A 253,431-nucleotide genomic window follows, 5' to 3' on the forward strand; every position below is an offset into this window, starting at 1 on the left:
TAAACACCGTTACACTCTCATTCCATCACATCACATGATAACATATTAGAAAAATTAGTGATTATATAAAAAGATGTTAATAATTTCTGATAAAATGGTAGAAGTCCTATCTCATCCTTACAAAGATATTTATGTAATAATAAACACCGTTATAATATTGTGTTATATATCAAGTAATTATTATGTAATCTTTAAATATAAACACCGTTATACTCTCATTCCATCACATCACATGATAACGTATTAGAAAAATTAGTGATTATATAAAAAAATGTTAATAATTTCTGATAAAATGGTAGAAGTCCTATCTCATCCGTACAAAACAGCAAGTTTGGAAGGTGAGATGAAAATTTTATATTTTATTTAAAAATTTAAAATATTATATTTTAATATTATTATTGTATTCGAATTTAAAAATGTTAAATTAAGATTTGAAAAAATTGAATTGTTTATTATATTTTGTATAGAAATTTGAAAAAGATGTAATGATGAAATAAAATGAAAATTTTGTATCTCATCCCACCTTCCAAACCTGCTTAGTGATGCCATGTTTCCTCAGTGTACATTACTCGTATGCACTATAAATTACCCGTTTGAGCCTGATCAGAGAGAACGAAATGCAAAGGAACGAACTAAATTTATGGCTTAAGAAAGGAATAGTTTTTAAAAAATAAAAAACCTTTTACTGTTCTACTTTTCCTTTGATGTATGTTGTCCGATTAAGGTTCTTGGACCATCCACTGCGTACTGGCAGAGTTAATCGTATGCCAGACACTCGATCAACACACGGAATTAAGCATGCTGGTCTAAAAACAATGGGAAAAAATAAAAAATAAAAAGGTTGACATCTTTTTGTATTTGAGTTATCACCTTGATGTCAAGATCACAGTAGTTCTTTGCGAAAAATAAATGGATCAAGTAGATTTTCTAAGGCTATCCTTGAACTAAAAGACTAACACGCGACTGACTTTCTTTTTTCAGCAATCGTTTTGATATCCAAACATTAATGTTTACACAGATCATTATGACTTTTATATGTAAGTTATCCTGGCCTGCTCATGATATCAAACAGTACTACAGAGAATGGTCATTTTATTATGATAAGAACGTCTACGCGTTAAAGAAGTCAAATCAATGGAATCAGACACCTGATCCGAAATGAAGCATTTTTCATTCTTTAAAAAAGTGGCAAGCTTGCGGGAAAGCGCACAAACATCCACTGCCTCTCATATGTTGCCAAATGACTCCATCCAATTTCATCAAGCAGAGAGATCTTTAGGTCGTAGAGCTTCTTCTTTGGAGGATCCCCATCTTCTTGGATAATGTCATTCAATACCTGATTCAGTCAAAAAAGTAATAGTACTTGAGATAAATAATTGATCCATTCAAGTCGAAATTATTCAAATACTTGATTGACGAACCCACCATATGCATGTGTCTTATGATGATGGTACTCATAAAAGTCGTCAATCATATCAACACTTCATATCATCAGATAAGATACTTTGGTTATTTCTTATGAAGCTTTTATTAATATTTAATTGGAGCAACTGGATTTTACTTGTCATAAATATGCCATATAAAAATAAAACTACACTCTTCCAATTATAAGGGTGAATCAACAGGCCTGCGTAAAAGAACATATAACTAGACACACGTATCTGCGATGATGCCGCCACCCCATCCTGTTTCACAGGATATATGGCAGATTAGGTATGCTCCAGTGTTTTCATAGGGCTGACGGAATAAAGAAAATAACAAAAAAACCCATGCATGCAATTGTAAGGTAATCTTTCTTATAAGCGAAGCCATCACCACCGTCTTGTGGTAGAGAAAGCTTACAGAATGTCTTCTCCTTGTCCAACAATGTCAATGTTAAAACCACAAAAAATAATGGAATAAAAAGTCTCATGGTCCTCGCAGAAAATATATGACAGAAATGGTGAAGAAAAATACCTTCAATGCTGTTCCAAGCCTTCCACTACGTCTCTCATGTAACACTAGGAGGGTGCCATATTTAGAGGACTTCACGTCAACCCATCTCTTCAATTCTTTGAAGTTCTCTTCAAACACGTCTGGCTGAATATCACTAGTCTTGTCCACATCTTTTGCATCAGATGAAGCCAAATCTGATGCCTTCTCACCCTGAAACAATCAAACAAAGACGATGATGATGATGATGATGATATCAATGAAATCTTTCTTTTTGTTCCTACTTTATTTTATTTTATTGGTAAATTACACACACCCAGTGGGTCTAGAATCCAGGCTGTGCTGTCTCCTCACAGGCAAGGAAATATAATGCCATTTGAACTAGAGCTCAATGGCATAGTGCTCGACCCTTTTTTATTGGTGTAAACAATTATGTATTTACTTGCTTTTCAACATAAAGTTAGAAAACTCTTAACTGAAATTAGGACCTGAAAAAACTATATAGATGTAAAAAAGAATCGGGTCTGAAAAGGGGAACTGACTTCAACAATGAGAGGGATGAGAGACATGAGTCCCATAAACCAACAAAACTTCCATGTGGGGAGTGACTACAGTTGTGCCATTAACAATACATATCTCTAGAGATATGGATCAAATTGGTGGCTGATATGAGGTATGAGAAGCTTTGCTTGCATTACATGCCAATGGCCTCTAATTAATTAGTGCTATTTCCTAAAAACGAAAAAAGGAAGTCAGAGAGTAAGACATAAAGTATCGTAATCATATCTCTGAGGAAAAGATACATTTTTGTTTGACCTCATTTAGAACTTGAGACAATAAGCCACAACGCATGTCAATCACAGCTCTCAAAAGGTGACATTTCTTACATTCTTAGTAATCACTTGCGTCCATAAGGGAACAAATCAGTGTCATCTATTACCTTAAATAACACACATTGGGTTGCAAAAGATGAAACAAACGATAAGGATTCCTATCTTCAGAATTTGGTATATATATATTTTTTTTATAAGTAGAATTTGGTATATACATATATCTTACAACTAGTTGTGCTTCCTAAGCATGAGTCAACTTTTTCCAACAATAAGCTTCACAACTTTTTCAGTAATTATGGCCATGAGTCAACTTTTTCCAACAATAAGCTTCACAACTTTTTCAGTAATTATGGCCAAGCATGGCCCACACAATTAAAAAATGATAACTAAAGCAAGGTGCTTGAAAGCCTAGATCTACGACTGCCTTTCAAATTGAGAGTTACTGGTGAATTCCTTTTTTGAATTTTGTACTCGAAAACCCATATGGTGGGGTTGACATGATGGTGTGGAAGTTACAAAATAAAAAATGCAATGGTGATTTTGATGTTTGATTGAGAGAGAAAGGGGGGTTGAAATTAATTGAATGGTATGTTTCCCTTTGAAGAGTATTTGAGGTGCAAAGGTACCATGGATGGCCTTTTTTCTCTTCTAGGGTAGATTACACTCCTACCACCAGCTGCCACTCCCCCAAAACCATTTGAATAACCCCCCAATTAACGAATATGTTAAAATTTCCTTCCTCAATATAAACCATGTCTTACATGTAAATTGCATGCCCGCCCTTGTAATATAGAATGATCCAACTACCCTCAAAAGGGTTTCAATTGGTGCTAAAATCCCTAATTCCTATCCAAACCTCTTTCCAACCCGATTTCAACCCCAGCCCACTGGATCCTACCCTCACTCTTTCCTTAGTCTGACTGCTCTCCAAGATAAGAAAGATGAGGGAAAATTAAACTGGGTTGGTGCACAATTTCTTCATTAGCTTCTCGCATTCAACACAAAGGGCTAGTCAGTTGAAAGAGAGGCCTAGTCAGTTGAAAGAGAGAGGGGGGGTGGGGGAAAGAGCACAATGAACTTGGATTTATTTTTTTTTATGAATAAGAATAATTTTATCAAGACTAGTAACAAGGCAAAGCCAAGTACACAAGAAGTATACAAATACTGAACCTAGTTACAAGTCAGGAACTAGAAAAATGAAGTTGGATGAATTAAGACAATGAAAGTAAACAGAATTCAAGGCCTCTTCCAGATTTCAGAGTCAATCAAAAGAAAATGAAGTAAAAATAAAATGGACGTTAAATACTGGCCAAATGATAGTGATTGACCATAATGTAATGATAGGAGAATTTGAACAGTGGTGGGTGGGGTATTGGACTTTCGAGCCGCTGGGGCATTGTAGTGGTAATTTCAGGCAGCAACGAATTGACTGCGGGAATCCAGGATGGGTGGGGATTTGCAGGTGGTAGGCAATGGGTGTTTTCAGGTGTAGGGTTCCGATAGTAGATGCTTTTTTTTTTTTGGGTATTATGCTTTGAGGCTAGGGAAATGGGGTTGCTTTTAGGAATTTTGTTTACAACCCTATGCATTTTTAACATTTGGACCTGGCAGTAGAACTGGTTTTCCTTGTTAGGGGTAGAAAAGCATTGCATAAATTTTGTTCAGTTTTTTAGTAGAGGTGCTGATCGTGGGTTGGTTGGATTGTGCTTGTTCCATCAATGGCCAGGCAAAGACCATGATTTGTTTCAAGTGATTGCAGATTGGGTTGAAGAAAGGTCTTTACAGAGATTGAGTGTTTTAATGCCACTTGCAAACAGCTTCAAGGGTTATATGGTCCTTTGACATTGTAAGGAAGCACATAGGGCACAGACATCGAGATTTTCATACAAATTAACAATGAGATTGGAGGAGACGGGGGAGGGGTGGGAGGATTACAAATGTGATTGTAGTTTCGGGAAGGAATGTGTAATTTTCCCTTCTTTTTCATAAACAGCTGCTTTGGGGAGAAGTTTTTGACAGTTGATAATCTCATTGCAAGGAATATTGTAATCATAAATTGGTTTTGAATGCACAAATCTAGAGACAAGTGACCATTTGTCGTTAGACTGCTCAATCACAGGGCATGTGGACACTTTCTTTTTTGCTTTTGTCCAAAAGAGCTATATGGCTGCCACAAAAGTTGATTAAATTGAAATGCTATCCAAGTCTGCATAAGGTGGATATTTGGCACAAAAGAAAAATCATACTTTTCAGGTGGAGATTTGGGACAAAAGAAAAATCATACTTTTCAACGGGTAAGCTTTCCTAACATCTTTGTGTGAATGAAAAATGTATTGGGACGTGTTCAGTCTTTCTCTTGTACACATCTGTTACCATCTGTCTACTTTAGATCTCATTTTCTGTAATAAATTCGTTCTTAGTTTGTCCAAGACAAAATTAGACAAGTTTTACAGAATATTACTTTTTTTTTTGGTCGGTAAGTTTGATAGAATATTACTATCTCACATACATGGTATTCTACATCACAATTGGTCAAACATATAAATAGTAATTGTGACATAAACACTCTTACCTCCAGGGATTCGATATCTAGTAGCGCCAATCCTTTTTGGTACAGTGCATCTGCTAATTGATCGCGGGTTATCTCCATCTTCTTCTTGATTTCCTAGATTAAAAGAAGAAAATAGTAATTGGCTCTTTCAAGAAAATCTAACATATAAGAGTGTCATAAGGTCCACAACAACGTAAAACAGAAAGTTCAGAGAAGGAACTACTAATGATGAGCCTCATAGGATTTAGAAATGGAAACAATAAGAGAATTAATTTGATAACTAGTTCAACACCTCTGCCTCCTCATCTTCGGGGTCACTTTTGAGCGAGAAAAATTTTGCCAACTCATCTTTATCAATACTATCAATCACATCATTAGCAGCATCAATAACCTGCAAGATGAACTTTGTAAGCGCCAATAAACCTTCTATTTCACATGAGTGTTCATTTAGGAATGTGTATATTTTAGAATGCCTGGAAGATTTATGATTAATCACATTCATAGGAAAAAGGAAAAGATGAAATAAAATAAAATTAGCAAAAAACCAGTGCATAAGGAAATCAGTAAACATATTGCCCAATTGCAAATAAAGTTTTTATCATCAGTAAAACGCGAAATGTTTTTCAAGGCATTTAACGCACTTGCATACTGAACTCTATCAAAAAAACTGATGCACAGATAAGATAGGATTGAATTTGGTCAAGCTCCAACTCAGTCAGCTAGTACAATTAAAACCTTGAACACCCCACATATATGCAGGAAACTCTGATAGAGTTGGCATCAGAAGAGTAGTCAAGATTCTGTTATTTCGCTCTGCCATTCACCACCAAATTCAAATCATTTCTGACTTAAAGGGTTAAGGTCAAGAACAAAATGCAGGAAGCACATTCCAAGCAACTTATCAGAGTTGGTGCTTGACCTTGGGAATTGAAAATGATTTATTAAATTTCCAAGATTCTACTCAGCATTGCAATTTGCCACTGAATATATAAAGCTTTGCTATGAAAAGTTCATGGAGAGAGCAATACAGCCAATAGGTAGAGCCAATCTTACTCCATGTAGACGATCTCTTGAGGCCTCTGACCTAGGTGGAAATGTAATCTTTTTTTTTTTATAAGTAAAAATATTATATATATATCAATAGGAGTAACCAAGTACACTAAATGTATACAAGAAAACACCTTGCCCATATTAGAAAGCCCCTAATGACCCAAAAAGCCCGTGAAAAACAACCCAAAATACACCAAGCCTAACCCAGCAAATGTAATCTTTTTAAAGCAGGCAAGCCAAAATTGATTGGTCAGTACAGTATGGACCTTGTTTCTACTTGAACCAAGAGGGAACCACACGAAATATTAGGACTGTGTGGTACCCAGTGGAAGCTAAGAGTCTGATTATGCCCATATTCATAACCCAGTAAGATCTGTTTCCATTTATGTATGGGCTAATGAAAGAGAGAGTCCAAATTGTTTTTAACTCAAATCCGTATTGAGGTAGTGACATACAATTATAAATAGTATTTTTCAGAGAATAATATCTAATGGAGTAAAGAGTTACAGTCCTTCAGGAACGCACAATTTTATCAAATTTTTCTTTTTAGGTTAGGTTAGGTCCACTTGTATCAAGAGAGAATTTCCTTCAATCTTTTCTAAACAAGTTGTACTTTACCAACAGTAGTTAGTAGAGACAATAGTTCATATTCTTTTTTTTAATAGGTAACAATAGTTCATATGCTCGTTACAAAGAAAACCATGCCAAGGAGTTCTAGATCAAATGGTACCTCCTCGCTTATAATAATGGATTAGAGATGTGATCCTGGTTTATGAAAAACTGGATGTGCATGTAATTTGTCAATTCAAAGAAAGAGAGAAACCCAGTTTTAAATCAATTTGAGAGGTATGCACCCATCACATTGCTGGCTTAAGGAGGTACTGCCGCACCACTGGCGAAAGAGTCAATGGGAAAACCCAAGACAAATTCATCAGACAACAACTATACCATATTCCATCACAGGCTATAAATTATAATGAACTAATCTCCATCTATCAATATTTTTTTTATCAGTAACTCCATCCATCAAAATTAAAAGCAAGATATCACATGCATGTTGATTATATGCTTGATAACTTACCTCTTCATCATGGCAGATTTTGTCCTTGACATTACTCCGAGAAAGCAAAGCTTCCAAAATCTTTGCAAGCAAGGGAGTGTACTTGGGATATTCAGACTGCCAAAGACAGATGATACACATGGATTTTAACATCCTTAGTATAATTTTGGTAAAAAAGAGACAAATGCTGATGCAGCACCCACATACCAAACAGAACTTTGTTCTCAAAAGGTGGGTAAATCAGTTACCATACAGTTGTCACAAAATTTAAGCTGATAAGAAATGGTGAATCCAATCACTTAACAATTACTCTAATACTTCCCCTCATGTGAGATTTTAACTTCTAATAGGGAGGTAGTGTTGAGTTGGGATTCGAACCTAAGATCACCTATTTAATTTTTTTTATCAGTAAATAACTATTTAATACCATGTTATATCACCAATTATTCCAAAAATCCACGCTTATAAAAAATGGCAAATTGAATTACTTAACCATTATTTTGAGAACGAAAAATAGTTGAATTTTTTTTAGAAGGTACAAGATTCTTCAATTTGATACGTAAAACAAAGCCTCATTGAGAAATAAGCATAAAGGAAGAACTATAGTTAGCTAGGATGTGTTCTACAATATCCCCCACAATTTTTTTATAAGATAAAATTTTATTCATAAGGGAAGAGGGTGTATAATCCCAATAAATAGGAAGTATATAAAAGACCCACCTAACTAGAAAAAAAAAAGTTCTTGAAATTCAAGAAACGTAGATATAGAAGACTAGACTACTGTGGACCACCGTTCCAACATGCTAGGAGATCCACTACCTGGGATGGCATAACCCACTCTATCCCAAATAGGCCAAAAGACGTGTTCCATAAAGCACTAGTAACCTCGCAGTGTTGTAGTGGATGATCCACTATTTCCCCATTCTTCTTGCACATGGAACATCGATGTGCAAGAAGATAAGCTTAAATGTTGAAAAAACTAAACGATGTATAACTGCCCTTCCCTAAATTGCGAAATGTTGGAGGAATATGAGCTTAAATGTTCCAGCCGACTGGAATACCAACTCGCCTAGCATGCCTTAGAGAGGAAGCACATAAAAAAACATACATATAGCTGCTGCTAATTACAGAATCCAACCAAGTTGTAGATTTACAGATATAAATTTCCCTCGAGATTAAAAAAAAAGTTCTAACCTTAAGAGAGGAAGATAACTTTTTCCATTCCAATTGTTCATGATCACTGTCTTGCTTTAGGCTTGAAAGAACTTTAATCTTTGCATCTCGAACCTGGTTTGACAGGTGAGTAACAACATCATGTCTCAGTAAAGGGTGTATAATACAAGATTTGCATCTATTCTATATTAAATGATGCACGATTTGATAATTATTAATACAATAGATGCAAAAAAGAAACTTTTATTTGATCAGTAAATAGATGCAAAAAACAAAAATAAAAAATTAATCGCCCTGAAGCTTAGGTACACCGGCATCACATGAAAATATTTCACTTCTGTCTCACCTCTTCCTCTAAACGTTCAAAAACAGTCTTGGAGCAAGTTGAGGATGAACTTTTTCCCTTGTCTTCATCAAGCTGTCAGACGTATTTTAACGAAATGGAAATCGATTAGAAGTTAGTGTATTTAATGAAATGATAAACAGGTAAGTGTATTCAAGATGACAAAAATGGGTGATTCTGTCTTAGACCATTAAAAATCATATAAAATAGGAAAAAAATACATCACATCACGTTCTTTTACCTTATTTGGTTGCAGTATATAAGAAAGCTGATATGATGCAGGATTCTTTTGGGGATTTTTCCCCACTTCTTGACCAGCAAATGATAGCTTTCCATATGAGATTGCTCCCAGCAATACAGATCCTTGTGGGGAATTCTGCACAAATATTACAAGTCCCATTAACACTTCCTCTTATACTTAAAGTGGAAAACAAAAACAGAGAATGATATACCTTGGGGAGCTTGTCTTTGGATGGAGGCCCCAAATAAATAGCTTCGTTTTTTCTAACAAAGAGTTCATTAAGTTAAAATAACGACTAGTTGGAAATAATAAAATATGTAAACCATATGAATAAATCGTTCAGGGGCATACCCCGGAACTAAAGTTGAGGATTTAAAGCTACCATTTCCCATGACAGGGCCATCTGGTTGAGAGAAAAAGCTCAATCGAATGACATCCTGGATTAAAATGAAACCACTGGAACAGTTAATAGAGGTTTAAAACACTAGAGCATAGATTTGATAAATAAAACAGCAGAAGCATATTATTTTGTATACTCAAAATTCAAAAACATCTAAAATGCAGAAACTATACAGGAACACATAACAAATTGCAAGGATTTCCTTAAAACTACTAAAACTATACAAGAACATGTAATAAATCGCAAGGATCTCCTTAAAAATTATTAAGCTCATTCAGCATGAACGATATCATACATGGGACAATTCCCTGGTCAAAAGCAAAGTTCCTCAACACATACATGTGCATGCGTCTGTATGCATATGAACCAATAAAAGAATGTATGTGTGTACAATTCAAATGCATGCCAATATGTATAACAATGAGCGTAGAAACATGGTTCTTTCCAAGGATTATCACACAAGTAGATTTGATTGGAGTTAGGGAACAATAAGAATAAAGTGGTGAATACCTATTTCTGCTAACTAAACTATGCATATATTTTTTATTAAGTCAGAAAGGTACTTAAAAAAAAAAAGTCAGAAAGGTTAACACCCCAGTACTAAGGAAGTATATCTCTTTTTCTATTTCTCACACTTCAAAGCTACGCTCTTTTCTCACTCCCAAGTACATCACATCCAACAAGGGATCATTTTCCATAATAATGCAGAAAGGCGAGTATCAAACTAGGAAATCCACCACTAGAGATGGCGTGACCCCAGTAGCCAAAGATCAATTTTAATAAATTACTTGCTACCTCACGATGGAGTAGAAGATGATCCATTGTTTCCCCACTCTTCTTACACATGCACATAATCAACCACTACAATTTGCCGCTTTGTTGCACTATCCAAGACAAGAATCTTCCTGAAGCTGTCGTGCATACAAAAACTTTTCACTCTAGGGGGAGTTTTGTTTTGACAAATAAGCTTCTATGGGAAATGGGAGTTGTCATGAGTACAAAACCTGTGGTAAAATGACTTTACTTCAAACACTCCTTTCTTAGATGGACCCCAAACTAATTTATCTTTACCACCTCCTTTCATAAGTGGTCAGAAATTTTAGTAATGAAAACAATAGGCATGGCCCAAGTACATAGGACATCTACAAGAGAAACACCAAACTAGGATTTCCAGTTGATACAAGAAACTCATGGAGACTTAGTCCATTAAAATCTATTGCAACTACAGATAATCTAAGCAGCTTTTTTTGTTTGGAAAACTTCCTTAAGATTCTCACCATAGATAATCAGAAACGTAAAATCATTGTGATGAATTAGTGCTGCATGTGCAAGAAAAATGGGGAACAGTAGATCACTTGTTACTTCATTGTGAGGTAGCAAGGAGATAGAGTCAACCCTCAATAATTTTTTCTATCGCAGAGTCAACCCTCGATAATTAAGTATCTAGATACTTTAGCATGTTTTTATATACCAATGACCATAGCCAACAAATAGTAAGAACCAACGAATGAGGTAGAAAAGCTTGCAGGCAAGGAAGGAATTGTATGCATACAAAATGCTGCAAAGGCTATAAGGCTAGTTCAAAAGTATACTCAAGGTTACATATTTATATGCAGACTCTAATGGAATTCCATACTTAGACCAGTTTTAATCTTCAATCACAAAATATTTTTCAAGGAAACAAAACTAAATAAAGAAAAGGTAGAATAATAAAGGTTTGCGCAGGCGAAAACATAATACAAACAAAAATAAACAAAATGTATAGAATATATTCCTCACGTATAATGCTATAAACCAGATGTTTGAAATATCAAAGAAATGCACACATAGACTCTGACAGCTATTCAAAGCACACGATACTCCACCTTCTCTTCCAAGTTTCTCTCAATGAACAATACCAATTGCTTCAATTTTTCCAAATACTGCACATTGTCATGCCTGAAATAAGATAGTTGACATGAGAGGAAGGAAGTTGGCATGGAAGCACCTCCTATTAAACAATATTTTGAAATTATTCATTCAGTTCTTCAGTTGTAATATAAATCTAATTTTAATTGTTGTAGCTTCCCACTTCTTAGGAGTCAGGATTATACTTATAAACGATATTGGAGTGCTGGTACTAGAGTGCTCAATAAGGTGACAAATCCATTACCATTTTCTATACTAGAAAGACAATCAGATGATCAAATAGTAGCAAAATCAAACAAGAATAGACACAAGTTTCACCAAAGAATAAAAAGAAACAAACACAAAAAAAGAAGAAGCATGCCTTGGTGCAGGTTATGTACTGCCTTGGCGAGGCCCATACCTTAGATATAGTTGAAGATTAAATTCACCCTTAGGAAGTTTTGAAGAATTTGGATAGGCATCACCCATTGCATATACACGCTACAATTGGAAAGTAAAAAGTTGAAAAAAATAATGGAAAATTGAGTCAGCAGGTTTACACAGAATAGGAAGTACACTACCATTGAAACAGAAATATAAGGAAAAGGAAAGGCCGCAAGAATATAAAGGGATATAAACTTCAATTGCCATGCCACTTGTATTTCAGAACATGGATTTGTAATGCAAACATAGCATTATTATTTCAGCATATGTTGCCGGTTAAAAACTTACAATTGAGAATGGTAATACTACCCCCCAACATCAAACAATAAGCAAAACCGAATTTCATCCTACAGAATTTTCAATATACCTTGTTTGTGTCAGAGATCATATAAAATTGAGACTCAAATTTAGTGTCATATATGCGGTTGTTAAGTAATGGTATTTGAGGTTTTACTTCAGCTGCATCTTCCAATTTGAACTTGTAACTGAAATTAGAAGAAGCAACGGATCAATATAAACTCATCACAGCCAAATGAAGCGCTCAAATGAGTAAAAATGCCACCAGAACTCACACTAATGTCAGTGATAGAGTCTGTTTGCCTGATGGTAGTTTGTCACGATCCGTTGCAAGAGCACTAAGTTTAGACTCAAAAGGACGATATGAGGTTCTTACCTGAAAAATAAGATAGGTAAAAGATATTTCAGTATAAGTGATCGCATGAAAAAATTAATTGGCAAAAATGTATGATGGGATCAACTTCACCTTGTTTAGAAGAGCAACAGGTGCAAGTTTCTCAGATGCCAGTAGAGCTTCGGCATCAATTCTAGTGGGTGCTTCACTTCCATCAAGTACTACTTCCTCTTTATTGATGTTAATCCCATGAAACACAACCTAGGAAATAAGATAAACGCCAAATGCCAGATGAATTCTCCTGCTCTTAAAAACAATGCAATAAAATTATAACCCTATATTCACCACAATGGATGCATGCTATAAAAAGAGTTCTTCATTCATAAATTAAATCTTTTAAAAGAAAGAAGGGAAGGACTGTAAGAAATCATGAGAATGCTATAACATAATGTTGAGCTTGAAAAAAGAGCAAAAGGCAAAAGGCATCCAAATAGAGATAATTGATAGCATGACCAGAACAGTTCAAAAAATAAAAAGTACCAAATTTACAATATATTCAAAGTTGAGAAGAAGCATGCTACCTCAAATTCAACAACGGTGGTTCCATGACTTCCTATACCACTTGACCAAAACTGAGCTATAGTTAATTCCATTGTCCGACCACCCACAACGGGGAAGGCAAAGCTTTTGGCACCAGGAGAAGAGAATGTTACAACACTCTCCCACTTTTTAGGCCTTTGCAAAGGACAAATCTGAATATTAAAAAATGTTAAATCAGGTCCAGAAGGTCTAATATAAGACAGGTCTAGCAAGTCTCCCACTTTTTAGGCCTTTTAGATGATGTACCTGAACAGCATCTACAAAGAATCTTCGAGTCGTATCAAATCCTGATGTTTGTATCATTGCTTCAACCCAACTAGCACCATGTGGCACTTCTATATATCTCCTCTCTATGTGGCCTAATAACTCAGAAACCATTAAAAAGGAATTAACTCCAGTACTTAGAATAGACCCGATACTTGATGAAGGATCCCCCATCAAATTCACTTCCCTTTAAGTGAACCAACTCAAAAACAAAAATCAACTCAACCTTAATAATATTGGTATTAAGAAACAGGATAAAAGGCCAGTCGACATTACACCTGGCTGAAATGGCATCCTTGAAAATGAAACCACCGGTGGCCGATTCACTACAGCCATAGCCTTCGTAATAGTAATTGGGATTCTGAACAGAGGGCCACGCCATGGTGCTTTGCAATCAACTCCAAAGAGTTCAAAGTAGTGCAGACCTTCGCTGAGATGGGTAGGATCTACAACTATACTGAAAAGAAGGAAAGAAAGCACTTGTTTAAACTGGTAGAAGCAATTAAAATTCAGTTTTAAAAACCAAAGTTACAACAAACAAGGAAGGAGAAGTTTTTCAAATAACAAGGTGATACAACGAAAGCCATAAATGTAGCGAAGCAGAATGGGTAAATAGGTAAACGATTAAGATGCTTAGCTAAGGATCCCCCAAAAATATAAAGCCCCAGTAGAAATAATCTCTAAACAATTACATATTTCCCTTCGAACAGGATTTAATTATTTTATAAAGATAGAAAGGAAGTCTCATGTATATTTTCATATTTAAAAAAAAAAAAAAAAAAAAAAAAAAAAAAGTGGTTTCACATATTCAATGCAATAGAATGATATAAATAAAATTCAAAACAGTCTACTGAAATGCTGCAATTAATTCTTCATCACAATTCTTTTTTCAACATTTTCCTCTTTTTTTCACAAATCTGACTTTACAATTTAGCTTATAAAAAAGAGACACCTGTCTAGATGGTAGAAAAATACTAAAAATAAACAAAAGTTGAGTCAATGGAAGTCAATGGATACAGTCCAAAGAAAAAACGCCAACAGCTTTTGTGTGTAGGAATTTAAAAGCAGTGGTTGGGATCACCCTAAGAAGTAAGAACTATGGAGAATTTTTATTCATCCAAGGTAGTAAGTACATTGTGCAAAATTCCAAAAACAAAAGTGAAATCACAGCCGCTAGGATATCTTTACCATATCAAATATATATATTTTTTGCGGGAAAATTCTATTCAAACTTCAAAGTGGTGCAACCCAAGTAAACCGGAATTATACAGGGATATCATGGAAAATATAGTGCTATTTCTATACATCAACATCCAATCAGTCAAACATCCATTATAAGAAATCCCTCCAGCTCAACACCATCTAGATTCTAATGTAAGTTGGTACATGTAATTTTAAGACTGTGATCTATCCCCAAAATGATTCATCAAATGGATTAATTCTATGAATAATTCAACATACAAATTCATATGGACATGTATTTCTTATTCTAAAGCTCCAAAAAAATGAAAAAATTAATAGAAAAAGATGAAATAATAAAGGGGAAAATATGAAACAAGACGGCCAAGAGATCCAAAACTTTAGAAACATCATTTAAAAAGTTGATAAACCACAAGATTTCAACAGAAAAACATCTTTGTAGTAATCAAACATGCATAAAGCTACCATGAAGGCACAATGAACGCACTTTATCAATCATGATACTTGGAGCACACATTTTTTTATGTGCTATACATGGAGCACTTATAAACTAAACCCGCATTATCATAAAAATGTGACTTCCGAGAAAGAGATTTGCACTTAATGGTTAAAAACATTTTTTTCTTTTTATTGGCAAACAATTTTTTATTGATCAAAAGAGTAGGCAAAAACCCAAGTATACGGGACATATACAAGAGTAACGCCTAAGCGTGCTATTTTAGTGATACAAGGAATTCACGGAAATTCGTGCCATGAAAATCAATTGCAATCAACCAATGGAGTAAAGTGTTGAAAAAAAAAAAAAGTTCTAAGCTCATCCATTGTCTGCTCTTAGTCTTCAAAGCTTCTTTCATTCCTCTCCCTACAAATGCACTACCATAGACATATTGGCACCATCTTCCATATGGATGCAATTTGAGAGTTACCTCAAGTTCCTCTCCAAGAAGCTAGGAGGTCGCTTATCCTTCTCGACATCACCCAAGCTAATCCCAACCGAGCAAAAACTTCATTCCACAAAGTCGTGACAATCTCACAATGAAGCAGTAGATGGTCAACGGACTCTCCGCTCTTCTTGCACATACAACACCAATCTATGACCATGATTCGACATTTTCTCAAGTTGTCTAGAGTGAGAATTTTCCCCAAAGAAGCCATCCATACAAAAAATGATGCCTTTAGAGGTGCCTTTGTCTTCTAAATGCTCTTCCATGGAAATGGATTTGTGTTGTGCGTAGTCATGGTGTGGTAGAAAGAGCAGACTGTGAATATCCCTTTCTTAGAAGGGCACCAAAAGATCTTGTCTTCAACTCCCCCCAACAAACGGGTGGAGTATACAAGGTCAAAGAACGCCGAAAAAACATCAATTTCCCAATCTTGTGCATATCTGAGGAATGTAACATTGCATTGGGGAAGACCATTGGAGATGATTAATAGATTCACAATTGAGGCTTCGTTCATTCTTTCTAAGCCATAAACTTGTAGATAAACTTCCTTGAGTGCTCTATCACTGCACCATACATCATGCCAAAATTTGACTTTCAATCCGTTACCCACAATAGAGCTAGTATTTGCTACATATGTGTCTCAACCTCTTCTTATATGCTTTCATAGCCCCACTCCATAAGTCTCACTCATCTCATTAGAACACCATCCTCCCCACGGTTCCCCATGCTTCAATACGATGATGATTCTCCACAATGCCCCCCGTTTATCTCCATAACCATTTGCCAAGCAAGGCTTTGTTGAAAGATTTCAAGTTCCGAATTCCTAGTGATTGCCTCCCCCACTAAGAATCCATATATGAACCAACCCTCCACGACAACTAAAATTATCTTACTAATCTTCCATCGCAAAAACAAAGAGTGGAAGAGATAGAGGGTCACCTTGTCTCAATCCTTGTGAGCTTTTAAAGAAGCTTTTTGACATGCCATTCACCAATATAGAGAAACAAGCCTCAGAGATACAATGATGGATCCATGTACACTATTTCGTACCAAAGCCACATCTCTTGAGCATGTAAAGTAAAAATCTCCAATTGACATGATCATAGGCTTTTTCCATATGCAGCTTGCACATACACCCCAGCTCTCCCGACTTGAGTCGACTATCCAAACATTCGTTGGCATTAAGTACTGAGTCCAGGATTTGCCTACCTTTGACAAAGGCATTTTGAAGTTTCGATATTAATTTCTCCAATACCTTGCTAAACCTATTCGCCAATACTTTGGATAGAATTTTGTATAACCCGCCCACCAAGCTGATGGGACGATAATCTTTTTTACCTCTACAGCACCAGGCTTTTTTGGTACGAGCACCATAAAAGTGGCATTTAGACTTTTTTCAAACCTTCAATTTTCTTGAAATTCATGGAAGACGGCCCCCATGATGTCTTCTTCAAGCACTTCCCAGCATGTTTGAAAAAAAGCCATAGAGAAGCCATCCAGACCTGGAGCTTTGTCACCCGCCATGTTTTTTAATACTTGCCTTACCTCTAACTCGTCAAACGGCCTTTCAAGTTGTTCCATTTCTTCTTTTTTTTTATAAGTAAAAATATTGTATATATCAAAAGGAGAAACCAAGTACACTGAATGCATACAAGAAGAGTTGTTCCATTTCCTGTGAGTCAAGAACATCAAAAGCAAGCTCATCCTAGTCTCGGTCTCCAGAAAATTGTTCTGAAAGCGGAGTCTCATAGTACATGACAATGTGATCTACATCAACAACATCCATATAGCATTGTTTCTCCTATGTGAGTTAGCCACCCGATGGAAAAACTTAGTGCATCTATCCCCTTCTTTCAACCATAATGCTCGCGATTTTTGTCTCCAAGATATTTCTTCCAAAAGAAAAACCTGTTCAATGTCTATAGTCACTTGGTTTTTACGAGTCCTCTCTGATTCAAATAGTTCCCTCTCCTCTTCCACTCCCTCCAATCCCTTGAGTTCCTCCAAAAGAGTTTTTTTTTTTTTTTTTTAACCTTCCACATCACCAAACACTCGATCATCCCACACATTCAAATCTTTATTTAGGGACTTCAATTTGCAAGCCAAAATGTAGGTGAGATTTCCATGAAATTGGTAAGACGACCATCATGTCAAGAAATCCCTTTGACTTCAACCACGTGTTCTCAAACTTGAATTACCTTGGACCTCTACGAAGACCTCCGCAATCCAAGAGGGGGAAAGTGATCTGAACACAACCTAGGGAGTCTTTTTTTAATAAGGTCTGGATTATGTGCCTCCCAATCCAGCGAAATTAAAAATCTATCAAACCTTGACCAAGAAGGGTGTTCTTGGTTGCTTGACCAAGTGAAAGAACTACCTACAAGAGGAATATCAAGTAAATTTTGTTCAAAGATGAAGTTAGAGAAATCTACCATTGGTGGGTTAAAGCTAGAACCACCTGGTCTTTTACTCGGGAATCGAATGACATAGAAGTCGCCACCAATACACCAAGGTAAGTCACATATGCTGCTTAGTCTAGCCAGCTCATCCCATAATAAGCTTTGTGTGCAATCTATATTAGTTCCATAAACTCCTGCGAAAGCTCATTGGCATCCATCCATGACATTCTTAAATGAGCAAAAGCTACCATAAAGTCCCCCAAACAATCCTCTATCTTTTCCACCACTCTTTTGTCCCACATCACTAAGATGCCTCCCAATGTTCCATTGGATGGTAAGTAACGCCACCCTGCTTGATTACAACCCCACAAACTCCTAATAATGCGAAGGGTGATAAATGCCAATTCGTTTCTTGCAAACATGCAATGTCTACCTTCCCTTTACAAAGCTGATTTCTAACTTCAAGGTGTTTTTCCTTCTCATCCAACCCTCTTACGTTCCAAAAAACAATTTTTCGGCCGAGATTTGCTGTGCCAGAACAGTAATAGGCATGGTGTAGGTTACTATTCCATCTCGGATCAAGTTCCTGCAATTCCGGCCAAATTATGGTATTCAGGCAGAAAAACACATTTATGTCCAAAATTTGCATTAATGGATTTGCTTGTACCACACCCACTTTGTCTGAGACCAGACCTAGCCTCTACCAATACTCTCCCTCAAGTCGATCCGATTCGAACACAACCATCGTAGTGTTTGAAGTTCCCATTACCTCCGTATCATCTTCACAATCCCACACCTCTGTTGGATCATTTCCCAGGCTCAAAAGCTCTCACATTTCCAATGGCATCACTCTTTGGAGTGGTGTATAGGTGTTCATGTCGGTTTAGACAGTCCGACTGGCTTTTTTGTGCCAAAAACCATCCCAGGGTCCATTGTTTTTATAAGGACTGCCTTCGTGCACCCCATCCTTAATAATTACACCTCCTAATATCTTCCAAAAAATTGCTAATCGTGATGGTATTTACTGGCCATGGAATATTGATCACAAGTAGCAAGGAAATCAAAGGTGTACATAGAGAAAAAGTAGGGGGAAGAGAAAAAGAAGATTATACACCTAAAAGTTGCACAAGATGTTAACTACTATGAAAAAAGCATGGTTAAAAACCAATGAGACGAAATAACTTAATTGAGTAATATAAAGAAAAAACATGTAAAACTTAACATATTTATGAATACATAGGAAGGGAAAGGAAAGGTGAAGTAACGCTGACTGACTTGAAGCTACGCCCATTGTAAGTAAGAAGGAGATATTCAGGAGCCCTCACAACTGCCTTTTCACTAGAATGTAACTCAATACACTCCTCAAAAGGAACCAATTCTTCTAAATTACTGGCATCTTCGTGAAATTTGGGCTGAACTTGCACTGACCACTGTAAAGGAAAATACTTAAATTTCTGTATGGATGAGAAATGCAGTTAAATGTGAACATGGAAAAAGAAAAATTCTTGCCAAGAGACATATTCTACCTACTTCATTGAACAAAACATTAAGGTGCGGTTTGGATAATAATATAAGATGAGATAGTTTTAGATGAAAGTTGAAAGTTGAATAAAATATTGTTAGAATATTATTTTTTAATATTATTATTGTTTTAATATTTGAAAAGATTGAATTGTTTATTATATTTTGTGTGGGAATTTGAGAAAGTTGTAATAATGAGATGAGACGCTTTCACTATCCAAACGGGGCCTAAGTATAACAACATATTCAATACAACAGAAGCAACCAAATATTTCTTTTATAAGGAAAAAATATCATGTAACAAACTTCAAGTAAAAAAATCTCACCTCGGTGGATTGCCGGCAAGCACTGGCTTCCCTAAGGTAGATGCCTCGAGTTGTAGGAGCTGCAATCAATTCACATAATCGTGTAATTTAATCTCAATCTAAAGTAACTAAGAAATTTCTCTCTTAAAGATTGACATTGGTTTGACATTGGTGGGAGAACCTGTGGTCAATAGTAGAGATATTGTTGAAAGCTTTATAAGCAAACATAATTCCCATAAAAGAGGATATATAATTACATGATTATAAGCAAAACAAGACCATCTCACCATCTCTCTATATCTTTCGAAAAAATCTCATATTACCGAAAAATCAGAAAACACAAGAAAAATTATCAAGTGAAGACTGTCCAAAAATCCTTTTAGAAGAAATAAGATTCTATAGTAGAGGGGAAGTGAACCTAAACTTACTTGATTTTCCAGATTGATTAATTTTTACTTGATACCATACATTTGGAAGATCCCGGGACTTCTGTATATATTCGTGTGCCCTGTCATGAAGAATATCGAAAACATACTTATATAGAACACAAATGATGCCTAGAGTTATGAATGAGCAGAAGTCAAGAGCACAAATCTAACTTGTCAACTTGCATAAGCCCTTGTCCAGTGGTTAATTTATCTTCGGGCAAACTACCTACAGGAATAGCTGTATTCTCAAGAGCCTTTCTTACACTATAGGGGCTCACAGGAATGCCCTCAGCCTGCATAAGAAACATTACGTGTCAGGAGTTCTGCAAGTAGTAAGATGACAGACAAAAACGTGACTAAAAGTAATGCAAATCAAAAGACCTTCATCGCACTTAAGAGTAATGCAATTCCCCCACAGGCAGATGGAGACGACATTGACGTTCCATTCATAAGCATTCGTCGTTGAAGAGTCCATGTAGGAACAGGAGCTACCGCCCCACCAGGTGCACTTACACACACACCAAGATCTCCATCAGCCGTTGGTCCCCGACTAGACCTGCATGCAATTTAAGCCAATGATGCTTCATTCAAACACAAGCCAAAAAAGAGTCCTCAAAGCTGCAAAATTGAGGAAACAATGTCATAAGGTCAGAATCAGACAAAATAAGTTCATTTACCATGTGTATTCAAGCCCTTCGCTGGGAGGTTCAACTACACAATGAGCTGCAGAAGCCATTGCAGGAGAGACATAAGCACCAACTCCTATAATGCTTGAAGTGGTACCACCAGGTGCACCAACAGTGCTCAATGCTGGCCCACTATTGCCAGCACTGCTGACAAATATCAGCCGATGCTTATTCACCACCTATATTGAAAACCAGTGTGAACATTTGTAACCTATAGCATGAAAGACAAAGAGAGGGAAAAGAACAAAAATAGTCCATCCCAAACAAGATCACATAGTTAAGAATTGATACTTCATTAACAAGGTCAACAAATCGACCATAATCTGGCAATAATGTAGGTTCTCCATAACTCATGTTGATGAGATCACACTTATGCTGCAAAAAAAAATGGCCATGGTTAAGATGTCTCCAATGTAATAACTTGCAGCGTATAATAAAGAAAAACAAACACACCCACAGAATTACCATAGTTTCATAATCATCAACTAAAAAGACTAATAAAACAATCATTAAATAAAAACAACTTCTGGATCTTGTTCATTTCATATAAATATACAGAGTGTAAACCAACTAAAAGGTACCTCCACTGCAGCTATCAAAGCTCGAGTCAAGCCAGTCCCTGTCTCCATTGAACCCAATCGTGAGTCTCCAATTTTACAAGATATTAACTGTGCTCCAGGTGCAACACCATTCAACACAGACTCCTAACAACAATCATATATATGAGAAAGTATAATGGTTTACTGAGAAAAAAAAAAATGCTTCTGGTGAATAAACTTAACAAGAACTTGTATGGTTTCACCTTTGGGTGGAAAGCAGTGGCAATACCGGCAACGTGAGTGCCATGAGGGGAGCTATCCGTAACAATACTTAAGATTTTCCCTTCATCATACACATTAACAACAAATGTGCAGGCATCTAACTTGCTAAACACACCAAACTTCCGTTCAATCCTGTAAAGGTAGATTCTATAGAGTTACACATACAAATATAAAGATCTATAAAGTCCATCACCAACTATAGAAATTGTTAAAATTAAAGCACCAAACATAACTCAACAACTGCTAAAAATAGAAAAAAATTTAACTCTCCCAGATGATAAAATGTGAGAATTAGTGCCTAAAAATCCAGCATCTTCTTTTCAACATTTTGTCCAGCTTGAGATATAAAATTAGACACTCCAGCTGGTTGTTCGAGTTTTTTTTCTCAGTGATTTTACCCATAGATAACCCCTGTACGAAGTGATGGTTGTCGGAATCTGTTTCAGCCCCACCACATACAACTGCTTTTTAGCAACTAAATTTCTCAACACCTCCACCGATGGGCCACCATCGAAGAAATATGACCATGGGATGTCTTTTTTTTTTTTTTTTTGGGGGGGGGGGGGGGGGGACCAATGCAAGAGCTTTCCATAATGTCGTTTGTGACCACCACAATTAGAAATAAAACCATAGTATTTATCAACCCTACTATCAGCTTCTGACCCTGGAAGACCCCGAGTATCACTTCAAGTAATCAACCCAGTTCTACCGGTTTCAGACCTTGCAGTATTCATTAACCATTCAACACTTAATAGGCCCAAGGAAATTGAATGTTTAGCAACCCTACTCGGCGGCTACTCTTGATAATTCAAGATTCGTTTCTATAAATAATCAATAGAAAAATCCCATCTCGAGCCAAAGTGGTAAAGAGAATTTAACATACAAAAAAATAAAGAAAATTGAATGAATCACTGGGGATTAACTTGCTCCGGCAGATGAAATACTGCATTACAGACAGCAGCAAAGTGCAGTACAAAGATGCTAGCATTCTAGCATGTTGAGAGATCAGCAAAATTCCAAAAAAACACAGTTCTAGAACCTCTGATGCCCACTGCATCTTGAGCCATTCAGTAGGTATGGGATCTCTCTCTCACCAAAATTTCATACTTACAGGGGATATAGGTGCAAGAAAACCAGAGAGAGATCTCATGCCGACTGGATAGCTACATTTTTTTTACTTTTTTGATTGCACAAATAGGCTGGATGGTTGTTGCTAAAAGGATTATGTGTAGCAAGCTTCATTTGCCTCAGGGTTGCAATTGTCTAGGGCAAAATGTGCCAGGATAATGATATGAAAACCTATACCTGGCCATTGCGAAACAATTAAATCAAACTCTGGACGGAAAGTCTTGTGGATTGCAACAGAATTTCAAAGCCCTTTCCCTCTTTAGAAAGATTAGTTATCAGTCATTCTCTTATATTCCAGGTTTTTAGTATAACTGAATGGACCTTTCAGGCATCCTAACTCAAGCTGGACAATATCAAGTAATTTTATATTCAATTTTGTTATTGAAGTTCCTGTTGGGGAAATCTCTTCATATTTCCTTGAAATTCTTCCTTGGCTCAGGGAAGGAGACCGAAGCACCAAGTTCTTTCATTGTGTTGCAAATTCTCATAGGAGGAACAATAACATTGAGAGGCTGAAGATTGATGGTGTGGAGTGTAGAGAAGAACAAGTTACTCAGGATCACATAGTTGGTTTCTATGAGCAACTCCTATCTGAACCAATGTGTTGGCGGCCGTCCCTTGATGGTTTGGTTTTTTACGCCATTGGAACGAGTGATGTATATTGGTTGGAGAGGGCTTTTGAGGAAGAGGAGGTGGCGGAAGTGGTGCGGAAAATGGCCAAGGACAAGGCGCCGGGGCTGGATGGCTTCTCCATGGGCTTCTTCCAAGATTGTTGGGATTTTGTTAAAGAAGATATCATGAAGGTGTTTCAAGAGCTCTTTGTGGCTGGAAAATTTGAGAAAAGTTTAAATTCTACTTTCCTTGTATTGATCCCTAAGAAGGTGGGGACAAACGAGATAATGGAGTATCGCCCCATTAGTTTAGTGGGAGCGGTGTATAAGATCATTTCAAAAGTGTTAGAAAACCGACTTAGTGAGGTGGTGGGGAAGATTATCACCAAGCCCCAAAATGCTTTTGTTAAAGGAAGGCAAATACTTGATGCGGTCCTTATTGCCAATAAATGTCTGGACAGTAGAATTAAGGCAGGCTCCGCAGGGATCATATGCAAGTTAGATATGGAAAAGGCGTACGATCATGTTAACTGGGATTTCCTCCTCTATCTACTTGGGATATGTGGGTTTGGAGAGAGGTGGCGATCATGGATCCGGTGGTGTATCTCAACGGCTAAATTATCGGTGTTGATTAATGGTAGTCCAGCGGGTTTCTTTCATAATTCGCGAGGCCTAAGACAAGGCGATCCGTTGTCGCCTCTGCTATTTGTTATTGTGATGGAGGGATTGGGCAGGATGATCTTAGCTTTGACCCATCATGGCTTCGTGGAAGGATTTTCGGTTGGAACCTCGGATAGGGGCATCATTAACATATCTCACTTATTGTTTGCAGATGACATGCTTGTATTTTGTGATCCAGATCGGAATCAGGTGCAGGCTCTAAGGCATTGCTACTGTGTTTTGGAGCAGTGTCTAATTTAAAAGTGAATTTTGAGAAGTCCGAATTGGTTCCAATCGGTGTGGTGTCCAATGCACGGCAATTGGCTCATGAGTTGGGTTGTAAGGTTGCCTCTCTACATTTGAAGTATTTGGGTCTTTCGTTGGGGGTTGGTGCAAGGATGTCTGCTATATGGGAGCCAGTGATTGAGAAAATAGAGAAGAGATTAGCATGTTGGAAGAGATTGTACCTATCGAAAGGTGGTAGGCTTACTTTGATTAAGAGTACACTCTCTAACTTTCCTACTTACTTTCTATCTCTTTTTTCTATACCTGCAAGTGTGGCAGGCCAGATTGAGAAACTCCAATGTGACTTCTTGTGGGGCGGCTTGGGGAGGAGTTTAAATTTCATTGGGTTAAGTAGAAAACGGTATGTCGCCCAATATCCAACGGCGGTCTGGGTATTAGAAATGTGAGGACTTCAATCGAGCGTTACTTGGCAAATGGTTGTGGAGATACAATAAGGAACCAGAAGCCTTATGGAGAGGGGTGATTGGGTGCAAATATGGCGATATATAGGGGGGATGGTGCACTAAAGAAGTTAGAGGAGCTTATGGAGTGAGGTTGTAGAAACATAATAGAAGAGGATTGATTTTTCGTCACAATCGTTTTCTAATGGGCAATGGATCCAGGATTAAATTCTGGAAAGATATTTGGTGTGGAGATACTGCTCTACAAGATGCATTTCCCTCCTTATTCCAAATTGTCAGTGTCAAAGAGGCTTCAATAGCAGAGGTTATGGAAATATCGAGGGAGCAACTTCATTGGAATATCAGTTTTAGTAGGGCTGCGCAAGATTGGGAGATGAACAGTTTTGCTTATTTTTATAATCTTCTGTACTCCGTGAAACCAAGCAATGTACAAGAAGATGGATTGTGGTGGGTACCCGTTGAGAAAGGTATTTTTTCAATTCGTTCATTTTATAAGGCTCTTACCCAAAATCCCAACATTCGGTTCCCTTGGAGGAGGATATGGAGACATAAGGCGCCTCCCAAAGTAGCTTTTTTCATGTGAACAGCATCTTTGGGCAAGATTTTCACAACCGATAATTTGAGGAAACGGAGAATTATTATAGCAGATTGGTGTTGTATGTGTAGGGGAGGAGGGCGAGTCGATGGATCATCTATTGTTACACTGTGACATAGCATGGGCTTTATGGGATGGGGTGCTGGGTAGAGTAGAGTAGAGTTGGGTTGGGTTATGCCAGAGACTGTGGTGGCAGTCCTGGCTAGTTGGCCAAGTATGGGAGGGGTACATCAGATTTCAGCTGTCTGGAAAATGATTCCTATGTGTGTCGTGGTGTCTATGGCAAGAACGTAATGTGCGGACGTTTGAGGACAATGAGAGATTACTAAAGGAACTTATAGCTTTATTTTATACCACTTTACATACTTGGTCCTATGCTGTTGATTTCAATGGCATGGCCCTTCATGATTTTCTTATTTCCCTTGCACCTCCTAGTCAGGGTTGTTGTTGTATATACTAGGCTAGGCCTATTCTTGGAGTAATATACCTTATTTACATACCAAAAATAAAATAAAATAAACAGTTTATATACAATTATTACTAGCCAAATCACTAATATACATTTTGGCTAGTGCAGATTAATAATTTCTTGAGACTGGAAGGTTTACCACGCAACATTTCAAAACCCTAAAGTACACGTCTCAACAGTACCTCTTCATACCATTAACAGCCAACACACCCCTGGATCTTCTCTTATAGTATTACAAGAAGAAGAAGGGATATCAGAATATTATCATTAAATTAAAACTAGAACCGTCAGTGATATGCTGAAATTCAAGATATACCATTTAAATTAAATTACTATTTTCTAGGATGTTTTTACATTATATTCTCTTCCTCTCAACATCATCCCACTTCTGTCTAAGCAAGAATCTTTTGAGCAGATGAAACAGTGGGTGATCGAGGATACCTATAGTTAGTTAGGGGTATAAAGTCAGCAAGTTTCCCAGAATCCGAATCATCCTCAAGACTCTGTGTGTCAATAGCAACCCTCCATACTTCTCCATCATGCCACACAACAGCATCGATCACAGGCCCCTTGTCATCAAAGCTCTAAATATAGAAAGATCACAACTTAGTAGCATAGGAAACTCGGCAAAGATTAAAATATAAAATAAAAACTACTTATCACTCACTTCAGCTTGCTTTCGTAGAATATCAATTCTCTTTTGGAGGTCTTCAAGAGCCTTTTTAAGGTTTGCATCCTCAACTTTAGTATGTTTCTAGAAAAACAAAATCATGATAAGTTATACAAGGACGAAAAAATACATCACGCTATGCATGCACATTCAAAAAATTCTTTTTATAATTAATAAGAGAATTTAATTACAAAGAATAGGCAAAGCCCAAGTATAAAAGAGGAACTACCTACATTCACACTAGAAACAGAAAAAAACCAAAGCAAAACAAGAAAATTATCTCCATTCAATACAAGAGCCTTAGCCCAAAAACTCAAGGTACTAAAGAAAAACTCCCTAAGTTCCCCTATTGAGCGTTCTCTATCTTCAAAGCACCTCTCATTCCTCTCCAACCATAGGCACCACATCAAGCACAAAGGAATCATCTTCCATATGGCAGCAATACGTTGTCTCCACTCAAAACCTTTCCAACATGCAAGAAGATCCACCACTTGCTTAGGCATCACCCAATCAATACCCGTCCTGCCAAAAATCTCATTAAAAGTCTTGGCCACGCCACAATGAAGGAAAAGATGATTAATAGATTCACCATCTTTCTTGCACATGAAGCACCAATCTACTACACACATTCCATGCTTTCTTAAGTTATTTGTGGTTAGAATTTTACCAAGAGACACCAACCAACAGAAAATCGCCACCTTACTAAGTACCTTAACTCTCCAAATGCTTTTCCATGGGTAATCATACTCAAAACCTTTCCAACATGCAAGAAGATCCACCACTTGCTTAGGCATCACCCAATCAATACCCGTCCTTCCAAAAATCTCATTAAAAGTCTTGGCCACGCCACAATGAAGGAAAAGATGATTAATAGATTCACCATCTTTCTTGCACATGAAGCACCAATCTACTACACACATTCCATGCTTTCTTAAGTTATTTGTGGTTAGAATTTTACCAAGAGACACCAACCAACAGAAAATCGCCACCTTACTAAGTACCTTAACTCTCCAAATGCTTTTCCATGGGTAATCATACATGCAATGGCAGGTTAGCACCTTATAAAAGGAGCTAACCAAAAATCTGGAATTTCCTGCATGAACCCACAGCAAACTATCCTCCCTTCCCTGCACAATCTTCAAAATGTATAATCTTCCAAAAAAATCAAAGACTACATTCACTTCCCGATCATGCACATCTCTAACAAAATCAAAATTCCATTGAAAATTATTATTCAAATAAGAAAAAGAATTAGCCACTGCAACATCTTGATCCCTAGCAAAATCCTAAAAAGGGAACGGTAAGCAATCTTGAGAGCTGAATCCCCACACCAAGTGTCATGCCAAAAATGTATCCTTGTCCCATCTCCCATCTTAAGGGGAGGTTAGGATAGTGAGTTGAGTTGATATGAGAGTTGAAAGTTGAATAAAATATTGTTAGAATATAGTTTTTTAATATTATTTTTGTTTTAGAATTTGAAAATGTTGAATTTTTTATTATATTTTATTTGAAAGTTTGAAAAAGTTGTAATGATTAGATGAGATGAGTTGAGATCAACTCTGAATCCAAACAACCCCTAAATTTAACTTCATTGACAAACTCCGCCCAACCCTTCTGAATGGTCTTCCACAAGCCCACCCCATACGTTCCTCTTACTTCATCAGAACACCAACTCCCCCACATCCTCCATATCTGACATCAACGACATTTTTCCATATGGCATCTCTCTCAATATGGATATCTCCAAGCCATTTCCCAAGAAGTGCTTTATTAAAAAGCCTCAAATTTTGCACCCCCAATCCTTCACAAGAAACCGGTTGACAAACCTTATTCCATCTTACCAAATGAAACCTTTTTCCCTCCCCTTTACCTCCACACAAGAAATTCCAAAAATTCCTCTCAATCCTATTAACCACCCCTGCCGGCAAAGGGAAAAGAGAACGAAAATATGTAGGAAATTAGACAATGTGCTCTTTATCAAAGTTATTCTTCTCCCTTTAGACAAATATAACTTTTTCCAACCAAGTAACCTCCTCTCAATCTTCTCAATCACCCCATCACAAATCATAACAGATTTGTGAGGAGCCCCCAAGGGAAGACCAAGATACCTCAAAGGCAACGAAGATACCTTGCACCCCAAAATATTAGCCAGATCTGAAATATTCAAAACAGAACCCACTGAAACAATTTTAGATTTAGATAAGTTGATTCTAAGACCCGAAACAGCTTCAAAACATAACAAAAAGGCTCTCAAAGAACAAAGATGGTCTTGGTTGGTCTCACTAAAAATTAAAGTGTCATTAGCAAAAAGCAGATGAGAGACTTTTAAGCTACTCCGAGATTCATCTCCCACCACAAAACCCAAAAAAAAAACTTCCTTCCACTGCCGTTTCAATCATTCTACTCAAAGCATCCATAACTATGACAAAAAGAAAAGGAGATAGAGGATCTCCTTGTCTCAAGCCATGTCAACCGTTGAAGAACCCAACCGGGGAGCCATTCACCAAGATGGAAAATCTCATCAGCAAAATGTAATGCTTCACATCCACGAACGCCACTTCTCTCCAAAGCCATATCTCTCAAGTACAAGAGAAACTCCCAACTAACATGATCATAAGCCTTTTCCAAATCCAATTTAACTAAAACTCTAGATTCACGGATTCACCTAATTTGATTCTACTCTCCAAACATTCATTAGCATTTAAAACTGAATCAAGAATTTTTCTCCCCCTCACAAATGCATTTTGAGATTTCAAAATAATCTTCTCCATCACCAAACTCATGCGATTAGCTAGCACCTTAGAAATAATCTTGTACACCCCATTTACCAAACTAATAAGCTGAAAATCCCTCATTTCCATAGCACCCACCTTTTTAGGAATTAGTGCAATAAAAGTAGCATTGAAACTTTTCTCAAATTTCATAAATGAATGAAATTCAAGAAAGACCTTCATAATATCTTCTCCAACACTAAAAATTTTTCACAATACAAAGGTACTTGGCATTGTTTTTTCTCTCCGTACACTTGAGAAAAAATGTTGCTTCTTTTTGCCATTGTTAATTTTTTTGCATCTTTCTGATGGTCTTCCTTTCGTTAATGGTGGTGGTAGACCAGTGCTTGTTTCTTAGTTTAGATTCTTAGTTCAGATTCTGCTCAGTTTTTTCTAGTGGTGTTGTGATGGGGAATAGTAGGAACGTTATTATCGATAAAAAAATGCTTTGATTTTAAGAAGATGAACGCAAGGTGGTGGAGAATTACGGAGAGTAGCTGTCGTGCTGTGAATCATATTTTCATTGATCAAGGCTCGTTGGGTTGGCTGGTAGCCGTGGTGGAGGAAGGTCTGTCTGTTGAGGGAGTTTTCCTCAGGTCGCATAGAAATGGTTCTCAAGTGTTGGTGGTGCAGAGGCAGAATAACTCTTATGGGAGTTTTTTCTCCTAATCAGAGTTTGGTCAAGAGAAACGCCGAGGCCTACTGATGATACCAAAAGGAAGGAAAATGATAGGTTGGAGGAATTTTTGTGATTTGTTGAAGGATATTTCTGCAACTTCCTCTGTTTTGGGAAGGAATAACAGAGGAAGCCTCCCATGGATGCCTCTTCCTCCACCACAGGGGTACCAGGCTTCCTCTTCGTACAGAGAGGCCTTGGCTCAAGCTCCAAATTCTGCAGAGGGGACAAGAATTTCTTCTTTATAGGTGAAGACGCGGCACTGTGAAGAGGCAAGTTTGGGCAGGAATCTGTCGGGGCCAACTTTGGAAAATCTGTTGCATGCTTTGGCTGAGATGGAGACACAAGTGGGATTTTTGCAATTTAATATGGGGTTTATTAAACGCAGTGTTGAGGAGGGTCTGAAGAGGGAGAAGGCTATTGTTATGGGCCAAGGAGAAGACTTTTTTAATGGGCCAGTTTTTGGACCCCAGGGAGAAGGCTTTTTGAAGGGCAAGAGGGTGGCCTTTGAGGGCCGAGTGGGTCAACAAGTGGCCTAGTTGACTGGCTCAGTCTCCAGGCAGGCCAGCTTTCATGGGCCCAGCGGCCCAGCTCGCAGGCTCTGCCTGTTTCCCAAGCCCAGCCGGTTTGGAAAAGAAGGGCTGCAAACAGCGTTAGTCTACCGCTATGTGGACCGCAACCTCCACCGTTGGCGGGGATCAGGGGTCGGAGGTGGTCGCGGGTTCGTCGGAAGCGACAGGGGTTTCGTCGGCATCGTCTGGGGTGCCGGAGTTGGCGTCGGTAGCTCCGAGTAGCATCGGGAGCCCCTTTTAGCGCCGATAAATGCACAGAAGTCGTCATGCATCTCAGAGGGGTTGATGGGGGAGTTCCTATCGGCAAGTTCTGGGGTACTTGGGAGGGTCGTGGCAGAGGCTCTTCCGAGCCTAAGTAGTTTCATTTCGGCGCTGGAGTTGGTACTGCAGCAGGTTGTTCCCCATGAGTCGGCCATCCCTGCGACGGCATCCACGGTGTCGGAGATCCAGGCGACAACATCCCTTGAGTCAGAATCCTCCGATCAAGCCATCTGTCCTGCGCCAGCTACTGTAGAGCATGGGGAGCTCTTGGGTGGGCCGTCAACCTTCGAGATGGCTGAGATTTGGTCACCGGCAAGTTCTGGCTCAGCTGCCGATGCTCTGGTGGTGAAACCTCTTCCGGTGTTGTCACAGTGTGTTGAGTTGGTACCGACTCAGCCAAACAGTGCTTTAGCTGAGTTCTCGGGATTGGTGGCGACATAGTCAGTGCCGCTGGCACCTTCTGGGTTGTTTTCTGTCCCTTTGGAGGTGAAGGAAAAGGTCCAGGTGTCGGATCAGATTGGGTTGGAGACAGTAGAAGAATCCAGTGTTTTCAAAAATTCTGACTCTTTGGTTCTGTTCACAATTCATAGGGATGGGGAGGTTGAACCTACTCCACTCAACTCCTTTCATCCCAATGTGTCAGATTGGGTTATACAGAGATCGTTGGACATTAAGCATATGGGTGGAATTTCTTACGGCAACTTCGAAGCTGAATTTATGGCCCTACTTACAGCTGTAGAGGCTGTAAATGCTCAATCCTTGTCCGATCAATCCTTGGCTTCGGCCAAAAAAAGAGAAAGAGAACTCAAAAGGTTAACATGGGCAATGAAAGAAGATGGGGGGAAAAAGAGCTCTAATCGGGAGCGTGGTAAGGGGAGGGGTAAAATGGTGGTCCCATAAAGCCAAAAATATTACCTTGGATTGTGAGGGGGTTGCACAATCCTCATAAGCGGCTCCAAGTCAGAAATTTACTTCGTAAATGGAAAGGGGACATCATATGCTTACAAGAGACTAAGTTGGAAGCTATTTCAAGACAAATAGTTCGTAGCATTTGGAGAGGACAACATGTTGGTTGGTCTTATCTACCGTCTAAAGGAGCCTCTGGGAGAGTCCTAATTATGTTTGACACAAGGGTGGTGGAAAGGGTAGAGGAATGTGTGGGTGATTTTACGGTGGCTTGCTCCTTTACTAATCTAGAAGATGGCTTCAAATGGGCGTTTGCCGGTGTCTACGGCCCAAATATTGATTCGGAGAGAAGGTTTTTGTGGGAAGAGCTAGCGGGACTCATGAGTTGGTGGGAGCTACCAAGTTGTATTGGGGGGGATTTTAACACATCTCGCTTTCCAAGTGAAAGGTCGGGTGTTTCTCACATCTCTCCGGCTATGAGAGATTTTTCTGATTTCATTTTAGAACAGGAGCTCATGGACATTCCACTATCAGGAGGCTCGTTTACCTAGTCCAATAACCGTGATTGTCCATCTTGGTCGAGGATCGATAGATTTTTGTTAACTTCTGATTGGGAGTCACATTTCCCGGATGTTGCTCAAAGAAGATTACCTCGTTTATGCTCCGATCATTTCCCCATCATGTTAGATTGTGGAGGCATCCAATGGGGTAAAAGGTATTTTAAATTTGAGCATATGTGGCTTAAAACTGATGGTTTTGTAGACAGGGTTAGACAATGGTGGACTTCCTATAATTTCCAAGGCTCCCCAAGCTTTATCATGGCAAAAAAGTTGAAAGCGCTGAAACAGGACCTGAAGCAATGGAATGAACAAGTTTTTGGTAATGTGATTCAGCAAAAGTGCTCTCCTATGGAGGAACTACAGGGTTTGGAAGGTGAGGAGGAAGCCAGAACCCTTTCAGAACTTGATAAAATTCACAAGAATCAAGTAGTTGCTGATCTTGAAAGGGTTACTTTGATGGAGGAGATTTCTTGGAGACAGAAATCAAGGGTACTTTGGCTTAAGGAGGGGGACAAATGCACAAAATTCTTCCATAGAATGGCGAACTCTCATAGGAGGAACAATGCTATTGATGAATTGATGGTAGATGGACTGCGTCTTCGGATCAGATGGTTATCAATAATCACATTGAACAGTACTATCGACATCTGTTAACTGACGAGCTTAATTGGAGACCGAGAGTGGATGGTTTGTCTTTTTCTACATTAGACCAGCAGAGCGCAGGGTGGTTAGAAAGGCCTTTTACAGAAGAGGAAGTGGGCAATGTTATTAGAGGTATGGCAAGTGATAAGGTTCCTGGTCCAGATGGGTTTACGTTGGGTTTCTTTCAAGCTTGTTGGGAGGTGGTCAAGGAAGATATTATGTAAGTCTTTCTTGAATTTCATTCTAATGCTAGATTTGAAAAGAGTCTTAATGCCACCTTTCTAGCCCTTATTCCTAAAAAGGTGGGGTCTCAGGATGTGAGAGACTTTCGCCCCATTAATCTTGTGAATGGGATGTATAAGATTCTTTCCAGAGTGTTAGCAACCAGATTAAGCTCAGTGGTGGAAAAACTAATCTCGAAGCCGCAAAATGCTTTTGTCAAAGGTAGACAAATTCTTGACTTGGTTCTTATTGCTAATGAAGTATTGGATGGTAGATTGAAGTCTAGAGAACCTGGGCTACTTTGCAAGTTAGACATGGAGAAAGCTTATGATCATGTCAACTGGAGTTTCCTTCTTTACTTACTTGGAAGATGTGGCTTTGGAGGAAAATGGCATAAATGGGTAGAATTTTGTATCTCTTCAGCTCGTTTCTCTATCTTGGTAAATGGATCACTAGTGGGTTTCTTCAACTCCTCTCGTGGACTGAGACAGGGAGATCCGCTTTCTCCTCTACTTTTCTTATTTGTCAATGAAGCTCTCAGCAAGATGATTAAGGGCCTAGTGGGCGGTGGGTTACTACATGGTTTCTCGGTGGGGAATGGCGATCTCAACATTTCTCACTTGTTATTTGCTTATGACACGCTTATCTTTTGTGATGCACACCTTGGACAAGTCCAAGTCCAAGTCTTGAGGGACGTACTCCTTTGTTTTCCTGTGGTGTCAGGTTTGAGTATCAACCTCGCAAAATCGAAAATAGTGCCAGTGGAGGCTGTCCCCGACGTGGAGATTTTAGCTACTACCTTGGGATGCAAGATTTCTTCACTTCCTATGAAGTACATTGGCTTACCGTTGGGTGCTTCTTTTAAATCTGTAAGGATATGGAATGATGTAGTTGAAAGGGTGGAGCGCAGATTGGCAGCTTGGAAGAGGCTGTACTTGTCGAAGGGCGGTAGGCTGACTTTGATCAAAAGCACTCATTCAAACTTACCCACTTATTTTCTATCTTTGTTCCCACTTCCCACTAAGGTGGCTAACTGCATTGAGAAGTTACAAAGGGAGTTCTTATGGAGTGGATTGGGAGATGAGTTCAAATTCCACTTGGTTAATTGGTCAACTGTTTGTACCCTAATTTTTGGGGGAGGGTTGGGGATTCGCCACTTGATGAAATTCAACCAAGCTTTGTTGGGTAAGTGGTTGTGAAGATACCAAAATGAAAGGGAGGCCTTATGGAAGTCTGTTATAAACTCTCAGTTTGGGGAAGCTTGGGGAGGTTGGTGCTCGAATGAGGTACGAGTCACTCATGGAGTGGGTGTGTGGAAAAATATTAGGAGCTTTTGGGGGTCCTTCCGTGGACATGAACATTTTATTGTAGACGATGGTTCGCGTGTTCATTTTTGGTTTGATATATGGTGTGGTAACCTTTGTCTGCGAGATACCTTCCCTGCCATCTTTGCGCTTGCTAGAGTAAAGGAGGCATCGATTGCTGATCTTCTAGTCGTTTCAAGTGGCACCCCTCAATGGAATATTGACTTCATTAGGGCAGTTCATGATTGGGAGGTGGAGTCAATTACGGAGTTCTTTGCGACTTTATATTCCGCAAATATTCCAGGGGGTAACAGAGACAAGTTGCTTTGCAATCATTCAAAGAAAGGTATTTTCTCTGTCAGTTCTTTTTATCAAAAGCTAACGAATTCTAGATTGCCTATGTTTCCATGGAAGAGTATATGGAAGATGAAAGCTCGCTCAAAAGCAGCCTTCTTTGTCTGGACAGCATCTTTGGACAAGATTCTTACTACTGATAATTTGAGGAAAAGACGGATTATTGTCCTAGATTGGTGTTGTATGTGTAAGAAGCCTGGGAGTCCGTTGATTATCTTCTTTTACATTGCAAGGTGGCAAAGGTTATGTGGGATGATTTTTTCTCTAGAGTCGGTTTGTCTTGGGTTATGCCTTGCAGATTGGTGGATTTCCTCGCAAGCTGGAGAGGTCTATATGGCAATCCTCAGGTAGCGGCAATTTGGAGATTGGTCTCAATATGCTTGTGTTGGTGTATTTGGAGGGAGAGAAATGCTCGTTGTTTCAATGACCAGGAGAGAACATTGGAGGAGCTTAAAGTTTGCTTTTTTAAGTTATTGTTCTTTTGGGCGGGAGCTATAGATTGTAATGGTCTTAGTGTTCATGATTTTCTTCTTTCTACTGTAACCTCTAGCTAGGCGTTTTTCATGTATACTTCCTGTGTACTTAGGCTGTGCCTATTTCTATAAATACAACACCTTTGATTACCTATAAAAAAAAAAAAATATCTTCTCCAACTATGTCCTAACAAGCTTAGAAAAAATCCATTAAAAAACCATCCGGACCCAAAGCCTTGTCCCTTGTCACTCCTCTAACCATATCAAGTACTTCTTCTTCAAAAACTCTCTCCAACCATTCTGCAATTGCCTAGTCTATGGAATCAAAAATCAGCCCATCTAACTTGGGTCTCCAAGAGTATTCTTCCCTAAACAACTTTTCATAAAAATTCACAATATGTTCCTTGATCCAAAAGAATGGTATCACCTTCATGAAGGACCTCAATAGCATTATTTCTTCGATAAAAGTTCACCATTTTGGTGAAAAAAATTTGTACACTTGTCACCTTCCTTCAACCACAGAACCCAAGATTTTTGTCTCCAAGAGATTTTCTTCATTAAAGAGATCTTCTCTAATTCAGCAACCACCCCTTTTTTTCTCTCCATTTCCTCCCGGATATTTCCCCCAACAACTCAAACACTACAACTAATCCAAAAGATGCTTCCTCTTATTTTCCATGTTCCCAAACACCTCCATATTACATTTCTTCAAATCTTGTTTTAGAGCTTTAAGTTTTCCAGCTAATACAAAACTTGGAGTACCAGAAAAAATGTACGAAGACCACCACAACCTCACCCTATCCACAAAGGCCCCATCCTCCAACCACATATTTTCAAATTTAAAGTACCTACGCCCTCCAATAATGCCCCCACAATCCAACATGACAGGATAATGATCAAAACAAATTCTCGGAAGTCTTTTCTGACTCGCATAAGAAAAATAAGCTTCCCAAGAAGCTGATACCAAAAATCTATCCAGCCTTGACCATGCCATTCTATTGAACCATGTAAGATCCCCTTCCGCCAACGGTAAATCAATCAAATCTAACTCGAAAATCAGGTCTGAAAAAACTGTCAAGCATGAGAAAAATGAGAATCCAATCCCCCACTCGATCGCTAGGAAATCGAGTAATATTAAAATCCCCTCCAAAACACCATGGGAGATCTCACCAACAACAAAGACCCGCCATTTTGTCCCATAAAATACTCCTACAACTAACCAAATTCGGGCCATACACACGTGCAAAAGCTCATTTGAAACCATCATCCACACTCTTAAAATGGCATGCCACCAAATATTCTACCACATAATGTTCTATCAACTCCACCACCCTCCTATCCCACATAACAATAATACCCCCGATACCCCATTCGAAACTAACTCAACCCATCCCATAGAATGACAACTCCACAAACTATTAACAATAGATTGATTAACAAACTTCAGTTTGGTTTCCTAAAAGCAAATAACATCAGCCCTCCACTTGCGGATCAAATTCTTCACCCAGAGACGTTTTCTAAAATCATTATGCCCCGAACATTCCAAGAAATAATCTTAGGTTTCATGGATAACAAATGGCAGCCCTCTCCTTTCCTTATTCTCTAAAGGCACTTCCTCCCCTAGCATTATAGTTAATTGAGCACAAAAATCTCTTCAATTCCCTCTCCTTTTTTGAAGCGGGTCTAGCAAAGAAGGTTGACCAGCCTCAATAGCAATAAAGAGAGCTCTAAATTGTTCCTCAAATCCATCGGAAGAGATTCCCACACAATCCTTAATTTCAACCACTTTCCTCAACACCCAATCAGATGATTTATTATTCCATTCAATTCCTGGAGGAATAGAACACAGCGGATCAGGAGAAAAATCCTCATCTGATTCAACCAGATTCACTAGCCTCAGAAGCATATTTAGAAGCAAGACAGCTGAAGAGTTTGAAAATATGCTCATACAAACTTCAATGATCTGAGAGATACGTCTTTTTGATAGCTAATCTGAGAGGTAAGTCTGACCATGGATGCATTTTTAATTTTAAAATAACCCATGATTCTATGTTGTCAGCCAAAAGAATGAATAGTCTCAAAATGCTAAAATAACTGTAGTTTAATTTTCATAGACTTATCTGAGTTAAACAACAGGAAGAAAATCTGTACCCCCACAAGAAAAAAGGTTCAAATATACGAAGATGTGGAAAACCCAAGTCCTTGGGAAGATGAAAGGGAAGTCTTACTGGTTCAACACGAAAAAATGAAACAATAAGCTATACCAATCAATCAGATTTCCCACGAGCACAATATGCTAAGTATGATTCAAAAAAAAAAAAATTGAGTGAATAATACATGCATACTTATTATTTAAATCTATGTTAACAAAGTTTAGCATGGAGGAATTGCAACAACCTGGTTGAATTCATCAAGATGCTTAACAGCTTTAGCAATTTCTTCCTGGTTCTTTTCATCCCATTTTTTCTTTCTTTCTTTCTGTCAATGGGGGAAAAGAAAGGGGGTTCAACTCATGGTCAGGCTTGAGATAAAAGTGAGAAATTCACTCAATCCACTTGATGGATCTTAACTGGTAATTCTTACCTTCAATCGAGAGGTCAAGGTGTTCGTAAATAGCTCATACACCAACTTACAACCCACATGCCATTCACCAGAAGGATTTTTCCATGAAGAATTGACAACCAGAGTGGTCCCTGTACCGAATATATTGTTCAAACCAGAACATGATAATTTCAGGAACAGAACCTGGCTCAAAATCTACATAGAGATGTTCCACTCACAATTTCAAAGGGACAGCATAATTAGCGGAGAAAGATACTTTGCAAAGGAGAAAAATATCGGTGTGATTTATTATTTTTTCCCATTTTCTACTGCTGATCCTCCAGGTGCGTAGACTAGGGTTAAGATGCAATAATTAAATGGAGGCCAGTTGCTTATCAAAAAACAAAATTAATGGACAACAGTTACAGGTAAGACAATCAGAACTAAAATTTATGCATGTGTAACAGGGACCACTCCACACATCTTTCATCTATAATTTCTGTTATGGGCTGGAGCCATTATTAAATCGGCCATACATATGATAAATTCTGATATTTTCTACACTAACCAAAATAAGAACAGAAAATCTCTAGCTGACCATTTCAATTATCCAACTAAGATTTAAATATTGGTAAAAAAAATCCCAGTGGGGAGGTTTGTAAGTACAAACAAAGGGCACAAGATCTTTACTTGGCATGGCCTTAGAATCCCATTCATTCATTCACTCATTTGAAACAACAAACCGGAACAAAATGAGGATAACGTATTGGCAAGAACTTTCATTGAAAATTACTAATTTGTCATCATCCCACTGAAACGTTTTTCATTATTTAGCTGGCAATGAAAATCACACCATCACGACCACTAATTCGTAATCCTAAAGAGAAATCATGAACCACAAACACCAGACTGCTACCACAAGCCTGCAGCAAAGTCAAGGACATTCTCAAGACATGAAGGACGAGTAGGACATATTGGCAGTGCCCTATTCTTATAGGGGGCTGTTGCCAGAAAGATCAATCAGAAGGGAAGATTTTAAGGATTTGTCAATGAAGTCATCAAAGAGATGGGCAAGGGTACTTATCAAAAAAAACAAGAGATGGGGGAGGGTGGTGTCATAGCCAATGAAGAAGATGGTGGTGAATAGGGAGCAGCTGGTACTGACGAAGGGCCACAGTCACCAATGCAGGAGGTGCAGCAGTCCCTGTGGTAGCCTAAGATGAGCATAACTGTCATAATTGAGATGGCCTTGAGAGTGAAGCTTTAAAATTTAAAATTTTACTAGTGAATATCTATTAAGCTTTTTAAAACATGTCGACTCATTTGCTTAGTTTTCTGCCAACCAGGGAAAATATTTTTATGTTATTAATATTTTCAGCTCCACCAAACACGGCCTAGGTGATCAATTTAAACTATACATACGTACATACATACATAATATATATATATATATACGCGAGCACGAAAAGAGCAGCTGAAGTTTTGGGCGTAATAACAATGAACTATCCGTTAATATAATAACAAACCTGAAGCTCCACGAATACAACCATCCACATCGGCTTTCACCACCTTTGAGGTATCGACATCACCACTCCCGGTGCTGAAGCCAGGAAAAAAATTATCTTAGGTCTAAAATTTATATAGAAATAATTCAAATAAACCACTCGAATGATCAAGAAGCTTCATAAATACCAATCAAGGACATCTAGGATTTTCGGCTTCCCATCGGAGGTAACTTGCAAGCCAGCCGCAGCCGGGTCAACACCAGAATCTAAGAAGAACAAGTCACTCGTACATTTTTTTTTTATAAGTAACAAGTCACTCGTACATAAAATACTTATATCAACTGGTGCTATGTATTCTTTTGGCAGTATCAGAACAAACCGCAACATAAAGTTCAGAAACTTAGGGCCCTACCTTTACACTTAATTTGCCTAGTGATTAAATTTTTCATCGGATTCGAGTTCTTTCATTTCGTTTCCTTTTCTACGAAACAAGAAAAACAAATGAAACAAATACCGAAGATGGCAATGAGGACGCCGCGGCCGTCGTAGTCCGGGTGGGCCTCGATAAATAGATCGGCGGCAATCTCTTTCTTGGGCATGAGGGAGGCGAGGAAGGTAGACTCGGTCAGCTTGAAATTACGCAGACGGCCATTGTCGTCACCAGCGCCGGAATCGCCGATAGAAGAGCAAGGCATTGCCCTCACCCAACTCCCACTCCAACTCCCACTCCAATCTCCGTTTCTTGATCCCCTTCCTTTGCTGCTGGCTCTTCTAATAATGGCTGAGAGGGACTGTGGCATTGGGGCGGAGGGTAAAACTGGGAGTCTATATAGTAATAACACGGGGTTTTGCATTTTTTTTTTTTTTTTTTTTCCCTCTTTTGTGAGAAGGTGCTTTTAGTAATTTGAGTTGGGGGCGGCTAACGGTGGAGGTCCGAGGGAGTGGATAGATGGTGTAAAGGACAGGTGGTGAAGAGTTAGAAACTTAGATGGTTAGGAAGCGAGGGATACTGGTACTGGTGAGGTTTGGGTTGGATGTGGCGAAGTCCCGCGCGGCAATGAAACTACCATTTTGTCCTTTCTTGGAAAGCAAGGCATCCATCCATACCATATCCCCTTCCGAACAGATGGCAAAAAAGTGAAAAAAAAGGAGGTGAGAGGACGAGTGAGAGAATCCCAATCCGCCCAACATTATTGTAAAAACATAATATTATTTATTAATTTTTAAATTATTATTTTAAACAAATAATTTTGATAATTTTTACTGGATATCTCTAAAATTATTAATTTAACTGTCATTTTGTAATATAATATGCAATGACATTTATTATTACCTATATAAATTCTAGAAATAAACGACAATGGATTGTAAAAATCTAATTGTCTATTCAATGTCAGTTATATTCATTAGAAATATTTTTCTCATCAATTAATATTTATGATTCCACATTCTATATTTTATAAAAAAATTATAAATATGAAATATGAAAATAAATATCTTATAATAATCATTTAATCATCATTTTGTAGATTCATTGAAATCATCACCACGGCCGGCATTTTGAGAACCTTGTGAGAACATCTCATGTATCATTGCCTCGTAAACTTCGAATCTTTATGTAGGACCTGCGACATTTCTGTTTGGGTCAGATTAGATCAGTAAATAAGGGCATCCAGGTCCCCCAAATAAAGGTATAAAATTGTAATTAAGAACAAGATCACCTCGTGAGCCTATGGGCTTGGTATGAGGTTGTGGCAGGTACTGTCATATGGATATGCACAGTCAATCTCTTGGGTCACTCTTCTGTTGAAGTACCAATCACCAACTGCTTCTGCAATGCTCTGAGAAAAATAATAATTCTCCATTTTAATTACAACCCCTAGTTGCTAAACTTCTCTCGAGCCTTCAAACTCATGCAACATGGGATGTCCTCAAATTGTTATATTGATCAGTTGCAAAATATCTTGACTCCAGTCAATTGGACATGCATGCGCAGAAGTTTGAGCACTCCAATCAGCAGAAGTTTCAAACTTTGTGTCTAAAATATCAAAGTGAGTAAGCTTAGATATAGTTACAGATCGTGTAAATATCGTAAATTTTTTTTAAAAAAAATTAAAAATTATTATTAAAAAATTAAAATTTTTATATGAATTTCATCTTTATTTTTATTTTTATTTTTTAAATATCCCTACTTACATTCGACTATAAATATCATTTTTATATCAAAATTGATGTATTAATCTTTAAATTATAATATCCCATCATTCAAGTCTGGCTCTAAAGATGACATGACATAACATTGTATGTCGAATCTTAAAACCGGTGTACGACAGTCGCTAATTGTTAGAGGGTGCGATGTGTCCTTTTTTTGTAGTATATGCAAAGTGAAAAGCTCTTTGGTTTGATGAGGAAAAAAAAAGCTCTTTGGTTGAAATTGTATTTTCTCTGAAAAAAATAAAAAAATAAAAGTAATGATATGTATGCAAGTCTTTTCACATTCCATTTTAAAAAAAAAAAAAAAACTAGGCTCCATCTTTAAAAAATTTATATTTTATATAAATTTTAAATTTATCTATTTTTTAAAAAAGGGTACGTAAGACTTTCACATTCTAAATCTATAAATATCATTTCTCGCAAAATTTGTCTATCAAATTCAATTAGATCTTACCCAAATCGAACCTGATCATTCCAAGTTGAAAGTACCTTATTGTGAATTCTCGGGGAGTCACCTCTGAACCATGTGTCTTGTGACTCACTCTGGCAATGAGCAAAGCATGAATTTATGAACATCCCCACTCTTGGTTTGTTGTACCCTCTCAATGCTAAAAGCATGTCATCCCTGAAGCCTGAAGTGGGGAGGAATTCAACAAATCAGTCAGTTATTGATACTAACTATGATGCCTGTTGGAATCAGTATTAATATTGGAGTTGGATAGGCTACTTGCTAGGTGGAGTTGGATAGGCTATTTGCTAGGGTAAGTAGATTTTTTATTTACTTTTGAGAAAATATCATATTGGGAATACTTGAATTTTGTTCCAATGAAGATACATTGTTTGCAATGAGTTGTGCATATGATGAATTTCCAGATTGCACATTGAGAGATCTTTTCCCTTTAGGACCTTTCCATCCAGGAGGATATCCAATGAGTTAAAAACATTTGTCTGCAAGATAGCCAGAATAACCATAATGAGAACAGACGAAATATGCTTTTCCTTTTTGCTTTGTGTATCTAGCACTAGTAAATGATTATCTTTGTGGTTGAGCAGCAACCATGGCATGAGAATCTAGGGAAATTCCAACACTGTTAGACAGAGATTTTTAACTTTCTTCTTGTAGTAACAAAGAAAATGCTTTGCTCATTGATGGTAGAGGGGATTGAAGGAGTAATTGACTTCTGATGGCTGAGTATGAATCATGTAAGCCAATCAAGAATTTGATCACATAATCAGATTGTTGTCGATTTGTGAGATTCTTGAGAATACTGCATGTGCACCTACCAAGATTTCCACATTTACAACTTGGAATAGGTCGATAGCTAATATATTCATCCCACAAGGCTTTAAACTCACTGAAATACTCAGTAACAGTTTTACAACCTTGAGAAATAGAACTGAGGGATTTTTCCATAGAGAAAACTCTTGGACCATCACTTCTAAGATATCTTGTCTTTAGTTCCTCCCAAATGTCCAAAGCAGTTGTGAAATGAAGAAGACTGCCACGAATTTCTTTGGAAATTGAGTTCATTAACCATGATAGTACCAAATTATTTGCTCTTATCCAAGCAATTCGAAGCCTAGAATCAGTATCAATTCTAGGTTGAAGTATAGTTCCATCAATAAAGGAGATTTTATTCATGACAGTGAGTGCAATTGAAATCGATCAACTCCATGCAATATAGTTCTTACCTATAAAGATTTCAGACACAATAAGTGCTCCTGGATTGTCAGAAGGATGAAGATAGTACTGGCTCGAGGAATCATCACAAGGATTCGGCATAGGGGAATTAGCCATAGAAGCTCTTTCAGAAGGTATTTCAGAGGTTGCCATTGAAGCAAGAAACAAGAGAAAAAGAAATCAAGAAGCAAGATGAATGAAATATTTCAGTGGAAGACTTTTCTTTACTCTTCTGAACCATGTAAAATTCTATAATGTGTAAAAACATGAAAACAGAGGACTGCATGAATGAAAACTTTCTCATTACTTTCATCATCTTAAAGGACTGTACAAAGGGTCTATTTATACACTTCATTTACCCAAGCATAACTATAACAGACTTAACCAACTTAACTAACCAACTTAACTATTTATTTACAACTTTCAAATAAAACTTTCTGTTTGGCTTCTAGAGATTTTAATTCTAACAACCCCCCACCCCCCCCCCCCCCCCCCCCCCCCCCCCCCCCCCCCCCCCCCAGCGCGCGAAATTTTGATGCTAGTTGAGGAAGTGTGGTTTGTATTTGTTAAAGAGTTGAGATGGAGAATAACCTTGCAATGTTTCTAACTGGATTGCATTTCATGCTGCTGGATTCTGCTTGCAACGACTCCAGTGTCCATGCACATCAGCCGAAGGTGGCATACATCATATGCCATGTTCAAGACAAAGAATGGCGTGTTAATGTACTTCAATGCATACTGAGGGAAGAAGCACTGCATGGCATCAAGATATAGATGTCAGAACCATGTCGTTTTAGAACAAAGCCATGAAAAGAGAGGCAAAGAATCGAGGACTGCGGCAAGGATCAGACCAAATAATGCAATCTGGGGGAACTGGTGCAGCTTTTCTCCAGATTCTGCTCAACCCCTTGTCCTACATGCACACCTCTCACAAATGAATATGTATTAAGAACACAAAAATTCACAATCAGATAGAACTTTATAATGGTTTTTCATACAAGGAATGACACTAGTTTCCTTGTCCTGCCCCACCTTCCAAGACCCGACAAGATTGTAGAAAATTTCTTGAGTTAGTGACCTTATTTTGAGCATTTGGGCCGGTTACATGATAGTTATAAATCCATGACCTCTTCTTAAATCTATCCCGAGATAGGGATGTTGGGAGAAAGCAATCATCACACAGATGGCACGAATTTGAACTACCTTAGTTTCAGGCCACAAAAGAAGTAGAAGAGAGTTTTTAAATGCTAGGTGAAACATGACACTGCAGATTAATTTGCAGCATCCTATAGTTTACACTATTTACATGTGAAGAGAGTAGACTGTCACCGAAGTTTTGTATATACAATATTCAACAAGCGTTTTGTAGTGTAACTCATTGATGGAAAGTCCTACCTGTAGCGAAACAAGATCCTTGTACAAGGATCTCATGGTGTAGTTCGAACTTATATCTCTTCTGCGGCGAAGGACCGATAAAAAATGTTAAAATATGTCTGGTAAAAGATAAAAGAGGTGCAAAATTTCCAAGCTCTTTATTGTATAAGGTGTTGGTACGCTAAAAGTGAAGATTTTGAACTGAATTGGGGGTATCTAGCTTGATTTTAATAAGATCAAACTTACTCATCAAGAAAAAATCCAGCATCACTCAAGCACTTCACACTGGCATTCTCTGGTAAATACTTGCTGAAGTTGTCAGTGTGCAAAAAGGATGCTAAACCCCCAGCAGAGCAACCTGAAAGTAAAACCTGTAAAGAACAGATCAATGGAATATCGGAGTTAAAGCTTGGTCGACGGATATTTTTCTCTTGGGTAATGATCATGACATTGAGTGTAGATTAACCTTGTTGCCACATAGGCATCTGAAGCTTACAAAGATAAAGCGATCAAATTACACTACTTAGCATGAAGTCTAGACATGCAAAGTACAGAGGTTTAAGTACTTTTACCATGCTTGCATGCCCCAAACCTTTTGGGAGAAGGTCATGAATGATTGCTACCGAAATCTTTTGCCCTCTGAAATAAAGCAATGACGTCTGTCATTTGTTTTAACAAACACATCGACAAAAAAAAAAAAAAAAAAAAAAAAAAAAAGAAGAAGAAGAAGAAGAAGAAGATATGTTAATCACTTTAATTCAGCATATATGGTGCATAAGCTTTTACATAATTAAGCACAAACAAACAAACCAAAAATTAAAGAAAATGAAAAAAAGATTAGTAATCACTTATGCTGCCAAAATGGTTTACCAATACGTATAAAACATTTTTGAAGTTAATATCTCTTTGAAGCAAGTAGAAAAAAAGAATTTAAAAAATAATAAATAACATTTTTCTCAATACATGCATATCATGAGTTAGAACTTGTCCCTGCCGGGAATGATGTTGTAACTAGGGCTGTAATCGAGCCGAGTTAGTCTTTGACTTGTCGAGCTCGGCTCAACTTAAAATACTCGAACTCAAGATTTTTTTTTATTCTTTGTTCGAGCTCGACTCGATAAGCTAAACTCTCAATTTGAGTTCGAGCTCGAGCTTGGACTCGTCTTACAACCCAAAATACACTAGACCCGACCCCAACCTCTTGTTTTCCCTAGAACTAAAACTCTACCTAAACACCTAACCCCTTGATTCTCGTCTTCACAATGCCCTCCCTTTAAACTTCCCTTTAGTTGAGCTACCACCTTTAGCGTCGTAGTTGATTGCCTAAGAAAGACGTTGTAACTCCCTGGTTTTCTTGAAATTTGATTTGGTTTCAAGCGCGTGGCTTGCCTCAATCGCAGTGATTAGTTCTTTAAATTGATATTTACATCCTCCATGTGAGATTCCCACAGACTGTTGAATCTCGTTAACTTTAGGCAGAATCCAGTCTGCTATTGGAGGAAGAGAGGCCAGGGGAGCAACGTTATCCCCAGACACAATATCCAACTACACTCTCGACTCTGCACAAGGCATCAACGCCAAACTCATAGGTTCTCCAGCAACTCTATTGGTTCTCTCCATTGGAGATTCTGGGGTGACAACAAGTCCCTTCACCTCTGGGGTGATAACAGATCCTACATCTCTCTCAGATCTCGACAGTACACAATTTTCCTCAACTCTGATGAGAGAGCCATAGTTTCTTCAGGGACCAAGTGTGTAATACCAACTATCAGTCTATCCTGTATTACATGAGGCGAATGACATTCCACTGATGTCTCTACGCCGATACCTGATGTAAACCCCGCTTCAAATAACCTAGATTTCATTTTGCCCCGCCATACTCTCCTGGATCTGGTTATATGGACAAAGCCGAATCCGATCTTCCGTTTTCTTTTTTCTGAGCTTAGATTTTAAAATTATTTTTATTGTAAAATAGATGTAACTTATCATATGAAGTTATGTATATTTCTAATTATTTTTATAAATTTTTTTTGTGAATATAATACTTCTCTCATTGCAAACTAATAAATGATAAAGATTTTCACAAAGAGAGAATTATAAAGATAGAACGAGATTCATAATATTTATTAAGGATAAAAAAAACTTGCTCAAATAGCTATTAAGATAAGTCCATTTTGGTTTCAGAGATGCTCTCAACCCATCTTATTTAATATGATCTTATCTCATCTCATTTCAATATCTAAATACTTTTTAATTTCAATTTTTTAACATTTTTAGTTAATAATTATCTAATCATTATAATTTTCTCAAATTTTCAAATAAAATATAAAAAATAATTCTATTTTTTTAAATTCTAAAAAAAATAATATTATAACAATTTTTTATCTTTATGATATTTTTGTTTAACTTTTATTCTCTTCTTCGCCAAAATTTTATAAAATATCTTAAATTAAATAATTTTACTATTATTTATAAAATATCTCATTATTATTCATATATTTCTAATCAAGGAACAAAAAATAAATTAAAACAAAAACCCTTGCTTTTTACTGTACTAATTTAGATCGTAGGGTTTGGTTCCAAATCCACAAAATAGACCTGATTTATTTTTTTGACAAGGAAGTAGACATCAATCATCAATCTTAATTATAGACGGCAATCCGGGGGAGTTTTGCGTAAACTCCTCGTTATTTATCTGTTAAATGGCCGTCTCCAGCAAACTAGCGGAAAAGAGAGTGCAGGTTTTTCAGATTCTTCCCTAAGTCCAAGGTTAGTACAAGTCCTCGCATCCCTTCTCGGCGATTACCTTTGAAAACCCTAAATTCTCCAACTCCAACCCTTTCTTTCAGATCTTCTGCTATTTATGAGTTGTATATGTTTTATTCCTTCTTTACATTTGCACGCACGCTCATACATGGATTATATTTGCCTATTTTGTTGGTCCTAGATGTTGCCAATTTTAGGATTAAGACTCTGGTTGGTTATGCGAAAAGAAACGACAAGGTTGCATTTTGGGACTTATCCCTTTGTTTGGTCGTTGAGAAAGAAAAGAAGAGAATTTTGACTCTTTTGTCTGCATTTTGTTTCATTTTAAGAAAATAGTGAAATGCTCCGCTCAAGTGTGGTAGTATTTTAGGCTCAGTTTATTTGTTTGGGGGGGGGGGGGGGGGGAGTTGTTTGCTATGTGGGTCCTTAGGAAAGAATACAAATTTGGAACTTCTTGTTTGAATCTCTTGTTATTTTGGCTATCAAATGGAAGGTAAAAACTCTGGGTTTGATTTAGTTTAAGACGAGTAGAATTTCTTGTTGCTTGATGGTTTCAGCCGTTGGGCTGCTGAGGAGACTTAGGCGAGGAAAGGAAAGAAAGCATTGAAGATTTGCATATTCCATGCTTAACGTATGTGATGTTATCTTTCCTTGGGTACCAAAAGATGCATGTTTGGATGCATTTAGTGAAATGGCTTTCCATTTCTAAAACGAAGAAGAGAGAGAATATGGGAAAATAACATTTTGAAGTTTGTTTGGGAAAATATGTTTGGATGAAATTCTCTGACAATCCAACCCCCTCTGTCAAGTTTTATGACCCTTCCCTGTCCTGCAATTCATCAGGCAACTGTCTGAGCACCATGCTATGAGTTAGGTTTAACTTACATTTGAGTTGATTTAGCTGCTAATATTTTTAGTTACACTAGTTGCACTCACTCTTACATGCTTCCTTGATATGACTGCTCTGGCAGGTTGCATGGATTTCTCTGGTAAAGTCATCATCAGAGAGACAATGCAACTTTGGTTTCAGACCCTGTAATTGTGAACTTTCTCTGTTGATAGTTATTTCTGCAAGACTGACAAGTTGAAGATCATAGATTGGAAGGAACTGTGTGTTTAGTAAGTTATGGAGCCACTGTGGAAGCTCTTATATTTGCTGGAGCCAGCTCCCATTACACTCATCGTTACTGCAGTAGCCGTGACATTTGGATCTGCATTTAGAGCTCTAAATTACGGGAAGGAAATGGAGCGAAACCATGACTTATCTGAAGCATCCATTACATTAGACAGGTCGCAAGCGCTAATGATCCCAATACTGAGCTCTTGCAGTCTGCTTTTGATGTTCTACCTTTTCTCTTCTGTCTCACAACTCCTTACTGCATTTACAGCCATTGCCTCTGTTTCATCCCTTTTCTTCTGCCTATTTCCTTATGCTGCGTATGTGAAGTCACAGTTTGGTTTAGCCGATCCATTCGTGTCTCGGTGTTGCTCAAAGTCTTTTACACGAATCCAAGCGTTATTACTGCTGGCATGCTCTGGTATTGTTGCAGCTTGGCTTGTCTCTGGCCATTGGATTTTAAATAATTTGTTGGGCATCTCCATATGTATTGCATTTGTGAGCCACGTGCGTCTGCCAAACATCAAAATATGTGCAATGCTGCTTGCTTGTTTATTTGTATATGACATATTCTGGGTTTTCTTCTCCGAGAGGTTTTTTGGTGCGAATGTTATGGTATCAGTGGCAACACAACAAGCATCAAATCCTGTCCATACAGTTGCTAATAGTTTGAGCCTTCCTGGGTTGCAATTGATAACAAAGAAGCTGGAGTTACCCGTGAAGATTGTTTTCCCTAGGAATTTGTTGGGTGGAGTGGTTCCCGGAGGAAATGCTGCGGACTTCATGATGCTTGGGCTAGGCGACATGGTATGACATCCTTTTCTCTCTATTGGTACTACTGGATATTTACTAAATCTGGAAGGTCTGTTACATTTGAGCACTATCACATTTAAGTCGGTATCTTGTTGCAATTAATTTTTCTGCTCACAGTCATCTTTGTGTTTACTATGAATAATATTAAGTCATCATTTGCCATTTTATTTGGGAAGTTACGCCTTAGGGTATGTCCTTTAATTTTAATTTGCTTTCTAGGTGCAAGGATTGCATTGTGGAAGATCCAACCATGTGTTTATAACGCTCTTTCACTTGATGGACATTTTTTAGTCCAAGTGAAATATTATTATCAAGTGATCATGCATGTCTGCACACTGCACGAGGCAGTGATATGTGCTGCATGGCTTCATTTTTCTTTGAATCCTAGTTCTATACCCAGATATTATGCTGTACCCTTTCTTCTCTAGGGTGGCGTTATTTGAATTATAAAGATTCAGGCAGGGATCTTGGATAACTTATTTGTGCGTAGTCATGGATAGGCGATAGCCAGCATATTGAGGAGTTATTGTAAGAACGAGCTATTGGTTAAACTTTTTCCTCATTCTTCATTAGCCAATATCTTCCACCTGGCCACATTCTCTATCCTTTCACACTCTCTCCAATATGGATCCTTCTTAATGCGATCTGCTTTGTCCATACCGCTGACATTTTTTTTTTCAGTCAGATGCACGATGGATTTAAGCACAAGCACATACACCTAAACCATGTTAAGCTTTGAGATCAAAGTGGATACTGATTATCATTTATGGGGATCCCCAATTTTATACAGATTGTGGCACATGCAGACATGATCTTCAAGATGTATGAATGCTCTTAAATGTTGTCAAAACTTGACAATACCACACTGCTACGAGAATCACCAAAATGTCCTCTAGCTATTAGTCTTAAAGTGCTGAACTTACATTTTAATCATAACAGGACACATTCTCATAAAAAAATGTTAGCAGGGCACAGTCCATTGATTGTTATGGTGGAGATTAGGGTCCTAAACAGTTAGGCATTATTTTAAATATGATAGATGTTTTACTTCATATGTACACTTGCATTTTTAGATTTTGGTATAAGACTCCCCTACTTCAGAATAAGTAATGGCAGCAATGTAGGATTGGAACAGGGCACCCTTTCCCGTCTCTGTCTCGAGGTTTAACTAGAGGTCCTGTTGCTGCCCCATTTATGCATACAACCACCCTCACACTACCCCACCCTTTCCTTCCCCATCAAATACTTGCCATTATACAATCATTGTCCAAGATTTTCACAGTAGGTATTTGATCTGAAGTAACCTCATGTTCTGAAACATCTCTTCATGCCCTCCACCACCGCATGACCCAGTCCACTCCCTAGCGTGACTCATCTTCTAGATTTGACATTGCACTATCTGGCCGCCTCAACCTTCACAGTAATATCCAGTCCCACATTAGAAACGGACAGTGAATACTAAGTCATGAATGTGTGTGCGCGCGCATGTGTGTGTGTGTTATACTCATGGTGGGGTGGCCTGAGCCCATCCCCCTGGAACAAGAGTTTCCTTTCAGGAGCTAATTATTTTTTTCCCCATATATCTGAGAATATCCTCAAAAGAATATTTTTATTTTCTTTTGGTCATGTTCTTGTCGCAGGCTATTCCTTCAATGCTTTTGGCTTTAGTTCTCTGCTTCGATCATCGAAAGAGCAGGGACTCAGTAAATCTCTTAGACATATATTCTTCGAAGGGGACCAAATACATATGGTATGCCCTTGCTGGGTATGCGATTGGACTCGTAACTGCTTTAGCTGCTGGTGTTTTGACTCGCTCACCTCAACCTGCTCTTCTTTATCTGGTATTTTTCTCTTTAAATTTTTTTGTTACTTTCCTTGTCATGTCTTTTTCTTCTTCTAGATAGATGTTTCTTGTATACTTCCGGTGTTTTTGAATTGCGTCTTTTAATAAAGTCTTATTACTTATCTTTAAAAAAAAGAAGCTTTGTCACATTTTTGGGATCTGCTAATGTTCATGCAATCATGAGGTTTGTGCAAATTCTTTTTACTCTCTTCTTGATTAGCAGTTTATTGGTTTATCATGCCTTAAGTTGCCATTCACAAGCTTCTTTCAAGGTGTAAGCTTTCATGGCTCAAGTTACACCGTCTGTGTAATTTTTGTTGTCAGTACTGTATGCTTGCTTTGAGACTCCAGCAATCATTGATTTGATGGAACTAAATATTGATATTTGACTTTAAACTCTGAACGCCCCCCTTCCCCTTCGTGGGGCCCCAAAGAAAGGGCTGTGGATGTGCTGAATTGCAAGGAGAAGGCTGTTTATGCTTATTTGATGCATCCTTTGCATGAAAGTATCTCTGAGTAGCATGGCTGTATCATAATTACGGTGGAACTTGCCTCGTTCAATTGTACAGCGTTTTATTTCAAGGAAGAACCATTGTGCCACTCTACCTTTGTAACCCTTTTCCCTATTTGGCTGAATATAGGTGCCTTCCACGCTGGGACCTATTATTGTGATCTCTTGGATAAGGAAGGAGCTAATGGAGTTATGGGAAGGAAACATGCCGAACCTAAACGATAAATCTCACCAAACAGAAGTTTGAGACCTTGTATGTATGTTCCAACACAAGGTCACTGCTCGTGGTGTTAATTTAGAGTTGTAGATTCACGTGAAAGCACTCTCCTCGTTGAACTTCAAGAGAAAATTAAATTATATGTTTATTTTGGTATCTAAAATTTGGCATCAGATGTTTCCATTCAATTCTCCAACATTGAAAAATAGGAGATTTATGGGAGCCTTGTCTTACCATGTGATGTGTTTTCCTTTGAGACAATATATATTTCTGTTTTCCACGGTAAAATCGTGACATTTAGGCCTTGGGCAGATTGACAGAGAAGGTTGGATGGGGCTTTCGGCAGTTATTTTAAACTTTTTGGTGTTATGACATGCGTGGCATGAGAGGTTTAGTAAAACGATGGCAAAGACATTAATGGGGGCCGTCAGAATTAAGAGTGCAATATGCCAAAATTGACCTTTTCAAAGTTATAATGGCGTTTACAAAATTGTCAAAGTTATGGTATGCAACATCTCGTTTGTGGATTAAGATTAGAATTAAAAGTTGAATAAAATATTATTAAAATATTTTTTTTAATATTTTTTTTTTTTTGAGATTTGAAAAGTTGAATTGTTTATTTTATTTTATATGAGAATTTAAAAAAATTATAATAATTAAATGAGATGAGATGAATTGTAAAAATAAACGAGAATTAATGAACTCGGGTTTGATACTTGTACGACCACCATTATGTAGTATTTTCTATCTAGCCAACAAGATGGACACGGTCTTGGATTGAAATAATTTGAGATACAATCTATATTTATTAGGTGTAGAGCATTGGCATTAGATTCTCCCTGTTGAGCAAATTTTACATAATGTATCACTTTTTGCCTTTTGCCTTTATCACTTAAAAGTTAATCACGTGTTGGTTTGTCTATCTATCTATAATAATAAAATCATATTTTTCTTTTTAATTTCTTCTCCTTCTATCTCACATTGGCTTGTTTGCTTTTTATCTTTGACATTTGGTGTGCGTAAAGAGAAAATAATATTAAAAAAAAAAAAAAAAAGAATGCCTAAGCACTGTATCACTACAAATTTGTTGAGTCACTGTTTCTAAAAGCTGAAAACAAAATGGTACGGTTACTCTATGCAAGCTGATTTTGATCAGTTTTAGGCAAATTCTGATTACACGGTACCTCTGCCTACACCATTGCCAATGCTCAAGATACGGCATTTATAATCTCGTCAAGTTTACATCGATGATTGGGTTCTGCATAGTTTTTTTTTTTTTTGAAATAAAAGGGGTTTAAAGATACATGGGCAACAAGATCCCAAAATTTCAACAACAGGTGGGGGAGGAACATTCACCAAAAAAATAATCAGATATATCATCAAATACGCTTGAGTTTTTTAATACGGGAAAGAAGTTCGATGGAATGCCTTCTGGTATGACATCAGGAATAGATCGCATGAAACGATAAGCGATGTTAGGTGCATGCAGGGGTTTTGAGACTATTAGATATAGGCAGTGCGTCCAACATAGGGTATGACAGCTCAATTCATCCGCGGATCTTAATTCATGTTGTTTGTCACAGACGCAGGGTGGTAACAAAAACCGACTTGCAAGGCGGGATTCATCTCATGTGAAGCTAGCGAAATTAAGGGCGATGAGGCGGCAGACCAAGGTAGATAAGACATCAACGATCAGGGGGAGCTGCCCACAAACTGTGTACTTTGTTCTTACACCCTTTTCTTGTCACTGTGGACCCGATCCTCCATGCAGGGGACCCAGCTCGATCTTGGGTGAAGAAGGAGCTACCATATATGTATATATATGGACATTGATCCCAGACAAATTAAGTGGTGGACATGATTAATATTGCTTTTTTTTCTTTTTCTTTGTTTTTTTCTCTCTTTTTTCTGGGTTAGGTACTTCTTGATTGAATGACAACAAATGATAGTGATTATAATTCATTATAAATTTGGTTTTGGCAATATTGTCTTAGAGATTCATGCAGCAAGGATTAATTTGCATGCATGAAACCGTCTGCCACAACAAGGAAAGTGACTTTTCCCGGCGATTATTTTCGTTGGAAAAAGTCTCATAAATCGCCACCCCTATCTTTTCCTAGCGATTTACACATCGCTGCATGTTCGCTTGTATTATTCCTCCACTTTTGATCTACTTCAATGAAAGTCAAAAATTGCTGCTAAAGGTTATCTTTACCGGCGATTTTATTTGTTGCAGATAGTACAAAATATCGCCATAGTTATGATCTACGATTCAGTTCATAATTGTTGGGAAATACTAATTCCGACGATTTCTTTCTGTTGCCAAAAGGACTAAAATTGCCACAAAGTCACCTTTCAAGTGCTTTCAAAAGATCGCTGCAACTAACTAATCAGTTTTGAAAACTCAATTGCGGCGATTATAAAATCGCCGTAAATGTATATTTCCAAGCGATTCTAGAATCGCTGCAATTGAGTTTTCGGTTTTGAATATGCAGATGCAGCGATTGAAAAATCGTTGCTATTGATCCATTCCCAGCGACTTAAGAATCGCCGCAAAATTAAATAGATGGGAAAACAATTTGCAGCGACTATAACTTGCCGCAAATACTATAAAAATCGCCGCAAATAAGAATTTCCAACGATATTGGATCGTCGCAAATAAGTTTAATTTGCGAAAAAAATATTCGCAGCGACGTTTACTCTCCAGAAAAGGAATTTCACAAAATAATTAAAAAAAATCTACAGAAATCCTAATGAACTATACACAAGCTATACTTCATATTAGAGACCCTTATATATAACAAAGTCCTATATAACTATAAGATATAATTAATATATGTATAAAACCAATTTCCACATATATATAACTGTAACAAATTAGAAGTATATTAAAACATAAAAAATAAGCAAGCAAAAACTACACCATAATTGGCAACACATCTGAATTCAATACAAAAAGCAGCTAGAAGTGAGAAATGTTCAAAATCAAACTATCAGTTTGAACTCATTTTTATTATCAAGCAAAAGCAAATCAAAATACTGCCCTACATGAAATCTAGTAATGGCAGCTTCCTCCCAAAATGACTAAACTTCTCTAAATTTTTTATTAGCATATGTCTTGCTCTTTATTACTATGCATACAATAGTTCATTTAAATTTTGCTCCAAATGGAGCCATAAAAGCTTTAGCAATTATGCCTTTCAAAAGGCTGTTGAGGTCCCAACTGTATTCCAAGCAGCCAAATACAAGTTTATCAACATAGCAGAAACACTCAAAAATTTTGATGTATGCAAGGTTCATACATTGAAATTCAGAATGAAAAACCCATTGTTTCCACAGTACTTGGTAATGTAACTATTTCAGATTCTAGTAATTATATACAAAAGCAAGAGTTTGTTGACACAAAAGCAAGAGTAATTATACTTATTTAATTCAGATTCTAGTAATCGAGTACTAAACTGATGAGTTTATGAGGTGCCAACGCATGCTACTCATCATGAACTTCCTTAGTTTTTTATGTAGGCCATGGACATACACATTTTTTATTCACATTTACCATTGTACTGATTATTATTTCTCTAATTTTAGTAGGTTAAAACGTGGGATGGCATAAAAGTTACCACAGAGCAAGGGGAAGAGTTGACTGCAGATGGTGAACTCCTTCCCATTGGTAATTACAAACCTAGTTTAATTTACAATGTACTTTAATTTACAATCACGATTATTGAACTGCAAACGTCAAGATTCCCATGCTCTCCTATTTAAAGTTAGTGTAGAAGATATTCCTCATTACTATTAAAAAGGAAATAACTTAGCTAGCAAATGTATATTTGGGAATTAGGAAGCACGTTCTAGCTATGAAATGCCAAAAATATTCCCATCACTATTATAAATCAACTGTCTATGCCACAAAAATAATAAAAATAAAATAAAAAAGAACCAGACATTAATGATATCTCAATTCAGGTGGTGGAGGAGGACTTTACAATAATTTCTAAATGCCAACTTTGGAATGGTATGAATTCATGAATTTTATGTCTACATTAATTACTTCAAAAGGGTCCCCCTGCCAATCTAATAAGAAGACTCTTGCACAGAAAACTCTAATTCTTTACCTCAACCTTTAAAATTTTCCAATTATACACACGCAAGCATATGTTTAGGAACTACATGATCATAAGAAATAAAAAAGACTGCGTAATGAAACCTATATGATATATCTTCCAGAATCTAATATTAATATCAGTAACATATATATGTAGAGACTAATACTATATCCAAGCTTTCTCGTTGTAATTAGTGGTAAAGCCAGATAGGAACTACTATATATATGTACATCTACCGATGCTTGGGGGAAGGTAAGGGTAATCACTGGGATAATGTGCCAAAAGTGGGACATTGGTGACCTACCACATTTTGATTGCAAAACTTAGCTAATATATACTTTCCCCCGATGCAATAAAGATTGTATTCGATTGCAAAACTTAGCTAAAATAAAAAGGACAAGCATTATTCAGATGTATGGACAAAAGGGGCTTCATTAAAATAGACAAAGACAACTATAACATAATACAAGGATAGCTATGCTAGTACCAGCGACTTCTAACTAAAATTTTGCACTTGAATATAGTAGAAAACATAAAAGGCATTCCCTTTCCTTTAAATGCATCAGTTTGGAACTTCAACGACAGTTTGGAACTTCAATTACCCAGCATTTTCACTAATTTTAAATGGGTGACAGTTTGGAACTTAAAAGACAGTCGAATGAGACAAACACAAACAATGCATCAGTGTTTGAAAGGGCCATGAGTAAACCAAACGAAGGGGAAAAATAATCCATAAGCTACATATATATATATATATATATATATATATATATATAAGGAAACCACAAAAACAAGGACGCTTACCATACGCCCAGAAAGGACATGCTTTCAGACACACGCTTAATCAAAACCACCAAAATGCATAATTTTTGCAATAAGCAACTCATGTGAGGATGAATGGGGAGATATATTTCAAGGGAACCATGATAGATACCTACAGTGCTTAAATGCGAGTCCCCACCGTGTCGATCGACGATCTCAAAAGCCAATATTGGACTTTGGTTGAAGAAGGAAATTTTGAAGGGTTTGGCAATCGGGATTCTAAAACAAAGGGAAGTCCGCCCGGGGGGGGGGGGGGGGGGGGGGGGGGGGGGGGGGGGGGGGGGGGAATCAAATGTTTTCTTGCATTTTGTGCCGCCCCAAAACCCACCGTCGACGCAACACATTATTTCCTATTGCGACGATTAATTACGTCGCCATATTTAGTTATATCGTTGCAAAAACCAAATTCCAGTGACCGAGTGCACTTAATCGCAAGTTGAGGTTAAAAGTGAGTAGCGAGATCAAAATCATTGCAAATATCCATTTATTGCAGTAATTTTATTTGCAATGATAATAAAATCACCGCAATAAATCATTTTTTCTTCTGGTGTGCACTCATGTGCACCATGAATTGGGAGGCATTATATATGATCATAAAGATAGCTTATCGGAAGTGTTTTAGACTAATAAATTCTTTTGTCAAATTCTCTAAATCCTTTGACTCTTCTTTCTCTTCGTAAGTTTTTCTGTAAGGTAGAATATTAATAGACATCAACGTTATCTATATTTTCGGACTACCCTAATTATTTTCAGTGAGTACATATATAGAGATATACTACAGTACGTACCATATTAATGTCACTGATTTTAACCTTTTGCCGATATAGCATTACCTATTAATTTTTTAACTTTCTTATTTATAAATAAGAGATGATCTAAGAGAAATGAAAAGTGACACGATAAACCCATAACGCAAGTATCAGTACTACATGATAAGCATGCACATGCACAGGTCCCGCTTGGAGATCCGTTGGGTACGCAAGTGACAAACAGCTTGCACCAAACAAGATAATATTCGATCGCTACAAGCTGTTTGTCATTGCATGAACTTTAATTTACACAAGGGAAATTAAAGGATTTTGTCCCCACGATAGTCAAAGTGAAGTACTACTACTCATACGTTTGAGAATGACATTTTTTTAATATTGTGTTTTTTCTTCGAAACCATAAACGTGCATGCGGTACGTACTTTCAACAAATTTCCACGATCGATAAAAGAATAAAAGAAAAAGGAAATTCAGTCCCAAGTCCTCCATCACCAATTACTATCGGGAGTAGTTTTATATTTAGATGTTGATTTTAGATGATCATATATAAATAATAAAAAAATAATAATAAAAAATTGTTTATAAATAATAATAAAATAATATAAGATTACTTTATTTACCAAAGACGGTCTTAGACTGCACATTAAAATCTCAAAATTAATTGGAAGTCCAGTACGTATTAATGAGCAATCATATATAATGGTTTCGTATGCAATCCAAAAACTAGGAATGATATTTACAAGTACTGTATATTTATTTAAAATAAATAAGTAAGTGTAAAATTTATATAAATAATAATAATAATGAATTATTTTGCGGTACTTGATCGCGATCTATCTAGCATTAGTAGTCAGAAACAGATAGTCACGTGAAGTCACAAGATGGTACAAGGCCACCTACTAGGCTACTACATGCTCGGTGCTCCTCCCCCGCACGGACTGAATATCGAAATTGTAATTCAATGAATGCAGCTAAAAAAAAAAAAAAAAAAAAATTCTATTAATCATTCACACATATCACATATCATATATTTTTTTCTTACATGACATGATGAGCAAATTTAATAAGTTTTTTTTTAAAAAAAAGTGTGATATATAAAAATGATTTGAGTGCAAATTTAAAAAAAGATTAGGGGTTCTCGAGAAGTCACAGATACAGAGAAACTGTGAATGTGTGTGCATGCGTGTCGGTGTTAATAGAGAAGGATTCTCTTCAACTTTACGAAATTCATGAAGTTCTCATTCAAAAACTGCAGTAGCGTATAAAACAACGTACAACATTTTTTTTGGGGCAAGTAAAGTGCAGGGAGGAAAAAAAAAGTTAAAACACAACATAACATTATTCATCTAAAACATTGTACCCACAGCATATCGATTTGAATCATTTGATACACCATGAGATGAACGAAACATCAACACACAAATTCTGTAAAAAGATTAACATGATCATCTCGCTTGTTATTTTCTTCCGAAGTGATCACACCATGCAATACTGCATCCTGCAAACATAGAACAAAACATGAGTACTATCTAAAAGAACACTAGCTAAAAGAAGTAGGATTAAAAAAAAAAAAAAAAATTAGAAAGAAAAAATGGATTAGTACCTAGGCGGCACATTTGAACCCTGAAGGTGGAGTCTTGCCACAATCAATGAGGACCTCAAGAGCAATGGGAATAATGATACTGATATTTAGAAGCTTAGCCTTAATGGTGGTGCAAAGGCAGAGAGCCGCATCCAAATCCAACAGACCTTGCAGCACTGGACAGCATGTGTCCTTAGCACTACTGCCAATCCCTATGTGCACAAGGCCGCCTAACACGTCTACGCATGCTCCCAGCTTTAGAGTGTCAATGGGGCATGTGTCTGCCGGTGGAGGTGGGGGAGGAGGACATGGCGTCTCTGTCGGAGGAGGGTTAGGAACAACTGGAGGCACGGGAACCACCGGCGGCGGCTGTGGCACCACTGGCGGCGGCAAAGGCGGAGGCTGTGGCACCACTGGCGGCGGCAACGGCGGCGGCTGTGGCACCACAGGAGGCGGCAACGGCGGTGGATGTGGCACCACTGGTGGCGGCAACGGTGGTGGATGTGGCACTACTGGTACTGGTGGGTATACAATGGGAGGGCTGGGAATAACAGGAGGAGTCACAACCGGCGGCGGGGGTTTGGGCACATAAGGTGGTGGATAAACAATGGGAGGTTTGGGCACGACCGGCGGATAGACCGGAGGCTTGGGTACATAGGGGGGATAGACAGGAGGCTTGGGTGTAACTGGCGGCTTTGGAATATAGGGTGGCTTTACAGCAGGTGGCTTGGGTGGATGTGGGGGCTTAACGTGCGGCGGATGTGGTGGTTTTACCGGCGGTTTGGGTACGTAGGGGGGATAGACAGGAGGCTTGGGTGTAACTGGAGGTTTTGGTATATATGGTGGCTTTACCGCAGGTGGCTTGGGTGGATGTGGTGGCTTGACATGTGGCGGATGTGGTGGTTTCACCGGCGGTTTGGGTACGTAGGGGGGATAGACAGGAGGCTTGGGTGTAACTGGAGGTTTTGGTATATATGGTGGCTTTACCGCAGGTGGCTTGGGTGGATGTGGTGGCTTGACATGTGGCGGATGTGGTGGTTTTACAGGAGGCTTGGGTGGGTGTGGTGGCTTGACATATGGCGGGTGGGGCGGTTTTACAGGCGGCTTGGGTGGTTGTGGTGGCTTAACATGGGGTGGATACTTCGGCGGGAAGGGTGGCTTAACATGGGGTGGATACTTTGGCGGGAAGGGTGGCTTAACATGGGGTGGATACTTTGGTGGGAAGGGTGGCTTTACGTGGGGAGGTTGTTTGGGTGGGAATTTTGGTGGGTACTCTGGAGGAGGACAGTAGGGTAAAGCAAGAGAAGCAAGCAAAGTACCCAAGTTTAGAAGGAGAACTAAGAGATTAGGGAGAGCAAACTTCCCCATCTTCTTCTTCAACAACCCAAGACTCCAACACCGGATGATGTTTCAGTGTTCAAGCTGGTCTGGCGCATATGATGTCTTGGCCTTCTTTTATAGACAATCGATGATCATAGCAGTAGAGACTGTAGTAGTAGTAGCATTTTCACTTTGTGGGGTCTTTGTCATTGTGTTTGCATTGGAGGGCCATCATGTTGTTGTATTCTTCCTTGGATTGTCAATCAAGTTGGATTTGGTACAGCTCTTTTGTGCCAAAAAATTAGAGACTTTCAGGAGGAGGGAATCGAGGAAACGCGGATTTGTAAGAGAGGACATTTTTATCAGGTAGTGGCGTCATGTAGCGCCCGTGAATGTGGTCATGATGCTCACATGTGACTCTTTCACTATGAAAAACACATTTTCCTGCTATTAAAAAACTCAGTAAGAGGACAAACTACTCTCGGATTTTAGCAATCGGATAAGGAAAAATCCTTTTCTTTGAATCGACTACTCGACGACTCCCTCCCTAGCTCCTAGTGAAGCTGTCGGCCAACCAAATAATTTAGAAGTGATTTATCATCAATTTGATACTGAGATTTTTTTTTTTTCTTTGTTTCACTTTTTTTTTTCTTAAGAATTAGGGGAGGTGGGCTAGCAACCTTTCCTAGACGTGATTATAGGAATTTTTTTTTACTGTGAAATGTTCAATTTGAATCATAACTACTGTTTCAAAGACGAACTCCTCATTATAGTACTCTCAAAATATCTAATTAGTTCAAAACGTATCACATAGCCTAAATGTCAAGCTTTACCACTACTATATTTGGATTTTAAAGACACTACCCTTTTTTTATACAAGGGACATGAGGTGGAGGTTTGGAACGTAGATTTTTCATTAGGAAAATCGGGTCAAAGACGCTACCCTTGACTACGCAGTCTGCACATACCTATTTCAGTTTTAAAAAGGTATTTAAAATTTTTACCTGATATATATCTAGAGTAAAATCCCAATTAGGGAGTGCGTCCCAAATGATCATTAATGGGATATTACCCAAAATCACGCATCTTAATCACGGAAGTCAGAAGTTTGCAGATGACAGAGACGCATGCAGCTGGCACGCTCGGCTCTATGAACGCGGAAAACAAAAACAAAACAAAAGCAAGAACAGAAAGAAACATATCGATCAGTTCAATAGCTCTGCCCATAGAAACCATAAAAACCACTTGCTTGCTGGTCCCCGAACTGCTAACAAACAAGACAAAGATGTCCAACCATTGAAACCACTCATGTCAAGTAGTTATCTGTACATAAGAATAGAGAGTATAAAGTACGTACTTGAGAGTTACATACATATTATATAAACTCGAGAACTTCAACGGAAATCTAATTAAGCTTCATTCCAACCCATGTTGTTGATCAAGAATTGTTGATAAATAATGTCTCACTTCTTTGTGAAATTAGATGTTTAGTCTCTATTTTTCACATCTTAGATTCTATATATGTGTGGTTGTGTGGTTGTTAAGGTCTCTGATCTCTCCATATATTGTGAAAGGCTCCCACTGTATAAGGCAAGGAAAAGCACATGCCGACCGATGTCAATGGTGGTGTCAAAAGGGACTTGTTAGGTACAAGCGGTTTAGCACACTAAACCGCATACCCAAATTCACATAATTTTTTTTTTATTATTATGAAGAAAAAAAAATTTAGATAAGAATAAGGTTCTAATTTATCTCACAAAAATTATTTTTGTCGTTAATTCGTATTGTTTCATTAAATAAATATCTTACATTTAATATTAGTGTGTGGTTTGGCCTGCAAAATTAATTGCAATAAGACTTTTTCCTATATATATATATATACTATGTTGTGGGAATGCATGGGGATTGACTTCTCATTACTGAACAACTTAAAATGAATAGCTGTTAATGAAAACAACGCATTTCCTGAATACAACGTATCATAAAGGTACTATTTTTCCCTTTTTTTTCTTTTTCCTTTTTGGGCCTTTGGTTCTTCTATCGGTGGAGATCAGCTAGTCCCTGAGTTTCTATAGTCCCCTACCTCTCTTTTGTTCATATGTGTGTAGCTTCCCCTTTCTCATGAATTTGAGGGGTCGGGTTGCCTGCTTTAGCACTGTTGTGAAAACGAAGCAAGAAGAGTAGAGTAAAACAAAAAATTGATGATAGAACACAAAGATTTACGTAGTTTGATAACGTGCTTATATTTATCAAGCTGTAGAGTATTTTATTATCTTGAGGAATGAAAAAATACATTTTGTATACTGTTCATCTTGACCATATTGTTCATAATAAACATAATTATATAGTTATACGGTAGAAATCCTAATTTCATAATTATTGCTTTATTCGCTCAAGCGAGTCTTGAACGAACTCTCTACTTGTGCTTCGCTAGAGTGATTTGTTGCATGAATATTGAGCAAACTTTTCGTCTAGTGTTTCTCGCGTCACAAAAAGGGTCAAACAATTTTCAACATTACCCTCGACCCCCCACGAGGCTTGTCCACGTTCGCTTCATCTTGAGCCTCCATAGCTCATGCCTCATTGAAATTTCACTAAAAAATAGTGATGAATTCTTGTCGGGTTGGGTCATGAAATCGGGCCACTACAATAATTAACTACTTCACAAACCCAACAAGCCCCCTAAAAACTTTTCCTAGCTTCACCTTTCACGAACGTAGTGACAGATCCATTTGGCCATAATATTGTGAATTTTAGTGCACCATACAATGAATTTGAATTGTTAAAAAAAAAAAATTAAAAACATGAAACGAAACCTTCAGTAACGACATACACCTTTTTTTTTTTTTTCACTTACTCTGCTGGACTGAAAAAAGTTTGCATCTGGTCATTAATGCTTCCATCCCAATTGTATTAGCATATTCTAATTGCAATGCAGCTCAGAAAACTAAGAGGGTTTGTCCAGAAAAGAGCAACTGATCATCAAGGGCTCCAAAATTGGCATATTCTTTCAAGGGAAATGATAGGGATTTCGATAATGGGTTTCGATAGTATTTATTTTACGTAGTGATTAATGAAGTACTTTTTTAATAATATTATGAATTTTTTTTAAAAATATTTAAGATGATTAAAAAAATTCATGAAAAAAAAAAAGAAAAAAAATGAAATACACGTGGAAGAATTCTCGATTGCTAGCTGTAGTACTGCGACCCTTCTTTCAAAGCATTACTTGTAGCATATTCCATGCATTCGCGTTAAATTTTCTCTTACGCTGGATCCAAGAAAGGACATTTGCTGAAAATGTACAGAAGAACGAGAGGTCATCCTCGAGTTGCTTAGATAGAACAGCAAAAGGATTAGCTTTGAAAATAGGAAACTGACAAATTAGATTTTTGTATTATTCAAAATGCAGTACAAAACAAACTTATCTTGTACCACACATCAGGATCGATCCATCCAAAGATTGCATTTGTCCATATGGTGTATGTTCCCCGATCGATAATGTTGACTTTGACCATATTTAAAATTACGACAAAAAATATAGCTTATAGTTTTAGAGTTTAAAATTTATAATTTAAGTAATAAATTTTACTATTAAAAATTTATTTACTGTTTAGTAACTATATGTTTAAAGCACTTTTAAACATATTATATTTATTTAGAAACAAATTAAAAAAGTACTTTTTGAGGTAAATATAACGATTATTTGAATTTTTTAAAAATTATGATCATATTTTTTAAAGTTTGAAAATTGTAATTATTTGAAAGTTGTTTTAGTATTTTCGCTCATTAACAATCTTTTTAAAACTCGAATTATGTTCTGCATTATTTAGAAAAGCGTGTTTGAGATGTTGATTTTCTTTAAATGTATTTTTTGACTTATTTGAGATTAAAAAATTATTTTAATATATAACACTCAAATAACCTAATTTTTCTATTAAAAAGTTTTTAAAACTATTTAAACACTTTTTAGGACTCCTAACGTAACCCCCGTTGTCATACCTTTTTTTTTTTTTTTGAAAACCCCTTTGTCATACCTTATTTTTGTGCTTGGGAGTCTATATCTCAGATAATTCTGATTCTTAATTCGAAATATGATTGTTGACTTACTTGGATCCACTGTGACAAGCATGGCAATCCCACCAAAATCACAAGTGCCTCCACCCAGCTTTGTGTTTTGCAAGTAGCCGTTGAAAGCATACAAAAGAAGCATGAGCCAAAATGATGTCACGTTGGTAGCATGAACCATTGGGTTGAATTGACTTGCAGTCTGCACCCAGACCCGCAGGCATAGTCTATAGCTTGCTAGAACTATCGGTTCAGGAACAGTTGGATTAGAAACACAACAGACTTGAAATGCTAGGTAGAAGTGTCAAATATACAAATCTTTTATAAAAAAATAGACTCTATTAAGAAAAAAAATGAGTTTTTATACTTTTATATAGTGTCTATATTTTTATAAAAAATTTATACGAGACTTGTGTATTTAAAATTTATATATATCATTTCTCGATCCTTATATCTAGTGTTGATGATGGAGATAAGAGAACTAAATCAGGTGGGCTAGGAACATGTTTTTGGGGCCTACGAAAGCTACCAGGTGGGCTTGGCTCGTACTCTGGTGGATTTGGGAGTGGGGAATAGATAGGTGGGCTAAGCGTGTTAGAGGTTACGCATGGTGGGCTTTGGATAAGGAAATTGAGTGTTGAGCATTGTGGAGGGGATGATAATTTATAAAGCATAGTTTAAAGAGTAGTACTACTCTGCTACTGTATGTGCTCACTTTTTGTGCCGTCTAATATAAATTATTATTTTTTAAATATATTTAAATATTTTTTTAAAAAAATATCAATACACTAATAATCATTTTTTTAACTATTAAATAAAAAAAATTAAAAAAAAATTAAATGTATAAACGATCAAAATGAAAAGGTAAAATGAGGCGAGATAGTAGCATTACTCTAGCTTAAATTAAATTGTATAGGTGTAGTAGGTAATATTGGTGTAGGTAAGATTGTATGGTTGTGGGGGGAACATGTGCTAATGATTCAAATTGTTGTAATTTCGTCACTCCAAGTGAATTTCTATACCAAAACGAGAAAATGACACGGACCAAAATCACGAGAGAACATCATAAATCGAGGGAAACAAAGAAAACGGTTCAAAAACAAAGGACAAATCCGGCACATCGATTACAAGTGTAACGGTAACTTTCTGTCTTGTTCTTCCTTCCGTCTTCCCCCACTGCTGCTTAAAAATCAGGCCCAAACCCACAAAAGGAATTAGCTTTCGATCCTCTGAAAGAGAGAGCGAAAAACCCGTTGAAAACAATCGCAATTACTTCACAGAAAATCCCCGAGAAGATCAGAAATGACCATGCGCAAAGGAGAAGAGGAAAAAGAAGAGAAGGAGAGCCTTGTTATGGCCACTACCAAAGTGGTTGAGTACTTGGAGCCATTGATATCAAAAGAGCTTCTCTGCAAGTTTCCCGACAACTTGGTCTTCGATTTCGACTATACCCAGAGCTCGATATGGTCCCCTTTGGTCACTAAGGCGTACAGCCCCATGGACTTGGACTTTGAATTGGGTTTCATGGCACCAAGAAAGCTTTCATTCGGGATGGAGTTGAGTATGGATTTGGGCAACAAAAACAAGCTCAAGAAAGTCACTTCCAACATCAAGAAGAAGATCAGCACCACTTCCTTCAACATCAACCACAATCTTCTGAAGATTAAGCTCAAGAAGAAAATAAAGGCGTCCGAGTTCTCTCCAACTCCTATGAAGAACACATGTTACCCAGCCGCCATAAAGGTATTTCTACTTCTTTCAGGGTTCTTGCTCCATATTTTTCATTTATATCTTTTCCTTTTTTTTTTTTTTTTCTTCTTCTCTCTCTCTCTCTCTCTCTGCCTGAAAGGTTACAGTTTGGATATCATCAGACTGAAAGAAAGCCCATTTGAATTGAAAGTGTTAGGGATAAGTAATGTATTCGATAGCTAATTCAAGGAAAATTTCAGATCTTGGGGGGGGGGGGGGGGGGGGGGGGGGGGGGGGGGGGGGGGGGGGGGGGGGGGGGGGGGGGGGGGAGGTGGTGTTGAAGTTATCAGGGGAAAATGTCTGATTCGTTATAGAGATACCATGATTTACCAAAATGTGCTAAATTTCCCGAAAACCAAACGTCTAGCACCAGAAGACTTGGAATCATTCTGCTGCTACTGCCCTTCGCCCCCCTGGCGCTTTTCTCTGTTTAAGATTCTAATCCATTTAGTTCATTCCTTAAATTTCAAGTCTACTGAGGGTGTCTTTCACATACTACTTTATACGTATACAGGCATGGACTATGGTGCTGAAAGCTGCGTCGAAAGGTTTCAAGAAAAAAACGAAAAAAGATCACACAGCCTATCACCGAAAGCCCTCCAACTATCTGAGAGATCATGGAGCTACTTCAAGAGGATGATTGTATTTGTAATTTTATTCTCAATTAATAAGATTGATTTTCATTAATTTATAGTTGGTATTCTTTCAGCAGGCATCCTCTTCGTCCAATTTTTTCTATATTGTTTTTTCTTTTATTTTTTGGGTGTAATAACAGGCTATTGATGCAGATTTTAGACGTATATCTTTTTTATCTACAGTAAGAAACAGAAATCATCCAGATGCCATTAGGATGGAAAGGCTAGAATTCTGACAAACTGGCGTTGGATATATGCTGAATATGTGTAGAAAAAACATCTCTTTAAATTGATCTTATCCGAACTTGAGGAGCTTGATCATGTACGTGTATACGTGTATGAGCTTGGCTCAACTGGAAGATTGGCGTGGAAATTGGAAAATGCAAGTGGCTTAAGAAGGAAGAACATTGATTATGATGATTGAAATTGGAGACTTGAAGGGCACTTTATAGGAGCAGAAGCATAAGGTTCTTGCCTGTAACTCCTTTACAACTATTTCAGAACTCATTTTTTTTTATAGGTATGAACTTTAGGCATTGGTATTTTATAACACATTTCATAATTAACCAATGCAATTATTCTACTTCATTAAAAATAAATTTCAATTTTACAAAACTACCATCTATATTTCATGCTGAGTAAAACAATTCTAAAAGAGTTGGTAAGTTGATTTCTCAAGTTTTTAATCCCAGAAGATGATTAAAAACACTTCGGATGCAATTTTATTAGCAACCTTCACAAATTTTAATTTTATAAACGTCAAGAGGAAAAATACATTAATACAAAAATTTCATAAAAGTAAACTCACAAATTGATATATTACATCAGATTACAAAGTTATTTTTAATGTAAAGTGGATCAAATAAATCACATGAAACTACGTCAATTTGTTGTAAACTTGTCCGTCGGAATACCTTTTCAACTAGATTGAACAACATGCATTAGGTTACATTTTCTCTCATTTGGGAATCAGAAGAACATTCCACAATGCTCAACTTCAAGCCCATTTGGCCAAGAGAGACATACAACCAGCCCCAAGAAGAAGAGATACATTCGACTCTATCTGAAGCTTGAAATTGCTCTGCACCCTTGAATTCATAAAATCGGCTGCAAGAAGATCAACTAGAGCCATATAGATTAAGATCCCGGCCGATGCTGCATTAAAAATTCCTTCAACAATCAGGGCAGTAGAGCTGTTCTCATTGTAAACATTAGATATCCCGATTCCGATTGCAATCCCAACTGGGGTTGTAAGAGAGTAGAATACCACCATAATTGCAATAGCTCGGGACTTGAAGTTTGCCTAAAATTGCAGATACCAAAAAAAAAAAAAAGGACATATTTATATGAATTTATAGACCAGTTACAGTACTTAAAATTGTTTATGATTATTGTACCCGCAAAACAATAAATAAATAAATAAATTTATAAAGGTTAAATGTACCTGAGAGATGCATCCACCAAGTCCCATGCCCTCAAAAAATTGATGGAAGGTTAAAGCAGCTACAAGAGGCCTTATTGTCTTTGGACTTTCAGAAGCACCCAGAGAAATTCCTATAATGACTGAATGCACCACAATTCCCAACTCCAGAACCTACAGTTTAGCCAAAATTACATAAACAAACTCTAAAAATGGTTTTTTGGATAGTGAAACGAGATGAAATGAGAACAGATGAGACTGTTTTTGTATTCAAATGGGGCCTAATATTTCTTCATGCCAAAAACAGGAAAAGAGAATTTATAAAAAAAAATAGATATATACACAATGGATCACTAATTTGGAGGAAAACTGGTGAAGACACATGACAAGTTATTTTTTTGCCAAAATAAAAACGTCCCAACACGCTCATGAAGGCAAGAGTTTTTCGAGAAACCCAGAAAAGAAGTTCGGAAATTAAACCAAAACAGAGAAGGAAAACTTGTAGATCCTTTTCACACATGAAAACTTGTTCCTGAGATTTCAAAAATTGATTTAAGCGAACAAAAACCTGAATATATATGAATGGGGAATTGAACAGAAGGATCGTCAAGTACTCCACAACCTCAAATTACCTGCGATATGACTCGATTTCGAAGAAGCTCAGACGAGCCAGGATTCTGAGCCAAATAAGCCACCGGACCGTGAGCATGACCATGAGTTGCATGAGTATGAACGTGCGTGTGATCCTCCTCATCATGCTCACCGACCTTCTCCTCGAGTGGTCCAGTCCCATGTGGAGCGTTATGGACGTGAGATTTGCTGTAATATGAAGTCGCAAAGGCATCAACCATCAAGGTTCCAATGGCGGACACCATCGCAACAAACCCCGTGAACGGAAATTTCCCCCAAGGATTCTCTGCAAGACACGGCGACGTCAAGTTCTCGAAAGCATCTGGAAGTACGTGGATGAACCCCGTGGATAATATCACACCGGCGGCAAAGGCCTTAATGATGAAGAAGATGTTCTTCTCGGGACGCAGAGCAGGTATAGTCTTTCCAAGCATTGGAATACAAACTCCAAGTGCACCTGCAACGAGTATGGAAGAAATAGCTACGAGTTTATATTTGAGAGCTTGGTCCTTGTCACGCTGATCTTCATCACCAGTATCACAACTGCACTCTCCAAAAACCAGGGAAGGGAGTAGGAAGAGGGCGCAAAAGAGTGTGCTATAGAGTTGTTGAACCATCTCCATTGTGTGAATATCGATTGAAGAAGAAAGAGACGGGATTTTAGAGATAGCACGTAAAACTAGGCCGGTTCGTGAGGAGGAAGACAGACTCTAGCTTATAAAGAAAATAATTGTGCTTTGACTTCTTTTTTTTAATTATTATTATTATTATACTAAATATTTTTATGAGTACATGTTTACATCATTTTAGGCCTTTCGAGAGTATCTCAACCAATTTCATTTTATCTTAAATTTTTTTTATCTCGTTTTTTTTTTTTTAAATATCTCTCAAATACAAATATTTTTTAATTTTAAATATCTAATTTTTTCATCTAATTATTATCTAATTATTACAATATTTTAAATTTCTAAATAAAATATAAAAAATAATTCAATTTTTTTAAATCTCAAAACGAAAATAATTTGAAAAATTATATTCTAACAATATAACTTTATAATATTTTTATTTAATTTTTTCTCTCAAAAACAAATAAAATATTTTAACTTAAATAATTTCATTATTATTTACAAATTACTTTACTATTATTTATAAATTTTTCATTGAAATGTACTATGGAGTGATTCTAGACCAATTTGACGTCATTCTCTAAACTAGCCCTAATCTTTTTTCATCTCCAATATCAATTAATAAGTGAAAATAATAAATAATCTTTAAATAAGATTTAAAAGATCGATGAGTTTAGCAAATTCATTTTCAAATTTATTTCTCAAGTACAATATGGTTGGGTGTAGAAATAATGAGGTCATGATACCGTCACAAATCAGTTTGCAGGAGACGTGTGAGGAATTTTATTTGTAATTAAATTAGGTAAAAGAAATAATAATATCATTTTTCGATAATGATTTCCAAATCCTCAGCGTCAATTTGGCAGTGTAAAATTTATTGTTTCAAGGAACGGTTAAGATTATATATATTCGTTGAATGAGTCAAAAGATAACAAATTTGGATCGTCGACTTGAGAAGGAAGTCTATCCACATCACATGTAAAGATCCAACTTCAATTTCTACTATTCTACATCCAACCTGGTAATTGGTTGAAGATTTTCTTGGAAAAAAAGGATGTAGACATTCAGAACATAGAAAAAGAAAAATTACTATATATTATGTGAAATATTTTTATTTTATTTTATATTCTTAATCACTTCATAATCCTTACCCATTTTAACAGAATCACCAACTCAACGCCAAATCGGCACCACTATGATTTTAGGGATTAGGAAATAAGAATATACATAGTTGCCATATACACAATTGTTATCATACATAACATAGTTATTATTTCTATTTATTTGTACGTTCATTCTCTATATTCCTGAGTTGTCGTTGGACCTCTATCAGAAGCTCATGGTCATGCTCACGCCATCCCTGTCCTCCTCCCATTTCATCGGACCCACACTCGACGAAGCCGATTGGAGCAGGTAAATTTTACAATAGATTTTACGTATACCGGCCCAATCCCATCCTGGCTCTCTCTGCGTAACCTACTACTAATTTACCCTATACAGCCTAGGTCACCTTGTGCGGACAGACTTCTTATAGCCAACCTGGTAATTGGTTGCAAGATTTTCTTGGAAGGAAAGGATGTCGACATTGAGAGCACAGAAAAAGGAATATTACTCTATATATTATGTGCAATATTTTTATTTTATTTAATGTTCTTAATCACCTCGTAATCCCTACCCATATTGACAAAATCACCAAATCAACTTCAAATCCGCACCACCATGATTTTATGAATCAGGAATATACATAGTTAGCATATACACAATTATTCCCACACATAGTATAGTCATTATTTTTATTTATTTGTACGTTCCTTCTCTGTATTCTTGCGCAACCTAGGTCACCCTATGTGGACAGACTTCCTACAGGCAACCTGATAATTGGTTGCAAAATTTTCTTGAAAGGAAAGGATGTCGACGTTGAGAGCACAGAAAAGGGAAAATTACTCTATATATTATGTGCAATATTTGTATTTTATTTTATGTTCATAATCCCTGCCCATATTGACAGAATCACCAAATCAAAATCAAATTTGCACCACCATGATTTTAGGAATTAGAAATATACATAGTTAACATATACACAATTGTTACCATACATAGCATAGTCGTTGTTTCTATTTATTTGTACGTTCTTTCTCTATATCTTTGGGTTATCGTCGGACCTCTATCAGAAGCTCATGGACATGCTCACACCATTCCTGTCCTCCGCCCCATTTCATTGGACCCACACTCGAGACAAGTTCAATTGAAACAGGTGAATTTTACAATAGACTTTACGTGTACTGGTCCAATCCCATCGTGGCTCTATCTGTATAACCTACTGCTAATAAATCCTGTGGCAAAATAATATTATTATTTCTTTTACCTAATTTAATTACAAATAACATTCCTCGTGGGTCTCCTGCAAACTGAGTTGTGACGGTATCATGACCTCATTATTTCTACACCAATGCATTCAACGATATTGTATTTTTGAGAAATAAATTTGAAAATGAAATTGCTAAACTCATCGATCTTTTAAATCATTTAAAGATTATTTATTATTTTCACAGTTTGGAGAATTAGGTCAAATTGGTACAGAATCAGTCGTCAGTACGTCTCTAAGAGATGAGAGGAGAAATATAATAAAATTATTATAAAATTAAAATATAATTTTTTAATATAAATTTTATTTTGAAATTTAAAAAAATTAAATTATTTTTTATATTTTGTTTGAAAATTTGAAAAAGTTATAATGATTAAGTAATGATTAGATGAAAAAATTAAAAATTACAAATTTTAAATTGAAAAGTGTTTGTGTTTAGTGTTTGAAATTTGAATATTGAGATGAGATGAGAGTATCTTACTATCCAAATCTGGCCTAAGTGAGTCGTATATGAAGCCATTTAAACAGTGTTACCCCTACGGTTAGAGAGGACTAATTCAGCATGAAGAGAATCATTAATCTGTTTACAACTGCTTGAAGAATTTCAACCAAACCACATTAATGCAAAGCAAAATCAAAAGAATGTTGAAGTTTCAATTTTAACAAAAGTTCGCTTTCGCAGACAGAGCAAAACCACGCAATTACTATATGGCACTTTACAGAGACCAAGTGGCGAGACACATTATGCAACGAACACACAATCTGCAAGATTTTCATCCCAAGGCATTCAAAAGTATATACTAATGTTTCATCACCTGCAAGCTGTGAATTCTACATTGCTTCTCTCTAATCTATCGTGTCATGCTGAGCATACGCTTCCTCATCATAATAATATTCACCATCGTCATCCTCGTCATAATATTCTTCGGCAACATCGTCATCAGCATCGTCGCTTCCATCATGTAGGAGATATGTGGAATCTCTAGACTGCTGACCCCTTAGCCGCTCTTGAATTCGATCCCTGATGGCAGTGCCCTGATAAACAACGAAATTGTATGGTGAGGATGCCGAAATAATATATAAGCAGATCAAAAGCATGCATGTGCTCTATCATCACCAGCCTAATTTTGTGAATGAGAATTGTGTTTGTCACGGACAAAAATAAATATCTAGATATTTGTAACTGTTAATGCATTGATTGGCTTACCATTTTATGGCAACGTTCTTCAAACATCTCAAGAAATCCAGCAACCAAGCGATCGGCATTCTCCACCCACTCATTACGATACATTGCAACAGTTTGAATCTAAAATTTTATGGAAGAAGAAACTTAAATCAATCAGCGTTCCATACAATAGTTGATGGAAAAGAAGAGCAAAAATCTGACAAATGAATATACATTAAAATTTTGATACTGGAGAGAGAGAGAGAGAGAGAGAGAGAGAGAGATTCCACAATCAACGAAGCCAATGATACATAAGTATTTGAGTAGCATGCCTCACAAAATAAATACCATCAGCACAAAAGACGACACAATGACCACAGGTAAGAGTTCAATCTCTGTTGCTTGCTTGATTGAAAAAAAATTCTCTGTTGCTTACATGAGGGCAACAAGAATGGAACAAGCAGAAAAAACAACCTAAGCACACCATGGGTACATGGCAAACTGCCCAAGTGGTAGGGAACATTAACATGGGGCATTACATTGCCCCTTTTGCAGAAAAGGATTTTCAAGAGGCTTGAGGTCACAACAATCAAATACTGGAGACTACTTTGGAGATCAGTTAGTCATCAGCAATGAGACCGCTGACTGTACCCTTCGGAAATGATTAGGTTTGTGTGTGAAACAATAGGATTCGAGCCCACATTCACTCCATGGTGATTGCAGACACCACCCAAGACATATGTGGCAATAATTTTGTTCAACTCAAAAACACTGTGAGGAGATGAAAGATAGGCCAAAAACTACATGCATCACTAACAGAGTATACGATATGATGACCTTTGAATCGACTGAATTCATGACAAAGGGGGCGTGAAAATGATACAGGTATTTCAATTTAGGTAGGTATTAATCACACACTCATTCTCTATTTTCCTCTTCTGGATAAGTAGCTGAGTTCATGAATCCGAGTAAAACAGCTCCATAGTTATCAGAACAAAATGAATAAACAGAAAAGCTCCAAAATAAATTATACTTGCAAGAATGGGCTCCAAGGGCTCCTGGCATTCATACTTCAATTAAGTAATAAACATAGCAAACACAACGGAGCTTCATGGAGGATAACATCAATAATGTCATTGGAAATAAAGATATCTTTCGAGGAAATCTGTATATCAAAGCCACCAAATTCATGCTCCTGGTATTAGTTCAAAAACTACTTAAAATCTTATGTGCCACAAACAAAACCTAGATGAAAGGATCCGTCACATAAGATCACATATATATATATATATATATATATAGAGAGAGAGAGAGAGAGAGAGAGAGTATAACATATCAGCATAATATATAACGAAATCAAGTCCTCCCCGTCTCTTCCATAAGATCTTTGCTGCATTTTTATTGGCATAATCGCCACATACCTTCTCTCCCACCTTCTCTTGTTGTTCCTTCACTTTCTCCTGTAATTTCTTCAATTTCATGTTCACCCTCAATCGTTTTTCCTGTGTACATGAACAAAACCAGAATAAATACACCAGGAACAGAAAAAAGCAAAGAGATTCCGAAACAGAATCCAGCAATTGGGATTATCTATTCAGAAATAAACAATAATAATAAAGAGAATCTAAATAACAAAATCATGCCTTCACGTAGCTAACACCAAGATCTGTTCTTGAATATCCACGATCCAAGTTACGCATCACGTATTCATTATAATCTTTTACAATCCTCATTATAACGTCTGATGTAGAAATCCCATCAGTCCGTTTTGTTTCCTTGAACTTTCCAGCAGATTTAACCTACAATAGAGGATTTCTTAATTTAATTGCATGCTACAGAAAAAAGTAGCAATCGCAATAGAAGAGAAACTGTCTCCCAGACTAACAAATTCATAGACATCGTTCCCAGCTCCACTAGCATCTGCATAACTGCAAAATATTTATAGCAAAGTGCGAAAGATTACACGAAATACCTGAATATTTGAATCACTTAAATTATCATTACAGAATGGATTCAATGGAAACAATGTAAGACAAAAGACAAATACTGTGAAGTCAATCAACAATTCTGTTGTCTTGACATGATATAAAAGGTTCCATAATTCGAACAGATTATTGGGCAAGGGAAACTCAGAGGAACTCATCCTTGTTGTGGAATGCCTTAGAAGAAAAAAAAAAAAAAATTGTATCATAACTCTTGAGCTTAAAGCAAAGAGTATCAGTTGATTATTCTTACGGAAGAGAATCATGGGCCACATAGTCAATCTTGTGCTTGTCAATAAATTCTTGTGTGATCACCCAAGGTGCATTGGGAATGACTTCATCCACCCACCTGCACAAAGGAACAAGAAAACCTCACTGCCAAGAAATACACAATTCCCTCATCCATAAAAAAAAAGCCTTTGGATGATACACTACACACCATATTTCAAACTAAAGCGTACTATCTGCATACCATAATTATATGGAAGGAAAATTCCAAGTAGCCATACATCTTTCTTCCAAAGTCTCAAGAGTACTCAAGCTTTATCAAGAATTCAAGTCATTGGAAAAAATTATACCTGCAATGACGAAGAGATTCACAGCGTTCGTCCTCCGTCATAACAGTTTTTCCTTTATATCTATGGGTGATCTCATCATTGCAACATCCAACAAGCAGATGGGTGCTTGGGAACCTGAATATACAATTTAATCTTATAAGAAAGTTGTAGCGAGCATGGCAGATAACAGACACAGACAAAATGAGAAAAAGAAAGAACCATATATACAAGCCATGAACCGATGCACGCATTACCAAAAAGCAAATGGTTAAAATTCAAAAAGCATTTCCGGAATGTTAGCTAAAGCTCAAATTAGAAGAAAACAGCAGAAGACTGACCAAACCTAACAAGGAAAAGAAGATCTACTAAAAGACTACGCTAGAATTTTGAAAATGCATAATTCAATATAAATATACATCACCAAAATTAACTTTAGTGAGCAAAGAAGGATAAAAATCAATCTCATGAAAGGTACGGATAAAGATAAGGAATAACAACGAAAGACAGAGATGCAGTTATAACGCCATATCATTCATATTTGAAATGAATTTCCCCACGTAACACAAATACAACATAAAAATAATATAAGCCCAAATAAGTAGAACTTGAAATTTCCTAGAAATAACAGAATTCAGTCAAAACTTTGACAAATTTTCACATACAAAAAGAGGAAAGGCGCGAAAAGAGGCAACCCAGAAAAGTAACGGATCACAACAGGTATGCAAAAGGCATTTCGCTAATATAATTGGAAAAAAAAGAAAAAAAAACAAGGAAGGGGACGGAGAGAAACAGTTTCTTGGCTTGCTCAAGGGAGCGAGCGTGGCCGAAGTGGAAGAGATCGTAGATCCCATCAGCATAGACTCGAACAGGAGGAGGGTCCGGCACACTGTCATCAGAGCTCCCGTTCGAATGTAAAATGGTGGCATCCTTGGGCTTAGGTTCCTCCATTCAACGATTCGAGTCGCCAGTCACTCGACTACGGCAGTGATTTAACACTACTGATGTGCTCAGAACACTCCCATTTGTAAAAGAATTCTTAACATAACAGTATTTGTAACTGTTACGCCTTCCCCATCTTACCATTTTATTTTTATTTTTCTTTTAATTATCATTCTTTTATTCACCATTTTCATAATTATTACCATTTTAATATTTATTCTCTTAAATTTATAGAATATAATTTTCTTTCTTTATTTTTTTATTTGTTTTGGTGATTAAATTTTTTTTTTTTTTTTAAGTTTATAAGATGGCACAAAAAACACTTCTATGCTATTTTTTTTTTTTTATTGTACGTGTCATTGAGTCTCTAAACATAAGGAGCCCTCTAATGTCCACTGCTGGAATTTCTTATTCTCTAATGATTATTTATTTATTTATTTTTATGAATAATGATATATATAAGTTATTATTTTTTTAAAGTTTGTCAGTTCTCACATAAAATTTGTATGAGCAAGCAGGACAACCGACAACAAAGGAAGCAAATCTCTAATTGGTTTTGGTGATTGCTTTTAGGTAACTGATTAAGTATAATTAAATTAACACTTATGGATTTGCAAATTCTATAAATCCAGCCTAATCAGGCCGACATTGAAAATTATTAGATATTTATTAGTTACGTATGACATCATATTTATATGTTATCATAATATTTCATGTAATTAAAATTACTCGAATAAGCATTATTTTCAACTTACATGACCTTTGATAATAGGATGAGATATCAAGCATTTGTATTCCAAAAGAGTTTTGATATGTACATACAAGTTTGTGTACCAATCTGCATATTAATATTGTTGCCTTCATATTATAAATTCAAACTAGCATTGTTTTTAATAAAATCTACTTTCTGACCAATCATATTGAATAAGTGCGCGTATTAATGCGTAGAATCGCTTACAATTAAATTTTTTCATTCCAAAAACATTTAATAATGAGTAAATATATCATTATTGTGAGGGGTAAAATACACTAGACTCAAAATGGTTCTCAAGACTCAGTCCATCAAAGGACTATCAATCACTAGAAGACAAAATAAGAGAGAGAGGGGACAAGAAGGGACAATGGTGTCAGGAGATAGAGAGATGTCAAAAGAAAGTAAGAAAGGGAGAGACAGTCAGACACGCGGGAGAGACAGTTAGACACGCAAAGGAGACACACGCAAGAAGAGGGTCATATAAAAGGGACTTCTATTTTTGAACACTTGGAGGGATTTTTGGCGAGGTTTCTGTGATTTCTTCTTCAACCTCTATATAGAGAGCTTCAGAGAGAACATATTCTCCAGCAAGTAGATCTTCAACTCTCATTGTACAGTAAGAAATGTGAGGTTATGAGAGATTGTAAATAAACATATTATAGTGGAATCTCCCCTTCCCAAATCCCGTGGACGTAGGGACTTAGGCCTAATGCCGAACTATGTAAATATGTGTTCATATTTCTTTATTTTCTCTACATTTAAATATTGTTTATCGTCATAGACATATGCACAAACACGGTATAGCCGCACCAGATCACCGCCGGGGGCTCTGTACCTCACTGATCGAGACCTAACCCACCTCAACACGTCTAGGAATGGATTTTTCTTCTCTTTCGGGCAGTGCCTTTTTGGGCACTAACAATTCTTTTTGCAATAAAAAATGATACTTAATCTCGTGGATTTGCCCCTTTAAAGTGAAGTGGTATATTTTTTTATTCTTAAAAAATATTTTCAGATCTTTAAAAAATAATTGAAAGAAAAAAAAAAAAAAAACAAATTGCACTAATGGTAAGTTTAATGAGGCAAACTCATGGTACCGACTACCGAGTAGCAGCGGCACCATTTTACAATCTTCTAATCATTTCCATCATTGGTTACAAAATGATTGGAAGATTATTTGTTACGTCGAACTTGTGAACCACTTACTTGATGCCACATTAAAATAAAAAGTATGACAAATAAAGTTTTTCCCTAATTATAATTACTCAGTGGTCACTTGACATCAGTCAAGATGATAATAGCGTGACGCGCATTAATTTCGTGAGATGAAATCAACGGAACCTTATATTAAAAGATTTAGCAATCTTGGGCTCTTGGCCTTGCATTATTTCTTACACCTATTAAGTAATGGCGGTATTTATCGTCATGAAAGGTATCTTGGGCTCCGAACTCCGAAGAATCCATGAACCCATAACACTACATGATCTCCAAATTCTCAATTTACTATTGCCCGCTTGGGCTCCACCGGGCTTGGAATAGGAGCTATTTTTCCAAGAGGCTCAAAGTTAAGCCATAACTCTTACAAAACTTTATTGCTATTTATACGAAGATAAGTGTTACAATTATAAAAATATTTTATAATAATAAATTTATAAATTGATATAATTTTATATGATATATTATATTTATTTTATAATAAAAATAATTTTATAATTTAATATACCACATCAAATTATTTCAGTTTATAAATTTATTTTTGTAAAATCTATTTATAACTAAAGCATTTCTCTTTTTACGAAAATTTCACACACCCACACGAGACAAGTATGTGTTGGTGATGATACCGTCCCATGCTGTAACGATGAGCATTGAAGTAGATCATGACAATAAGGTGAGACCAGAATGAACGAGATATTTGAGTGGGAGAAGTTAGAAAAATGCAATGAAGACTCGTTTTCGACTCAGTTCATGAGAAACTAACAGTTATATCAAACTAGATAGAGAAATAATATTTGCAGTTACAGAGTATGCAAACACCGTATGAGTAAATATGATATCTATATGAAAAAATTAATTTTTTAATAGTAGACTTTACTCTTTTTTACAATCTAAGTGTAAGATATCAAATTATTTCCTTTTTATTACTTATATTTTCACATGAGATTAATGTTCCTATTTAAAAATAAATAAAAAATAAAACATCGGTATTTTAAATTATGAGTAGTTGATCTTCTCGCTCTCCCCTGTTTTACGCAACAAAAAATCTAATAATTTCTATACGTCAATCTCAATTCATGCTTATTTATTTATTAGTTTGTGTACATCACCTTCATTCACATGATCATACAAAGAATCATCGTCATGAGTCATGTATTATACATTTGAATTAAGACAATAAACTTTTCACCAATGCTTGATGACAAGCTGGGAGATAACAACAGCAAAGATAACATGAATTTCCTCATCTTGGAAAAGTCGAGGGGGGAATAAAGAAGATCATGAGGAGGGTTCACACCCAAAAAGAGTGGAAGGCTTGCTTATAAGAGAGAGAGCTAATAGTAAATGATGTCGAGATAATTAGCTTTAAACTTTGAGTTTGAGAAATACTTTAACCATAAAGAGATTATTTATAAAAGTAAATTCACAAACTAACATGACTTTATATGATACGCTATTTCGTGAGTTTACTATTGTGTGATCTAATCTTTATGGTTGTAACACTTATAACTATTTTTTCTTTTTATTTCAGAATGAGTTGTGAAAAAAGTTATTAAATAGTTCGTGTATCTACTATTACTCTATGAAAAATATTCGAAAAGAATCCGATTAGTTGATAGTCTCCACCTAAACCTATTCTCACCAAAGTTTAGAAATTACATATATCCACGAGTTTTTTTGAATGTATGATTGATGACACTGTGATAAGGTTGAGATTAATTAGGCGCCTAATAATGCTCTATCAACCAATTAAAGGTTGATGTAATCTTTTAGTGAATCAAAAGGCACCCATTTTAATTCAAATTAGCAAGGATTAGGGTTCGTTTGACTTTGCTGCCAAGTGCAAGTAGTACTTTTCCTTTTGAAATGGGGCCCCATGATGAGCTCGCATTCACCTCCTCTTCCCAACCCATTTCCCACTCAAATCGATCCATGTTCTATCCCTGTCATCGAAGTTTAATTTAGAGAAAGCACCGATGCTTTCCAACATGCACCACATTTTCCTTTTTCGTCATTAATTGCAGCTACGCACATTTTCAATTAATTTCAGAAGGCCAACCAAAATCACTACTATTTTTCGAAAATAACGCAAGTGAATAATCTTGTGACCTCGTGTTTAAAATTAAAAGTTTGGTTGGCTAGTATATAATATATCTATATATTTATATAAGCTACTCGATCATCATCTCCACACACCACACACCATACTTTTTTTTTAATTTATTAACAAATTTTTTAATTTTTTTTTTAGTTTTATTTTTCTTAAACTTATTGAATTATTCTACTCATCATTCACATACTACACATTTGGTAAGAGAAAAAAAAAATATATATATATATAGTGTGTGGTGTGTGTGGATGATGAATATAATTTTTCTATATAAATTACTTCCATATTATATGGAAAATTCTATACATGATACTACCATACCACTTTCATCCCACTAAATAAGATGTGACATATTTATCACAATTAAATGATAATTTATTACAGGTTTTTTATCATCTAATAGTGATGAATATGCCACTTATTACTTAATATGATTAAAATAAGATGAGAATATGATGCATAACATTAATCATATTATATATAAAGCCTATATATATATATATATATATATATATATATATATATATATATATATATATATAGCTAGGTGTTCGAATGCATAAAGAAAATTCATTTCACTAGCCGTTTGGCCAAACAAGGGAAAAATTGGCAAAAAATTAATAGTCTTTGACCAAAATTTACAACTTTGTCAACTTTAATAGGCTCTTTTACACCAAGGATTTGAAATCCACTACGTAATTGGTATATTCACATGAGTATATATCTTTAATTCTCACTTAAAAACTAGAAAGCCTTTCAAATGACACTAATCGAGATCTTTTCAATCTCTCCCCACCGGCTCCACTACAACCCGGCCTTCTTCCCAAGACTTGGAACTCGTTGTCTTTAAGATCGACTTTCTTTGTATTTTCACTTGTAGAATGGTACTAACTCAATGTATCATTTTGAATTCCTACCACGCCAAATGTGCCCCACCAGCGTACTCCCTAGTTGTTGATTTGTCGATTTCAACTAGGATGACCCTATTTCAATCAACTAGTGAGATTCATGATGCATCGTTAAAACTATGCGCGAACCTCACTCTCCACTCTTATTTGTATATCTCCAACCCCACGGACATGACCTTATCCTACTTTCTTAGCCTCGTATGTCTTTCCTTTTTCTTTGTCTAAAATTCAGATCAGTTGACATACTCCCATGCTTGAGGCAATTAAGGTGGAGTTCTAACGTCTATAACGGGATTTTTATTTCATCCTATATCCTCTTTTCATACTCCTTTGAGGCTTGATTTGGTTTCACAAATCATCTTGTTTCATCTCGTTTTATAATTTTTTTTTTTATTTAATTTTTTTCTCTTTTCTCCAAAATCTCATAAAAATCTTAATTCGAAATATTTAAAGAAAAATTATATTTTCAGTAAGTTTTGCGGACCCCTTGCGCACAAACGGAGTTGTACATCATGTCATGTAAAAAAAAAAAAGTAAAACGGAGCATTTCATTGAAGAGAAATGAGGTTGTGTAGGGGTTCTGAGCGGGAGAGAAAAAATGGGCTGAACACAAGCGGGAATTCACCATAATAATAGTCGAGAATTCACTATACTCTTGGGAAAAAAAAGAAGTTCTTGAGATTGACAAGCAGATCCCTATCATAATAAATTAGCAAATTCACCATATACCTATCTATCTTCATAAAATCATCGAGAATTCACCTCTTCCTTTGTTTGGTGTTTTTATTTTTTATTTTTTTTCTTTCAACTATACTGTAATTGCTTGTAGAGAGTCCTATACTGGGCGGGGACTAGGATAACAGGGTGTTGGAGAGCTCCGACGATGCGGTTGCAGCCATGGCAGCAGCCGTGACAACTCACGAAGGCGTTGAGGCTGTCAGCGTTGGATCAAACACCGGTGAAAAAGACGTCTGAATTTATTTTCCTCTTTTCTTCCAAGTGTCTTTGTTTACACTTATGTGTTTGTAGTGTTTTTATTTTCCTCCATTATTCTCTGTTTGTTTTATTTTTTTCATCTAATAAATTTTCAATCTTTCTGTCGTGGAATACAGGGGTTTAGCATTCTTCAGATTTACAATGTAAATCTGAAGTTTTTCTCTGCAACAAGTAAACTATAAATGTCAATAAACCTAACCTATGTGATACTAGACCGAATACCACTTCACCGAACATTATTCCCATGGTGAGACAGGTGATGTCTTCCTTCCTCTTTTTTTTTTTTTTTTTTTTTTTTGAAAAAAAGACTCACGCCGGCCACGTCAATTTCATCCACAATTTCGTGTACAAAGTGGACTGTATATAGCAGAGCTGATCCACAAATTATTTTATTATTATTTATAAGTTTTTTATCTCATCTTATCTCATATATATCTTATTTTGTATGACCAAAAGATGCTTCATAATATTTATTCATTATTTTCTTATTAAATTAAAAGTACCCTGAGTTTGATATGGGGGTGCCTACCTGAAATATTTATAAAACCAAAATTGAGATATTAATATGATTATAATCCAAAGATCATTTATTATTTTCATTGAACGAAACTCCAAAGCAGAGTTTATAATACAGCTCAACAGAACTTCAACCGTGATATTGTCTTTAGAATTTAAAATAATTGAAATCGTATCATAGTACTACATATATATTATATATTTTTCTTAGTATCATTCATATTCTCATAATTTCATTGCGACGATGATACTTTACTAAATTTGTATATAACCATGCAAATCGATTCATCTCCAGCCGTTTACAAGGAAATAAAAGATTTAATTTACGAGTAATTCTACTCATCATCTCAATTTTTATTATCCTGTCATTATCTCATGATATGACATTAGATGATTGAAGATTATTTATTATATTTCACTTGCGAACCTATTATCCAATTCCACATTATAAGATTATGAGATAATAATAAGAAAATAAATGATGAATAAATTTTTTCTGAAAAAAATAAACAATCAAATAAATTTTGAGAGAGATCAAAAAGGAAAATTAATTATACATCATTAACAAATCAAGTTAGAACACTGAATTAATAATGCTTATGATAACCTTATTAAACAATATAGAACAACGTACGCGCGATGGGTGTAAAACCAGGAAAAAAAGAAGGTTTTAGCTAAAGTCAATGATCAACAACTTGTGCACTCAAATGGCCGGGATCGAACATTAATCATTGCAAACCTAGGAGGAAAACAAACACAAATTCCAAAACCAAACGAAGGGAAGCATGAATGGAATAAAATATAGGCAGGCTCGTAACCTGCGCTCAGTAATTCAGCAAATTCCCAAGTCCCAACTCAATAGCAACCAAAGTAAAAGAAAAAATGGTGAACCCTACGGATCCGAGGCCAAGTGTAGCCGACAATATTGCTATCGAGTGAAAAAGGATATACATCTACATGCAGTAATTTACATTGGTCAACAATTTCTCCCTAAAAAAAAGTCAGTATACCTAACTTCTTCTTTCTGTCTTTATCAAAACATTAAACTGTTACTCCTATTCTCATTGGAGGAGCTAGATGGCCTAGGCACTTGGAAGGAGGATGAAACGCCCTCCATCACAAACCCATCGGAGACCCCTGCGTTGGAGGGTCTTGAGCTGCTAAGTCTTTGAAGAAAAGCATCCCCAGGTGCGTTGTTGCTGCCCAACGAAAACATGTATTGCTGACTTTGCGGTTGGTACAGCTGTGGTTGAGGCTGCAGATGATGATATCCGCGACCCGGAGGCAACATCATTGCAGTAGGATTATTAACATGAGCTTGACGGCCGGCAGCTCCTAACCCAAAACCAAAGTTTGGTGCACCGGGGTGCGCCCCGGCCGAGGCAAAGGTCGCACTAGGACCACCGGTGAATTGTTGCACCATGGCTCGGAAATTGGTGGTGTCTGTGTTGAGCAGCGTAGTAGGGGTTCGTCGAGAAGCCCTAGACCGCCTGCGTATGGGCTTGGAGACACGGCCTTCGGGGCTCAAGCGATGACCAGTACTCATGTTTGAGCTAGAGGTACCAGCGCCGCCGGAGCCGAGTGGAGTCATCAACGTGGCGACGGAAGTGACAGTGGAGGTGACAACAGTGTCATCAGATGCTCGAGTATCGAGCAGATCAGGCGGCGGCCGAGATGCGGCGTGGCCCGGAGATGTCGCCTGACTAGAAAGGTTATGGTGATAGAATTGGAACCAATCTCCAGGGCCCGACATGGTTTGGCTCATGGCCGGCCAAGAGAACACTGCGTGGTGAGAAATGAGGGGAACAGCTTTGGCACTGATCTCTAATATTCTCTTCCTTTGGTAAGAAGGAAGGAAAAGAGCATATGGTTTCCCTATTTATGGTGGTTTCAACGTGGTCAAAGCATGACTTTGAAACAGATCCTAACCCTTGGTTTGGAGGGGATGAAAACAAGCAAAAAACACAAACGTAATTAGAGGAGAGCAGATTCCATGGCACGTGACGTAGTACGTGTGGCTGTGGCGGAGAAACGTTTGGCATGAGTCATCATGAAAACGATGTTTATAATGTATATGGGAGCCTGTGTTTCTGGAAGGTCATTTTTGTGCCAAAATTAGCTGAAAGCCTTCAAGGATTAATTAGGGCCGGGTTTCCTCGAAGCTGCCAAAGTCACAAAGCTATGTGCACGGGTGACATCATTGGCTGGTGGCCACGTCAGCGTTGGGACTCGTTGGGGTTGGTGGACTGGGGAGACTTTTATCACAGTCTGCCTATAACGAGCGGGCTGATTTGTACATAAATAAAACACAAAATTTTTATCTCATGTCATTATTATATTTTTTAAAATTTTTTATATAAAATATAATAAATAATTTAATTTTTTTTAAATTCAATTTTAATTTTTTTTAAATTTTAAAATAATAATAATATTAAAATATAATATTTTAAACTTTTAAACAAAACATAAAATTTCTATCTTACCCTCTAAACTTACTCGATGATTCTCACACATCATATATTATATATATATTTTAATTTTTTTAATTTATTTTTGATTTTATTCTTCTTAAAGTTATTAAATTCTTTTACATATTATCTATCTACCACATATTTAATAAAAAAAAATAAAAAAATATAGTGTTTAACATGTGAGAATTCTAACGTTTTTTTATCATTTAGGTCAGAGGAAACAACCAAGTACCTTCCATTTCCAATCCCTATATATTGCTTTAATTTATGGGTCATTCTCATTATGTTATTTATTAGTGTTTCTTAATCTTTTGGTAGATAAATTAATGAACTCTAATATAATTAATTGAGAAATATTTTAACTGTAAAAAATTTATAAAAATATATATTTATTTTTAAGAAATTGTAAGGCTTATCTAATTAATTTATTTGTATTATTAAGAAGAAGAGGAAAAGGAATAGAAAGGAATAATCGGGTACAAATAATTGGACTGTCTTGTTTAGATTGAAAAGTGATATCAACTTATCTCATCTTATTTTTTATAATTATTTTAAATTTCTACGTAAAATATAATAAAGAATTGAATTTTTTTAAATTTTAAAAAAATAATAATATTAAAAAATAATATTTTTTTTAATTTATCTAAAATTATTTTAACCCATCTCTCGATACAAACGGGTAGGTGTATAAAGGAATAGTACGATTGGGCTCAACGACTTCTTGTACCTGCCTACCTATAAAAGTTAATATTGAGGTTGACTGAGGTATGCTGGCCATTAGCAATCATAGAAAATAAAATGGGAATTAAAAGAATATTTTGTATTTATTTAAATTATCATCATTTTTTTTTTTAATTTTCATTTCAAATGATTAAAACAGTCAATTCTGACCTGACTGTCACGATTATACCATATTATATATATATATATATATATATATAATAAGGGTGCAAATTAAGGGTGCAAATTGTTATATTTGGTACGTAATATAATTATAGATGCAAATTCAGCTTCTTCTAAGAGTATGAAATGAAAATGTTTTATAATTTAAGAGAACAGATCAGAGCGACCATATTGCATCGATCTGGTCCAAATTAAATTTGGAACTCCTGATGATATCGTACCATGTCTCACGTACTGCAGGGGACAAAGACCATTGAATCCAGAACCATAAATAAATAAATAAATAAATAAATAAAGTACTGTTTGGATATCCTTTTCGTAATTAATTTCTTGATTTTTCTTTCTGTTGTATGGATCTGCAGACTTTTCCGGCTTGATTGAAACGGGGGAAAGATTCATTGTTTCCTCGTCGAACAGTGCAAAGAATGTCGGCCAATGGTAATGCAAATAGCAAGAATGTTGTTGAATGAAAGAACTTGAATAAAACGCAAGCGATAATTGGTCTCCGACGACCCACGATTCACTGCCGTGAGCTATTTGGCTTTTTATTCCTTTTTATTAATATTTTTACAGTTATAAATATCTTCTCTCTTATTATTATTTTATTTTCTTCGTTAATTAAGGTCATGTTTGTGGATAGTAATGAGATTTATGAGTTGAGATAATTTTTGAAGATTTTGTGTGTTAGGATTGGAGATGAGATGATTTTAAATTATTTGAGAGAAGATAGATGTGGGTCTCATAAATGATTGTATAGTACTTTAATAATATTATTTTTTTTATAAAAATATTTATAAAACCTATTTTTTTTATAATAGAATTCATAATAATATTATAAGATGAAAATATTTTTATAAAATCAAATTATATAAAAAAATATTAATAACTCAAAATTTTTATATCAAATTTTTATAAAATCTTGAGTTAATAATAAAAAATATTAATATTTTTATTTCACTTTAATTTGATTTTATATCAAATTTTTATTTTTACGAAATCGGCATTGTGATCACGCAAGGAGCCTTTCTCTTTCATTTAGAGATGGGTTTTCTCTTTCATTTGCAAAAGCAAAATCATATTGAAAAATGAAAAGCATAACACCCCTTTCGTCATTAGTGAATCCATGTGAAAATATCTCTGAAAAGAAAGTAATTGTTGTTTGGACTGAAAATGACTTTACCGTACAAGATGAGTTGAGATAATATAAACCAAAGCTAAATAGAAATTTGCATGCATGCCATGCCAAGCCAAGATATTATAAAAACAAAGGAAAAAATTAATTAATTACTCAAAGATTTCCTGATCATGATTTAGGTATCAACAACTCTGAATCCATTTTTTTTTTTTTTTTGGGGGGGGGGGGGGGGGGGGGGGGTGTTGAATATCAGCCTGTCTTTAACATTAATGTTGGTGATTACTTTATGATCAATTAAGCAATGAAGCATCAAGAAGTGTCATAAGCTCATTAATTAGAGCAGTTAATATTATAATTGAATGCAAGTTTTGGCAAATTAAGGACCTTACCTACTCGTTTGAAATCATGTACTGCCTCCTTATATTCCACTAATATTAGGTATCTTATCATATATAGTACTATACCATATCAATTAAGAATGATACTTACGTGATTAGTATTCTAAGAATATTTAATAATTTTTCTTATCTGAGTTCGTTTACTCCAGATAGATCAATGAGTTGTGGGTTTCTGAGCAGGTGAATTTAATTATAAGAGTTGGGGTGATTTGATAGCATAACATAGCTAGAGGGAGATAAGCAATGAATTTCACCCATGTTGGATTGTCCATGTCGCTATTTCTTATGAATTTAAGCAGAAATCTGGTAATCTTTTCTGAATTTAAGTAAAAAAAAAAAAAAATTAAACTTAATGAGTCGAAAAAAATAAAAGAAGAAAAGACTCTTCAAAGAGAGTAAATATATAGAGGTTGCTGATCATCAGCATTGGATCCGACTAGCAGTTTCAGAGTATCCAAATGACTGTATCGTACATGATACGAGTGTAAAACACTCATGTCTCCATCAAGATTGACCCAGATCGAGTAGGGTTGGGCAATAATCAGCTCTTTTATTACCTCTAAGTGTCCTCTGATTGCGGCTAATTGGAGATCAGGATCAATTCTCCCACTTTGATCAGAAACTAAGCAAACAACTGTATTCACTTTCAACAATGCTTTTACAAGCTCATTGTGGCATTCAGCTAAAGCCAAGTGAAGGGTGGTTCGGCCGAATAATGAGTCTACTTCATCAGCAAGTTTGGGTTTCTTGTTGAGAAGAGCTCTAGCAAATTTGAGGTGGCCTAGCAAAGTTGCAGCATGTGATCAGGGAGTTTCGAATAAAGAAGTTAGTTGTGACACCCCGACTCCCACGTATAAAAACAAGGGAATCGTGACGTCAAGATGGTGACAACACGGTCACGCATCTCAACGAAATGTGCTCAAGTGTGTGCAACATGCAAATGTGCACAATAAAAGTCGCAGCGGATAATATAAATAAGTCAACTAAGTACCAGAAATTTAAATACAAATATTCAACACAATTTATCTTTAAAAATTATACAGTCACCCCAAATATAATACAAAAGGTAAATACAGTAATTGATAAAAACATAACTCACTAAACAGGAGCAATCCCAGATCACTCCTCCAACGGAGCCAAGCTAAGGCTCGTCATCATCATCTGCATCAAAATCTGCGATACCATAAAATGGTACCACAGGTAAGTATAAACCAAACAACTCTCGGGATAAAAATACATTAATGCAACCAACAATATGACAAAATACATTTGGTCATAAAATACCATTTTTTTTCCCAGAAAAATGATTATTTCCAACACACGCCAAAAATCCCATTTTGGCCCAAAATATCCGTATAACATTTTCCCAGAAAATGATTCACACAAACAACCCATTTATCGGACACTGTAGGCGGGAATCGCAGGCGGGACTCTACCACCGTCCCTGCTTACCATCATCCCTACCGCGTGCACCGTAGGCAGGAATCACAGGCGGGACACAACCACCATCCTTGCTTACCACCATCCCTATCGCGTGCACCGTAGGCGAGAATCGCAGGCGAGACTCTACCACCATCCCTGCTTACCACCATCCCTACAGTTCCTTTACACACAATGAATACTTAATAGAGCACTGTAGGCAGGAATCACAGGCGAGACTCTACCACCGTCCCTGCTTACCACCATCCCTACAGTCTCTTTTCCTTTTACTCACATGAGAATCCAATTCCAATAAACACATGAACATGTATGCAATCATGCGAAAACCCAGTTTTCTTTACAAACATGATCATGCATGCAATATGCGATGTACATGAACAAGCCATAACCAACAACCAACAACCACAATTCACAATGCAAACAAACACACAACTCCGTCCACAATCCATCCGACCTCCGAAACTCTTCGGACTCAGTCCGGCAAAACAAACCAATTCACAGATAATATGTGTTAGTGCAAAAATATATTTAAATCACGAAAGTTCTTTAAGGAAAATACTTACAGTGTAATATAACAATTTCCGAAGGATCACGAAGTTGAAAAAGGCGACGTTTGAGCAACACCACAGTGTAAAATACACTGTGGCCGTGGGTCACAAATACCAACTTTCAAACGGAGGCAAACGAAGACCCAAGATTGATAGGGTAGGGCCTAGGGAGGTCGGTGAAGCTAGTGGTGGTGGTGGTTTGCCGTGGGTGGCGACGAAATGGGCGGTAGAAGACCAAAATGCCCAAATCGGAAATGTAGATAGTGGAGCTTCACCGGTGACGGATCGGAGCCGGGGTTGGGTCCATTGGGTTGCCAAGAGGTCGGGGATGAAGTGGTAGGAAGATGGTGGCCAATGGCGATGCGACGGCGGCGCAACGGCGGAAAGAGTGCCGCGGCTTCGTGGGCTTCGTGGGGGCTAATGGCGGCACAAACGAAGGTGATATTGGTGGGGTAGGACGGTCGGCGGCAGGGGAATGCAAGGGACTGGGCGGTGTCGACCACCGCCGACGGACAGCGGCGCTGGGAGGGGACATTAGAAACGGGCGGAGGAGAGGAGATGAGAGAGAGAGATCACGCGGGAGAGAAGAAACCGAAGGAAAATAAGGAGAAAAAGAAAAAATGGAGGAAAAGAAAAGGAGAGGAAAGAAAAAGAGGGGAAAAGAAATGAGGTCCAATCCTCATAACTTGGGTCACAAAAATGATCCAACGGAGATGATTTTAAAACCACAAGTTAAATAAAATAATTCAAACGCAATGGTAAAGTCAAATTGAAATAATTAAATCCCATGGTAATTAATTTAAATATCAAAAGCAATTTAAATGCATAACAATAAATAAATATTAAGAAAGCACATAAAAATAATTTTCACCAAATTAAAATCATAGAAATAAACTTACTAAAAATCCAACAAATTTTAAAATAAGAGGATAAATTTTTGAACAATAAAAAAATAATCCTTCAGTAAAAATACACTAAAATACGGGGTGTTACATCCTCCCCCTTAAAATAAAATTTCGTCCTCGAAATTTGTAAGGCCAAACATCACTCTAAAGCAGGATACCAAATACAACCAGAACACTCTTAAGAAAATCACACAACCTCCAACACCCAACGGGCATGGGTACAACTTGCATAACTTTCCAAAACCCAAGAATAAACCACACATGGCATCCATTACGAAAGGTAAGATTAGACCCATACCTACCATAACTCTAGCGTCCTGAGTCCCTGGAATCTCGTCGCCAGCACTACCAGGAGTCACCGCATACACCCGAGCCTGAACTAGTTGCCTCTGATTAGTCCTACTACCGCGATGACCACCCTGATTTCCTTGGGTCCAATTAGGGCACTCACGAGCAAAGTGCCCTATTTGACCACACTCAAAGCACTGGTTCCAACCCTGACGACACTCACCCTCGTGGGCTCTATTACATCTACCACAAACTGGAGCTCGGCCCCCAATACGTATACCGGAAGCTGCCTGCGCTTTGGCCCCGATCCTTTGCACAAACTTCTGTGGCGACCCGGAGCTGCTCCCTTCACCATCAACGTTCAGTCGCTTCTTACCCGGAGGGGAGCCTACCACAGCACCTCGCTCTCGCTCAGCAATTGAGGCCACATTGACCAACCTCTGAAAGTTCTGGTTTTCCAGGCATGCGACCTGCCTGCGGATTTGAGGGCGCAACCCTTCTTGAAAACGTTCAGCCGCATCTCTTCAGTAGCAATGAGGTGAGGAGCGAACCGTCCAAGCTCCATAAATTTCCTTGCATACTGCTCGACAGTCATGTCTCCTTGAACCAAATTATTGAAATCCCGAGCCATTTGCCGTCTCACCGAAACAGGAAAGAATCGATCATCAAATTCTTTCTTAAAATGCTGCCAAGACACAGCAGCCAAGGATCCCAACTCCATCTCTAAAAGTGACCGCTTGGTCTCCCACCAATTTGCCGCTTCACCTTGCAGCATATAGCTCCCATATAATACCCTCTGGGCCTCAGTGCATCCACAGACTTCAAACGTTCTTTCCAGATCTTGAATCCACCTTCTAGCCCGTAATGGATCCTCTTCACCAAAAAAAGCAGGGGTCCTATACGCTAAGAAGCGCTCATAGGTGCACCCGGCCTGCATCGCCCTGTACTGCTTTCCTTGCTGTGGACGAAAATTCTGCTGAAGAAACTCCGTCATCCTATTCAACGCCCTTGCCATGGCATAATTTCCATCACCCCTCGGTAATTCATCCTCGGGCTCATTAGCTTGCCTTCTTGGTCGTACCATTTTCCTGCCATAGCGTAACCCTTAACCCCACTATCAGCTTAAAACAAACTAAGAATATAATTATAGTAAAATAAATTAAAATACAACAATATCACATAAAATAAAATAAAATAAAACCAACAAAATAAAATATTATAAGACAAAAGGAATAAAACAAATGAAATAGTACACAAGAAAATAATTGAAACAAGTAAAATTGCCTGCCATATAATAAAATAACTAAATAAACTAAAATAACAAAAATAAGATAAATAAACAAACAATTAACGTACAATAAAATAAATTAAAATAATATACTCCCAACAAAATAATTTCAAATCAAAATTTTAAAATTTTTTGGTACTACACCTATGGGACATGTGGTTTTACCCAGAGCCGAACTGCTCTGATACCACCTGTGACGCCTCGACTCCCACGTACAAAAAAAAGGGAATCGTGACGTCAGGATGGTGACAACACGGTCACGCATCCCAACGAAATGTGCTCAAGTGTGTGAAACATGCAAAGGTGCACAATAAAAGTCGCAGCGGATAATATAAATAAGTCAACTAAGTACCAGAAATTTAAATACAAATATTCAACATAATTTATCTTTAAAAATTATACAGTCATCCCAAATATAATACAAAAGGTAAATACAGTAATTGATAAAAACATAACTCACTAAACAGGAGCAACCCCAGATCACTCCTCCAACGGAGCCAAGCTAAGGCTCGTCATCATCATCTGCATCAAAATCTGTGATACCATAAAATGGTACCATAGGTAAGTATAAACCAAACAACTCTCGGGATAAAAATACATTAATGCAACCAACAATAAGACAAAATACATTTGGTCATAAAATACCATTTTTTTTTCCAGAAAAATGATTATTTCCAACACACGCCAAAAATCCCATTTTGGCCCAAAATATCCGTATAACATTTTTCCAGAAAATGATTCACACAAACAACCCATTTATCGGACACTGTAGGCGGGAATCGCAGGCGGGACTCTACCACCGTCCCTGCTTACCACCATCCCTACCGCGTGCACCGTAGGCGGGAATCACAGGCGGGACACAACCACCATCCCTGCTTACCACCATCCCTATCGCGTGCACCGTAGGCGAGAATCGCAGGCGGGACTCTACCACCATCCCTGCTTACCACCATCCCTACAGTTTCTTTACACATAATGAATACTTAACAGAGCACTGTAGGAGGGAATCACAGGCGGGACTCTACCACCGTCCCTGCTTACCACCATCCCTACAGTCTCTTTTCCTTTTACTCACATGAGAATCCAATTCCAATAAACACATGAACATGTATGCAATCATGCGAAAACCCAGTTTTCTTTACAAACATGATCATGCATGCAATATGCGATGTACATGAACAAGCCATAACCAACAACCAACAACCACAATTCACAATGCAAACAAACACACAACTCCGTCCATAATCCATCCGACCCCCGAAACTCTTCGGACTCAGTCCGGCAAAACAAACCAATTCACAGATAATATGTGTTAGTGCAAAAATATATTTAAATCACGAAAGTTCTTTAAGGAAAATACTTACAGTGCAATATAACAATTTCCGAAGGATCACGAAGTTGAAAAAGGCGACGTTTGAGTAACACCACAGTGTAAAATACACTGTGGCCGTGGGTCACAAATACCAACTTTCAAACGGAGGCAAACGAAGACCCAAGATTGATAGGGTAGGGCCTAGGGAGGTCGGTGAAGCTAGTGGTAGTGGTGGTTTGCCGTGGGTGGCGGCGAAATGGGCGGTAGAAGACCAAAATGCCCAAATCGGAAATGTAGATGGTGGAGCTTCACCGGTGACGGATCGGAGCCGGGGTTGGGTCCATTGGGTTGCCAAGAGGTCGGGGATGAAGTGGTAGGAAGATGGTGGCCAATGGCAGTGCGACGGCGGCGCAACAGCGGAAAGAGTGCCGCGGCTTCGTGGGCTTCGTGGGGGCTAACGGCGGCACAAACGGAGGTGATATTGGTGGGGTAGGACAGCCGGCGGCAGGGAAATGCAAGGGACCGGGCGGTGTCGACCACCGCCGACGGACAGCGGCGCTGGGAGGGGACGTTAGAAATGGGCGGAGGAGAGGAGAGAGAGAGATCGCGCGGGAGAGAAGAAACCGAAGGAAAATAAGGAGAAAAAGAAAAAAGGGAGGAAAAGAAAAGGAGAGGAAAGAAAAAGAGGGGAAAAGAAATGAGGTCCAATCCTCATAACTTGAGTCACAAAAATGATCCAACGGAGATGATTTTAAAACCACAAGTTAAATAAAATAATTCAAACGCAATGGTAAAGTCAAATTGAAATAATTAAATCCCACGGTAATTAATTTAAATATTAAAAGCAATTTAAATGCATAACAATAAATAAATATTAAGAAAGCACATAAAAATAATTTTTACCAAATTAAAATCATAGATAAACTTACTAAAAATTCAACAAATTTTAAAATAAGAGGATAAATTTTTGAACAATAAAAAAATAATCCTTCAATAAAAATACACTAAAATACAGGGTGTTACATTAGTGAAACTAGGTGTTCAAGGCTTCTATCCATTATAGAACGCATGCATGCATATTATAATTTTTTTTCAACGTGGCATCTATCCATTATAGAAAGATAGATTTGAATGTTGAATACTAAAATTGAAAGAAATCTCGCCAATGGGTTGGATGGACTTGGAGATCATAGCACTGAAGAATTTCTTTGATAAGTTGTCTAAAGAGGTTTTAAATATGAGTAATATTACGTGCAATCGTGTAATACGCAAGTGTCGTACAGTTACTTTAAAAAAGAGTGAGATCCACTATTAAAAAATTAATTTTTTTTTATGTAAGTCCCGTATTTATTCACTTTTTATAAAATAATTATACGGCACTTGTACACTCCACGACTGTATGTAACATTTCTCTTTAAATATATAGATGGAATTATGGATAAAAAGAGATAAAGGCAACATATTAATGGGAAGGACCTAAAATTGATCATAAAATAAAATTGATGCGGTGAGCGTGGATCGAACACGCGACCTTCAGATCTTCAGTCTGACGCTCTCCCAACTGAGCTATCCCCGCTTGACATTGGGAGAGTACCAGTACTTCAGTAGTTGTAGATGGTGTCTGGTCTTTCACGGGAATCTGCTTATATTTTGTATGGTTCAACTGTTTATTGGGTGAAGATGCACAAACGGCATACTCGATTTAGTCAATTCTCTCTCTGATTGGCAATTCCAGATTATATTTACAATTCTATTCACAATCAACACCAATTCATCAAAACTTAGATCTTATTCTCAGTTAAAAAGAGATTGTGAATCTGTAGTTGGTGACAACATTGGGCATGCACCGTACAAGTATGATGGATGCTTGTAACCCCTCTATATACGTCAATTGACATCAACTCTCTTTCTCAGTTTGCACCACATTCCATTCTTTGTGTGCATTGTTGCCCCGGTGACTAATTCCACTGATTCTGGAGATCCCTTCAGCATCACGTCGAACTTCTGCAACAGCATAGCCAATGCCACGGTTGACTCCATTAGCGCAAATTGGTCTCCGACGCATTTTCTTGGCCCTCCGCCGAATGGTAAAAAGGCAAAATCTGATATTATCTGATAATTGCAACGATAAAACCAGTAAATATAACTTAAGATGTGAAATCATGAAATTATCCATAAAAAAAAACACTATGGACTGTTTAAGAGACCTCGTTTGGGTACAGTGCGCCAGGGCTTCGAGATGGATCAAACCCAGCCCACCCTTCAATGCCTTCACTCTTCTTTTGCTCTAAAAATCTCTCTGGCTCAAACTCCTGAGGTCGGTCCCAAAAATATGGGGATCTATGGAGATTATATACCTGAATTTCGACAAGATTATGAGGAATATTGCTCGGAAAATAAATAAAATGGTTGTAGGCAAAAATGCAAAAGCAAAGAGTTACGAGTGCATAACTATAAATGCATGCCTGTGTGTGAGTGTGTGTGGGCGTGTATGACAGTGCCCTTCCAACATACGGGGACAAAGTTCCGGGCTTCACCATTACAATTATAAGCGTTTGTATATGTCAACATAAGCACAAGGTGAAAAGCAAATATAAATGCATCTACTCACAGAAAGGAAAACATCAGTCCCAGCAGGAATGGTATAACCATCTTTTTCACCCCTGTACCCTCCTGCACAATTATAACAAAGTTCCATGCTTAATCAAATATCACATATAGATTTTCATCAAATTACTTGCGCAGGAAAAAGACCAACATATCGTTTGAAGACAGTCCAATTTATCAACCTGATATAACTGTTGATGCATGAATGAATGAACATGAAAGAGAATTATACGGAGCAGTTCAGTTTCAAAGAACAATGTTCATAAATACTTTAGAATTCACATGAAAAGCGAATAGAGACGGTAATATGTTTTAATAACCCTCAGGAATGAATATTCTTCATCAAATAGTTTTATATTGGTGAGAAGTAATACCTGGCAATACATCTGATCTGAGAGAACGTCTAATTAACAAAGGAGGTTGAGGATACAAGCGCAGAGCTTCTACAACAATAAGTCTAATGTACCTGAATATGTGGTGAAGAAGATTAGAGATATAATCAAATATCAGTTACCAATCCCTCCCCTTCCCTTCTTTGAATTTTCGAATTTATTCAATTATAATAAGTTCGAAAAGAGAAAGAATAAAAAGTAGATAAACGGGAATTAATTCTAACTCCCACATGACATAACACATTTCCTTTTAAACTTTCAGATTCTAATAAAGGGTGGAAAAGAGCAAAGATAAAGCAATTACAGGCTGTTTAAGATCTGCTCAGCAAATTTAGATGCTACTCAGACTAGACTTAGCTATGAGAGGCATGGGTAAACCTATTCATGCTAGGCTTGCTAATTGATTGGCCAAGCTCAACCTAGGTCGTGCTTGAGCTTATTTTCCAATTACTTTTCTCAATTACTACTTTTGACATCAGTTCTACAAGCAATCTTCTTTAATACCTAAGTGATAAACTAGAATCAATAATTAAAAATTTACAAAGGAAAACATTAGCTTATTAAAATATATTTAATATCAACAATAATTTTTGTTGATAAGTATATCAACAATAATTCCTAAACAAAGTTGCGAAAATTATATTATTTTGGTGAAGAAAAGCTTGCTCATATCATGTGCACCAACTAAGATTTTGCAGCAACTAACTATCGATTCACTTTCTAATGATAATTGCACATAAAACACAGAAATTCTATCCTCGTCCCTCAAGGTGTATGCAGATTTCAAAGATATATTTATTTTGACCCAAACGCCCCACTCTTCAAGATTCTAATGTCCTCAATTAACTTCTCTCTAAGAATTACTTTTAAGTTATTAACAATTCAAATACTGTTTTCTGTAGTTAATAAAATTTGCACATATGTAAAGGATTAAAACTGGTTACTGCACCCCTTATGTGCGAAGGAGATACCATTTGGTCCAAAGTTCATCAACTAAAACAATCTCCTTCATGTTCACTTTAATTATATACTTAACTATACAAATGGCAAAACATGACAACAGAGTAATAAGACATGGTTAATGACATATTGTTCCATTTCTTTGTGTCAGTGTTACTATGTACAAGTTGTAATTTACATGTGTACCAACCCAATGAATTTGTCCACACAGCTACAGCTATCAGTGAATAGATCACATTCATACAAGTATTAATTGGGTGACCTACTCCAGTTTTTTAATCAATTCAAAAGTTGGTCTGCCCTGGCCAAGCACTGAATCAATCTCTGCTTGAGCTTTTCTCATTTTAGAGGGATTCTGCAATTTAGCAAATAAAGATGCAGAAGAATGGTCAAAGACTTGCTGGAGATAAAAGCTACGGATAAAAATAAGACATGGACGAGCATGTATCCACATTACTGTCTCATGAAACTTACAATGTTGTGTATCCAAAAGGAGGTAATAAAAAATCATACTTGTGCAAGTAGGAAAACAGCCCAAGTAAGAACTGCAGCTGTTGTTTCATGGCCAGCAATAAGCATTGTCATCAGATCATCCCTAAGCTGTAAAAAAGCATCATAGACACGATTTGAGCTGCAATTATTCATCTAAAATTATAAGAGGAATAAAATTGGTTCAAGGCGGGCCCAACCTAACACATGGTGTGCATGGGCACAAGCTGTAACACAACTTTTAAAAGGTCTTTTCCAAAAAGAAAATGCACGGTACAGGAATAATAAATAATAATAATCTGCTTCAATCATCCAGAATCTGGAAGACTGGTTGATATATTTACCTGACGGTCATCAACATCAGCTCCCCGCATATCAACTAAGAAACGCAGAAGACTTGCATCCTGCATACTTCAGTAAACTAGTAAATGTCAACCAGGCAATCTTTTATATGCTGGATAAATACAGGACAGTAAGAAAAAAGAAAAGACAAATAGATAAAGCAAAGGTAGAGCACAAATGCCCACCTTGAGATTTAAGTAGTCCCTTTGCTGCAGTTTCTCTACATCTGTTTCCTGTCATAGAGTGGTAACAAGATAGATTTTATGAAACTGATTTCTTACGTTTGAGTGTGCTTATGCAAATGCTACTTAGAACCAAACTAAGCACACGTTGATTAGAGCAGTAATGTCACACAATAAATGATGTTCAAGAGTTTATGAAACATGCACGGTTATTACACACCCACTTGTACTAATCCTTTGATGAGATAAAACGTGAAGGAAGGGTTTCCATCCAATTTCACTTGTCCAAGAGCTTCCACATTAATTAAAAATAAACTAGAAGACCCAGAACCAGTTTTGCATCTTCCTGTCTCTTAATGCAGCACCATGCCTTTAATCTTTCCTAGCGATTGGGTTTCTTTTTTTTCTTTTTTGTTGGGGGGGGATTTCATTTTGCACCAAAAATATGACTCTTTAATCAAATTGTACTCCAAAATTATCAAAACCCTCAATTTGCACCCCAACCCATTTTCTCAATATACACCCCGCACAATTGATTCTAATAGTAACCCTAGATTTTCGAGTGAATTATCTTAAATATACTCTCTGCAAAGGTTAAATTATGTAACTACCCTTTGTTAGAATAAAACTATTAAAAAAGAGACTAAAATAAAAAGGATAACAAATAAAAACAAAGATATTAACATAAAGACAAAAAAAAAAAATAATAATAATAATAACCATAATATTGACACCTTACACACATTGACATATTCTTTCAAGACAAGTCATCTACATCCATCAAAGAGAATAACTTTAGCCTCACCTGTCTGGTCTCTTTTGCATTTTTGATGAGTCCATCAAGACAGTCATTGATAACTTTAAGATCATTCTGGAATTTCCGCTGCCTGGGGACTATCCACCTTGCCAAAGGAAGTTTCCAGTATGGAATGTAGAAAGTAGATCTGTGTTCGGCTTCAAAGAGAGTGCCATATACTGCCTGTTATGTATTTTTGAAAAAATCAATCATGAAACTAATGAAATTTACAAAGCTTGCATATGCATTCTAGTGAAAAGAAAAACAAACATAAACCCACTACACCTAGGTAGTTAATTATTAAAAGACCGATAACAGCATCTATTCACTCCACATATAAAAGAAAATGAGAATTCTAAAGTTAGGCACCGCATTCAAAGAGTTTGCTTGTGTTAAGGATATGATATAAATAACTAAATCTACCTCTTCCCATCAGCTAAACTCTGTTCATACTAATGCGAAAATCACCATTTTTTCTAAAAGCTTAATATGAATGGAAGAGATAGATTTAATTATTTATATTATATCCTTAATAGTTCACAAACTATGTTTCTGTTAAATTGAAACAGTGGTTGTCAGTGGGGCCCCACACCATGATTTGGTTGTAATCGAACTATTTATCCAAAGGGGGTATTCATCCTCAACTTGAATCAAGTTGGCTCAAGTCCACCTCAACCCAATTAATTAGGGTCAGCTATATGGATCCTTTTATGCCAGTTGGCCCTACCAAGGGTCACAAAAATGGGGGGGTTGAGGAATATGTTTCTCATAGAATTAGGACAGGAAATGATGAAGTGCGAAGTTTTACCTAGAGTTTTGCATTATTAAAAGAGGTATTCACCCTACAAACTTGATTCTTTTATCTAGGAACCTCTAGTGGAAAATGGAAAGGTAAGGACAGGATAACGAGAGGTTCAAACGGGATTCTTTTCTCCAACTTGGCCACTCAACCATAATGACTCCATGGTCCTGAGTTGTGCAGGTCCCTATGATTTCATTAATGTCCCTACACTTTCACCTTATTATCACCGACGTGACCAGAAATGGTCAAGAAAGATAACTAAAGTCAACTCAATAAAGCGTTGCTCATCTTCTTTAGTCAACATCACCAGCGCCTATACAACCTAGGAGCCCCACTGGCCATACCATTGACAACCTATATTAACAAGTATATTTTACAGTGTTTATAATTATTTAGGACATTTATGGTAGAAAACTTTTTTAACGAGTAACTTATGGTAGAAAACTCGCATATGAAATATGTCATGTAACAAAACTGAATGCAGCGGACAAGAAAAAAGCATGTAAAGGGTATCATTGAGATAAATCTTTTTTCCAACGACATTATGAGATGCATATCTTTCAACATAAATGATCACCGTACCAATAAAAAAAAAACAGAAACGACCACTGTTAGTAGGAAGAAGAAGAAGAAGAAGAAGCAAAATAGATTGTTGACATATACTGTAATGTGTATGCACAACAACATGACAGAAGCGTGTTGCTTGTCAGACAAGTCAGTAGAATAACCTCTTGATGGATGTACCTTTATTACAGGAGATTCTTTGGTAACAGAACCAAAATCATAGTTGAAGACACTGAGCCCAATGATGTCAAGAGCCAGACTAGAAAACTCGGCTTCAAGATCCAACTCAATCGTCTTCTCTCCAGGTGAATTTTTCTCAAACTTCAATAATGCTCTCTCTGAACAATCAGTAAATATCTTGACCATAGCTTCCAAGTATAATACATGGAACCCAGGAGCAATAACTGCGATGTATTTTGATACAGATTAAAAGTAGCAGTCCCAACATTATCAACCATGAAACATATTTCTCTTCTCTTAAGGTAAAAAATTGATACAGTCTGCTATTAGTTTTTTCTTAGAAACTGAGGTGCAAAGCCCAAAACAATCATTAATTGCATACCTCTTCTTCTCAGCTTCCAAGTATCAAGGTCAGCAGGTATAAGTCCTTTGCCCATTATTGGTTCAAGGATATCAGCGAGGACTCCCTAATCAAGTTTTCAAGAAGTTGAGTGCGATATAAGAACTTAGACGCATTGTTTGAATTAAGTATGCCAAATGTTCACTTATCAAAAAAAAAAAAGCATGCCAAATACCAGAATGGCATTTTGGGAATAGAAATAAGATCTTCTCAACACTGTTGACCAAAGAATCATCCATTCATGCTCACAGAGATCGAAGGCATTTCACATAATATCATGCACCAAGAAGAATATAATTAAAAAGTACCTTGTCATAACAAAAAGCATTTTCTCGAAGAATATGTCTTGCAACAATAGGATCTGATACAACCACGAATGCTTTTGGCCCGAAAGCAAGTTTATACACAGCGCCATGCTGCCAAATTCAACATATGGTTAGACAAGAACAAACACAGGGACTTGGAGGGCTCACAATTATCCAAGTAACGAAGGCAAAAGGCACAGAAAGAAGGAAAATACAGTAAAAAAAAAAAAAACATTGAGTTTGCACTTCAATAATGTGATTAGAAAAACAATCCAAAATGTGCAAGGGACATCCAAATGAACCACTGCAGTGGCGATTCCACGTGTCAGTTACACAACCATTAAATACTAAAGTGCTTTCCTTTGGCAGGTTCCAGAGCCAATCAACCAATAGTCAGACACAAAAACAAGGGCCGATGGCAGGAGATTAGTACTTTAATCAAATCATCCAAGGGAAATTTGTGAAAAGGGTAAGTACCTCTAAAAACCAATCATACAGTGAATAGAAGAGAGGGCGATCAAACAAATCCGAGACCGCACCTTCAGCAATAGGCATGGACCCAAGAGTTCCCCCACTTAACAAATTGGTAAGGAGGTTGCTCGCATTGTCCAGTAGGTTTCTTCTTGTTTTCGGTTCTTCAGTACTTGTTGATTGACACCTATCAACACCATGATTCAATTCAATCACTCAGGGCTCTCTTCGGTATCAGCAATTTGGAGTAAGTTGGAAGAGAGTTAAAGTTTTGAACTTTGACGATTAAGTAACTCGGAAATGATACGTTTATATTCCATTCGAGTTTAGGACGGTGCTACGTTCAGCTGAAGATATATACTAGAAAATGAAAATGAAAAGGAAAATGATACGTTTATATTCCATTCGAGTTTAGGACGGTGCTACGTTCAGCTGAAGATATATACTAGAAAATGAAAATGAAAAGGAAAAGGAAAAGAAAGGTTGTGTCTCGCAATTTATCTCAAGAACCAGCAGCTCCAAAGCCGCTGGCCTGAGCGCCATCAAGTACGATTTTTTTCTCACTTTCAATGGATTTCCCGCAAGTCCATGAAAAACTATAAACATAAAAAGGAGTTGGGCAAAAATAAGAACCTGATAGTAGGCCGCTTTGGCTTAGAATTGAGGGAAGGAATGGTAGCCGGAGAGTGAAAACATACAGTTCTTGTTGTGATACCCACAAACCCAGCATCAATTCTCTGAGAATCACCGTTACCTGTGGAAGGGGAAAGCCAAGAGAGAGGAGCAACTCCGGCCACTGCATTTGCCATACTTTTTTGAGTTGGAGCGGTGTTCGTTTATCTTTTTCTGGGCCTTCTGGGTTTGAACGGCGAGTGTTATCGTGAGACCCACTCGGCATCCACTAGAGTAGGATAACGTTTGGTAAAAAACCTTTATCTAATTGGACCATGACGTAGTATACCTAATATATTAATAACTGAAAACATATCGATTAATGTTGAAAATAAAAATTTGTGTACTCTTAATATCAGTCACAAAGTAACATATGTATTGATGAAGCTTCAATCGTGAGTAATTAATTAACTTGTAATCTGAATTTTTTTTATATATCAATCACAACTGTAACAAATGAAGTAATTTAAAAAAAAAAAAAAGTTCAATTCAAATCAAATAAACTGACTAATTACTTATTAGTTTGTATCTAATTTGACTAAATGTTGTATATATCGATAAATGGAGTTTGAATTAATCAAACAAATTAAATCCTTAACTTTTATTCATTCTGTTGGGCACGGTAAGTAAATGCAAAGTTACGAGAGATTCACGTCGTGACAACAAGCGAGCAAAGGATAGGGTGACGCCATACACGCCGCATAGGCCAAAATAAAATTCGGGAAAATGTCCAAGCAACAATATTCCTATAGGACATGATCCATGGAGAAAGGTTCAAGCGAGATACTCGCAATTCAGGGACACTATCGGTGACGAGATACTCGCGTTAGATGGCTGGATGATTTGTAAATAATAGAATAAAAATTAAATTATTTATTATATTTTATTTAAAAATTTAAAAAATTATAATGATATGATGAGATGTGATAAGTCTCGTTTGTATTTAAGGACTCGTTTGTTTTCAGAGATGAGATGAGATTAAAGTTAACAAGTTGAATAAAATATTATTAAAATATATTTTTTAATATTATTTTTGTTTTAGGATTTGAAAAGGTTAAATTATTTATTTTATTTTGTATGGAGATTTAAAAAAATTATAATGATGAAATGAGATGAGATGAGATAAAATATTTCTTAAAAACAAACAAGGCCTTAGATATTTGCACTTGGATGCTGCCATCTGTAAAATCCAGTTCGGGAAAGAAACATTTCTAACTGAGCGCTAAGAATTTTGCCATAACGTCATTGATATACACCTCAATCCCTATAAATATCCTCCCAGATATGTTACAAGGAGATTCTGATTTTTTTTTATTTTTATTATTATTAATGGAAATGATTTCCTCTCTGAGGGCGACTAGCCAAATGCTAGTCAAATGCTTTCAAGTAAGACTATGAGTTATGTAAATCTATTGCAAATGTCATATTTGAAAAGTTACTATTTACCAATCAAAAGTATATTTTATTAAAAAATAATCTAATGATCTAATTTTCAATGCAGACCCAGGAGTTTGATATTCTCTATTGTTTTACATTTAGTCTCTGTAAGCAACTTTTTATTTTTTGATTATTTGAGGTCAGATTTTAAATTTTCTTGTTATTTGATATATATATATATATATATATATATACATATATATTTTTTTATTTGACCACAAAATCAATTAAATTAGTGTTCAATTTTATCATTATAAAGTATCAGTAGCAGGGTTGGCAAAATGTGTTTATTGGATAATTAAGTTGAAAAAAATAGTTGTCAAATAATAATTTAATTAATATTAAATTATTAATTGACATATAGTTAATATAATTACAAATTTTTAAAAAAATATATAAAAAAATATTATTAAAAATATAATATTTTATTATTATTTTGACTAATAGATAGATAATTCTATGTGGAGTTATATCTTGAATGAAAAAGACAAAAGATAAATCATATGGTTTTAGGCACCTTTTAGCTTTGGCTCTCGCTATTGCCAATTAGGATATGTTTGGATTCGGAAAATATTTCGTTTCATCTCATCTCATTTTATTATTATAATTTTTTTAAATTTTCATACAAAATATAATAAACAAGTTAATTTTTTTAAATCTCAATTTAACTTTTTTAAATCTTAAAACAGTAATAATATTAAAACAATAATATTCTAATAATATTTTTTTAATCTTTTATCTAAAATTATTTCATCTCATCTCTGAATCTAAATCAGCCTAACTTAACCATTAAAGACATTCCAAAACTTTATCTTAATTGCATATTGACAAAGTAGTAGGAAGGCATTGCTGAAACTTTCATCAAACACATTCATTAAAGAGAGTCGGCAGTATTGACGAATCTTGCAAGCAAACGAAGGATCCTTCATTTTTCATCGATCTTGAATAAAACCACAATGCCGAAGGAGCTTATATCATGATCGGGCTTATAATGGCGACAAGGTCAACCACACCATGGTCGGGTCCCAGTTCAACTTTGCTTTCGGCTAAGTTGAAAAAAACTCCGTTGAAAGCAAATTATATTGCTGGAGTGAACACCCGTCCCTCTCGAGTCTGGAATTAATAGCTGGTTGGAAAGCAAGGTCATTACTGGTTTGTTTCTCGGTGAAAAGCTGTTTCCACGCGAAGTCTGTTGCTCCAGACAATCCTTGTCGCTTTGTTCTTCATGGTCCGGTCCGGAAGGCCATTTCTGTCCAGTACCAATGTAGGTAGAGATGTAGGCCCGGGCAAAAGAAAATGAGAATTTCACATGAGTTGACTGCCCATGTTTTATGAACAGAACAATATCCAACACGGAAGTGACCAGCAGTCTCCGATTTCCTTCTTCCTCAGTTTTTCCTGCAATCAGAGCTCCAATCATTTAGCAGACTCAGAAACCCAGTTTTTTTTTTTTTTTCCCCTAGCTGTAAGTCTGCTGCCATTATTTTCCCACTCGTTTTCTTTGCCCCCCTCCTTGGAGTAAGTTGACTTGACCTTCGTAAGGTCGTCTTTCCCATTTGATCCGAAGGGAAACTTCTTGGTTAAAGTAGCTGCAATTTTGGCAATCACCAAAACTAGGATTTAATTTAGTTCTCAGTGATGGATAGAAGGCGGGATGAAGAAGATAATAATGTAGCTGCAGTCTACGAAGCCTCGTTGAATGGCTGTGTAAGCACCTTGAACACGTTGATCCAAAGGGATGCAATGCTTCTTCATAAAATCTCGTTGACATCCTTCGCTGAAACCCCCTTACACATAGCAGCTTTGCTTGGCCATGTCGAATTTACTGGAGCTCTTCTCAGCAAGAAACCAAATCTTGCTAATGAAGTTGACTCACAGGGTCGAACCCCCCTTCACTTGGCTTCTGCAGAAGGGCACACCGAGATTGTAAAGGCATTATTGCGGCAAACAAATGCAGAAATTTGCCTAGTTTGTGATGAAGATGGAAGAATTCCTCTCCATTTAGCAGCAATGAGAGGACGAATGGAGGTGATAAAAGAGTTGCTTTTTGCCAAACCACAGTCGATCAGGGTGGAGCTCGATGGCTGTAATGTTTTGCACTTGTGTGTTCGATATAATCATTTGGATGCTCTGAAACTACTTGTGGAATCCTCCATTAATGATCAGGATGATTTCCTCACCTCCAAAGACAGTGACGGTAACTCAATCTTGCATTTAGCCACCATGTTCAAGCAAACGAAGGTACTGTCATGTAATTAACTATCTCTAAAATTACTCTATTCTGAGGAGAGAAAATATTATGAATTCTCTTTCTAATTAACGTTATAATATTATCGTGTTCTTAAAAATTATTTGAGATTTACTTATCATGACCACCACTTTTAAACCTCCTTTCTTTTCTTTTTATTTTCCGCTAATTTCGTTTATATACGTACACATTTCTTTTCGTATACAAACATCTATTTAGTGTAGAAAGTGTAGAAAATATTATCAAATATGATCTAGATTGGAAGAACAATATTCCTAGTATAAAGAAGACATGCATGGAACATGGACAAAGCTAGAAACAATTACAACTTTTTTTCTTGGGGTGCTGGCCCCCTCCCCTTGACTTCGTTACGAAAGAATCACGAAGTTTTTTAAACGGTTCTTATGTTAGAGTTTGCATAAAAATAAAATAAATTGAGATTAATTTTTAGAAAATATGCATGTTTTGTTATAAAAAGAAATTTAAAACGACCTCAATTATTTGTTTTGTATTACTCATAAAATTCTGTATAAGAATAAAATCAAGCATGTAGTTCTTGTAAATATCATGCAAAATAAAGGAGAATATAAGCCCACTAAAGGTTATTTGAATTGTTATATTTGTGCAGACCATAAAATACCTGCTTTCAATATCGGAAATAAAAAGAGAGGTCAATGCCACAAACAGAATGGGTTACACAGCGTTGGACGTCTTAGAGTTCTCTCCTAGAGACTTCAAATATCTTAGAATCCAAGACATTTTCAAAGAAGCTGGCGCAAGAAGATGCACGAATCTAATGATCAGTACTTCTTCCTCATTAGGACCAACAGTTCGCGCAGATGCTGAAGAACAAACAGCACAAAACACCATTAATGAAGCAGTACAAGCAGCTCAATCATCAAGGTTTAAGAAATGGTGGAGATACCTCCGGTCGTGGTCATGGGTTAAATACCTGAAACACCAAGGTAATTGGATAGAAGAGACACGAGGCACATTGATGGTAGTGGCGACTGTGATTGCAACCATGACTTTCCAAGCTGGGATCACCCCACCAGGTGGTGTTTGGCAAGAAAACACAACCACGGGTGGTTCTAATTGTTCAGAACCTGTGTGTGAAGCAGGCACTGCAGTTTTGTCTTATGCTTGGCCACTAGATTACATAAACTTCTTGTCTTTCAACACTACCTCTTTCTTTGCATCTCTATCTGTTGTGCTTCTGATAATAAGTGGATTTCCTCTTAGGAACAAGTTTGCTATATGGTTTTTGACATTAGCCATGACCACTGCCGTCACGTTCATGGCACTCACATATTTGTGGGCGGTGGGTTTGGCCACCCCAGATCATCTGCTACGTAAAGTTTATAGAATGGCTTACTCATCAGCAGGCACTTGGATTGGATTGCTCGTTATTGTTGGTGTGGTTAACACAATCCGCCTATTCTATTGGATAATGAAAAAACTACGCAAATCCACGCGCAGGTCAAATACAGTTGGTCCAATAGATCATGACATTGTCAATGTCTAAAAGGAAAATCTTGTGGCATACAATTTTTTTTTTTTTTTATGGAGTATGATCAATGATGTTATGTAATATATTGATTAATGTTTTAATTAAACACATCAAATCAAACATTCAATACTTCCAACTTTTGACTCTTTTACGCCCCTATTTGCATCGAGCCAAGCCTGGCTTGAATAAACCCTGCTGATTATAAATCCCCAAATATAGATTCCTGCTAATTCCCTGATAAATGGATTCCTTTCTGAAGAATGTGAGACACTCCATGAAAAAAAGTCATGCCGACTCTGCCACCACATACATACGCAATACGCATACAGATCTAGTGGAATGTACAGATCTAACCCACAGCTCTATATCAATTTCCAAGTAATGATACAAAGAACATTTACAGAGGAAGAGTCTCTTCCATTGATTCTATGAACAATGATGTGCAAGAAAAAATTGCATTCTTTATATTGTTCTACAGGGACACAGCGAAGAAATCTTTTCAACCCGTCAGCCGTCGGCCACTTTCAATTTTTCTAATGGCTTGTAAGCATTTGATAGAGACCGATCCACTACTTGATCCACATTACTCCTGCCCTCAAAGTTATGTTGATTGTTGCCATGCTAGCTAAACCATAATGCAAAAAAATCTGTTTATTTTTCTATGCTTTTGTATGTTCTGCAGGATTAATATAACCAGCCTAAATTCTGCAATTTAATTCTCATGTAGACAGGAACTCTTACCTTTATCCTGGAAATTAACGCATTGACTTCTTTTGAGTATGAATGTTCTTCCAGATGCAGAAACTAAGGCAAAGAGAGATTCTGGAACCACTTCCTCACCCTTCTGATTGATTACCCAGCATGACATTGCATATAAATTTAGTTGCCACCACAGGGCAACTGACATTCTAGGGATCTTGTTCTTCCTCATGCATGCCTTGAAGCACTATCGTGATCGTGCAACTGTGCAGATCTCAAATGGGGCTAATCCCGCAACTAGGGTTACAAAAACAAACGAGTAAAAGCATGAAACAGTGCAGTTCAAGATGTCAATGTAACTGCCACATTTTGCACACACACCTGAAGGCTATAACTGAAATTTGATGTGGGACGAAAATCCAATTGTCCCTGAATGAATGAAATCATGATTGAGGAAGTTTCATCACATAAATAATACTTACATAACCAAAATTCTCAATAAATACATAATGTGATACTGTACCAGCCTGTGATCGCTTTGTTGAGAACCAAAAAAACCATCATGGCTGGGTGCTATTGAATTCAATTGTCCCTAAAAGCATATAATTCCCCAATATGGAAAAAAAAACAACAGCTTTGTTTGGATTAAAAAAAAAGAATATCATGGTCTTAACTTAGGCATGACTTACCAGGCCCTGCATGCTAACACAGTATCCATCATGAGGTGGCTCCATCAAATTCAACTGCACCTGTAATCAGTACCATTTACAAGTATCATAATTTATGTCACTATTTTTTTATACAAAAATTTCAAAAAGTTCTTTCAAATAAAATTGGCCCAATGCAAAAATATGTACCAGCCCTTGAACATTTTGTCGAGCACTGTAGTATCCACTAAGGTTCATTCCATCTGAGCTTAAGTTATCCTACAAGCAAGAAAGCCCGAGATATATCATATATGCGAAACTTCTACTTGCCCAAGAAACCAAAAAAATGTACAAATTTTCTCACTACTTTTCAACCACAAATATGTATTTATTATCATTCTTTACATGATCCTGGGCGTTCTCAATTTAGAGTGGGTTGCATTTGATGAAATTGTTATAGCATTTTTAATATGATCCCATGCATTCTGCTAAGGATTGTAATTGGATCACAACAAGAATGAAGATTAGACAAACCATTTGTTGCAAGCTGTCTTGCACCTCAATTAGTACAGCCTCTGGCTCTGATGGTACCTAAAAAAAAATAGGCATTCGTTTATTCTTTTTCATAAAAAATAAAATGTAGTGACGGAGATATAAAAGGAACATAAATACATGAAACATTAACTTCAGAAATAACCTTTCTCTTCTTGTATGTATTCTTCTTCTTATTTGTTTTAGCCCTCAGACTTCCTCGATTATCCTCTTCTTCACGACGTCCATGAGCTTTGCTACTAGATTCTGCAACATTTTTTTTTATAAGTAATAAAAATTTTATTCATACGAATGGAATAAGCATAGCCCGTGTACACAGGGAGTATACAAGAGAAACCACCTAATTACATTCTAGCTAAGGAAAGAAAGTCATGGACATTGTTTCCATCAAGTACAATGGCTGAAAACCATAACATTAAAGTGCGCATAAAAAAATTCTGAAACTCCTCCATTGTACGTTCCCTATCCTCAAAACATCTCTCATTCCTCTCGGACCATATGCACCACATGATACACAACGGGATCATCTTCCACACTGCCGCCACTTGAGGACAGCCTTGAAGCTCCCTCCAACATGCCAATAAATCCACCACCCGCAAAGGCATTACCCAAACAATATCCATTCTTCGAAAAATCTCATTCCATAACCCCCTCGTGACCTCACAATGCAAAAGTAAGTGATCTACAGATTCTCCCTGTTTTTTGCACAAATAGCACCAATCCATCACTATGATTCCCCTCTTCCTCAGATTGTCCGTAGTCAAGATCTTCCCAAGGGCTGCAGTCCAAACGAAGAAAGCTACCTTAGTAGGCACCCATGATCTCCAAATCCTCTTCCATGGAAATGAAATATGGCCTTGGGTTGACAAAATCTTGTAGTAGGTCCAGACTGTACATTTTTTACTACCATTATCCCTCCATTGCAACCTATCCTCTTGAGCCGTAATATTTCCCACAGAATAGAGCAGCCTGAGGAAATCAGATACAGCCTGCAGTTCCCAATCATGAATATTTCTATTAAAAAGGATATTCCACTGATAAGATCCATGGGAAAATACCCTCATATCTGCAACAGAGGCCTCTCTATTAGCTGCAATACTATAGAGTGTTGGAAATGTCCTGTATACACTCTCCACACCAAACATCATGCCAAAACCTGATTCTGGAACCATCTCCCACCACAAATCGTATGTGACTTTCAAACCTTGCCAACCCTTCCTAATAAATTTCCATAAGCCCACACCATGCATCCCTCTTACTTCCTTAGAGCACCATCCTCCCCACCCACTCCCATGTCTAGAATCAATGATCTCCTTCCATAGTGTGTTCCCCTCTAAGTGGTACCTCCATAACCATTTGCCCAATAACGCTTTATTGAACGTTCGCAAATTGCATACCCCCAAACCTCCATTTGGAATAGGAGAACAAACCTTGTTCCAGTTCACTAAATGGAATTTGGTTTCCTCCCCCATTCCCCCCCACAAAAAGACCGGAATAATCTCTCAATTCTAGTCGCCACCCCTGTAGGCAGAGAGGAAAGAGTGAAAGAAAAAAGGTGGGGAGATTAGTTAATGAACTCTTAATTAAAGTAAGTCGACCCCCTTTCGATAGATACATCCGTTTCCACCCAGCAAGCTTCCTCTCCACTTTCTCCACCACCCCATCCCAAATGGCTCGAGCTTTAAAATTGGCCCCCAGTGGAAGACCCAAATATTTCATAGGCAAGGACGACACCTTGCAAGCCAACAACTGCGCCAAGCTGTTAATATTATGCACCGCACCCACAGCAACCATCTCGGATTTACTACGGTTAACTTTAAGCCCCGACACTGCTTCAAAGCATAGCAAAAGAGCTCGCAGAGATTGAATTTGGCCAGTATCCGCATCACAAAATAAGAGAGTATCATCTGCAAATAAGAGATGAGAGAGTGAAGTAGGACCATTTATGCCATTACCTACCGAAAAACAGGATAAAAAACCTCCACCAACAGCAGCCTTCACCAACCGCTTCAATGCCTCCATAACAATGACGAACAAAAGGGGAGACAAGGGATCCCCCTGCCTCAAACCACGTGAGCTGTTAAAGAATCCAGCAGGAGTACCATTGACTAATACTGAAAAGTGGATGGTAGATATACAACATCAGATCCAAGAAATCCATCTGTCACCAAAACCACACCTACCAAGTAAGTAAAGAAGTAAATCTCAATTCACGTGGTCATAAGCCTTTTCCATGTCAAGCTTGCATAGAATACCTGGGATGCCTTCCTGCAACCTATGATCCAAGCACTCATTGGCAATAAGCACCGAATCCATAATCTATCTCCCCCTAATGAAGGCATTTTGAGGCTTAGAAATAATATGTTCCATCACTGAGCTAAGCCTATTTGCCAGGACCTTGGATATAATTTTGTAAACTCCATTCACCAGGCTTATGGGGCGAAAATCTTCAACTACCTTAGCCCCATATTTCTTTGGAATAAGAGCAATGAACGTCACACTTAGGCTTTTCTCAAATTTATGGAAAGAGTGAAATTTTGCAAAAACCTGCATAATATCAGTTTTTACTACATCCCAACAAAGCTGGAAGAAACCCATCGAGAAACCATATGGGCCCGGTGCCTTGTCCTTCGCCATGCTACTAATAACCTTATACACCTCATCTTCCTCAAATGCCCTTTCCAACCCATTAACACTTTGTGAATCAATAGACTCGAATGACAAGCCATCAAGTTTTGGCCTCCAACATACCGGTTCTGAAAGGAGGTTCTCAAAATGTTGCACATTATGATTTTCCAAATCATCAGAAGATGAAAGCACTTGAGTACCCGAGAGGAGTGACTCAATGGTGTTACTGCATCAATGTGAATTCGCCACTTTATGAAAAAATTTCGTACATTTATCACCTTCTTTTAGCCAAAGGGCCCTAGATTTTTGTCGCCACGAAATCTCTTCCATCAATAACACCTTTTCTAGCTCAGTTACAACCACTCTTTTTCTAGCAATGGCCTCCTCCGAGCGGTCTCCCATCAATTCCCTGTTCTCCAAATCTTGTAGTTCCTCCATAAGAGTATTCTTTTGATTATCAAATGCTACCAAACACTTCCAAATTCCACTTCTTTAGATCTTGCTTCAAAGCTTTGAGCTTACAAGCTAGAATGAAACTGTGATTGCCAGTAAATGTATAAGAATACCACTAAGAACGCACCTTCTCTACAAAACCCTCCACCTTTAACCACATATTTTCAAACTTGAATGGTCTGCGTCTACCAATAATACCTTCACAGTCCAAGATAATAGGAAAATGATCGGAGCACACACGAGGCAACCGTTTCTGAGAAAGTTCAGGAAAGTACGCCTCCCACGACGGGGAGACAAGGAACCTATCCAATCTCGACCATCCCCGACCATTAGACCATGTGAACTCACCCCCGAGAAGAGGGAGATCCATAAGATCTAAATCAAATACAAACTCTGAGAACTCCTCCATAGTTGCAGAGTGGCTATGAGTCCCCGAACGCTCGTTGGGAAAGCGAACAATATTAAACTCCCCCATGCACCACGGCACCTCCCATAAATAAATAAGACCAGCCAACTCCTCCCATAGTCGCCTCCTTTCATTATCCAAGTTTGGACCGTAAGTACCCACAAAAGCCCATTCCCATCCATCAATCGTATTTTTAAAGCGACTAGCAATTGAAAAATTTCCAACACATTCCTCAACAGACTCCACCACTCTTTTGTCCCACATTAGAAGAACCCCCCCGTACGCACCCAACGATGCCAAGTAAGACCACCCTACATATGAACACCCCCACAAGCTACGGATTATTCTTCTATCGACTACCCTCAACTTAGTTTCTTGAAAGCACACTACATCCACTTTCCATGACCTCAATAAAGATCTTATACGAAGACGTTTATTGCAGGCATTCAGCCCCCTTACGTTCCACGATAATAGCTTAGGCTTCATAGTTACAAAGAGTGCCCCTCCCTTTCGGTCTATCCCTTCCACCCCCCTTTCTTTGGCTGCATAGTTGATAGTGCAAGAAAGCCTTTTAAGTTCCTAGTCTCGCTTCGTGGTTGCCTTTGAACGACTATTTTCAATAGCAATAAGAAGGGCTCTAAATTGATCCTCAAAGCCTGCACAAGAAATACCAAGCACAGAATACGTCTCCTCCACCTGCTTAAACACCCAATCTGATGCAGATACATCCAGATTAGGGGAAATTGTGCATAAAGGAGCTGGTTCCTCCATCCCCCTCAACAGAAGGCCCATTGTCTAGACTGGTCACTACCAAAACCGAGTCTTGATCCCACGACTGAGGCTGAAAGTGAGTTTTCATGTCCATCGACACCCCTTCAAAAAGTAAGACAGCCACCTGCGGAGGCGATGATGCTGCTACTACCGTTGAGGGCTCACCTAATTCCATCAGCATGTTCTGTGACTCCATCGGCAAGTTCTGTTGGGAAGAAACCAGAGAACCTGCTTCACCCGACGCCTCCAGAGGAAGTATAATGGGCCACGACGGTGGAAAAGGTGCCACGATTGCCTTAGGAAGCCCATGAGCCTCAGTCGACCAATTCTGTGCATGGCCCAGTACGGCAAAGCCACTCAAGGTGGTGCAATCAGCTTCGGCATCTCCACCAGCAATAAAAGATTGGGCTTTGGTTAAAACAGCTTCGGCTACAGTCACCAGCGGTTGAATAGGGAGGGCAACAACCGTCGAAGGCCCAGCCGCCTCAGTTGACCGGGTCTGTGCATGACTCAGCCCCTCCATGTCGCTTGAAACAATGCAAGAGATCGCGCCACCAGTCGTGTCACCTGAGCCAATCCCGTCGCTTGAGCCACCCCTGTGAACACCCTCCGACAGGGGTGCCACTACCTTCGCCGAAAACGCTACGGGTGGAAGGCCCCCGCCACCCTCGACGCAAGCCACAACTGCGGGTGGAAGGGAAGCCCCATGCCTCCTCCACACAGGCCTCGTGGGTCTGGATGCTTCCCTGGAGTGTCTGGGCCCGTATAATGGGCCCTTCCCCTTAGCAAGCCCAGCAGAGAGGCCAGCTTCAGGCCCACATGTAGCCTTCCCCTTCTGTTGGCCCTTGGGCTCCCTGCCCTTTACCTGCCCAATAACAAGCCCATCACTCGATCCAGGGATCAGATCCCACCCTTGATCCTCAACGCAACGTTTCAGCCATATAATATTACCTTGCAATTCCCCCAACTGCATTTGCATATCAAACAAAACCCGCATGATAGTTTCCTTTTGAAAACCAACAAATCTTCTGCCAACCTCCTCACATCCCTGAGTTCCTACCAAAACAATGCTACTGTCATCCCCACTAGCCACCCTCCTGTCCAACTGATGAGAAATATTCACAGACCTTGGTGTTTGGAGAACCTCCTTATACCACTGAGGAGGTTTCAAAAATGAAGCACCAGCCGTCGTTGGTGGTGCATGCCCACCGAAACTAGCAGCCTCCCTAAGGCCCTCAGCAAGTTTCCTCCATCCCCTCCCATCTTTGTCATCTGGGACAAAAATACAGTTACAACGCCCTCCCCCTCGGTGCTCTTCTAGTGCCATGAATGCACCTTGAACATTTGAGCCCCTCTGTACAGTGAAGCCCCTATCCCCTTCACGATAGCTAGCATAAAACCCCTTTCTCCTTGCATGCACTCCATCCTCCAGGACTCTGCAGAACCACCGTGCCGTGGCTAACTCCATTTTCATGCTTTTCACAAACTTCCACCCTCTCTCTGTGAGAATCAGCCATCTACCCTCCCTAGAAATCTCAAAAGATTTTAGTTCAATGGAAATGGTTTTCCCATAAACCATTTCTCCTTCCAACCAATCACAGCTCAAACTTTCAACCAATCATGAACACCATCCTAAACTAATGAAAAGAATACTGAGAAGAAATGAGTACGGAGAGAATTTTCTCTCTCTAGAAAAATCCACAGTGGAAAATCTGCAACATTAATAGCACAGTCATTCACATTCACACAATGTTTCAGATCTTCTCCTAGTGCCCGGAAAGCAACACTATAACTCTCTTCAGATAATGATCCCTCTTCACTGAATTCAATGACTTGTTTGCATAAATCATTCTAACGTGTCTGTATCCTTTCTGCTCCTTCATCCTTTGATTGCATGCTCTTAGCATCTTTTGTCCACCTCTTCAAACATAATGAGATGGGATACTTGAAAGACCACAGATTTGGAGAACAATCATTGCATGTCTACAGAGGAAACCTTGGTATTCAAACAAGCGGCAGAAACAAGTAACCTCTGACTTTATTTCATTCCATGTTACCATAAAATATTCACTCTTTTCACAATCTTGAACTCTAAATGTAGTATTTGTTCCATCTTCACTTTCTTTTTTGGGATGGCAGCCAACTATACCTAAAACCTCAACTTGAAACTTCTTGAATATTGCATGCGTGTAAACTGTTGATAATTGTTTTTCCCAAGTGAAGGAGACCTTAATGCAGGCTGTTTGTGCCATGTATCAAAATCTGCTCTAGCTTCCTCTTCATACCTGTTCTGTAGAATTGTCCAGTATTGCCTCACAAGCTCCTTCATTGTAATTTGCTTATGAATGTACTTGTCAAAAAAAGAGTTCATACTTTCGGAACACTGAGGTGTAGACATTCCAGCTAAAAAAACATCCCCCATATAAGTAGGCACCCACTTCTTTTGATCATCATACGAGGATCGTATCCATTCATCATCTTGAAGTTCAAATCTAGTAACCATTTTCCACCATCTCATGTCAAACTGTTCATCTGTCCATGACTTGAAAATGCACTTGTTAAATTTTGCCAGAAAGTTTTCATGCTGTTTTATCACATGAGCTAGACTTTCAGGGATTCTTTCCAAAACATGGCAAAGAGAAAAGCAATGGCGTGTATTTGGGAAGACTTCCTCGATGGCTGCCTTCAAGGATTTGTCTTGATCGGTGATCAGAACTTTTGGAGCTTGACCAGCCATTGCTCTAAGCCATGTCTTCATCAACAGAACAAACGTTGATTTAGTTCATCTGCAACCAAAGCACATCCAAGCAACATGGACTGAGAGTGATGATTCACCCCTACAAAAGGAGCAAATGGCAACTTTTCATTGCTTTTGATATATGAAGTATCAAAAGAAACAACATCTTTAAAACTGACATAATCATGCCTACTTTTGGCATCAACCCAAAAAAGATTTCTCAAACGCTGCTCTTCATTGAAATCCATCGCATAGAAGAAGTTAGGATTTTCCTTTTGGATACGCTTAAAGTACTCGAGCATTACTTGGGTATCTCCCTCATCCAAAGTCAACTGCCGTCCTTTATCAAACTGACAACTTGTGTCACTCTGAAGAAACCCCATATCTTGATACCCACCAGACTTTCTAGACATTTCAACTTACACTTTTCTTGTTCGTTCACTAACAGCATGCAAAATGTCAATATTATTCTTCTCAGCTAACTTTATATTTCTATGAATCCAAAAATGATATGCTAGAGCAGGTAAAAGCTCATGATTATGCTCCTTAAGAAATTCATGAATAATCCACTTCCCATCAGGCCTTCTCTTCACATGCATGCTGGCTTTACCGTCTGTTTTTTTCACACTTGGTCGCTGAGCACTCCCACTATCCGATTCCGGAGTGACTCCATGTCTGGAACATGCAAATTTGGCATCAATAAATTCTTTTGACTTCTTTGAGCAACGACTATTTTTAATTGAAGTGGTGAACCCCATAGATTTGGCATACTCTTGAAAGAATGAGTATTCCACCTCATGAGATTCAAATTCAATGTCATTACGTGGCTCAAAATCTGTATCTTCTTCAAAAGCTACAACATCCCTTTTAGAAGAACTAACAACCCCACCATCTCTATTATGCACTTCATCCACAAAGTCACACATGTTTTCACTTACTCTAACATGATGCACATTGTCTCGATGGTCCAACATAATTACAACTGCATTTTGAATCCTGCCCACTCTTATTGTTCTGCAGACGTGATTTATGATCTGTTTCCATGAAGAAAGTTCAATCTTTCACAAGATAATTTACAACCTGAAGATGAACAAGAATATATTACTTTTAGAAAACGAGAATTAGTCAAAGAAATTTAAAACACAATGCAGGTGAACAAATTTTCAAAACATCTTCAGACCTTCTCATCAAATTCTAAAGATCTCAAAGACCAAGTCCCATAAAAAGGTAACCATTTTGAGCGAGTACTACTCATATAGATATCAACATAAACTTAACTCAATCAAACCTTAAACCTAAGTAGTGCCTGCTGCCCATCAACAAAGGTAATTTTCAGAAGGAAAATGTTATCCATGAACTTATATTTAGGTTGACATAGATTTTTTCCTTATATCAAATAAAAGTAGAATGGAAAATATCCACACTTAAGCATGTAATTTACTTAGACAACTCAACTTAATAAGCAATTCCAATGGTATTAAGAATATAGGTTAAATAGCTTGTCTAGAAGCTATGAATAGCCAGATAGTCATTGTAACACCCCCTTCCCGTAGGCTAGGAGTGCCACGTATTTTTCATAAAAATAATCCGGTAATAGATCCCATAATTTCATAATTTAAAAAAAACTAAACTTTTATTATGCGGAAAAATGTCTAATAAAATTGTCTTCCAAAACATTAAATGAAATAAACTGAAATAAATTCATGTTATAAAAACATGTTTATTTTAGAAAGTCTGAACTAAAAAAATAAATGCTCCTTCTACTCCTGGCCTGCCTGCTCGTACTCATCATCTTCACCTGGGTGGTTTAAAAAAACATGAAAACAAACTAAAATGAGTCGATGACTCAGTAAGAAATCTATCACAACGTAAACGTAATAAACATAAGATTTTCATAACAACTTTCATGCTGAGCTTAAAATTCATGACTGTTCATACTGATGCTTATGCTATGTATGACTGTTTTAACTGACTGATCTGACTGATTTATCTGATTTAACTGATTTATCTGACTGTTCAACACACTTAACCCTGTGTGCAAGGTTGTGCACCAGCCCCACATCCCGCTGCAGCAAGGAGAACTGCTGATAGTATTCTAGCATACTATAGTGGACCACGACTGAGTCATGGCTTGCACACCACCCTGAACTGAACTGAACTGCATTGGTACCATGCATCTGAATGGCCATCTTATTAATTGATCTGATATTATCTTACACTTGAATTTAAGATGGCTTAAGTGTCTTATACACATGAGATGCATGACATACTACATACATAATCATAAATTTTGAATTTAAACATGATGCGGAATGACATGGTCGTATGCTATGCTAGATGACATGCTTGCATATGACATGAGCGGTTCATAAATAGTGGTTGTCAATGAACTGGCTTGGATAATACATACATATAAGCTAACTGTGATGATCATAATTTATGATCAAATTTACTTACCTCGCTGCGTGTCTTCTTGAATAATACTTCATAACTTGAGACCTATATTCAATAAATAACTATAACTAAATTGTTTGGAAAATAAATAAATGCTAATATCTTACTTAACTAATTTCGGAATTCTAAAATATAGTCAAACCAATATTTGTTTAACATTAAAATCAATAATTCATAGTATTTAAATTACTTAAAATACTAATTTATAATTTAGTAGAAATACTCGAGCTATTTTAAAATAATTCACAAAAAAAACTTAAATTCTTAAACTAAGTTTCATTTCTCAACATAATTATTAAATCTTATAAGAAACTTAACAAATTCCATTAAATTCTTAACATAGAAATTTTATTAAAATCTTACTAAATTGACAAAGGAAATTTAACTCAAATATTAGACTTAACATTATTCTTTAAAAACATATTTCTAATTCTTTAAACATTTTTATTAAAATGAAGCTTTAACTAACTATATTTATTTAACAAAAATAAACTCAACTAGTAATATTAAACTCAATAAAAATCACTAAAATAATTAATGAAATAAAATAAGATCAAGTCTAACTTAAAATATAAGTTCAATCAAACATTATTATAATCTGCAAAAAGTCAAAACTCTGGCCCATAAATATAATACTGTACTACATGAGCCCAAACAGGAAATAAGCCCATCCCAACCTCATACGGGCCTAAGGCCCAAGGCCCATCAAAAAGAAACCCACGGGTTCTTCAAGAACCCGAGTACACGGCAACCAAATAACACAGAGTAGAGAGAAAAGGTCTGCGATGGTCCGAAACTCACCAAGAGGGAGGGGCTGACTCGGCGACGGCCCTGGGTGGTTGGGAGTGGCCGGCGGCGCGACTGGGGGTTCCTATGGTGGTGCGGCACCGAGTGAGAGAAAGAGAGAGAGAGTTTAGAGAGAGGAACTACTAAACCGAAACCAAGAGAGAGAGAGAGCTGTGGCGGCCGAGGCCTTATCGGAGAAATGAGTGGCTCGACGGGGGTTGTGGGTCGGCGGCTTCTGTGTCGTCGAGGAGAGGTTCGGCGCCTCTTGAGGTGGCCACCGAGGAGAAGGGGTGACGGCACTGGTTCGGCAACAGGGATTTTTCGCAACTCACAAGTTTGTCTTCTCATGTACAGGTAAGCACGTTTTATAATGGTAGGTGATAGAGAATTAGAGAAACCCTAGAAGAGCATAGACGTGCACGTGCAAGAGAGTGGAGACGTGCATGTATAGAAGATACTAGGCAACAGAGTTGGATTTTCCACTAGGATGCTAGCGAAAATCACTGAGAAAAATATGGGTTTGGTGGTTTGAAGTTTTCAAACAGAGGCTGACAATGTGATGAGGTTCGGTGACTAGAAGAAAAAAATTAAACTTTAAATTTCAAAACAAAACCGTAGTAACATAATCTGATACACTTTAGAAATCCTTATTAAAACAAAACTCTAACAAACCATAAATCGCAACTATAATAGAAAATATAAAGATAAAGTACATATAAATTTTGGTAAAACTATAATCATAAAAATATAAATTCTAAAAATATAAGTTTACTAGGAAAAATTACTTATATACCCTAAAACCAAAACTGGTATATCACAGTCATATATACCGTGAATCTACGTGGTTTCTAACACTGCCACAAGGGGTTTTCATTGTATAAAACTACACCCGATATGAAGTAATGTTGAAATTGCACGAAACTCAATGGACAATTCAAGTTTTCATATTGTAGGAGGAACCAAGATTATAGAGGATATATGCTCAATAATAGCGAAAAAATGGTCATTGCATGGTAATCTTTGCATTTTTCATGTAGATTAGAATTTCTAAATTTCTAATTACATACTTAATTCAGTGAGGAAACAACCATCCACCTAATATTTCTAGCTCTTCTAAACCTTCAGGCTTCTGCTTGTTTCCCAAGAAAGCAGGCAAAATGGGAAGAAAAATTAAAAATCCAAAATGCTTCGCAACTCACAATTCTTGATTAAAAAAAAAATATAGGTTATATAATCAGCCAGAAACTAGGTTAACAACTCAACCATTGATACAAAATCTCTAAGACTATTAGATACTAATTTGGTTAAACCTTTAACCCTCAAAATCATAACATTCAACCTCACTTTTGAATCCGACATCCACAGCAGTCCACTCTATCGACACTGACCCGATGGTAACCCTTTCTTTTTGAGTTGTTTCACTTATCTGTCAATATTCAATAACTTGGCATCATACTCATACATAGTACCAACGCATTTTAATCCAGCCTAAGTCCCTCGATGACTTGAACTCATGACAGGATACCAATTGTTAAAGGCTAAATTGGATACTAATTTGGTTAAATTTTTTTAACCCCATCATAACAAACTATAGTCTAGACCTAACTAAGTTCTCATTTGCTTACTAGAGGTTCCTCCAATTCCACGGGTTCATATGTGATAATATATCTTGAAACTCAAAAACCCCCATCTCCCTTGCCCACATTTCTCAGCAATCAAAAATGCTCCCCGAAATTTTTTTTTTTTGTTTTATGAAAATGTAAATAAAAATAACCAAATTTAAAATGATCGTAGTCACCAAATTTACTCATTATTCACTTCCAAACCCCTTATCTATATATATTTTATTTTCATAAGGTATGAGGTATTTTTTATAATGAGTAAGGTATGGGATAGTGAATAATAGCTGATGATAATAATTTTTCAAAATAAAACGACAGTTTCAGAGATAGAGAGGGAAAGACCTGAAGAGTCAAGACGGGCGAGTGGGGGGTTTGCGCTGGTGAAGTAGGGTTTTTCAAAAAGGGGAAATATTTCATGGCTTGGGAGAGTTGGGATAGTTAACAGACAAGCGAATAGAGCTTGGGGCCCTTGCGTTTCGTGGCTTTTTCTTTCTCGGCGCGTTGGGGACGGAGACTTATGAGGGTAAAATGTGCTTTACGGGTAGTCAAAGATTTCAACTCACACGTGCATGGACGTGGCGTGGAGCCACGCGTGTTTGGTGACTGGTGACTGATTGATGATTATCTCGGAGAAATTATTTACATCAGTCTAAAGCCGCAGCACCGATGTGTTAAGTTGAAAAAATATATATATATATATCATATGCATAGTATGCAGAGAGTGCGATTGATGTATAGTTACACTCTTATCCCCATTTCTCATTATGATATTATCTTAAGTTTTTTTAATATTTAACGGCATTATATTATTATAAGCGTAATTTAAAACATAATATTATCACAAGAGTAGTTATTCATGGGGGTGGAGAAGAATCTCAGCAACACAGAAAAATATATCAATTTGCCTAAATTGTCTTCATCTTGGAGTTTACAGACCCAAAACCCAAGTAATTCTCGCTCGAAAGAGAGTGAGGTGTATGCGAGTCAATGTTGCAATAAAGAGTATGGATCACACAGCACGATCTTGAAGGTGCAATCCATGTGTAATTTTGACTGTTTTCTGTCATCGAAAGTCATCTACAACTAATTCAATAGGAGGGAGGCGACAAGTGAACGCCACATGTGCATACAACAACACAGTTCTCATGTATTGCACTTGGTGAAAGTTTAATTGGTGGAGATGGAGGAATAGGTCATGGTGACAGCCGACACTCTTTGAATTAGAACAAGGGAGGGAGGGAGGGGGCAGTGGAAGAACAAGGGTGGGTATTGTAGCACTGATGAGCACAAGCATCTTGGACAGAGGTAGATGAACTTAACGAGAACTGGTTTCGTAAGAACGAGCAAATATGGAGGATAAAAGATACAATAGTCGTTACCAAATGAAGGGTAAATCAAAATGGAAAGCATGGCGATGACCGACGGGCATAGAGGCCGCAGGGCTCCCCTAAGATCTACCGAATGAATGTTTATTGTCGAGTTCATCAACTTCAATTTTAATTTCAATCCACTCAAGTAATCTATAGTTTACACTATGGGGCTTGTACTGTTTGTGTTCTAGAAAATCATGCTGCAAGAATACCTCCTATTTTTAAGACATACAGTTACTTTTAAATTATTTATTTTCCCCCTAACATCAATTAATTTATAACCATATTATTTTCTTCAAGATAAATGATTGTTATAATTGTGAGTATACAGACGTCGCACAATCACTTTAAAAAAAATAAATACGAGATCCACATGAAAAAAATTAATTAATTTTTTAATAATAAATTCTTCTCTTTTTCAAAACAACTAGATGGTACTTACGCATTTCCGTAGCATTACTCTTTCTTCAAAGTTCTAGCTCAAGTGTATCGTACATCTGTATTATGGAAAAGGTATGTCCGGTAAAGAATAAAGATGTCCTGCGCACGACATGGTGCCCCACAACATGCTCTCTCTCGTCTCCTATTTAACTTCAAGTGAATCAAAATTCAACTACTACATCCTATCCTTTACGTTATAGGTAACTCAGAAAAAAGAACGCAATATGAATCCATTGGGAATAAGGAGGAAAAAAGCGGGAATAAGAAAACTAGAGAATTGCAGTGACATTATTGTCCCAACTAGAGGTATCGACATCTGCTCTCTTAAAATTAAAAGGGTAGATCAGCATGGGCTATGTGCTACCCTTTTAATGTAATCTGAAACTTGCCCACTTGAGGGAGGGAAGACAAAATAAATAAATCTTAAAGCCCTGATCTAGTTTACTATTGGGAAAAACAAAAAAACAAAAACAAAAACAAAAAAACAAAACAAAACAAATTTCTTAAAGGCCTTTCCCCAAAGAGAAGGATCCTAATGATACAAAGGTAGTAGAGGGGTAAATAGAAATGGACATCAAAGTGAACTATTTTCAACATGCCTGCTCCTGTTACCACTTGTGGAGTTGCAAAATACATTGATTGGCCAAAATACATAGATAACATATCAGCCAATCGTTATGTAACACAGATTTTGATTGCTCCTATCTAGAATTACCAGTCACAGATCATTAATACAACAACTTTTACAAGAGATGCAACCCTACCTCAAATCTGTTCCAACTCTCGGGGAAATTTCAAAAGAAATGGTGAAGATAAACAGCAACAGCCTAGTCCATCTTATCATATAATTTATAGACAACAAAGGAAGGTGCTCTATCGTAATCCTTCCTTTTACAAGGCATGATACATATCATTCTTAGTAGAGACATTAGCTAAGCCCCACCTACAAGGTAAAGAATTCTAATGTAGCCTTTTTTTCAAAAACTTTTTGGGGCCAACAGATAAAATTCATTTCAAATGCGAACTACCTTCATAATGAGAAAGTTGCGTCTCACAGATGTCTGGATGCATCATCATGCATCTGTTGTGCAGCCCTCACATTGGGATCATCCTGCCACGAGGAAGTTTTACCCACTGTAAGTCCTGAAGTAGAAATAGGATTTTACAGAATTGTAAGAATAGTCGAGCAAACTTACTCGAATGCCATAGGTGAAGCCAGTTGGTGTTCGGAAAAAATCCATCTGTCCCTGCAAACATAAAACCCCAATTTGTAAGAGAATGCCATATGAACAGGGTAATATAGAATGATAATTACGTCTAGAATCATTGGTGCTATACCAGCCCATGCATGCTTTGAGGAGCATTGTAATAACCATCATGGCTTGGTGCTATTGAGTTCAATTGCCCCTACAAATGTGAAACCCAGATATCATAATGAACATCATCTATGGTGCACTATCACTAGTTAATTCATTGTGGCCATAATGTATATGATGTACCAGCCCCTGAATGGTCTGCTGATTCCCATAGTAATTATCACGTGTTGGTGCCATTAAGTTCAGTTGTACCTGCAAAAAATAGAACCGAGTATAAATCATCAATTGAAAAAGAAGTTCGTAATGTGTGATAGAGACGGAACTATAGTGCATCATACCATTCCTTGCATGCTCTGTTGTCTGCTGTAGTAGCTATCAAGGGTTACTGCTCTTGAGCTTAATTTCTCCTACAAAATTCCTCAGTTTTAATTTCTTTGTTTTCCCAATAGCATTCTATGGCACAATCCACTCAGTAGCATCAGGACATTTCTGTGCTAATTCTACTGGGTGCAATTGAACCACATATAAACTCGTTATGTTTTTTAATAAGTAAGAAGAACAAACTCATTATTTGTTTTATAGGTAAGAGCAAACTCATTATTTCCAGGATAGATACAAATTAATGTACATAATTTAACATAAAATAGTCATTCTTAACGGGCTAAGCCATTCATGAGAAGGGACAAACCATTTGCTGCAAGCTGTCTTCTGCCCCAACAGTCATAACATCAGATTCAGGGTTCACCTACAATATATGAAGGAGGTCATAGTTAACAAATATCACATGCATAATGAAATAAAATAGCCAGTTGCTGTCAATTACTAACCTTTCTTTTCTTTGTTGGATTCCTTTTTTTATTTGTCTTCCCAGTACTTCTACTTTGGTTGTCTTCTTCCATGCAAAGTAGAATATGAGTATCTGATGTGCCAGCTTCTTCGAGGCCCTTAGTAGAATTATTCATACTCACACAGCTTCCAAAAGCTTCATCTAGTGCATGGATTGCAAAACTGTAACTCTCCAAAGAAAGAGATCCCTCTTCACTCAGTTTCATCGCCCGTTGACATAAATCGTTGTATCTTTGCACCCTAGATTGCATTAGTCCCGATTCTTCTCCCAACAAATGCTTGCTCTTTGCATCTTTCGTCCACCGTTTCAAAATATACTGGGATGGAATGGCAGAAAGGCCACACATTTGAAGAACAATCATTGCATGTCGACAAAGATAACCTTTGTACTCATACAGTCGACATATACAGGAAATTTCTGATTTCATTTCATTCCATATAACAATAAATTCTTGACTCCCTTCAAATTCTTGAACTCGGAAAGTAGTTATTGTGTCATCTTGTCTTTCTTTTTTAGGATGACAAGCAACTACACCTAGAAGCTCAACCTGAAATTTCTTGAATAATGCATGTGTGTACACCCCTGAAACACTCTTCTCCAGAGGGGAAGGAGATTTTAATGCAGGTGGTTTGTTCCACGTGTCAGAATCTGCTTTGGCTTCCTCTTCATACCGATCTTGTATAATTGGTTCGTATTGTTTCACAAATTCTTGTATGGTGGTCTTCTTGTGCACATACTTATCAAAATAGGAATTTACACTTTCTGACCGCTGAACTGTGGACATCCCAGCCAAACACACATCCTTCATATATGTTGGCACCCATAGTCTACGATCTTCATATAGTGACTGCATCCATTCATCTTCTTTGAGTTCAAATCTATTAAGAATTTTCCACCACCTTTTTTCAAATTCTTCATTTGTCCATGACTGGAAGATGCATTTTTCAAATTTTGCCATAAAATTTCCATGCTGTTTGATTACGTGACCAAGATTTTCAGAAACCTTCCCCAATATATGCCACAAACAAAAGCAATGCTGAGCATCTGGAAAGACCTCGGAAACAGCTAATTTAATGGTTTTGTCATGGTCAGTGATCATTACTTTCGGAGCTTGCCCACCCACTGCTTTCAGCCATGTTCGCATTAACCAAGAAAATGTTGTTGCACTTTCATCTGATATCAGGGCACATCCAAGCAACATGAATTGATAGTGTTGGTTCGTCCCAACAATTATAACAAGAGGCATCTTATATTTGTTCTTAACATAAGTAGTATCAAATGACACTACATCACTGAAAGTCTTATAGTCATGCCTACTTTTGGCATCAATCCAGAAAAAATTTTTCAGTCGTTGATCTTCTCCCAGATTTACAGCATAAAAGAAATTGGAATTCATATTTTGCATCTGTGTGAAAAAATCAAGTAAAATCTTGACATCTCCTGCTTCTAGTGCCAAATTGCGACCTTTTTCGAATGGGGTTTTGGGGTCATTCTTGAGACCAACCACATTTTTGTATTCAGCAAATTGTCTAGCCATTGCAGCATACATCTTTCTTGTTTGTTCACTCACAGCCTGGGCTGGTAGTAGCTCATGGTTATGCTCCTTCATGAAAGTATGTATAACCCATTTACCATCTGACCTTCTCTTCACATGCATGCTTGCTTTGCAGTCTGTCTTCGCACATGACCGTCGACCAGTTGCATTTTCCAAATCTTGCTTGTTCTGTTTAGCACGTGGTCGATTGCAGGATTTGTCATACTCTCGCTTGGTCCCATATCGAGAACAAGCAAATTTGGCATCAATAAATTCTCTTGAAGTCTTTGAACGCCGGCTGTTTTGTATCGCAGTGTTGAATCCCATAGACCGAGCATATTCTTGATAGAATGAATAAGCTTCTCCATGTGATTCAAATTCCATACCTGAAAGTGGCTCAAGATTCATATCCTCTTTAAACACTACCATATCCACCGTGGGAGAAATCAAATCTCCACCATCTTCAATGCGTACCTCAACTCCAACATCAACCATATGGTCACCCTCTACATCTCCATTATGCAGTTTCTCATCAACATTCAAGATGTTATCAATTGCATTTGGTTCTTCATCTTCCTTATCATGCTCACCAGAAGGTAGCCTAAGATCTATGTCCATGATGAGAATAAACCAAATCTGGCGAACTATTATCGGATGTTACCTGAAATGGGGAAAGACAACAAGGTTGTGTTAATGAGACTACAACCTAAAAGCACACAATTAACAATGATTAGAATTATAACATGACATGATTGAATAAAAGTATCTAATCTTCTTGAGTCGTGCATGAACTTCAATCTTATAATAACAAAAGGATCCCAAACAATAATGATGGAAAAAGTAGAACTACTTTAGAACCACAGAAAATCAAGTATACCAAAATCCCTGGCATGTTCAACTCCAGCTAAGTGCACCAAGGGCCTCTAACTTCTCACCGAGCTGTGATTGACATTATCTATCAATATTATGCGACTCTAGTCTCTAGCCACAATAGGCTCACACACAAGTGAGTGCAGATTTGGGAGCGTGGTTCAAAGTTTTAGACTACTAGGCTCAGAGCACTCAAGATTTTCTCGTAACAGGAATTCACCAATCCAACCACAAATAGACAAGCACAACCAGTCAAGGACATAATTCGTTTTATGTATTTAAAATAACTCACAACTGGGATAAAAGAAAACAATAATCCTTTGATTCCAAATCTGAAAAATAACAACTAACTACCTTTTTGTATAGGTTTCAGAAAACAAGTCCCCGTTTTTCATACGAATAAACTATGTTAATTTTTTTTATTCATGATGATGCAACTTCTAATATACATGTTGGGGTTCATACCCGTGCACACATATATATGTTTTGATACACAATTATAGACAAAACTCTTATAACCTTGATTCTTGACAGTCTGCCACTTCTTGCTCCAGTTCACATTATCACCTTTGACTGTTAAGTGGATCTCTTGTGTACTGAACATCCCCTTTAATCATTAATGAAATCTTTATCTTACTCATCAAAAAACATCCTGAGACCTGCTTTGTGCTTCTCATTTTTTCCATACCTTAGGTTTTGTGTGCTGAGAGGAACTTTCATATCACTACTGAAGTTAACGTGTTTCCATTCTGCAGCAGGAAATTATTAACCCAAATTAGGTGAACAATGATTCACCGCAATACAACAAGATTTAACTGAAAATGTTGTCTATAAATAATTTTGATGCTTTCAAATCCATTGTCAAAACCAGAAAAGCGAAGCCCTCTTTCAGTTTCCACGTCCACATATAACTTTCAACCTACTTCTTTTGAACTGGCATAAATGCGGATTCAGCAAAAATTCTTGGTTTCAGTTCTTCAAGGCATGAACCTCCAAAATTTTAGAAAGAATCACTTTCATATTTATTTAACAAAATGAGAGCTACCAGGTTCCAGTAAAAATCTCATACAACTTTAGAAGAAGACAGCTTTTCCACATCTGGTGGTGGAAGGAAGGTCCAAGACTTAAAATTTGATCTTCTTACATAAAGGTAGTGCCCAAAAAATCTACAGCAACCTAATTACTCGTATCATTTGGCAATCAACACCAACTTACAATACAAGCTTCTTGTAATTTTTGTAGCAAAACAATACATCAATTTGATGAAAAGACCATAAAGAAAGAGGATGAAATTTGTCATGTCCATTCTGAGCTATCAAACTCAAGGCGGGTAGACTCATAAGACTATTCTTATAGAATTTAAAGACAAGCACCAATTGCTACTCAAAACACTTTGACTTTACTTCATCACTTAGAATAGCAAGCCCAAAGGATAAGATGCCCACCCTGAGGCCCCTACAAATGTTATACAAGTCCAAGAAGAAGACAGGCACTGAGAAAACATATTTACATGTGTCCTTCATCCAATATGAGAGCCGTTTTTCTCCACCAGAATACACATTAATGATCTTTTAAAATCATTCTTTAATTTGAGAAATTAAAAAATAAATGAGTTCCTTCAGTAGATTTTTACTCACCCAACCAAAGTTGGGACATGTATCTATATAGATAAACTACACTTCAAGACATCAGCAATGATTCGACTTATGAGTCTGAGTAAGTCGACTTATGATTCGACTTATGGACATGTATCTGATCACCACTCACACACCTACAATTTATAAGTCTGAGAAAATTACCCTTAGCTTGAAATCCAAAAAACACTTATGAATCGGCATTGGTAAAAAATTTTTTGATAAGTAATAATATTATATATATATATATCAATAGGAGTAACCAAGTACACTGGACATATATAAGAAAACAAACACCTAGCCCATACAAGAGAGCCCCTAATGACTCAAAAAACTCGGCATTGGTAAAATGATTCAACATTTTCAGGAATGCAGCGACAGAAGACTATAACTTTTTTTTTTATCGGTTTTTTCGAGGGGTGCAACACGAGGACTTCCCAGGAGGTCACCCATCCTAGTACTACTCTCGCCCAAGCACGCTTAACTGCGGAGTTCTGATGGGATCCGGTGACAGAAGAATATAACTAAACCTTAACTATAAGGAAAGTGCATAGCTTGGAGCATATAATATGATATGATGGGTAAGTTCAACACCTGGTTGTGCTGTTTCCTGATATCAGTGCACAGACTTAGAAAGTATATGACACGACAGTACAAATGCACATTATTTAGTTATACAGAACATCTCCATCATCCATTCAACCTTGATAATCTTCTTCAGATTAATCGGTCTTGAAGTTGCCAAAATAATCTAATTCAGAACCCACTATTTTAATCAACCAGATTGATATCAATACTACATACAATCTAAAACTAGAAAACAACGCCACGTTTGGCTTGCAAGATAGTTTCATCTCTTCTCATCTCAAGATCTAAACAATCCAAACACAAACACTTTTCAATTTTAAATTTTCAACTTTTTCATCTAATCATTACAACTTTTCCAAATTTCTAAACCAAACACAAAAAATAATTTAATTTTTTCAAATCCCAAAATAAAAATTATATTAAAAAAATTATATTAAAAAAATTATATTCTAACAATATTTTAACTTTATAATATTTTTATTCAACTTTTTCTCTCTCATTTCCCAAAAACTCCATAACACATCTTAACTCGAATTATTTCATTACTATTTACAACTACTTTATTATTATTCACAAATTTCTCATCTCATTTCCTCTCAACATCCAATCGATACCTAAAATTACCCATTTATATATTAACAAGAGGTTTTTAAAACCAGAATATCTCTCGAAATCTTGAATATTCATAAAAGTAGACAAGCGTAAATTAAGAATATTGTCATTAGATTTTGATAGGATCATTGCATAAACGTACACTAACGTTCATAAAAGTGCTGAATCGTTCACGGTTCATCGCATGGTACTCATATTACTGATGTAAATTCAACAAGGAAATAACTACAGGAATAAAAAATTAATATGCTGCACAGTTCACATTATCTAGTCTGACAGTATTAGCCATGGCCCCAACTCAGCTCAATAGTTTCCCTATTGGTTTCATGTGGTAAATGAAAACATTAATCCCCTCTCCTTTCCCAGACATTCTCAGCATGAAACAGACCACCAATCAAATATATCTAAAGACAACAGTATCACACATAACGACCACCGAAATAAACGAATTTCAGTAGAAAAGAAAAAAGAAAGATAAAGAAAGGTTAGAGAGAGAGAGAGAGAGAGAGAGAGACCTAAATTCAAGTATAGCATCTGGGAAGAAAAGCCGAGAAGCAGGGGGCGAGTGGGAAGGCTTGCGCGTGTGGAGAGGAGCGTTTGTGTTGAAATGGGGGGAAATGTTTTTAGGGTTTGTCCCACGCACGCTGAGCGAGTGGCTGTGGCGAGTCAATTTTGAGGATTGGATTTTGTTTGTTCGATGGGTCTGTCTGTGTGTGTGACTCACCGCCTGCCTCCCTCCCTCCCTTTCTCACCCCCCAACCAAAACAAACAAACAAATAACATGCAAAAAAAGAGCTTCTCACTGCAATTATTATCACTCTCCACCCGAAGAACACCAAGCTTCGACTGGAACAAGATGGGTTTGAGATTGCGGGGAAAAAAAAAACAAGAAACAACAAATTGAAGAGTGACCGAGAGCGAAGCAAGCAAGCAATCTCCTCCTCCCCAAAAAAGGAATTAAAACTCGATCTCTTTCTTTCGCTATTGGGAAATAATGAGTAGCTCTTAGGGTTTCGAGCTTTCGGAAGCCCCTCTCTTTTTCCCTCTCGGAAAATCGGAGTCTCACAGCCGCCTCCTCCCCGTGCCTCCACTCGCCGTTTTCACGTTTTCTATACACACGCGATCGCGCGTGCCTGCCCCTACTTTTTTTTTTTTTTTATTTGGATAACTACTTCTGTTTTAAAACTCGCGTGCTTGCGTGCGTGTGCGTAATTTTCGGAAGAGGAAACCGTTGGGAGTTTTTTTGACTTTTTTATTTTCGGGTAGATCCAAAAGGCAAAATCCCAATCGCTAGTGCTGTACAAAGAATGACAAGTGCGTGGGACGCGTGGCAGATGATTTTATAAGATTTGTGTGTAATTCACTTCCCAGTTCTAAGAAAAATATTGCTTAGCATACCAAATGGCCAACATTTTACATATTTTTTTAATTAATTTAAATTTCATCTAGTTTTTAAATTCTCTCTCGGACTATTTTTATTCATATAAAATGAATAAAAACAAAAGATAGATGGATAAAGCGTATCAGATGAAGAGTGTGTAGGCTGCTCACAAGTCTCTTACACAATTAAGATATTTCACAATCCAAAAATACTTTCAAATTATAACTTTTTCGAACTAATTATTAACGTCGTGTTTTGTGCATCTTTGAACTATATTCCAGCAACTCAAGTCTTTAAGTTTTAACCTACACATTTAAACAAACATGAAAAATGGAGCTTTGGTGGTGGTTGGAGAGTCTCTGATATTAAAGTTAATGTAGTTTGTGCGTAAATTTAGAGAAATCAAATAGAGCTTTTGTACATGAGGATTGACTTTTATACTAAGTTTTTGGTAGAAATAGCTCATCCCTGACTTTGGGGGACTTATGTCATTTTCACTGTTCATTTGTCAAAATTCTTTAATGCGGCGTGACTTATAGAATAGCGTTATTAATACAGCGTGAAGTTCAGGTAATGGTGTCATTAATGTGGCATGGTTTCTTGGCTCACTTTACCTAGAAGTGTTTCTTGTTAAGCCTCTTCATGCTTGCTGTCAAGAGATCACAGATTTTTCATATTTCTCACCCATTTGCTTAGGCAAGTTCCTGAGGGTAATCTGTCATCGAGGCAGTGTCAGGCCGCGAGTCCTATCCGCCCTTACCGTTTACTTTCCCTATGCGTGGGCTGTTTCGCGAGTAGGTCCTGCTCATGGACCGAGTATTCTACAAAGACTCACTGACTCCTTTTAGTGAGGGGTCGTTGGGTCTAACTAAGCTCGACCAGGCTCTCTTACTTTCTAGTAGTCTCTCGTGAGCTTGTTTTAAGGACCGGTAGGGAGAAAAACCCTCTCACATGAATCATTACAACTTTTCCAAATTTTCAAACAAAAAATAAAAAAGAATTCAAATATTTCAAATATCTAAACAAAAATAATATTATAAAAACTATATTTTAACAATATTTTAATTTTATAATATTTTTTATTCAACTTTTTCTCTCTCATTTTTCAAAATCTCATAAAACAACTCAAACTATTTCACTACTATTTACAAACTATTATTATTCACAAAATTTTCATCTCATTTTACTTTTCAAATTTGTCTCAAAAAGTGAGAGATAGGAAAATTGGTATAGGTAACTCGTCAAAATTAAGTACAAACAAACTAATAGGAGGGGGGCTTGAGCTTTGCTCAAGAAACAACTTGTGTAATAAATCAAAGGGAGGAAAAGGAGGTCCACCAATCTTTTTCCATGCAACTGGACAGTGAGTCCAAAGAGAATGTTCAACGTTCACATTAATACCCGATTCCATTACGATACAAGAAGAGACATACCTACCGTGATTGCTGCCGATAAATAGATGCAAGCCCACCATAGACGACTAAACATATTACAAAAATGATATTTGTGCAAATCTCTTGTATTCATTTTAATAAAATGGATAAATCTATAATTTATATAAAACAATATTTTTTTAATCATAAAATCTATTTTTAAAAAAATATATATATACGAAACTTACGCATTATAAAACTGTATCTAATTATTAAGAATGTATTTTGCACCACCACTGATAGACTCAATCAACCTACACAAAAAGAAGTCTGAGGGCTCGGTGGGTAGGTAACTTTCCGATTCCTCAATCAGTATTTGGAATTGTGAAGTAAGGATTCAATAAGGTCGTAGAGCGTACATCAAATCATTAGATGATGCCTATTATATAAGCATTGAATTGACCAATAAAGATAGTGTAATTGCATGATTTTCTTCGATGATCTTTTAAGGTGGTGTGTATTTGACTTTAGTTAGGCAATAACCGTATAAATATACAATGTTATCGGTGAGTATCTCGGATATTGGAGTTGTAAATGAATTAGTCTGTTCAATAGTTCACTCAGTACTCGCTCGGTTAAACTCGAATCAAACTCGACTCGTGAAAAAAGAAGCTCATTCGTGAAAGTAAAAATTCGCCTGATTTGTAAATGAGATATATCTGACATAACTCAACTCGACTAAAGCTCGTTAAGGCATTGCTCGTTTATGTTCGAGTCAACTCGTTAGCTTGACTCGATTAAAACTCATTCATATATTGAGAAATATATACATACATATATATATGTATTAGCTAGTAATGTAAGCATACAACTTTTATAATTAAATATATAATATGTAATTTAATTACTTGTGTCTATATAGTGAATATACTTCATACGTATATTTTATAATTTATATAATATTAGTCAATAAAATTTAATAATTTCATATACTAATATGCGAGAACCATCTATGAAAAAAATATATATATATGCTATCATATTAAGTATATGTATTAATAATATATGTAGGCATACAATATATTATTATTTTGAATAAATATCAACTAGTTAGATACTAATTATTTAAAATTTTTTTAAAATTTTATAATCAATAGAGGTTCTACTTGTTGGTTGCATAAATTTAATATTAAATTATTTATTTATTTATTTATTATTAAATCTTATTTAAAAAATAAAAAATAAAAAATTCGAGTTCGAACTCGAGCTCCGCTTGAACTCGTTTGTGGGATGAGCTCGAGTTGAGAGTTAAGTTTATCGAGTCGAACTCGAACAAAGAATAAAAGAAAATTTTGAATTCGAGCTCGAGCTTAAACTCGAGTATTTTGAGTCAAGCCGAATTCGACAAATCAAAGATTAACTCGACTCGACTTGATTACATCCTATTGAACACACATCCTTACGAGGAAGACTCGAAATTTCCTCAACGGTCATATCCTTAATAGGACTCAAGTATCTTGGCGGCATCTGCTTAGGATTGCACGTTGAGGCCCTCCTTACTTCTCGTTCATTGGGCTTATTGCCCATGATTATTGGGCCCTAATGAGGTGGATCGAGTCTAGCCTGATTGGGAGACTATTTGTTCCTCCACTAATATTACTCAAAAAAATATACGTATGAATGAGGAAATATAGTCATATTCTTGGATCTTTATAATGAAGAGAGTGATTCAATATAATGCCATTTATTCATAACATCTTTCTTCTTGTAAAGAATAAAAGAAAAAAAGGAAAAATGGGGTTTATAACTATTTGATTATATTTTCTAAACAATCTTTAACTACAATTTGTTACTCAAATATTTTCAAAATAAAAGAAATTTATGAAATGAAAGCAAACATAACTAAAAAAAAAATCATGAAATGAAGAGTGGACTCTAGATGAGTCATACACCTATAAATTATAAATTTAATTTTTTAAAAATAATTTACAATTCCAACACATTGTTGAAGTGAGTTTGGATGAAGTATTATTGGCGAATTAATTTTTATTATAACTATAGTGAATTCTTCAACAAATGAACTATTTAGAAAAAAAGAGTTATATTACATATAATTATTTTTACGTATTCCTTGAATACTCTATTAATGTAATTGTTAAAGTAGTTATTTTATATTAAAAAAAATGATATAATCAATCTCATTAGTAACGTGTATAAAAAATACACAAAACAAAAGAATTTACTTATGGTTTAAAAGAATCTATTTGACGATATTTCATGCCATAAGGAGACAAGAAGATAGAGAAAAGTTGAGAAAAAAACAAAAAAAAAACAAAAGGGGAATTGCTTTGATCCTTTTCTTCTATATGAACAAAAAATAAATGCTTCAATACAATTAACAACGATGGGTCATAGGCTCAAACATTTCCAAAATAAATCTGAAAAAAATAAGAAAAAAAGGGGGACCAGAAAGAGGAAACAATAAATAAGATGCACCAAAAAGCTAACCTAATACTCAACAAACATGTCCTCCAAAGCTCTATGCATCATCGCCACCGATAACATCACAAATTCATATATATATATATATATATATATATATTCACATTAGCCTGTCAGAACTGACAGCGTGTCAACGCTTACTTTGCAGTTCGTTCATGTGTTTCTGTCTTTCTACTTTCACTTCCTCTTTCTCATTTTGTCCCTTTTCTCTCTTCCGCTTCTGTTTTTACTTCTCGTTAGTCATTCCTCAGTTTCTCACTCTCTCTTTGTACTCATCGACCTTCTCCTCTTGCTGGGTTTTATTTTTCTTCTTCTTTTAGCTCTATCGCTTATTTTTTTTTCTTTATATTTTCCTATTTTCCACTAGTAGCTTGTTTTATTTTTCCGGAAAAGCAAAAGAACAAGGATTTAAAAGAAAAAAAAGTAAAATTTGGCTGATTTTCTTTTCGCAGTCCTCTCTCTTTGTGGACTGATTGAACTCCTTCCATTACTAGGTTCTCATTTCTTTTTTATTTTTTTTATTTTACTTTATATTGATAATTTTTTCCACTATAAATTTGCTGTATTTTTTCTTAAAAAAAAAAAAAAAAAACTCGTTTCGGGAGTAAGACTCGAGACTATAACGGAGTAAGAGCTACCATAATTTAAAAATCGACATTCCTTTTTGTTGGGTTCTCTTGGAAAGTAATTACCTTTTGTTTTCGTATATTTAGGTTACACGGAAGGAAACTCATTTTTCTCTCTCTATCTTTGAAACTTCTTTTTCTGTTTCGTGTTGCTGGCTCTAGGTGGGTAGGCGTCTGTATTGGGGCTTTGATTTCTTTGTAGGCTGGAGGTTTTTGGGTCTGAATTAGAGTAGTTATGGTGAGAAAACACGGATGGCAGCTACCTGCTCACACCTTTCAGGTATCTGCATATAGAAACTCCGTTGAAATGATTTCGCGTGCTCATTTCTCCATATCACTCTGTCTATTCTTGATTAGTGTTCGTCTAAACCACTAATTTCTTGATGTGGGTTGTTCTTTGATTTGCCATATATTCTAGAATATGCTCCACCTTTCTTGTTTGCGTTTAACTTGTTAAGTGTTTTGTAGTGCTCAATTCATTCATGGTGCGTCCTTTTGCCCAGCATTGTTCTCTGATATTCTGAAGCATGTACTGGTTTAGTTTTGTGCGAAGCTTCAAGATCAATTACGAGCTATTTTGTTTCCCAGAGTGAAGGATGGATTGCAATTTTGAGTACCCGAGTGTTACTGTTTTTTTGTTTTGTTTTAGAGTTTATCGTTAGGCTAGAATAATCGACTTTCATCAAACCGATCAAAACGGCCCTTTGTGTATATGTTCTTCACTATATCCAACAAAGATAATGGGTAGACTTTTCCTTCCATGTTCACTTATATCTGTTTTCCTAGCGTTGTCTATATAGCGTAGCCGATATTTCTGCTCTCTGAGAGGTAATTCGCCTTTGGGAAAATACTTACAGGATTTAAAGTTAGGTCGTTTCTTTGTTATCTTAGTTCTCTAAGTAGCATTGAATTTGACTGAATGCTCTTGTTGGTTTTACTGGAAATTTAAGAAGAAATTTTTTAGATATATTTGTTTTTATCTTAAACAAAATTCTCAAACGTCTTGTGGCCAATAGTATGAGATTAAGTTCCAAAATTTCCTGAGCTATTGAACTAGAGCACCATTGGACTAGAAGCCAGTAGGTCAATTGGCGGTTTTAGTATTCCATTGGATATTTCCATTCCTCGAACATGGTCAAGCCAGCACCCTTAGGTATGTGGCATTCTTGCTCAGTATTTTCCTATCAACATTTCTGGGCTATGCCTGTTGTTTATAATGAATAGAACCTACTGATTACCTATTAAAATAACTTTCCTATCAACCTTTTTCATTTCAATTTTCTTAAAATTAAACCTGATGTCCATGATTTGGTCATTATGTTACTACGTAAGCCTAAATCTTTGAATTCTATTTACTGAGGTCGAAAACCATGGAAAAGCTGATGCCCACCAGTTGCTCTGCCAGAAATAAGCAGGTTAAGGTTAAGCATTATAGTAAGAGGGATAAGTTGTGAATTTCTTGGGTCAACCTGCTTATACTGGAGGCATTGAGTTAGGACTGTAGACTGCAGGTATTTTTTTTTTGGTAGTGCGGACTATAGACTCAAGTTATCACTTATAATTTAGCATCTATTTACTTTTTCTGTTTAGGTGTTTTCTTGTATCCTTCATGTGTACTTGGCTAACGCCCTCTTTGCTTAATTATAAAAGCTGACTGATAGAAAAATGCACGAAAGTCTGTGGTTTGTATGTCATTGATTTGTATGATCAGATTTCTTTGGGCTTCTATCATTGTACCTGATGGATCTGGTCCTTGTGACTTTCTCGTATCATTTTCTAGCTCCTAACTTGGTAGTAGGTGTTCTCTTTCATATGCTACATGTGTGCAGTGTACTTGTGCAATGCCTCTTTACTTGTTTTGATAAAATTTTATCTATCTCATCAAGAAAAAAATTGTATCAACAGAAACCGGAGATGGTTGAGGCTATTCCAGTGATTGTTATGGTTTTATCATTTTTGCTATTACTATCAATGAACTTTCAGTCTTGTTTTATAGCATGTGTTGTTTTATGGCTTGATTACTTACAATCGTCTGTAGATTTGTCCCATTTTACCGATCAAAAAATCTTCTGTAGATTTTTCGACTTACTGTTCCCCATTGAACGTTGATTAATTTCTTAATGTTCTGTGATCTTGCATTAACAATATGTATGAAAGTGGCATTTGTTATAGGTAATTTATTGGATTGTGGATGTTTCATTCTATTTGTTTTGTTTGACCACCTGTGCTTTTTAGTTGCATGTATACTAAAATATTTTGGTTCTTACATGGATAGGTTGTTGCAATTACTGTATTCTGCTTGTTAGTGGTTGCTTTCTATGCTTTCTTTGCCCCTTTCCTTGGAGGCCGAACGTGGGAGTACATTCTGGTTGCCACTTATACTCCAGTGGTATGTGATTTTATTTAATTTCCGTATGTTAAGGTCTTTTCTTCGTTTCCTTCTCCCCACCCCTCCTTTCCCCTGGCATGAAAAGATTCATTATCTCTAATTTTAGTTTAAGCTTTTGGGACAAATTGTGCTTTCACACATGAGATGTCCAATTCAAGCAATACCCATATGCTTTCCAAACTTAAGTGTCTTAGGGTTAAAAGCAATTTTATCAATAGAGTAATTAGTTGGAGCTATGAGCATTTTTATGTGCTTGATTGGATTTGGGATTTCATAAGATTCCTGAACCTAATTTTTTAAGGTGACTTTGGTCTTGATTCGTATAGAATTTCTAGTAGTATGATAATTTTTTTTATTAGCTTTTTAATGTCTTTTTTTTCTTAGTTAATTACCTATTAAAGAAAGCTTTTTTTAACCTATAAAGAAGTCTTTTTTTTATTAGTTAGTGTCTAATATTTAGAAAGAGTGAATCGGTCTATATTAACACGGTTTATTTTAGTTTGAGAATTCAAAGTTGAATGATGATAATTGAAGACTTTGGGTTACAGAAAGCATACATTCCGCCGTATGACCCTTCTCTTCCTCTTTCTCTTGCTGTCTGTTCATGTCAGTTTATAAAAACTATTGTTTTCTTTATGATTTCTTCCTTTTTTTATTTATTTATTTTTACTTATTAAAAAAAAAATGATTTCTTCCTTTTCGACACAAACTGGTTGCGATTAAAAATTAGCCTCTTCATCTTTAACCTTATCCTTTTCGAATGTACTTCTTTATACAACCCTTAAAGACATCTGTTTTATAATCGTTAGTCCAAAACCCCAACTTCCAACTCTAAAGGCTTCCACAAAATCTGTAGTAGACTGGATCTTAACTGCAGAGTATCTGAGTGATCCCGGCTTTGGAGCATACTGACTTTAATTATTATTATATTTTTATAAGAAACTGACTTTAATTATTGATTAACGCTTTTCATGTCCTTCTGATTGGAAGATACTAATGGGCAATAGCTTCATTTTACATATCTCATGTACCTCATATTATGCATTACCTCAACTATGAGGTCTTGGCATTTACATTTTTCTAGTTTCATTTTCTTTCATCAAATTTAGCAATTATGCCTAATTTATTATTCCCCTTTCATGGTGTCGCAGGCACTCCTTGTTTTCATTCTTTATGTTCGTTGTACTGCAATTAACCCAGCAGATCCTGGCATTATGTCTAAATTTTATCCTGGGGCAACAAATAAATTTAATACAAATTATGGCTTATCGGCAAAAGACCTGCCTAGAAAATTTGATGAAATTGAAAGTGGGGAGCATCATTCTTCTCCATCATCGGCTTCCAAAAGTTCTGTTGCAGGGGCTAACTCTAGTAAGAAAGGGTCAGTGAATGAGATTGGGGGAGAGAATAATCCCTTGGAACCAACAAGCAGAAAATCCTGTTTTAGATTTGGAGGAATCTTCTGCGCATTGTTTGTTCATGAAGATTGCCGCAAACAGGAAGGGGCAGCTGAGGAGCAGGGAACTGGTGAAGATGCTTTGTTCTGCACATTGTGCAATGCTGAGGTATAGGCATAATGATAAGTATGATATAGTTTTTTAAGGTCAATATTACTTATCAAAAAAGTTTGTTAAAGTCAATATTTGTCACACCTTGCAATATTGTAGTTCCTCATATTATTCTCTAGTTTCTTGTTTGACAACAATATTGAAAATTCATGTCATCTTTATAATCATGTACTTACCAAGAAATATTTACAATATTATGGTATTGGAGTCTTGAAGCTACGTATAGTTATAACCATATTGCACACTCTAAATAGAATTCCCATTTCAAGATGATAATTAATGGCCATTGAATAATTCCAAGAAATCCATATTTATACTATAAGGCCTCGTTTGGGGAAATGAGAGGAGATAAAAAATCTTTGTATAGAAGTGAAATTGTTTAAGTTAAGATGTTTTATTGAGTTTTGAAAAAGGAGAGAGAAAAATTTGAATAAAGATAGTATAAGTTAAAATATTGTTAGAATATAATTTTTGTTTTGAAATTTGAAAAAGTTGAATTTTTTTATGTGTTTTGTTTTGAAGTTTGGGAAAGTTGTAATAATTAGGTAATGATTAGACGAAAAAGTTGAAGATTTGAAATTGAAAAGTGTCTGTGTTTGAGTGATGTTTGGGAAGGATATGAGATGGGTTCCCAAACGAGGCCCAAGTCTTTCTAAAGTAACTTATTCGATATCCACTTAACCTTAACTGAACGTGAACTCAATAACCTGTGCCAACTGAACTACAATCCCACTATCACACTGCTGGCTATCCTGCCCCACCGCTACCTTTCCATCCATCCTTCCTAGTAGCTATGGTACCTTTTCCATTCTCACCTGAGACTCATGACTAAAGTGCCTGTCAGTGCACATTGAACCACACCATACTAACATTTAAATTAGAGGAGTAGTTTTAGATTTAGTGCTAGGTGGACGATGCCCACCAGTGGTGAAATTGGTGTTCCAATGCATGATTTGCAATGCCCTTGTCTCATGGATGCTTCTTATTTTTTTTTTTTTTGTTGGGGTTGGGGGGGGGGGGGGGGATTCTAGAACTCTTGGTGGCGTTGAGATAATTTTAGGTAAGTCGAAATCTTCTTTCAGTTTGTTCACCATGTGATTTCTGGAGCATTGTAATTTTAGTTTATAATTGCAGGCATTGTCTCTTGTCTACAGCCTGTGTACTCAGGAAATTCCCCTTTATTTTAATTTTTTACTCATCAAAAACAGAAAAATATTTTGGGACCTAAACTGTATATGGCTCAGAAGCATTTTGATACATCATAAAGACTAATATTTTTATAAGTAATATATATAAAGAATAAATGAAGAGTTTATTTTTATTTAAGATCATTTCAATATATGTTAAGGGTAGCAATGCCATTGCATAAATCATTTTATTCGTGTGCCGATATTCTTTTTGCCAATCTCTTACTTTTCCTGGACTTTTGAAATCCTTTTTGTTTTGTCACTTATGTGCCAATCTTCTTTTTGCTTGTCTGCTTCCCAAGGACCGTATATCTACGGAAATTCTTTTGAGCTGATAGATTGTCTCCTAAAATTAGATCCAATCTCTTGTGGCCATGGTAAATGCATGGCATGTTCTGGTGCAAAATGAGCATATGGCCATTTATCCAGAAATTGGCTGTATGCTGATTGGAGCCCTGGAGGAACAAACATTAACAATCTGCTTTTGTTATTAACCATGGATGCTTTTCGTGTTGCAGGTTCGTAAGTTCAGTAAACACTGTAGAAGTTGTGACAAATGTGTGGATGGTTTTGATCACCACTGCCGGGTATAACTTCATATTGCTCCATGTTCTTACAAGCATGTCATATAATTATATTCTTTTTGTTTTTGGGGACTAATCTCTACATATTTTATGGCTGCAGTGGCTTAACAATTGTGTAGGGCACAAAAATTATGTGACTTTTATTACCCTCATGGCCATTAGTCTTGTTTGGGTATGTATTGAATTCTATCAACGATGAGGAAAGAAAACGTTTTTTGGTGGCTAATGATTCCCCCCTTTATCTGTGGTTCAGCTTGTTATTGAAGCTGGAGTTGGTATTGCTGTTCTAGTCCTTTGCTTTGTTCATAAGAAAAGCATGGAGACTGAAATTGTTGATAGACTTGGAAATGGTTTCACTCGTCCCCCATTTGCAGCAGTTGTGGTACACTTACTGTCAAATATGCTTTCAACCGAGCCTAATTTAGTTGTTTATATGAATTTGACTAGAATTCTTATGCTAACACTTGATCTCATTTATGTAGGCTTTATGTACTTTAGTTTCCATGCTGGCATGCATACCTTTGGGTGAACTATTTTTTTTCCACATGATTTTAATTAGAAAGGTTAGTGGCCGTGAAACTTTCTGTATTACTTTTGTCTCTCATGGTGCTCTGGTTAGTCATAGAGAAATTGGTTAGTCTTAAAGATTTTAACATTTTGAAAAATCCTAGTTGGGGCTGGAAAGTTGTAAAATTTCTTCCATTTTGGCTATTAGCAAGATCAGAAAAGAGAGGAGAGGCAAAGATTGGGTTAGAGAGGAATTATTTTTAGCCATATAAGTGTTCTCATTCACCCTTTTGTTTTAGCCATATAAGTGTTCTCATTCACCCTTTTGTTTTTATGTTGAATTAGGGTATTACAACCTATGAGTTTGTTGTGGCAATGAGAGCCATGAGTGAGGTACATGGAGGAGCATCCGTCGATGAGGAACTGCCAAATATAATGTACTCTCCATCAGGGTCTGCTACAACAGGTTTGAGCGGTGGAAGTTCCCTAGGTTTGCAATACAAGGGGGCATGGTGCACCCCTCCTAGGGTATTTGTGGACTATCAGGTATTCACTATTTACTTGATTTCTTTGATAATTACTATTTAATTTCTTTTAAGCTGTATATCTTTGAGAACATTAAAGATATAATTAAAACAAATCTTAGATGGAATAGGGTCTAGAAATACTAAATCTTGCCATTACCTTATTTTTATTGTTGAGGGAACAAGCTTGCCTTTTTTAATTGGCATTACACAATTCAAACTCAAGAGGCTAACAACAACTTGCCACAAAGGACTAGCAAGGTCACAACGGAGAATAAATGATCCACAGTTTCTCCATTACTCCTACATACAACAGCAGTTTATCACTATAACCCGTCACCTTCTTAGATCTCCAACTTTGGTATTTTCACAATGCCACCACCCAAACAAAGAGTGTCACTCTCAAGGGAGCTTTTCTCCAAATAATCTTCCAGCAAAATGAAAACTTTCATGGCAGGAGTCGGCATGCATTTCAATTCAAAGACTCCTTTCTTGGAGGGGATTCACACAACCAGTCTTCACTGCCTGGTCTTAACCTAATCAGTACATTTGAGCATCAAATGAAAAAGAGAGATCCATCTCACAATCTCGTGCTGCTTTAATAAATTCATTTCCCATTGAGGGTTCTAGTAGTAGGAATGGTTATTCCATTCTAACTTCTTTCATTCCTAGAAATAGTTATTCATTTTTCCAATGGATTTTTCGTTCCGTGTACCAAACATACCCTTGGTGGTGTTCTAGTTGTGGTGTATGACAGTCTTTGTACCATGACTCCTGGACCATGCATGTAAAATTGGGTGCAAGAACTGACTGCAATGGGCTCATATTTTACGCTTTAGTTTTTTTAATATTTATTTATTTATTTTTTTACTTTTGAAGAAGAAAAACTCATCTATGCGTCAAAGTAGAAACAAACTTCTGTCCTGATTAGTGGATACTTGTTTAAAACGTGGCTACAATAGGATGAAGTTGTTCCTCACTTGGAGCCTGGAATGGTTCCATCAACTGTCGATCCAGACGCAGCTGGAATTGCAGATAGAGGGCTGAAGGGACCCAAAAGGCCTGTTCGTATAAGTGCTTGGAAGCTGGCAAAGTTAGATTCAAATGAAGCTGTGAGAGCGGCAGCAAAAGCCAGGGCATCGTCCTCTGTTCTACGACCAGTTGATAACCATCGGTTACAGGATCAGGATTTAAGCTCCAGTGGCAATATGAGCATCAGAAGTAGTGTGAGCACTGACATGGGAACAAATAAAGACATAAAGAATGATCTGAGATCATCTCCCTTGAGGAACTCTTTTGCTCCAAGCCAAGTCAGCCGAGATGAGTATGAAACTGGGACTCAAAGTGTGAGCAGCTTCAGCAGTCCAAGCCATGTTCATGAAGGAGTAACACTTAGCCCTCTACCTCAAGGTCATGGTTTGGGTCGTTTTAGTGCAGCTACTGCTTTCCCTAGCTTAGTTCAGGATCGTCAATTAACTAGTAAGGCAGCCTTACCGAATGTCAACACCTCCACATCCCATCCTTTGGGATTTGATGAAAAGATCATTCAGAAGGGAAGTAGTGATCCTTTACTGCTTTCAGCTCCTGCTACTTCTCTTCTCAGAGATGTCAAAAGAACATCTGTTGTTTGGGACCAAGAAGCAGGGAGATACGTTTCAGTTCCAGTAACAGCCTCAGAAGCTAGGAACAGATCATCCACGCAAGCAGGATTGCCAACTTTTACTGCAGAAACAAGCAGTTATAGCAGAAGGCCAGTTATTCCACTGCAAGAATCTTCATCTTCTGCAGCAAAGCCTCCAGTTCCACAAGTAGAAAAGCTGATGTACACAGGAGACTCTATCTTCTTTGGCGGTCCGCTTTTGAGTGCCCCATTAAGGGATAACTTGAAGAATGGACGAGGTAGAGAGGGCCAAGAGAGATTGGCCCTTAATTTGTCTCGGGAGTCCAGATTCAAAAGGGATTCAGCATCAAACCAGCTTCCCGTGTTTGTCCCGACAGGTTTCGAGCATCATAACCCATCATCTGGCTCTGGTTCAAAGTAGCTTCAACCTTACGATTGAACTTCTAACAAAATGCACGGACAATATTCTTCCGGTTAGCTGTTGGTTAGTGAATGGGCTGTGGAAGCTGAGGAAACCTCTGACAGGAACTGTTCCATAACTCCTAAAACGTTACATTTTGAAACTGTTGCAAACACATTTGTATCAACATGTTCAGGTCATCTCTTGCATATGAACTGCTGAAGTCATACCCTGGCTTATATCAAATCTTGTTTGCTTTTATGCGTCAGATTTAGGTGAAGTTTGTAAATGCCAACTCAGTCTTGAGTAATGTCACTCACACTCCCTAAATATTTTGACCAGAGGATTCCACTGGAGGCGTTCTTTGTGTGACTGAGCTTCATCATGTACGGGTTTTAGAAAATTGTTTCAAGATTTTTTCTCTTCCATTGTTGTGTTCATCATATCCATATGATTAGTTTTCCATTTTCCCTGTTTACTCCATTCTTTATTCCTCATTTTAATTAAATATTCCACATTTAAGAGTGTTATAATATGAATTAAAAGTTTTTAAATTTACTGCATAATTTCTAGATATATATATGTAATGATTTATGCAAATAGTTTTTGTTTTGATTTCTGATCATGATGGCCCGACATGACATTCATAGTTGGCCGTTGCCCATCATGTTTCCCACCATCCACGCATAAACCGGTCTGTTCGATTTCATTATTGTTTCTTGACAGATTACAGGTTGCATTTAATGTGCAACCAACATTGAATTAGTGACATCCTCGATCGCTGGCTACCACCTTTTATGCACAAAATCTGAAAGTTCAGACGAAGTTCTGTCATCTTGTTTTAAATATGGACTTTGTTAATGGAGGAGCGCACCCACTTTCTAGAGAGAGAGAGAGAGAGAGAGAGAGAGATGCAGATCCAGGATCTCAGCTCTAAGCATCAGTTGAGAAGGCAAAAAACAATCAGAAGTATTAAAGGTTTTCTTCTTTACAATTAATTGCAAAGGATGCTAAGAAAAAGACTGGATCGGGTCAGACCTTCAGTTGCAGAACATTGCTAGTATGCTCTTCCCAACATAGGAACATTACTGTAATCTTAAGTTTGGATGCAACATTTCATGCTGCAATGGGTAATTAAGCGAATCCGCCTCGAAGCATATCTATTCAATTAGTATATGATATTTACAATCATAGTATTTGCAAGACTCGTGTATTCGTTTTGAAAAAAAGTGGGTAAATCTAATATGTACATGACAAAAATTATTTTTTAATAATAAACTCTATATTTTTTAAAAGAAATACCCTAAAACTCTATCATTCATGACTCTGCTAAATTAGGGTTATTTTAAGACTAAAAATAGATAATTATTATTGTAAGGAATATCTGGATCCATCTCTCACCATTCTTGAGAAATATCTTTCATAAAGATTGGAAGATACCTTTATAACATAAAGTCCAATAAACTTATTTTGATGAATTTTGTGGAGAATGAGAATTGATAAATCTGATCAATCACTTCCACATCCTCACCATCACTAATAAATAAATAAATAAATAAATAATTCTCCGGAAAGACTACTCTTGAACTCCGTCAAAATTTTACCCAGATTTTTTTTTGGGGTTCTTATTTTTTCATGAATTTGGCGTTACACATGAGTTTATCACAAGATTTTATTAACTATATCCCATTAACCTCATAATTTAATTTGTGATTGATTCCCGTTATCTTGAATAATATATAGTATTAGTAATAATTTAGTATCAATGTATTATTATATAATATATAGTATTAGTATCACTATATCATTATAATATATAGTACTAGTATATATTAATATATTATAAGAGTCATAGGCTTATAGCATAATATATATTAGACTATATATGTATAATAGTTTAGTATTAATATCACTATAACTATATATACCTAATACAATGATTTATTAATCATATACAAAATGTAAAAACTTAAAAGTTTAATATATTGATAATTATCATAGATTCATAATACATTGACATACTCTAAGTTAGTAACAAATTAGTAATTAACATTTAACATCATAAATATAATTATCAATCATTATTTTTTTAATGATTTAATTAAATAATCCAAATTAAATAGTTTACTTAATTTTAATTTTACTAATTTAAATAAATTTTTTAATTAATTTATGTGTCAAAAAGCCACAAGTCAAAACCCTAGCGCCGTGCATCCCCCCTCTCCAGCCCCTCTGTCGTAGGCTCGCAGCACGTTCACTGTTTGGGTACTCTCTCTCTCTCTCTGGTTTTGAATTTTGATGGTGTTGAACCGTTTGGGTATTGAATCATTTTGATGGTGTTGAATCGTTTGTTTGGTTTTGATAGTGTTGAATCGTTTGTTTGGTTTTTGTTTGGGTGATTCTGAGTTGCTCATTTGGGTGATTTTGGTCCATTTGGGTGATTTCGTTTGGCTTATTTTGTTTGGAGTTATGTGTTTTTGCATTTGGTCCTCCCCTGGCAAATTATGGGTTGTTATTCACTGTTTCTACAAATAGAGGAATATCTTGTATTTGAAAGATAATGAAAAACAATAAAGCATTTTCGACAGCTTCCTTTGTGTATTCTGTGTATGGCCTTTTCACAAACACTTAGTGGGTCATTGTATTCTTTAGGCTTGAATTAATAAACATCTGCTTTAAAAGTTGATACTTCAGAGAAAATCATAACCAATATATCAAGTATCAATTGCTTTCAACTGGAAAAGCGTTCTCTTTCTCTTTCTCCACACCAATTACTAATTTACTATGATTTTCTTTTTGCAAGAGAAATTGACATTCTAAAAGAGTAATGTGTCATTTTCGATTTTTCCAATCAGAAAATTGACAATCATCGTCTCTTTTGGTCTTACAATTTTTTCTGCTAGACTACTTTTCTGTTTTGTTTGTTTTTAATATACTCTAACATGCTAATTGATGATAATATACTCAATCCTTGATACACTCAAATAAATACTGCAATATCAATACTGTAAAATAACAATCCTTGAATTAGGTCATCTGATAAAATATTGTTCATTACAACTATTCGTTACAAACTGTTCATTAAAAAACAGTTGATTACAACAGTTTGTTATTATTGTCACGTCCAATTTCAGTCCAATTTCTGACCTCCATGGATCCTTAATTCCTTATTATTAGAATAATATTTCCATCAATACTGGACATGAACAAAAGTTTCATTATTTTGCTTGTTTTTGATAGATGAAGCTCGTGCGAAGGAGTTTAACTTGAAGCAGATGTGGAAGAGTCCAAATATATAACTAATGTTTTTTATATTTGTATTAATATGACTTTTCGGTTTATATATATATATATATATATTTGTGTTTTGTATTAATGTAAATATGAGAGGCCGAGATAGTGAGAGTTGTGTATTGATGTACTCATGTAAATATGCCTATATTTTTATTCTTTTTTTATTCGGAGTTTGAAACTTGGATAAATTGGATGATTACTTCTTAGTTATTACTTATTAGGGATTTTACTGATTAGGGATTGTTTTAAATTTCTTTATCTCTATTTTTTTAATTTTATTACTATGATTGATAATCTTGTTTCAGTTGTTTGGATGTATATAAAAAATTTATATTCTTTTGTAGTAAATCCTTTTATTCAAATTTATTGTATATAGACAATTTTCTTTTTATGATTATTTTTATTTTCCTTTCAAGTTCTTTTTTGGTATTTTTGGACTTAAAATTAGATAAAATGTTAGTTGGCCGAAAAGTTAAAATGACTGTTGGGTCAAAAAACATAGGATATAGGGATTGGGCCATTGGCCCATTTGGTATAGGGTTGGACCGAACGGACCGACCGGATTGGTTCTTTTGCTGTTCGGTTCGGTCCACAAAACCTCCTGGGACCGACCGGACCGGACCGAGATCACCCCTACTCACATCTTATGAAATGGCTATAAGTGTAGATGTGTAGAAGTAAATAGTGACTGATGTATAACATTCATTATATAGAATAAATGTGATATAGAATGTGAAATAAATAAAAAATGATTTGTACATTTTGAAAGTATACAAATCTCGCGTATTTCTTTTAAAAATAATAGATAAATTTGAAACCCACTTTTTAATAGTGAGCCACTAAGCCTCACTATTTTTTAAAGAATAAATCCGGAGAGCAGCCCCTGTTCATGCATCAGCCGTTGCACTCTTTACGTGTCAGACCGGGTTCACTAACAACGAACCGGTTCTGACCTCAGCCCCCTCATCCCGAAGCCTCCCTCTCGAATTTGAAATCCTCTTCAACAACCTCATGAATTTTCTTCTTCTTCTTCTTCTTCAGGTCGAAAGCCTCAATCCCCCTCACGTCGTGGCCTTTCCTCTTCTTCACTGTGAAGGCCTCCCTCAGTCCCCTCACAAAACCCAGCCTTTCTTCTTCCCCTCTGTGAGTGTTGCTGGAGCGAAAACCCTCGATTTCTATAGATGCAGTTCTTCTCGATTTCAAGACGCGGTTCTTTTTCTTGTCTTTGATTCACTCACTCCCTCAACATCTCTGTGATTTCTCCTACCTTTATTCACTTAAACTGTGATTTGCCCCATCTCAATCGCGCGACCTTTTATCTCAGTCTCATGACGGTGTGAGTCCAGACACTACGAAATCGCGTCCAGAAGTCTGCGAGAGAGGTAATCTTGTTCAAACCGACCCCTTCTTACTCTTTGTTTCTCTGCGATGTTAGGGTTTAGGAATACATTTCTTTTTTTTCCTGTGTGTTTACTCCTCTGTTTTTATCTCTAGGGTTTAGGTATTTTAGCTGTAAATTAACTAGGGTTTTGGTTTAGGGTGATGGGATTTGGTTCTGGATTTGGTTCTATAAATTAATGGAATTTAGTTCTGGGTGATGCATATCTCACCACTTTCAATATTGGTTCATGTGAAAACTTTGTGAAGTTTAAATTTCAAAGGAATATATTGCAGACAAGGGTAGCATAGTCAGCTTTATATTGAGTTTTATGGTTTGATATGATTTTTGGTGTGCTTGAGCAGGTTCATTGAATTTTTTAGGAGTGGTATATGTTAGACATTATCTCAATGTGAACTTTTACACAGAAATGGGATTGATATACGTTTCATTAATTGCATGTTGTTGGCTGTTTAGGAAGTGCATTCTATTTTTAAGGTTTAAACTATGATCTTCTGGTTGATCGACCACATTGATGTCGTTGTTAATCCGGGGGGGACTCTTTTAGTGTTTCATTTCGTGCCCCAAAAGTGTCTCAACCTCTTTAAAAATCTGAACTTGTAGTTGGTTTTACATATGGCATTAACCCAATCATCATCGTCTGTACTTGATGATTTTGTATTTGAAACACCAAGTTGTTGGTGTGGTTCGAAAGCCAAACTAAAGACGTCGCACACTACCAAAAATGCCCAAAGGAAATTTTTGGTGTGTCCAAACTATAACACGGTAAAGCAACTTATCATGTTAATTAGCATATTGACATGAAATGCACGGTGTGCTTTATCATTTTAATTAAATGTTTGTATTGTGTGCAGGGAGAAGTGAGAAGCTGTGAATTTTTCGTTTGGGTGGATATATTTCACTTGCTAGAGGAGAATATTCGTATAAGAGATAATAAAGTTTGGAAGATGTGGGATGACGTATTGCTGCGCGAGCATGAAGTTCGTAAAAGGGAAGATAAAGTACGAGGGAGAGAACTCTGAAAAAGGAAATTTGCAAATTATTGTGTTTTCATTGGATTGTCATATTTGTAATAATTTTGGCTTGGTTCGGATAAATTATATGTAAATAGCATATTGTATTGTACTCTATTTTTTAATGGATCAACTGAAATGATACTCCCCTCATGTTTTGGTTATGATGTACAAAAGGATATCAATATGTTCATTAAATTTTCATTTGTAATGATAAGTTGGGTACTGAAAATATAGACAAGACCTGAACCAGCTATGCATGCACAGTATCCTCAGCCAATAAATAATTATTAAGTAGTACTTTATAAGCAAATTTATAATTTGAGATTTAAGGTTTTAGTACTATTTATAGATGCAAGATTTATGAGATCAATTAAATCTTATTGACCAAAACTTAATAATTAGGCGCTGTGCATGCAGTTTTAGCATGACAATTATTTGTTGTGCATGCAGTTTTAGCATTTACCAGCCACTGCAGTAGTAGTACTGTAGTACAGCTGTATCACATGCATGCACTCTTCAAGATATATTTTGGTATCATGTGACACATAATGCCTTTGTTAAACCCCACCTTCGTGTAGCTTTCTACTTCTCTTGTCCATTCAAGCTGTGACTCTAAATACCACTTCCACATATGAAACTTAGTATGACATTTACACAGCCACACCGGCAATTCTCAATATTAGAACATGATTGATCTAAATAATAGCAAAAGTTATGACACATTCACAATGACATCAAATAATCATCCTTGGATTAAGTCATTTAGTAAAATAGTAAATCATAATATTCATTCCAATTGGATACAATATTACAAAGCAGCTTATTACAACCTAAATAGTCTAATAATATTAATTCCAAAATCCAAGATTCTAATCTAAGTAGTCTCATTTTCTTGTTTCCTCCAATGTGCATACTTTTAGCACCAATCTAGCTTTTCATCCACTGTACAAAATATTGAAACCACCTGAAAATATCACAAAACAATGTGAATAAACCTTAATTCATAAAATATTACATTTAGTGCAAGGATTATTAACCTGTATACGAAAAGAATTCATCATGGCACATTTGAACAACGTCTTCATCAGATTCCCAGTAAATGAAATCAAACCAGAATAAGGGAACCAGAAAAACACCTTTAACATGCTTGAAGATGCTTAAAAAAATCTGAGTTACTCATATAGCTTATTTTGTATCAAACATATCCTCCTCATAAGAATGTTGAAAATTTTAACATATCTCGTTACTAAACTCCATGTGTGTATCAGCTCGCAAAAATGACACATAGGGTGATCATGTTAAGAAGTTCTTGAATGGATTACATCATGGTCTCTTATATATGGTGTGCATCGCTCTAAAAACTAGTATCAAAACAAGTTAATATGCAAGAGAAGCAAAGGAAAAAAAGGAATAACCACACTAACATGCAAGACGTTAAAAAGTTGTTGGGCTAATAGACGAATATACATACATATATATATATATAAGAGTAGCATAATAGGAGATTGCTACAAACTACAAAGTAACATATTTTGAGAAAAAAAAAATCTACAATATTAATTGGATCTTAGCTGCTTGAAATATATATATATATATATATATTATGCACGTCACTTGAGAATTGTAAATACATAATAATCATTCAATCACCTTTCTGGCAAACAAATCCCTTGATTTTTCAGCTCGTTATGCAGTTGTATCAACCAGTTTTCAGAAGCCAGGCTTTCAGGAGATTCATCAGAAGTCCTGGGTATCACACTGAAAGCTATAAAAGTAAGCAACTTGGAAAAATAAATATGAAGAGTACACATACATCATGTACAGACTGGTCACTAATACTTCCAAAACGAGTAGTCACTAACACAATCTCACAAGTAAACAAATAAAAATGAATAAAAAAATGGAATCCATGCAAAAGTATTCAACACTAGGTATACCCAATGCCACTGAACATGATCAGTGAAGAAAACCAATTGGTTATTTAGATATAAATGACCCAAACAGACTGCCTTGTTAGGTCCCATGACAAAATGATCAGCAAGCTTTGTATGGTTTCTAGATCTGACAAAAAACAAGAACAATGCTTATGGCCAAATCTTTCTTTATTTGAAATGTTTGGATACTTCTTATTTAAAAGAAAAAAGAAAGAATGCTCCAGATCTTTTCTATGGAATCATGTGTCTTACCCAATAGCAAGTAATGTATCACCAAGTTGAACCAAATGTTTGGAACTAGGGTAGTATCTAAAAACCAAACCAGGTCAGCCTGCTCTAGGTTCAATCTTTGATTCCAATCACACCTAGCCTATACATTACAGTTGGATCGCAATTTAAAATTTTCTGAATTCAAAATTGAAATCCTAATTTCCCAAGAGCAAGAGATTTTAATAATTTCCCAAAACTTGACAATGGAATAAACCATTCTCAATGTGAGCAAGACAACTTCATAGTAAAAAATAATGCATAAAGTGTGTTGTCACTCAAGCTACCATATCAAAAATATTTCTGTAGGAAACATCATTAGAATTTTGCAATACAAATCAACCAAATTTGGCTGATGTCTAAGATCAACATTCAATTTTAGGTTTCTCCAAAAATATATAAGGCCTCTATAAAAAATTGAAGTTCAAACTTATAAGCATCTTGATTACTCATATACCTTGTATCCATATTAGACTGTACAGTGGACAGCTCCGAACCTAGTTCTAAATGTGTATGAGAATCACTGACATCATCTGAGGTTCCACTGCTACACTCTGCTTCATCAAAGAAAGCTGTTGCAATTGAAAGGACTAGAATAGGTCTTGACAGTACCTTTAAGCAAGGAAATGCTTAATATTAAACGAGCCAAAGGATGGAAACTTTAAATAATTTGGAAAAGAATATAAACAGAAAGGCATTTGCCATTTAAAAAAGAGATAACACATAATTTTCCTTGACCACTTCAACCAAAGAAATAAGATAATTTAGGCCATGTATAAAATTGCAGGAGATGTATTCTAATATTTACAAGTATTGCAATCTGAAAAAGCAACAACGGTGCTTTTAGTCCCACTATTCCAAAGAGAAAAGAATAAAAAAAATCATAATATGAGTTATGTGAAACAATAAATATTTTTATAAGTGTTGACAACCGCAAAGGACCACACTATCAGTTAAATTTGATATGAACCATCCAAGTAAAAATATTAATGTTTTAAAGGAAAATGGACGGAGCATAAAATTGAGATTTCTGTATATGTTAGGCTTAATTTTGTTGAGTCCATGCCCTGAGCAGTCATTGTTGACTGCTCAGCGCTCAACCATCAACCCCCAAGTAACTGCAAATGCAGTTACGTATTGAATGCAATTGAATGCATTCATACTGATACGTTCGCCTATAAATTGAGGCTCTCAGCGAGAGCCTCAATCACACCCAAGGAAGAGAAGAGAAAAGAGAGAGAGCCTGGAGAACTCTGAGAGAAAAGAAGAGAGTTGAGTTGAGTTGAGTGGAGTGTGATTCTCCTTCTCTGTAATATTTTCTTGTGTATTACTATTTAAATAGTGAAACTCTTTTTTGTGGATATAGACAGCTGCCGAACTATGTTAAATTCTTGGTGTCACTGAGTGCGTAGATTGTACTATTTTATTACCGCTTTTATCCCTTCCGCTGTGTTGATTTCTTCAACAAATTTCCTATCAATTTTTCTGTAATTTTAACACTTGTGAACGAAATGCATGAAACTTTTAAAATTGTGAATAGAAAGTGGAGAAGCTTCTTTCTGTGGTTGGGGTATTTTTATTTTCACACATTTTGCGAGTGGTTGGTTGTGCCCCTATAACCAAAAAGATTGAAGTTCTTTACAATATTTGGAAAAAATTAATTGTGAAATTAAAATGGTGATTGTCGAAGTGACAGCAATGTACTCACAAGAAAGCAAAGTTCATCATCAAGCCACTGAACGAATGCCTTAAGCAAAGATGCTTCAGCTTTAATTTTTGCAACAACGTCACTTTGTCAGTCAACAAGAAATCACACTGTTAGAAAGAAATCGACCCAGTTTAATGAATTTAAAGCCTAAGCTTTGGGAGGAAAATGAATTGAAGCAGAGGTAGTCTGAAATCGAGGAAGAACGCCCATGATTGTTTCCAACAAAATTGAAGAAGAACAGCTTTACATAACATTTCTGTACTCGTTGTTGATAAATTATGAAAAATGAACCACTCGTCTAAAGAAGGATAAACAACATTATACCCAGATAAACTAGGAGGAGAATTAGAAATAATCTATCTCTTGGCCGTTAATCCTAACAAAGATAATACCATAACTAAATCAAATAATATGATTAGAATATCTGGATCCCTAATATAAAATAAAAGAAATCATCACAACTGAAGCTCCCTATGTAACATTTTCCCAATAACCAAACAGACAAAGCATTAGGCCACCAAATGCTTCCAAAGAATAGTTGCAGATAATACCTCAGAAACCTTAGCAAGAGAAGCCAATTGAGACTCCAAAGAAGCAAGCCTGCAAGCAAGGTTCCTCTTTTCAAGTTGCTACTTCTTGTTCGGGCGCCTCAACTCCACAACCTCCAAATTTCAAGCAAGGAAGAACCCAGAAAGAATTTGAAGAGAGCTGGCGCTACGAAGACCAAATTTGGAGCAATTTCTCACTCTAAAGAAAACCCAGAAAAAAATGAGAGGAGAACTTTCGTTTTGCTTTAATTCTTCCAAAATATGAGCTGAGAAGAAAATAAGGGGAATGATTTGGACCGTGCAGTGGAAGGCTCGCGGGTGCTGGGCGACGAGAGGGAGGGCGACGAATCGCGGTGCGTCGTGCGGTGGTGCTGGTGGAGGGAGGGCGACCCAGGTGCTGGGCGACGAGAGGGAGGGAGGGGGACGCAAGAATGGGAGGGAGGGTGGGCGCGGGATATGAATAAAAATTCCAATGGCTTCAGTCTTCAGAAATGTAAAACCCGCGACGCAAAACGTGCGTTTTGCTTGAGGGAAAAAAAAAAAAAAATTACAGCCACGTACAATGTGCAACGGATGATGAGTTACAGTAAATTGATCCCTAGTCTTACTTTTTTTTAAAATGTATAGTATGCGAGACTTGACTATCTTATAACCGAATAATATCACTGAAGAGATATTTTTTATACAACTAGATCAGGGATGGTAGAAAGCATTAAACTTAAAATACATATAGATTTTTTTAATTAAGTGCGTAGCGTACCATATGTATAAAATATATATTTAGTTATGGGTGGGGCTACTATGCATGCTGCCCAATGGTTTTATTTTGTTTTTTTATTTTTATTTATTTTTATAGTTTTTTAATACATTTAATTATTTTTAAAAAATAAAAAAATATACTAATACATTTAAAGTTACTTCCTTAACTATTAAATAAATAAAAAAAATTTGACCAACGGTCAAATTGAACGATTATACTGGAACGGCATAATAGACTTTAACTTTAGTTATATGTGAAGTGGTCATGGCATATGATGGTAAAATATATTATCTAATTAATAATTGAAATAAAGTATAATGTAATGTATGCACTTTATCAAATGCTTTAACCACAATAATGGAACCTACAACTTTATTTCTTTCTCAATATTTTATCCATTATACTGATTAAATGTCTAGTCATAATTGACCATGCTCGCTTATGTCACACCTTTATCTACGTTAACCTATAACTATAGTTATAGGTTGTACCATGCTTGTACAATCTATAACTATATCTAATATTATCTTTCTATAAATAACATTCAAGGACTTTGATGTATAATAGATTTAAATAAGAACTCTTTAACTTATCATTCTTATATTATATTTATTAAAAATAAAAATAAAAAGATAAAAATAAAAGTAAGTATATGGTGCAGGAAATTTTTCTTTAAATAATATTTTATTCCAATTGAGTTTTTATAGGTAACTGCATCAAAATTTCTAAGGAATGAAAAAATGAGGATATACATGTATGAAATATATAGCAAATGATATATATAGCAAATAATATTTATAGGTAATCCTCAGTCTGTAAAATAGAAGTTTGGAGTTCGAAACCTTATTCTTTAAATAAAAAATAATATATATATATATATATATCAAATGATTAACGATAAAATTAAAATATATATATATAGCAAATGATTAACGATAAAATTATAAATGTCGTGTGAAAAATTATGGAATTAAATATAATTTACTAAAATTACGAGAATGGAGGGGGAGGCTCAGGTAACTTGATTTTATTCCAATTCATTCATGTAAATCCTTTGACTAAGTCAAATCAACTTAAATTGATTTGATATGCATTGTCTAGCAAACTAGCATTTTGGCCACGAGATTAGTCTTTATTTTTTAAATGAGAAGAAAATTAAAAATTAAAAATTAAATAAAATATTATTATTATTTTAAAATTTGAAAAAATAAATTATTTATTTTATTTTATATGAAAATTTAAAAAATTATAATAATAAATAAAATAAAATAAAATATGTTGTGAAACTGTGCCTTAAGATCGGGTAGACATGGTAGTTTTTGATATACAGGAGCTAAAAATGGTTAATATAATAATATGGTGAAGCCTTAAATCTGGGATAGGTTCGTTCTGTCAATTACTGCCATAGTCTTGTCGTATTCAGGTTTTCAATCATTAAATCTAGACTGAATCGAGAGGCAAATTGCCTTCAGACTCTCACTCCCTCTGCAACAGCAACATCTTCTCCTTTCTTGCATGTTTTGGTTCGTACAACTGGAAAAATGGGCATCCACCACCTCTTTCGATCCACTCTCAGAGCCCAGGTATCAAATCTTTAACACCCATTCGTTTGCCATCAGTTTATATATATATATATATATATATATATATATTATTTTCATATGTTTCCTAAGTGCTTTGTGGATCAGTTCGTGCTGTTTGATCATTATATTTAATCATGCCTGGTTCTTATGATTCTGTTGAAATTTTTTATAATTTTTCTTGCTTCGATCACTTTGTTGGAAGTTTAACGAAGGTTGAAATTTTTCTAGAAGAGATAAACTAGTCAGCTAGCCAACTCCGCCCAAATGACTTTTCTTGGCAATTATGTCATTTTCCCGGCTTTATGGTGGATTTTTATTTCTTGCTTTGGTATATGCTCTTATCCCAAAAATTTAAGTTGATGAGAATCCGTTTGATTGCTGAGAATTATGTATGTATAGCTCTTTTAATGGGTACGTAGGACTCACCTCACCTGGAAAAACTGCACCCATGACTTTACATGTTTATCCTTTGTTTATGGGAGAAGTAGATTTCATTTGGTCCAAAGACTAAGAAATTCGTTTCACGTTCTGCAATTTTTATTTTTTAATTTAAAATCCGGGCAAGTTGAGAACCTTATCAGATTCTAGTCAAATTAATTGTGCAATATTTAATTGCTAGCCATCCATGCTCTATATTCACTCATAATATATATTCTTTTTTATTTGCAGCTTGGTTTGTATGTAAAACAATTTGCCGCCACCACAAGTTTGCAGGAGCGTCTGCTTCCACTTCCCATACTAGCCAGATTAAGCAGTACAGGGGCATCTTTGCAAAAGGAAGATAAAACAGCAGATTTGAAAAATGATGAAGGGTACCCGGTGTTTCTTTGTAACTTGAGTTTCATTACTCTCTGTCCCTGTATCTCTCTCTCTCTTATGTGCAATTTTGTACATGAACATGTATATGTGCTTGTCCAATGTGTTTGTAGAGTATCTTTATTGTTACATGTGCTTGCACAGTATTTCAATCTAATATATGGTTAGGTGCTAAGATATCTTAATTATCTCAGGTTTAAGGGGCACGAGATGCTTGCACCTTTCACAGCGGGGTGGCAGTCTACTGATTTGAATCCTTTGATAATAGAAAAGTCTGAGGTATTGCCAGTCCACATTTAAGCATAATAATTAGAGTAATACTATTCACCATCCCTTTTATCATCATTCTCTCACGATCCTTGATGTGATATAAAATTAATTATCAAAAAATGATGTGGTATAAAAATAGTTGGAGACTTTTTGTTATGTTTCACTTGTGGGCTAATTATTTATAGCCACATCAAGAGATGCTGAGAAGATGATAAATAGAATTTTTCTAATAACTACTGGATTATTAGTTGGGTCTACTTATTTAAATGGGACCAAATCCACAAATCAGTTACTTCTGACCAAATCAATGAGTTTAACTTCTCCCTTATTCTGATGCTCATGAACTGTGGTCATTGATCTTTTCATGGTTGGAGTGCATTGGACGTCTCCATCTCTGTTATTGAACTGTTAGTTGCTCAGGTTAGAAAAATTGGAGGGAGAAACCTCCGGAAGGATGGAAAGGAATCCTTTATTGTCATACATATTCCAATTGCCAACTGATTAGGGAGAAACAATAGGGCTTTAAAGAGGAAAGATAAGTCAATTTGAACCACCTCCACTGAGTTTTCTCTGAACTTTGTGTAAAAGGGGAGGTTCATCCTTCCTGTCTCTTGGGCTCTTTCTACATTATATTGATTTTTTAAACTTAGGACCTAATTCAGCAATTTGTAAACCACTTTATTTTTCTTCGTTGTTTGGGGTGTCGGCTTTGTGTACTTCTTGTGTGCATGGACCTTACTCTCTTTTATATCTCTTCCCAATATTATTTTCATTTTTCTTGTCATGAGATATTATACCTAACCAGAGTCTGCAATCCATATATATATATATATATATGTAAATATATTGTCTGTGTGTATATATATATATGAAGAGTTCATCTATATGATTAACTTGATCGATGGTTTCAGGGCTGCTATGTTTATGACATTAATGGGAAAAAATATCTAGATTCTCTCGCTGGTCTATGGTGCACAGCTTTAGGTACATACTTTGATGTATTTTTTTCTTTCTCCTCTCTCTGTCTGCTTGAACATGTCTAATAGTAATATGTATAATATTACTATTCTGAATCCACTTGAAAAGGTGATAAAGTGATAAATGGGTTGTTCCAAGAATCTGTTTTAACACTGCTATTTTGGCATCTCATTTGTATATTACTATTAGACGAAGAACTTATGGAAACATTGGTAAACTGCTGAAGTGTTCATCTCTCTTCTATGTGAGTGAAAATGAAGTGTTGTGTCACAAAGTATGTTCAACAACGGCACTTACTGCAATATACGTGATAAGAATAGGGTTTATGTTAAGTGGTGAAATGCACTGGGAGTATTAAGTTGAACATAATTTTTTTTGGAAAGCTATAAGACTAGCCGTGCTCAATGGTATAGAATGTAATTGTGTTGAAAAGATATAAATACGAAAAAAAAAAAACAAAAAAACAAAACAAAGATGAAATGACTAATGAGAATGTTAACTGGACGAGCCATCATGTCAAGAAAGATGAGACAGGGAACAAAGTGATCTGTTCATGGGTAGGGGTAGCCCTTATTGAGGAAAATATGAGGGATAGTTGCTTAAGATGGTTTGTCTATATATGATGGTGATTGGATTAGTGTACGAGTGAAAAATGGTTATTTAATTCAAACTGATGGAGTCAAAAGTGGAAGATATGAGCCCTAGAATAATAGTGGCAGCAGTGAAGTATGTTACAAAGGGAGGAAATAGGGGCTATAATTTTGGACAGGAAAAAATGTGGCCATCTTAATTAGTTGACAAGGATTTATAGACTAGACTTTAATTTGATTGTGATGAAGGTTGACTAAAGCATAAAACAGTATCACCAGGCACTTCAAGTATACTAAATTTGTTTGTTTCTTACCGCACTGGGCAACTATACTGGTTTGTATTAGTACTCACGCTCCTTTCATCCTTATTTCCTGCATGCTTGCAAACCCTGCCTATAGTTAGAATGAGCTTATTCTAGTTTCTTACAACTCATATCTCACTATTATTAACCTCAATAGAGTTGGGGAAGGGGGGAAGAGATGGTTTTCCCTAAGCATATATATTTGGAAGTAATTCTGGTATACAATGAGGTAAATAGATGAAACATTGGATTGATATTACTTCTTAAATTGCTTAACCAGATTAGGCTGTACATATATTATTGTATAAGTTGGAGAAATCAAGTGATAGTTCTTGTGGCCCATTTTGCTGCTACTTTATGATGTCCTCCCCTACTCCATCTCAAAAAGGAAAAATTCCTTGTTCTTCCACTGTAAGTTCGGTAAATGTCAGGAAGGTATCTTGAAACATATCCCATGCCCATGACCCTCTTGATTCTTATGCCAAGGCATTCACTCTTCTCACTGGTATACCTTAATTCCATCTAAGTACTTTACAAGAAGTACTTTGATTTGCAATGTTGAATATTTTCAGGGGAAGTGAACCTCGACTTGTTGCCGCTGCAACTAAACAGTTGAATAAGTTGCCATTCTACCATTCCTTTTGGAATCGTACTACAAAACCGTCCTTGGTATTTTTATACTCTCTCAAATTTCTAGTTTTACTGATATATCTTGGATTTCATTTTCATTTATTCTGTGACTCCATGTTCTTTATGTACATACATAGATACATACATACATACATATATATATATATATATATGTTTTTCTACTTGGTTTTCTGTCATTTAGAAACATATTGCTTCACTTCCATGTTTCTGCTTACAAACTAACCATTACTGCTGCATGCTTTATAATAAGTGAGGCATTTTTATTTTCTTGCTTATGATGCTCCATTATTCTTCCATTTTACAGGATCTGGCAAAGGAACTTTTAGAAACTTTTACGGCAACAAAAATGGCAAAAGCGTTCTTTGCAAACAGTGGATCAGAAGCCAATGATACTCAGGTTTGCTTTGTTTAAGGAAGCATCTGACATCGAATTGTGGGGAGTAATTAAATAAATCAATCATATCTCAAGTTCTAATATTCTCAAAGTCTGTAATAACAAAGATATAGATGTCTCTCTCTAGCAAGATATCATTCATGCATGTTATCTATAATTCTCAAGACAAATTTATCAGTAAATGTAAAATACAACAAGAAAAGAATATGATAGATATCTTAACATGTGGATATTGGACAAATGTTGCTAGCCCCCCCCCCCCCCCCCCCAAGCGCTGTCTAAATTCAAGAAAAATAATGCCTCTGTAACAACTTGAATTTTTTCTTGTAGGTGAAGCTGGTTTGGTATTATAATAATGCACTTGGAAGACCAAATAAAAAGAAATTTATAGCTCGAGAGAAGTCGTATGTTGAGCACTCAATTTGTGTTGTTCTTTATATTCTCTTGACATTGTGCTCCAAGTAGCTTATGCTTCTATGAATTCTGACAGGTATCATGGTTCCACTTTGATATCAGCTAGTCTTTCTGGGTAGGCTTACATACAGAAATATTTTTTTCAGTCTGAGACATTTTTGTACTCATGCAAATTCTTATAGTCCTTTACTGGAGGATTTTTTCACAGCCTTCCAGCTTTGCATCAAAAATTTGATCTGCCAGCTCCATTTGTATTGCATACTGATTGCCCTCATTACTGGCGCTTTCATCTTCCAGGTTATCATCACATCTGATGCCTAGGATTTTCTTGTTATCATTTTTGGATATCATTTAAATTAGGAATATGAATGCATATTCCAGGTGAAACAGAGGAGGACTTCTCAACCAGATTAGCCAATAATTTGGAAAATCTTATCCTCAAAGAAGGACCAGAGACGGTAACTAACTTATTTAAAATCATTAAACTTTTTGAGGAAATGATTCTACCACTGTAATGATTGTCTTTTGTTGCTGAATTTATATGGTTGCTCATTTCAGATTGCTGCTTTCATTGCCGAACCTGTCATGGGGGCAGGAGGCGTGATACTTCCTCCTGCAACATATTTTGACAAGGTAAATGGTTTGTATCTTAAAATGCACCATATGTCATACTCAGAGTCTCTACCTTTCAAGGGGCATTTAAATAAATGCTTGAATGGCACATATTAAGATCAACACATTTTCAAGGAAATCCTTCCAGTATACAATGACCATACAGATGGTTTCTGAATGGCATACTTAGGAAATCCAACATTCCATGCAACCTTAGTTATTGGACATGAGCCAGCCCGGGGTTTGAATTGACTATGAAGTAAACTTAACTGACTCACTGAGTTTCTTCAATTTTACCAACCAGTTTCCGTGAGTTGAGTCGAGTAAAATTGTATAATCTTGAGCCTTGATAAGTCATTCTGTTCCATCTCCTTACTAGCAGCCAAGAGGGACACTGGGATCATAAGAAAATCGTTTTACACTATAAGCCTTTCTGTTTCAAGATTAACTCGGCAGAATTAACCTCATTGTTGAACTAATCACCAGTAACATGGTCACACAAATGGGAACATGTATGATGCAGGTAAAGATGCAATTTTTTCCATGTGGTGCCAGTTATTGTCGGCAAAGAAAACTGGTTTCGTCAAAATCTCGTATTGGCCGACCTATACCTAGTTATTACTTTTGTCATGAAAGAAGTCCTTGATTTCTAGAAGTACATTATACACACAGAAGAACACCCACTTTATTTCTACTTTCAATACTTAAAATGACTAATTAAGTTCAGACATTTATTCTGTTATCATTTTTCTTAAATTATTTTTCCTTGGTGATGGTACCTGCCACCTCTCAGTTTTGATTATGTTTTATTCTGCTTTGAATACCAAAAAGACCTCTCTTTCCCCTCATGAAATTGTTGGAGAAGGCACATTAGACAATAAAATGCTTCATATTTGATGCAGATTCAAGCTGTTGTAAAGAAATATGACATTCTTTTTATTGCTGATGAGGTACTACTCTCTGTTTCTAATATTACCATCTACTGTGCAAAACTTAATTTGTTTCATAGTATTATAAGGCCTGATTTGTTCATTTATGTTTATCTTAGGTGATTTGTGGATTTGGAAGGCTGGGCACAATGTTTGGGTGCGACAAGTACAACATAAAACCAGACCTTGTGTCCCTTGCAAAGGTAAAGTTGGGATATAATTAAACTCAGAGACAGATCCTCAAATCCTGGCACAAAGCACAGTTTTCAATATTATGTATTGAATTTTCCAGGCCCTTTCTTCTGCATATATGCCTATTGGCGCTGTACTTGTGAGCCCCGAAGTATCAGAAGTCATACATTCTCAAAGCAACAAACTCGGTATATTGAACACTCCTGAGCAAGTCTCTCAAATTGATGATTATTTAGTATATGACCGTATTTACCTTTTCTTTCAGGTATTTTTTCTCATGGATTTACTTATTCTGGACACCCAGTATCCTGTGTCGTTGCAATTGAAGCGCTTAAAATCTACAAGTGTGTTCTTTTCTTCTCATCCAATTTTACCTGTTCAAAGTTTTACTTCATAGTTCAGTTTACGTATATTGCATTGGAAGACCCTCAAAGATGGACTGAATAGGACCTGATGGAGTTTTATCTTGTCATACAATTTCTTTAATTGTCCCCCAAATGGTGGGTAGGGCTGTAAACTTTTCGGTTCGGACCGGACCAAAAATTTATTTGGTCGGTTTTGGTCCTCTATTTGTGAGGAATTCGGTTCTCGGTCCGGTCCAGGTGGGTGATTTTTGGACCGGACCGAACTGAAATCGACCGAACTATATATATATTTAAAATATTATATATATATAAATATATTATTTTATATAGTAATTATATAAGTTAATTATGTAATTTTCATCTATTCTATTATCGTTAATTATAAGTTAATAAGTTAATGGTAATTTTCACCCCCGGGATGTGGGGCGGGTCCGGGGTGAAAACCCCACCCTACCAAAAACCCCTTATGGACTGACCAGACCGGACTGAATTCACCCCTAATGGTTGGTCATGGCTTGTATATGCAGATATGCAAGGACATATACCTAAATATCTATACCTGTATATTCCGCATGATCAACACAAAGATTATATATTAAGACTGTCCTTGAGTGAAAGCTATCTATCTTCTTTTCAGAGAAAGAAAAATTGCGGATCAAGTAAAGAGCATTTCCCCGAAGTTCCAAGATGGTGTAAAAGCATTCTCAGACAGTCCCATAATTGGGGAGGTACTTAATTGTCTCTAAAGTTTTTAATTTTTTAGTCAATGTGAAAACTTATGCGAGATTTGATTTGTATTACTCTTCTGAATATGCAGATTCGGGGAACTGGATTGATTCTTGGAACAGAGTTTGTAGATAACAAGTCCCCAAATGATCCATTCCCTCCTGAATGGGGCAAGTTCCATCTTAATTTTCTGTCTTAAAGTTTACTGCATGAATATATTTATTTACTGAGGGGATAAATTGGTTAGATTAAGGCTGCATAATTACCTATAATTTCTTTCTTCAACTAGGTCAGAACATCTTGTAGATCTGCTTAAAGATTGTCCTGTTGTGATTACTCGTTTATGATGGTCCTCACGAAATGATTGAATTTAATATTTGGTTGAGATAGACAAGCATGCTTAGGTTTTTCTTTCTAATCTTTTCTCTCTCAATCTTATACTTCTTGATGATATGTATTGCAGGGATAGGCTCTTATTTTGGAGCACAATGTGAGAAGCATGGAATGTTAGTACGTGTAGCAGGAGATAACATAATGATGTCTCCTCCATTTATTATCTCCCCAAAGAAATTGATGAGGTAGGCTAGAGAACAATTCTCATCTTCTTAGAAGATCAATAAGAACTAAGGAAAGTCGTATGTATCTGCTTCACAATTTGATTTTGCCGGAGAAAAAAGTTTTCTAGTGGATTATTTAGGGAGATATTGGAAGGAAGAATAGACTCGTGGGCATTAGGATTTAATTTACGTTTGCAATTATATTACTTACGAGTAATTTCTTGAAATCAGATATTGCTATAGTTCTCTCCCAAAACTATTTTTTTTCCCTGCTCCTTGTCTGTATTTGCTGTTGCTGATTATACATTTGCATTGTAGACATATATAGCCTGTTTTCATAAGAAAAACGTATTGAGACTTGTGACTAAGAAAAAATTTCCACTAATGAAAAAGTGGTTACAAAATAAAAGATTTGAGTCTGTTTTGGATTATATGACTGACATGGTATTGCAACTTATTCTTCCTAAATCTGTGTTCAGTGCATTATTACATTGGTGTGAAATGGTAATTCTAATGATTTTCCAATATGATTGGAATTTTTTAGTTCCCATGAAAATCAAATTCTGAAGTTCTGAATTGCTATAATTTTCAGCTAATAAGCATTTACGGAAAAGCGCTGAGGGCTACTGAAGAGAGGGTGAAGGAACTCAAGTCTCAGCAGAAATAGTTTGTTGCTCATAATGCCGAAAAATCATCTTGCTTGATGTAAAGCAACATCAATTCTCTTAGTGACTTGTGAGACAGATGGTTTTTTTTTTTTTTGATATCGAGGCAGATGGTATTAAATAAAGCCATCCATGTTATAACCTGTGAGAATTCATCTTTAGTTTTATTTCTCTGCATCTTTTCCTAATCCGGTTCTTCAAATTTAGATTTAGACTCAGCAGGCTACTAGAAAGATCATGCCTATGGCATGTGGTTGCTTCACTCCTCTCATCAAAGTTTTTTGATGATTTTTGTGGATTTGATTTAATTGTTCCACATACCCTTTCACAAGGGGATTAGATGGCCAAACAACCTTGGTCTCTGGTGGGTTTAAAGCACCCTTATCATTCTCGAGAAGTGAGTTCCATTGGGTGGAGGTCAGTCTCTGAGGAAAATGTATAGTGGTGTTGGCTCTTTTTGCTTATTTGTGGTTTCTCGAGGGTTTGACAGTGAGAGAACGAAAAAGTGAAAAAACGCTTTAAGCCCAGCGCCACACATCTAATGCACTACCACACCAAATTAAGCAATAGACCTTGTAATAGTAGATAAACATTCAAGCGATCAATGGTCACCTGAGCCCGATGTTCTTCTTTATAAACCAAGGTCTTATGTAGCTTATCTTTAAGATGTTCATGAAGCTTGAAACTTTCTTTGATCCTTTGAGCATGAAGAAAATGGTCTAAATTTGTGAAGCCTATTACGCCAAGGGTTTTGTTGCTTTTAGCAGGTTGACAATCTTCATTTGGCAAGATTTAAAAGGTGAAAAAAGCCAAAGGTGGCTATTAAAGATCAATATAAAGAGGAGTTAAGTTCTTCTTTTGCTATTAACTCTAAACTGCAGTAGAAACCCAGAGGGTAATATAATATCGAGGATATGTTTTAGTTCCTTGATCTTCTTCTTCTTTTTTCCCCCCTCAGCGGAGATAAGATCCTAGAGCAGCTTGAGGAACCATTTTATTCGTATATAAAAATAGATGCTTATGAAACCGAAAAGAAAATTAGTGGACGTTTATGCTTTATACTACCATATATACAGAACTTCTCCTTGCGTTTAATCCTCATCCTTTTCTTTATGACGTTGTATGACAGCCACCATCCACTGGAAATCAGAAATAAGACACCAAGGCTCGCGCTAACACCTATATATTTGACTCAATGAAATAGAAAGATTACTCCTTGCAGTAGTACTAATGGTAAAATAATAAAATGGATGATTAGGAACATTGAGTAGTACTAGATAGACCTACATTTCTATGAATGCTAGAATATTGCCAGCTGATGAAGTACTATGTTCTGCCAAAAGCATGCAGGTTCACATAAAATTGAATTAGAAGTAATCCAAAAGATGAATGATAATGAAACTGAAAAAAAAAAATATATAGTTTTCGGGTTGGAGAACTAATTATCTATATATTAATCTCAAGATCGATTATACTTGAGACAACTCGATCGTTAGACAATCAGTACTAGCAAATTAATTTGACTATCTATACTATAAGAAAATTACTTATTTGCGACTAGTTAATTCCAGTGAAATGACTATTTGTAACTAAAATTAGTTACGAATAGTCTTTAAGTTGCAATAAATTGATCACAAAAATCTATTTTTCTTGTAGTGCTAACCATCTTCGTAGAAATAAATTTGAAGATGTCAGCTTTCTTACGGATTAAATGGTAGTCTATATTGATTAGAAGAAAGTTGTTGAAATATTTAATATGGATGAGATAATGGATAAATAATATTCACTAAAAGAGGTTGGGTCTAGTTCTCTTAGGCTACGTTTGGATATAGAAATCATTTCAACCTATTTCATCTCATTACATCGTTATAATTTCTTAATTTCTACATAAAATATAATAAATAATTCAACTTTTTCAAATTTTAAAATAATAATATTAAAAAATAATATGCTAACACTATTTTATTCAACTTATCTAAAATTATTTCATTTTATCTCATCTTACTATCTAAACGAACCCTTATAATTAGCATAATTAATGTTATTTTTACTATTTATGAGAATGTGCTTCAATTCGTCCATACAAGAGAAGGAAGACATACCTATGATTATGAAAAGCTTGATGTTCTTAGCAGCGACACAACTGAAAGAACCTTCTGTATTTTCACAGCGAGTACTTGTACAGTAGTTGAGGTCAGGGTCTGTACATTCGTCAATATCTGCCAATATTGTAATGGAATTTGTTAAAAAAAAAGAATAATGCTATCATGTTTGTTCAATTTATTCTATCATTTTGATTGTTCATCTATTTAATTTTTTTTAAATTTGTTTTTCTTAATGATTAAGGAAGTAACTATTAGTGTATTTATATATTTTTTAAAAATATTTAAATATGATTACAAAATATTTGAAAAAAAAAAGAAAAAAAAGTACAATTTACACTAGGCGGCACAATGAGTGAGCACTTGCAGGTAGCAGAGTAACACCGCTCTAAAGAAAAATGCTAGTCTCACTGACAGTTGGGTTCCTATTGGATCTCGATAATTTTCTTTTTACTTAATGATTAATAAAGTAATTTTTAATAATATTGAGATTTTTAAAAAAATAAATAATTTAAGAGTAGAAAAATTTGAGAAACTTTAATCCCACTTGGATAGAGGGCTTGCCTCCTCATAAAAGGGGTTATGATGATTATATTTGAAAAATCTTTACACCAAATAAGTATAAAGATATATACGGTATAGGGATATTTTCCGTCGAATCTCAACTATAGCTATATTAAAAATCAAGTGCACAATTAATTCTTAGCCACCAAAGCTTTTATCACTCGAATCTCAACCATCTCTATCTATTTTCATGCTTTCCCTCTAAATGGGGATCCAGAGCATGCAGGTAGTACTGAAAGTTAACAAAAATAAAAATCTAATCAAAAGTGACTACATGCATTTGATGACTATATATATATATATATAGTACTGTGCTTTCATCAGTTGCAACCTTCGACTACAGTTTCTCAATGCATTAGTTGAACCACAACAATGTCTTCTTTAGTATAAGTCGATCCCTTCCTTGATTTTTCCAAAGAACAAATTAATTAGCCGGCCTTGATCTTTGGTCTCCTAGCAAGTACAATTTTTTCTTTAATTTAAAGCCTAGCTTGTACGTGTGTTTTGTAAAACTAGATTGTACGTACGTGTTTAGTTTTGGGTACCTTACACATCTCATGATCTTACACATCTCATGATCTGATCATTCTAAAACAATAATATTCCATGATTAAACAGAACAGACACATGTCTGAGAGTCTATATTGGTGCATACTGGAGGACAAAAAGGTACATATAACTCCACTATAGAATAGAGTTAAATTCTTCAAAGACAATAATACGCATGCACTCTTATGGGTTCATATATTAAAAATTTGAGGTCCAAGACTTTAGAATATTAAAAAAGTATTATAACAATTGTATTAATATATATTGCTAGCTACTAGTTAGTGCAGGAGCAATACTTCTTAATGATCCCCAAACAAAACCAGAACCATCTCCCCCTCCCTTTTCCATACAGTCAATTCTCTTGTGAGTCAAGGAAAGCAAAACCAGAACCAGAACCAGAGCAATACTTCTTAGCTACTAGTTGTGATCTCTGTGCCTGAGGAAAGTTGCATTTCATTACTTTATGGCGTAGCGGAAGACGGGAAAAATCAAAGAACAGAGTAAAAGTTTACAGAACAGAGTAAATGGAAGAACTGTGTCTTCCAAATAGATGAGAATTGCTTGAAAATAATACTTTGTAACTTTATTCTTCAAAATTAATGACATCGTCTTCTCATTATATTGATAGCCGAATATATAAAACTCATGAAAGGAAAATGGACATTTTGTAAGGAAATAACTTGCGGAAGGAAACAAATAAACTAGCATAAATGGTAACTTGCAGAAAGGAAACAAATAAACTAGCATAAATGGACGAAAATCATATCAATCCGAAATAAGAAAGATCGTTGACGTCGTGATTTGAGGTGTAATGCATGAGATGCACGCAATGCATGAGATGCATGAGAGTCCGCTACGTCTTCGGGTAATTGGTTGGTCAGGAGCTGGAGCCTTCAGCTGTCATGTTGTTGCCTCCCGTGTCCATGTCCTGCATCAATTCCCTGCCACTTAGAAAAAAACTCGTCTCGGAGTTGGAGTCCTCATTGAGTTGTTCATCGGGGGGATGATATTCAAACAAATTAGCCACGTTGAAGGTAGGGGAGATTGACATATTTTCTGGGAGCTCGACGACGTACGCATTATCATTAATTTTTTTAAAAATGTGACAAGGACCATACTTCTTATCTTGAAGTTTGCCATAGGTGCCCGCTGGAAAAAGGTTCTTACGCAAGTGGATAATCACTAAGTCTTTTTCTTGAAATATTTTGGCTCGCAGGTGCTTATCCGCTGCTCTCTTGTAATTCATGTTAGCATTCTCTAAATTGTTGTGGACCTCTTGAATTTTCTCTGCCAAATTCTCAGCTGCGACACTGACTCCTGGAGTATTTGGGAGGGAAACCAGATCAAGAGCATATCGTGGGGGAGTCGTATAAACTATTTCAAACGAGCTCTTTCCCATTGACCTATTCTTCATACTGCTGAAAGCGAATTCCACCTGAGGAAGGCTCACGTCCCACTGCTTCGGTTTGTCTCCAGACACGCAGCGCAACATATTGCCAAGCGTCCTGTTAGCCACTTCAGTTTGGCCGTCCGTTTGTGGATGACAAGTGCTACTATATTTAAGCGAAGTCCCGAACTTCCTCCACAATGTGATCCAAAAGTGGCTAAGGAATTTGGTGTCTCTGTCAGAGGTGATGGTTTTTAGGACGCCGTGTAGACGAACCACTTCTTTGAAGAACAGGTGTGCAACGCTAGATGCATCCGATGTCTTTTGGCAAGGAATAAAGTGTGCCATCTTGGAAAATCGGTCCATTACCACAAAGATGGAATCAGTTCCTCGTTGAGTTCGCGGCAACCCCAGTACAAAATCCATGCTCAAATCCTCCCAAATGTTTTGAGGGACTGGTAGGGGGTGTACAGCCCTGTATTTTGAGATTGGCCTTTCTTCACTTGGCAAACAGGACATCTCTGAACGAACCTTCCCACATCCCTTCGTAGCTGGGGCCAAAAATACCTCTAGGATACTAAGGAGATGGTCTTGTCTCGGCCTACATGTCCTCCCAGCCCACCCCCATGCAGCTCACGTAGGAAATGTTCCCGTAGTGATGTGCGAGGGATGCAAAGTTGATTTCCCCGAAAAAGATAGCCGTCTTGCACATGAAAATCTGACTTGGGCTGTCCTGAATTGCACTGCTTCCAGAGTTCAGCAAAGTCTTCATCATCGGCATATAAATCTTTGAGCTGTTCAAAACCAATGATCTCATTCCTCATAATGGTGAGCGCGGATGCATGTCGATTGAGAGCGTCGGCTACTCGGTTCTGTTGTCCCAACTTGTGCTTGAGCACCATAGTGAATTTCTGCATAAAACCAATCCATCTTGCGTGCATTCGGTTCAAGCTATTTTGGGTATTGATAAACTTTAGAGCATGATGGTCGCTGTAAAGGATGAACTCACGTTGAATGAGATAGTGTTCCCAGTGCTTCAAAACCCTTATGATCGAATAGAACTCTAGCTCGTACGTGGTCCATTTGCGTCGTGCTTCATTTAGTTTTTCACTGAAAATTTCCACTGGTCGACCCTCTTGGACTAGGATAGCGCCTATGCCAACAATAGATGCATCACACTCAACTTCAAAAAGCTTGTCGAAGCAGGGGAGGGCTAATACAGGAGCTGTTGACAATTTTTCTTTAAGAGTGTTGAAACTTTCCTCTTGTTTCTAACCCCAATCAAAACGTTCCTTCTTCATGCACTCTGTAATTGGGGCTGCCAAGGAACTAAAATTCCTTATAAACCTGCGGTAGAAAGTAGCCAAGCCGTGGAAGCTGCGGACTTGAGTGACAGTGGTCGGGGTTGGCCACTCACGGATCGCACGCACCTTTTCTCCATCCATGTGTATCCCGTCGGCACTCACCACGAACCTGAGAAACAATAAACTGCTACTCAAAAAGTGACACTTCTTCAGGTTGATGAGCAACTTATGCTAGGAGAGGGCGAATAAAACTTCTCTGAGATGGCCCAAATGATCACTCTCACTGTGGCTGTAAATGAGAATATCGTCAAAATAGACCACAATGAATTTTCCAATGAACGGCTTGAGGACTTGGTGCATGACGCGCATAAAAGTGCTTGGCGCGTTAGAGAGACCAAACGACATCACTAGCCACTCATATAGGCCTTCTTTGGTTTTGAAAGCTGTCTTCCATTCATCGCCGAGCCGAATTCGTATTTGGTGGTACCCGCTCCGTAAATCAACCTTTGAAAAAATTTTAGACCCTGCAAGCATGTCTAACAAGTCAGTTAGTCAAGGAATGGGGAAACGGTATTTTACCGTTATCTTGTTGATGGCACGACTATCTACGCACATCCGTCAGCTTCCATCTTTTTTTGGTGTGAATAATGCAGGTACCGCGTAGGGACTCATGCTTTCTCGGATCAATCCTTTGCGTAAGAGTGACTCTACTTGGCCTTGTAAAATCCCATGTTCTGCTGGGCTCATCCGGTAATGTGGCAGGTTGGGTAGGCTGGCTCCAGGAATTAAATCAATATGGTGTTGGACGTCTCGCATAGGAGGTAGTTCATCTGGCAAGTCTTGGGGCGTGATGTCTGCGAATTCTGCTAGAATATATTGGACTTGAGGGGGTACTGTGAGGTCTACATCCGGTTCTTTTCCTTTTACTACCAAGGTCCATATTTCTCCAGTTTCTTTGGCTTTCTCTAAAAACAGAGCTCCACTGAGGGTGAGAAAGGTGTTTTTTTTTCTTCAACCTGGTGTAATTTAGAAATCTTATCTCTAGCAGGCATTGGTACAATTTTCCTATCATTCCACCAAAAAGAATATATGTTATCACGTCCCCTGTAGGTGGCATCTATGTCAAACTGCCATGGTCGGCCCAATAGGATGTGGCAGGCATCCATGTCCACAACATCGCACTCGACCTCATCTTGGTAGTGCTTCCCGATGGAAAATAAGACACGACAAACATTGCTAACACTGGTTTCGGCCCCTTTTCGAATCTAGCTAATCTTATAAGGTCGTGGGTGTTTGTCAGTCTTCAATTCGAGCGCCTTCACAAAAGCCTTGGACACTATGTTTCCGCAACTTCCACTATCTATAATTACATTGCACACTTTATTTTTGACAGTGCAATGCGTCTTAAAGATAGAGTGCCTTTGGTTTTTCTCTTCTACCTTTGGTGACAGCAGGACCTGTTGAATGACACAGCTTATCGGTTCTCCTTTGTCGCCTTCAACCAATTCTTCGTCGACGTCATCATCGCTACTATCTCCCCCTTTCGGTTCTTCATCGCCTTCTTCGATTACGTGAACTGAACGGCGTGTGGGACATTTATTAGATCGATGTCTAGGTTGATTGCATCGGAAGCATTTTCCTGTCATAGGCCGTGTGTAGGGGTTGTTAACCGGAGCTTTGGCATGTTGAGTGCTACTCTCCTCCTTTTTGGAACTTGCTGAATGGTGGTGGACGTGTATCGTTGGGCTGCGATGGTTGCATCACAGGCTTCGCTTGAGGCGGATTTTGAATCCTCAGTGGTGGTCTAGCCGGCTGCATCTCAATCTTCATAGCAAGATTCACTGCCTCCGATAGAGACCATGCAGTGTGTAATGCTACCTTGTCTTGTATGGCCATGCGCAAGCCCCCCGTGTATCTTGCAATCTATTGTCCTTCAGTTTCGGATAGATTATTACGAGCATTCAATCGATAAAATTCTTCCGTATAATCACTCATGGTCCGCGCTCCCTGCTTACAGTTAGGGCTGGGCTTCGACTCCGACGGAGTCGGAGTGCTCGTTTTCGACCTCCGACTCCGACAAGAGTCGGAGCCAAATTGGAGCTTCGACTCCGACTCCGAATTGGAGTCGGAGTCCGACTTCGATCGGAGGTCGGAGCTCCGACCTCCTATAGGAGCTCCGACATAAGATCGGAGCTCGACGTGCGCTCGACATTGCGCTCGAGCGGAACTCTTTCAGAGAGGTTCGCTCGACTTCCGCTCGACATGTCGCTCGAGTGAACCTCTCTGGAAGAGGTTTGCTCTACTTCCGCTCGACATGTCGCTCGAGCAGAACTCTTCCAAAGAGGTTCGCTCGACTTCCGCTCGACATGTCGCTCGAGCGAACCTCTCTGGAAGAGGTTCGCTCGACTTCCGCTCGACATGTCGATCGAGCCAATGTTCAATACAACGTGTGCTCAACTTGCGCTCGAGCGCAAGTGTAAAGTAAAAAAAATTTCGGAGTTGGAATCAGAGCTTCTTGGAGCTCCGACTTCGACTCCGACTCCGACTCCGACTCCGACTCCGAATAGATATTCGGAGCTACTCCGAATTCCGACTCTGAATTTCGATGACTCCGACGAAGTCGGAGTCGGAGTCGGAGTGGAAATCGGACGGAGTCGGAATTTTCAGAATTTTGCACACCCCTACTTACAGTTTTGGTATTGCTGGTATAAAATTTGCTCGTAGTCTGGTGGAAGAAATCTAGCCCTCATCAATCGCTTCATTTTGGGCCAAACTCTCACTGGTTGCTTGCCTTGTCGCCTCCTATTGTTTTGCATTTGTTCCCACCAAGCCGACGCACCACCACGAAGTTTATAGGCAATTAACTTTACTTGCTGCGCTTCGGGAATCTGCATATAATCAAAGAAATTTTCTACCTCTAGCATCCAATCTAGAAAACTCTTAACGTGTAGGTTCCCGTCTGTTATTGCAAGTCATGGAGTTTCTCAACTTACTGGTAACATTGAAAAAATCAAGTGCTCTATAAATATTTTATAGGATGGCAAAGAAGATAGTATCTTCTCGATACTGCCTGTATCAATCATACTGGCACTGAAGTTGCCTTCAAATCATCATATACAAGTGTATCAATCATTCATTAGTCCCTCAGTTTTGGTCAGAGTACAAATCATCTCCTTTTGGGTTATATGTTTCTGGGTTTTATCTCAAGGCAGCCCACCACCCACACTCAAGTTTCTTGAGACCGAGATGGTAAAAAAAAAAAAAAACACCCATAAACCGAAAATATTCAGTATAGTCAATTCCTTCATAAGAAAATACTCAAAACACCCATAAACCCTAAATATTCAATATAGTCGATTCCTTCGTAAAAAAATACTCAAAACACCCATAAACCCACGACTAACAAACTCACAAACTAATCTCAAGCAAGGGAGCAAGAATATGTTTTCCAACCATCCAAACACCCATAAACCTAACGACAAACCCACTAACCTTGATTCTGAGTTGCGATGGAAAGAGTGAAAGCTGCGAGAGTGAGCTGCGATTGAGAGAGTGAGCTTGCGAGGAGGAGAGCGACTGCGAGGGAGAGAGTGTCGAGCGGGTATTCTGTGAGTTTTAGACGAAATCGGATAAATGGGTATTACCCGTTTAAAATCGAATCGGGTAATGGGTATTCCGTTTAAAAACACCAACAGGTCGGCTAATTCGGGTCGGTAATTCAGCCGTGTCAGGTATTCGGCCTTTTTGTTCACCCCTACTCCTCGGTTTTCTGGTGCTAATTACCACTCTAGTCTTTGCACGGAATAGGCTGTTATGTCTAATGAATCATCTATTTTATGATTCTTTTGTACTCTTTTCTCCACGTGGCTTTTATTAGTGGTCAAGGAACATGTATGCTTTGATTTAAAAAATTAAATAAATTGAGTTTGATTGTTGCATCAACATTTTTTTTCATAAAAAATATGTATAACATGTAGGCTTTATTTTTTTAAAAAAAAAATGTGCAACTCAGAACTCGGGTTTTAGATTTCTAAAAATCGGTTTCAATCTGAGCTCTGACCCAAGTTTGACCCAGGCAAACTCGATTGGAAATACCCAAATTCCTGAGTCAGAACTCGGATGAACTGTCCCAAAAGGAGGATACCCAAGTATTCACGCTTCGGTGCGATAGTGATTGGACATCATGATCATGTTTATTATTATTTCATAATATTTGTGCATATTCAAATTACACATACGCCCCCTGAATGAATTATTATTCTTTCGGCCAATAAATATGTGTGGAAAGTTATATATGTAAAGTACTTAAAGCTAATATACTGGCCGGTAATCTTCTAATTACCTGTATATCCGACTTTAATGTTTTGATTAACTTGTGCTTGCTTTCATTTTTTTTTTTCAATTTAATTGTTTGAATATCACTACAAGAAAAAAGCACTTTTCCAGCGCAGTAATTAGTCGCAAAAAATGCCAAAATTTTTTTACATCGGTTTCTCATTCGATACACGTTGGATGCCAATGTTTCTTTACAACTGTTTTTTAGCAATGATTTCAGATAATCATTGAAAATAAATATCATTTCCAGCGATCTCAAACTGCCACAAATAGTTCTGACAAATGCCAGGAAAAAGCCCAAGGGATGATCATATCATCGTTGGAAAAGATAATTACCATCAAATTAGTTTCGCCGCAAATGTAACAAATTATGCCGCAAAAAGCAACTTCTCTTTATTAAAATCGTCGTTTATACATTTTTTTGCAACGACTTATGATCGTTGATTTTTCCATGACTTCTGTGGCAAAAAATCTTTCACGACACTTTTCCAAACGTCGAAATTATGACTACAAAGTATATCAACTATGATAATTTTCCGTCGCTAATTTGGTAAAAACGTTGAAAATATTCGCATCTTTTATGGACAGTGCATTCAATCGTTGATTTCAATGTCTTTTTTCAGTGGCCTATTTGCATTGTAATTGTACATTTGCCACCGGAAATGCTTATTTGCATTGTTTAAACTTTCCGCTGTAAATAAAATTTCAGCATATACGCCTATGTAATTTTAGGCCTATCGGTTGCAACAGCTAAATAAAACACCTGTAGGCTAATTTACTTATTGACTCAAATGAGTTTTTCTGACAATTACTTTCTCCTCTCAAACAAGCATCAACCTAGCCTTTTATGTAACACCCAGGTCTAGTGCTAAACCTTTTTTTATATTTTTGGGTAAAGTATATGAAAATTTTAGTTGAAATTTTTTGAGTACTATTTTATGGGCCCAAATTGGTTTTTTTAATGGTTATCAATTTTTCTAATGGACTTGCCATTGTGGTTAAATTCTTGGAATATATATATATATATATATATATATATAATTTGAATTGGGTTAAAAATAGTTTTATGGGTTGAGAAAATTTATAGGACAAGTCGTAATATTATTGAGTTTTGGATCGGCTCAAAATTTAAGAGTCCATTTATTTTTTTTCACTATCAGTCATGGGCCCAAAGTTTTGAAATGGACCAAAAAACTCTAGTCGATGAGATTTTCTTTCTGACCCCATGACACGCATGTCGTTTCCCTCTTCATGCGCGTCTCCCCTTCCTGTTTCCTCTAGGGTTTGTTTTGGTTTTCAAACTCTTGTATATATAGATACATTAATCCCACATGCACGTTTCCCCCTTCCCTTCTCTAGGGTTTTCATACCAACCTTATATATATTATATATATATATATAATATATATACTTATCATCTCATGCATAGAGAAACTGCCAAAACATCGTTGTTGTCCTTTTCAGCCTTCTCCCCATCACCGCCTCCCAAATACCTGCTAGCTCAGCCACACACAGTTGCTTCACGAAGTCATCTCTACACCTCGCAAGACCGTCCACCACCCCATGCACCACCAAAGGGTAGCCACTGCCCTACACCAAGAACAACCGTAGCCTCCATCCTCGCACGTTCGTAGCAAGCTCCTTCGCACCGCCACCTCCACCTCATAGAAATCGCCTACCGAAGGCCTAGCGTACTACTCCGTAGCCCACCCCCCACCTTGCGCCACCACCCTCTTCACGAACTCAGCCCGTTGTCCCTTGTTTTCCACACCCGAAACAGAGCAAGTCCTTGCTCAAGCCGTCCACTGAGCTCCCCTCCGCTGGCCTCTCACTGTCCCCATGCCCCTGGTTTTCAGCCACGTTACACGACGAAAGCCACCGCACGTAGCTCCCGACCAGTCGCATGCCTCCTCGCTGTCCAACAGTGAGTTATCTCTCCCTTTCGCACATCGTACTCTCTCTATCTCCCACTCATACTTTCACTGTGTTCTCTCATCTCTCTCTCTCTCTCTCTCTCTCAGTGCTCCACCAAGATCACCACCGTCTGCCTAGCCCCTCACTCTGTCGCACTCCTCCTTCCCTCTCGGTATGTCTCTGCCGCATCACCCCTACATGTTTTTCATAGTTTTCAAACGTATACATTTATGTTGCCTTCCGTATGGTTTATATGAGGTTTTCTGGAAGAGTAATGCTATACACCACACTCTCATCCTATTTTCATCATACTAATTAACATGTGACACACTTATCATCATTAGATGATAAAAAAATATGTAATAAATAATCATTCAATGGTGATAAATGTGTCACATCATACTTAATGAGATGAAAGTGAGATAAAAAAAATAGTGTATAGAATCTTCCTTTCTCGAAATTATGACTTGGCCATCTTAGTTGTAAAGACAGGATTTTAAAAATGGGTTGTTTTATTTTGGGCCACAGGGACTTGTTTTCTACTTAGCCTTTTAAGTTTTTAGTGTGTTAGATTAAGTTATTTTTTAGTTAAATGTTTTTGGATTGGGCTCGAGTTCCAAATTATTTTTGGCCTGGTAATTTTTTATTACAGTGAGTTTTCATTATTTTAAGTGGATTAGGTTCGGTTTTCTAAATGGACTGGGGTTTGTGTTGAAATTAGATTAAGTATATTAAGCAGATATTGATGGATTTGAAAAATGATAGCATTTCAGGATTATGAAAATTTTAAGTTTTGAGGAATTAAAAATAGGATGATTTTTTTAGCATTTCAGGTTTAAATTTCGGAATTCGTGTTCGAGTGAAAATTTACGAGACTATTTTTAGGTGATGACTTATATTTGTTCAGTATTGTTGAGAAAAATTTCTGATAAGCTAAGAAGTTCAGGTAAACAGGGTTCCTATGCTAGACTTTGCATAAAAATAAAATGGGTTGAAGTTGATTTTTAAAAGTATGCATGTTTTGTTATGAAAAGAAATTTGAACTACCTCAGTTATTTGTTCTGCATTACTCGTGAGATTTTATTTAAGAATAAAATATTTTCTAACATGATTGGTATAGACATGAGCTATTTTGACATTTTGTTTTAAACTGTGCAAAAGAGAGTGAATATAAAATTTTGTGCATAAATTATGTTTTTGTGATCTGATTCCGTTCTATTCTGAAGATGTTATGTATTCTGATATGATATGATGTGACTTATAAAAACCTCATGCATATGAATCAGTTTCTTCTTCACTTCAATCAAATATATTCGAAGACTTTTGAATTTAGACAACGAAACATATCTGCAGATCAAACCAAAGTTTATTTATTTAATTATTTTTCTAAATGATCTGCACGTCTCAATTAATTATATCTGTCGTGTTCAATTATAATATATATATATGCCCGTAAGAACTAGTCGATCATGAATTTAGAGATAGAATTATTAATTCCCAGAATACGTGTTGCTGATTCCTCCCCAGAAAATAAACAAAAGTTTCGTGTTTGTTTGAGAGTACTTGATGTTTGATAGGAAAACATGAAAGTGCATATAGCAGTTTATAATTTAGAATATATCATAGTATGCAACTGCCAAGAAAAAGAGGATACCCATGCATGAAGTGCGTGCTAGCTAGCTGCATACGCCAGTACTGCGATCATGTCGTTAATGGACGTGCGTAGGACATGTACATGATGTTATTGTTTGGAGTACTGCATATATGCATGCATAATATTGCATGGTTTATTATTTCATAATTGTGCATAGAAAAAGTATATACACGTACGCCCCACTAAAAACCTGAATGATTTATAATTTCTTTCACCAGATAATCAATTGAGAAGTCCAATGCCATCTACCAAAACAATCTTACTTTGAAATTACTTTTCTGTTGGCTAAAATTATTATAAACGAGGCTTTTATTATGCATGAGATCAGGAGCGGACTTACGTTCGTTAATTTTTTAAAAATATGTTTTAGTATATGATTTTTTTCAAAGATTTCCTAATATAAAGATAATTTATTCCCCAAAAACATTTTCAAAAATTTCATTTAATACTTAGTTGTCTAGATTTCTTTTAATTTTTTAATATTTTTTTCATAATTATACCTATTTTTGATCATTAATAAAATATCACATTTTTTTTTTTTTACATCTCATAAGAGGCAATAAAATATCTTTATTTTTTTTATAAGCTATTTAGTAAATTTACAACCTCATTTTTCCTATTTATTTACACTTTTCCTTTTAAGTCTTTCACTAGCTAGCTTGTTTTGATTAGTTTTGTTAGTAAGTACATATATACTACCATCAAGTAAACAATTAGGAGTGAATGCAACAAATCTTGCATAACTATTTCTATCTATATTATAGAGACTTTACAATATTCAAACTTAGATTCAACAAAAATTTATCTTTATTTACTTAATTTTTATCATTTGCTTTAAAAAATATTACATGGCTATTTCTATCTTAATTTTTATCTTTCACTTGAGTCTGATAGAGTTCAAGTGAGAGATTTAGATGAATGACTTTAATAATTTAGTTTATCTCTAAATAATAACCTTATATGGTTAATGTTAAATATCAGTGACATATTTTACCATCTTAAATATCGATTACTATTCAGTCTTATATATATGAAACATTTTACTAATCGTTTCCACACATCAAATCCTAATTCCGCCCCAGATGAGATCGATCATACATAGGTAAGAAAGGTCAAAGAGGCACAAACGTACGTACGGAAAATCAGATCACTAAAATGTATTTTTACTTAATATTAATTGAAAAATATCTATATATTTAATTTCCTCTGCATGATGAGTATTAAGTGTCTGTATGCGGTGCATGCACTCTAGCATGTAGCGCCCTTTAATTTTGTAAAAAAATCCACAATCGAGCGACCTTCCAGAATCGAGAGTTTAGAACGTACAATCTTTTTCATGGCCAGTGGTTGAGAAGAAAAGAGTATTTTCTATGATTGGCCCTCGTGAAAAAGAAAATCAAAACATTATTATTTTTTATAATATTTATTTTTGCAGTTTATAATTTTTTTATAATATTTTTTATCAAGTTCAGAGGTTGAGTAGCGTACGTACAGTTCTGTACACGCGGCCCCGTGGAAAAAAAGCAAAAGATACTTCATTAATTATTTCGTTTTTTAATCAACAAACACAAAGATTTTTTAAAATAAAAAAGATCGATGACTTGCAAAAGTTTAATAAAACAAAGAACGTACTACGCGACCCTACTAAAGCCTGACCGAATAATTATATCAGCCTACAATCTGCTGTCGAAAAAGTCTTCGCTTTTGTAAACATAAGCTATTGGGTGACTTTTAAAACAATCGAAGTGTCAAAGTAATCTTCCATTTGAGTTAATTTTGTGTGTCTGTCTATATATATATAATTCTATACTCCATACTATTAAAAAAAAATGGTAATATATATAAAATATGGTAATTGTAAAAAAAAAAAAAAAATTTATTACCAACAGTCTAATTATAAAGAAGATGGATTTTTTATCCTACCCAGAGACAGATCAACAATTATTGAGTAGTCCCTAAACTTGCCCAGGAAACATTCCTGGGTAAGAACTAATTAATGGGAGTTGGGGGGAGAGAAAAAAGGAATGAGGACAAACTGATCGAGAAAACCAATTAAACTTTATTACAGCGTCTTATCTTTACATCAAAATGAGCTCTATTTATAGATCAATTAGAACCAACTGATCATGAGATAGATCATATAACAGATCAATTAGAATAGGTTAACTAGTATTTCTAATAGCGTGGAACTTCTGGTTTGAGTTTGAAGAGTATGTTTGCTTTGTTGCTAGTATAAAGGTCATAAAAAAAGGTTCAGTTTTTTTTTTGCTTTACTAGTATTAATAATTCTGAAACTGTAATCATGTGGAAAACCAGAAGCCAGTGAAGAGCTGCTGATCAGAGGAGCTGAGACCATAAAATGTATATGTTTGCATGCCTCATTCCACCATAAGATATATATCATATACAATCCATGTTCAGTGATATATTCATGGCTGGCTGGCATTAACTTCAAGATATATTCAACCAAAAGACTAAATTATGTACCCCACAAGATGAAATTGGGCAAATAATGGCACTAATATTTAAGACGATAATAATGGTTCAGCATCTAAACAGGAGGCTATGTTGCTGTCCATACCTGCAATTGCTGATGTAGAAACATCATACTGATCGAACATTTCATTCTTGAGTACGACCTCTTCAAAGTTTTGGTGAAGGTTAGAGGCTTTTCGTGAGATTTGCAGTACTGCCTTCAACTCTTTTGCGACCTCTTTCATCTCATCGTAGGTCGTTTCTTTCCATTCAAGTTCAAGCACCTTTTCACAAGGTTGGTGACTGCAATAATCTCTTCTTTCTTAGCTTCCTTCAAAACTCGATTATCAAGAATATCAAACAAATTGTTTTCTTCCATTGAATTAATGAAATATGTGGCTAAACTTTTGGTTTCTAGAGACCAATATCTTATCCTTGAAAAAATAATAGTCATTAATTGGAAGGCATCCTCAGAAAATATTCCTATAGTTGTCATCAAATTGGACAATCAGGCCTCAAAGATTTCATGCCATCATTGGAGCCATATGCTAAGATATTTAATGAAGGAAGAATGGAAGGGATCACAGACAATTGTCCATACAAGAAGCAAACCTTAAATTGGATGTGAAAATTCCAGGAGAAAGAAGGGGTTTCCCAAGTGAAAGATAGGCACTCAAGCACTACAAAACAATACGAAGAATCCTCGTAGAGACAGGTATTGGCGTTTGCTCAATCCATATTTAGGATCTCACGAGCCCAATATAGAATCACTGACTACGAAGCACCAATTCCAGAAATTGGGAGACAAATCAGGAAGAATTCATAATTTTTCAGTCTTAGCAAGGCAAATGAGAAGCACTAATAGCATATAAGCGACTAGGATATTCTTCTATCACTAATTCTAGATTCAATCAAGAAAAGAGATCACTCGTCTGCTGACTCAAACTATAAATAATCAATTATCCAATTCACGCGGACGTCAAAATTCATAGCTTTAAACTTTTGCTTGAATCTTAACTGCTATGAAATACACACAACATATATACGTGTACACACACAGGACTAAACTCAACTAGAGCAAATAGCTGCGTTAACCCCCGCTAATCAGAGATTTTTGTTCTTTGCAAAAACCCAGATTGGCCAGAGAATGAGCTAAATCTGACCCGGCGCTGATTTTCCAATTTTAAAAAAAAAAAGAAAAAAGAAAGAAAGAAGCGGTCCGAGAACAAAAGGATCGAATAAAAAAGCATCTTTTTCATGTTCAATGTTTATAACTAAGGGAAAATAAAGTGCTCTTTCGATTCCAAAAAAGACAAATTATCCTACATTTCCACGGGAGCGAAAAGCTCGAAACAAAGAAGCAAACAAATAAATTACAATTTCAAATCGAAGCAGCAATGAAGAACCAGAAAATGGAACCGAGTGCACGAAAAGGCAAATCCGGAGAGAGGGAGAAATCAAAGAGGGCAAAATAACAAGCAGCCAAACGACACCGCACGGCATTGAAGATTTGAATTTAGAGCTACATTTCAACCATGCACGAGTAAGCAGATCCGAGAGGGCAGAGAAAGAAGCAGAGTGTGGCAAATTTGGGAAAACAACTCACGGTTTTGGTCCGATCTGTGAAAGGACGGAGTCTCTGCCTCCGATCTCAGACTCTCAGGTTTCTGTTGCTTTCAGGCTTAGGCCTTGGGCCTTGTGGACGATGGCCCTCTCTGTTGTTATCGAGCTGTGAGTGTGTGTGTGAATCTGTCTCGTAAGTGCGCTTCTGTGACACGAGGAGCTGTGGCCAGGGGGCCGCGACACGAGCTGCGGGAAAGGAGATAGAGTTGCCCAGAGCTACGAGAAAGGAGCTGTGCGGGAGATAAGGAGGGATGAAGGAGATAGAGCCGCCGGAGATAGGGAGGGAAGAAAGAGATAGATGCGGAAGATAGGGAGGTAAGAAGGAGACATGGCCGCGTGAACGAAGGCGAAAGGGAGCCGTGCGAAGTGACCGCAGAGAATGATTAAATATTCGATATGATTGAGGTACAGTTCAATTCAAATATGACTTGTGTTTTGAAATTACTGTAGCTCATCTTGTAGATAAAATTTGTTTAGCTAATTTAATGTAAGATCATTTTTTCTTTACATTACTTAAAAGAACATTACTACGTATAGTTATTAAATAGAGATTATATGCGTAAATTTAATCAATTTTATTTTCAATTTTTTTTATTTAATGAAGAGTTTGTACATACAATCTCTATTTAAAAATTACAAATAAAATTTCTCTTAATTAAATTATAACTTTTTGCTCTAACCCCCCAAATCTAATAAAAAATATTTCTCTAAAGCAAAATCAGCCGAGTCTTACTCGTTTAAAAGAACTTTGTTGGGTTTTCAATTCCTATATATATACATATATATATTGCTTTTTGGAGTTTCGAAATTTGCAAAAATGTATTTTCGGTCTAATTTTTGTTAATAAACATTTCGATTCTAATTCATTTGGACTTTTAAAATTTCTTGTAATATTGTTTATTGAAATTTCAATTGTTTATAAGATGATAGATCAATAATGTTACTTGATCATCAGAAGCTTACTGTTCAGATAATCCTCTTGACGTATATAGCATCACTGCGTGATGACACTTGATTTATTAAAAAATTAAAAAAAATTAAAACACAAACACAAAAGGTGTAGAGGAAACTTAAGGTTTTAATCTTGAATGAAAATACTATAAAATGTTTCATATTTGATGCAGATTCAAGCTGTTGTAAAGAAATATGACATTCTTTTTATTGCGGACGAGGTAGTACTCACTCTCTGTTTCTTATATTTCCCTATATGTATGCATATCTTTATTTGTATCCAAAGATTATAAGACGTGATTTGTTCATATATGTTTTTTTCTTAGGTAATTGTTTATATTTCCCTTTCTTCTGCATATATATCCATTGGAGCTGTACTTGTGAGCCCCGAAGTCATACATGCATTGAACACTCCTGAGTAAGTCTCTCAAGTTGATGGTTATTTAGTATATGACCGTATATGCTTTCTCTTTCAGGTTTTTTTCTCATATGATGGATTTACTTATTCTGGACACCCAGTATCCTGCGTCGTTTCGTTGCAATAGAAGCGCTTAAGATCTACAAGTGTGTTCTTTTCTTCTCATCCAGTTTCACCTGTTCAAATTGCCACTAATGAAAAAGTGGTTACAAAATAAAAGAATCGAGTCTGTTTTGGATTTATATGACTGACATGCTATTGCAACTTATTCTTCCTAAGTCTGTGTCCAGTGCATTATTACATTGGTGTGAAATGGTAATTCTAATGATTTTCCAATATGATTGGAAGTTTTTGGGTCTCATGAAAATCAAATTCTGAAGTTTTGAATTGCAATAATTTTCAGCTAATAAGCATTTACGGAAAAGCGCTGAGGGCTACTGCAGAGAGGGTGAAGGAACTCAAGTCTCAGCAGAAATAGTTTGTTGCTGATAATGCCGAAAAAATCATCTTGCTTCATGTAAAGCAACATCAATTCTATTAGTGACTTGTGAGATAGATGTTATTAAATAAAGCATCCATGTTATAACCTTGTGAGATAGATCGGTTTAAAGCACCCTTGTCATTCTCGAGAAGCGAGTTCCATTTGCTGGAGTCGGTCTCTAGGGAAAATATATAGTGGTGTTGGCTCTTTTAGCTGATTTGTGGTTTCTTGAGGGTTTGACCGTGAGAGAAACAAAAAGAAGTGAAAAAACTGCACAACACCAAATTAAGCAATAGACCTTGTAATGGTAGATAAACATTCAAGCGATCAATGGTCACCTGAGCCTGATGGTCTTCTTTATAAACCAAGATGTTGTGTAGCTTATTTTTTTAGCTGTTCATGAAGCTTGAAACTTTCTTTGATCCTTTTAGCAGGTTTACAATCTTCATGATTTGGCAAGATTTAAAAGGTGAAAAAAGCCGAAGGTGGCTATTAAAGATCAATATAAAGAGGAGTTGATTTCTTCTTTTGCTATTAGCTCTAAACAGCAGTAGAAATCCTGAGGGTAATTTAATATGGAGGATATGTTTTAGTTCGTTGATCATTTTTTTTTTCCCTCTCAGCGGAGATCAGATCCTAGATCGAGCAGCTGGAGGAACCATTTTATTCGTGTATAAAATAGATACTTATGAAACCGAAAAGAAAATTAGTGGACGTTTATGCTTTATACTACCATATATAAGATTATCTTTGTGAAATAATGAAAACTGCAAATTATGAAGCTTACAAGATGAAATTGAATAGACAATACAACACAAATCAAGGTGCAACATCACCTGATGATTAAGAAGATACTAAAAATGGCTGTGAATCTAAAGGTGAGGTCGTGATGACACCATCCATACCTGACGTTGTTGATATAGAAACAACATCATATTCCTTGGATATTTCAGTTCCGACATCTTCAATCTCTCCATATTTCTCTTGAAGGTTAGAAACTTTTGGCGACATTTGGTTGGCCTCCAATTCTCTTGCAACTTCTCTCATTGAAGGTCGTTCCTTTCCGTTCAAGTTCAAGCATCTTTTTGCAAGGTTTGCAACCGCAATGATTTTTTCTTTTTTCGCTTCCTTCAAAACTCGATTATCAAGGATGTCAAATAAATTGTTTCCTTCCATCGAACTAACGAAAAATGCAGCTAAACTTTTGGTATCTCTGGTTCTTGATGATGAGATAGCTTTTTCTCCGGTCAAGAGCTCAGCAAGAACAACACCAAAACTATACACGTCACTCTTATCTGTAAACTGGCCTGACCAAAAATACTCAGGGTCTACATATCCAAAAGTTCCATGTACTAGTGTGCTTAGATGAGTTTGATCGATAGCAACAGATCTTGAAATTCCGAAATCTGCTACTTTTGCTCTATACTTGTCATCTAAGAGGATGTTTGTAGACTTAATGTCGCGATGGTAAATTGGTGAAGAAGCTGCTGAATGCAAGTAGAAAAGAGCCCCTGCAGCTTCTATAGCAATTCGTAAACGCATATCCCATGTTGGTGGAAACTCCTCATTTTGGCCATTGAGATATTGGTCAAGAGTTCCATTAGGAATGAATTCATAAACTAGAAGCGGAACTTCTGTTTCCAAACAACAGCCAAGCAGCTTAACCACATTCCTGTGATTAATTTGTGAAAGAATCACGACTTCATTTACGAATTCTTGAAGTTTCTCTTCATCAATTACGTTGGACTTTTTTATTGCAACAATTCTTCCATCAGCCAACATACCTTTGTAAACAGTGCCTTGTCCACCATGTCCAATTATTCTATCTGCACTAAAACGATCAGTGGCCTTCTCCAATTCCTTTGAACTAAACAATTTGGTGTTCTCAACATTGTCTTTGTTGTTTGTAGATAGTCGTTGCTCTAGCAGTAGTCCACCATTTCGTTTGAAGAACTTCTCCTTGCGTTTAATCCTCATCCTTTTCTTTATCACTTTGTATGACCACCATCCACCGGAAATCAGAAATAAGACACCAAGGCTCGCGCTAACACCTATATATTTGACTCAATGAAATAGAAAGATTACTCCTTGCAGTAGTACTAATGGTAAAATAATAAAATGGATGATTAGGAACATTGAGTAGTACTAGATAGACATGATTTCTATGAATGCCAGATGAAGTACTATGTTGTGCCAAAAGCATGCAGGTTCACATAAAATTGAATTAGAAGTACTCCAAAAGATGAATGATAATTAAACTGAAAAATAAAATATAGCTTTCGGGTTGGAGAACTAATGATCTATATATTAATCTCAAGATCGATTATACTCGAGACAACTCTTTAGCTAGACAATCAGTACTAGCAAATTAATTTTCTTAATTTAGAAGGTGATTGCACTTTGGAGACAAAAATGACTCTGTGGTAAGGGTACAACACATGGAAATAATAATGTGTACAGCCTTGGAGTGTACGTACTTACAAGCCTCACATGCTTCCTTTTAAGAAAGGTGGAAAAATCATAAAACCCACGTGAAAAATTTATTTTTTTACTGGTGAATCCCACTTTTTTTCAAATGAAGTACGCGTGATTTGCATACCATAAAATTGTATTTAACATTACTTGACAACAAATATCTAACCTCTATTGCTTAAAAGCTAACATAAACAACCTAAATTCTATGAGTTCTTTGAAAATGTGGCATAAGTGTTTCTGAAAAAAAATGCAGTGGAGGTGTGAGAAACATTTATAAATCAGCAAGAACGAACCAAAAAAACAATATGAGAATGGTTTACAAGTTGTTTTGCCTCAATTTTCCGAAAGAGGAATAAAAGAGAGCGTTGGCATTGGACTAGCCAAATGCCAATGCATTTTCATACTTTGGCATTGGACCGTTACCAATGCTTGGACTGAGTATTTACTGTACTAAATATGCCTAAGCTATGCATATATATAACTTTAATATATAAACTGCATAGATATTGACTATCTAATTATATATATATATATATATATTAATTAATTAAACCAAGTTGATGAAATGACATGGGCAAATCTCAATTTCACATATAAAAATATCTATATTTTAGACATTCATTTAACCATGCATCTTCGTTGAAATAAAATGGAAGATATCAGCTTTCTTACGGATTAAATGGTAGTAATCTATATTGATCAGAAGAAAGTTGTTGAAATATTTAATATGGATGAGATAATGGATACATAATATTCACTAAAAGAGGTAGGGTCTAGTTCTCTTAGGCTGTGTTTGGATATAGAAATCATTTCAACCTATCTCATCTCATCATTATAATTTTTCTTAATTTTTACACAAAATATAATAAATAATTTAACTTTTTTAAATCTCAAAATAATAATAATATTAAAAAATAATATTCTAACAATATTTTATTTAACTTATTTAAAACTATCTCATCTTATCTTATCTCACTGTCCAAACGAGCCGCATAATTAATGTTATTTTTACTAGTTATGAGAATGTGGCTTCAATTCGTCGATACAAGAGAAGGAAGACATACCTATGATTATGAAAAGCTTGATGTTCTTAGCAGCAACACAACGGAAAGAACCATCTGTATTTACACAGCGTGTATTTGTACAGTAGTTGAGGTCAGGTTCTGCACATTCGTTAATATCTGCCAATGTTGTAATGGAAATTGTTAAAAAAAAAAAAAATTAATGTTACCATGCTTGTTCAATTTATTCTATCATTTTAGCGGTTCATGCATTTAATTTTTTTAATATTTTTTCTTACTGGTTTAGGAAGTAACTATTAGTGTATTTGTTTTTTTTTTTTTTTTTAAATATTTAAATATGTTTAAAAAAATTTTGAAATAAAAGGAAAAAAGAAAAGAAAAGTGCAATTTGCACTAGGCAGCACAATGAACGGGTACTTGCAGGTGGTAGAGTAGCACCGCTCTAAAGAAAAATGTTACTCTCACCGAAAGTTGGGTTCCGATTGGATCTCGATAATTTTTTTTTTTTACTTAATGATTAAAGAAATATTTTTTAATAATATTGTGATTTAAAAAAAATTTTAAGAGTATAAAAATGAATGGAAAATTTTTTTGTTAAAATATTTAAAAAAAAAAAAAAGACGAAGAGAAGAGACAATTCGAGATTCGTCCAAAAGCAGCCATTTTTAATATTGTTTCGCGTGACTCTTGCATGGTTGGACAGATTGAGTACTCCAAGTCCCAGGTTTTAATTTCATCTTAACATGTGCTTGCAAGCTTGTAAATTAGCAACTAGTGCCATATCCTTGAGGGGAAAAAAATCTTCACACGGTGTTGTTTGAATTTTAGTGTCTCGAGTAAAAGAAAAAAAGTGATACTGGAAGGGATATTTGAGCCTCACAATTTTAGCTAAGAGATAAAGTCAATAAGGACTCATACTCTTAAGAAAAAGAAACTCAGACTTCTAAGAGAGAGACGGCTCAGACTCTTAATAAAAGATAGTCTTAGACTCTTAAAAAAAATGTTTCACAAGGGAAATTGAATTATATGACTATAAAGAAATAACCTCTATAAATAGCCTATAAGGGGTAACAAAAACTCAACTTGATTCACTTTTTCTTTATATACGTTTACTCTCATATTGCTATACTGACTTTGACATCAGAGACTCCATAGGACAACCAGTGCCGCCCTTTTATTCATTAGAGATGATCTGTAGGGTTGGTGGTGTGAAACACGTTCTTAAAAGATACATAATATGAAAAACCTTATAATATTTATTGATGTTTGTATAAATATTTAGGACAATGCTAGAGTACACACCTAATGTGCACCCCAAATATGCACATCAGAGTAAATGATTTTTTTTTAAAGTATTTATTAAAAATCCTTATTAAGAAAATATTAAAAAAATAAATTCACTTATAGTTAGTACTTTCTTAACTATTAAAAAAATAAAAAATAAAAAAATTAAAATATATTAGTGAACACATTCGATGAATATATTTGAGAGTCGTACTATCATTTTCCAAATATTTAGGACAACATCGAATGAGTAATAGATATTATAGTACGAAGACCCACTTCCTATATCTCTCTACTACTTGAAGTCATTAAGGTTAGAGAACAATTTGAGAAACTTTAATCCCACTTGGATAGGGGGCTTGCCTCCTCATAAAAGGGGTTATGATGATTAGATTTGAAAAATATTTACACCAAATAAGTATTATTCTTTTGCAAAGTCAAGGTTATGATCATGAGTTCTTCTACTAATCATTATCCGTATACTATATAAAAAGATAAAAAATAAAAACAAGTATATGGTATATAGATATATACGGTATAGGAATACTATAGTACTCTGTTTTCGATGCACGATTTTTCTCCATTTTCTTTAACTTCTTTTATAACTTTCAATAATGGTATAAATCGTAAATTTAAGTATTTTACCGATGTGATGGTATCATTTCATAAAAAACACAGATTTTTTTTTAATAATGTGTTTTCCATTTAATCTGAATTTCAATTTTTTGATAATTGATCTCTTATATCTAAATTAACATAATTATAAAAAAGATTTGTAAAAAGATCATTTTGTGTTTGTATATAAAAAGACACGCTTTCTAGTTACAGAATATGTTTTTTTTTTTTTTTTTGTATAAGAGAGTTACAGAATATGATTTAATTTGCAATAAAACTCGTTCACAAATCATATATATCACGCTAATGGTGTAAAGCATCAATCAAAAAATAACTATGCTTATAAAATTGGTTTTACACTTTTGACTTGCAAATAAAAAAACATAATTGGGGAACTAAATAAATGGAGTAAATTAATATAGGTTGTTACGAAAGATAAATTTACCTTCACATCCTCCAAGAAGATACGGATTTCCACTGTAGCCACTCTCGCACCTGCACATAGTAAAGTTTGAACCCCAATAATAGGTCCAGTTCTTGTATTCTCTTGCCGTCGAGTTTTTCATTGTGGGAAGAGAATACAAAGAAGTATCGTCTAGCCACCATTCCAATACCACTGGAACAGACATGTTTGGATTCGTTGATAACTCTGTGAAATTGTTCTCAAACCATTTCTGGTCAACCAAAAATGCATAGTTGCAGTACTCACTACTACTGCCACCAATACTACTTTTCGGCTCTATAGTTGTATTGAATGCTTGGAGATTATAAGGGATTGTAATTTGGCAACAGTTTGTGGCGTTGCAAAAACTTCCATTTGTGAATGGACCTCTGTCACAAGGGTTGTGCACCCACTAAATGACAACGTGTCATCAAGCCAGGACCGCATTCGCAACGAGGCAGAGTTGCTACAACCAATGGCAACGAAGCTGTTCTCGATGCCGGAGAAGACGAAAGGACTTTTCTCTAACTCCAGATTCTTTTTGCTGTTCGTGACATTGGTACAACTCGAAAATATTGGATAGCTGACGCGAACCGTACCTGGGAAATCTATGTCAATCTCCAGCACCTCCAGGTCGAACCTCTTCAAAAAGGGTACTTTTGGAAATCCCAGATCATTATAAGGGTCATTTCTGCATACTATTTCAAACCAATCCCCGACGTAGCAACCATTTCCGATTCCAAAAGGGTATGGATGTTAACGTTATTCCCACAGTCTTGTGGACATGAACTGCTTATTACGTTCGATGCTCGCGCGAATGCATTGACTGAGCACATGATGACTAACACAAGCATCCGAAACAGTAACATTTGCAATGCCATATAGATCTCTTTCTATATATGATGATTATGATCAATTATTAAGGCAAAGCCTCAGATCGGTTTATATATATTGTACTTTCTTCAGATATTTCAAAGCTGGAAGTTGCCTTGAAGGCCAAAGTCAGCATGAAAGAAAGTTCTCAGATACAGGGGAAAAGAATGACCTCGTGATCAAATTCAGACTATGGTTATCCCAATAATTTCTATGAAAGTTACATAAGCTGTCGGAAAAGTCAGTTTCAAATTAAAGGTACTTACTGGTTAGAGAAAAGAAACAAAATAGTTCCAAAATAGTTAATGCTAAACTTAGAATGGATTGGCCTGAAATCTCAAAAAGTTGTATTCACATTTTTTGTGTTTTGCTAAGAAATTTGATAAAGTTGTATTGGTTGGAATGATTAGATAAAAGAATTAAAGATTTAAAATTAAAAAGTAGTTTATATTTAAGTGATACTTGAAAATAAAATATTTAAAAAATACATGATCAGAATAATTATAATGCACATAAACAAGAGCTAATATCACTCGATCGGTCCACTCCTTGTAATAAAAAAATAGAATTTGACAAATTGAAGGATCGGCCATCATAAATATGCTTGGTTGGCAGGTCGGCTCTATTATTAATACGTACTATTAATGATTCCATGAAAGTTTAATTAAGTCATTATATTTGGCTTTAAACTCCTAATTAAGTGAGTAGTTAAGAGATAGTATATTATGAAATTTACCACTTAATTATACTTTTATGATCATACTACTTATTAGTGGATTAATTATTTTATTTCCTTTATTAATTAATATTTGTCGCAATAAGTCGAATTAATTCACAGCCAATCGTACTGACTGGTGAATATTATTAGAGAGCAAAATATCTTTAATTCTTGACTTTGTAAGTCAAGGATGTTGAGAGAAAAATGGTATATTTAGGAGTGTAAATTTAAATTGGTAAACTGGAAAATCGGACCAAACCGGACCGGTTGGTCCGGTTTTGAACCGGTCTAGTTCGGAACCGGTTCCTATATTATAAAAACCGGTCGAATCCGATCGGTTTCGGTTCCGTAATTTTCGGGATCAGACCGGTTGGAAAAAAAAATATATATATAAATTAATTTTATATATTATACAAAATATTTATATATATAAGTTTTATATATAATATATAATATATTATTATATAATTTTTATATATAATATATAATTATATATACATATGAAATAATTTCATATTATAATTTATAAATTATAACATAAAAATGTTAATATTAAATATGAACATTTGTAATTTATTTGATCATATGTTTTAAACATAATATATATATATATATTAAATTATTAATAATATTTTATTATAAAAAGTAACACTTTATTATATTTTAAAAAAATAGAAAATCGGATCGGACCAGACCGGACCAGAAACTGATAAAACTGGAAGTATCAGTTTATAAAGATAACTAGAGCGTAATCAATTTTAAAAAATATAAAATAGTACATATTAATTCGATCTTAAATTTTATTTAAAATCAGATTGAACCGGATGGATTACATTCTTAAATATATTCTATATATAGAAAAGATCGGCCACGAAAGAAAAGAACAAAAAAATATCACCGGAAGACCAAGTGCAATGAATTTAGAGATTATTAATTCCCAGCAGCGTGTTGTTTACTCCAAGAAAATAAATGAAAGCTCTCGTGTTTCTGACTTGAGAGTTGATGTTTGGTGGAAAATAAAGTATCCCAGTTTATAATTTAGAATATCATGTCATAGCATTAATTGCGTGCCAAGAAAAAGAGGTTGGTCTGTTCATCCAGCTCCATTTTTTCTCGGCCTAATTGGAACCAGTTTTTTTTATTTTTTTATTTTAATGTTTGACTTTTTTTTTTCATTTCTAATAACTAAATAGACAAAATCTAAAAGAAAAATACATATTATGCATTTTATAATTTTTTAGTTTTTTGCACTCACGTCCATATATCATTTCACTTTCAATCCGAAAGGAAGATTCTTTTCTGGATTGCATATAGATATTGAATATTCTTTACCGTATAGCCAACGCTTTCCAACTTCAAGGAGGCTATAAATTTTCCTACTTTTGGACTTTGATCCTGTAAAGGAAAAGGAATGTATTGGGTGTGATTGAAACTGCACTGAAACACAGAAAATTACGTGGAAGCATATATCTATATCGATCTATACATGTTGCCTTGTCGTAGCTTCTTTTATTGTTTGTCTAGAAATATGTACAATTTGATTTAAAAAATTAAATAAATAAAATTTGACGGCTGCATCAATATTTTATTTTATAAAAAAATATTTAAAACATGTAGATTTTAATTTTTTTAAAAAAAAAGTGCAATGCAAAACTCAGATTTCGGGATTTTAGAAACCGATTTCAATCAGGTTCTAGTCCGGATTTGTCCGAGAACAGTCTTAAAAGAGGATACCGAAGTGCTGTTCAACTTCCAGTGCCATAGTGATTGGACATCATAATCATGTTTATTATTATTTTATAATATTTGTGAATATTCAAATTACACGTACGCGGCCGCCATGCATGCACTAAAGGCTGAATGAATTATAATTCTTTCAGTCAATAAATATGTGAAAAGTCTACGGAGACTTTTCCACGAATGTCAGATTCACTAATTTTAAAATAAATATTTTTAAAATGATTTAATTCTCTCTCACAAATAAATCAGTTCATTTTAATTATTATTCTGATTTAACACTTATTCTTGATGATGATCATATTTTAAAATGCTTGACTTTAAATATTTGAACGTTTGGTTATAATATGCTTAAGGGAAATAAACCTCTTACTTTGATCTACAAGATTTATTATCGTATTTTAAAAATGAATTTAAATCTAAAAGTCATTGCAAATCCAACTACGGGAAGCACTCTACTAATCCATAGCTTTACCCCAGATGCTGATGTTTCTACTCTAAAGATGATTTTTTAGAAAGATATTACTCTTCCCAAAGAATGGACTCTGGAGGAAGAAACTCCTCCTATCCCAGAAACCCTGTTGAATGTTATCCAAGTAATATCCAGCAGTACCTGGATGGAACTGTTAAAATTAGTTTTGACCAAACTAACACTTTCGGTCTAAGAAGAAATTCTTTTGCTGAGTTTAGTTCTTCTTTTGCAGGGTCAGAAATTTCAGTAAGAAGAGACCAAAATCTCAAACAATTTCTGGAAGATTCTGTTAAAACTATACAATCTGCTAATCCTGTTTTAAAACTGAAAGGACTTTTCACGTCCTCTCAAGTTACTTCTGCTTTTTATTCCGCACAGGATGCTGAATCCTCTAAAGACCAGTCTATAATAATGAAGCAGACAAAGAGGATGATAACTCATCTTTATCACCTACAGCTTCAGATATGGTAGCTCCTGTTACACCACAAGTTCATCACAGTCTAACTGTGCTGAACAAACCATTTACGTTTGATCTTGTTTATCTTTTTGAAAAATACAACTTTCAAAAAACAGTGCTAGGCAAAAAGCCTATCACACAAAGTATTTTGAAAAAGAAAAACAACGTGTTAAACGGAAATGGAAAGAATAAATGAATAAGCAACAAAACATATTCTTTTCTTCGATTTCGTTGAAAATATTTATGTTTCTAACAATACTTTAAATGTTGTTAAAACTGATTTTGTCAAGGAAGAAGGAAAGATGGTAGTTCATTCTAGTCATCTACCTTTGGAGACTGTTCTCATCACCCATAAAGGGGTTGGGATATCTGCTTCAACTTTTAAAATCTCAAAAACTATTTCCAGAGATCCTGAGAAGGACAAGGTTCTCAAAGAAACAAAAAATGTTATTTCCCAAAATAACTTTGTGAATCTTACTCTTCATACGATCGGACAACAGTTAGATCGGATTGAAAAAAAAGTTGAATAACCTGATCCTATCCCTTTGGTTTTAACTAAAGAATAACCAAAGAAAATGATTGAAAAACCTTTGATTATCTTACCTGAAAGTCTTGACAAAATTGATTTTAAAAATCATCAGGCCAAAACTTTAGATAAGATTGATCAAATGCTGAATGATCTGAAAAAAGAACAACCATCTACTAGTGCTTTAACAAGCAACGAACTAGAGACATTTATTGTTGAAATCACAGATGAGTCTTCTAGCAATCACTCTTCTGAAGAAAATGTTCTTAATTTACTTGAAAAGAATTTTCAAGATATTGTTTTAAAATCTGAAATTGTCAGATTTTCTTCAAAAGGACCCAAACCAATGAGTCTGACGAAAAATTGGTATTCCAGGCCTATTCCTCCTGATTTACAGTTTGAATAAAAAGTTTTTCAAAATCAATCTTCTTACTCTGCTGACAAGGTTTACGAATGGAATATTGATGGTTTCTCTGAACAAGAAATCATGAATACTATAAATAAAATGTCACTTGTTGCAAATGCTTATGTAAATAACAATATCAGACAACTTGATATTGTTAAGATTTTAACACAAGAATTTTCTGGTATTTTAAGAAACTGGTAGGATAAATATCTTACCAGAAATACTAAGAAAACCATTCAGAATAATTATAATGCACATAAACAAGAGCTAATATCACTTGATCGGTCCACTCCTTGTAATAAAAAAATAGAATTTGACAAATTGAAGGATCGGCCATCATAAATATGCTTGGTTGGCAGGTCGGCTCTATTATTAATACGTACTATTAATGATTCCAGGAAAGTTTAATTAAGTCATTATATTTGGCTTTAAAATCCTAATTAAGTGAGTAGTTAAGAGATTGTTAATTACGATCATTACAAAACTATCACTGGAAGATCAAGTCAATGAATTTAGAGAATCATTAATTCCCCGCAGCGTATTGCTTAATTCTGATGAAATTAGAATTAATCTTAGTTGAACAATCAGTAATCACGAGGATGAAGTACTTTAGTTGTCACTAATATGCAACTATTCTCATATCTAAACATATTTTTGTAAAGGTTGAAAACAATATTATTTTTTTGTGACTATTTTCTTCTTTCATATAATCTTGTTTGAGATATTCTTTATTAATTTTAAATTTTTTTTTTATTCAGGGTATATATTTGGACATCATCTCCAATTACTTGTGAATACGTTGGAGAATAAGGTTCTTTTTCAGAATTATGAGAGGTGAATACTTTATCAGGATGGCTAACAGTGTATACTGGTGTATTAATAATATTTCCGGGAATAATTTTTCGAATCTGTGTGTCAAGATTCTGGGATCTAATATCAAAAGATCTAGTGTCAAAATTTTGAGATTATTTCGAAAGATTGATGTAAAAACAGATTTGGTTGTATGATAACTAGAGGGTGCTGGAGAAAAATAATATGAGAAAAATCTTCTAAAATGTTGAAAAGTTATTTGGACTATTCCGTCTGTTTTTTTATCTATATATTCAAGATCATTTTTAGAATTATTTTCTATCTTAGGTAATGAGATAATATTCTCTAATTACCATTCATTTGAAAGTGTAATTTGATTCCAATTGATTTATTTAGAAATTTGTATACTAAAGTTTGTGTACTAGATTGTAATAATAATGTATATGATTTTGGACTGGTAATAAGAGCTTGTGGTTCTAATGTTGTTTTCATTAATTTATAATAGATCCTATAAACTACAGTTAAAAGATGTGATCATTTCATCATTTGATAACCATTTGTTTTAATATTTAATGTTAAAGCGTGTAAAATATTAGAATCGAATAATGAAAGAGAATAATTAGGATAACAATTAAAATAAACTGGTCTTTCAAACAGGCTTGATTCTACCATTCCAAGTAATGAATCATGAAAATTATAGTGTCTTCCGTCTCTTAAACAGAGTAATACTGAGGTGTTTAATTCATTTTTAGTAAGTGGTTTTATAGCTACTTGTACTAGTATAATATGTATGAAAGAATATTTCTATTCTTTGTGATGTTTAATTGATTCTTTTATTAATAGTTACAACGATTCATAATCATTATTTAAACTAATAATTTTTTCTACTGTTTTAATTGTATAATTTGTAAGAAATGATAATTTAGAAAAAAAAAGTAGAATGTTTGTATATTTGATTTTTTGGAACATTAGGAATTGTCCAATTTTGTAGATTTCTTTCTATATCTATTATATTATAATCTTCTTAGTTGATGTTGTCAAGTTCTATAGGGATACTAGTAGTGGATTCGTTAGGTTTGAATAAAGAATTCATTGAGACAGGTTTTTAAGCAAAGATTTCCTATATCCAAAGAGAAATAAGTAGATTAAGAACTTGAGAGAACATCACGATTTTTCATGGCTGATCAATACAAGCTTTCTAATATACTTCATTTTCTTTAAGAATGGATTATCTTTGTAAGAATATGTATCAATGATCCTCAAATGATTTCTTACACTATTATTTTCGTTTCTTAAGAAGGTGCAGTCAGTTTCATAGTATTCTATTGCGCTCGTCTACTTTGATATACATGATATTTAGTCATCATTAATGTATAAATTGTCTCATCAATTGTTGTTGTCTCTTAAGATCCTTTATATTATTCATCAAGATTTGTAATTCAAGTCTTAAATTATAATCTAGACATTTTAATTCATATAAATCACGAAAACCAGTACTATGAGCATAATAAAAATCCATCATAAAATATGTAAATCAGAATTAAACAGCAAAGAAAAATAGCAATATAATAATAATGTCGATCATTAATTTCTTTTTTACAGTATTTTAATAATTCATTATTCATTTGAATAGGTCTAGCCTTAGTTGAAATATTTCTTTCAGAAAATCCTTTTTCATAGTGTAATTTAACTATATTTTGTTTTCTATTCCAAAAAGTATTGGGTAAGTTTGAGCATACTTTATTTTCAATTATAGTTTTAAAATTATCAATTTTTTGGGTTAATAATGGTCTTTTAATTGTTCTTGAATTCTTTATATTTTAATTCTTGTTTTGGGAAGTTTATTTGTTTTCTTTTCTTCTAATTTTATTTTTTGTTAGAATATTAATTTCTCTGGCTAATGAAACTTCAATTACCAATTTAATTTTAACTGATTAACTATAATTCATATAAACTATATATAATACATATCATAACGTAAGTTGAAAGAATTTATTTTAATTAAGGAATCATATTATTAACCTTATTACAATATGGCTTTCATTATACTAGATAAATGATATCTCATATTGTAATTTATTACTATTACTTATTACTTATTACTTATAGTTGCATAACATTATTATATTTTTATTGTGTAATATATGTGCAGTAACTTATATATTATGACTATAAGGCTATATCATATGCTTGTAACACACTTATAGATATAATATCTAGTAATGTATGCTATAATACACTCATAATTTATCTAATAATAATATATTATACAACGATAACTTTTGACTCATTATGCTATCTATATATATTAAATGGCTTAATTTATTGCATTTATCTTATGTATACTTTTTTAATCTATTACTAAATGTTAATTTATTTTTTAAAAATGAATGTCATAAGAATTTTTTAATCAAAGCTCTTTGGTTGAATAGTTGAATGGCTAAAATTCTTCGTAACTTTTTTTTTTTTTGTTTTAATCAAATCGAGTAAAAATCAGATTTAGACAAAAAAAAGGTCGAGATTGAGCTCGAGCTTCGAGCTTGACTTGTTTGTTTATTTCTAATGGAGTTCGAGCCAATGTGAATAACATTAATGGTTAATGAGTCGAGTTCGGACATAGTTCGACTTGACTGGATATTAATGGTTAATGAGCCGAGTACGGACATAGTTCGACTCTACTGGATTCATTTGCTTCTCGTCGAACGTCACTTGTACTATTTATTTATTTATTATCTATACAATGTCTTAATTGTTTTTATAAGGAATTCATTATTCTTTCACATGCTAAATAAAAACTATTTATAACTTATCCTAGCTATTGATTCTTCATTATTTATTATTGATTCTTCATTAAAGGATTTGATCTCTTGTTGGAATAGTGGGGATGGCAAGCACATTGCAATGACAAGTTTCTTGAATATTTGGTTATTAATTAATAGCATGTATTAAATTAATACAAGCTTGCTTGGATTATTCACACGCTAAATAGTTTTTATTTTGCGAGTCTGATGATCATGAAATTGTCGTATGCAAAGAAAATCTAATACATTGAGTATACGTAGATGTATATATATCATGTGAATAAAATAAGTACTTGACATTACGTCTCGTTAGTATCATGGAAACCATTCGACTAGGAAAAAAAACAAAGCTCGACAAAATGGGAAACTGCAGTTTTCACCCCCCAATAACCACAACCATTATTATATTTTTCAACTTACACCCTGATAAACTATATATCAAATTTTAGCAAATTGCATATATTACTTCAAGTAAATTTGAAAATTCTCTCTTTCTTCCGGTGACTTTCATTTTTCCAAAACTTATTAATTACAACTTATCTCATCTAATCATTATAATTTTTTAAAATTCGCACACAAAATATAATAAATAATTTAATTTTTTCAAATATCAAAACAATAAAAATATTAAAAATTAATATTTTAACAATATTTTATTTAATTTTAACTTTCATCTTAACTCATCTCATTTGAACTCACTATTCAAACTGCACCTAAAAGTCAAGTTGATATCAGTTCTAATGGGTCCTCAGTTATTTAAGTCAAGTTGGTATGAGTTTTAATCAGTCTCCAATTATATTTAAACTCAAGATGGTATGAGCTTTAATCGGTCCCCAATTATTTAAGTCAAGTTGGTATCAGTTTTAATGGGTCCTTAGTTATTTAAGTCAAATTGATATGAGTATTAATCAGTCCATCCCAATTATTTAAGTCAGGTTTGTATCTGTTTTAATGGATTCCCAATTGTTCAAGTCAAGTTGGTATCAGTTTTAATGGTTGTCAATTAGTTAATTAGTCAAGTTGATATATATCAGTTTTAATGGGTCCTCAATTATTTAAGTCAAGTTGATATATATCAGTTTTAATGGGTGCTCAATTATTTAAGTCAAGTTGGTGGGAGTTTTAATGGGTCCCAATTGCTTAAGTCAAGTTGGTATCCATATGAATCGGTCCAAAATTATTTAAGTCTAGTTGGTGTCGAGTTTAATCAGTTCCCAATTATTTAAGTCAATTTGATATTATTCAGCTTTTTCTTTGTGATTTTCTAAGATTTCGTAAAATATTATAACTCAAACTATTTTACAACTATTTATATATTATTTTATTATTATTCATAAAATTTTCATATTATCTCATGTCAAGTACATACAAAAGAAACATAATTCTCATGGCGGGCCTTTTCTAAGATAAACTAATGGAGGTGGAAAAGAGATTGTTCATGCTATAAAAATAGCACAAGCTAGAAGGAGAGAGAGTCATTTCCGACCCACTGAGTTAATTGGGCCTCGATTGGTGTTGTCTGGTGCCCCAGCAATATTCTGGTGCAGCTTTATGGTGACGATGCGTACGTCCATGATAGATAAGTGTAAAAAAAATAAATAAAGAGAGACAAAAATTTACCTAGTTTGACATTAGGCTACGTCTACGAAAGTTTGGGGAGGAAATTTTCACTATAATATATTTATATATAATCACTCAAGGTCCCTCTCATCTCACTGTATAATGAAAGCTTGAGATCCATTTGTTGGAGAAAAAAATCTCACTAGAATGCTCCTTTTCGGGAAAGAAGAAGAAGAGGAAGAAGACGAAGTCAAGAGAGAGTGTGTGCTAGTTATCTGGCTGAAGGCTTTTTATCCAGTCTGCAATGATGGGCCGGACCCCTTGGCATATGTTAGCTCTCCCTCTCTTTTCAATTTCCTTTGACAGCCCCTACCTCCTTATCATTTTCCCTCTTGTCCCTTGACTCCTAATCAGGTGGGTTGGGCTTGATATTTAGGTTCTAGTGTTTTATCCCTCCTCAAAGATTTCGTGACCGTAACTATTATTAATACAGAATCTAAAATATAATCCCATAATATATATTATATATCTATTCTCTATCTATTATTTATTATATAAGTCGCTATACAGAAGCTACAGTAATCTCTTCTATTAAGTTGCTATACAGAAGCTACAGTAATAAACAGTACAAATTCTTGTCCATCCGTGTAAAAGTTTTGTATGTTGTATTGTGTCTTTTTTATCCAATTTCTTTATTCCTTTGTGTCTGTTTTTGTGAAGATGTAAATGTCTTTTTTAAGTTTTTTTTTTTTTTTTGGCGCGTAAGCTAGTTTTTTTGTTTTTTCTCTTTCCGTCTCTACCATTGGAACAGATTTAGGATCCTTATCCCTCCTTTTATTCTCCTCACTTTCCTCTTCGCCCTCTCTCTCTCCTCTCCCACGCCGATAGCCTTCCCCCTCCCTCTTGATCTCTTTCCTCTCGGCTTCCCAGCCACCGCGGCCAGCCTCAGCCGCCGCGCCACCACCAGCAGCCTCCCTCACGCCGACGACCACCCCCATGGACCCAAGCCACCGTCGAAGCCCCCACGGCAGCCCATTCTCCCCGCAACTCCCTGGGTCTCACACATGGCCAAACAATTCAAGGTACCCTCTTTATCCTTTACGGCTGTCTAGGTGCATATGGGTGTGTGAGATTTCTGGGTCCAGTGTATGTTTGAGTTTTGTTCTGTTGTGTCCCGCTGTTTTTATTGCTGGTGGTGGTAGTGGTGGTGGTGGTGGTGGTGGTGGTGTCGGTGTCGTTGATTATGTTGCTAGATGAATTAATGTTTCTTTGTTGCTTCTGTATTTTCAGTTGATCATATTCTTTGAAAGCAAAATCATTCATTAGGGTTTCTCTCGGTAAACAACCTCCAATCTCTCAACAACCCAGGTTCGATTATCTCTCACCTTTCTTTTTATATTCTTTTCTTTAATTTCACAATTATCGTATTGGATCTGAAAATTTTCACAAACCTATCATTTCAATTTACTTATGTTTTTAAACAATATCAGTTATCATTTATGGAAACCCAATTAAGAAAAGAACTATTTGGTAAATTTACGTCTGTTTTTTGGATCGTATAGGCGGTTCTTGTTTTCGTATAAAATGGGTGCCATGATATCGAGATTTTGGTTCATGTTGTTCACTGCGAAGGAGTACAAGATTGTGGTAGTTGGACTGGATAATGCCGGAAAGACCACAACTCTTTACAAATTACATTTGGATGAGGTTGTCACTATGCACCCTACTGTTGGGAGCAACGTCAAAGAGCTCGTCTATAAGAACATTTGATTCGAGGTGAGATAGCAGCTTTGACGTCTTTTAACTTTTTCCATTTATGTATATTGTATATTTATCATCATTCAGGAAAGTCTTTCATGGGGGTTTTTTAGTTTTTGATCCGTAATATATGGAAAGTGAATGTAACTCATGGAAATAGGGAACTTAGGGAAGTGGGTTTTGGTGCGGCTGTGGATGTGGATGTGGATGTTTTAATGGTAGAATTTTTCTTGATCGTCAGTTGTAAAAAAAAAATAATAATAAAAAAAATAAAAAAAAATCTTGATAGTAATTATTGTTTAGTTGTCCAGAAATGACATAATTTGGGAAAGGTTTGATTTGTATAGTCGATTGTAGTTGTATTGTGCGACTGATGATTTACTGTATAATTGAGGATAGGTTTAGTTTCTCGACTTTATAGGCATTGAATTAGTTTGAAGTAAAACGTACTTGGCCATTTCTATTTTTCACAGATGCAGTATTATCTCTTCGGAAACTTGTTGAAAAGCAACTATTGTGTCATTTATTCATCTCAACTATGTATAAGGATTGGCATTCATAAGATGAGATGAATGGTGAAATGAACAGTAATGAAAATTTTTGAATCCTTCTTTTGTCTGTGCACTTGCCCGTACCTGTAGCCCCACTCTTCATAAGATATGTTTTTCACTTGATAAACTAGGCGCACTCGGGTGAGCCAGTCCCAAGGTACCATAACAAGATGGTTGCCCCCGCCTCTCAAGATTTGGTTCTATTGCATATCTGTCATAAGGCCAGGAAAACATTTAAATTCTTTACAAGCATTCATAGAGTCACATCCTTTCCCCCATCTTTTATTTTCTTTTGCTTTTCATCAAGTACCACAAACATTTATAACATTTTCATTTCATGTTACAAAACATAAACATGAAATATTATCATTTACATTTGAACTCTTTCTGACATAGTATTGGATGCATAAAGAGGACTACCAAAGGCAGGCTATTTTACATCATAATTATTGAAACAATTTTCAGAGAAATATTTTGTTGACATTTGAAGAAAGCAAGGGGATGATCGTATCAACTTGCCTCTCCTCAGCTTCATGAATTCCTATACACTTCACTTAGCAACCTCGATTGTTTACTAAACTTTATTAACCTCTTTTCAATCCTTCACCTTCGAGGCATACCCTTAGAGAACTTTCCTTTAACTTTTCTTTATTTCCTCCTCCTCCCCCTCCTCCTCCTCCTCCAATGAGGAAATTTTGTTCGGCTTTCTTTTATTTATTTGTCTTTTTTTTTTTCCCTCTCTTCTACATATCTATACACTTGATTGCTCTAAGTGAAGGAAATCAATTCGTCACCAGAGATAATAACAAAGTGACACGTGTCCTCTATCGTATTTATATTTTCATAAATTCTATTTGTACAACTACCAAATTGTCGCCAAGTTTTGAAATAATTACAAAGTGCACTTTTTAAATGTCAGGGTATTACACAAATTGGTGCTGCTTTTGCTGTATTTGTATGTTCATGGATATTCTTCTATTAATGGTTGTATATACAGATTTCACCAGTTAATTGGCTAAACTGAGTCTACTGTATATGTAACTGCGACGTTGAAGCCCGTCATCTAGAATTTGCAGAAACAACCACCTATACTTGTGGTCAGAATTTGAGGCCAATCCATATTAGAATAAGGCTTAATGATTAGATTCACTGCAACAAAGAATGTGAAGCTGAATTGGCATCTGGACTATGCTTCATCATTCCATTTATACTTTCTTTGTTCGTGGAAGGAAAAAAAATTTCCTATCCTATCGTGAATGGGGATGGAAGACCTTTGATACTTAATACATTGATCAAGATTACTCTAGAGCTCCTTCTAACTTGTAATTTTATCTGGCCGGTTGCTGGTGGCATTTGGGCAGATACAGTAGGTGGCAAACTGGTCCTAGGATTTTGTGTAGTTTGGTGGTCGATTGCTACAGCTCTTACTCCCATTGCTGCTAAACTTGGATTGCCTTTCCTTCTTGTTGTTCGTGCTTTCATGGGTATTGGTGAGGTTTGCGCTTCTCTGATTACTATTATCATCGTTATTATTTTGTGGAAAGAAATGTCTTAAAATGTGTTTCCCATGAAGCGATCCATAGTGTATAGTTTTACTTGTTTGTTGCGGCACATGTCACGTTATATCACGACACTTTCCCTGTCTTGAATATGCCTATGAGTAATTTAAGGATCCATGTTATGGCTTTGTTAATTTGGTTCTGTTTCAGGGTGTTGCTATGCCTGCCATAAATAACATTCTGTGAAAATGGGTTCCAGTAGCAGTGAGGGGTAGATCATTAGCATTGGTATACAGTGGGATGTACCTTGGATCGGTCATTGGCCTGGCCTTTTCACCGTTTTTAATCCACCAGTTTGGTTGGCCATCAGTCTTCTACTCCTTTGGTTCTCTAGGACAGTTTGGGTTTCTGTGTAAGGTAATGTTTGCTGCATTTATGGAAATATGTCTATGAGCGGATTCATTTTCTCGTTCTTAATATAGCTATATATGCTCATATGTCACCACTTCTCTTCCTCTGGGATTGTTCCTCCAGGCATATAGTTCTCCTCTTGAGGATCCTGAGCTGTTGCTTGAAGAGAAGAAGCTGATCCTTTCCAACAGCGTTTCCAAGGAACCTGTTAAAGCAATACCTTGGGGACTAATTTTGTCAAAACCACCTGTATGGGCCCTAATAGTGTCTCACTTCAGTCACAATTGGGGAACATTTATTCTTCTGACATGGCTGCCAACCTGCTATAACCAAGTAAGTCTCTACTTATCTCTAGACCCCTACAATTGGGGGCTTCTAGAACACCACGACTCCACTTTTGTGCATCATATCCAATATTTATTGCATTTAAAATTTTTAATGCAATTGTGCAATCAATAATCATTGCCGGATGTGGGCAAATTATAAATATTGTGGCTTCAGGGTCCTTGAAGATAGGAACGAGGTGAGGACTCAGGCCAACGCGTTTGACATTAATGAGGGTGGGGGGGGGGGTTCTTGTTGGTTTGTGTCATGTGGACTTGTCCATTGGCGGATGATGCGTAACTTTTGATATTGTCCAAGTCATGTGCACTGGTACGGTTGTGAATGTTGTAAGAAAAGCTGGGCAAGAGTTGCAGAAATGAAAACCTTGTTAACTTGAAATATTGCTTCTATGATTTAAAGGTCAATCCCGAATTGGGCAAAATACAGTGAAGATGCTTACATGGGACTTCTTTAATACACCATTAATAACCTTAATCTTGCCTTTTATTTTCTGGATGCTGGTTTTCTTCTTAACACTTGTAAAACCATACTTGTTTGTTATGGACTGTGGTAGTCTCAGCTTCACCAACTTGAATGCTTGGATCTATGGGCTATTGCTTACTATTTATTTTTGGTTGCAAGTTGTTGAGACTTGGAACAACAGATGGTATTCAAATTTTGCAAAATTGAATAATCTTGTAGGTATCTTGGAGAAGGTATTCATCTGTGTCTCCTGATTGTGTTTGTTTTAAGTGACTGACACTAAACAAAGTACCTACAAATGACTTTTGATTGATCTTTACTTCGTGAATTTGTTAGTCAACGTAAAAGTCATCGTTGAATGAAAATTTGTTTCATATCTTCTATTACAATACATTTGAAACTTCAAAATAGATAAAATAAGAGTTGGAAGAAGGGAGAGAAGGTAATCATTTCATAAAACTAGGCAAACGTTTGCACGTTGCTCCCGCCTAGTGTGTGTATATATATATATGTAATGTTTTAAAAATGCTAGCTATTTATTTATTATAAATATTCAATCCGGGAGGCTCGTCTTTTGCATTCGAACATCTATTATCATCAGATGATTCTAAAAGGTGGCCAGTAAGTCATGATTGTAGTTAGCTCATGATCATCCATATGCAAGTTTCGAAGATCACGTATACGGCCAAAATAGTCATTTTTTTTTTCTACTAGTAAAATGATAAATTTCTATCATTTTTTATCATTTTGTTATAACACTAGAAATATTGGATGTATGGTAATTAGGTAAAATTAAAATTATTTTTAATGAAGTGGCATAATTACATTAATTGGTTGCAAAAGAAGTTGGAAAATAATTACATCAGTTTACCATCATCTATAATCCCTCGTAAATGTCAAAGATCATTCATGATATTTGAAGTATTATTTATTATTATAAATACTTTCGTTATTTATTTGTTAAATATTCCATATTTTATTAAATGTTAATTCAAATATTTAAGGCGTGGAGTGGTGGATCGAAATTAGTTGGAACAAAAAAAAAAAAAAAAAAAAAAAACCTTAAGGATTACATGACCAGTGTTTCCATTTTCAGCCACAAGACATGATCAAACAAAACATGGGACACGTACGCTGATTAAAAAAAAAAAAAAAAACTCCTGAGCATGATATGAACCGGTGAGAATGGAATTTCTTAAATCCACAATTAATTTGAAAATTCACTTAATAAAATTAAAATCAAGTCAATGAATGGAGAATCTAGACCTGATGAGTACTCATTTCAAAAATCTAAATTATGTTAAAATCTAGACCCGTTGAAGAACCCGTCTCAAGAACTCAAATTAGAAGGAGGAACGCCGTAAAGGTTGTGATTTACTTTTAATAAATTCAAAAATTCAATAAAAAAATAAAAAAAGTAAACTAAACTCACAAATAAAATTCAATATTGTCTAACCCTTCAAATGAGGCTACAAAGAGTATTTAAACAAAATCCTAATTAAAACCCTAATCAAAATAAAGCCTCCCTTTACCCAAAATGCCCTTGGATGAACAGTGTCGCGGCTACAGTAACGCTTCAGTAACCTCTTGAAACCTTAATTCCCAAAATGTAACTTTCCGAGTAACCCATTGGCCAAAATATAAGGCATTTCCAAAAAACTTAGTTCATAAGAAATAAGTTATACGTGAGCCAAACATCCTGAAGTTCAACTATTCTAGACTAATTTATATAACTAATAAAATAAATCTCTTTAATGAAATAAACAAGTCAAAGGTCTTCAATCACATAATCATAATAATAGGTCCTAATTTATGTTGCACTCTTTCATAACTTGTATCACATGGATAATCACTGGATTTCCTTCTCTTAAACCCATATTGAATATTCTGTTATTGCTAGACTCGTTCCAAGTAGATTGCACCAATTTTTGCATTGATTCTTTGCTCTTCTTAGCTCTTGATCTTGTAAGTGGCTCATCTGAAACTTGCAAAAGAACTTTAAGACTAGGTCCACCTTGGTTCCCATCATTCTCCATCTTCTCAAAAGGATTCGACCTTGAATCTCTACCTACATCAAAGGGAAAAAGGTTAGTAAAATTAAAAATAGTAGATACATGATACTTACATGGAAGACTCACTTTATATGCATTGTCATTAATTTCTCAAGAATTTGAAATGGTCCATCCAAGCTACTCCTGTCATCAACAAGGAAAAGTATCAAAACTAAAGGAGTAAGTGGGTTTAAATCATAAACAATTTCAAACAGAGAATAAGAAATAGTAGTATGTAAGGTTTTATTATATGCACACTCTAATAAGGGCAAACGATACTCCCATAAACGTTTATTAAACACATCTAAAGTTTTCTTTATACTAAAATGACCACTCCAATTATATGCAAACTCAAAGAATGGTAAGCAATATTCTCACAAACGTTCATGCAATACGTTAATGAATGACAAATGATACTTCCACTGCAACAAGTCAATGAACAACAAATAATACTCCAACAAACGTTCATGCAACACGTTTAAAATGTTCTTTACATCAAAATAATCACTCCAATTATATACAAACTCAATAAAAGGCAAATGATACTCTCGCAAACATTCATGTAACAAGTCAATGAGTGTCAAATGATACTCTCACAAATGTTTATGTAACACATCAAAAATCTTCTTTCCACTAAAATGATCCATGAAACCAAATCCATGCATAAGCAACTCACGCATAAGACTAATAGGTTTACAAAGTCTATTATCTTTAAACAAATCTCAATCTAGTCTATAGCACTTACCAAATGATGTATTCTCACACGCTCCATACACATTAGCAAAGTCATCATCATTAGCATATAATTTCTTATCATATTCAAATCTCAATAACTTTACATCTAAATTGAAGACAAGAACATACCTTCTTGCTAAAGCATAAACCACAAAATTTTTCTTACCATGTGTGTATTTGAATACAAGAGGAAAAGTATCAATACAGTCCTCCCACTTAGCATGCATTCTAGTCAATAACTTACATTGTCCCTTTAAGTGTGTCAAAGACTCATGTTCTTTGAAGAAAGGTAGGGTAGAAATTGTCGCATCTGGCACAAAATCAATATAGTGCGTTATCAACCTAATAGGTGGCAATCCATTAAACACACTACTAGGAAACATGACCTCATATCCATGCAACAACACTAGCTATAGATACGTCAAATTCGTTAGTATTAAAACTCGCTTTAGAATAAAAACTCATTTTTCTCTTTGTTTTTCTCTCACTTTTTTCACCATTTCTTTTCTTTCTACTCTCTTTTTCTTTTTTACTCTCTTTCTCCCTTTCACTCTATTCTATTTTCACTCTTTTTTTTCCTGTCACTCTCTTTGTCATCATCATTTTTTGAACTCTCGACCTCACAATTGTTTTTTAACTCATTCTCTCTTTTTCTTGAGGTCTCAGCCTCCCTCTCATCTTTCTTCTCTTTCATTTTTCTCTCTCTCCTTTTCGGCCTCACTATTTCTTTTTTTCTCAATCTCACATTCACTCTTGCTTTCTAACTCAATCTCACTTTCACTCTTTCTTTTTTGAGCAACGTCACTTTTCAGTTTCAGTTGGTCCCCATGGACTTGTGTTGGAGTTAAAGGAGCAAGTTTAATTATTTTTTCATCCTTTTCAAAACTGCACATGTTCCTTAACCCATCATGGATTACCTTCCTATCATACTGCCACGGCTTCCCCAACAAAATATGACCAACATGCATAGGCAATACATCACAAAACATCATATCCTGGTATTTCCTAATTGAAAAAGAAACTAACACTTACTTATTTATCCTAACCTCCCTACAATCACGCAACCACTACAATTTGTATGGTTTAGGGTGTTTCAAGGTAGGTAAATTCAATTTCTCAACTAAAGTAGTATTAACCAAATTATTACAATTCCTCAAATCAATGGTCATACTATATACCTTGTTGTTGATGTGGCATTTAGTATGAAAAATGTTCTCGCTCTGCTCCTCTGTATCATCCATCTTAACTTGTGTATTGAGTGCATGTTTGGCAATAAGAGAATTACCATACTCTTCATTCTCATACCCATTTTCAACACTAGACTCACATCGCCTCCTATCTCTCATGCCCTGTAGATTTCTAATTACCGCTTCTTGATGATCCATCCTATCCCTCACTTCACCCAACATCAAGTTCAATCGCTTAAACTGTTATTGCATGGCTTGCAACACAAAGGATGAGTTATCTACCATCCTCTTTGGTGATGAGTCACTCCTATGAGACATTATAATGTGTTGCACAAAAGAATGTTAATAGAAAACCTCACACACTTCCTTACTTGTTTACACTCAAATAATGACACTCTACTCGTGTTTCACTCTTAATTGATTTTTTCCCGGTAATAGTCTCACACTCTCTTACATTTTACCTCAATAGTTTTTCTACTCAAGTTCTTTAAGAACTAGTTGAACTAAAATCAAGACAATACAACCTTGTATTATCCCAACCAGTAATATATATCCAAGAAACAAGAACAAGAAACAAGGAAGGAATAAAATGACATGAGACTCAAGGAATTTATACGAGGGAAAGAGTAATTACAAAACAAGATACTAACTAGAAAGATGCATTCAGCCCATTTGATGATAAGGCTCAATCAATAAATGTCTTTCTTTCTCTTTGTTGTAACTATGTTGCAACATTTGAATATGCTACATTTTCTTTTCTTATTCTTCTTCTTCTTCTTTTTTTTTTTTTTTTTCCTTTCCTTTCTTTTATTTTCTATTCTTTTCTCTAACTCAATCACAAATAGAAATACTCAATTGTGAAAATCAAGCGATTGAATTCAAGCACATAAGAATTGACAATGAAATAGAAAAGAATCAATGGAACGACACTCTAAGCAATAGACAAACTTAGAGATGCAAGAAACCCTAGAATTTTAAACCCTAAGTGATACAAATTTCAGTCAAACCAAAAATCCTAAGAATTTTGGCAGCCTACTTTTTGTTTTTTTGTTTTTTGTTTTCCGTTTTGTTTTGTTTTGTTTTTTTGGTTATTTTGCAACCCTAGACCAATGAAACCTTATAATCAAAATTAAAGATATAAGAATTAAAAGATAGAATCAGACCTGATTGGAAACCTGACTCTGATACCAAATGATATGAACTTGTTGGAATAGAATCCCTTGAACCCACAATCAATTTGAGAACTCACCCAAAAAAGTCAAAATCAAGTCAATGGATGGAGAATTTAGACCCGATGAGAACTAGTTTCAAGAACCTAGATTACAAGGAGAAATGCCACAAAAGTTGTGATTTACCCTTGATAAGTTCAAAAGTTCAATAAAAAACAAAAGGAATAAACTCAACTCACAAATAAAATTCAATATTGTCTAACCCTTCAAATGAGGCTACAAAGAGTATTTAAACAAAATCCTAATTAAAACCCTAGCCAAAATAAAGCTTTTTTTTTTTAATCCAAAATGTCCCTGGATGAACAATGTCGCGGCCACAGTAACGCTATAGTAACCTCTTGAAACCTTAGTTCCTAAAATGTAACTTTTTGAATAAGCCATTAGCCAAAATACAAGACCTTTCCAAAAATCTTAGTTCATAAGAAATAAGACATATGTGGGCTAAGCATCCTCAAGCCCAATTATTATAGATTAATTCATATAACTAATAAAATAAGCTCATTTAATGAAATAAACAAGTTCAAAGCCTTCAATCACATAATCATACTAATAGGCCTTAATTTATGTTGCACTCTTCTATAGCTTGTATCACGTGGATAATTACTGGATTTCCTTCTCTTAACCCCATCTTGAATATTCGGCTCTTGCTAGACTCGTCCCAAGTTGTTTGTAACAATCATTGCATTGCTTTTTTACTCTTCTTAACTCTTGATCTTGTAATTGGTCCATCTGGAACTTGCAAAAGAATTTTAAGACTAGGCCCACCTTTCCCATCGAAACATCATGTGGATCAAATACTAAAGGTGGATATATAGAAGCCTATTAACATTGCATATGTAAGGAGATTTCCCTTCACTCATAAGCCCACTCGGTCGAGAGTAATGGACTTCCTTCCGATATTTGGGGCCCAAACTTGTCCAAAGCAACTCGCCTGTAAGGAAAAGTAAACAATAATGGCTGATAAGACAGACAGGCTTGACGCCGCTCGGCCGTACACCGTTCATCAGGACTCGTACATGGCAAAATGGGAAAGACGAAGAAATTCTGATCTTCTGACATGGGAACATCGATGGACTACCGAAGACATCAGTAGAATAAAGCATATTGGAGAATCATGCTACATTAATGACACCACTAGCCAAGCAACACACCACATTAATGACACCGTCACAGAGGCACGTCGCATTCAAATAACTTTGACCAAAGGTACAGTAAAAAGAACACGGGTTCTACAAGGATAGGCACGATTTGTCCTACCCAAACTCTCGGTATAAATAGCAATTTTCCCAAAAAGCGTTTTGATCTCTAGGCTCTCTCATTATTTACAAACTTTTAAAATACTCTACTAATTTTGGCATCGGAGACTCCTCAGCCCCAAGATCGCCCTCTTCCAATATCTTTCTTCTCTATTTTTCGCATAGACCTAGTTTTAAAGATATGAACCGCTGAAACCTAGTCCAATGACATACAAAACACTACGTTAAGGGCATATATATATATATATATATATATATATATATATATATATATATATATACAGTACTTGATCCATTTATGAGGAGATCATCGATCGAATACTGACGACTGTGGCATCTAAAGCATCGATTGGAAAACTACTTCACTTTCGGTCCCTCCACATATATGATCATGTGATGCATGCGTATACGTATTGTTGTAATATATGACTCATATTGAGTGAAACACGTATATAAAAAAGCAGGCTGATGTTAAGAGTGAAAATTCAATATAAATATATATGATGTAATCCTAATAGTTTGATACTTAGTGAAAATTTAGCTCTCACTCCTGTGAATATAGGTACACTATAAAAAAAATCAGTATTTATTCAAAATCACGGTACTAGATCGTACGTGAAGGCGATGTATATATCGTCACCCTGCATGTGGCTCATGTGGTGTATATAGGATGATATTTTTGTTAATTAAATATTAGCCCACTCAACACGTTTTGAGGCACAATTAATGAGTTCTTTTAATTTAAAATTTAAGTATTGAACTGTGAGAATAAAATTATAAGTGCATAACCTCTCTTGATTTTTAAAATGTAAAATTGCTAATAAATAGGACTCTTTTATATTGAGGCTTCTACATTAATATATCATTTCAATTGATAATATGATTAATCTTATACTGTGTTGTTCTTTCGTGAGAAGTAATTTTTTGTTAAGAATCATACATCCTGTTTTATATGTATATATATATATATATATATACACACTTTATGAGTTTTCTCTATTTCTTTATTTTTAAGATTTTTGAAGAGGTGGGAATTAGGGCCTTTGACATTAGCCCTGGTTAGGGGTGGGCAATCACCCTCGCTACCATATCCCCGTCCGCCCCGCCTCCGCATATGCGGGTATCATCCCTAGAGTGCTTGGTTGTTGCCGCTTTGAGCTCGAAGTACTCTGACTAGCTTTAAGAGCCTTGAAATATGTTTTTTTTTTCAACTAAGAAGTAATTTTATTTAAAAAGCTTTCATTTTGCTTTTTATTTTTTTCCTTAGGGGCCTTTTCTCCTCGGAACCTTCGACGGAAGCCCGGCCTATTTGTTGCCACTTTGAGCCGACCATGAAATAAATAAGAGATGTGTGGCTTTAAAAATATCTTATAAAAATAAATAAAAAATGTTTCATTGTAAAAAAATCATAAATTCACTTAAATTAATGTGTTATGTCAATTATAAACTTTTTTTTTATTATATGATAAATCACATAAATTTATAAATTCACTTTTAAAAAAATTATCTTTTGTAAATGATCCGACATATATTGAAGTAAACTTTTCAACATTTTTTCGCATACTAATCAATTTATAAATTTAACAAGTCTCAATAACGAGTAAATCTAGAAAGCCTTCTCTAACTGGTCCTTTCCTTCTCTAGAAGGTTGAGGGAGCGTCCTTTCTTTCCTTGTGAAAGGTGAGGCGGTGGGTTTGGGCAATCTGGGTAATAGGTATAGAGTTTCTCTAAAGCTTCAACAAGATGGCAGATGAACTGGAAATCAAGTGGACATGATTAAGATTGACAGAAACAGAACAACTTGAGGTGAGTTTGACAGAGGAAGAAACAAAAAGAGCTAAAGTTCGAGGTCAAAATTGCTTAGTTATGCTAGTTCTCTGGAGAAAAACATTAACAAGGAAGCATTCAAAGTAACAATGACCAAGTTGTGGAATCCAGAAGGATGGATAAGTTTTAAAGAGGTAGGGAATAACAAATATATAGTGGAATTTCATAGAGTCATAGACATGGAAAGAGTACTAAATGGTAGACCTTGGACTTTTGATAGACACTTAATCTATATACAAGAATATGACAGTTATACCTCCCCTAATGAAATGAATTTTAACTCTGAAACTTTTTGGATTCAACTTCATGGGCTACCTTTTGCTGCTATGACTTATGAGGGGGGGGGGGGGAATTGATTAAATCAATTGGAGAGGTGATAACAGTGGATGTTGATGAAGAAGGAGTGGGATGGGGAAAATACCTACGGGTTAGAGTAAAGTTGAACATCTTAAAACCTTTGCCTAGAGGTATAATTATTAGAATTGAAGGAAAACAAAGGTGGATAGAATGCAAATATGAAAGATTACCATTATTTTGTTTTATGTGTGGTGCTATAAAACATGTTGACAGAAACTGTGATCTGGAAAAAAGTAGAAAAAATCTTATAGGCAAAGGTTCAGTCCAATACGACCAATGGTTGAGGGCCTCAAATACCAACTTTAATGGGGAGGGAGAAAAAAGGTTGGGACCAAAAGGAATGAAGTAAGCTCAATCAAAATTGCAGGTTGGACCAGAAGAGGCACTAATTATGGGTGGGCTTACTACTGATGTTCAAATGAGTAAAAGTGGTAAAGAATTAAAAGAAAAGGTAAGCAGCAGTAGAGAAGCTCCTCCACAAGTTGATAATGATCAAGTTATACAGGACTCAGAAGATCTCTTTCAAATACCTGCAATTTTTAACAAAGGAGGTTGGGAAGGTGAGACCAACAATATTTTGAGGGAAGATACAAAGCCTAGTATTACCTGTCCAGAATATGAAGATAGACCAATCCAATCAAGCAATTTAATTACAATACTAGAGGAACTAGTGATTAAGCAGACAGGTTGGAAAAAAAGAGCTAGACAATCACACTTGAGCAGGGTAATTGAAATGGATCCTATGGACACTACTCAGTTAGAAAATGTTTCAAAGAAAAGAGACATAATAGATGTGAAGCACGTAGTTCAACAGGGTACTCTCAAGAAACATAAAAATTCACTCAATCCTGATAAGTGTTCAACTCAGGATCAAAAGGTGGTGGCTGCTGAGCAGCACCACCTACAAAAATGAAGTGCATGAGCTGGAACTGTCGAGGGTTTGGGAACTCTCGATCAGTCCATGAGCTTCATCTTTTGGTGAGGCAAAAGCACCCAAATGTAGTCTATTTGATGGAAACTAAATGTAGAAGGGAAAAAATGGAAATAATAAGAAATAAACTGGGGTTTGACAGAAGTTTTATTGTAGATAGTAAATGTTTCAGTGGTGGAATTGCTATGATATGGAACTCTGAGGATTAGATTGAATTGGATTCCTACACTAGAAGCCATATTTTTGTGAATATTACAGTTCAAGTCTCTAGGAAGATGTGGCTCCTCACTGGGTTCTATGGGAATCCATGTACAGCTCTTAGAGAGGGGAGTTGGCAACTGCTAAGACTTTTGAAACCAGTAGATGATAAACAATTTGTTGTTCTCAACATTGACATGATCACTTGAAGATAGTTGTTGTTGTAACAATAGTCCACCATTTCGTTTGAAGAACTTCTCTTTTTGTTTAATCATCTTCCTTTTCCTTATAAGTTTGTGTGACCACCATCCACCAAAAAGCAAACATAATACCCCAAAGCTTGTACTAATACCTGCTTACTCAATGGAATAAGAAAAGGTCATTAGTACTCCTTGCTATCGTAAAGATTATATTAATAATTTTGGTTTTGCTTGCATGTACATATATATTTACATCAGCGGCATTAGGTGAAAGGAGACGTCCTAACTGATCTAAGATTCTAATTAAACTATTATTTGAAGTACTAAATTCGTAACTATTTATCGATATTCTGAAATATTCGAAGAGTACAAACGAGCCCCACGTTTTCTTTCAAATTACCTCTAAACTCCAATCTCTAATTACAACATATAATTTTATTCTATATTTGATCATTCGAGGACATAAATTTATTTCGTGTAGCAATAATATTGTCTCTCAAAATATATATGTACTTTTTTATTTAACTTGTACCATACATATATACATATATATATATATATATATATATATATAATCTTTCTGGGAACTGGAAAGCATGAAGTGAAACCAATTTAAACGAGCGAAGGTCAAACAAATTAACTGGTAAAAATGAGATGACGTACGTACCTATAATGATGGCACTCATTTGCTGATCATCAGACCTCGGAGGCTCGAAACAAGTGTAATAGGACCCATCCATATTTTCACATAATTCGTTGACATCTGATATATGATACAATGATGATCACAAACACAGTTATATAAAATATGGGTAATAAAAGTTATAAAATAGTGCGTTTTATTATTATAAATATAGGACCAGAAAAACTGAAAAGACTTGGAGAACTAAATGGATTAAATGGCTCGAATTTTGGATTAAATAGAGAAATTTACCTCGACATCCTCCAAGAAGATACGGATTTCCTCTGTAGCCATGCCGGCACCCACACTTCCAGTTCCAGGTGGTATTGATCCAAACAGTAATGGTATCATTGTATATCCTCCTCGTGCTCCAACGAGTACAAGAATAGGCCGTTGAGTTCGCGTATTCCCTTGCCGTCGAGTTTTTCCTTGTGGGAAGATAATAGAAAGAAGTATTGTCAAGCCCCCATTCCAATATCACTGGAACGGACATATTTGGACTCGGCTCTGTGAATATGGTCTCAAACCAATCCTGGTCAACCATAAATGCGTACTTACATCCACTAATATTGTGGCGGCCGGAACCTTTCGTCTCTATTGTTGTAGAGAATACTTGGAGATCATGAGAAGGGATTGTGGTTTGGCAACAGTTTGTGGCGTAGCAACGACTTCCATTTATGAATGGATCCTTGTCACAAGAAGACTCGCACCCACCGTCAAAGGAATTCGAGTCATTATGGAACAAGGACCGCAACGAGGCAGAGTTGTTGCAACCCATGACAACGAAGCTGTTTTTGTTGTCGGAGAAGACGAAAGGACTTTTGTCTAACTCCAGATGATTTTTGCTGCTCGTGCCATTGGTACAGCTCGAAAAAATGGTATAGTTGACGCGAACTTTGCCTACAAGGTCAATCTCCAGCATCTCCAGGTCGAAGCTCTTCAAAAATGGTTTTGGAAATCCCAGATCATAAGAGTCATTTGATGATCTGCAGACTATCTCAAACCACTCTCCGACGTAGCAACCATTTCCGATTCCAAAAGGGTATGGAATGCTTACTTCCCCACAGTATTCTGAACATGTACTGTTTATTACGTTCGATTTTCGCGCGAATGCATTTACTGAGCACATGGCTAACACAAGCATCCGAAACAGTACCATTTGCATTAATGCCATCAAGATCTCTTTCTCTGTGATGATTTTGATGACTTATTAAGGCAAAGACATCGATTTTATATTGTACGTAGTAGTAGAGATAATTCAAAGCTGGAAGTCGCCATTAGGCTTTTTTATTTGGTGTGGAAAAGTCTCGGCTGCAACTGTCCAGGACGTGATCAAATTATGACGAGCAATGATATCCAAACATATTGTTTTAAAATGAAAGATATTTTTATAAAGTCATATTATTTTTATAAAGTATTTTATTAAATCATTCTTATTTTTATATAAATAAAATTATATTTTATTTTAAAATATGATTGTATAATATGTTGTGTAAAGTGATGTGTGTTTATATTTTTCATTTCAAAATTCTATCTAAAGTTAATTACGATCATTTCAAAACTTAATTCTATCTAATAAAGAATTATATTTATGAAACTTAATTACCAATTACATGTACATTTATTATGCATACTTATAATTTTCGCTTATCGTGTTTGATCCAATTTATATAAGATTTTCAAATAAAGAGAATTAGTGGTATGGCGCAAAGTTTTGAATTCAGTTCGGTTAAAAAATTAAAAAGGAATATTTTGATATCGATACATTTTTAATATACGGTTTCGAGATAGTTTTTATATAGATAAATTTAATATATATATATAAATTATATTTCAAACTAACTGGAATATATATAACTCTTTACATAAATATATTAATTATAAAAATGTATTTTTTTATTCTTTTAAATCGGTGTTATCATCTATAAACGACATATAGAGCAATGTAGCTGTACAAAAGTAGATGAAACTTTAATAAACAATAAGAAAACCTGAGGAAAAATAGATGGAACTTTAGTAAAAAATATACAAAAGCAGATGGAACTTTAGTAGTAAACAAGGTAGAGTCGGATTCATTTCACAGCTAACAAATTGCACGGAAGGGGAAAAGGAGGATGGGAGAAAAAATATCAAGAAATGACAGTGTGTCCTCACTATTCAAAGCTATTGACGAAATTGCCACTAATATTTATTTCGGACCGAAATGTCCTTTCCATCCGAAATATATGGAATTCGGCTATAATTGACTGAAACCAACCGGAATTTGATCCAATACGGAACAATAACTTACATTGTGCCGATTACTGTTCGAAACGGAATAGATTTCAAAACCTTGATATGGAGACATGATGATCTCCCAACAATCAATTTTGCTATGGACAATCGGTAGATATAGTCGCTGCACAGTCGGCTGATGTAGATTGCTGACGTGGAGCTGCTATTAATTAAAAAAAAAAACAAAAGAAAAACAGAGTGCGCATTTCAGATTCCATTCCTATTTCACTTCTCCGCTTCTCATCTTCTTCCTCTGGCTGCTTCTCATCTTCAGCCGAGGAGTTTTAGCCACAGAAAGATCGTCTAAAGGGGGATCTGCCAAGTAATCCAGCCGTGGAAAGATCGTCTCCGCGCAGTACCGTGGAACAGATAAACCCTCACCATTGTTTGCATCCGATTGAGTCGGCGTCTTTGCAAAGAAGGCCGATTTTTCTTGCGCTTCAGACCCATTGATCCCTCCAATCCCATCATCTTCAAAGTTCGGCTCATTGGCATTCACCGGAACCAGTCTCATCTTGGCAAAAACCTCATCGGTCTCGGGATTGGCCATGTATTTAACAGCACAAACTCTGCAGGGAATAAAAGGCACAACCCTTGGGCAGCTCCGAAAATCTACATTTCTATAGGCATTTACACTTAAGGGAAGTAGAAGACCTTGGTGTTTACCGAGGGCATTTGCACCATTCCACCGGCACAGGCATGCCATAGTTGAGGATCTAAGCACTTTTCCACCTCCTTTAACTTCTCCTTCGAATCCATAAATGCAATCATTTCAGTTCAAAGATTTTGTACCAATTCGCAGTTAATTCATTGATTTTCGAGCTTGTGCAACTCTAAGCTTTACTCTCTCACTCTCTACTTCAATTTGGGCATCTTTCAAACTCACCATATAAGACATAACATTTTTCTTCTGTTCCTCAAGTTCTGTTAGTTGCTTTTCCAACTGGACCTCTTGTTCGTCCATTTTTTGCCGAAAGGATGCAAGAGATTTCTAGGAAGAAACCAACTCGGACCTCACGTCGACAAGAAGTTTTTTTACTCTTCTGAAATCCTCAAGAGTTTCATCTGTTTCCCTTGCATGTTTGGATGCTTTTTCTGCCACTTTATTTAGTTCTTCCTGGGCTAATAACCACTCCATTGTCCTCTTCTCCAAATTGGCCTCTGCAGCTTTTAGCTTCTCCTCTTCAAGTTTCTTTAGGGTCGAGCAAACTTCTAGTTCTTCTTCTTTCTCCTTGATAGCTTCCCGAAGTCCCTGAAGCTCATATTTTTGTTTCTGTATAACTTCATTGGCTTCATTTAAGAGCTAGATTTTAGATTTAAGTTCAGAATCATTCTTCGAAGCTTCTTCAAACTTCTTCACCAATTCAACTCTCAATTTTTCCATTTCCTCTTCTTTTAAAGATAGGGAAGACTAGGCAGTGGCAACCTCCTCGTCTCTCTCATTGAGTTGAAGCTTTAGATCTTCTATCTGCCTGGCTTGAGATGGAAATTGAGAGAGGAAGGGAGAGAGGGACAAAATGGTGCGTTTGGGTTTTGTTTTTCCAAGTCAGCCCGCGCTTACCCAGCGCTTACACAAGGCGACTGAATATAGAGTTTTTCCCCAACAATATCTCTTATAAGTCCATAAAGACCCGATTACCAATTAATGAGATCCTCGTCCTTAATATGTTTGGGTATATTAATTATATAAGACATTAATGAAACATATAAGAAACTAATTCAAGTTAATGGTTTGAAGTACTACTCCAACGCATGAAGTAATCAACTAAGTTATTGGCCATGCTTGTGATGTCAAATTTTAACGTCACGTATTGCAAAATGATTTTTGAATAATTAGATTCCATATTACCTGAAAATGTTGTTATTTATTAGTTTAAGAAAATTTTAATCATACCATTGACTGATACTTTTAAAATATAAGTCGAGCCGAAATATGATTTGGCGATATTCTAAGAAACTGGAAAATTGTTTTTATAGTGTTGCAAACTTCCAAAATATAATTAATGTTGGAGGATAGAAAATGTGAAGGAAGATATCATAGAGTGCTGTGCTGTGTTAATATTTTTGAAAAATCTCACAATTCAAAAACATGAAGATGCTCTTCGATATGGGAAAAGTTCGAGATCTTTTCCTATCTTCGAGTTAAGATGTTTTATTGAATTTTGAAATATGAAAGAGAAAAAGTTGAATAAAAATATTATAAATTAAAAAATTATTTGAAAATTATAAATTAATATTATTTTTATTTTAAAATTTTAAAAAATTGTATTATTTTTTATGTTTTGTTTGAGAGTTTGAGAAAATTGTATTGATTAGGTAATAATTAGATGAAAAATTTGGAGATTTAAAATTAAAAAGTATTTTATATTTGAGTGATGTTTGGGAAGAAAATATCTGAATAACTAAGAACACTTGCGTTTCCAAACTAGCCCTAACTTGTCTACAAGAATTTCATTGGGTCTTCAATTACCTTATATATAATATAAAAAATTCTATTTATAAATTGGTCTGTAAAGCACCCCCTCCATGTCGTTGACATAGCAAAACTTGATTTAGAAGGGAAATATAAAATTCAAATATTTTACAAATTAAATCATATCATGCCAATGGTGTAAAGAGTGTGTTCTCCATATTTCGCACGTTACATTAATTTTTTTTTATTTTAATCTTTCATTTAAAATGGGTTTCGTAAACATTTTTTAATAGTATTTTTCTATCATATCGATTTTTTATCTGTGTGGGCTAAATGCCAGCTCTATTCTTAGAAAAGAGTTGTGGGAATCTCTTTCAAGGTTGGGAATTGTTGATAAATCTTGGATGGTCGTGGGAGATTTCAATATCATTAAAATGATCTAGAAAAGGTTAGGGGTGTTCCTGTGTCGACTACAGCCAAAGAAGAATTTATTAATTTCATAATTGAGGTAAACTCCTTGTACGATCTTTCTTACCCTGGCTCTAGATTCACATGGCATTGCTAAAGAGATGGGCATTTCATTTGGGAAAGATTGGATAGAGTTTTAGTTAATTGTTTATTTTCCACATGTTGTTTTATCACGCTGGTAATGATTACATTCATATCATTGGCCTATGTTGACTGAAAATAAAGGGGTTCAAAAGCTAGGCCCTTCTTTTAAATTCGAAAAGATGTGGATAACTCACCCATATTTTCTAGAGTTTGTCATAAGATTGGTTTAAATAGGATGGCATTTAAATTGAAGAGGTTGATGACAACTTTAAAGAGTTGGAATGCTTCAGTTTTTGCTGATATTTTCCAGAAGCTATATGAGTTAAGGGATAGTATACAATTGCCTGAATCAGCATTACAATCATCAAACTCAGAGGTTAATTTAAGTCATTTGCAGAAGTTAGAATTTGAGTATGATCAAATTTTACTTCAGGAAGAAATTTTTTACAAGCAAAAGTCTAGAATCACTTGGCTCAAAGACGTGGATAGAAATTCGAGATTATTTCATCAGATGCTAATTTTATATAAAAGGATAATATCAAGATGTTTTTTCTCTAACCTTGCCTAATGGAATGGTTTCTACCAATCATGGTGATATACCATATGCTATAGTTAGCTTGTTTCAAATTCACTTAGGCTCAAAGCATATCTCATGTTGCTCTGAATTATACAAGTTATTCCACACTTGGTTAATGATGATGACAATTTGTACACGTTGTGGCCACCCACTTTAGAAGAAGGAGTTGGTTAAAGATGTTGACAATTTATATCTTTGCCCAAGATATAAAAAATGGATATCTTGGGCAAAGATAAGTCAGCCTGCTGAAGAGGGTGGCATGGACATAAGGAATTTATATGTTGTAAAAGCTTTGCAATACAAACTTGCTTGGAATCTGGTAAATTTGACCTCTCTTTAGGCTGTTTATACGAGACAGAAGTATCTCTCCAATATTGTGTCTCTAAATTTAATTTCATCTAGACCAGGGCACTCTCATATATGGAAGCCTATATGTGTTAATTTGCACTTTATACAATTTGAAATCAGTGGAAAATTAGAAGTGGCTCATTATCTGTCTAGCATGATAACTAGATGGGTGATGGATCCTCTTTAGATTTTTCTATCTCTACGCCAAAGCTTCAAATAAAATATCTATATTGCTGGTTGGCAGAGGGATAAGCTTGAAGCACTACAAAATCCTATGTTGATAAATTCTTAGATTCAATATCAAACTAACAAGTGGTGATGATGTTTGATTTTGGAAGCATGCAAATGATGAAAAATCTACTACGAAGTCAGCTTGGGATATTCTTAGAGTTCATCATCCTTGGTTTTCTGCATCAAAGTATATTTGGAGCAAAATTCTTCCACCAAAGGTATCTATCTTTGTCTAGAAATTGTGGAATAATGGGTTAGCTTTGGACTTTAATATCCAAAAATGTGGCATAAGCTTGGCTTCAAAATGTAGTTGTGGTTGTGAGGCTATTGAGTTTGATTTACATATTATTAATGATTGTTCCCTTATTATATCTGTCTGGTCTCATTTCTCTTAGATTTTTGGCAGCTCAGTCTTGTCAACCTTGGGCTAGAGAGATAAGTTGCTCACTTGGTGGTCGGTTTTTCATGGTTCAAATCAGCTTCATTTACTAGCTTTAATTAATTTCCTGGTTGATACTCTGGGAATTATTTTTTGCTAGAAATTTAGCCCTTGAGAAGCCCTTTATTGAAGACTAGAACACAAAAGCTTAAATTGGTTCGTTGGTTGATCCTCCTACTGGTAGAATAAAACTCAACATTGATGGAGTCTCAAAGGGCAAACCAGAATTTGCTGGTTGTGGTGGGATCCTTCCTGATCACTATAGTCATTTCATACATCGCTTTTCCAGTTATACAAATATTTTCGCAGAACTTCCTTTATTTAAAGTTGGCATCTCTTTATGTTACCAACTGGGCTTTTATGGCCTCATTGTTAAATCAAATGTTTTGTTGGTAGTTAAATGATATAAAAATAAGAAAAGCTCTCCTTGTAGGTATGTGTATCTCTGGAAGATATACTTGAATTTAACAAATTTCTATGTTTTGATGTTTAGCATACATATAGAAAATGCAATGGAATGGCAGATGGTTTAACTAACCTTGGAGTAATAGGTATTACTTGGTCTTTTTCTTCTACTTCACAACTGCTCGACAATTCTATAAAATCTTTGTTACTAATAAATCTAGTTTGCCAAACTTAGTTGGAAATAGAAGTTTTAGTTTTGGTATTATAGTCTTGTTTTTTTTCTTTGTAAATAGTTACTACTTTCATTGCTTACATATTATAAAGCTTGGTATAAGACTATTTTTGTAACCTCCATGTTTGTTTATAATATGGTATTCATTCGCTATAATTGAGGGTCATTAATAAAATTGAGGATCCTGTCAAAAATAAAATAAAATTGAGGTACCATCTTTTTGTCAAGTCCAGGGGTTGAGAGGGAATGTGTACTACACTGTTACCTGTACACGCTATTTGGTGACTTCTAAAACAATCAAGGGTGTCAAATAATCTTCCGTATGAGTTTTTATAGTCCTATGAGCTAATTTGTGATGATTTCTAGGAGGAGCACAGAAAACACATCATGACTTTGTCTTGGGAGATCAGCTAATTATTGATGATTTGGAAGTTCTTCAAAAAAATTTATAACCCATCTTTGAGTCTATTTATATATTTGAGGTCAAGTTTACGTAGGAACTTTTGTTAGAAGTCTATAATCATGTATTTTATAGGTGCTTTAGATCGAATAAAAACATGTGCAAGCGGATAATTTAATAATTTGTCTATCAAAGTTTGCCATTGGATAGCTAGCTCTAAATATATAAATATATATGTAGAGGATAAAATATCCAGTCTGCTGAAGGTTAGGCCCAGCCCACCAAGCCACACTAGAGGACAAAATAGAGAGGGTGGGAGTATGAGAGACAAGAAAGGATCATGGGTTAAAGATGTAAGAGGGGGTTCAGAAATGTAAGATGAGGGGGTCAAAAGGAAGTGAGAAAAAGAATGGATGCTTAGATACGCCAAGGGTCAGGCCTCACCTCCGCTAACAGACACGCAAAGGAATCGATCACATCATGGCAAGCAAGCACGTGCAATGGAGAGTGAGATAAAAGCAAGGGATCATACGACGAACGGACGCTCTCAGATCTTCTTCTTCTTCAACCTTTCGAGGAAGACATTTTCTCGACAAGAAGTGCTCCAGCTTCCTTTGTAAAGTGAGAAATGAGAAGTCATGAGAGATTGTAAACAAGTATATTATAGTACTAGATGTTTCCTCCCCAAACGCCCGTGGACGTAGGCAACATGTCGAAACACGTAAATATGTGTCCCTTACTCCTACTTTCTCTCCACTTGTTTTCCATTCATCGACATGGACGTACGTATCGACACTGTACAGCCACACCGGAACACTGTCGAGGGCTCCAAATAACACCGATCAAGGCCCAAGTCGATCAGTGAGCGTGAAATACTTTTTCTCCCCTTCCAGCCTGTTGTGTGATTTTTCCAACACCAACAATATATATATATATATATATATATATATTAACGATATTATTCTTCTATATATGTTTGCAACCATAAATATCCCATCAATTCAAACCCAAAAGTTTCGATTTGAGTTAACAAGATTATAATTTAGGAGAGTAATACTACATACAGTCGTGAAGTGTACAAGCATTGTGCAGTCGTTTTAAAAAAAAATAGAGTCTACTATTAAAAAATTAATTTCATTTCATGTAGGTCCCATATTTATTTACTTTTTTCAAAGTGATTGCACGGCGCTTGCGCACTCACGACTGCAAGTATCATTTCTCAATTTAGGAAGAACATATATATAAGTTTTGATTTTCAAAAGGTCACCTTTGATTAAAATAATTTAGTGTGTCTAACATATTAATTTCTTGTTAGACAAAGAGATCAATCAGAGTTGCTTGGCTCCCTGTGGAAGTAATGACATGAAAAACAAATTATTGCGGAGTCTTATAAAGAAGATGTGTTTTTTAATTCAACCCACGCTACAACAAATTGTGGCTTTTGGGATAGAAATTTTTTCTACGAATACTATTTGGTAACAAATAATTACGTTTTGCCACTAAATTCACCTCGTCAGAAGATTCTCGACGAATATAACTATATTGGACTATTTTATTTGTCATGAGTTTCAATCTGAAAATTAAAGACTTTTTTTCACAAAATTAAGCTCATAAGAAAAATTTTGCAGGTATTATTTTTTTACCATAACATATGCATTCATTAGTGATGGAATTGATTGGTGACAAAAAATTTACAGCTCCCGCGAATAGTATTTGGTAGCAAATAATTACATTTTGCCACCAAATTCACATCACTAGAAAATACTCGCCTCAAATAATTATATTGGGCCAAATTTTATTTATCACGAGTTTTAATCTGTGAAAATTAAAGACTTTTTCCCATCAATTAAAAACATCAGAAAAAAGTTTTCACATTATACTTTTTACACCTATTTACAATTCCCGCGAATCCAATTTGGTTGCAAATAATTACAATTTGTCACCAAATTCACATCATCAAAAAAATATCGCCTCAAATAATTATATTAAACCATTTCCTACTTGTCACAAGTTACAATTTGTGAAAATTAAAGACATTTTCCCACCAATTAAAATCATAAGAAAAGTTTGCACGTTATATGTTTTTACTTTTCCCACAAAATTAAGCTCATTGGAAAAAGTTTGCAGATAATATTTTTTTTACAGTGACATATGCATTCATTAGTGATGGAATCAGTTAGTGATGAAAAATTAACGGTTCGTACGAATAGTATTTGGTAGCAAATATTTACGTTTTGCTACCAAATTCTCGTCGTTAAAAAATTTTCGTTGTAAATAATTATATTGGACAAAATTTTATTTACCACGAGTTTTAATTTGTGAAAATTAAATATTTTTTTTCACAAAATTAAAATCATTAAAAAAAATTTGTAAATAATATTTTTTTATAATGATTTATGTATTCAATAATGACAAAATTGGTTGGTGAAAAAAATTTAAAATCTTTGATATAAACCTCTTCTTCTCTTTTCCCTCTCATTTCTCTCTCTTTCAGCCGACAACCCCCTCCCCTCTTCCCTCTCTTCTCCTTCGGCCACTGCGGCGCCATCGCAGTGCAGCTACACAATCACCGGTGTCAGCCTCCCCTCGCCAGCACGAACTTCCCCCATCCCCCAAGTCTCCGGCCTCCTCCCTCCATCCCGAAACAGCCCCTCCCTCATCCGATCTGCTCTCCATTTCAGCCTAGCGCAGTCGCAGCCTCCCATCGTCGCAGACCACCACCACCACCTCGCCAGACCATCCCCACCTCTGATCTGCCTTCCCGCACCCCTCCTTCCCTCTCCTCCTCACCAAATTGAGCCCCATCCCTACACGAGTTCTATACCATCGCACAGCCCAGATTGGCTGCCACCGGCACCCTCTGCTCCCCCATGGCCAGCCCGAGTCCCCTCTCTTATCAAATCTGTGTATACCTCTCTCTCCCTCTCCTACGTGTGTCACACCACCCATTTTGGGTTCTGCTCCCCCCTCCACCACCCATTTTGTTTTTGTAGTTCTATCACACTCATTCTTTATTGTGTGGTGAATTGTGCAGATGGAATCTTTAGTGTGGATAAGAAATTTGTAGAACCATTACTACTTCAAAACAATGTAAGCTTCTATGGCTTAATGAATTATTATCAGTTTGTTAATGTTGTCGAATGCATTTCATGCATATTTGATAAGCTATTCTATGTTGTAAATTGCATATGTGAAGAATGTGCTCTGATTTTGCTAGTTGAATATGTATATACTATGAACGATTAGTTGAATATGATGACATGATGTTGTGTACATAAAAACAAACTTGCATGCTTTTTATTGTGATCAGATCTTAGTTACTCTGTCCCTGGTAATGGAAGTAGATCTTTGCAATACAGGTTTTAGTCTCAAATTGATCATAGCCGAGAAATGGGTAAAAATATAAAGTAAAGTTAATCACTTACAGTAAAACAACCCTCTTAAACCTAATTTCTTATTGTGCTAGTTTTTCTTGTAATGATGTCTTGTGCTCTGATAATCGAGATTGGGATGGAAAAAAATCCTACTGATTAAAGTTGTGGCTTGGGAAGTTTTAATCATTGAAATTAATATTTGCTAGCTTGTTTTTTTTCCCTCTTATTTGGTTTTAGATGCTAATTTGTGCATGTTTATGCCTTGTATATTAGTCCATATTTTATACTCCTACTTTTGATGTTGGACGATTAATGTCAATTGAATATCAATAAAGCTAGTTTGAAAGTTTTACACCTCTACTGAAGTGCATAATATATTATTACTGACGTTAGTGTATTGGTAATATATTATTCACATTTTTTGTATTCTAGGTATAAGGTTTTGATACTGTTCTATTAGTATTATTTTTTTAAAATTTCATAAAAGACTAATTCCGGCTAACATAACTTGCCGGAAATATTTTTTTGGTCGCAAATGCATATTTATCGCGATTTCCACCGTGGCAGATAAGTATTTTCGACCCTAGTTAACCATGATTAGCATACTTTTTGCGATGAAAGTTTTCACTTTTGCGAGGAAAATAATTGCCAGAAAAAAGAGTATTTCTAACATATATTTCGCTCGTAGTTTTAAGTACTATAAATTGTCACGCATTTCTGAGGAGTTAGCTACGACTTGAAATGGTGGGAAAAAATTATTTTAGACAAAAATATAGACTAATTGCGACAAAATCACTCGTGTGACTTGAGTAGTTTGAGTGACCATCCCGGCGGGAGAGTAGACCAAAAGGCTAATTTGTTGTAGTGCCAGAGACAAAACAATTCTTATTTCTTAAATAGTCCCAAAACATGCCCCGGAGACTTTCATGGGTAACAACTAAACAAATTAAAATGGAGTTGAGAGAGAGAAAAAAGGAATGAAGACAAATTGATCATCGAGAAAACTAATTAAATTGTATTACAATGTATTCTCTATACATCAAAATGAGCTCTATTTATAGATCAAGAGCCAACTGAGATAGAAAAAACAAAACTAGAAGAGGTGAACTAGTATTTCCAATAGCGTGGAACTTCTGCATGGTTTGAGTTTGAAGAGTATGTTTGCTTTGTTGCTAGCATAAAAGACATAAAAAAATGTATGATTTTTTTTTTTTTTTGCTTTATTAATGTTAATTCTGAAACTGTAGTGTTGAAAAAAAAAACAAAAAGGCAGTCAAGAGCTGCTCAGAGGAGCTGAGACCATAAAATCTATACGTTTGCATGCTTCATTCTACCACAAGATGAAATTGGGCATGCAAATACTGTGTCGAAGAAGTTTTTATTCGCCTCAATAAAATAATAATGGTTCAGCGTCTAAAGATGGGGCTATGCCGCTATCCATACTTGCAGTTGTTGATGTAGAAACAACATTATACTGATCGAACAATTCATGATTCTTGAATACAAGTACCTCTTCAGAGTTTTGCGGCATTTGCAATAGTGCCTCCAACTCTTTTGCCACCTCTTTCATTGTAGGTTGTTTCTTTCCACTCAAATTCAAGCACCTTTTCACAAGGTTGGCGACTGCAATAATCTCTTCCTTCTTAGCTTCCTTCAAAACTCGATTATCTATAATATCAAACAAATTGTTTTCTTCCATTGAATTAAGGAAATATGTGGCTAGACTTTTGGTTTCTAGTGTCCGTTTAGAAGAAATCGCTTTTTCTCCTGTTAAGAGCTCAGCTAGGACAACACCAAAGCTATAAACATCACTTTTTTCTGTAAATTGACTTGATTGGAAATACTCAGGATCCAAGTATCCAAAAGTGCCATATACTAGTGTGGTCAGGTGAGTTTGATCAATAGCAATAGATCTTGAAGTCCCAAAGTCGGCCACTTTTGCTCTATACTTCTCATCTAAGAGTATGTTTGTAGTCTTGATGTCTCGGTGGTAAATAGGAGAGGAAGCTGCTGAGTGCAAGTAAAAGAGAGCTCCTGCAACTTCTGTAGCAATTCGTAAACGCATACCCCATGTGAGTGGAAACTCCTCATTTTGATCATCAAGATAATGAGCAAGAGTTCCATTTGAAACGAATTCATAAACTAACAGAGGAACTTCTGTCTCCAAACAAAAGCCAAGTAATTTAACCACATTCCTATGGTTAATTCGTGAAAGAATGACGACTTCATTAACAAATTCTTCCAATCTTTCTTCATCAATTATCACAGATCTTTTTACTGCTACAATTCTTCCATCCGACAACATGCCTTTGTAAACAGTGCCTTGTCCACCCTGGCCAAGTATTCTGTTTACATTAAATCGATCAGTGGCCACCTCCAAATCCTTGAACTAAACAATTTGTTGCTCTCAACATTGACATGATCACTTGAAGATAGTTGTTGTTGTAACAATAGTCCACCATTTCGTTTGAAGAACTTCTCTTTTTGTTTAATCATCTTCCTTTTCCTTATAAGTTTGTGTGACCACCATCCACCAAAAAGCAAACATAATACCCCAAAGCTTGTACTAATACCTGCTTACTCAATGGAATAAGAAAAGGTCATTAGTACTCCTTGCTATCGTAAAGATTATATTAAGAATTTTGGTTTTGCATGTACATATATATATATATTTACATCAGCAGCATTAGGTGAAAGGAGACGTTCTAACTGATCTAAGATTCTAAACTATTATTTGAAGTACTTAATTCGTTACTATTTATCGATATTCTGAAATATTCGAACAGTACAAATGAGCCCCACGTTTTCTTTCAAATTACCTCTAAACTCCAATCTCTTACAACACATAATTTTATTCTATATTTGATCATTCGAGGACATAAATTTATTTCGTGTAGCGATAATATTGTCTCTCAAAATATATATGTACTTTTTTATTTAACTTGTACCATATATATAATCTTTCTGGGAACTGGAAAGCATGAAGTGAAACCAATTTAAACGAGCGAAGATCAAACAAACTGGTAAAAATGAGATGACGTACGTACCTATAATGCCGGCACTCATTTGCCGGCATATATATATATATAAGGAATATATATATATATATATATATATATATATGCAACTCTTTAAGAAAATATTATTCTTTTCTAAATTTATTCCAATTTTATTTGATTTTAATAGTTTTTAATAATAATATTTTTTAAAAACTTTTGGGTAATAAAAGTTATAAAATAGTGTGTTTTATTAATTATAAATATAGGACCAGAAAAACTCATAAGACTTGGAGAATTAAATTGGATTAAATAGGTTGTTACGAAAGAGAAATTTACCTCGACATCCTCCGAGAAGATACGGATTTCCTCTGTAGCCAAGCCGGCACCCACAGTTCCACTTCCCGGTGGTACTGATCCGAACAGTAATGGTATCATTGTATATCCTCCTCGTGCTCCAACGAGTACAAGAATAGGCCGTTGAGTTCGCGTATTCCCTTACCGTCGCGTTTTTCGTTGTAGGAAGAGAATAGAAAGAAGTATTGTCAAGCCCCATTCCAATACCACTGGAACGGACATAGTTGGACTCGGCTCTGTGAATTTGGTCTCAAACCAACCCTGGTCAACCATAAATGCGTACTTACATCCACTAATATTGTGGCGGCTGGAAACTTTCGTCTCTATTGTTGTAGAGAATAATTGGAGATTAGAAGGGATTGTGGTTTGGCAACAGTTTGTGGCGTAGCAACGACTTCCATTTTTGAATGGATCCTTGTCACAAGGAGACTCGCACCTACCGTCAAATGAATTCGAGTCATTAATGAACAAGGACCGCAACGAAGCTGTTTTTGTTGTCGGAGAAGACGAAAGGGCTTTTCTCTAACTCCAGATGATTTTTGCTGCTCGTGCCATTGGTACAGCTCGAAAACATGGTATAGTTGACGCGAACTTTGCCTACAAGGTCAATCTCCAGCACCTCCAGGTCGATCTTCTTCAAAAAGGGTTTTGGAAATCCCAGTTCATAAGAGTCATTTCTGCAGACTATCTCAAACCAATCTCCGACGTAGCAACCATCTCCGATTCCAAAAGGGTATGGAATGCTTACTTTATTCCCACATTCTTCTGGACATGAACTGTTTATTACGTTCGATGCTCGCGCGAATGCATTGACTGAGCACATCATGACTAACACAAGCATCCGACACATGAGTACCATTCTCAATTCCTTGATCAAGATCTCTTTCTCTGTGATGATTTTGATGAATTATTAAGGCAAAGGCCTCGATCGGTTTTATAGTGTACGTAGTGTTTGAGATAATTCAAAGCTGGAAGTTGCCATGAAGGCCGAAGTTAGTATGAAAGAAAGCTCTCAGATACAGGAAAAAAGTTAGGCTTTGAAATGAATCTGTAAAAGCAAGTCGTGTTGATCTCTCTCTCTAGATCTCTAGACTAGGCTTTTTCTTTGGGGTGGAAATTGGAAAAGTCTCTGCTGCAACTGTCCAGGACGTGATCAAATTATGACTGCTTAGTCAAAGGGGACGTAAAATATTTTTTTTTTATTTTTTTATTTTGTTCCTTTTTTTAGATATTTTTTAAATTATTATAAATATTTAAAAAAAAACCTCACAAACTCTTTTAAAATTACTTACTTAATCATTAAATAAAAAAAATATTATCGATAGCGTTTCTCAGTAGTTTTCAATGGTGGGATAACTTTTCCCTTATCCAAATTTTTATGAAAGAGAGAATTCTCACGTGTAAATTTTTTTCTTTTTTAAATATATTTTTTAAAAAAATTAAAAAATTATTAAAAAATATATCCTCAAATATTAAATTAAAAAAAGGTACGATCGATACCCTATCTGTGGGGGCATTTTCCTTTCTAGAAATGAAGGAAACTGCTATGCGCACCGCTCGGATGTCCCGCTCCCACTTCCCGTTTGACGTGGAATGCCACGTTGTAAGCGTTTAAAAATTAAAAAAATAAAACCACCTGTTTGAGCATATTTTCTTCAACCTTCTACGTCTTCAATAAACGAACTCATCCCGCATCATTTCGTTTTCAACCTTATGAGAAACCCATCCCATACTCGCACCATCCTTCTGAAATGGTGTCCGGCGTGCTGGTCACTGAGGCACTCTTCCTTGCCTCTTTAATGATGGACAACTTGATACCCTTGCCCTTGGGAAGAGAGACCCATGGCTTCGTACCCTTGCCGCTGGTATAAACATTTCCAAGACGGGTTACAAATTCATGACCAAGGACATCTTGTATGCAAACTGTTTCAAAGCTTCCATGTTGCTTCTCCCTGTTTCTTTTTTTTTTTTTTGTATAAAAAAATTTTAAAATACGTGGCATGCCGCATATAGCGGGAAGTTCAAACCGTATGTTTGAGCAATAACTGTAGCACTGTCCATGAAATGAAAGTTGGCTGCACAAATTGTCAGAAAAGTCAGTTTTAAAGGTGCTTGTCAGAGAAAAGAAAAAATAATATATATATATCAAAATATTTAATGCAAAACTTAATACTAATGGATGGAGGAAAGTTTAAGATATAGTTAATTACGATCATTTCAAAACGTAATTCTATCCAATAAAGAATTATAATTATATATGAAACTTAATTACCACTTAAATATACTTTTATTATGCATACTTATAATTTGCGCTTATCATGTTTGTTCCAATTTATATAAGATTTTTAAATAAATAAATTATATATAACTATAGTACATTTATAGTCTTTACATTATAAATATATTAATTATAAAATGTATTTTTTTGGTTCTTTTAAATCGATGTTACCATTTATAAACGACATATAGAGCAGTGTAGCTGTACAAAAGTAGATGAAACTTTAATAAACAATAAGAAAACGTGAGGAAAAATAGATGGAACTTTAGTAAATGTTTTTTTTTTATTTTTTTTTATTTTATAAAAGGGATCACATTTCATTCATAATAGAAAATATATAAATTTGACTTAAAAAGTCAGTTACAAACGTTAATAGCTCCCCAGCACACTTCCATGACTTATATGGTCTAGTCCAGACGACAGATCTCTAAGACCTAAGTCTAAAGGATTTGTTGTGCACACATCTGTCCCCGACAGAGTAATAGTAACTAAGTGACAAAACCCATACCTCGACTATGCAGGGTAGAGTGCACCAACCTCATACACCGCCTAAGCAGAGAGGGGAGATCACACTGTTCGGACCAAGGTCCGAAAGAATAAAATTTTTTGGATTTTTTATTTTTTCAAAAAAAAAGGAAAATAGGACACGAAATAAAATACAATGGAAAAACCACTGTAACAACAGAAAAGGACAATGCTCCAAGCGGCTGCGGTGGCGCGTGTAGTACACGCGCTACCCTGGGAGAAAACCGTCAATCGATCTTGGAAGTTGCGGACTCACAGACCCCAGCGGCGCCGCGCGTGACAACAGCAGAGGGCCTCCTTGCAGCGCGAGAAAGTCTCCCGCCGAACGTCTCTAGTAACTATTGGTCGCGCGTGCGAGCAACTCGTCGCTCCGTTTGGCGCCACCTTCGGTAGTCTTGAAGATTGGCTGCTAGGCAACGCCATGGAGAGGCGCGTGCTGATCTATGCTCGCCGGAAAATCCAGATCCGCGATTCTCCCTTATTTAGCCTGTAAAACACAAAAACGGAACACTACACAGATGGGACGAGAGGGGAGAGGGAGGGAGGAGGAAGGAGCCGAAGCTCCCACCCCTTCGAAACCTTTAGTAAATGTAAACAATACAGAGAGTCAAGTTCATTTCACAGCTTAACAAATTGCGAAAAGGGGGATGGGAGAAAAAATATCAAGAAATGACAGTGTGTCCTTACTATTCAAAACTATTGACGAAACTGCCACTAATGTTTGTTTCGGACCGAAATGCCCTTTTCAACCGGAATATATGAAATTAATTGTCGCAACAAGTCGAATTAATCCCACAGCCAAATGCGACCAATCAACTGGATGTTATATGAGCAAAATATCTTACTAGACTTTGTCGAGGATGTTGAGATCTAGAAAAATAGAATATTGTATATATGCTCGGCCATGAAGAAAAACAAAAGAAAAAAAAGATTATTTTAGAATAATCTATTTAAAAATGAAAGAGAAAAAATTAAATAAAAATATTATAAATTAAAAAATTATTTGAATATTATTTTTTGATATTATTTTTATTTTAAAATTTGAAAAAGTTGTACTATTTTTTATGTTTTGTTTGGGAGTTTATGAAAATCATAATGATTAGATAGTAATTAGATGAAAATTTTGAAGATTTAAAATTTAAAATGTTTTGTATTTGAGTGGTTGTTGGAAATGAAATATCAGAAAATATCTGAGAATAACAAAAAATACTTGCGTTTCCAAACCAACCTATAAGAGAAAATTCTACTTATAAATCGGGTTTTCAATTATAAAGAATACTTGTATAGAGAAAACATTCTCAGATATAAGAAAAAATATCTGAGAATAACAAAGAACACTTGGGTTTTCAATTACCTTATACATATATATAATACAAAAAAAATTCTATTTATAAATCGGTGTGTAAAGCGCACCCTCCAAGTTGTCGACATAGCAAAACTTGATTTACAAGAGAAATATAAAATTCAAATATCTTACAAATTAAATCATGTCATGTACGTCAATGGTGTAAAGAGTGTGTTCTATATATTTCACATGTTACATTATTTTTTTTTAATCTTTTATTTAAAGTGGGTTTCTTAAAGATTTTTTAATAGTATTTTCTGCCGTATTGGTTTTTTATTTGTATAGGTTAAATGCAGCTCTATTCTTAGAAAAGAGTTGTGGGAATCTCTTTCAAGGTTGAGAATTGTTGATAAATCTTGGATGGTCGTGGGAGATTTCAATATCATTAAAAATGATCTAGAGAAGGTTAAGGGTGTTCTTGTGTTGATTATAGCCAAGGAAGAATTTATTAATTTAATTGAGGTACACTCCTTGTACAATCTTTCTTACTTTGGCTCTAGATTCACATGGCATTGCAGAAGAGATGGGCATTTCATTTGGGAAAGATTGGATAGAGCTTTAGTTAGTCAATCTTGGTTGGTTCTTTTCCACATTTTGTTTTATCATGCCAGGAATGATTACATTCATATCATTGTCCTATGTTGATTGAAAACAAGGGGGTTGAAAAGCTACGCCCTCTTCTTTTAAATTCCAAAAGATGTGGATAACTCATCCAAATTTTTTGGAGTTTGTCATAAGATTGGTTTAAATAGGATGGCATTTAAAATGAAGAGGTTGAAGACAACTTTGAAGAATTAGAATGATTCAGTTTTTGCTGATATTTTTCAAAAGCTGTCTGAGTTAAGGGATAGTATACATGAATTGCCTGAATCAGCATTACAATCATCAAACTCAAAGGCTAATTTAAGTCATTTGTAGAAGTTAGAAATTGAGTGTGATCAAATTTTACTTCAAGAAGAAATTTTTTACAAGCAAAAGTCTAGAATCACTTCGCTCAAAGAAGAGGATGGAAATTCGAGATTCTTTCATCAGATGCTTTTATATAAAAGGATAAAGTCAAGACGTTTTTTTTCTCTAACCTTGCATAATGGAATGGTTTCTACCAATCATGGTGGTATACCATATGCTACAGTTAGCTTGTTTCAAGTTCATTTAGGCTCCAGAGCATATCTCATGTTGCTCTAAAATTATACAAGTTATTCCACACTTGGTTAATGATGATGACAATTTGTACACGTTGTAGCCACCCACTTTAGAAGGAGTTGTTGTTGACTCCATTCTAGTTGATTCAACTCCTGGACTAGATGGATTCTTATCCTTTTTTTTTCTTTGTTGCTGGGACATTGTTAGCAATGATGTATGAGATGTTGTACTGGCTTGTTGTGAAAAACGATGACAAAAATTGAAAGTAAATGAGAAAAGAACAATCAACCAATCACACAACACAAGATTTACTTGGTTCGGCAACTTGCCTACGTCCACGGAGCTGCAGAGGATTTTATTTCTTGAGGAATCACAAGTACAATGAATGGGGCGACCACTGTGCACTTTCGTATGACCATAGTAATAGAAAAATACAAATATATCGGGTGAACGGCAGAAAACCCTAATTTCACAGATTTTTCATTATTCGCTCGAGCAGCGTGTCGAGCACGCATCAAGCGAACTTGTTTACTAGCCATTTGCTCGAGCCATGTGTCGAGCGGCTCACGAGCGATCTTTCTGTCTGAACTCATGTTGAGTACCATGTCGAGTGAACTCTCTGTATCACATCCACTCGAGCTCCCTGTCGAGCAAATCTTGCCCGAAGTCTCTGTGTAGCAACTCCGCTCGAGCGCCTAAATGCTCCGCTCAAGCAGTCTGAGCCAGGCTCCACAATACTCAACAATTCTCCCACTTGGAGACTGGAACAACCACTGTATCACCCTTTGCCTCAATAACATGATATCATCCACCTTTGCAACTCATTGCCCCTGTCTTCATGCTAGAAGACCAACTGAAGTTGCGTAGTTTCTCAACTTCAGTTTCTCAAGTATAACACCCTTTGTCAACATATCAACATGATTCTTACTTCCACAAATTTTCTCAAGTAACAACTGGTCATCATCTAGTAATGATCGAATGAAATGATACCTGATCTGAATGTGATTGGTCTTGGAATGAAATGCTGGATTCTTGGCAAGGAATATGACACTCTAACTATCGCTGTAGAGAGTGCCCTTCTGATTCTTCTTACCCAATTCTTCCAAGAAGCCTTGTAACCAAATCATCTCTTTTGACACTTCTGACACGGAAATATACTCATCTTCTGTAGTAGACAAAGAAACTGTTTTATGCTAATTAGAATCCCACGACACAGCAGTACCACCCAGAGTATAAACAAAGCATGTGGTACTCTTTCTGCTATCAGTATCTCTAGCTAAATCAGCATCAACATAGCCCTGCACCTCTAAACTCTCTCCAAAGAAGCACAAGCATGTTTTTTAGGAGCCTTTTAGGTACCTCAGAATCCACTTCACAACCTCTCAACGTTGTTTTTCGGGGTTACTCATGTATCTGCTCACAACTCCCACTACATGGACAATATTTGGTCTTGTGCAAACCATAGCATACATAAGTAAACCAATAGCTGAGGCATAAGGAACCTTACTCATGTAATCTTGTTCCTCCTCTGACTTTGGTGACTGATCCTTATTGAGTCTAAAGTGATTGCCCAAGGGTGTGCCAACTGGTTTGGCCTTGTCCATATTGAATCTGCTAAGTATCTTTTTCATATACTCAACCTGCGAGAGTCTTAACGTGCCCTTAACTCTATCTCTGACAATTCTCATGACAAGGATTTGTTTTGCTGCTCCCAAATCCTTCATTACAAAGTGCTTTAACATCTGCTTCTTCAGATTTTTAATCTTATCAATGTTGGACCTTGCAATGACCATATCATCCACATACAGTAGTAAAATGATATAAGAATTGTCAAAATGTCTGACATATTAACAATGATCCGCCTGACATCTGATGTATCCTGAACTGCACATAAAGCTGTCAAACTTCTTGTACCACTGTCTAGGAGCTTGCTTTAGGCCAAACAAGCTCTTCTTTAATTTACAAACTGAACTCTTCTTTCCCTGTACTACAAACCCTTCAGGTTGATGCATGTAGATATATTCTTCAAGGTCTCCATGAAGGAAAATTGTTTTGACATCTAACTGCTCAATAAACAAATCTTCAGTAGCAACCATAGCCAGCACTAACTTGATGGTTGTGATCTTCACCACAGGAGAAAAGATCTCAGAGTAATCAATACCCTTTTCTGTTGAAAGCCTTTTACAACAAGTATGGCATTGTACCTCTTACTGCCATCATGCTTAGTTTTCACCTGGTTCACCCAATTATTGTGCAATGCTTTCTTTGTTGATGAAAGTTCTGTCAACTCCCATGTCTGATTCTCCAACAAGGAATCCATCTCATCCTTTATTCCCACTTGCTCGAATTTTCATCTTGCAAGGTTTCCTCATAACTCTACGTTCTCCCCCATCTGTCAACAGAAAGTAGGTGAGAAACACTGTAGGGGTTGAATAGTCCTGACTGACCTGTGAACTGCTACTGCAGTAGTGGATGGCTCTGGATCTGACTACGGAATGATAGAAATGGGTGCACTGGGCCCACTCTCTCTGTCACTCACATCTATGCACTGCACTCTGACCTTTAGTAGGTCATCCAAACTCACGAACTCGGACTCTTGAGGAGTTGTGTCAGCAACTTTACTAGACTTGTCCCTGTACATGACTTTCTCATTGAATATTACATTCCTTTTTTTATGATCTTCCGACCTTGTTCATCCCATAAACGATAGACAAATGCCTCGTCTCTATAGCCAATGAAATAACATTTTTTTTACTTTTCCTCAAGTTTATTACAAGTATCAGAATCAACATTAACATAAGAAAGACAACAAAAAGTTTTAAGATGAGAAAATTTGACCTCTTTCCCACTCCAAGCCTCCTCAGGTAGTCCACAATCTAATGGAACTGATGGCTCTCTGTTTATAAGGTAGACAACAGTGCTGACTGCGTCTGTCCAGAATGTAAGTGGTAATCCAACATACAGACTCATGCTTCTAGCACGCTCATTAATAGTTCTGTTCATATATTCATCAACACCATTTTATTATGGTGTCCCAAGAATGGTCTTCTCCATTATGATATCGTGAGCTGTACAGTACTCCTTGAACCCTCCATCAATATACTCACAACCATTGTCAGACCTCAGGCATTTCCAATTTAAGTTGTCTCTGTCTCAACCAGGACTTTTCAATTTTTGAACACATCAAATACATCAGATTTATGCTTTAAAAAATAAACTCATACCTTCCTGTTGTGGTCGTCAATGAGTGTAACGTAGTCTACGTGCACAAGATCTAACTTTCCTGTTTTCAGTGTTCTACCACTCTTCAAGAAATTGACATTTTTCTACTTCCCCAAAAGACAACTCTCACACATGCTAAGATCAACTGACTTCAGTTCTGGTAGTTTACCTTTAGATAGTAGTTATTTCATGCCCTTCTGACTCATATGGCCAAGCCTACAATACCACAAATCTGCAGTACTCTCTGCAACGATAGTAGCAATAATATTATTCAAACCAATGTCGTTGGTAAGGTGCAAGAATTGGACATTGAAATTCATTCTGATTGTGAAATTGAGAGGGACCGGATGAAATGTGATATGAGTAAAGATTATTGTACCAATTCTGAAAGACCTAATAATGTCATCGGTGAGTTTCAAAAAAGTAGTTCTACTAGGGTGATTTCTCGCCCTTCTAAATTGAACTTATGATTAGTCCAATTATTTTTTGGAACATCAGGGGTGTTGGCACTTCTCAATTGAGGTTGAAGAAAATTATAAAACAAATTTAGGCATAATATTATTGTTTTGGCTAAGACTTTTATGCGAGAGAATAAAATTCTTAATTTTCTGAGACGATTCAATTGTGAGTTTTTTATTACTAATGAAGCACAGGATGGCAAGTTTTGGTTGTTATGGAATTCGGCTACCTCGGTTACTTGGCTGACTGGGTCCAACCAATTTTTATCAGTTAAAGTTGAGGAAAATGGACACGTCTTTGTTCTTACCATCGTGTATGCTAAGTGTAATTAACTTGAAAGGAAGCTACTATGGGAGGATCTGGAGGCTTTGGGTTTTGGTAACCTTCCATGGGTTATTTGTGGTGATTTTAACATTATCAAAGATGACCCAAAAAGAAAAAGCAGTCGTTCTCGTCCATTTGCAGCAATGTAAGATTTTAATTTGTGCAGTCAAAGTTGTGGCTGGTTAGATATGTATTCTAAGGGTCCGACTATGACTTGGTGCAATGGCCAAGGCGATTTGGCTCGAAGTTGGGCAAGGTTAGACAGATGCTTTATTGACTCTCTTTTTCTTAATTGTTCTCCTAATGGGTTTTTTCAGGTTTTGGCTTGTACTACGTCTAATCATTCTCCTTTGGTGATTAGAATGGGCGACGGCCCTTTCAGGTATGGTCCTAGCCCTTTTCAGTTTCAGTTTATGTGGACTGATCATGTAAATTTCCTTCGCTTAGTAGAGAGTGTGGAATATTGATGGTAATAGTTATAGGCTTTTTCCTCTATCTATTAAACTGAGAAAGGTTAAGGTGGCTTTAAGAGAGTGGAACCGTACTGTGTTTGGTAAGACTAATGTTACCATCCATGAGCTTGAGCAACGTATTGGTTGTTTGGAAGATAGGCTTCAAAATTGTTTTAATTCTAAGGATCATCATGATCTTTTGAAGTCCAAGCCGGATCTTTTAACTTAGATGGGTAGAGAGGACATTCGTCTTTCTCATATGGCCAAGAAAGGCTGGCTAAAAGACGAGGATCAGAATTCGAAATTTTTCCATACTTATCTAAATGCTAAAAATCGTAAACGTGTTAATGAGATGGGTTTGGTTGATGGTACCATTTTAAAGTCATCTTTTGATATTCATCATGCTGATGTGGAGTATTTTCAGGATTTTTTAGGGGTGAGTGGTAATAATGATTTGCCAATTTTAAGTGATTTGATTTCTCCAATGGTTACTGCTGAAGAAAATCTAGAGATTTGTAGAACTCATTCTCTTGAGGAAATTAAGAAAGCTCTCTTTAGTATTCTCGTTGACAGTAGTCCTGGCCCAGATAGTTTTGGTTTTGGTTTCTACAGGGTTTGCTAGGATCTGGTTAAATATGATTTGTTCGGTGCCATTTCTGATTTTTTCAAAATCACTCTCTTCCTAGATTTTATACTACTTCGTTTATTGTTCTGATTCCTAAGGTAGATAAGCCTTTTGGTTTTGATAAATTTAGGCCTGTCAGTCTTTGTTCAGTGGTATACAAGATCTGTTCTAAGATTAATATCGGTCGTTTGACAAATGTACTTTGTAAAATTATTTCTCAAAGGCAGGGAGCATTTATCCCTGGACAGAGTCTTTCTGAGAATATCAATCTTACCTAAGAGATGGTTCATTCTATTAACAAAAATACTAATGGGGGAAATGTTTTCGTCGAGCTTGACATATCCAATGCTTACGATCGTGTTGACTAGAATTTTCATTTACATGTCTTGGATGCTTTTGGTTTCTCTTCTCCTGTTTGTGATCTGATTAAGTCTTGTATTACCACCCTGTGGTATTCCATTATGATGAATGACATCTCTATAGGTTTTTTAAATGGTGAACGTGGGTTGAGGCAAGGGGACCCGCTTTCTCGTCTTCTTAATAAGTCCTTTAAGGATGGTATAATTGGTCAATTTGTGCAAGCTAGAGGTACTCCTCTTATTTCTCACCTCATGTATGCAGATGATACTGTGATTTTTGCTAATGGTGGGAAGAGATCCATAAGGGGTTTGATGAAGGTTCTAAATCTTTATGAACATTGGATAGGTCCGGTTCTTAGTAGAGAGAAAAGTGCTATATTTTTTTCTAAAAGAATTTCTCTTTCTAGGAAGTCATCCATCCTTCGGATTACAAGTTTTTCTGAGATTTCATTTCCTTTCAAATATTTGGGTGTTCCTATTGTGGTTAGCCGACTTAAAGTTAGAGACTTTAGTGAGTTGCTTGGTAAGATCAAAAAGAAGATTACGGGTTGGAAAATGAAAATGCTTTCTAACGGTGGTCATACTATTTTGATTTGTCATGTCTTGTTGAGTATGGCTACTCATCTTTTGGCTGTGCTACATGTCCCTAAAACCGTGATCAAGGTATTGAATAAGCTCCCGAGTTCCTTCTTTTGGAGTGGCTCGGAGGGTAATTTTAAAAGGAAATGGATTGCTTGGAGTACTATCTGTAGGCCTGTTGAGGAAGGTGGCTTGGGTATTCGGGACTTTGGTGGTATTCAAAAGGCTTTACATTTGAAACTTGTTTGGCGCCTTATTACGGGCAAATCCTTATGGATGGATTTTTTTAAGGGTAAATATGTTCGGGGCAATCACTTATCGCTCTTAGAACTGAAAACGGGTACTCAATTTTGGAAATCTCTTGTCAAGAGTATTCATGATGTTTTAAGTAATTCTAAGTGGAAGGTTCGTGAGGGTAATATTTCTTTTTGGTATGACAAGTGGGATGATGATGGTCCTCTTTGTGATCATTATCCGGTCATTGAGCAGCTTATGTTGAAGATTAAAGAGTGTCGTCTGGATAATGGGTGGGATATTCCTCTCCTGGAAAGGCTTGTGGTTACTCAAAAAGTTTCTGAGTTGTGTCAGTCTTTGGCTCGGAGGAAGGATGGGCACGATATTTTAATTTGGTTAAAGGACACGGATGGTAATTTCACTACTAAAAGTGCTTGGGATTGTATCAGGATTAGGGCGTCTCCTTTACCTTGGGCCCTTTGGATTTGGCATAATACGCTTCCTAAAAAAATTTCTATTATGATGTGGAAGTCTTTCCACAACTGCTTGAGTATTGATGAGAAGATTAAAATCGTTGGGATCCCTATGGTTTCTAAATGTATTTGTTGTTCTAGGGGTAATGTTGAGGACTTGAATCATGTGCTCTGTACTGGGGACTTCACTCATCAAATCTAGAGACTGGCTGATGTTCAGTTAGGCATGCAAATGGGTGTTTTTCATACCTGGCAAGATCAAGTTAATTTCTGGTCTCGTTGTGCGGTTAGATTTCCAAAGGTAGGATTATCTTTGGTCTCCTCCTTTTCATTATTCTTGGAAAATTTGGGATTGGCGTTGCAAAGCTCAGTATGAGGATAAGGTTGATAATGTTGTTTCTATTTGGCATGTTATTAAATTTTGGCTTCGTAAGATTATGCAACTGAGCATGAAAGTTTCTAAAATTTCTTCTCAGGATGTTGCTATCTTGAATAGATTGGATATTTCGATCTTAGTTCCAAAGCCTAAGAAGGTGCGTGTTGTGCGTTGGTCAAGGCCTCAACATGGTTGGGTGAAACTTAACACTGATGGTAGTAGTTTGGGTAACCCGGGGCAGGCTGGTGCATGGGGTGTTATTAGTGCTAATTGTGGCAAGTTGTGTCAGGCTTACTTTGTGACTTTGGGTCATGGGTCTAACAATTTTGCTGAGCTGAGAAGCGTGTTGGAAGGTGTTCGGCGTTGTTATAATCTTGGGTTTTACCGGGTTGAGATTGAAACATATTCTCAATTGATTGTAAATTGGATTACTAAGGGGAAATGTAACATTTGGTATTTAGATGATTTTTGGGAGGACTTAATTGGTTATCTTAATTGCATGGAATATCGTGTTTGTCACATATTTCGTGAAGGTAATACAGTGACTGACTTCCTTGCTAAGTGGGGTGCTAGGGGCTTAAATATGGATTTGGTTAATGGTGATTCTCTGCCTGGTCAATTAAGAGATCTTCTTCGTTTAGATAAGATGGGGTCTTCCTCGCCTGGGTATCTTGTAGGTTTGTCATTGGTAAGTTTGTCTTTTGATTATTTTATTTCATAACATTATTTCTATGTGCGGTCTTTGTTGCAGGTTGCAGGTTTAATTTATTTATTCAGGATTGTTTTTGGTTTGTTTAGGTTTGTATTTTCAGAACAATAGTGATTTTATTAAGGATGGTTAGTTGGTTTTTTTATTCTTGGGTTTTTTATTATTTGCTTCATTGTATATCCCAGGAGTCTCGTTGTAACCACGGTTTTACTCTGCCACAAGTGAGGACTATCAATAAAATTGAGGTACCGTCATCTTCATAAAAGAAAAAAACAAAACAAAAAACAAAAAGAAACATATATATAAGTTTTGATTTTCAAAAGATTGCCTTTGATTAAAATAATTTGGTGTACTGTATAACATATTTTTGCTAAATATTACAAAAGAGAGTAATAACATTTTCTTTAATGATACATACAAGTTAAATGTATGGTAATTATTAAAACAAACTCGATTCATGCCTCCCAAAACAAGTACTTTCTCGCTGGACAAAAGATCAGAGTTGCTAGGCTCCTATATATATATGGAAGAAACGACATGAAAAACAAATTATTATGAATAGTCTTATAAAGAAGATGGACTTTTTAATCCAACCCAGAGACAGAACAATTTGATAGAAACAGAAAACTAATAAAACGTTTTGCACAATAACAGTAAGAAGCAGAGGATATAGAGAAAGCATAGGATAAACTTCCTACTTTTCATTGATAAACAAACAGCCTATAAATAGGCTAATACATAACTGAAAGCAACTTGAAAATAGGCACTATCCCACGTTAAAAACAAACTCCTATGATTAGGCAAACAAACTCACTAAAGACTAGGACAACACAAACAAACTTACTGACAATCCTAAAGACTAGGACAACCCACGTGCAAATTATTAAATTTCCTCAACAATCCCTCCCTTAAACTGATGTTCCAGACATAACATCCAGTTTAATAAGAGTTAAACTTTGAAGCTCCATCCCTCAAATTGAAATATTTGAAGTACAAACACCAAGTAGCTTCCTGAGCTTCTGAAATGCAGGAAACTTGATAGGCTTGGTTAGAATATCAGCGATCTGGTCTTCACTTCTGTAGTAAATAAGATTAATGACTCCATCATTCATGAGATCCCTCAAGAAATGATACTTCACATCTATATGTTTGGTTCGACCATGTAAAACCGGATTTTTTGAAAGCTTTATTGCTGAACTGTTGTCACAATAAATCTGAGTAGGTCCATCCTCCTTGAAATGCAGCTCTTTATGGATTTTCTTTAGCCAAATAGCTTGACAAGCACAAGCTGTTGCAGCAACAAATTCAGCTTCAGTGGATGATAATGTGACAATAGGTTGCTTCTTTGGTGACCATGAAACAACTCCTGTCCCCATCATGAAAACATACCCAAATGTGCTTTTTCGTTCATCTGAATCTCCTATTTTTCTCCATTCTTGTAGAACAGCCCAAACTCCTTAGTACCTTGCAAGTACCGAAAAATTCTTTTTGCGGCCAAGAGATGAATCTCTGTAGAACATTCCATGTACCTGCTAATCACACTTACAACATGCATTATTTCAGGTCTTGTTGTCGTCAAATACATTAAACTCCCCACAATTTGTTTGTAAATAGTGTCATCAACCTTTTTTCCTCCATTATCCTTTTTTAGCTTCATACCAAACTCAGATGGAGTATTTATAGGATTACAATCCTTCATCTGAAATCTATCCAAGATTTCTCGCACATACTTCTTTTGAGAAATAAAAATTCCAGTAGAAGACTGTACTACTTCAATGCCAAGAAAATAATACATCATGCCAAGATCAGACATCTCAAATTCAGCCATCATGGATTTCTTAAAACTTCCAAGAAAAATGCATTTTTCTCCCTTGTTATCTAGCTTCCTCCTCTTCTTATCTGGAATATGGGCATAGGCAATACACCCAAAAATCCGGAAATGATCTACAGGAGGTTTCCTTCCTCTCCATGCTTCCTCTGGTGTCATATTTTGAACATCAAGTGTAGGACTTCTGTTCAATATATGAATGCTCCAATTAACTGCTTCAGGCCAGAAACTTTTTGGAATGCCACTTGTTGTCAAAAGGCTTCGCACCATATTCATAATAGTGCGGTTCTTCCTCTCGCATACACCATTCTGTTGGGGTGTATAAGTTGCTGTAAGTTGTCTCTTGATTCCATGGTTCTCACAAAAAATTGCAAATTCATGTGAGTTATATTCTCCACCGCGATCCGTGCGAAGAACTTTTATTGGGTTGCCAACTTCTTTCTCAACAAGCGCTTTATAGCTTTTAAAAGCTACAAAGGCTTCGGGTTTTTCTTGCAAAAAATATACCCATATCTTACGACTATAATCATCAATGAAGGTAATTATATATCTTTTACCTCCATTAGAATGTGGTGTTATTGGCCCACAAATGTTGGAATAATCAAGCTCCAATATTTTCTTCGCTCTCCAAGATTTTCCTTGTGGGAATTGATTACGGTGTTGTTTGCTAACAACACATTCTTCACAAACTTGAGATGAAGTTGTAATTTGAGGAAGCCCCGTCACCATGTTCTTATGTTGTAGTGTTTTCAAACCGCCAAAATTCAGATGCCCATCGCAAAAGTGCCATAGCCATGCCTCATCTTTTAATTTTGCTGAGAAGCACGAATGAGCGGTGTTATGGAGATAAAGTGGGAACATACGATTTGTCGTCATGTTAACTTGAGCAATTAAGCCCAACATTGCGTCTTGAATCTGACATACTCCATCTTTGATAAAAATTTCGTATCCTTTTTCTTGTAATTGACCCACACTAAGCAAGTTGGTCTTTAAATTTGGCACAAAAAGAACATTAGCGATAGTGTGGGTGGAATTTCCTTTGGTTTGGATTGTTACCTTTCCTTTTCCCATAACAGAAATTTTGGAGTTGTCACCAAACTTAATAGAGCTGCGAAAGGATTCATCCAAGTTAGAGAATGCCTCCTTCTCTCCACACATGTGGTTGCTGCAGCCAGTGTCTAAATACCACATGTTTTGTTGAGTTTCTTCCTTCACGTGACACACCATCAAAAGAGACACCTCTTCTTCCTTTTCTGCAAAGTTAGTTTGATCTCCACTTTGTTTATTCAAATCAATTTGACATTCTGATTTATAATGGCCATACCTATGACATCTGTAACATTCAACATTGGACTTGTCTGCTGACTTTGATCTATAAGTTGTTGAGTGGTGGCCTCCGAGTCCTCTTCCTTTTTCTTGAAATTGACTTTCTTGATGATGATGATTTTGTTGTTGGTTCCCACGATCATTGTTGTTTCTGCCTCCTCTACCTCGATATCTGCATGTTCCTCGTCCTCTATCAGCTCTATTGGGTGTAGAGTGATTTTCTGTTAAGGCCTTCAATGCTTGTTCTTCTTTTTCCTACTGATTAATTTTTTGCTCATGAACCAACAAAAAACTTTGTAATTCATCAATTGACAGTAAACCAACATCATTAGCTTCTTCTATAGAACATACAACAAAATTAAATTTTGGTGTCAAGGTTCGGAGAATCTTCTCAACAATGAGAACATCCTCTGTCTTGTCACCATGGATCTGCATCTTGTTAACGATTGCCATCGTTCTTAAGAAATAGTCTGTAACTGATTCTCCTGACTTCATTCAAAGCATTTCAAACTCCGAACGAAGTGCTTGAAGCTGCTACTTCTTAGCCCTTGTTGTACCTTGGTACTTCTTCTTCATGGAATCCCAAATATGCTTGGCAGTGTCCTTGCAAAGAATGGTTTCCAAGATTGAGCGATCAATAGCTTGGAAGAGATAATTCTTTGCTTTAAGATCCTTTAACTTCAACCCTTCAAGCTCTGTCTTTTGCGCATCTGTCAGTACAACACCTTCTGCTGGTTCTGCTATTCCAGAAACAATAACCGTCCAATATTTTTTGGACCTCAAGAAGTTCTCTATGAGCATGCTCCAATGGTCATAGTGACCATCAAAGCGTGGATGGCTGGCTGTACAAAACTTCAGAAGCCATCAATTTCACTTATACTTTCCTCGAAACTTGTCTCTGATACCACTGATAGAAACAGAAAACTAATAAAACGTTTTGCATAATAACAGTAAGAAGCAGAGGATATAGAGAAAGCAGAGGATATACTTTTCATTGATAAACAAACAGCCTATAAATAGGCTAATACATAACTAAAAGCAACATGAAATAGGCACTATCCCACGTTAAAAACAAACTCCTATGACTTAGTAAACAAACTCACTAAAGACTAGGACAACCCACGTGCAAATTATTAAATTTCTTCAACACAATTCTAATTGAGTAGTCCCAAAACATGCCCAGGAGACTAATTTCATGGGTAAGAACTAAACAAAAAATGGAGTTGCATGGCCGGGGGAGAGAAAAAAGGAATGAAGACAAATTGGCCATCGAGAAAACTAATTAAATTGTATTGGATGCAGCATATTCTCTTTACATCAAAATGAGCTCTATTTATAGATAAAACAAAACTAGAATAGGTGAACTAGTATTTCTAATAGCGTGGATCTAACTTCTGGTTTGAGTTCGAACAGTGCTATGTTTACTTTGTTGCTAGCATAAAGCTGGACATAAAAAAAGGTATGATTTTTTTGCTTTACTCTCAACTCTGAAACAGTAGTGTGGAAAAAGTAGAAGGCAGTCAAGAGCTACTCGGAGGAGCTAAGACCATAAAATGTACATGTTTGCATGCTTCATTCTAGTACCACAAGATATATATCATAGACAATATCCATGTTCAATGATACATTAATCATGGCATTTTCTTCAAGATATATATATATATATATATATATATATATTCAACCAGAAGACCAAATTATATATGTAGCCCATAAAATGAAATTGGGCAAATACTGCGTCGAAGAAGTTTTTATTCGCCTTAATATTTAAGACAATAATAATGGTTCAACGTCTAAAGACAAGGCTATGCCGCTGTCCATACTTGCAATTGTTGATGCAGAAACCACATCATACTGATCGAACATTTCAGTCTTGAATGTAAGTACCTCTTCAAAGTTTTGCGACATTTGCAGTACTGCCTCCAACTCTTTTGCCACCTCTTTCATTGAATTCAAGCACCTTTTCACAAGGTTGGTGACTACAATAATCTCTTCCTTCTTAGCTTCCTTCAAAACTCGATTATCAATAACATCAAACAAATTGTTTTCTTCCATTGAATTAAGGAAATATGTGGCTAGACTTTTGGTTTCTAGTGTCCCTTCAGAAGAAATCGCTTTTTCTCTAGTTAAGAGCTCAGTTAGGACAACACCAAAGTTATAAACATCACTTTTTTCTGTAAATTGACTTGATTGGAAATACTCAGGTCCAAGTATCTAAAAGTGCCATATAATAGTGTGGTCAGGTGAGTTCATAGCAATAGATCTTGAAGTCCCAAAAGCCCCCGATTTCCAATTAATGAGAACCTCGCCCTTAATATATTTGGGTATATTAATTATTTTCTGTCTTTATAATTAATTAATTGTCGCAATAAGTCGAATTAATTTAATCCACAGCCAATCGTGACCAACCAACTGAATGTTAGAGCAAGATAACTTTCTAGACTTTGTCAGAGATGTTGAGATCTAGAAGAATAGAAAACAAAAACAAAAAAAAAAAAAAAAAAAGATTATTTTAGAATAATCTATTTGACTTTGTCAAAGAGGTTGAGACGAAAAGTGTACGAATGTTTGAAGCACTTCGAAATAAATGTCAGGTGAATCAATTTCTTCTTCACTTGGATCCAAATCAATGACTTTGAAATTAAGACATTAATGAAACATATAAGAAACTAATTCAAATTAATTGTTTGAAGTACTCCAACGCATGAAGTAATCAACTAAGTTATTGGCCATGCTTGTGATGTCAAATTTTGACTTCACATATTGCAAAATGATTTTTGAATAATTCCATATTACCTGAAAATGTTGTTATTTATTAGTTTAAGAAAGCTTTAATCATATTATTGACTGATATTTTTTAATATAAGCCGAAATATGATTTGGTGATCCAAGAAAAAGGAAAATTATTTTCATAGTGTTGCAAACTTGCAAGATATTAATGTTGGAGGATAGAAAATGTGAAGGAAGATATATAGAGTGCTGTGTTAATATTTTTGAAAAATCTCACAATTCAAAAATATGAAGATCCTCTTCGATATGGGAAAAGTTTAAGATCTCTCTCCATCTTCGAATTAAGATGTCTTATTGGATTTTGAAACAAGAAAGAGAAAATGTTAAATAAAAATATTATAAATTAAAAAATTATTTGAATATTATAAATTAATATTATTTTTATTATAAAATTTGAAAAAATTGTATTATTTTTTATGTTTTATTTAGGAGTTTGAGAAAATTGTAATGATTAGGTAATAATTAAATGAAAAATTTGGAGATTTAAAATTAAAAATTGTTTTATATTTGAGTGATGTTTGAGAAGAAAATATCTGAGAATAACTGAAAACACTTGCGTTTCCAAACTAGCCCTTACTTGTCTACAAGAATTTCATTGGGTCTTCAATTACCTTATACATATATATAATATAAAAAATTCTATTTATAAATCGGTGTGTAAAGCACACCCTCCTTGTCGTTGACATAGTAAAACTTGATTTACAAGGGAAATATAAAATTCAAATATTTTACAAATTAAATCATGTCATGTCAATGGTGTAAAGAGTGTGTTCTCCATATTTCGCATGTTACATTAATTTTTTTTATTTTAATCTTTTATTTAAAATGGGTTTTTTTAACAATTTTTGATAGTATTTTTCTGTCATATCGGTTTTTTATCTTTATAGGCTAAATGCAGCTCTATTCTTAGAAAAGAGTTGTGGGAATCTCTTTCAAGGTTGGAAATTGTTAATAAATCTTGGATGGTCGTGAGAGATTTCAATATCATTAAAAATGATCTAGAGAAGGTTAGGGGTGTTCCTGTGTCGACTATAGCATAAGAAGAATTTATTAATTTCATTGAGGTAAACTCCTTGTACGATCTTTCTTACTCTGGCTCTAGATTCACATGGCTTTGCAGAAGAGATCGGCATTTCATCTGGGAAAGATTGGATAGAGTTTTAGTTAGTCAATCTTGATTGTTTCTTTTCCACATGTTGTGTTATCACGCTGGTAATGATTACATTCGTATCATTGCCCTATGTTGATTGAAAATAAGGGAGTTGTAAAGCTAGGCCCTTCTTCTTTTAAATTCTAAGAGTATTGACGTTGGATTGGCTATTTTACTCTTTAAATTTTGAAGAATATATAACTTTTTTACTTTTAGCTAATCATTCAAAATTTAAAGTCTACATTAG

The 253,431-nt window shown here is 35.9% G+C and overlaps 17 protein-coding genes, 5 long non-coding RNA genes, 2 other non-coding genes and 3 pseudogenes across 29 annotated transcripts; 9 read left to right on the forward strand and 18 right to left on the reverse strand.

Annotated features, from left to right (window-relative positions):
* Positions 1 to 807: 807 nt before the first annotated feature.
* Positions 808 to 40,311, reverse strand: LOC121252567 (tripeptidyl-peptidase 2-like). Its single transcript, XM_041152272.1, has 34 exons — positions 39,855 to 40,311; positions 39,528 to 39,606; positions 39,362 to 39,435; positions 37,878 to 37,987; positions 37,692 to 37,772; positions 26,551 to 26,637; positions 26,325 to 26,467; positions 21,695 to 21,845; positions 21,474 to 21,596; positions 21,184 to 21,267; positions 20,884 to 21,071; positions 20,588 to 20,762; positions 20,378 to 20,499; positions 20,207 to 20,286; positions 19,800 to 19,858; positions 19,228 to 19,382; positions 13,688 to 13,866; positions 13,392 to 13,504; positions 13,127 to 13,297; positions 12,678 to 12,806; positions 12,487 to 12,587; positions 12,282 to 12,399; positions 11,892 to 11,971; positions 11,449 to 11,521; positions 9,535 to 9,620; positions 9,395 to 9,446; positions 9,184 to 9,318; positions 8,946 to 9,017; positions 8,621 to 8,713; positions 7,448 to 7,543; positions 5,609 to 5,707; positions 5,338 to 5,430; positions 1,957 to 2,145; positions 808 to 1,336 (listed from the first exon to the last, which is right to left on the reverse strand). The coding sequence occupies exons 1-34, from the start codon at positions 40,192 to 40,194 to the stop codon at positions 1,178 to 1,180; spliced, it is 4,089 nt and encodes a 1,362-aa protein (XP_041008206.1). The 5' UTR covers positions 40,195 to 40,311; the 3' UTR covers positions 808 to 1,177.
* LOC121252569 lies at positions 10,170 to 24,948 on the forward strand. Its single transcript, XR_005938245.1, has 3 exons — positions 10,170 to 10,180; positions 18,113 to 18,118; positions 24,753 to 24,948. It is a non-coding gene; the product is annotated as an uncharacterized LOC121252569 (long non-coding RNA).
* Positions 40,312 to 41,070: 759 nt separating the features above from the next.
* Positions 41,071 to 46,045, reverse strand: LOC121252413 (annotated as a pseudogene).
* A 1,159-nt stretch (positions 46,046 to 47,204) lies between these two features.
* On the forward strand, positions 47,205 to 52,158 carry LOC121252568 (signal peptide peptidase-like 1). The gene is made up of 4 exons (XM_041152273.1): positions 47,205 to 47,378; positions 48,347 to 49,299; positions 50,946 to 51,146; positions 51,790 to 52,158. The coding sequence occupies exons 2-4, from the start codon at positions 48,502 to 48,504 to the stop codon at positions 51,904 to 51,906; spliced, it is 1,116 nt and encodes a 371-aa protein (XP_041008207.1). The 5' UTR covers positions 47,205 to 47,378; positions 48,347 to 48,501; the 3' UTR covers positions 51,907 to 52,158.
* Positions 52,159 to 58,788: 6,630 nt separating this feature from the next.
* Positions 58,789 to 60,600, reverse strand: LOC121251404 (36.4 kDa proline-rich protein-like). Of its 2 annotated transcripts, XM_041150658.1 has the most exons (3): positions 60,306 to 60,600; positions 59,176 to 60,269; positions 58,789 to 59,071 (listed from the first exon to the last, which is right to left on the reverse strand). In XM_041150658.1, coding segments are annotated over exons 1-3 (1,311 nt in total). In that variant the 5' UTR covers positions 60,522 to 60,600; the 3' UTR covers positions 58,789 to 59,070. The 2 variants fall into 2 exon arrangements, with proteins under 2 accessions (XP_041006592.1, XP_041006591.1); XM_041150657.1 differs by having other exon boundaries at positions 59,176 to 60,599.
* Positions 60,601 to 65,655: 5,055 nt separating this feature from the next.
* LOC121252788 lies at positions 65,656 to 67,081 on the forward strand. The gene is made up of 2 exons (XM_041152602.1): positions 65,656 to 66,284; positions 66,805 to 67,081. The coding sequence occupies exons 1-2, from the start codon at positions 65,844 to 65,846 to the stop codon at positions 66,928 to 66,930; spliced, it is 567 nt and encodes a 188-aa protein (XP_041008536.1). The 5' UTR covers positions 65,656 to 65,843; the 3' UTR covers positions 66,931 to 67,081.
* Positions 67,082 to 67,277: 196 nt separating this feature from the next.
* LOC121252786 (zinc transporter 1-like) lies at positions 67,278 to 69,703 on the reverse strand. The gene is made up of 4 exons (XM_041152600.1): positions 68,978 to 69,703; positions 68,370 to 68,519; positions 67,849 to 68,228; positions 67,278 to 67,395 (listed from the first exon to the last, which is right to left on the reverse strand). The coding sequence occupies exons 1-3, from the start codon at positions 69,596 to 69,598 to the stop codon at positions 67,923 to 67,925; spliced, it is 1,077 nt and encodes a 358-aa protein (XP_041008534.1). The 5' UTR covers positions 69,599 to 69,703; the 3' UTR covers positions 67,278 to 67,395; positions 67,849 to 67,922.
* Positions 69,704 to 72,600: 2,897 nt separating this feature from the next.
* Positions 72,601 to 76,708, reverse strand: LOC121252787 (choline-phosphate cytidylyltransferase 1-like). Its single transcript, XM_041152601.1, has 8 exons — positions 76,461 to 76,708; positions 75,692 to 75,805; positions 75,367 to 75,462; positions 75,017 to 75,059; positions 74,775 to 74,930; positions 74,553 to 74,633; positions 73,174 to 73,272; positions 72,601 to 73,001 (listed from the first exon to the last, which is right to left on the reverse strand). Exons 1-8 carry the CDS (start codon positions 76,616 to 76,618, stop codon positions 72,813 to 72,815), a joined length of 936 nt encoding a protein of 311 aa, XP_041008535.1. The 5' UTR covers positions 76,619 to 76,708; the 3' UTR covers positions 72,601 to 72,812.
* Positions 76,709 to 83,901: 7,193 nt separating this feature from the next.
* LOC121253639 (VQ motif-containing protein 22) lies at positions 83,902 to 84,958 on the reverse strand. Its single transcript, XM_041153629.1, has one exon. It carries the CDS (start codon positions 84,874 to 84,876, stop codon positions 84,145 to 84,147), a length of 732 nt encoding a protein of 243 aa, XP_041009563.1. The 5' UTR covers positions 84,877 to 84,958; the 3' UTR covers positions 83,902 to 84,144.
* A 10,344-nt stretch (positions 84,959 to 95,302) lies between these two features.
* On the reverse strand, positions 95,303 to 95,375 carry TRNAF-GAA. Its single transcript has one exon. It is a non-coding gene; the product is annotated as a tRNA-Phe (tRNA).
* A 194-nt stretch (positions 95,376 to 95,569) lies between these two features.
* On the reverse strand, positions 95,570 to 103,183 carry LOC121252529 (cytochrome P450 97B2, chloroplastic). Its single transcript, XM_041152228.1, has 14 exons — positions 102,923 to 103,183; positions 102,296 to 102,476; positions 101,822 to 101,929; positions 101,496 to 101,580; positions 101,114 to 101,337; positions 99,577 to 99,750; positions 98,775 to 98,822; positions 98,592 to 98,651; positions 98,272 to 98,358; positions 98,025 to 98,113; positions 96,781 to 96,872; positions 96,411 to 96,472; positions 96,007 to 96,156; positions 95,570 to 95,911 (listed from the first exon to the last, which is right to left on the reverse strand). Exons 1-14 carry the CDS (start codon positions 103,096 to 103,098, stop codon positions 95,687 to 95,689), a joined length of 1,761 nt encoding a protein of 586 aa, XP_041008162.1. The 5' UTR covers positions 103,099 to 103,183; the 3' UTR covers positions 95,570 to 95,686.
* LOC121252530 lies at positions 97,734 to 98,043 on the forward strand. Its single transcript, XR_005938233.1, has 2 exons — positions 97,734 to 97,875; positions 97,926 to 98,043. It is a non-coding gene; the product is annotated as an uncharacterized LOC121252530 (long non-coding RNA).
* Positions 103,184 to 105,531: 2,348 nt separating the features above from the next.
* LOC121251412 (ankyrin repeat and SAM domain-containing protein 1A-like) lies at positions 105,532 to 108,255 on the forward strand. 2 transcript variants are annotated; one of them, XM_041150664.1, is made up of 4 exons: positions 105,532 to 105,724; positions 105,869 to 106,639; positions 107,275 to 107,808; positions 107,887 to 108,255. In XM_041150664.1, the coding sequence occupies exons 2-4, from the start codon at positions 106,037 to 106,039 to the stop codon at positions 108,169 to 108,171; spliced, it is 1,422 nt and encodes a 473-aa protein (XP_041006598.1). In that variant the 5' UTR covers positions 105,532 to 105,724; positions 105,869 to 106,036; the 3' UTR covers positions 108,172 to 108,255. The 2 variants fall into 2 exon arrangements, with proteins under 2 accessions (XP_041006598.1, XP_041006597.1); XM_041150663.1 differs by having other exon boundaries at positions 107,275 to 108,255.
* An 828-nt stretch (positions 108,256 to 109,083) lies between these two features.
* LOC121253062 lies at positions 109,084 to 118,073 on the reverse strand (annotated as a pseudogene).
* On the reverse strand, positions 114,260 to 116,001 carry LOC121253063. The gene is made up of 2 exons (XM_041152959.1): positions 114,645 to 116,001; positions 114,260 to 114,614 (listed from the first exon to the last, which is right to left on the reverse strand). Exons 1-2 carry the CDS (start codon positions 115,889 to 115,891, stop codon positions 114,275 to 114,277), a joined length of 1,587 nt encoding a protein of 528 aa, XP_041008893.1. The 5' UTR covers positions 115,892 to 116,001; the 3' UTR covers positions 114,260 to 114,274.
* A 6,229-nt stretch (positions 118,074 to 124,302) lies between the features above and the next one.
* On the reverse strand, positions 124,303 to 132,212 carry LOC121253127 (protein FAR-RED ELONGATED HYPOCOTYL 3-like). 4 transcript variants are annotated; one of them, XM_041153056.1, is made up of 10 exons: positions 131,639 to 132,212; positions 128,809 to 129,038; positions 125,866 to 128,080; positions 125,727 to 125,783; positions 125,377 to 125,445; positions 125,222 to 125,290; positions 125,061 to 125,129; positions 124,919 to 124,969; positions 124,751 to 124,833; positions 124,303 to 124,665 (listed from the first exon to the last, which is right to left on the reverse strand). In XM_041153056.1, the coding sequence occupies exons 3-9, from the start codon at positions 128,035 to 128,037 to the stop codon at positions 124,774 to 124,776; spliced, it is 2,547 nt and encodes an 848-aa protein (XP_041008990.1). In that variant the 5' UTR covers positions 128,038 to 128,080; positions 128,809 to 129,038; positions 131,639 to 132,212; the 3' UTR covers positions 124,303 to 124,665; positions 124,751 to 124,773. The 4 variants fall into 4 exon arrangements, with proteins under 4 accessions (XP_041008990.1, XP_041008986.1, XP_041008988.1 ...); XM_041153052.1 differs by having other exon boundaries at positions 124,303 to 124,833; positions 131,639 to 132,211; XM_041153054.1 differs by lacking the exon at positions 131,639 to 132,212 and adding an exon at positions 129,927 to 129,994 and having other exon boundaries at positions 124,303 to 124,833.
* On the reverse strand, positions 130,340 to 130,455 carry LOC121253751 (annotated as a pseudogene).
* Positions 132,213 to 136,508: 4,296 nt separating the features above from the next.
* On the forward strand, positions 136,509 to 146,053 carry LOC121253128 (probable protein S-acyltransferase 19). Its single transcript, XM_041153057.1, has 9 exons — positions 136,509 to 137,285; positions 139,281 to 139,394; positions 140,546 to 140,959; positions 142,668 to 142,736; positions 142,834 to 142,905; positions 142,987 to 143,115; positions 143,216 to 143,296; positions 143,586 to 143,786; positions 144,727 to 146,053. The coding sequence occupies exons 1-9, from the start codon at positions 137,241 to 137,243 to the stop codon at positions 145,804 to 145,806; spliced, it is 2,205 nt and encodes a 734-aa protein (XP_041008991.1). The 5' UTR covers positions 136,509 to 137,240; the 3' UTR covers positions 145,807 to 146,053.
* A 6,170-nt stretch (positions 146,054 to 152,223) lies between these two features.
* Positions 152,224 to 156,391, reverse strand: LOC121251569. The gene is made up of 4 exons (XR_005938057.1): positions 155,955 to 156,391; positions 154,153 to 154,307; positions 153,145 to 153,252; positions 152,224 to 152,458 (listed from the first exon to the last, which is right to left on the reverse strand). It is a non-coding gene; the product is annotated as an uncharacterized LOC121251569 (long non-coding RNA).
* Positions 152,578 to 176,287, forward strand: LOC121251570. Its single transcript, XR_005938058.1, has 3 exons — positions 152,578 to 152,589; positions 154,197 to 154,204; positions 176,100 to 176,287. It is a non-coding gene; the product is annotated as an uncharacterized LOC121251570 (long non-coding RNA).
* On the forward strand, positions 158,009 to 166,838 carry LOC121251566 (gamma aminobutyrate transaminase 3, chloroplastic). Its single transcript, XM_041150847.1, is given in 20 exon segments — positions 158,009 to 158,294; positions 158,964 to 159,106; positions 159,305 to 159,389; positions 160,292 to 160,364; positions 161,822 to 161,919; positions 162,206 to 162,298; positions 162,626 to 162,699; positions 162,786 to 162,824; positions 162,918 to 163,006; positions 163,091 to 163,167; positions 163,268 to 163,342; positions 164,224 to 164,271; positions 164,370 to 164,453; positions 164,543 to 164,630; positions 164,708 to 164,786; positions 165,445 to 165,535; positions 165,625 to 165,703; positions 165,997 to 166,095; positions 166,098 to 166,111; positions 166,683 to 166,838. Coding segments are annotated over 20 exon segments (1,545 nt in total). The 5' UTR covers positions 158,009 to 158,252; the 3' UTR covers positions 166,758 to 166,838.
* A 6,624-nt stretch (positions 176,288 to 182,911) lies between the features above and the next one.
* On the reverse strand, positions 182,912 to 185,096 carry LOC121251568. Its single transcript, XR_005938056.1, has 2 exons — positions 184,646 to 185,096; positions 182,912 to 183,813 (listed from the first exon to the last, which is right to left on the reverse strand). It is a non-coding gene; the product is annotated as an uncharacterized LOC121251568 (long non-coding RNA).
* Positions 183,506 to 183,579, reverse strand: LOC121253719. Its single transcript, XR_005938443.1, has one exon. It is a non-coding gene; the product is annotated as a small nucleolar RNA R66 (small nucleolar RNA).
* A 2,153-nt stretch (positions 185,097 to 187,249) lies between the features above and the next one.
* LOC121251567 (putative wall-associated receptor kinase-like 11) lies at positions 187,250 to 193,382 on the reverse strand. Its single transcript, XM_041150848.1, has 3 exons — positions 192,354 to 193,382; positions 190,052 to 190,168; positions 187,250 to 188,563 (listed from the first exon to the last, which is right to left on the reverse strand). The coding sequence occupies exons 1-3, from the start codon at positions 192,535 to 192,537 to the stop codon at positions 187,356 to 187,358; spliced, it is 1,509 nt and encodes a 502-aa protein (XP_041006782.1). The 5' UTR covers positions 192,538 to 193,382; the 3' UTR covers positions 187,250 to 187,355.
* A 24,268-nt stretch (positions 193,383 to 217,650) lies between these two features.
* Positions 217,651 to 219,548, reverse strand: LOC121252416 (wall-associated receptor kinase-like 8). Its single transcript, XM_041152021.1, has 3 exons — positions 218,642 to 219,548; positions 218,375 to 218,470; positions 217,651 to 217,859 (listed from the first exon to the last, which is right to left on the reverse strand). The coding sequence occupies exons 1-3, from the start codon at positions 219,546 to 219,548 to the stop codon at positions 217,651 to 217,653; spliced, it is 1,212 nt and encodes a 403-aa protein (XP_041007955.1).
* An 11,473-nt stretch (positions 219,549 to 231,021) lies between these two features.
* LOC121252417 (wall-associated receptor kinase-like 17) lies at positions 231,022 to 233,988 on the reverse strand. Its single transcript, XM_041152022.1, is given in 5 exon segments — positions 231,022 to 232,022; positions 232,025 to 232,207; positions 232,970 to 233,043; positions 233,133 to 233,248; positions 233,463 to 233,988. Coding segments are annotated over 5 exon segments (1,758 nt in total). The 5' UTR covers positions 233,847 to 233,988.
* An 8,976-nt stretch (positions 233,989 to 242,964) lies between these two features.
* Positions 242,965 to 246,145, forward strand: LOC121252418. Its single transcript, XM_041152024.1, has 5 exons — positions 242,965 to 243,348; positions 243,459 to 243,512; positions 243,792 to 244,944; positions 245,372 to 246,047; positions 246,133 to 246,145. The coding sequence occupies exons 1-5, from the start codon at positions 242,965 to 242,967 to the stop codon at positions 246,143 to 246,145; spliced, it is 2,280 nt and encodes a 759-aa protein (XP_041007958.1).
* Positions 246,146 to 253,431: the final 7,286 nt, after the last annotated feature.

Source organism: Juglans microcarpa x Juglans regia, chromosome 2S, assembly GCF_004785595.1.
Source record: "Juglans microcarpa x Juglans regia isolate MS1-56 chromosome 2S, Jm3101_v1.0, whole genome shotgun sequence".
In the NCBI taxonomy this organism is placed as follows: Eukaryota; Viridiplantae; Streptophyta; class Magnoliopsida; order Fagales; family Juglandaceae; genus Juglans; species Juglans microcarpa x Juglans regia.

What these genes read in the sequence shown, in the direction of transcription:
- LOC121252788 (XM_041152602.1), top strand. Translation starts at nt 65,844, where the DNA reads ATGACCATGCGCAAAGGAGAAGAGGAAAAAGAAGAGAAGGAGAGCCTT. An exon ending in GTTACCCAGCCGCCATAAAG is followed by an intron (nt 66,285 to 66,804) that starts GTATTTCTACTT and finishes ATACGTATACAG; the next exon opens with GCATGGACTATGGTGCTGAA.
- LOC121253128 (XM_041153057.1), top strand. Translation starts at nt 137,241, where the DNA reads ATGGTGAGAAAACACGGATGGCAGCTACCTGCTCACACCTTTCAG. An exon ending in CCCCATTTGCAGCAGTTGTG is followed by an intron (nt 143,116 to 143,215) that starts GTACACTTACTG and finishes TCATTTATGTAG; the next exon opens with GCTTTATGTACTTTAGTTTC. An exon ending in GGGTATTTGTGGACTATCAG is followed by an intron (nt 143,787 to 144,726) that starts GTATTCACTATT and finishes TGGCTACAATAG; the next exon opens with GATGAAGTTGTTCCTCACTT.
- LOC121251567 (XM_041150848.1), bottom strand. Translation starts at nt 192,537, where the DNA reads ATGTCTGTTCCAGTGGTATTGGAATGGTGGCTAGACGATACTTCTTTG. An exon ending in TCTTCTTGGAGGATGTGAAG is followed by an intron (nt 190,169 to 192,353) that starts GTAAATTTATCT and finishes CAACATTGGCAG; the next exon opens with ATATTAACGAATGTGCAGAA. An exon ending in CAAGCTTTTCATAATCATAG is followed by an intron (nt 188,564 to 190,051) that starts GTATGTCTTCCT and finishes TCAAATATATAG; the next exon opens with GTGTTAGCGCGAGCCTTGGT.
- LOC121253639 (XM_041153629.1), bottom strand. Translation starts at nt 84,876, where the DNA reads ATGAGCCAAACCATGTCGGGCCCTGGAGATTGGTTCCAATTCTATCAC.
- LOC121253127 (XM_041153056.1), bottom strand. Translation starts at nt 128,037, where the DNA reads ATGGACATAGATCTTAGGCTACCTTCTGGTGAGCATGATAAGGAAGAT. An exon ending in ATCCAACAAAGAAAAGAAAG is followed by an intron (nt 125,784 to 125,865) that starts GTTAGTAATTGA and finishes CATATATTGTAG; the next exon opens with GTGAACCCTGAATCTGATGT. An exon ending in AGCAGACCATTCAGGGGCTG is followed by an intron (nt 125,130 to 125,221) that starts GTACATCATATA and finishes TCACATTTGTAG; the next exon opens with GGGCAATTGAACTCAATAGC.
- LOC121251404 (XM_041150657.1), bottom strand. Translation starts at nt 60,521, where the DNA reads ATGGGGAAGTTTGCTCTCCCTAATCTCTTAGTTCTCCTTCTAAACTTG.
- LOC121252567 (XM_041152272.1), bottom strand. Translation starts at nt 40,194, where the DNA reads ATGCAAAACCCCGTGTTATTACTATATAGACTCCCAGTTTTACCCTCC. An exon ending in TACTCTTAAGTGCGATGAAG is followed by an intron (nt 20,500 to 20,587) that starts GTCTTTTGATTT and finishes TTTCTTATGCAG; the next exon opens with GCTGAGGGCATTCCTGTGAG. An exon ending in GGGCTTATGCAAGTTGACAA is followed by an intron (nt 20,287 to 20,377) that starts GTTAGATTTGTG and finishes TCTTCATGACAG; the next exon opens with GGCACACGAATATATACAGA.
- LOC121251412 (XM_041150663.1), top strand. Translation starts at nt 106,037, where the DNA reads ATGGATAGAAGGCGGGATGAAGAAGATAATAATGTAGCTGCAGTCTAC. An exon ending in CCATGTTCAAGCAAACGAAG is followed by an intron (nt 106,640 to 107,274) that starts GTACTGTCATGT and finishes ATATTTGTGCAG; the next exon opens with ACCATAAAATACCTGCTTTC.
- LOC121252416 (XM_041152021.1), bottom strand. Translation starts at nt 219,548, where the DNA reads ATGGTACTGTTTCGGATGCTTGTGTTAGCCATGTGCTCAGTAAATGCA. An exon ending in TCTTCTTGGAGGATGTCGAG is followed by an intron (nt 218,471 to 218,641) that starts GTAAATTTCTCT and finishes ATCATATATCAG; the next exon opens with ATGTCAACGAATTATGTGAA. An exon ending in AATGAGTGCCATCATTATAG is followed by an intron (nt 217,860 to 218,374) that starts GTACGTACGTCA and finishes TTGAGTAAGCAG; the next exon opens with GTATTAGTACAAGCTTTGGG.
- LOC121252568 (XM_041152273.1), top strand. Translation starts at nt 48,502, where the DNA reads ATGGAGCCACTGTGGAAGCTCTTATATTTGCTGGAGCCAGCTCCCATT. An exon ending in TGCTTGGGCTAGGCGACATG is followed by an intron (nt 49,300 to 50,945) that starts GTATGACATCCT and finishes TTCTTGTCGCAG; the next exon opens with GCTATTCCTTCAATGCTTTT. An exon ending in AACCTGCTCTTCTTTATCTG is followed by an intron (nt 51,147 to 51,789) that starts GTATTTTTCTCT and finishes GGCTGAATATAG; the next exon opens with GTGCCTTCCACGCTGGGACC.
- LOC121253063 (XM_041152959.1), bottom strand. Translation starts at nt 115,891, where the DNA reads ATGGTTTATGGGAAAACCATTTCCATTGAACTAAAATCTTTTGAGATT. An exon ending in TTTGCCGTACTGGGCCATGC is followed by an intron (nt 114,615 to 114,644) that starts ACAGAATTGGTC and finishes GGCTCATGGGCT; the next exon opens with TCCTAAGGCAATCGTGGCAC.
- LOC121252529 (XM_041152228.1), bottom strand. Translation starts at nt 103,098, where the DNA reads ATGGCAAATGCAGTGGCCGGAGTTGCTCCTCTCTCTTGGCTTTCCCCT. An exon ending in CTGTTTTCCTACTTGCACAA is followed by an intron (nt 98,114 to 98,271) that starts GTATGATTTTTT and finishes GCTAAATTGCAG; the next exon opens with AATCCCTCTAAAATGAGAAA. An exon ending in GCGCACTGTACCCAAACGAG is followed by an intron (nt 95,912 to 96,006) that starts GTCTCTTAAACA and finishes TGCAATTATCAG; the next exon opens with ATAATATCAGATTTTGCCTT.
- LOC121252418 (XM_041152024.1), top strand. Translation starts at nt 242,965, where the DNA reads ATGGGTAGAGAGGACATTCGTCTTTCTCATATGGCCAAGAAAGGCTGG. An exon ending in TTGGTTTTGGTTTCTACAGG is followed by an intron (nt 243,349 to 243,458) that starts GTTTGCTAGGAT and finishes CTGATTCCTAAG; the next exon opens with GTAGATAAGCCTTTTGGTTT. An exon ending in TTGGTTAAAGGACACGGATG is followed by an intron (nt 244,945 to 245,371) that starts GTAATTTCACTA and finishes GGCGTTGCAAAG; the next exon opens with CTCAGTATGAGGATAAGGTT.
- LOC121252787 (XM_041152601.1), bottom strand. Translation starts at nt 76,618, where the DNA reads ATGGAGGAACCTAAGCCCAAGGATGCCACCATTTTACATTCGAACGGG. An exon ending in TTGGTGTTAGCTACGTGAAG is followed by an intron (nt 74,634 to 74,774) that starts GCATGATTTTGT and finishes TCATGTACACAG; the next exon opens with GAAAAACGATTGAGGGTGAA. An exon ending in AAGAGAAGGTGGGAGAGAAG is followed by an intron (nt 73,273 to 74,552) that starts GTATGTGGCGAT and finishes ATAAAATTTTAG; the next exon opens with ATTCAAACTGTTGCAATGTA.
- LOC121252786 (XM_041152600.1), bottom strand. Translation starts at nt 69,598, where the DNA reads ATGGAGATGGTTCAACAACTCTATAGCACACTCTTTTGCGCCCTCTTC. An exon ending in GAAATCGAGTCATATCGCAG is followed by an intron (nt 68,520 to 68,977) that starts GTAATTTGAGGT and finishes GCTAAACTGTAG; the next exon opens with GTTCTGGAGTTGGGAATTGT. An exon ending in TTGGTGGATGCATCTCTCAG is followed by an intron (nt 68,229 to 68,369) that starts GTACATTTAACC and finishes CTGCAATTTTAG; the next exon opens with GCAAACTTCAAGTCCCGAGC.